At 40.5% G+C, this 258,969-nt stretch overlaps 5 protein-coding genes, 1 long non-coding RNA gene and 1 pseudogene across 15 annotated transcripts; 3 read left to right on the top strand and 4 right to left on the bottom strand.

Annotated features, from left to right (window-relative positions):
* The first annotated feature begins 8,003 nt into the window (after positions 1-8,003).
* LOC306983393 (enoyl-[acyl-carrier-protein] reductase, mitochondrial) lies at positions 8,004-12,200 on the top strand. The gene is made up of 10 exons (XM_079583747.1): positions 8,004-8,180; positions 8,657-8,754; positions 8,842-8,973; positions 9,543-9,686; positions 9,774-9,876; positions 9,992-10,094; positions 10,178-10,251; positions 10,331-10,391; positions 10,938-11,010; positions 11,096-12,200. The coding sequence occupies exons 1-10, from the start codon at positions 8,035-8,037 to the stop codon at positions 11,254-11,256; spliced, it is 1,095 nt and encodes a 364-aa protein (XP_079439873.1). The 5' UTR covers positions 8,004-8,034; the 3' UTR covers positions 11,257-12,200.
* Positions 12,201-15,498: 3,298 nt separating this feature from the next.
* Positions 15,499-70,699, bottom strand: arhgap18 (Rho GTPase activating protein 18; the record flags this gene model as incomplete). Of its 5 annotated transcripts, XM_079584124.1 has the most annotated exons (17): positions 15,499-16,942; positions 19,229-19,284; positions 19,376-19,494; positions 20,607-20,753; positions 21,329-21,535; positions 21,699-21,781; positions 23,726-23,885; positions 23,966-24,043; positions 25,018-25,109; positions 25,296-25,461; positions 26,574-26,707; positions 27,867-27,927; positions 30,513-30,748; positions 36,566-36,774; positions 54,120-54,206; positions 57,593-57,767; positions 57,887-58,084. In XM_079584124.1, 16 exons carry the CDS (start codon positions 57,697-57,699, stop codon positions 16,851-16,853), a joined length of 2,034 nt encoding a protein of 677 aa, XP_079440250.1. In that variant the 3' UTR covers positions 15,499-16,850. The 5 variants fall into 5 exon arrangements, with proteins under 5 accessions (XP_079440250.1, XP_079440253.1, XP_079440251.1 ...); XM_079584127.1 differs by lacking the exon at positions 54,120-54,206 and having other exon boundaries at positions 57,887-58,157; XM_079584125.1 differs by lacking the exon at positions 57,887-58,084 and having other exon boundaries at positions 27,867-27,924; positions 57,593-57,772.
* Positions 61,204-66,581, bottom strand: LOC306983501. Of its 5 annotated transcripts, none has more exons than XR_013794373.1 (5): positions 66,330-66,581; positions 65,965-66,003; positions 65,077-65,186; positions 63,097-63,155; positions 61,204-62,038 (listed from the first exon to the last, which is right to left on the bottom strand). It is a non-coding gene; the product is annotated as an uncharacterized lncRNA (long non-coding RNA). The 5 variants fall into 5 exon arrangements; XR_013794374.1 differs by having other exon boundaries at positions 61,273-62,038; positions 65,077-65,581; XR_013794376.1 differs by adding an exon at positions 65,453-65,581 and having other exon boundaries at positions 61,454-62,038; positions 65,965-66,581.
* Positions 70,700-74,665: 3,966 nt separating the features above from the next.
* On the bottom strand, positions 74,666-87,401 carry tmem244 (transmembrane protein 244). Its single transcript, XM_079639269.1, has 6 exons — positions 87,078-87,401; positions 86,721-86,806; positions 85,448-85,524; positions 83,418-83,543; positions 75,008-75,052; positions 74,666-74,923 (listed from the first exon to the last, which is right to left on the bottom strand). The coding sequence occupies exons 1-6, from the start codon at positions 87,168-87,170 to the stop codon at positions 74,826-74,828; spliced, it is 525 nt and encodes a 174-aa protein (XP_079495395.1). The 5' UTR covers positions 87,171-87,401; the 3' UTR covers positions 74,666-74,825.
* Positions 80,125-81,377, bottom strand: LOC307012518 (metal transporter CNNM4-like; annotated as a pseudogene). Its single transcript has one exon. The product of its transcript is annotated as a metal transporter CNNM4-like (transcript).
* Positions 87,402-90,700: 3,299 nt separating the features above from the next.
* On the top strand, positions 90,701-185,171 carry l3mbtl3 (L3MBTL histone methyl-lysine binding protein 3). Its single transcript, XM_079639027.1, has 22 exons — positions 90,701-90,885; positions 92,795-92,917; positions 93,384-93,495; positions 97,999-98,149; positions 105,061-105,190; positions 107,408-107,492; positions 107,594-107,688; positions 121,970-122,074; positions 122,166-122,301; positions 123,251-123,342; positions 123,975-124,126; positions 127,069-127,145; positions 129,931-130,016; positions 132,622-132,732; positions 153,961-154,075; positions 165,897-165,999; positions 166,774-166,917; positions 169,132-169,236; positions 171,214-171,305; positions 182,058-182,212; positions 182,353-182,415; positions 183,652-185,171. Exons 2-22 carry the CDS (start codon positions 92,819-92,821, stop codon positions 183,793-183,795), a joined length of 2,352 nt encoding a protein of 783 aa, XP_079495153.1. The 5' UTR covers positions 90,701-90,885; positions 92,795-92,818; the 3' UTR covers positions 183,796-185,171.
* Positions 185,172-217,911: 32,740 nt separating this feature from the next.
* Positions 217,912-233,155, top strand: tmem200a (transmembrane protein 200A). The gene is made up of 3 exons (XM_079584048.1): positions 217,912-218,008; positions 218,544-219,188; positions 231,145-233,155. The coding sequence occupies exon 3, from the start codon at positions 231,163-231,165 to the stop codon at positions 232,654-232,656; it is 1,494 nt and encodes a 497-aa protein (XP_079440174.1). The 5' UTR covers positions 217,912-218,008; positions 218,544-219,188; positions 231,145-231,162; the 3' UTR covers positions 232,657-233,155.
* The last annotated feature ends 25,814 nt before the right edge of the window (positions 233,156-258,969 follow it).

Here is a 258,969-nt window from a genome sequence, read left to right as displayed (position 1 = left end):
GCACAAATCAGGGATGTGATGAGAGATTTCATTGCGAGGTTGAAAAAGCATTTTGCTGGTTGATTGGATGGACTTGTTCTGCCCACAGAGGTGGCCGTTTTTGTCAGAGACCAGTTCACTGTTGCGATAGAAGGGGACTTATCCGCCAGAGCAAAGAAAGTGGTTCCTGCCATTGACGAGGGGAAATTCACACTCGAACTTTTTGAAATGCAGTCATCTGTAACCATGGCACAGGAGCTTTGCACTAATAGGCGGCTGCATACAGTATATGGGGAAAAAAACACCTAAACCTAAAAAAATTCTAACAAAAGGTTTCTGTTTCTGTTAACGCTGTTTTGTGTAGTATTAGGTGTCCTTAATAACATACTAAAAGTGTACCAAATTTTGACCAATAGAAAGGTGTAATTTTCAAGATGGCGTCCAAGATTGGCAGGAAGCCCTTAACATATCCTAACTCCTTCATTATTTGACCTAGCCAAGTAACCTTGGTGTCTAACCCCATGCTTTCTGGGTCTATGAATCCCTTGGACTTGTCTAAATTGCACTGACATGATTACATCCTTATGAAATACATGATTTTGTGAGATTACTGTAAGGTTTTATCTTTGTTTGGGGTGAACCAGATATGTAAACGATTTAGCCTATGTCATGTAACTCCTACTCAGTACGTGTTTTTGGACACATACCCTTTTTTGCTAAAACACAGACTTGACATTCAATGTAAAAGTTATTGCACCCAAAAGTAACTTAAATTGGTGTTGTATAACTTTGGTCTTAAACAACTCTGAATTAGCCCAAACAGAGGCCTGTGTGTGAACCCTCTAAAATGGTCACTCATTTCAATTTGAATAAGGTAACAGTGTTTCCTCTAGGATTTTTTCCAGCTGGCAGGCCCATTTCCCCAGGGGGAGGGGGCGCCGCCCATGAGTGATATTCCCATGGGCCAAGCCCCCTTGCCCCAGGTGTTTAAACCTCCCCTAAGTATTATAATTAGGGATGGGTATCGATTCAGATGTTCCAATTCGATTTCAGTTTGCAAGCTCTCAATTCTTGATTCGACTCAATGAATATAGATTTAACACAAAACCTGTATTTATAAAAAGAACAGTGAACAGAAGTTTACGAGTGGTTAATTAATAAAAAGAAATTAAGAGCCACAGAACAGTATATTAAACTCTTATTATTTTAGGTACACTTGGGTACATTAAAACAGAACCCAATCATATATATCAAATGCATACAATGAATAGACAGGATTTTGATGCAAGATGAAAAATCGATTATTGAAAAAGTCAGAACAGTCTCATGCCTTGATCAAACAGGATCAGTTTATTTTATGTTTAAAATAAGATAAAACAAACATAAAATCTCACAGCATTAGAGTAACATGGAGGCTGCAAGCCTATGACGTGTAGGAAAACTAATACTGGCTTTTAGGTGATATATAAATAAATATGGGGGAAAAAAATCGATTCATAGCCTTTGAGAATAGATATTGAATTGACTACATTTTAAAAAACGATTAATCGAAAAATAGTTTTTCTAGTTATAATATGAAAGGTTCCAATTTACAGCGGCAAAGCGATTATGCGCATCCCGTGCGCCGAATGATGCACTTGAAGCAACTCGAAGTCACAGCGTGCAGCGCTTCGCACTGAAAAGTTAAAAGCACAAAGCGAAGAGATATTTGATGCTTACTGTATTATATCTATGCAACAGTTTATTGAGCCTTTTCTTTTAACAGTTTAAAATTTCAGTTACAGTGCGCATGAAGAACAATTCATAGTGCTCTCTACTCCAGTGCTGTAATCTAACAGAACTAACGCAAGATAAAGTAATTTTATGCAAACCATAGACCTTTATCTACAAATAAAGTATAATAATGTGAACATTGATCTTGGAGAGTGTCATCGTGTTACTCGTAACCGAACGCGACGCGCTGTTTGAGTTCTGAATGGAGAATGACTGAGGAGAGATGAGTTTTCATTAACTTTAACTTAATGACTTAAATATTAATTTGTACCTCACATTATGCTATCGAATGACTTTAGAAGTCTTGGAATATAGCGCAGGAAAACTTTATGGAGCTTTACAATGTTTTTTATGCTTTTAGTGGGGCTTAACAATAACACAATAGTATGCACAATTATCGGACCTCACTGAGAAGCTGCAGCCGTGGCGGGAGGATTTTTGGTGTGGCGGCCCCCCACGGCAGAATGAATGTAGCGGAAACACTGGGTAATGTCAGGTTTAAGCTTCAAGCAAAGTCAGATTCAATTGCGAGTGAAACAAGTTTATTGAAAATATTCAATGAGTGAGAAACAGAGTTCAAGTCCAAAGAATGGTTGGTCAGTGGTACAGAGTGGCGCAGGGACGCAATGGGTCACATCCAGCATGGTACTCCTCAGGAACCAGCGGGATCCAGAGACCAAATGCCAACAGGAAACACGAAGACGAAAACCCAGGAACACGAACAGGACTGGACTTGAGCACAAAAACCCCAACGATCTGACAACAAGAGATGGAATCACACTGGGGCTGGCGGGTTAATAATAGAATGAAAAACTGGCTTCAATTTGGAAACATGAAAGACGGGATGATTTCTCGTGTATGCAGGAGGGAGTTTAAGGCAGACTGCCACCGGGCTAAGAATCTTGGTGACAGCGAACGGGGCGATGAATTTGGGAGCTAACTTGTTACAAACGGCACGGAGAGGAATGTTCTTGGAAGAAAGGCACACTTTTTGACCCACGACGTATACGGGAGGCTTCGACCGGTGGCGATCGGCCTGAGCCTTCGTGTGCGCTCCCACTTGGAGAAGATTCTTGAAGCCTATATGTCGCAGGCTTCTAAGGCTCATGGCAGCAGCCTCTCCTGTGCTGCCCTTGGGTATCCTTCATATGAGACCATTCCTGTGGTGGATGAAACTCAGGGGCATCCGCCCTTCTTGGTCTGCCTTCTGCCTGCTGAGAGTTACCTTCACGCTCTTTGGAGGTGGAAAGACTCCCCCTTTTTACTTCAGGGGGTCAAGATGGGTGTAGTTTGCCGTCGCCAGGTTGTCACGACGGACGCCTCTTTGACTTGTTGGGGTTTGGTCTTCGAGGGCAGACCGGTGTGCGGTGGCACATAAATTACCTCAAGTTGAAAGCCATCTCTCTGGCCCTGGATCATTTTCTCCCGACCCTAATGGACTGTCATGTAATTGTCAGGACGGACAACATGGCAGTGGTGTCCCATGTAAATCGCCAGGGAGGCTCGTGGTTGCGCACCCTCGACAGGCATGCGCACCGCCTCCTCCTTTGGGCTCAAGACAGGTTTCTTTTGCTAAGAGCAGTTCACGTTCCAGGGGACCTGAACATTTCATTGTCGAGACAGAAGCTGCAGTCGGGGGAATGGATGTCTAAACAGTGTCTCAAATTTGGAGCATGTTCGGTGAGGCGGACCTCTTTGCGTCACAGAGCTCGACACAGAGCTTCCTGTGGTTTTGCCTGTCTCATCCGACGCCTCTGTGGATAGATGGCCTCGCTCATCCGTGGCTGGAGTTGAGACTGTATGCATTCCCTCCGGTCAAGCTAATCCCTGCAGTCCTTTGCAGAGTGAGGGAGTGTGGAATCCGCCTCCTTCTGGTAGCCCCATTCTGGCCATCCCAGACGTGGTTCTCGGAACTGAGCTCCCTGGTGGAGGGGTCCCCTTGACAGATTCCTATCAGGATAGATCTGCTGTCCCAGCTCCAGGGCAGGATTTGGCATCCTCGACCCGAGATATGGAGGATGTGGGTGTGGCCGATAAGAGGCAATCGCTAGCGACAGTGGCACCTGGTTTTCCCGCTGATGTTCGGGAGACCGTTGATAATGCTTGTGCGCCTTCTACTAGACTGCTGTATTTCTCTAAGTGGAAGGTTTATGAGTGTTGGTGTTTGGCTCATGCAGTGGACCCAGTCAACTCCCCGGTCGGGTCATTTCTGGGATTCCTGCAGGATAAATTTGTGGCTGGAGCATCTGCTACCACCTTGAGAGTTTATGTCACGGCTATTGCTGCCTATCAGGAGTAAGACGAGGTCCCCTTAGGTAGACACCATCTGGTCTCCTTGTATAAGCGTGGAGTTAGACGCTTGAGGCCTGCACGTCCTATTAGTGTCCCCACCTGGATTTTATCAGTTGTTCTGGAGGGGGTATTAGAGCCTTCCTTTGAACCCTTGGAGTCAGCTCCGGACCGGATTCTGACTCTCAAGGTGGCACTTCTGTTAGCGTTGGCCTCTCTCAAGCACGTGGGGGATCTCACATTCTTTCTGTGAGTGAGCCTTGTATGGAGTTTGCCCCAGGTCTTGTGAGGTGTTTCTACGGCCTAGACCTGGTTATGTCCCCGAAGTTTTGTCCACGTCATTCCACTCTCAAGTAGGGCCGCTGAGGAGGCACATGGCCAATGAATTGGCGTGATTCTATACAGGTTCAGACAATCAGCACATGCCTTCACATGGCAGCCCTGTTTTGAATAATTTTACAGTACCACACAGTTCTAATGAATTTATTCTTTATTGGAATGGTTATAAACCACAGAAACCACCAACACTAGCCAAAACGATATGAGAAATATGCAATTACTTAAGGGAAATTGTACTTATTTTTCGCATAACTATTCTTGTAACCAATTGCTTTAATATATAATTGTACTTGTAATCACTTATCTATCATGCAAATATGCTAATTATAATATTACATGGCCCAAACATATATCATGCACCAGTATTCCTGGTCTAGGAGGAATACAATAGAGTAATGGTCATTTTAACCCTTTGATGCACAAGCTATGCAAACCCCTTCTACCCCTTCAAGCTATGCAAACCCCGTCACTGCTCTCGTTCAAACCAAAAAATGTCACTTCTCCCACTAAGTCAGAAGGGTAACTGATAAAAAGAGAAACAATGAATCAACCTTACATGTTTTTCAATAAATTTGTTTTTGTTGGTTTTAAAATTTGTCATTACGAGCTGCTTCGCCGAAATGACAGGCCCAGCTAACCTTCTTGGTTTGAAAATCTGGCCCAACTGAATTTGTAATGGAATAGCCCTGCCTTATTATATAAGGAGGTATCCCTGCAGGATGGTATATGCGGCAGGCTTGTCCTCTCCGCTCACATTCGTATGGTTTTACAACTTTGACCGGGGCGATGCCCCATGGTTCACATGTGGTCTTGTCTTGTGCTCTCAGTATTCACACGGATAGGCTCTTGTTCGTATGGTGTTCGGCCATTCTCGTTCCCAAAGCACCATCAGCGCAGCGCAAGTTCCCTCGAAAGGGCACGTTCACTCTCGCCGTTGGATTAGTTGACACAAGTGCTTTTAAGCTACGTGTCCGGTTGGGCAAGTTAAATTCTCTTTCACTTTCCCCCTCATAAAAACAAAGCGTCTCAGGTTACGACTGTAACCCTAGTTTCCTGAGAAGTTTCTGGAAAACAAGGTCGTGCTGTTGACCCTTTCTTTCATGGAGAAATAAAAACAAATGAGCGTAACAGCACACTTGAGAAACTCACAGAAGGAACATACTGAGGTAAAAATTCTAAATGTTGAGTTTTTTATTTATAACATGATATAGCTAGACATGACCAATGAAACTTTTTTTGCTGAATATGGTCATGATTGCAAATGTTACATTAATTTTATAGTTCAATAAACAAGAAGCCTATTTAATATTAAGTTACTTTAATTTTAGACATATTATTGACTGTTTTAGTTCTATTTCACAGACAAAAATAGTTCCAAAGGAGAACAACAATCAGCGCGGTGTTTTGTTAAGAGATTATGATTCAGCGTTTTGAACGAATCGTTTGAATGAATGACTATTCAAACATTTATTTAAACATTAATCTCATAGCATTAAGCTATTTATTGCAGTTGTAATTTTGCAGCGTAAACTATTTAATTTGATTCGTAACAGCGCCGTTTCCCCTTACACAAACATCCTACAGGAAATCATGTAGGAAAAATCCTGCAGGACCTGCACAATCCATTCCTGCAGGATCCCACAGGATTTTTATGATCAATTTCCTGTGGGACTTCTACAAGACTCCAGCAGGTATATAACAAATCCTGTCGGAATCCTGCAGGAATGTACTCTGTCCTGTAGGATTTGCATTCTGTCTTGCAGGATTCCAGCAGGATTTTTTTTGTTAGGGTTATTATTATAACTGAATTCATTGATCAAATGTAAGAATTTGACTTGAAGTTTTTTTTTTTAATCGGCCTTTATAAAGGTAAATAACACCCTGGGGTAAATATCACAAATATGCAGATTTAAGGAGCCTATGTAAAAGCTGATGGAGCACTGATGATAAAATTTCTTCACAAAAAATTATATTTCTAACACCAAAAATCATCCCGGAATAAATGACTGTTATTTTACATTTGATTAGTCAATATCTGTACGTGAATAGGCTGTTAGACCTACCTGAAAATGTGTTTATTTAATCTGTTTCATCTTTGTTCTATTAAATAAAGTTTTTTTGTTCTTATTTGATTACTAAGTGTTTGCTTTCCTTTAACACTCTGATGGTCTTAATTTGTGTAGACACTCGTGATCTTTGGGGTCTCCAGGGACCCCAGACAATAACATGTAATTTTGTAACAGAATAATAGTGTTTTTTTTTACAAATGTAATTTTACTCTGTTTATTAATGTTTTTACTCCTAATCTGTGCCGTTTTTGGAGGACTTATGATATATTTAAAATTTATATAAATAATTTTAAAAAAAATAGGTTTATATACAAAAACCGCTTTTTATGTTAAATTAACTTTATAAAAGACCCAGATTTCTACATTTACATGGTTTATCGTACAATTTTTGCCCATATTTTGAAAAATGTAGTTTTAAAAGTAAAAAATAATTTCCACTATATGCTATTTACTATTTGACTAATAACTGAAAGATAAATTTTCACAAGTTTTTCCAGTTGGATTCATGTCTAAATATTATATCACAATTATAACAATAAAAATGACTTTTTTTTTTTCAAAATAATTTTTTGTACTGAAAGAAAATTATTCTTCAATAATGTTACATTATGATTAGAATCAAACCTGAAAAAGATAAAAGTTGAGTTTTTAGAGTTAATCATTTATTTCAATCTTCTTTTTTTCATATAATTGTACAAATGTAATCTACACTTCAGTTACTAACCGTAACAGAACAAATATGTACAGTTATATTATATATTGAGTACAAATACGACATGAACTTCAAAATGCAATGAACTGAACAGCATAACAAATGAGCAAATAAAGCAGTAACTTTTGTCCCTCTCCCTCTCTCTCTCTGTGTGTTGTGTGCACACTGTCGATGTGTCAGTGTCACCAATATTTTTTTTGTGGTGGTTCCGCATTTTGGACTATTTTATGTGAAAAATTATAAGAGAGCAGTTTTTATAGTCTCACAAATGTATTCCTCTGTGTGTGTGTGTGTGTGTATGTGTGTGTGCGCATGTGAGCATGATAATTTTGCATTGGTAGAAGTGTGCCACTTCATTTCTGTCTATGTGTGTTCTGCGTTGTTTCTGATTTAGATTAGGAATTTTGTCTATTTTCTTTGTCTCTGAAACCCCGCATAGTTTTTTTTTTTCAGTACAAAAAATGCTAAACTTTGACAAAAAAAGTCATTTTTATTGTTAGAATTGTGATTTCATAATATTTAGACATGAATCCAACTGGAAAAACTTGTGAAAATATATTTTTCAGTTAGTCAAATAGCAAATAGCATATTTCTAAAAATGTGTAGCTTATTTATTTGAATAAAAGGTTGCATGGGTCCAAATTGCGCAGCTGTAATGAGTTGGGGGCGCCAACACTGATCTTGCACCCCTCTACGCAAATGCATGAAAAAAACTGCTTTCCTTCATTTAAAAAAATCAGTTGACTAAGTGTGGTTTCCTGTCCGAAAGAGTGAAAGCAGAACTATTAAAAGGAAGTACACATTTTTTCATCAGTGTACAAATGTTGACAGCCTTTAAACTCACAGTTAGAGGACAGCAGATGAGAAGGAGTCATGTTCGTCAGAAGTCTGCTCAGAGCTGCCCATGATGGGACGGTCCTACTAAGAGTCCGTCAGAGATGCTCTACTGTGCGGAGAGAGACCCACCACTGCTCGGCTGTAGTTTACAGAGAACACTCGCATAACATCGACACTCTGAGGTACGGACATATCTGTCTCTTTATCCACTCATATTCGTTCATAGCAGTGGATTCCCAGACAGCAACATAGTGTCGGCCCAGATCAGGCCCACATCTGGTAAACATGGATTCCACACGTATCAGATGTGAGCCAGATCTTGTTGCTTTCTGGGTCTGAATTCTTCAATACCCCTTAATTTTTCACATTTTGTTATGAAATATCTGAAAGAAACCCTGAAATATTGGTGTATTGTATAGCGTAGACTCCATGTCCTGCTCTTTGGTAAGCGTTGGATTAACTGTACACTCTAAAAAATACTGGGTTGTTTCAACCCAATTTTGGGTAAAATATGGACAAACCCAAACGTTGGGTTAAAAATGTAATGTAAAAATTTAACCCAACGGCTGGGTTTGTCCATATTTTACCCAAAATTGGGTTGAAACAACCCAGCATTTTTTAGAGTGTAGGACACTTGTGACTGGTCATTTGTCTTCAGGATGGAGCAGCTGCCGTTGCCTCCAGTAAAAGATCGTTCAGTGAGAATCCGCATGCTCGCAGCTCCTGTCAATCCTGCAGACATGAACATGATCCAGGGTAAAGTCTTCATGTCTATTCTGATATTTGTTCTCTCTAGTGCTGTTTAAATCTGACTATAACATGTTATATGTGTCCATACTGTAGGTTCGTACCCAATCTTGTGCCCCGTCCCAGCGGTGGGGGGGAATGAGGGCGTGGGAGAGGTGCTGGAGGTGGGCAGTGATGTCACATCTCTCCGACCTGGGGATTGGGTCGTGCCCATAGATGCTGGCTTTGGTATTGACTTTTTCAACATCAAAACCTTAAATCCTGTTGTGTTAAAAAACTGAGACCAACTTTTGTGTTGCACGTCATACCCAGACAGCAACATAGTGTTGGCCCAGGTCCGGCCCACGTCTGGGCCGTGTGGAATCCATGTTTTCCAGATGTGGGCCGACACTATGTTGCTGTCTGGGTATATAGACCCACATTGGTTTCCATGCAAATTACCAAAAATCAACATTATTGTAGCAAATTATCAAGGGAAATATGAATCACTAACCATAACTCGTTGTAATTAATTATCAATATTTGGATCAGAATTCATAATATAATAAATTAACGTGTTCGTCCAGCAAACACTCGGTATTAATCGTCGATCAACTCTCAGAAAGGATATTTTTCATGGCCATAGAAAAATAACTCTTTCTTACTGGATACAGTCCTACTTACCCAGACAGCAACATAGTGTCGGCCCAGATCCGGCTCACATCTGGTGCGGGTGGAATCCACATGTGGGCCGGATCTGGGCCCACACTATGTTGCTGTCTGGGATTTTAGTGACGCTGTGCTTTTGTGTGTGTCAGGTACATGGAGGACAGGTGCTGTGTGTGAAGAGGAGGAGCTCATGTCTGTTCCTAAAGACATCTCTCTTCTGGGAGCCGCCACTATCTTCGTGAACCCCTGCACTGCCTACAGGATGCTGAACGACTTCCAAACACTCGCCCCGGGTACGAGAACTCATACTTGGTTTAGACTGTCTATTTTACCGAGAGAAGAAAAGGTCATTCCTGGTGACCAGTGATTTGTTGAGATAGGTTGTACAGTGATTCAGAACGCCTCTAACAGTGCAGTGGGACAGGCTGTGATTCAGATCGCTGCAGCACTGGGCCTAAAAACCATCAACATCATCAGAGACAGGTACTGAAGGCAGCGAATACTTTACAAAAAGAAGCTCTTTGTAATAATCTCACGTGGTATAATGTCCCATAGTGCATCGTTGAAATGGATTTCTTAAACTATTTCTTGAACTCAGACCAAACTGTGCTGAGTTGATGGATGAGCTTCAGTCACTGGGAGCTGATTATGTCGTGACAGAAGAGGAAGTGATGTCATCGGGGCTTCACCGGGTCTTTGAGGTTAGGGATTCTGCTCTTCTGCAACAGTTCGGTTTCAGTGATTTCTACAGAATTGCTTAAACACAGACATTGCATTTTTGTAGGAGGTTCCCAAACCTAAACTGGGCCTGAACTGTGTAGGAGGCTTGAGCGGAGGACTTGTGTTGTCTAATCTCGAGTAAGTACGCGTATGTACTGCAGTTTTAGGGTAGTTTATCAGAAATTCGGTGTGATCAATGAATCCTCTTTTATTTCAGTTATGGGGGCACAATGGTCACATACGGAGGGATGGCCAAAAGACCCCTCCAGATCCCTGCTGTGAGTATATGATGTTCATGTTCATGGTAATATTTCACTCTTACTGGAACTTTCTGGATCAGAACGACAGTGTCTGTGATGAGCGATCGCTTCCCAAAGACAATAATATTGAATAACACAAATCATATGTAATCAGTAACAGCTGCTGCTATTAACACTTCAGCTACTATTAACTAATATAGAGGATTAACTAATCAGTAAGTAATAAAATGGCTAATCAATAATTATTGAATTAGATTATTATCATTATTAACTATTAAGAATTACTAATTAATTACTAATCACAAAAGTACAGCAATAGATTCCTTAGCATGGCCATGACCAGAGTTCAGTTTATGTATTACAACTTTACTCATAACCATATTGACACACATACAGGGAATGTTTGTGCAGGAATGCATTTTAATGTTCCATACGTCCAGTAAAAGTGGTAAATTACTGCAAATAAGTGGCAATCGTCAGCTTAACTTGTCTTGAACCCAGAGCATTCCACAAAAACAAAACAAAAAAACAATTAACATTTATATTCCATTTCTTCTCGAGCAGAAATCCTTTATATTCCAGAATGTGACTCTAAAGGGCTTCTGGCTGACCCAGTGGAAAAGACACCACAGGGCAGGTAAAACAACAACAAAAAGGCCATATGGTTTCACATCATAATGTTCTTCGGTGTGTTGAGGGTCTCTCTCTCTCTCTCTCTGCAGATAAAGCCCAGCTGAAGGCCATGTTGGATGCTGTGTGTGAACTCATGAGAGCTGGACAGCTGTCCACACCACACTGCATCCAGATACCATTTCAGCAATACACACACGCGCTACGAGCTACTGTGCAATCACACCGCCGCAAACACGTCCTTATCATGTAGACTCAAAAACGCTGTGTTCTTCAGATCTTCTGCAGAACCACGCTGGACATCATAAACAAATGTCTACAGCTGCACATGCTTGTTCACATAAATGACATAAATCAAGGAACTGTGACACTATAAATGTAAATCTGTAAATACAGTCATAGTGGTCCTATCAGGTGCAGTTAAGACATCTACTTCCTGCCAAAATAACAGTTTTGTTTACATTACACATGCATATTGTAAAATATTTATGAAGTTTAATTCCTATATGTTCAGTATGCATATTTTCTTTACAATGAATCAAATCATGCATAATTTTACTTTGCTTAAAATGTTACACTTTTGTCCTGATTTGTATTGCAGTATGTACTGCATTATTCCTGTTAGCATGACTGCAACGGCTATCCGTAGATCAGTGGCAGTTCACATGTAGAAAACACAGTCCACGTACAGTATGTCAGAGCTGTCGGACACTCCTGGTGTGTTTTACCGTTTTTATTGATTTAAACAGATATCTGTGGTGTTCAAGGTTTATTAAATCACATATTTTCCATATCGGCTTGCCTTGCTGAGTATAAGGCTGTTCTTCATTATCTTCAGATGTGTCTATTTGGATGTGTTGTGTATTGACTAACTTATAGATTTAATAACTTACTGCTTATAAAACGGATAGTTCCGGTCCTTGATTCTGATAGGTTGAGCCACGTTCGAAGCCATTGTAAATTACTCAACAAACACACACCTGTGACCGCATTACATTAGTATTAAACAAACACACACCTGTGACCGAATTACATTAGTATCACTGCACAACTGCCGTTTGTGATTCTTTGATGCTGCATGTGTTGCTTAGCAACCTCTTTGGAACTACATTGCGTGGCGGAGGAATAAATGTGTTATAATGTTATATTGTTTGTTACTTTTTTGTTTATTTTATGAATAAAATAAATATTACAATGAATATTTTTATGGAGTAACCATTTTATAAAAGTGTTTTACAGTGGATTTAGAACAGCTACGTTTTTTTTTTTTTTTTACAAACAACGGCCCTTAGCTGTTCTAAATTCACAGTAAATAACGGCTTCGTGAGGCTTATTGCTGTAATATATATTAACACTGTAAATCCATCAATCCATCCTCTTGTCGTTTATCCAGGACCGGTTTATGGTGGCCGAAACGTCTTTTATCCCTGCAGCTTCCTTTAGCTCCTCCTGGGGATCTCAAGGTTTTCCCAGGCCAGTTATGAGATATAATCCCTCCAGCTTGCCTGGGGTCTCTTCCCAGCTGGACATGCCTGAAACACCTGCAACAGAACCACCTCAGTTAGCTCCTTTGGACATTGAGAAGCAGCGACTCTACTCTGAGTCTCACCCGGATATTAGAGCTTAAAGGGATAGTTCACTTAGAAATTAATTTTTGATATGTTTTAGCTTACCTCAAGGGCATCCAAGATGTAGAGCTTCCACAGTATTTTCAATTTTTATATTTTTAGGTCAAACCGTTCTTGTCTGACAGTCATATCATGCAGGTTTGACCTGCAGGTTTGAACGGTTTGACCTAAAAATATCAAAATTGAAAATACTGTGGAAACAAAGACACCTACATCTTGGATGCCTTTGAGGTAAGCTAAAACATATCAAAAATTAATTTCAAAGTGAACTATCCCTTTAACACCCAGTCTCTCAGGATCAGCATAGACAACCTGCGGATAAAACTCATCTTAGCCGCTTGTCTCATCTTAGAACACACTTCTAGCCAAAATAACCTCGAATTTGGTTACATGTCGTTTTTGGCAAAATAACTTGCGAGATGTATGATATTCCATCATGTAAGCTAAGTGATTACAGGGGGGGGGTCAGGGTTTGGAGTTGGAGCCAAACTCTGCAGGACAGCGTCTCTCTAGGACCAAACTTGCCTACCCCTGGTCTGGAACAACAACAACCACATTAATGCCGCCACTGCACCGATCCACCTCATGCTCTGACCAGCCCTCACTCGTGAACAAGACCCCGAGATACTTGAACTCCACTTGGGAAAGCAACCCAGACAGCAACATAGTGCCGGCCCAGATCCGACCCACATCTGATATGTGTGGAATCCATGTTTACCAGATGTGGGTCGGATCTGGGCCGGCACTATGTTGCTGTCCGGGAACTCGCTCCCTACCCGAAGTGGACAATCCAACTTTTTTCCAGTTGAGAACCATGGTCTCAGATTTGGAGGCCCAGACCTCATCCCCACCGCTTTACACTCAGTCATGAACCATCAAACATCATATGCAAATAAGGCCCACAAAGTGGACACCCCCGCCCCTCAGCAGAGATCCTGTCCATGAATTCCACAAACAGGTTCAGCAACAAGGGAGAGCCTTGGCAGAGTCCAACCCTCCAGGGAACAAGATTGAGTTACTACCAAGAATACAGAAGATACTCACACCTGTTGTATAAGGATGGCAAGCAAATATGGCCAATATGCCCCCAAAAAACACCCCTGGGAATGTGGTCATAAGCCTTCTTCAAGTCCAAAAAACATGTAGACTGGATAAGCAGTCTCTCATGCCCCGCTCAAGGATTCTCACTATGATAAAAAGCTGGTCCACAGTTCCACATCCAGGACTGACCAGATTCTTCTTTCCAGCACTCTGGCAGGCTTTCCCAGGCAGGCGGAGAACTCTGGTCCCCTTTTTTAAAAATGGGAACCACCACACCCGTCTGACATTTGCCAGGCCACCTCCAGACTACATCGCCAGGTGAGGTCAGTAAGTTCCCATCCCGACTCTCAACAGCCTTGACCAGCCCGATTCCCCCCACATAGGTCGTCTGATGGTTAGCCTGATCCTCTTGGTGTGGCTGACCTAAAGTCCTCCTTCCATGGCTTCTTTGAGCTCCTCCAATATATGAATGTTTGCTTCCATGACCGTTGTATAGAATTGAAAATAATCAAAGATATTTGAAAGTAAACAAAGACATTTGATTTACATTTTCAACCCCCTCTTTCTTACCACAAGGGCCCTTTGTAATTCCCAAAGGCAGAATTGTTGATAGTGATCAAGGCCTGTAGGCCAAGATGTGTGTACACCGGGTGTCTTCTGATCGTCACACCTTTAGTTTGGTGGCGGAAGTTGTAATCTTCTGATGGTCAGTTTGAATGTCTCACATTTGGGTTACAGTCACATGGTCAAAGAAGGCATAAAATAATACTGTAACTGTTGCTCTAGTCTCTTCTTTTCGCTTGGGCTTCCTGTCTCTGGTCTCTTCTTTTCCTCTGTGTCCCTTTCTTGGGGCACTCTTTCTTTGTCGCCTCTCTCCTTTACCTCCTCCTCTCTACACTTTCTCACTCTCTGCCCCTTCCTATCTCTCAGGTAACATGCTACATATATGATGGGTACGATTAATGGTAAAGGTTTTTATCATATCATCTATTTTGTAACTATTTTTAGTGTAATCATAACCATATGGTCATTAAACCCTTTCAATTATAAATTAGGTGCTTTTCATTCGGTATTAACTTTGATGTGCTACCTATTGCAATACAATATCGTCACACTGTATCACTGTAGCAACCCTCTCCCACACATTTACCCAGCAAGCAATAGCTGTCATCGCACCGTCTCGGTTAACTATAGACCCGATATAGTCCGGCTATGAGTAACACACTTCTAGCCAAAATAACCTTGAATTTGGTTACATGTTGTTTTTGAATAACTTGCGAGATGTATGATATTCCATCATGTAAGCAACGTGATTACAAGGTGTTGGTTTCATTTATTTGTACCTAATTGATGACGAGTCTATTCTTGGGCTATAGTTTAGACATTCTTTTAAATTTTCACTGACAGCCCAAATTGTGCCTTGTTTTAGCCTAGACGTCTGGGTTGTGTTTGGACGGCTATTAGATGTCTTTTAAACGCAAAATGACTTGTTGGGTAGCTATTGTAACTGTGCTTATTTCCGTCGTTGGTATAAGTGGCAGTGGGTGGTAATAGACAAGAAATGTAGTTTTCTACCATCTTGCTGATAAGGTTTCTTTACGCAATCCTGCAGCCACTGTAGGAAACCCACCCTTACAGCTGCGACTGTAGTCCTTCTCATCCGCCAATACCTGTCAGCCGTACCAGGAGACCCATGGGTTAACCAATCCCAGAAGGCCTTTCGGGAACACTAAACGAGTTAAGACCAAAACATGTTACGATTCTCCTTCTCTACGCTACACACTATCACTGACCAGACCAGAGAATAAAATACAGCGGACAAAGTTGAGGAATTACATATTTATTTACAAAAACATTTAGTGGTTATTTTAGAAGCATTAAAACATACAGCAACAGTCATTTTCGGCCATGTTCACAGTAAAAGCATAACATCAGCAATTGATGTAGAAGTTAATAAAAATCACAACTCAAAACTACTCATTTAAATGACATCAGCATCATTGTAAATAACAGAGAAGGTCAGTTTAAGTGCCAAGTGTTTCCCTCCATTGAAGTACTTTTTGAGGTCTGTTTAGCTGAGAAACATGATTTCTGCCAGTTTCAGTCATGAATCCTTTAAAGATCTACAATATCCTTTGACTTGTAGCAAAATTATTTTCTCCAACATTGCGAAACATGAATAAAAGCACATCCAAGATCCCTGGGAGCGACCGAACAAGTAATACAGAGACTGATTTTATTGGCAGTGAGAGCTAACATAAGACTGGGGAAATGGTCATGTGACTGATTTAAAGTAGAGATGCTACAATACTACAAGAGATCATTCACATATAATCAAATGTTTAAGGAAGAAATGTATGAAATGTAGTTTTACCTCAGTCCTTAAATGATCTGAGACCATTATTCATGTGATATATATATATATAAATATGAATTAGATTTGTGACTAGGTGCTTCTCACAAAATCTATAAAGATCATGTCCAGGTCATATTTCACCCCAAAAGAGATCAATTGTATTTTCTAAATTACAACAACACAATATGTGTATATATATATATATATATCAGTCCATCAGTAGTGGTGGGAATCGAATCTAATGAAAATAAATAGAATTACAAAAGAAAAAGTTCAAGATGCATCAAGCATACAGCAATGAGACATTGGAGGGTAATTTGTTTAATCATGAAGAAAATAGTACAAAAACAATGCAAATCATCTAAATCGTCTATCATTTCTTTTCTCTCTTCTTCTGATGTGAAATATGACCCAGACATTTTTTGTGAGGTTTATGAGAAAACATGGAAAATTAGCATCTGGTTCTAGTACTAATCAAACAATCTGCCCTTCAAAAGCAATGAAATGTGATAAACCTGACAAAAATTTGGCTTCTAGTACAAATGATGTATGAACAACTGCCACTCGAGCATCTAATGAAAAGCATATTAGTGAAGGTTATGGTTTAGGATTCTGTCACGGGAGAGAGTTGGTTTGGTTCAAATATCGGTAGAGGACGGGAACGACCGTACGCCTGAAGAGCTGAATACATTCAGATTGTTCATGTTAGGCTCTGAATCGCAGAGCTTTAATGAAGAACTGCTGTTTTCCCTTTATACGCCCACCTGTGGTGGTCTGTGAGGCACGTGGCGTGATGGGTGGATTGGCATGTTTAGCTGTGGGTCAGTGCTGGATGGATTTAATGACCCACTCTGCACTGGGGTTGAGCTCCAGGAGAGCTTTGATGTACGTCTCTTCATCCAGACATCTCTCCTCTAGACAAACACACAAGCACACAGATGTCAGATGCGAGTACTAGAGTGCTGCTTCTGCCCGGGCTTCTCTTCAGGATCCAGGTTAAGAAATGTTTAAACTAAGAATTAAAAAATAAAGATAAACTCTAAGAATGTGCCGAGGATGTTGTCGGATTGTATGGCGGGTCTTGCAGACAATTTGCTGATCAACTAAATGAAAAGCACCTCAGAAGATAAAGCGGTCTGCTGCATTCATCTGTGTGCCCTGTGTATCGCTGCTCTAATATGTGCTGATGCCAGAGATAAAAAACAAGCTGCCTATTTAACTAGTTTTTAGTTGAATTTTGAATTCAGCAAAAAGTCCCATCATGCATATTCATAATGATCATTGTTTACATTATGATGCCACTTCAGAGTACTTGTGCACATTCCTACTAATAGTCATATGCATTATACGTTCCTCCTAGATTGTAATGTTTAATATTTTAAACTAACCAATACGTTAAGTAAACATCTTTGACCTTTGAGAACTGAAGCCAAGCTGGAGGTTATCCTAACTAAAGAGGTTATTTATGATGATTTTTAAGAACAATTCTTCTTAAAGTCTCCCTGTGGAGAAAATCAAGTTTTTAAATGTTGTTTATATGTCTCTGTGGTGTTTTTAATATGCTTTAAGTCAAACCACGTGTAAATTCAAAAGTCGACAGCATTGCTGAGTATTTTCTGTTTAAAACTGCAGTGAACCAAAGACAGTCTCAAAAACACGGTTTGAAATCGCTGGTGTTTCTGACGTCACAAACTACCTTGTAACCAATCAGATCAACGTGATCGTCAACGAGTGGATCTCTGAGTGAGTGAGTGGAGGCGGGGCTTATTTGGATATTCATAGAACCGCGGATAGTACCAAATGAAGCAATGGTGTAAAGCTACAATCAAGATATTTTAAGGAATGGAGAATATTTTTTCAAGGAAAAAACTTTTAATATTTCATTTTGGTGATCAAAGATCCAATTATTGACTACAGGGGGACTTTAAGTTTTGTCTATTAAGAAAAGTTTTGGGGACTACAAATATTTATAACTCTACGTTGAAAAACAGCAGTAAGAAAGTATTTTATTCTTAAGAATGTTTCGTGAATCCGGCCCCTGGTTTTACATCAGACACCAAGTTGCCAAAACTGTTTATAACAAAAAAAAAAGTCTGTAAAATCAAACTGAAATGTATTAATCTCACCACGAGCTGCATAGATCGCCAATCTGATCAGGGAAGAACAGGTGCTGGTCATACAATTAGAATATCATCAAAAAGTTGATTTATTTCAAGAATTCAACTTAACAGGTGAAACTAATATATTATATAGACTCATTACATGCAAAGTGAGATATTTCAAGCCTTTATTTGTTATAATTTTGATGATTATGGTTTACAGCTTATTGAACCCACAAAATCAAAATCCCAGAAAATTAGAATATTACATGAAATCACACAGTAATTACACAGTATTACCATGGTTATTGAACCAGGTTTTGGTTCTTTTGGCAGTGTGGGCAGGTGCAAATCCTGCTGGAAAATGAAGGAAGCATGAAGTGCTCTGAAGTGTCCTGGTAGACAGCTGCGTTGACTCTGGATTTAATAAAGCACAGTGGACCAAAGTCCTCTTTTCTGATGAGAGAAATTTTGCATCTCATTTGAAAATCAAGGTCCCAGAGTCTGGAGAAAGAATGGAGAGGCACAGAATCCAAGATGCTTGAAGTCCAGTGTGAAGTTTCCACAGTCTGTGTTGGTTTGGGACTGGAGTTGCAAATGAGATGCAAAATTTGCTCTCATCAGAAAAGAGGACTTTGGTCCACTGTGCTTTATTAAATCCAGAGTCAACGCAGCTGTCTACCAGGACACTTCAGAGCACTTCATGCTTCCTTCATTTTCCAGCAGGATTTGCACCTGCCCACACTGCCAAAAGAACCAAAACCTGTTTCAATGACCACGGTATTACTGTGTAATTACTGTGTGATTTCATGTAATATTCTAATTTTGATTTTGTGGGTTTCATAAGCTGTAAGCCATAATCATCAAAATTATAACAAATAAAGGCTTGAAATATCTCACTTTGCATGTAATGAGTCTATATAATATATTAGTTTCACCTGTTAAGTTGAATTTAACTTTTTGATGATATTCTAATTTTATGACCAGCACCTGTATATGTTGATAAGTCTAACTATACGCAGTTGTAATGTTAGCTGCACTTTATGAGTTGCCTTCAGCATTGTGCGACTGTCATGAATGTGAGGCTCATGAGATACTCACTGATGTTTCCTCCCATCTCATAGAGACACAGATCTTCTCTTCTCACAGACAGAACCCTGTAACATAACTCAGTCAGCCTTACTGAGCACAACATCATTCACTGGTGCCTGACGCTGTTTAAAGAGATCTGATGGTGTGTTTGCTCACCTCTCCTGACTGAGGAAGCGTGCCAGGACATCTGAGGCCTTCAAATCCTCCGTCAGCTGCACGGCCATGGACACCATCAAGAACTGAGGGGCCTGAACCCGTATGAAGCCTCCTTCAGCCTGAACACACACACATCTACACTACAGCCAAACATGTACTCCAGTAAAACACACTCGGTCCTGGGACAAGTGTGCAAAAAAAATTATAGAAAATTATATGTTTTTGTTGAGTATCATATTTGATCCATCAGGCTTTTATGGCTCATACAGTCTGATATAGAGAGAATATGGAGGGGGGGGAAAAGCTCAGTTTTATTCAGAGACTCAAACTAAGCAAACATATGCACTTTGCAGCAGATGCTGATATTTAAATGGACAAAAAGAGTAAATTCAGATCTCAATTAATGAGATGTTTATAACAGTTTAGCTGATACTTGCATAAAATGCATATAGATATCAACATCTGCCAATAATATGTGTTAGTAAGATATTTAAATGCCTAGTTTTATGATCAAAGCTCTGTAGTTTTAAATCATAAAATGCAGTTCAATACAGTGAATATTGACAGATGAACAAATAAACCCTCCTCAAAAGCCTGATGATCATATTTTTCTAATAAATGATGTCTGGATGATCAAGTAAACCTCAGTCGCTTCAGTCCAGGTGAAATATTATTAACAAAATCAAAATCAATAACAAAAGTTATTGTTGCATTTCCTTGATAAATGAAAGACATGAAGCTTGAGCTGAAGGAGGACGTATGTACAGTTACACTGAAAGACTTTTACTGGATAAAAGAGTCTGAACTATCAATCAGAGACAGAAGAACTGCAGGAGATCGAGTGACACAGAAAAGTCTTGATCATTTAGAGGCCTTAGAAATATGCATATAAATGATGATACAGTAGTTTTATGTGTACAGAATCAAATCATGTGTCTGTATCTGCAGGATCTATTCGGTGTATAGAATCAACACCGTTTGAGAGCTTTAAATCAAGTTTTTCAGCTTGTCTGTGCAATAATAACCAGACAGTCCCAGCATGCAGTTGTGCTGCGCGTCCACTGGGTGTCAGAGTGGAGCTGTGCGTTTCAGTCGCTCACATTCTCAAACTCTGATTCATTCAGCTGGGTGGGAAACACTGACACACACACACACACACACACACACACAACTGCAGAAGTCTCGCTATACTTCAGTTCAGCGTAACGTCTGCAGTGTGTGTGTGATTTACCTCATTGTTTTTCTCCTGTTTGTCAGAGGCTCTCTCGCGGTCGTAGGCCATCTTCTTCAGGAGTTTTTTAACTGCTCGGTCTCTGTTCATCTTCCTCTGGTTCTCAGTGTTATGCTTGCGCACCTGATTCAGGATGAACTTGGGAATCTGAGACACACACAAAAAAAAAAAACTTGTGATCGTCAAACTTCTGTTAGTCGGACATAAACGTTGAACAAGAACTCGCTCTTCTCACCTTTGCCTTTTAACTTGCTTAGTTGGGGACATTTAATATTCAACAATAATATTGATCTGCTTGTATTGACACCATTATATGAGAACTGAACTAAGCTGGACGATGACATCACGGTTTACTATATATATAAATAAAAATTAACTAAATGAATAACTTTTTTACAACACAAATGAACCATCACTGAACTTAGTTAAGCTGGACTGTGACGCCATTTTCTTCTAGATCTGCTGTACAGCAGAAACAAACTTTGTTGCATTATTTTCCTGTTATCTCTGTAAAGCTGCTTTGAAACAATCCGTGTTGTAAAAAGCGCTATATAAATAAAGGTGACTTGACTTCTTCCACCGACAAGGAAAATGTAATATCTCGAGTCGTTTTGCAAGTCATTTCGCTTCTCAAGTAAATGTATCTTGGTTTTCAGATCTTTTTTTATGTAAAACCAGACGAAAGCATTGTTTGCGGTGCACATCTGTGAGGTGTGACGCACCGTCCAGAGCAGGTTCTGGTAGCGGATGAGCAGCCGGACGATGTTGGCGGTGCCGGTGGCCATGGCGAACTCCTGCTGTTCACTGATCTTACTGCGGAAGCCCTTACACATGAAGATGTTGGGCGCCATCACCACCGCAACGTTGTTCAGGGTCATCTTATTCCTGTCCTTACGGTGGATCACCCGTTGGAAGAACTCCATCAGAGCCTGAAAGACAGTCCAATCAGGTTCAGTCCGGTGAGGTGCAGTGAATGTGGACTAAAGTCATCCCGGACAGCAACATGGTGTCGGCCAAGATCCGGTACAGGATTGGGCCAGATGTGGGCCGACACTGTGTTGCTGTCTGGGATGTGAGTGTGTGCGGTCGTACCTTGAGCGTGTCTCTGTTGGGCTCTGGCAGCAGGAGCACCAGCAGATTGAGCGCCTGTAGCTGCTGCTTCTTAGTGGGCAGCTCTGCTCACAACAGACACAATCACAACCATCAGTTACACACATACAGCACACATCATACACCACACAAACTTAAAGACCCCGATACACTAACAGCAAAGTTCTTTCTGCTTACGGGTTAAAGTACGTTAAAAATACCTTTCAGCGATATACTGTTATTGAACATGCTGATGCCGCCCACATTTAGATCAATATGTAAATATGTGCTGCGCGCTTTCCTCTCAATAACAAGAACAAGTTTTTTACCTCAATCACAAGTTTGTCACAAGCCAGCGGTGAGAAAATAGAAGTTCAGAAAGCATCTGATTATTTTTTTGCACCAGCTCTGTGATTCAGCGCTCCAGTCACGTCATGTTTATTTATACAGCACTTTATACTATAGATTGCTGTAAAGCAGCAGTTTTACTGTATTAAACATGAGAAACAGTGTCAGTGTCGCTTTCAATTACAGCTTCAGTTTCTACTATAAAGCGGTTCTCCAGTGTGTTCATGTTTTTACTTGCGTCTGAACAGAAGAAATGAGCCGAAGAAGATTTACACCTCAAAGAGGGCGGAGCCTCAGAGCCACGCCCACATATTACATCATCATCGCCACAGACCAATGGGAGTTCAAAGGCGTTTACCAACCGAAGCGTAATTTACAGAACGTTCACTTTGGCAAGCTGTTTTGAACGAGCTTTATTTTGGCAAGGTTTTATTTGAAATGATGTCACGCCAGTTTGTTCTTCAAGTTCGTCTGAAGTATATCGGGGACTTAAGATCAGACAGAACGCATTTTGTAGGTTTGAAAACGCGAGGCGCACAGCACTGCCTTTTTTTTTTTTATAAAAGAGCAGTGCGCTGCGGGTTTTTTTTCCATTTATAAAAGAGCAGTGCGCTGCGTTTTTTTTATGTTGCTAGGCAACCACCGAATCAGCTGTCCTGGCTGTCAGTCTAATCAAGGATTATAGCTCCAGCACTCTTCGGTTTGCCGTTAAGTAAACTGTCATATTAGCGTTTTATTAGCTGCAGTTTGTGAAGTCATACAGCTCTGGGTAACCCGCGACAGCCACCGTAAGTTTCTCCTCCATCACTGCAGTGTCCTGATGATGTTCAAAGCAACTGTAAACTTTCGTCACTAAAACTTTTCCATTAATTCGACTGGACATTGGGGGGAAAAAACATGATGACGTCAGGCGCTTTTCTACTCAAGAGTTGATTTTTTTTTTCAACTTCACCCACTCAGAGCGCTCCTACAAAAACGTGAAGTGCAGCAGGCGGTTAAAACATGAGGCGCCCAAAACACTTAAAACAATTTTAAAAAGGCGCCTCTCACTGCAAAAAACGTGTTCTGTGTGATCGGGGCAGTATAATGACCTTTTCACAAGATGTAAAATAAGTCTCTGATGTCCCCAGAGTGTGTATGTGAAGTTTTAGCTCACAATACCCTACAGATATTTTTAAAAAGCATGTTAAAATTGTCACTTTTTAACATGGTGAGCAAAAACGAGCCGTTTATGTGTCCCTTTAAATACAAATGAGCTGCTGCTCCAGACACAGAGGGGCGGAGTTACAAGAGCTGGTGTCCTTTTCCCTCACACAGACACTGAAAACTTTTATGTTCAAACTGGAGTCGGACAATGATGGAGAGACTCAAGAAGAAGTGACAGCATGTAGAAGCAAGAGGACATTTCTGAATGGTTAGTTGATGAATTTATGAAGCTAATATGGAGTTAACTATCGTTTGTTGTAGGCCTTAAAAAGCAATTTATTTCAAATAAAATCTTTCCCTTTGTAACTTTGCAGATGTTGTTTATGCTCAACCAGCAACATTACACACTAACTGAAGTTAGAAAAGTGAAATCATAATCAACCACCCCTTTAAGCTTCACTGTACAAAGTCATGCTGCATTACGGCCTTCAAGCCACACACAGCCGATGCGTCTGAGCCGTGGTCCGGTCACTTACTCAGCACAGAGACGAAGGCGTTGAAGTATTCGACGGTCAGCAGGGGATACGGCAGTTCCCGGATGAACAGCTTCAGGAGACTCGCCGCGTCATGCTGTTTCAGGCTCTCCCACGGAAACATGCCTTCATAAAACTTGTGTTCCAGTTCCTGACAGACTGCCTGGGAAACACACGCCAGCAAATGTTACCACCATGCAATGACTACAGAAATAACACAGAAAACACAGAAATAACACTTACCTTCACTCTGGTAGCGGCTCCAGGTATCCGGAGAACTCCCTCCGTGTCCAAACCCTGCTCCTCGATGTGAGAGATCAGCTGAAAAACACCAGTTTAAAGTCATTCTCCCTGCTCTGAAGCTCAAACTCACATTCAGCCTCACGGACTTCGGTTCAGTGCTATTATAAACCCGCCGATCACATACAGTATGTGGACTAGCGTTCAAAGGTTTGGTCTCTTCTGCTCGCAATGCTTGCTTTATTTGATTAAACATACAGTCAAATTTGTGAAATATTATACCAATTTAAAATATATTTTTTCTATGTGAATATATAATAAAGTGTAATTTATTCCTGTGATCAAAGCTGAATTTTCAGCATCATTACTCCAGTCTTCAGTGTCACATGATCATTCAGAAATCATACAATTTGATGCATCCTTGATGAATAAAAGTATTAATTTACTTTAAAAAAAAAAGGGTACTGACCCCAGACTTCTGAACGGTAGCATACATAACACAAACACAGTTCTTATCACATGACAGTGTGTTTCTTTACTTTCCAGGAAAGTTTTAGCGCACTGGTAAAGGGGGTTTTCTAGGGCGTTGTTTACATGTCCACCCTTAGCTCTCTATGGCATCCTGGTCTAGGCAGTTTTAACATTCAGATTTGTTGTATCAAATACAAAACAATGCAGTGTAAATGTGTATGTTTCGGTCACACTTTAATTTAGGGTCCAATTCTCACTATTAACTATGGCTTTTGCCTCAATAAACTCCTAATTACTGCTTATTAATAGTTAGTAAGGTAGTTGTTGTTGGGTGGATGAAGGGATGTAGAATATTGTCATGCAAAATAAGGCATTAATATGTGCTTTATAAGTACTAATAAACAGCCAATATCCTCGTAATATGCATACTAAACTAGTTAAAAGTGAGAATTGGTCCCCAAACTAAAGTGTTACCAGTGTTTCTTATCTCAAGGGATGTCAGGGAGAGTTGTGGTGGTCTGTGAGTTATGAACGGCCCTGGTCTCGGCCAGCGTCCCGGTATAGCTGTGGCTCTGCTCACTTACATTCTGCAGTATGAGAGGCACTTTGGTTCCTGGGATCCTCCGCTGGTCTTGATCCAGGAGCGTAGAGAGAGGAACACCAAACAAACCCGACTCTACGGATGACACAACAAGATTTCTCATTCAGCATGCATAAACATAGCCACTGTGTTAAGACTGGCTTCAGAACTAGTTTGACCAACTAGCAGTTAGACAAGCGATGATCAGAGCTTACTGTTCATATTCAAGTTACACAGAGCAACATTTCTTATGTTTCCTACACACATATCAGAGGCACTGACCTCTCACTTTGACCTTGAGAGCTTTATGGGCCTTCACCTCGATTCCACACGTGTCGAACAGAGCACTCATCTCAATAAGTACCAGTCTGCGCACTTTCTTCATGTCCTCAGCGGAGAGATCGCCTACTTTAGTCTGTCCTGTCTTATCCTGAGACACTCTGAAATCCTGCGCCAGGCCGAAAGAGGAGCAAGAGAGCAAGTGAATGAAGGGATACAGTACAAACATGCAGTCTGGTCTCTAATAATGCCTCGGTCCCTCATTTAGTGGGAACATCGCTTTATCATCCATCCAAGACGACACATGATTTGAGGAATCATTAATTCACTTCAGAATTATAATTTCCTGATCATTTACTCTCCCCCACGTCATACAAGATGTTCATGTCTTTCTTTCTTCAGTGGAAAATAAATGAAGGTTTTTGAGGAAAACATTCCAGGATGTTTCTCCATATAGTGACTTCAATGGGGTCCAACAGGTCAACTCGTTGGACCCCATTGAAGTTAGCCTGGCTCCGCCATCCTACGTACCTCCGCTCAATTTTCATTTTCCTTCAGAACTACGTCTAGGATTGTGGTATATTCTTGGGTTTTCTGCAGTAAATTTTTTACCGGTCCAATCAGCGAACAGAGGGAGTGGCTAAGAACGATGACGTTTAGGTCATGCGCTAGTTTGAGTCGTCATACGTCACGACCAAACGTTAGCGATTGGTTATGGCAGATCAAGAGTGACTCTGGGCAGATCCAATAGTTTTAAACTTCAACAGAGTACCCGCCTTCAAGAAAGTTAACGCTTGTCAATGGAGAGAGGCCAGACTCTATGTACAAATGAAATGTACGAGAGTCTGGTAGAACCAGGCTACATTGAAGTCAGTATATGGAGAAACATCCTGGAATGTTTTCCTCAAAAACCTTAATTTCTTCTCGACTGAAGAAAGAAAGACATGAACATCTTGGATGACGTGGGGGAGAGTAAATTATCAGGGAATTTTAATTCTGGAATTCCATTAATACTGTGTTAGAGTTCAGATTGTAGAACTAAATCTAACAGTAATAGTGATTTTTGAAAAGGGAAGAGAGCAGGACGCAGTTCCACAGACTGACCAGGAGAGGTCACTTTCACTAAATAAGAGCACAGATGCACATGAGTGGCTTTACATCTTTAATTTGACATTTTTGCAATCTAAAAATATAATATATAAACCATATCCTCAAGCAACCAGTCAGAGTGAGTTGCACTGGTCCAGTACACACACACACACACGACTGCGCTTGACTCACGGGTAACCTGTCGTCGGCCTCGCTCTGGGGCTGGGAAACCTTCAACCCCTCTTTGTAGATAAGCGCTTGCTCGGAGAACGACACCTCCAGGTTAATGTCCGTATCGGCGTCAGCATCAGGCCCCGCCCCGTTACCTGACCAAACCACAAACACACAATAACATCTCATGCTGTGTGAAACTATGACAAACATTTATGGGCAAAAACACACGGGTGTCCTTGAGTGACACTTCAGTGATCTCACGTCACTCTTTGCTGATTAAACTAAATCAGGCTAGTCAAAGTCCAGCAATCAAACATGTCATTATTTGGCAGTCGTTGTTTTACCAACTTTACCACAGTCACCTCTGCTCACAAACACACAGACTATAACCGCACGACTCTATGACGATGTCCTGATGGGTTAAAGACGCTATTAACAGATGATGTCTGATTCCAGCAACGCTTCACACCTGTAGTTGTGAAAGAGTGCTGTGTTTAACCCTGCATTATGAGCAAAGCAGTGTCAAAAAAGCAGAGCTAGACCGTCACGGCGAGTTGTTTAGCAACAGACAACAACCAATCATTAACTATTAACTAAATAGTGTCTCATGCGCTATTTTAAGTTGGAAAGATATTCACAAGGTCTGCTTAGTTTACGCAGCGATGGGAAACACCTTCAGTGATGACATTATAAAGTTCTAGAAAAACATTTGTCTTCCTTCTACTTGTTGTGGTGTAATTCAGTTGATTTAAGACTCAAGCTGAGTTTTACGTGCAACATTTTTCATAAATCTGAAACAAGTTGTGTCCTCAACTGATGTTAATCATTGTAAATAAGTATATTAATGTACCCAATGTTTACAAATGTAGAGTGTGAAATCTCGAAACCTGACAACCAGGATTGAACCAGGGTAAAGTATGAACTGTAAAACAAGATAGCCCAGCACTAAAAATGACTTTCAAAATTCTCACACGCTTACGAGAAATTACTTTACAACACCTCTGGCATATTTATTTCCACTGGTCTATTGGCAATTACATTCAGGAAAAAATCCTTTATACTCTGCATGTTATCTCTGTATAGGAGTGTATGATTAGACAAATGGTTACGTTTTATATAATGTAAAATGTTTGATTTTAGTTACACTGAACGTTACATTTCTTTAAAGAACAAAATGAATGGATGTTCCAGCATTTTTCTGTGTGTGTTGCTGTCTTTGTCATTTCGACTCACTATGCCTTGAAGTTAAATGTTAAAGGCAGTAATTTTGAGTAATGCCATGAAACACAAGCTTTAACTCATGACACATACCAATTCCTCCCACTTCCAGTTTACTGCTCCCACTTCTGTCTGTGGATTCAGCCTCATCCTGCTTTGAAAAAAGAGAGGGACGAACAACAAGAGAATGAAGCAAACTTAGCATGCGTGGTGTTAATGTTAAAAACAAGCTCGTTCATCAATATATGTGACCCTGGACCACAAAACCAGTCACATGGGCATATTTTATGAAATTGAGATTTATACATCACCTGAAAGCTGAATAAATAAGCTTTCCATTGCTGTATGGTTTGTTAGGATAGGACAATATTTGGCTGAGATACAACTATTAGAAAAAAATCGAAACATTGAGAAAAACTCCTTTAAAGTTGTGCATTTATGTTCACGATTGTGCTGCATTTACTCACAAAAATACATGTTTTATATATTTACGGAAGGAAATTTACAAAATATCTTCATGGAACATAAAAGAAAAATCGATAATTTTGACCCATTCAATGTATTGTTGGCTATTGCCACAAATATACCCGTGCGACATGTGACTGGTTTTGTGATCCAGGGTCACATATGTGCAATAAACACAGGGATCCAAAAGTATAAGAGCTCACTGAAATCTGGAAATCTTCCAGATTCTGCATTTTTAGGTGACTAATGCTGTCAGTGAATCAGTGACACTGATCATGTGACTCTTTCTATCAGAGACTGGAGCATGTCACACGTGTTCAAGACACAAACCAAGCAAGTCAATTCAGCGGCTAATAAATATTTATCCATTATAACACTTATTATAACAACACTTATAAGAGTTGAAGGTAAAACAGTTGAGGGTCAATGCACAGGTATGATGCATAAACATGAATTATATTAGTTTTATAGTAAAATGTCATATTGTTAGGTTTATGTGTGTATTTTGTTGTTTTCCGTGTGCTTGTGTTCCTTATGTGACTTGCATTTTGTTTATCAATTGTGACCCATAACCGAACAAAGCTCTTTGCGTGTCATATTGATGCTAAAGGGTGCCATGTGCGTTGGATGTAGACGAAATGTCAAAAGCGTCAGTATATGACGCCCTAGGATGAGAATGCGTTGCAAAACCAGAGTTTGTGTGATTGTACGATGATGCACTTCTATGACAACAGATGAGAAGTAGGAACATGTCGCATGGGTATATGTGTGGCAAAAGCCAACAATACATTGTATGGGTCAAAAAAATATCAATTTGTCTTTTATGCCAAAAATCATTAGGATATTAAGATCATGTTCCATGAAGATATTTTGTAAATTTCCTAGATTTTTTTGCATCCTCAGATTCCAGATTTACAATAGTTGTATCTCGGCCCAATATTGTCCTATCCTAACAAACCATACATCAATGGAAAGATTATTTATTCAGCTTTCATGTATAAATTGATCCATGTGACTGATTTTATGGTCCAGAGTCACAATTGATGTTGCAATTTTTGTTTAATTACAGTTGTTAGGAAGTCATTGTCGAATCATGCAGTTCAAATCAAAGTTGAGTCTCGAGCCATTTTTTTATTTACGGTATGTTTTTCAAGTCAAAGTCAAGTCCTTTTATTCATTTAGTCAAGCAAGTCACATGTCCTTAACTTTGCTACTCGAGTCAGGACTCGGGTCTGCTTTCTTCAGATGCTAAAATGTTCTGGTGTGTGGATCTTTTCAGATGTTAGCTACTGTACATTCACTCGGATCGCTAACGCTGATCATTTTATTTAAAAATTTGCAGAATTTTCTCCCTAGTTTCTGTCTTCACCGTATAAGGTTTACTTTTTTTGTTTGTTTGGTTCATTTCCAGGGGCACTTCTGCTTCAGTGAATGCATCTGTGGCATTGCTTAGTTAAATAAATGCACAAGAAGTCTTCATGCGCTGTTTCCATTACTTTTTAAATTGATTATTTAGTGCAGCGTCCAGCAGAAACATAAATCACTGCTTATGCCATTTCTTAATAAACTACTCAAAAAAATGGCACAATAAATGACGTCGGTGGTTTATCACAGATGCTTCAAACTGGAGTTTTCTCAGTTATTCATTACACTGAAAGGTTTATTAATAGGGAAGTACGGTGTAATTGGTGACACTGTTAACAGCCTGTAAAAAAATGTCAGAGAGCTCCGGTCACTAGTTGGAAGTCCTGCATGAACTTCATCCTGAAGCTTTATCACATGTCAATACTTTAGATTGAATAAAACCATTTGGGAGAAGAATAAACAGGCAGACTGCTCTTTAATAACCACAGGACAGTGACACTGATCGGTGTTAACTCGCCGATTCAAAATGTCTCTTCTAACATTTACCCCAGTCCAGCAAATCATTGGTTGGTTACTGGTTTATGCATCTAACGGAGATAAGAAAAAAGCTCTTCATCATTTACACTAGTGCAAGGTAAAAAAAAAAATAATGTTGGTGTTTGAGCATTAAAAAGGCAGTTATTCTCTATATCAGTGTCAGTGTTTCTGAACTCCCTGAAACGCCTCCATTGTAGTCTTGAGTTTCTTTCAGGAACAAACGCGTCACGATATTCCTCATTTAAATGTAGTAAAATTACATTGAAACCGGAATGCGTTCATACATCTTTGCTCTAGACTGATGGTCCTTCATTTACACATGACCTACTGTATTAGGGGCAGGACCAGCACTAACGTGCAGCATTTTCTTACTTTACTTTGTGAATCAGGTGATGGTTTAAAGATCTCTCGGACATCTGGGACAGTATATGGTTTGTTCCGCTTGCGTAGCGTCTGTTTGAGCGTTTCCACGCGCCTCTCCACGGCAGCCGCTTGCGTTCGGGTCAGAGTCGACAGCAGAGCGATGCTGTCCTCGCCGCCTGAAGCCGATTCGTCGAACAGCGTCGCTAGCCCCGCCTCCATCAGCCACGCCTCCTCCTGCTCCCCCTCTGCAGAACAACAAAGGACAGAAGAGAAAATAAGCCTGGACCAAGCGTGTCGCACAAGTGCTAGAAAGTGAAGCTAAAGCATCCCGATCGCCCCCTGGTGGCTGGTCCCAGTATAGCTCATAAACCCAGAGTCTAGATCGCCTCCTGGTGGCTGGTCCCAGTATAGCTCATAAACCCAGTCTAGACCGTCCCCTGGCGGCTGGTCCCAGTATAGCTCATAAACCCAGTCTAGACCGTCCCCTGGTGGCTGGTCCCAGTATACCTCATAAACCCTGAGCCTAGATCGCCCTCTGGCGGCTGGTCCCAGTATAGCTCATAATAAATCCAGAGTCTTGATCGCCCCCCTAGTGGCTGGTCCCAGTATAGCTCATAAACCCAGAGTCTCGATCTGGCTGGTCCCAGTATAGCTCAAAAACCCAGAGTCTAGATCACCCCCTGGTGGCTGATCCCAGTAAAGCTCATAAACCCAGAGTCTCGATCGCCCCCTGGCGGCTGGTCCCAGTATAGCTCATAAACCCAGAGTCTCGATCGCCCCTGGCGGTTGGTCCCAGTATAGCTCATAAACCCAGAGTCTCGAGTCTCATAAACGTGAGGCAAACTAAACAAATGACACTTCAAATAATTTTTTTCAAAGATGTTTACAAACATTTTATGTAGTTTTTATTAATGCTGATGTAACTTTAGTGTTGTACCAGTTTTTTTTTTTTAAATAAGTTTAGTCTTAATTATTTGATGCTATAAAAACGGGGATGTGACGTCATGATTGACAGCTTCTCTAAGTGAAGTAGTCATTGAAGCACCAATGGACTTTTTTTTGTATTTTCAGGAGGAGATTGGAGATTAAGCTTTAATTTCTACGTGCCCCATTTTTACGATCTAAAACGCAAGTGTCAAAGCGCAAAGCGCAAGTAGCTTTGTGGGCGGATCCCGGCGCTGTTGCTATTTTCCTGTCGGGATAAATTACTCTTGCGCCTGGCGCAAATCTAAAAAGGGTTGGTCTGAAGTAGCTTCATTATTTATAGGTGTGGTTTGGGCGTAACGTGAAATAAACCAATCAGAGCGTCCTCTCACATTCCCTTTAAGAGCAGGCGCGCTTGTTCCGCGGCGGATTGCTATTATAACGGCGGATTTGCCAGCGCACGCCAGGAGCAGTTCACAGCCGAGGAGACCGACGTTCTCGTCAGGGCCGTAAAACACAGAGAAGTGACATTGGGGATGATGGGAGAAACCCACCCAAATTAGCTTCGGTTAAACAGGCGTATAATTTGGGTAAATGTGTAGCCTAATCTAGATTTTTTTTTTTTTAAATCTAGATAGATATTTTTCACATCTTCACGGACACAACAATGATTTCCCTCGTGTGTTAATTTTTTTCCTTGTAATAATGTATGATTTGCAAAAATGAAAACTGCTGCGTCTGTTTAGGCCTATATTAGATCTGCCTTAAAGGTGGACGTTTTGTATTATTTTCATGTTATCACTGTGAAGCTGCTTTGATACAATCTGTATTGTAAAAAGCGCTATATAAATAAAGCTGACTTGACTTGACTTTATAATTATTAGAGAATCAAAGTGGATGCGCGTTAACACGCTACATTATGGCCAAGCACGCGCCCTTAAAATACCATATCACTAACGCGCAACGCGCCACTGTCTTTAGACTGTTTTTTTCCTGGTCAATGGCGCAATTGCTTTCTAAAACTGGAAAATAGCACCAGGAAACTTTTGCGCCGGAACACGCCTCCTCTTTGCGCTGAACCGCCCCCGCGAGCGCAAGTTCATTCCCTAATTTACCGACGTGCGTCTGTGGAGGGAAAAGTCCGCTGTGCGCGGGTGTAAAATAGGAATGATACATGCGTCAGTGTTCAAAGTCAATTGCGCTGGGTGCAAGATAGGGCCCTACATGTCCATAACAGTTTATTTCACACATGCATAATGAGTTGTTCTGCAGTAAACTATACTAACCATTTCTACTGCGCGAGATCTCAGCACCATATTGGGACATTAGCGGCTTCCCTTTTCTACAATAGAAGAGAGTGAAGGAGCGTCGTCTATCTTTTTTTACAGTCTATGGCCTGGACATCTGACACCGAGTGAAATACCGCCAGGTGTTCTGGGATTCATGTTGACACTCGCTATCAGCTGAACTGAGGCCATCCAAATTCATTCTTGTTATTTTCCTCAGTGATTTAACACCTTTTATGAATCACACAGGATAAATGACATATATGTGTCACAATGTGTTATTTTCATCACAGCCGTGGTGAGGAGGAAGACGTTAATTTAGCTCTGAGAGGAAACAGAAATATCTTCCTCTTCCGGTAACTTCACAATGCAGACGCTCACAGGAGTTGAGGAAGTCACAGTTTGCGGTTCCTTTCGGGGCAAAACAATGCCTGCTGATCATCCATGATGATCTCTGTCTGTGGTTTTAATTGTGGGTTCTTCCTCTAAGTCAAGCCTATTGTCCTTACACATGGAGGAATATAAACAAACAACGCCACATGTACACTGCCTCGAGCAATGTGTTTAGATTAAAAAAAGAAAAAAGAAAAAAAGATTAAAACCGTAGAATATATTAAACACTTCGCTGCCTGCTGGTACAGTTTTGTGTGTTGAATCATGACAAATTGAAAGAATTTTAGAAAATGTTAACTTGTGGTATAAAGTCAACAGGTCAACCATTATGGTTGAATTTTCTATTTACAATTTAGACTATTTGAATGCTCTATTTCTATTCTAAAAGTGACAGATCCAATTTTGAAATTCATATAATCTCAGAGCTATTTCTCTATGCTATTCAAGACATTTAAGTCCTTTTACGGCCTTCTATTTAAAGGTAAAAGAGAAAGTAAGACGTTTAATATGAACTTGAACACTTAAGGATCAGGATCCAGGGACACCCTGCTTGAGGCGGACAGTATTCACGTGTGCTGTGTGTGCCAGCAGTCTGGCAGAAGTGTAAGTGCAAGTCATGTTTTAATCTCGCTTCGCATAGCATGCTGAACTCAGCAGAAAATATGTTGAAAATGTACAAGAACCCATTTGTCATCACAATCTTTTGCAATAAAGACTTTTACATTGGTGATTCATTCACAACATTGTTTTGTGTTGCTAAGCTCTAATCTGTTGAGTTGAATCCAAATCCAGAGACGGACTCAGAAACAGACTGAATCCAGATGATTTAAACCGTTTTGGAGCCAAATCACAGGAGGGTAAAAATGACTTTAGAAAGATGGCAGCATCATGATTTTGTTTTTACAAAGAGATTGGTAGGTCCATTAGTGAAATCTGTTGACTTGGTCACTGTTGGCATAAAGCAACAAAGATTGCTAGTTCAAAAATGGGGGGGGAAAAGTTTTCAAGGTTTTTTCCCCAAAGTCTGCAACTAGCTATAACTCAAGAAGTGTTCTAGAAGATATCGTACTATCCTTTTAGATTTTGGTTCTTAACAAACTTTTCTTATGGTACTGTATGTTCATTTATAAGACCCAATATGATACATTTCCAGAGAAATGGGGATCTTAATGCGGCTTCATGACTAAATTGTTGAACTTTACCCATTTTCAATGGTCAAAAAACAAATATGGGTCACTTTTCAAACAGCTGATACTTATTGTATTTAAAGAGCAATGTCTGAAGGACAAATAATGTGCCCAAAACTGTTACCATTGGCATATAATGCAACAAAAATAGCTAAAGCCAACAGATTTTTACTAATAGAGCAACCAATCTCTGTGTGAAAATAAAATAATAATGCTGCCATCTTTCTTAAGTCATTTTTACCCCCCTGTAATTTTGCTCCAAATCTCAGGTTAAAAATTTCTATAAAATAGTGGATTACTCAGTAAATACTCATCCAAGACATTTAATATTTTGGCTTTCTTCTTCATTTATGTATGTCTTTCACCAGAAAAGAAATGATCAAAGTCTAAATGTTTAGCCAGGGACTTCTGGTTGAGTTGACAGAATGACCCAGCAGTTAAAACTAAAACAATTTCATTACTTGAAGTAAAATAAGCATTAACTAAATATATATTATAATATATTGTTATATAAAACATAAATTTATTTTATTACAGCTAGTTGCTAAGGCAGTATTTTTAATTTACTTTTAAGTTGAAACTCATAATATTTAATTATAATATATAATTATTATGATTTAGATTTAAAGTAAATAGTACATCAGTGATAGTAAAGCAACGCTGGTTTACAGCTGCACTTCTATGTTTCTAGTATCTATGTTTCCATTCAAAGTTATGAATTGTTTGTGTGCAAAATTGGAATATGGCATAAAACATTTGGGAATAAAGCAGCGTTTCCATTCCATGCGTTCAAGAGAACAAAATCATCACTTCCTGATAAACTGGCACCAAATATCACTAATAAAAATGGAAGTTACTGCAATCGGGCTCTTTTTTCTTAATCATAAATGATTGCATCTCGGAGCGGCAGAAGAAACAATAACCGCGGTCATATCGTCTTGCGTTCGGAGGCGGATGCTGCTGTTGGGAAAGCAGTTCTGGAAGGGAATTATATTGAACCGATTTGACGACAGACTTTAGTTCAGGTATTTCAGAATGAGAAAAGCAACTTTTCAGATACTGCGCAACGAGATCGGTCCAATGGTTGGTCCATTTGGTTGGGAATTATTCGGTTCTCATCGTAGTTTTTGTGCATGTCTTCTTATCTCAATTGAGCGCATAATTTTTTTTAATTTATGCATTTCCATTCAGTGTTTTAAATGCGAGATCCCAAAGATCACATAAAAATAGGTGGATGGAAACTTGGCTAGTGACAACATGGTTTGTTGTCATTCTCAACACAGTATAGCTCATCCGCATTAACAATTATATAATTAACCTCCTGGGACGCACTGTCCAGAGTTGAGGACATTTTATTTTAGTGAATTTCTCTGACACCACACGTCACAGGTCTAAGTCTGGATGTCCTGTGAAGAGCATTCAGGGCTTTCCAGAGATAACAAATGCTGGGGAGTTTCACCACGACTACAACTTCTTATGGAAATATGACAATAATTTTGAAATTATAATTTAAATCAGATTAATTTTTGAATTGTTTATTGGTATAAATCAACTTCTCAGGAAAATGTTATGGGGTTCCTAATCAAAATATGACTTTCTGTTACAGAACAGGGCACTGATTTCATGTCCACTGTAGAGGACTGTTAATCAAACATGTTTATCAGGAATTTAGGGAGACACAACAAGTGAATAAGGAAAAAAATTACATATCAATATTCCTATGAAATATTAGATATTATTATGAAAATGTTGCCAACTATTACTCCCATTATTACACTTCTTTTATAATTGCATGTTTCCCTAAGGACACATTGATAAGCAAATTAGATACAGTGTATAGATACATTGTTTTGAAAGGGAAAACCCATGTATAGCCATTTTACACACATATTGCATAAAGTAAAATGGTAAATCAATTCATTCAGTTTTATCTTTCATGGCATAGCTGAGAATCATCTTTAAACAAAGTTTGGTTAAAAAAAAATCCTGATACCTAAAAATGTATTGGTGAATGCCAAAAAATAAACATTGTATAGAGCATAAGAAAGAAACATTTTTGAAAAATTATATTTTATTCATATATCATGCTATGTCCTCTGTAGTGGACACAAAGGACTCAGTTGATAAAAAAAAAAAAAAAAATTACATGTATAGACATGAAAAAATACTAAAAAAACACATTCCTGGGTCTTAGGAGGTTACATGTTTTTTTTAAATCATTAAAGCCAAGAATTTGAAATCAGACACTGGTGCAAGACTGTAGTGCTCTCACCGTCAGCCACCTTCAGCTGCTCGTCCTCCTGAGTCTCCGCGTCTCCACTGCGCTGGATGATCTCCAGCTCTTTAAAGTAGTCCACCATGACCTGCTCGTCCAGAGAGTCCTGTGAGCTGCAGCGCTGGTACGGGGCCTTGCCGGGGCCCGACCCCGGGGCCGCCACGGGGCCTTTACTCCTCTGGACATTGTACTGACCGGTTTTGCGGCTGCACAACACGAGAGAGAGATGAAGAGACAGATGTCAAATAAACTAAATCATTAATGTTCAGACCATGGGTGAAACCAAGCAGCAACCTTCATGTCTCTCTTTTGAAACCAACACGGAAGTGACTTAAAGTGCAGTTCATCCACTGGCCACTAGAGACAGGCTGTAGAAGAGAGTCAATACCATAAACCCCCATGTTAAAATGCCCAACTTCACAGCAGAATAAAATGTGTTTACAGCCTGGTACAAAAAGTGGTTTTGGTCTATTTTTGTTTTCTATTTTTTGGTCTAATTTTGCCCTTTATGACGACTGTGAGGGGGGAGAATTTTTTTTATAACTCATCCGTTTAAATTATATTAAGCCTTAAAGTTCTGCATAATTAAGGGCGTGGCCTCGAGTGACAGGTGGATAGCCGCTGATGACACTACTAGCCGTTTGTCTGCTGTCTATTAGCGTCACGTCAGCTAATCCGCCTCGCTGCACATTTTCGGTTATCCGGAAGTGACGTGCTGCCAAGATGGCGATGGCCGGCTCCGCCCACTTTGAGCTTCAAAAATGCTCTTCAGAAACAATACGAGTGACGTCACAGACACTACGCCCATATTTGTATACAGTCTGTGGGTGAAACCAGCGCTGTTCACAGTCAGGTCTCCAACACCAGACAGACAGACAACAGTGGGGCTTCAACATGAGCACTTCTCTGTTTGCGCTGGACTCACTCACTCAATCATCAGCGTCTGACAAGAGTTTAAGGGAAATGTATTTTTAATGAGGGAAATTGTGCCTATTAAAAAAAAAGCCTTTGTGATTGTAATTGTGATGATTGATATTCATCACCCACTGAACTGAACACCAAGACTGCAAATTTCCATTACAAATCATTGGTAACACTTTAGTTTAGGGTCCAATTCTCTCTATTAACTAGGTGCTTATTAGCATGCATATTACTAGGATATTGGCTGCTTATTAGTACTTATAACGCACATATTAATGCCTTATTCTGCATGACCTTATTCTACATCTCTTAAAAGGACGGTTCACCCAAAAATTTTAATTATGTCATCACTTACTCTCAAAGTTGTTCCAAACCTGTATGAGTTTCTCTCTTCTGCTGAACACAAAAGATGATCTTTTGAAGAATATGGGTAATCAAACAGTTGATGGGCCCCATTGCCTTCCGTAGTAGGAAAAATATATATACTATTTGTAGTCAATAAGACACATCAACTGTTTGATTACCCGTATTCTTCTAAATATATTCTTTTGTGTTCATTCATTCAGGTTTAGGACAACTTGAGGGAGAGTAAATTATTTTTTGGGTGAACCATCCCTTAATCCACCGAATACCTAAACTTAAGAACAACTACCTTACTAACTATTAATAAGCAGTAATTAGGAGTTTGAGGCAAAAGTCGTAATTAATAGTTAGTGAATAGTGAGAATTGGTGAGTAATGTTTCTTACAAAGCAATTATTATATGGCTCCTCAGGTTCAATTTATTTTTTGTGAAGCGAAGTTTGCACTAGGGCTTCAACTAATGATTTGGATTAATCAATCAATTAATCAGTCCATTATTTCTTCGATTAATTTGATGATTGTCCACAGAAATGGTTTATTCACAACTGTAATGTGACATGACTGGCGAAAGTTTTTCAAGCACAGCGAAGACAAGATTAATTGATAATCAAATTTGCTGACAATTACTATTTATTTTATTGATTAGTAGTTGACCTAGTTTGCACAACTATTGGCACTTTTTCACTGTGTGGCACGACTCGGCTCAGGTCGCTTTACTTTTCCACTGCAGTTTAGTACCGCTTCAAAGTGGGTGGGATTATAGACTGATCATTATTAGGGGCTTTTGCACTGGGTAGTTATAGGATCTAGCCACCAGGGTGGATCCCAGAGAACTACTGGTTCCCTTAGGAACGTTTTCCTGGTTGCATTCGCACCGCCAGTAGGAACTCTTGAGTGATGTAAGCTACGCTTGTTGTTGTGACCTTTATTTTGACTGCGCTGAGAACGCCAGAGCCTGAGCAAACAATGCTCGCAGTCTCCGTGTTTATTCGTTTACGATCGGTCTAACAGTCCTGTCTAATACGTTATTAGATAGAACTGTAATACATAAAAAAAGTAGACAGTATATGAAAAGGTATAAGCGTTTGCCATTGGGTTGATCAAGAGGCCCATCTACCACTGTTTTCCATGTTCGTAGAGTTAGTTTCTGGAGTAAGTATATAAGTTATAATCTGTGTTTACACAGCTTTTTTAAATGGCGGGTGCTGGTGTTGTTTCGCATGCGTAATAGCTCTAGGAACTATAAAAAAAGAGGTTCCTCCGGTGTCGAAAACCTTCTTAGTTGCGCCGCCACCTCGTCTACAGACTACGATATAGCCATTTCTTTTTGCAAGTTGCAAGCGATGAAAGCAAGTTGTTTAAAAAAAAAAAAGTGAACAAATAATACTGCTGTGGCTGTTGCTGACCATTTAAATCTATGGGGTTTGGGGTCTCGTGCCTCAAATCCAATGACGCTGGTAGTGACGATTCTCTCTGACCAATCAGGGATCTGCAGTGTTTACACGTCACATTTTAGTATCGGTACGGCACATATGGAACCTCAACCGAGGTGGTACTGAAAAAAGTACCAGGTAGCTACAAAGTAGAAAACCCCCGAAATGAGCCTTACCATGTAGTGGAAAAGCGCCATAAAAAAAATAAAAAAAAACAGAAAACTGTGCTTTAGATTTCACTTATGAATGTGTGAAATCTTTAAGAAACAAAATTCACAGAGAAAAATCAAGCTACAAAGATTGACAATGGAAACAGACGTTTTGGTGCGAGAAACCTTGATAGCGGCCTTCAGGGGGAAAATGCTACAGAAGTGCCGAATATGACTCTGCATTGAGTCTTTTCTTCTCCTTGGATACATGACACAGCAGGAATGAAGAGCTCCCGCTGCTTATCCTGCCAACGGGATCAGGACAGGAAGTCCCAAAAACAAGGAAATAAAGATGCTATTGTGAGGCTGATTGTTTGCCTGGTTTCTGGGGCAGGACGGGCACAGAGAGCCCTCTCAGACGCAGGATGAAGGTATAAATAAAAGCTCAAAGCTCAGCACTCTTCACTGCTGCTGGACATCCGAGATAGTTGATGTCGGCAAGCAGTTTTCTGGCTCGGATCAGGTTTGTATCCAAAGATTTCAGTTCACTGAGGTTGCAATGGGGGCAGTCGCCCTTGCTTCACTGGAAAACGGTGCAGAAAGTAGCTCTTCAGTTTCTGAGTCACAGCTGCTTTAAGACTGGCGAAGACCTCCGGGTCGAAACGTTGTACAGTCCAATAAATTGACTCCTTGGAAGCAGAAGTGGCACGACTTTACTCTCAAATCAAAGGGTTTGCCCATTTTTTTAAATAACATCACAGCCATGATCTGCTAGTTCCTGGTCAGTTTCAGAACTGGTCAGCGTTTGATTGAGCATGTGATTGGGATTGGTCTGTACTCTCAGAAAAGACAGACTGTTCATTTCCATTGGGAATATCTACTAAAAGCTGCTTAGTCAACATTACACTAGAATATAGCAACTAACACTTCTGACTTCATGGGGTCTTTAATATGAAGACACCAGCCAGCCAGAACAAATCAAACATTTACTCTTTTAACAAATCACCCTTCTTCGTCACGTTGGTTGAGGTGATTTGCATTTGCAGTCGGTCACACACAAGAAGCTAATAGTGGCATCTTTAATCATTCATTGCAAATACACGGATCTCAAATGAAAAGGGGGAAAATCAACAACCTTTCCTTGGTCATAAACGCTGACGTTCATGGTTTAGCTATTAACGAGGGTTCGTGTCGTGGGGAACTGGGGAGTGAGCTCTTCTCTCAGTGGACTCTACATGCTAAAGGTCAGATAGAAACGACTGAAACACAGCAGATTAAGAAAGAGAACAAAAGGGTCAAGAGTCACATTGTTTCTAGTTTTGCATAGACAAACAAAAGAGGCAGTCTATAGCAGACAAATCACCAACACACTGTGTGTCCTCACGGCGATGTACGAGAGCAGGACAGGCCGATGGTGGTTACAGAGTTGAGTCAAAGGGCCAAAAGCAATGTGGTTTCAGCAATAAGCTGTTTCTATGATAACCAGGAGTGTAGCGGAGGAATGTGGCCGCTGGGAGACCGTGACGTGTTCAAACATGTGCTTGCATGTTACACTGCTGAGATCCGACACACTGAACTTGCATAATGTGATGCATTTCAAAGGGAAACAGAAACGGGATATGTAGGATGGGACTTGACATTATTTTCAATTTGAAACAACATTTAAGGGGTGTAACGATCATGTCACGATTCGATACATATCACGAGACTGAACTCACGATGCAATATTATTGCGATACTCTAAGACATAAAAGGATAACTAAAAATGTTTTACTATTGATTAAAAATTCTAGATTTGGTATTACATTGTGTGTGTAAATGAATAGGCGTGGACTTGGTGCTGGAAACCCAAAGCACAGGACAATAGAGACACAGAATAACAATATTCATGATTCTGAAGCTGAAAATACAGAATTATTTAGAGGAATATGCTTGAACTCTGTCACTGACTAGATATTTAAAATAATGTAGGACACTTTTTACTGGTAACAGACATTTCGCATTATCAGGACACAAATATTCCCCCATTGCATAATTATACATTATATTCAACATTATATTTAGTAGTTTAATGTAGTACTGACACTAAAACTCTGAAAAAAAATTCCTCACACAGTCATTTTTATTTAGGGTAAACTGTACAATACATATTGTCACTATCCACGACATACATATTGTTGCATTTTTGCAATATGTCGGGTTGCAATATGTATGACACAATATATTGTTACACCCCTACAATTCTGCATTTTAAAATGACTTGTGTTAAAATTACCACTTTATTGGTATGTGTGTTTTTCATGTGGTGCTCTTTTTATTTAAAGCTACACTGTGTACACTGTGTAATTTTTTAAGTTGATACTTGCCCACTGGTTGCCCACTGAAGCTAAGCGGGGCTGCGCCTGGTTAGTACCTGGATGGGAGACTCCTGGGAAATCCAGGTTGCTGCTTGAAGAGGTGTTAGTGAGGCCAGCAGGGGGCGCTCACCCTGTGGTCTGTGTGGGTCCTAACACCCCAGTATAATGACGGGGACACTATACTGCCAAAGAGTGCCGTCCTTCGGATGAGACGTTAAACCAAGGTCCTGACTCTCTGTGGTCATTAAAAATCCCAGGATGTCCTTCGAAAAAGAGTAAGGTTGTAACCCCGGAATTCTGGCCAAAATTTGCCCAGTGGCCTCTGTCCATCATGGCCTCCTAATCATCCCCATATATACTGATTGGCTTCATCACTGTCTTCTCTCCACCAGTAAGCTGGTGTGTGGTGGGCGTTCTGGAGCAATATGGCTGCCGTCGGTCACATCATCCAAGTGGATGCTGCACATTGGTGGTGGTTGAGGAGATTCCCCTCTTCTATGTAAAGCGCTTTGAGGTCTCAGAAAAAGCGCTATATAAATGTAACAAATTATTATTAATTATTATTATTATTACTTAGCAAAAACCACTTTCTTCTTTCAAAATTATATGTGCTCATTAATTTATAATTACTTCTACCAACTAATCAAGTATTCTCGTAAGCGTTGAATCTGCCATTTATAATAGGCCTACATATGAGTGAGTCGCTTGAATGGCGGAAGCCATGTTGCGCCTCCATCTTGAAAATACATTAGCCAAAGAGGGACATACCTGGAAATGCAAGCTTCGCCCTTTGCGCTTTTACACTCAGTGGCACAGTAACGAATGCGAGCGGGAGATTACTCGCGACTGCCAACAGATTTAAAATAATACGGCCACCATAGGAGTTAAAACGCCCTCAGAATGGGAGGGGCTAGAAAGTAATATTCCGTTGGTAGTCATATACAATTTCACCGCTAGATGGGAGTAAATCTTACACAGTGTAGCTTTAACATTGGTATATGAAATAACCATGGTAAATAACAGCGCTACTGCAACACGCATCTCCACAGATAAGAATATCCACAGACGAGAAGCTGAAAGACTCTTCATGAATCAGACACAACATCCTGAAGCTCAACACATACCTAACCCTAACCCTAACCCATCATCTTCATCACAAGCAGTGAGATGAACTGATCTAACCAGTGCAGAGGGCTGCTCTCTCCTAACGCTCTTTGATGTGAAATGAGCTGATGATAAATAAAGTGCAGCTTATATGTAGTATCTGTTGCTTTCCTTGAATTGCTTGAACTTCATTAAACTTGCATAGGCTATAGAGCGGGAACTGAAGATCAGATTTATATTTTGAGGAGACTTTTATGTGGCCAGGTGTAAATCCTGAACCGTTTTAATAAAGTGACATTATTTTCTATTTTAGTTTGTTATTTGTATCTTTTTTTTTATGTTATAAGGGAATTTGTATCAATATGCATACAGTACATGTGTCAAAAATCATTGTTTATGGTATTCAAAGCAATGAAACTAGTATTACATTGGTGATCTATTTTTCAATTTCCATCCATGTCATTTTGTGTTATATTTATATTTCGTATGCATGTATTAATATTCATGCATGTGTGTGAAGCTAATTAAATTACAGTTTCTCATTAAAGGGGGGGTAAAATACTTAGTTTCAGTCAATCTCATCTTAATCTTGAGTATAGAGTAATAGTGCGTCCTTCATATCTCCAAAAAGTCTTTAGTTTCATCATATTTATAAAGTAAAAATACAGCTTTCCAATTCTATCCGGAAAAACCAGAGGTCCTTGATTCTGGGCGTGGGCGGAGCTATAGAGTCAAGAGGGGATTTCCAGCACAAGAAATAAATCTGATACCGTTGTACTTACATGGGGTGTTTTATCACTGGGACCACGCCAGGTTTTAATTGCAACCGGTTTGCAAATCCAGCGACGACCTGGGCCTTGTTAATAAAACATTCGTCACTGAAATGACCTGGGGCCTCATTTATAAAACTGTGCGTAGGATCCTTACTAAAAGTGTACGTGCGCCCAAAAGCCAAAAATGGCGTGCGCAAAAAAATATTCAGACTTATAAAACCGTGCGTACGCCAGAACCTGCGCAGGATTCACTTTATAAATCCCACTCAGCGGAAGATTGTGCGCACATGCGTCTCCTTCCCGAAATAACCATATATGGAGCTTACAACACCTAGTTTTACTATGCATATCCTCATCTGCATATCATTTGCATATAATTATTCATCCACGTGATAACATGTTTAACGGTACAAGACATTAGGAAAATATGAAATACGGATGTGCCGTACATTAATAAAAATAATTTAGTATTATTTTTAATACTAAATTATTAAAAATATTTTTTATATTTTATAATATAAAATATAAATATATCCTTGCCTTGTTTTTGAATAAATAAATCAAATAGTGTAAAGTACATTTCAGAGAAAGTTTTCCACTGGCCAAATAGTATTTTTAATTGATTTATATTTTTAATGGAAACAGATAGACCTTGTTGTGCATTATATTTGCACAATCTGCTATTATCATGATAAGCAATCTTAAAACATTGAAACACAGCATGCCAAAGGAAACGTGTTCAAAAGCATTGCATCCACAACAAATATTTATAGGCTATTTATTGAATATATATATATATATATATATATATATATATATATATATATATATATATATATATATATATATATATAGGCCTATTACTTTTCAGTAAATGTCATGTAGTTTAAGTGTTTAACCCCGTTAATGATATGGCATATTTAAACTAAAAGTTTATATCAGAAATAAAACATAGTTTAAATCATTGTTTTATATAAACTGTAGCCTATTTATGATTAGGACTCATAATGAAGATTTACAGTTTTACTTCATCTGCCGTTAGATATGCGTCAGTTTCACTAAACGGCCCAACGCGCTCGGTGGCGCGGACATTTAAGATGTGGATATTTGCTTTAAGTGATAGGCTTGGTGAGTGAAATTATATTTGTATTATCTTTCTGTATATGTATAATTTTATTTAGATTTTCTGTCTAAAAGTGACAAAAAAAGACATTTAACTCCAGCTCACCATCGGTGTCGCCAAACTGCTCCGTCTCCAAAACGTTCGTACGCATGGGTCAGAGTTTGCGTGCAGGTGCGCACATTTTCCTGTCAAGTTTGTTTTTATAAATCACAACTTATGCGTCGGAAGTGGCGTACGCTGCTTTCAGGGCCTGTTTTGTGCGTACGCAGCGGTTATAAATGAGGCCCCAGAACACAAAACCGCACTTGCCACACTCCTTTGCTGTCCCGGAAATACAAACTGCATCCACTGTTCCAGTAACACTGGGTTCTTTGGGAAGCTGAACAAGGTAAACTTTCCCTCACATCCCAAAACACTTTTTTGGAGACATTCTTGACATCAACCATTCCTATTTAGCGCTGCTGATGATGATTTCCGGAAGTAGCGCGTCGATCTCTCCTCTGGTCGACGTGTGCGTGAACGCGCTTTTCCGAGAGCAATGCTCATATAAGGAGTTCCACTCTGGTCTACGTCATTAGATCTACGATAGAAAAAAACCAGCCGAAACGTGTTGCAACCCGGAAGTATGATTTTCAGCACAGAAATTCTCTGTTATTCGTTCAAAATTACTTTTCAAACTTTGGCCATTATTAGCATGAGAATCCATCTCTTTAAAGCTACAGTATGTAAGATTTTGAGCCACAAGAGGGCGCTGTTTCCAACAATAACAAAGGCGAATCTTGATGACGCTATGAAGGAGAGTGGAACGATGGGAGATGTCGTTTTCAACATCCAGAGACGTATTGACGTATGTCATTACAATACATTTTCATTATAATGCTTTATAAAGAAAAAGATGATAATTTATACTTAGGCCATATTTTACCCACACTTTAATAAATGGAGCTGCATTTAATGCGAGTAAAGTCACTGAAGGTTTCTCTGGGGACTCAAGTGTTTTCAGTGTGCTTGAGTGTCGCGACTCACACTCCTCTTCGGGAAATAAGTCTGTTTTTGGCTGTGGATTATGAGTTGTGCTTCCTAATCCTGTTGGACTCACTGCTGACGTCTCCATGGGAACGGCTCAAAAAGCTCAGGAGTCAGAGAGGGATCGGAGGAAACACGGCAACAGTCGAACGCTGATACATTAGGGCCGTGTAGATTGATCTTTACACCATTCAAGAAGAATGGGGAAAAGGTTAGGGTAAGTGTACCTATTAAGCCCATGTACCCTTTAAGCCCACTTTCAACTTTGAAGTCTAATATAAAAAAGAGAAAATCATATTTTTTGCTGCTCCTTATTTTAACCAATCCAGTGATTTGTAACTTACCTGACATTTTTTATTGCATGCTAAACACATTTGGCAATGTTAAGTTAGCCCCACTCATGTGCATGCGGTCTCAGGGGACCTCAAACAAAGACACTCAAAAACTTTGGTGTTTCTGGACCCTTCAGAAATCAACACATTTTCAGCCTATTCTTTTGCTAACTACATTGATATGTCAAATAAGAGATAAATGTATTGTTTTTTGTGTATGAACAAATAACAATTCATAATTTTATCGAATTTTCCTTTAAATGGAAAGATGAATTTTATTAGTTTGCGCTCAAAGCAAATCTCAAGATCAAACCATTAGCCTTACTGGAAGATAGACTGCTGAAGAATTAAGCATGTGAACTACAAACACTAAATATTTTGTGATTTATTTTACATTAATATACAAATAAATACATCATAAATTGTTTTGTTGGGAAGATTATTTTCAGAAATTAACTTTTTTTAAAGATGGGCTTAAATGGTACAGCGCCATAAAACGCAGGCAAACTAGAGTCAACACAAGCTAACCTTGAATGAAAAAAACATAACATTTCTCAATGTGGGCACAATGGAAATTAATATGATGCTTTGTCCACAGTATATTTAAGCTCCTGGCATGTCTGTGTAAACATATATTATATTTTTTAAAGGAAAACTGTCTTTTTTTCACCTTTACTGACTGTGGAACCATTTAAGCCCACCTTATGTGTTTCAATGAGGAATCCCTCAAATTACAAAGTTTAATCAACTTTGTGAGAGAAATTGTTTAATGGCCTATTAATTGGATACTTCATGTGGAATTTTGACTTCATGTGGAACCAAGCCGACTCAAGGCTCCATACTTAGAACATGGGAGGACCACTAGTGGACACCCCCTAACCCCTGAGTCTGGAATCCCAACTCGGCTTCCATCCCAGGATACACTCTGACAAAGTTCCAGCTTTTACCAGGCATAACTCCAGAGTCAAGCCAACTTAAGGCTCCATACTCCCATGGGGAGCCCACTAGAATACCCCCTGAAAGCCAAGAGTATGGATCCGCAACTCGGCTTGGCTTCTGAGATGCTCCAGAGTCAAGCCGACTGAAGGCTCCAGACCACCGGCCTGGACCCCCAGCCACTAACACCTACCAATCACACCCAGGGCTCTAATCAAACATTAGCAAAATTACTTTTTTTAATGCTTCCCTGTCACTGAATAAATATATCAATGTTTTACTTATTTAAAAAAAAACAAAAAAAAAAACAATTGTATAAATCAATCATGGTGTGGGCTTATTTGGAACACATGCGGGATTAAATGGTGCCAAGGTACCAATTAAGCCCATGCCAGACTTCTGACTTTATTCATAAAATATCTTAATTTTATATTCTAAAATGTACATCAACTAATAAATACATTTTCAAATGTGAGATTAATCTTGCATTTTAACAAATAATTTTTCTTATAAACCATGTCAATATCTATGAAAAAAACCTAGACTTAGATTTTGGTGGGCTTAATAGGTACGCTTACCCTATAGTTTATCACATCAGCACTTCAAATACCGGAACAACAAGCGTTAAACTATCTCTCATAGCCGTCTGAGAGTTTACAAGTCTCATCATGAGTGGAATCTATTTCATGCCTACTTTTGTTTCTTTGCTTCTCGCAGGAAGAATTTAAAGCTAATTCTCAATGGCAGAATTGATGTGCACACAAAACCCAATGAGATCGTCCCTTAAAGGGCACCTATTATGGAATTTTGAAATTTACCTTTCATGTAGTGTGTAACATAGATCCAAGTGAACAAAAACATCCTGCAAAGTTTGAAATATGAAAGTGCACCGTATATAAAGTTATTGTCTTTCAAAAGTAAGAGTCGACTCGGAGTCATTTTTATCAATCGTTAGAAGACCGAAGCTTTTTCTCTGACTAGATGAAGTCAACTTGTCAAGTTATTTGAATACGATACGCCCACTTATTGCGCTCCAAGGCCAGGGAAAACTTGAAAACATCATGGCGACGAGACGCTATGTTCTGAAGTGCGACTCAAAAGCCAACTTTTTTCATCTGCCCAAGGAGGAGCATTTGAAGACTAAGTGGCTACAATTCATACAACTATACCACAGAAGTATAGTCCGAGCCAATTGTGCTTTGTTCGCGCCATTTTGAAGACGATTGCTTTTTAAATGCAATCAAACTTGGATTCGCGAGCCGACTGATATTGAAGGAAGGTTAATTTCTAAGTGTATTTGCATCAGCTTTCTCCTCCGTATCACAACCTGTAAGTGTTATTAATAATTGTTGCTTTTATGTTTTATGTAGCATGCTTAATTATTATTTTGTTTGTTGTGTAAGCACCGTTTAGCTTCTAGATCTTCAATGACAATTGTATTGAGATATGTGAAGTGTTTGTCGTTGTTTTCGGAGTTGTCTTAAAGAATAGAATAATACCTCGTAGTAACGTAACTGCATTTTTTTTTTGTAAAAACATGTTTATGCATCGGGCTAATGCAAACAAAGACTGATTGTGCTTTTACAATATGAACTCTGGGCTATGCTCGCTAACATAACATTAAATTCTTTATCTTATTTTTAGTTTTTTACTACAAACTACAAAGCAGTGGACTATAATCATTATTATAACACGATTTAATTGATAAAAGCATCATTGTACTCCGTGTTAAACAATAAGTATTTTCTCTGTAAACACTGCTGGGTCATCTGACCAATCGCAGATTAGCGTCGCGCAAAGGAGGGGTTTGGAAAAATGAGTCGTTGAACGAATCATTTGGGAGTCGGTGAGCAAATCAGGTAAAAATAAATGCATATTTTACGAAAACAAAAGTGTTTTTTGACATTGCATGCATGTAAAACTGTTGTTGGGGACTCCCTAAACAACATTAGGAACATTTTAAATGTCATAATAGGTGCCCTTTAAAGCTTATCTTTTTTAGGGTCATTTTTATCTGATTATTTTATCTGTATTCCACTTTCATTAATGCATTGTTTGTTTGTATGTTTTATTGGATCTCATTCTCTTGTGAAGCGCTTTGAGATGCTACTTTTAAAGGCGCTATAGAAAATAAAGTTTATTATTATTATATATAGCCTATATGTTGATTTAAAACATTTTGAGATTGAATAATAAGAGCATTCATGACACATCAAGCATAATCTCAGCTTTATTTGTGCTAAAGTGAACTTCTCAAACCAGATATAGAGGAGCAGAAGATCTGTGTCAATTATGGTAAAGCGATAAAGACCAGGCTACGCTAGTGCTTGTTGATTCTGTATAGTTAGTGTCGGTGTGTGTGTGTGTGTGTGTGTGTGTGTGTGTGTAGTAAAAGAAACGTCTTTGAGTCCTGACCCTGCTGAACATCCAACGCCCATCACAGACATCCCACACAAAGCAAGCAGCGCACTATGAATGAAATATTCATTATGCAATGGTACAGCCACACAGGATGGAAAGTCAAGCGATGTTTACCATGTCAGCACTGGTTAAACCATCAAACACAACAGCACAAAACCAACACACACCCTTCCATGCTCCTCACGGAGATACTCCCAATGTCATGTGCATGATCCATGTTTACCTGTACAGATAGCCTACTTCACAGAGATAGAGATCATAAAGATCAGCCACATTATGGGTCTCATTCATGAAACACGAGCAGAACGAATTTTTGTGTAAATCGTGTGTAAAGTGGTTCTGGCTAAATTTTCGGATTCATTAAAATGTTCGTATTTTCCAAATGTTAGTTGGTACGAAAGAAATCTACACCTTCTCCCAGCCACGCGTAAATAGTGCATTTAACATCCGAACGTTTTGCTCATTAATAAGGCTGCATTTTAGTTCACCTTAATCGGGTACATATTCACACAGCATTTTGAAAAAAAATATGATGTATAGTAATTACATTCGGTTTTTCTTTTTACTTTTATTATGAGAGCCAGTAATAGCATCTGCAAACGAAACACTTTAATCAAATAATTAATTGCTTTCAATAGGGCTGGGCTATATTTTTTCGAAGTGAACTAATTCGTTTTTTGCAGTCAAGCTTCATGTCGAACCATTTTCTTTTCATTTCTGGGACTGTTCGATTAACAGATGAAACTCCATTAACTGCATCTGTAATATGCTGCCAAGCTTCTTCTTTTTTAGGACCTGATACACCTAGGTACGCTTGAAAATAAAATGTGGCGTTTTGAATGAACTTCTGATAATAAAATATTATCTGATAATGAGAATTTTTTCTTTTTCATTCGCTTTTAAGATGACATGTTGAAATCCTTTGTTTGGTGTCATAATATGATGCCCATATATAGTTGTCAGTCGGATTTAATGGGCGGGATTTATGGTAATTGAGAATGAGCGTGCACGTGCGCCCCATTTACGTCTGATTGGAATTCATTAACACACACACATTTCACTATCGCGTTTACGAAATATTTGTGAATCAGAAGAGTTTTCGGGAAGGTCTCTTTACGCACAGATCACTCACATATTTACTCGTATATTTACGAATGTTTCATGAATGAGACCCAATGTGTGCACACACACGCACACCAATCCCAGGGGCTGCTTTATTTTTTCCAAATTCAGTGTTTTCCACTTCAATTTTTCCTGGATTCCATTTTAATGGTTTATGTACATTTTAATAATCAAAAAGGATAGCTATAATCTTATCGAATGAATTCATGAAACTTTGATTTTAAACTCTTAATAATGCAATTTGTGCAATGTGGAGTATTCCTTAATTTTTTATAAACTATATTCTTTTTATTACTTTGAAAAGTGTACAACACTAATATATTTGTCACAATTAAACCGATCTTTTGTTTTGGCGTGTTGCGGTGAAGAGCTGAGAGTTTGTGTGTGTATCTGCCGATAGTTTTCTGATCTTTTATTTTGGCGTGTTGCGGTGAAGAGCTGAGAGTTTGTGTGTGTATCTGCCGATAGTTTGGTGAAATGATGCTGTGACTCTCAGAGCAGCTCTGGAGATGAAGTTCATGCGTCACACATGTTGAGTTTGTGTAGTAGAGCAAACTGAGACAGATTTCATATTTACACAGCAGTCTTTAATATTAACACACACACTCTCCCATATCGCCAGTTCATTAAAGGAACACTCCGACTTTTTGGGACTTTAGCCTATTCACCTTATCCCCCAGAGTTAGATAAGTCCATACATACCTTTTTCATCTCCGTGCGTGCTATAAGTCTGTTTGACGCACCCACCGCTAGCCTAGCTTAGCACAAAGACTGGATGTGAATGGTTGCAGCTAGCATACTAATCCAAATAAGTGACAAAATAAAACAAACATTTTCCTATTTACATGTTGTGATTTGTATAGTCACAGAGTGTACAAAAAACAAAGTCACATGAGACACAGACATATTTTAACCGTATAAATACTGGGAACTATATTCTCTGAAGGCGAAGCACTGCTACTTGGGCGGAGTGATAACCGCAGCACCTGAGACGCGCCGTTGTTTCTTCTGTCAACAAAACCAACGTGACCTCTAGCTCCGCTCAAGTGTTTACTGGGACGACAGAGCGCGTTCGAGGCAACAATACTAACATTACAGGGGATACATGGAGCCCGTAAACAACTGCAATAGTAGTTACCACCCTATTCAGATAATAGTGTCACTAACGTTACATTAGATCTAAGTTAGCTAATGGCACTGTTACAGTAACGTTAGGCTAAACATTTAAAAATATAACGGAACACTTACCGCAGCCGCTCCACTTTGCCCTGTATTGTGATATCGATGGGATGGCCGTATCCTTCAGCGCACGTTTCATGGTCCTTGTGGCAAATTCCATTTTTTGAAAATAGTCGTCCTCAGTGAAATGTACCGAGCAAACATAATGTCCCTTGATAATCTCATTAGGTGTGTTTTGATCAATATCCAGAGCAAGTAGCTCAGCATTCTTCATCCGGTCAGCGTTTTTAGTTGGAATTCTATGAAACATCATGGTATTACCTGGTCTCCCCTGTTAATTGTCACAGCTCTTTACAATACAGCGAAAATCCATGATTGTAAACTACGCTTTTACTATTTATAAATTGCTGACTCTGTAACCCAAACTCTGAACGAACTCTCTGCTCCTCACCTCGGCGCGTCTCATGTGCTGCGGTTATCACTCCGCCCAAGTAGCAGTGCTTCGCCTTCAGAGAATATAGTTCCAAGTATTTATACGGTTAAAATATGTCTGTGTCTCATGTGACTTTGTTTTTTGTACACTCTGTGACTATACAAATCACAACATGTAAATAGGAAAATGTTTGCGTTATTTTGTCACTTATTTGGATTAGTATGCTAGCTGCAACCATTCACATCCAGTCTTTGTGCTAAGCTAGGCTAGCGGTGGGTGCGTCAAACAGACTTATAGCACGCACGGAGATGAAAAAAAGTATGTATGGACTTATCTAACTCGGGGGGATAAGGGGAATAGGCTAAAGTCCCAAAAAGTCGGAGTGTTCCTTTAAGTGTGCAGCCCTACGTCTGATTTATTTATACAAATTTTGCGCCATGCTGTAAACTAGAGATCCTGCCATTCGGGTCCTGTTCGGCCAAATTCAAAATATTGGAGAGAGAGTTGTTTCCCCTGCCGCTCCTCCTTACTATAAGTGCACATCACCGCTGACTTGAGCTTCCAAAGTTAGGCTACCGGAACTCATTCATTTTCAATGGAAGCTGGCTTCTCTCAGCTGCAAGGAGCGTCAAATCCATCGGCGTCGCGTTTTGAGCGACTAGAACGTCAATCAGAAAGTTGAAAGTAGCTCAACTTTTTAGTAGTGAGCTATGATGCGGTTCAGCGGCAAGCAGCAGCAAAACGCCAGCAACCAATCGGAATTAAGACGTCCTTCGCGCTGGCTGATTCCGGAGGAACATGCGATGTAAACTTTCGTTCCTACCAAAACATTAGTTCCGAGAAAATGGCTAATCATCGCTGTTGCTGGGTTTCCTATCATTTATGATATGACGTTGTTTGCATATAGGGACCAGTTACAAAAGAACGAGTCATGGGAAATATTTACGAACGCTCATTTTAAGCGGCAATGCAATTAATTTGCTTACAGTAACACCGATTTGACCAATTGCACTAGATGCAAATAATAATAATAATAGCTAATTATTATTTATTTTTTTCGACCAAAACGGTTATAAAAATGCTGTCGTTATAAAAGGTTTCTAGTCTCAATGTATTGCTTGTTTCATTTCATGTTGTGACACTTCTCTTCTCCCATGATCGAACATAGAATGCTGCTACGTCAGAGCGGCCAAAGCGTCAACAAGCTTCCCAGTACTTTTTGACAAGCGTCCTTGACAGGGTCACCAGACAGAGCTTCTTTGGAGCTCAAGTCGGCGGCGGTGTGTACGTACAGTCAGACTCAACGCGGGTTGCCAGATTGAGGACAAGCAACAGGAGCGAGTTTAGTTGACCATGGAAGGCAACGAGACTTAAGCCCAAAGTGCACTTCGACTGTCAACGACGGTCCTTGTTTTAATATGCATCTGGTCACAGAGATTTTTAGATGGATGCCGAGGCTTTTATGTCGGGCAGAATCTGCGATCTATGGCTCAGTTTGTTTCCTGGCTTCCACGGCTGAAATACGCAGTGTGTTTCCCCCAACTGCAAGCCCTTTCAGGTCTTGGGCCCTAATAATACATTCTTAAGATAAAAGTGCTTAAAATTAGTTCAAATATAACTTTTTCCCTTTTATTTAGAGCTGGAATATGACAGACCTTTCTTTGTGGTGGACTATTCTCCTACACAGTGTTCTGTTAGATCCAAATATAGAAACTTCTCTCTTAAACATGCTTTCATGCTGAATCTAAACAACAGGCCCGTCTGCAAACAACCAGCAAAAAGCAGATGCCCGAGCAAACAGCCAAAGGCCAGTTGGAATAGCCACACACACACACACACACACACACACACACACACACACACACAAACTACACAGAAACCTTCTCCTCGGGCCGCTGTGCTCCGGTTGGAAGTGTCCCCGAGGGAGTTGGGCTCGCAGCTGCTGAACGAGGAACACACCTGTACATCTGAGGACACACACACACACAACAGCCAGCATCCCGTTTCACCACCCGTCAGCTCCAGCAGGAGGAGCACACACACACGTCACAGAGTGGACATTAGTCTCTGTTAAAGGCACCATGAAATCAAAACGGACTTATTTTGCAGTGTTTATTATAAATGATTTATCGGTGAACAACATTGTCGTTTTAAATGTCTGTTCCTGGTAATCTTGAATCAGAATAAGTTCCTCTTGCAGCATCTCTTCTATTCTCTAATGACGAGGGCGGGGCTATAACCTGTCAATCACACGAAATCCACCAATAGCAAACCACAACCATCAAATCAATTCCCCACAGACACAATCAAGCCCCGCCCACATTTGTTCTTGTTCCTGAAGCAGTTTCACTCAGATACAGCACAACAGAACAATAGAGAAGAAAAGTTGATCGCAACTTCCGTTTCATGCCGACTTTAAAACTAGTCGACTTGAGTGAGATTTTCAATGGCTGATGCCAATTATAAAGAACAATTGATTGTTGGTCATTGAAGCTGTTTAAATATGTTATAATAGCTACATCAATGACATCACACACTAGAATAACAAACTTGAAGTTTATGAAGTAGCTGAAGTTTAGTCATTGAACATAGTAAACCCTAATAAGTCAACAGAAAAAAATAATTAAATAGGCCTAATCATTTTACAGTTTAAGTTATTAAACTCCAAGATTAAAGCGACCAGGGCCTAAAAGTCATGTGATGAATCCAGCCTAATAACTAATGGTGTTATTAAGACTAGCCTAATCAAAAATTAAGTAAACAACTCACCCACTTGATTTCACCGCTTTGTCACTTTGTCAAACTTAAATGACTTGCAAATGTGATCTGTGAGGGTTTTTTAGTGATCAGTTTGGTGAAAACAGAGATTTATCTCGGAGTCTGTGTTCATCACGTAAAACTGCAGTGTTTACCAGCTCTTATCATCCAAAAATGAGTCGACTATTGAAGGGATAGGCTAGTTCACTTTAAAATTAAAATTCTGTCATCATATACTCACCTTCAAGTTGTTTCAAACCCCAAAACTTGAGGGTGAGTATATGATGACAGAATTTTCATTTTAAAGTGAACTAGGCCTATCCCTTTAATAAATAGAACAATAATATTTGCATTGTTAATGTAAAAACACAACATAGGCTAATTGATTTGGTTGTTTTCTTGATGGTGTAGGCCTAAGTAATGTATAATTTTTTAAGCTGACAATCGTGTACAAAATACATATAAAAACACAAAACAGAATTGATTTGGTTGTTGTTTTCTTGATTGTGTAAGTCATGTATAGCCTAGTTTTTTTAAGCTGACAATCGTTTCAACATTAAGGGTGTGGAAGATTAATTTAAATCTGCACGCCTGGTTTAAATGCAGCAAACGCAGAACAGAGTGTGACACAAGCTGGTTTAAAAAGGCAGGGTAGGGAATTTTCAGAGCAGCTATAGCAAGCTAGCTTTGAAAGCATCTCCAAAGCCAGAGTCTGCAAAGCATCATGAGAGACAGCGTAAAATCCCCACTATGTACTATTTCACCGCTAGAGGTCGCTTATTCAAAACAAAGGTGTATGACGCTGAGATATCGGCTCGAGAGCGGTGACGCAATGACACGGTCTATGTCCTTAAAATTGCTTTTAACTTGATTACTCTGGATTAACGTAGACTAACCATGTTCCGTACAGCAACGATGTTCCGTACAGATGACCTTTTCCCGCCGATTGCTGAATAAATACTTCCAGGTTATAAATAAACTATAGGCCTATATGTGTGTGTACCTCATTTATCCCTCTTTCATCCCTGACCAAGAAAGAGAATCACCCGCCGTTTGTTCCAGAGAGATTTCAGTAAGTTTGCTAGGTGCGCCCACTGCGCCTCCTAATGGAGGGTAGGCAAGCTGCAGCCCAGATAATAGCTTTAGGTGGGGAGACAATTACAGCGGTAAAAATGTATATTTCTAATGGATTAATGTTTCTCACAGTAATATAATCCTCATGAATTGTTTATTAAGCTATCACAAATCATGAAATATATTACCTTTGGTTGAATAACTGCTTTGAAATGGGAATTTTTAAACGTAAATTCCGGACAATGGCCACTTGGCGCAACTCTCGCACTGAGACAGGCAGCAGAGACGCAGCACGTCTGTCAACACAGACTGCGGGCAATTATGATTATTATATTTATAATATTTTAACATTTAAAATAGTCATTCTTTAATAAATCAACAATTATTAATTTTATAATTTTATAAAAATATATAATTTTGCGGTTGAAATCTGAAATGCGCTCTGTACGGAACACCGTTGGCCGCCTGTACGGAACACCGTTAGCGTCTGTGAGCATCTGAACCCAGGCGGAAGAGGGACTTAACCCCACTTTTCTGAAATACTATTGGTCCAAAAGACATCAATCAAAGAATAGATCCTCCAATAGGAATTTCCCCTGAGAATGAGCACTCACACAAGCTTGTATGTCTCTCAGCAACAGAGGAGTGGCCGTTGGCGTGCGGTGAAAGGTGAAAAGTGTACGGAACATGGTTAGTCTACGTTAAATCATTCATGGAAGCATTTGGGATAATGTAAGTACACAAATTAACACTGTTCAAGTAGTTTTTGGATATTTTAATCCAAAAATCTTACATATTGTGCCTTTAAACTACCTCATGTCTCAAAGCACATAAAATGACAGTAATAATGAACGGCCCTAACTCTGCATAGCATGAAACACACACTAATGACGCGCGAGCAGGTGCGTGGAGCTATGAAAATACATAGGTTGACAGGCAGGTAGGACATCGTATCACTGCATTCGGACCGAATCCAATGATTGGACGAACATTTTATGGTCCTACGCCTTCCACAATATGTATAATATATATATATATATATATATACACATATATATACACACACACACACACACACACACACACACACACAGACACACACTTAGACCACTTAACTTAGTGATTGCTGTCAGGATTTGAAGAGACTTTCAACCAGCATAACCAAAACAATTCTGGAACAGATCACCTACCCTTTAAGCAGAACAAGTTCCCAAATACTACACAATCCCTCAAAAGTTAAAGTAGATCTGCCCACACGAATACCAAACACAACTCAACATCAATATTAGGTTACCAGAAGCTGCTTAACAAACAAAACTTAACTTCCACAAAATCTCCACAATATCTGTCCATCTTCAGAGCTGCACACTAGGGCTGTGTAATGCCTAGCTAGGAAGCATGGTGGCGCGCACGTTTATGACGCCCACCTCACTAGGTTTGAGACACAGCCCTAGGATACAGTTGCCATAAATAGTTCACACTGCTCTGGGTAATAAATGAATGCGTTCAAGCGATCCCTCACCTCGCTCCTAGAAAGTCCGTTTGATCTTCCTTTGCTCTCAGCACGGCTTCAGTGTTGCTGGTGTAAGCGGTTAACACGACACCCTGCTCGTCCTGCTGTCGACTCATCTTCAGTGCCACATTATTAGGGAAATGTCGGTGTAACTTCGGACGAACTACGGCCGCTCGACTCTCCCCTGACAACATGAATAATCAGAGTCATGAAGCTCCGCCCACTGGGCGGCGACACGACCAATCCTGGCGTGGCGAAAACTCATCTAATGAATATTAATCACATTATGTCACGCTTACCCACCTGATTGGCTGAAATGCAGACATGGTTACCGTTTATTATGGTGAAGGCTCATGAATATTAATAATTTATGTACACATAAAAAATCCGAGTAAATGCATTGCAGCGGGGCCGAGACTCATGTTGCTGCTCTATGAAAAATAAAAAATAAAACGATTAAAGGTTTTAAATTAGACAGAACTTAGAAATTAAACTTCAGTCAGTCCCTCAGAGATTACATCATGTTTATATACTGTTGCACAGCGGCATCTACTGATCCCCAATGATTTACCTCAGCTCGCATCAGCTGATGTGGATTATTAATTGGTTCCGTTAATTAATAATGGCACCTCATATCAGTCAGGTTGATATGAAAAATACCTAAAAGCCTAGTGTATTATTCTGTCACGTATAAAGCTATGTTGAGACCAAAAATCCTTTAGTTGATCAGTGATATTTTCTCACGGACATCGTTGCCTTCCATACAGATTCTGACTGATCTAACTCCCGCTGCTCGTGTTTTCCTGCTATCCTAATTAGTAGCAGTTCCATCTTCGAGATCTCTATTATCAGAAACACCATCAGCTTTACTCGTGGATATGGAAACCTTATTGACATTTTGGCGATGACTAATTTACAGTCGTCAACATTTGAAGTGGATCAAAAAAGTTATTCTAAGTTGTCCTAGGGTGTAGCCTATATTCATTTATAACTTTGATGAAATGAAGATGCACTTGATGAAATGAAGATGCACTTGATCCACTTCAAATGTTGATTAGCCTACTGTATATTAGAATAATTATTCAGGTATAACTCCAAACTTTATGCTAGGCCTACTGTCTAAACTTTACGTTTTACTGCGTGCAAAACAAAAGCAGTAAGCACCAACCAATGATAGTGATTTTGAACACTGATCAAAAAAAAAAAATATAGCCTATATATATGCTGAGGGCCAATAGCAAAACAGAACCTCCAAATAAATCTGCATTAACCCGCGCTTGCTCTGTCTTGACCAATGGGGTAATCCATCCGCCGGAAACAGAAGTCTCCACGGGGGCCGCCATTGTAGCAGAGATCACCTGCTGTTAGCATTCCATTGACTCCCATTCATTTTGGCGTCACTTTGACAGTGAATAACTTTACATCTGAGGTGTCCAAAGACTCCATTTGTCCATTATTTATTATAAAGAAACACGACAGTGTATAAAAGGCTCCATTACTTTGTATCTTACGTTATGGCCCCGTAGAAGCCGTTTGTGTAAAAATAGGCTAACGATTGCTTCATAACCACGCGACTCTCTGTCGCACAGATCAGAAATTACCGTATAGATCGGCGGAGAAGCTCGCAAGCAATCGGGGGGACGTGGCATAAAGTCTGATAAAGTCAAGGGAGAAGCCCATAGAGAGTGATAAAGTTGCTCCTGCTGCTAGCTCATGGACAGCTAATACTCACGCTCTCCATCTCTGCGAGATTCGGAAGGGAATGATTCAGATTTCTCTCGGCACAGCTACTAGAAGACTGACAACTGTCAGACACGTTGCTCACGTCACATCTACTTCATCAAGCTCAGTTTGAGCCTGCGCAGTACGCCTGGCGATCAGGAAGAGAGTGCTTCAAATGGGCTTCACTTTTCTCCGTTGAAATCTATGGGGTCGCTGTGTCCCTCTTATATGTCTATGGTCTTGACACATGATGCCTCTGACCCGACGTATGATGAGTGACCTCTGACCCGAGTCACCCGACGCGTGATGAGTGACCTCTGACCCGACCCGTGATGTAGGAGTAGCAGCTCAGGTGAGAGTCGACGCCTCTCACGGTTCAAACAAATAGATCTGGGCAACAAACTCTTATTATTATAGTTTATTAGATTATAGTTTTTTTAAATTATAGCTAAATATGGATATTTTTCTTACAAACGCATGGCTTTGCTTCATAAGGCCTTTATAAACCCCCGGAGTCGTGTGGATTACTTTTATGATGGATGGATGCACTTTTTTGGACTTCAATATCTGATTGTGTTCGTCTGAAAGAAGAAAGTCATATACACCTGATGTCTTGAGGGTGAGTAAATCATGGGATCATTTTCATTTTGGGGTGAACTATCCCTTTAAAATGGTTTTGATCTCAGGCACACCTGTTTAGGGATTTTCCAGTCAGAAATATACTTTTGCTGATGTCATTGTTGTACAAAGAGCAGAGCCTATCAGAAGATTCGGTGACCTAATACAAGCCTAAAGCTGAGACATGTACTCGTTTTGTTCCATTTGTCTGTAATTTGCCTTTTGTGTGTCAACAACAACTTGCCCCACGGTCAAGAGGACATCCTCCTTCCTGAGAAGCGGCCCACAGGTCATATAGCTACACTCAAGCCAGACATTATTCAGACACAAGATATAATTTTTTATATTTTTTACTAGTGTGTGCAGGACACCATAGTTAAGTTATGTAAGAGAGGAGAGCAAAATAAAGTAAACTGTGACATAATATACCCAAAAATTATTCATACAGTTGCTACCAGTAAAATATATAAAAATTTGGGACCAAAAATTATTCAGACACTTTGACCTGATCATGTTTTGCTGAAGTATTTTTTTATCTTTAATTGCTAATGCGACCTTTTTTCACCACAGACTGAACAAAATGAAGCATTGCTTGGTAGCCTAATTGGTTGATCTAAACTGGTAGTCATGTAATTGTGTAGTTAAATTTAACAGTTGACAGATATTCAACATATTTCATCTGTGAGACAGTATAAAACCAGTGAAATATCAACTGATTTAACAACTGAGTTCTTGTCATATTTTATTACCATTCTCTAAACGTGAATAAACTGTGATAATGCGAGACATGTTGAAGGAGTCTGAAAGCATTGATGTTGTGTTTGGGCCGAGCTGAGAGTGGAGGAGCACAGGTACACTGGAGAACATTATTTATTCAGTTCAGTTCCTGAATGCTCTTCAGAACACAATCACACGTTTCCATTTCCATCGTCAGAGCTGTTTGTTCAGCATGAGCGCCTGCAAGCTGCTTGAGTTGTCATGTGTGAGTGTGATACGGTCCAGTCAAAACAGAAGCACATGTTTGTTTTCATATCTGATCTGTTATCAGACGGATTAATGAGAACGGCAGAAAACACAAACATGATTTTGCATTGTCTCATGTGTGGTATTATCATTGTATTGTATATTTAAAATAACAAATGTAACCGATTTTAAAGGTTTTTGAAGACAAGCAGGCATGGTGTGTTACTGACGCAATCAAAATATTGACTTATTAATTATTAAGCATCAACTGCCTTAGGTGAATGGTGTAATTTCTGCAACAAAAGCAAAAGCATATCATTTCTACACTGTAAAAAATTCTGCTGTGATTTTACAGTAAATTACTGGCTACTAATTGCATTACTTTCACAGTAATTTACAGTAAGAAAATTTAATGTAAATTACAGCAAAATGACAGTTGTGTACAGTGATTTCACAGTTAATGATATCACATCATTACTGTAATTTCACAGTGCATAACTGTATAAATATAGTTATCAGCTGTAACTTGAACAGTAATTTATTGTGTTTCAGCTGTAAAAGTAATGCAATTAGTAGCCAGTAATTAACTGTAAACTTACAATTTAATACAGTAATGCAATATGATGACATAAAAGTAGTAAAAAAAAGATTAAACAATAGTTTCCACAATTGATTTTATTTTCAATAAAATTGTTACAACAATATAACAAACGTTGCAAGAGTCGTTGCATAACAGCGGGCAAGAGTAGGCAACGAGATGGCAGTCCAAAAAACAGCCAGAGCTAAATAACAAAAAAATAGGTAGAAGTGAAGGTCTTGACCAGAATGGCAGTCCAACATATTCAGTGGCGATATGGCAAGTAAAAACGGAGAGCCAACAATGACCGGAGCAAATGAAAAAAGTAATACCATCAAAACAAAACAAATAACATAGCAACCCAAGACCCAACAGATGAGGCGAACCTAGATGAGGCGAAAATCTGGTCTATGGTATCCAGACTGCCTTTCAGCGTGAATAAAATCCACCCCAACTGCTCGCCAATTTCAGATCCCTCCATTTTCACATCGCTGAAGATTCTCCTCTCACTGAAGACACGTCCAGTCAAGACGTCCCAAAGTCTGCACAGTGGGTTGTGATGTAGCTGGTTCTTCCTGAACAAAATGAAGAATCAGTATTAGAAAAGAGAAGTAAATTGATTCAATTTATACTCCCAATGACAAGCTAAAATCTTACTTAAAGGGATAGTTCACCTAGAACTGAAAATTCTGTCATTTACTCGCCCTCAAGTTGTTCCAAACTGGTTTGAGTTTTTCTTTATTTGAGCAAAAAATATATTTTGAGAATTGAAAATTAAACAGTTGATGGGCCCTATTGACTTCCATAGTAAAAAATATATATATATATATATATATATATATATATATATATATATATATATATATATATATACTATGAAAGTCAATGTGGCCCCATCAGCTGTTTAATTTTTTGGGTGAACTACACATCCTGCAACATCTCGTTTGGCATCCATGTAATGTGCTTCTATAATGTATTTCAGCTTCAACACATTGGACAATTTTGCTTAAAGGGTTAGTTTACACAAAAATTACAATTATTTTGTTAATTACTCACCCTCATGTACATTCACACCTATAAGACCTTTGTTCATCTTCGGAACACAAATGAAGATATTTTTAATGATATTCTGAGAGCTTTCTGACCTTCCATTGGGAGCAATGCAACTAACACATTCAAGGCCCAGAACGATTGGAAAGACATCATTGAAGTAATCCATGTGACTGCAGTGGTTTAACCAATTTTATGAAGCGATGCGGGTGCTTTGTTTTTGCAACAACAAGGAGGAGCACTACGACGCACGCATATTGTGTTGACTCGAGACTGGGTGTTGTTCCGTGAATGTGCTTTAGATAATATAATTTTGTAAACAGAGGTAAATTATGGTTTTAAATTATAAATTGAGGTTAAACTACTGGAGTCACATGGATTACTTTAATGGTGTCGTTACTACCTTTCTGGGGCTTGAATATATTAGTTGTGAAGGCTCCCAATGGAGGAACAGAAAGCTCTTGGAGTTCATTAAAAATATCTTAATTTGTGTCCCGAAGATGAACGCAGTTCTTACAGGTTTGGAACGGCACGAGGGTGCATAATTAAGGACAGCATTTTTTCTTTTTTTGCTGAACTATACCTTTAAGGAATCCTGGAAACACCTTAAATCAGCATGTATTCGCCAATTTTCTGGAAGAACTGAAATGCAGATAAGAAAACTGAAACAGTTTCACAAAAACAAAACAAAAACTTTCTGCATTTTTACATTTTCCATAAAAAGAAAAGAAAAGCAGTTTTGAATTATTCACTTGAAGCTTCATATAAAATACTCAGAAAAAGTAAAATGTTAGCTGCAGCCCTATTTTACAGTGCAAAGTATGGTAATAAAAGCATAAAAGCACTTTTATGAAATAAGCTTGTTCCCACATTTGACAAATTGTGTTTACACAAATATATTGCTTTAACTTTAGCATCATTTAAAGGGTTAGTTCACCCAAAAATTAAAATTCTGTCAGTAATTACTCTCCCTCATGTTGTTCCAACCCCGTAAGACTTTCGTTCATGTACACAAACGAAGATATTTTTGATGAAATCTGAGAGCTGGATCACTCTTCCATAGGCTTCTTAAGGGATTGAAACTTGCCGGCCCAGAAAGTTATTAAAGACATTGTTAAAATAGTCCAAGTGACTACAGTGGCTCAACCATATGATTATCAAGCGACGAGAATACTTTTTGTGCGCAAAAAAAATTAACGACATTATTCCACTATTCATTATGTTCTCCGTGGGCCTGAGTGTGTTCACGTAGTGTAACTGCTCAGTGCGTCTGTGTTGCACATCACACGCGTCACACACATGACCAGCGGCGGCCAATATGAGCCTATGTGGTGACGTGCAACACAGACGCGTTACGTGAACCCACTCGAGGCTAGGGCTGGGCGATAAAACGATAACTATCGCGATATAATTTTTCTCGATAAACGATATCAGGAGTTCGATAAATGTTCGATAATGTTTTTGCGCCAAAAGCGGAACGAATCTCATTTGAACCGCGCGCCACACGGACCGTTTATCCGCTCGGCTCAAAGTCCAAACGGCAGCGTGAGCGCGAGCTCACTCGAGCAGACGCGTTTACTCTGATCGGTCTCGGTCACTAGATCCAGTGAGAAGCGCTTGAATTCAGCGAGGAACACAAATGTCTCAGTGATTTAAACCAGTTTAAAGGCAGATGAGACCGCGCTGACGAACAGGAGAAGCACTGTGCGCAGCGATACAGTCAGAAGCTTTTCCGTCTACACATTCCCATCATTCACCACGGATTTAACGTTAACGTTAGCCTAGTAATATTAACTGCATCATGAAATGTATATATATTGAATTGTATAATATTATTAATGTAGACAATGTATTAAAGGACTAATGGAATATAATTCGTTTTTAATAATGTATTTAGGCTACTGGTTTTCATAAATACCATAGAAACCATAAAGTTACATTTTATCTGTGGTTATCATGATCTAAATGCATGATGCTGGATGACCAATGGTTAATTTTAATAAAACTAAAGAATATTACATTTTACCAAATAAAAATAATGTTGTTACTTTTTTTTAACAGATGTTACTGTTTTTGTTACTGAACATAAATTGTATAAAGTAAATTTGCATCCTAACTCAAGCTAATACTACTGAAATAAATATATTTATTTTGTTAAGGAAAAATGACAAATGTTTGAATGTTCTACCTCGGATTTGTGAATGTTCACCTGTTTGGCAAGTGTTTGTCATGATATGTTCTGACAAGAGTAGTTTAAAAACACAACGCTCTGGTTTCTACAGCTTTCACTTAGGAGTACAAATCTGTCTTTAAACTTGAAATAAATAAAGATTTGACATTTATTGATAATTATCGATATCGACTGATATAAAAAAAAATATTGTGATATTTTTTTTTGGCCATATCGCCCAGCCCTATGAGGGAGTGTAATTAATGACAGAATTTTAATTTGTGGGTGAACTAACCCTTTAATAGCTTCAATAAACATCTTACTGCAGAACTATATCTAGCTTAACACAGAGACAGTGTTTCGTTAGTCCGCTCTGAAGTTTAGATTGCTTACATTAGATTGACATCTGTTCAAAGTCAAGAGCTCCCTGATCAGTGTGCAGACTTGCTGGTTTATGTGTCCTCTCTGCCTCTGCCATCTCTGGGTTGATGCCCAAGAAGCACCTATAAACAAAAAGACAGAAGAAAGCTGTTAGTTTTATTCAAGTGGGATGAAAAAGGTGTCAGTCCCAGTCACCACCTTTAGTGGGTCACTGGATTTACAGTACAAAGCTAAACTAAAGTTAGCTCAGTTTTAACAAGCTGACATTACTTTGATTTAGTTAAACAGCAAACATTTAAATAACGTTAACAGCAACTGAAAAACATTTTTCCATCACAAACACACAGTCAAAAATAGTCTGGCAACAAAGTAGAGGTGTGTGATTTACCCAGGTCAAGCATTATGCACACAACAACGTGCACGTACTGTTTGCAGAGGATGGAGTAACGTTAAGAGTATGTTGGCCTGTCCATCTCCCTATGTCTGTTTCTGCTTGTAACTGAACGTACTCTTCCTCCTAGAATTAGTTAACGTTATTACCCGTTCAGACAAAATGGCTCCTAATATCTCCAGATGTCGACCTGTTTTTAATGTAGAATAGCACAACTAATCTCCACTAATTCAGTGATAAACATTTAATTTACTATATCTTTTTCACAATAAAAGCATCCAGTTGTTTTGCAACACACTTCATTTTTCTGTTGACGAGACAGACAAATGGCTGCTCCGTTTCACACACAAAGCAGGGGAGAAAATTATGAAGTTCAGCTAACGTTACTAATTTAAGATGAATTTATGACATTTGAACTGTATTTCAGCATTTATTTGCCCAAATTCACAACACTATAATTGATCTAGTTGATAATAACTGTCATACCCACATATAAGGCCACAGCTTACCTTATAACTTTATTTCCCGGTGGTCACCATAGAAAAATGCTGTGGGAAAAGAGAACGCTGTTAGAGAAACTAAGAAAAGCATTAAGCAAAAGTAAAAATTTCGACGATGTAACTTTAGCTAACGTGTCTCACAGTTAACGTTACTAACTTAATACGGTACAATTAACGTTAACACTACAACCAACGTCTGTTCATTCAAATTTGCGCGCTCAAACCTAGACGCGAGTCTGCTTCGGCTAAGTTACAAAAACATGACAACAGCACCTACAACAAACGCTAATTTGGTTCATACTTTTAAATAACATGCACTATCATATAAAAAAACAGCCACCAAAATGACAAAGTTTGATATTTTAAACACTTACCGGCCGCTGAATCCATCGAGTGAGAGCACGGAGGAGATGAGAGCTCAGATGACGCAGTTGCAGCGCGAAAAAGACGGAATTCACAGTAGTTTCTTGTAATAGTCCCGCCTTGCATTATTTTCACAATAAAAGTCTAAATACGGTATTATATTGTGAAATATCACAGTAAAAGCCTGTGAATTGGTAATACTGCAATTTATTGTGAAATATTACAGTTATATGTTGTGAAATCCTGGAAATATTTTACAGTGTACAGATACACTGTAAAAAATGTATATGATCAATAAGTTATAACAACATTTTACATTGCTTTAACTCATCAAAATAAGTTAAGCAGTTTTTAACTTTTTTACAGAAGTTATACAAGATTCAACAAATTTTTTAAGTCAGTTTAATGTCATTTCAATTGAAATTACTTAAACATCCAAGTTGATTGTATACCGGTACTCAAAAAATTAAAGGCAGCAACTTATTTTTACAGTGTAATGAGTGTTGTGTGTGTGTTAACTATGTCATTACTATGGTTATGTGTTACTGGTTTAAGTAAAAGCTTAGTCCAAAATTGTGTATGGTCAGAGTAGGTACTGCATTTGATGAAGAACGAATACTTTTTGTCTGTTAATGAAGTGCTAAAAACACCAGGAAACGTTCTCAGAACTTTAACGTTCTTCCAGTAACGTTAATAGAGCGTTTTATTTCAAAGTTATCTGACCTTAATGTACTAAAAAATATTAGCCTATTTATACATTGTTATGGAGCCTTTTTTTTTCCTAAAATGTTTAGTTGGATTTTCATCTTACATTTAAATGTTCCTTCTTGTTTCAGAACATTCAAACGTAACATTTCCATAATGTCAACAAAATAAGTCCCCCTGTGGTGCAAATCCAGCTTTTAATGTTGTTTATATGTCTATGTGGTGTATTTAATTTGCTTTAAGACAAACCATGTGTAAATTCATAAGTCGACAGCATTGCTGAGTATTTTCTCTTTAAAACTGCCAAAGACAGTTTCAAAAACACAGTTTGAAATCACTGGGGTTTCTGACGTCACAAACTACCTTGTAACCAATCAGATCAACGTGTGATCGTCAACGAGTGGATCTCTGAGCTGAGCGAGTGAGTGGAGACGGGGCTCATTTGCATATTTATACAACCGCGCATATTAAATGAGGCAAGGGTGTCAAGTTACATTCCAGCTATTTTAAGCATGAAGAAATTTATTTCAAGGAAACAACATTTAAATGTCATTTTGGTGGTCAAAGATGCGTTTTAAGGGATAAAATGATTGATTACAGGGGGAAATAGAAATAACATTTTCATAACTTAATGGGAACGTTAGAAAAACGTTCTTATAAAATAACATTTTCATAACTTAATGGGAATGTTAGAAAAACTTTCTTATAACATATATTAGTTAAGAGGGATGTATGCGAGTAGTTTATGTAAAAACTAACAATGTAGTGATTACGGACATGCTACATCCACCAGGTTGAAATGGTCGTGTGACATTTAACATCCGTCATGATGCTATTCGCTGCCATGTGTTGTGGGACGTCTGTGGGATTGTTTCAGCAGGTGAAAATGGTGTGTCTCACTGTCCTCAACAAACACACATGACCTCAGGAATCATTCATGTGACGTCCGAAGCTTGATGGGACAAGGGACAAAGTTTAGTAGGCCTACTGAGGTTTAGGGGTTTGTCATTGATGACAAATGTTGTTTTTATCTCGCATTTCCTTTTTTGTTGTCTTTTTTTTTTTTTACCTTTATCATGTATGCTTTTTTGTGCAACTTTTCACATAGTTGGATTTTTTTGGGGGCTAACCCATTTGGTCTTTTTTAGAGTTTTTGGTCTTTTCTTCAGTTGACATGTTGGACAACTTGAACACAGTGCAATATTTTGACCAAAACACCAGTGTTTACAATCTTCAGGAAGTCAATCTATCAGCTGCTTACTTATAGATAACTTAGGGTGGGAAAACATGAACACAGAGCTAATGACAGGTTTGAGAGTCATTGTCGAGCTCTTCTTCAGTTGTGATACTGCCCTCTAGTGTTCACAGCTCACTTCTGCCTCTCTCGTTTTCACACAAACAACAAACACATTTACAACCATTACAGAGGCTCACCTTCTTATCTGAATCGGTTTCTACATTTATGCATTTGGCAGATGCTTTTATCCAAAGCGACTTACATTTCATTTCAAGGTATACATTTTACATTCTTATCAGTTCTTGCTTTCCCTGGGAATCAAGCCTATGACCTTGGCGTTGCAAGCGCCAATGCTCTAATGTTCGAGCTACAGGAAAACAATCAGAAGCCACAACATGGTCAGTTTTAGAGAGTAACAGGTCAGTTTTATCATCTCTTACAAGTTATCATTCTTAATAGGCTTAAATGTATTAGTGGCTGTCCACATCTTACCCCTCATGGTGAAACAGATGAGTCAGACTCGAGCTCTGAAGCCACATGTAATCACTGGCGTCAGACGCATTTGTTCAGTGTCGTGGTTCACATTGAGGAGCTCTACAGATTGTAGCTTCAAATTCAGGCCAGATCTTCATCATCATCATCATCATCATCATCATCATGGAAAGCTCAGCTTCATTCAATGCTCTGAGCTCTTCTTGAGTTTATTTATTTTTTACTTAAAGAAAACCATTTGTCCTTGGGTCATTTGTCTTATAATAACTTCTGTATTTGTCATTCAGTTTGTGACGAAAAACCCTTTTTGTGGAAAGTGCTGTTTCAATGCAGCCGTTCCCTAGATACGGCCATTAACAACCGGTCACAGTCAAACTCAGAGCAACACGTGGCATCACAAAAGATACAGCTTCCTAGATTCAGATCACGAGGAAGACGGCTGAAAAAGAAACTCCACAGAAATCTCATGCTCGGCTGGAGGAAACAGCGCTTCTCCTTTCTCAGGGTGAAATGGATACAGGCCGGCCGAAGAATGGACTGAAATGTTATCTGTGAATAGCAGAGGTGTCTGTGCTCCACACATGCTGCTGTTTATCATGCATTTTCAATCAGCGTCTCTTTACATGCTGTTCTTGTTGATACACTATGCGTTTCATGAAGTTTACTTTCTCTTCAAAATGTAGATGCAGTTATCAAATTTCATTAACATCATCAAATGCATTAATGTTTGCAATGATTTTGACAACCAATTAAATCGTATTTACAGTTTCAGGCAGAGAAGAAGTCATAGTTATTTAAAAATCACACAATCACTAGGCCTACTGTAAAGAAAAAGGTTTTGGTAATTATATGTAGATATTTAAAGCATTCAAATTTGTCTGAATGTCTTTGCAGTTTAACTATAGTCCTATGTCAAAACAAGCATCACTTATAGAAAGTTGCAAAAACACTTGATAATCAAAACAATCAAGTTTGTCGGGTTTGAACAGCTAAATCAATAGATAGCGTTGAAGATGAAGACGGTTAGTGCTGTGTTTGTTTGTGGTTAAGTGATGTTTCTGGTTCATGTGATTCTTGAGCAGAACTGACTTCATACATCCACTAAAATCACCAAAACACCAGCTGATTCAAACACATCGCATTTGAGAGACACAAATGGAAAAGGTACTGGTAATTATCTGTCAGGACTTTGTGTTAAGCTCACAGACATTTCCTTTAACCCTAAAACACAACACAATGCCATGCGTAATTCAAAATACTGGTAAAAATTCAATACGGGAAACATATTAACACACTTTAGTAGCCTACACTGTGCCCTGTTATTACAGATTTTTCTTAAGAGTGCAGCAATAGACACTTGATCTAATACAGTGACTCTTGATCTAAATAGATTTTGTGCTACAAACACGTCATTTTCTAAATGATCCCAGTGGTCTCACAGAGAATAGAAAGCCCGGCGTACTCACCAGAGCTGTAGGTAACACACCAGTTTGGTGACCATGACCTGGGGCCGGGGTCAGAGGGCTGTGTGACCCCCGTATCGCAGCATGTACTGAGCTCAGTCCTCACGCACCTCACCTGCTTCCCAACGCCTCCCCTTCTCTCCGCCTATGCATAATCCCATTAAATGATTAATGAATTTTTGACACCACGAGAGAATCCTCAGACACAGGACGCCGCCAGAAAACCTGACCACAGACTGCATTGCGAGCAGGAGTTCTTTGCTATTTTACTGTTTCCCCATCTTTATGTTGAATCAGTCATTTCATAGCTGCTTGAATGTAACAAGCAGATCAGAAACCATCTGAAAGACCTGATCGTCTGTGCAATCTCTCCATGTATAGATATATATTAAATCGGGTGCTGAGATGACCAAATATAGCAAATAATGGACCACAATTTGCAATTTGGTAATGCTTTCCACCATAACTATCATTAGGCGGTGGCGTGTTCCTGAGGAACTGCTAATACTTAATGCACTTAATCCAGCCGGATTACAGGAGAGCAGCTGTTCAGGATTAGAGCAAACTTTAACTGCACTACATCTATAGTTCCCTTTTTACACGACAACAATATGCTTAAAACAGAGAAGTTTTTCCTTTGAGTTTTCTGCGTACAGACGAGACGACACCATTGTCAAAACAATCCCCATTCACACGGATCCGCGAAAACAACAAAAAATGCTGTTTTCTGCTGCCAGGCCACTAGATAGCGATGAAACACTACTGAACACTAAATACGCATGTGCATGATGTCATCGTCTTCACAGATTCTCGTTTTTGTACTTTGAAACCCGTTTTCAAAAGTTTGCGATTTAGGAAAACTCGTTTGCATGTACACTGAGAAAAACTGAGAGTTTTAGCCAGTCGACGTCACAGTATGCGACAGAACTTCCACTGCATCAAAAGTGCGACCTATATTTTCGGGATTCTGATTGGCTAACGTGGGCTTGAGCTTCTCGTTACACTGACACCTATAGGTTTGGCATGCTCTTGACGGCATATACACGGGTTTGTGTAAACGAACACTTTTCTGAAAACGGAGAGGGGAGAAATGTCCGTTTATAAAAATAACCGGCCACGTGTAAACGTAGCCTAAAACTCCCATTTAAAGTGGATCTTAAAGGGTTAGTTCACCCAAAAATGTAAACTCTGTCAGTAATTACTCTCCCTCATGTTGTTCCAACCCCGTAAGACTTTTGTTCATCTTCACAAATGAAGATATTTTTGATTAAATCTGAGAGCTGTCTCATTCCTCCATAGGCTTCTATGGGATTGAAACTTGCCGGCCCAGAATGCATCACACACACGACCAGCGTCGACCAATAGTGAGCCTCCGTTCTGACGTACAACCCAGAAGCGCTGCGCTGTTACACGACGTGAACTCACTCACAGGCCCACACAGAATAAAGTCCTTATTTTTGTTTGTTTTTTGCGCAAAAAAAGTATTCTCGTAGCTTGATAAACTTAAAGGGACAGTGTGTAGGAATTACTCCCATCTAGCAGTGAAACTGTATTTTGCATTCAAACGAATAGTGCTCTCTAGCTCCTCACTTTTTCAAATGCGTGTTGCAACTACGGTAGCCATGTACCAAGAAGCTTTGACAACAATAGCCCTTCGTCGAGTTTAACTATACGTTACATGTTCTACTGTAATGCTGCCTATATAATAAATTACACAACCAAGCAATGAAAAAACATTGACTTAGGCCTACCCGTCGAGAAGAAAGCATGCAACTTCAGCGTCCCTTTCAAAGTCTTTCTCCTTCATTAGCACTTTCCAACTGGGTAAGTTAAAGGTAGGGTAGGTAGGATTTATATAAAAACTTTTTACCAAATTTGATTAAACTTTCTATATATATCACTGCATAATTAAAATGTAAGTACTCTGATAAAAAGAGTATAAAAATCGAGTGACTCTAGACCGTTTAATCTTCATTAAACACAGCTCATTATTTCCATTCGGGACGAATCACAGGATTGGCTTGCGTGACTGTCACTCTCCGTCGCCCTGACTACCGCCGTTATTACTGGCTCTGCCCACGTGCGCGCAGTCGCGCACCCGTTTTTAGGTGGGAGTGAATGGAATTAATGAGCTGTGTTTATTGAAGATTAAATACACTAGAGTCACTCGGTTTTTTATACTCTCTATTTCAGAGTACTTGCATTTTAATTATGCATTGGTATATAAAGACAGTTTAAACAAATTTGAATACAAGTTTTTTTTAGACAATTCTGACCTACCCTACCTTTAAAGCTATCCCGTTATTTACCCTCGCTTTTTGAATTCGCCGGTCACGTTTCCTTTTAAATAAAATTTGGGCATTTCTCCTGTGGATCAGCATAAGTTTGATCCTGAATTATGATGTACCGTGCAGTGCAACCTTTCAAATTTACCGGGGCAGTGACACGCATTACGCCTCTCTTATTGTCTGCTTCAGCTGATGTCAGTCACGTTGCGCTGGCTCTGGATGAAAACGCGTTGTGGAAACGCGTTGAGGTATCATAGTTCTTTTTGTCCCTCTCTGCTATTATAGTTTTTCAAGATGGGGGAACGACATGGAAGCCTCTGTGGAGTTGCCTGTCTCATGTAAATAAAGATAAGAAATTCTTCGCGTACAAGGATAAGTCGGATCATTGGAAGAGGTAATTGTACACCATTGAGGACATATTTATGAATAAAGACATTGATTTTAGTTAATAAAATACTTAAAAAACTACACATTGTCCCTTTAAGGTTGAGCTACTGTGGTCACTTGGACTATTTTAAACATTGTCTTTACTAACTTTTCTGGGCCGGTGAGTTTCAATCCCATAGAAGCCTATGGAGGAGTGATCTAGCTCTCAGATTTGATCAAAAATATCTTAATTTGTGTTCCGAAGATGAACGAAAGTCTTACGGGGTTGGAACAACATGAGGGAGAGTAATTACTGACAGAAATTTATTTTGTGAACTAACCCTTTAAATGCTGCGACATGCAGTTGATGATATGGAAAAGCCCCTGCGTGAGGCGGTGTCTGAAAGACGTGTCTAAACACGCCAATCTTATTGGTCAAATTTATGGATGTGGCAACATAGCACGTCACTGAGACCAGAAATAGATGCCAGAAATGCACGTCGCCAGCTTCTTCGTCTTTAGAAGCTGCATGTTTGCTGAGTGCGTGTCTGTTCTTGTGTGTGTGTCTTTAGTCAGTAGTTAAGCTGAGTTCACACAGTACGATTTTAATCTGAAGTCTTTAATCGTTAGTTTGACATGCTCACCGAGAGCCGATTCATGACCATTGCATTAAGATTTGACCTCCGTTGAAGTTCTAGCGGTGTCAGAAGTTTTGACTCTCAGTCCTGCAGTGTGACTTCTCCTACGACGACCGCCAAATTATCTTCGTTTTTAATACAAACCATGACCAAAATGAATGTTAGAGGTTTCTTTGTTGTCACCATTCCAATCCTGTGTGAAATACAGCTCACTGTGAAAATGCATGTCTTTGATTGATTATGTAAAAATCAAGACGAATTTTCTTGCGTGAATCCGTCAAATAACGCGTCTTGACTGCTGTACAGTCTGACGTTTACCGCGCGTGTCCACTGGCACGGAGCGGAGAAAGTGCTGAGAGTGGCCGAGAGCATCAAAAAGGTTGGGCAGGTTCGGGTTCTGACGTCTTAACAGTAATGTAATATAATGTAATGTAATGCAAATAATATTAATTGTTATAGAAACCATTTTAATTGTGTATTTTGTGCTACTCCATAATGATGTTCTAGTTGAGGTCATTTGTAGTGTAGGAAGGGCCCAAACATAAACTCAAGCCCAGGGGCCTTCCAGCCACCCCAGTCCTGCCCTGACCATGATCTTGTTCCCTTCTCGAGGAACCGGGTCGCATATACCCATACGTTTCCCTCCTCTTCGGTTATATTGATTATCCCAAATGGTGATTCACTGCAATCACCATACGTTCAAACTGGTTGAATACTGCCATGATATATAAATATTTCACAGTTATACATCTTCACAGGGTCACATTTAAAAAAAAATCCATTTGTCAACATTAGTTAATATGAACTAACAATTAAAAAGAACCTCTAAAGCTCTAAAAAAATAAATAATAATAAAAAAGTGAGAAAAAAACGGAATGAGATTTTTTACTTCTCGTCTTCCCATCACGTAGAAAGGCCTCACATGATGTCACTTCCTGAGTGTCACAGTTTTACGAACACTCTATTTTTTTTAATAGGGGAGGATGTCAATAAAACACCCCAAAAAATGTCCTTATAAATATAAATGTGCATGTAAACACAGGCACAATCATATTACAATCATGGGAGTCAAAATCAAATCCATTGGATTATTGTGGGATTTTGTGAAGAAAAGATTTCACCACAAAATTTTAGAAAGGCCACCAAACCAACACGGTTGACTGAAATTATTTTATCAGCATAAGCAGTTTCAAAACAAATCCATAATGCAAAATATTGAGTAGGAATAACAAAACCATTTCAAACTACACCATGATGTAAAAAAGTTAAAACAGTAGAAAACTGAGAATATCGATCCCTGTACATTTTCCTCAGTGTGTCAGAAATTCTGAAGATCTTCAGGATGTACAAAATTATTTCTGAAGAGTCGGTAAGCCAGGAGTTGCCCTCCAAAAATCATCATCAGTAACCCAGAGCCTAAAGGAGAGAAGACAGACGTACAGTTATCATTACATTACGCAAGATGAGTGGCCTGATTTCACTTTAAAAAACAGAAGTTACCGAGAGCAATCCACCAGTGCTCTGTTGAGGGAAAATCAGCCATAACTGAAACAAAAATGACAGACAAAACAGGTAAACAATTAGCCATTGTGTACTTTCACATAGCGAATATAAAAAGACACACCTGTTAAAACGGCTGGTTTTAATGATGTAAACAATGAAACTAAGAAAATCATATCAGAATATCATGATGTTGAATTAGTTGTGCCGATGATTAGTTAATTCTGAACACAGGCACACATGCGATTATAAAGGGATGTGGACACTTATGCCGTTAGTTTTGATCTTTTTTTCTCTGAAATCACTCTGTTTTCAGTGGCATTGGTTGAAATTTGCAAATCAAATGTGCAAAAGTTCTGAAATGATTGACAGTAGTTGAGACCAGTGATGTTGGGCCTAGAAAAATGTCCATCATTTTGTAATAATATTGCGTAGTTGTGCTTGGAGTTGGTTGTTTTATAATAAAGCAATGAAACATGCCAAATTTTGCTAACACAATTTTTGGCCAGACTGTCATACAAAGAAATTTTGAGCATGCAAAAACAGAGAGCCAACCAAATATTAATAACTGATTAAGTTTTAATGACTGCTGATATACGTCAGATTTTTGGTTTTCTTTGCATAATAAAATAAAACCTGTAGCTTGCAAAAATAATTTTGTCATACAAAAAAAAAAAAAAAATCTATTATTTTCTTTAGTTCAATCATATTTTGATGGTTTAATCAAACTTGTTTAAAAGGAAATATTCCCTCCGGACATCATCTTTGGCAACTACTGTAGATCAATGTTTGCTGAAAAAGCTCTCAAATAAAGATAATTCAAAGGGATCTGCCTACATTATTATGCCATACAAATAAAGCATTAGAAAAATGTCTGTAGAAGCCCTTATATTTTTTGCCTGGTCACTGACCACCTTCACACCACAGTAATTGATTAAATCCGTCCTACGCCGTCCACACAGGACACGTTCATGTATTTCATTTGGTTGGTTTATGCACATGTGAAAACAGTGTCTCTGTTCTTCAGTGTCTCAGTAAGTGTGCTTCAGTGAGGTGTGTAGACTGCCGACTCACAACATGAAGCTACCACTTCAAGCTTGATTACTCTGACAGTATAGAAATATTTATTACAGAAATTAAACAGCTGCAGGCCAGGGTCACACCTCATTGTATCTGCCTTGGTAAACATACTTTTTCACTAAGCATTATGCCATTTTCCAGAACGGCAACTCCAGTTCACAGATTAAAAGAAAAAGGCATAATTCTGTGTATGTAATTCATTTAAACGCCACAGTACAGGTCTCTCACTGTAGAGTAAAAAGAGCTGAAAGCTGTTTTACAGTGGTCTGAGGCTGTTGTGTGTGGTGTGGGTAAAGGTGTTTTTCCACTAATAGATGTTGTTCAGGCTCTCAAACTCATCATGTACTCTGATGAATGCAGCACTGATTGAGACACGTTAGTATTTAGCTCATATATTAGGGATGTTCACACAAAAATCTACATTTTTATCAACATTTTGAGGTCAAAGGCACTAAAGGAGAAAATGGTGACAGTTGCTAGCTTTTTACTTCTTTGTTTACTTGAATTATTTCTTGGAGTTCGATGCACCTGAACCCCAAATCAGCTGAATTTACTGTTTGCAGCAAACGCATCTGCTTGTGTTCAATAACAATCGTGACCAGTGTTCGGCGTAACACATTAAAAATGAAAGTGAAAGTTACATAATCAGATAATTTTTTTCAAGAACTAAAGTTCCTATTAAACACATTACTTCTAAATTCACAACAAAATATCTGAGTTAATTTGTTTGTATTTAATCTCACTTTATTAACCAGTGTCTTTGCTGCTGGCCTTCGATGATCCAATTCAACCATGCTAATAAGCAAAAATCCCTTTAGATACATCACATTTGTGTTTCTTCTTTTTTTTTCTGAAGAGTTTTGAACTTTCCAGAACAGCAGCACAGCTGTGAGGTTTGTTTGAGCGGCGCCCTCTACTGTGTAGGCTTACATTTGCATTTCCTTCAGCCCAAGGGTTATTTACTTCACTTTTGGTGTGAAAGGGCCTTTATATTTGCCAAAAATAGAACGTTTGTTTTATTTTTCTTATTAAAAAAACAAAAACAAGCAAGCCCAGCCAAGGTGAGCCAAGCCCAGCAAATGTTATGCAAAAGTACTTTCCAAAAAAATACTCACAGATAAGTACAAGGAGTTGCTCTGGGCACTTCGACAGCTAGCTAAAGGAGCTAGATCCTTAAAACGAACAAGCACCGGATGACTTTTTAAGGCCCCCTGAAATCTAAATTTAAGTTTTTTAGATTTTAGTATGAATATGTTAGCCTTGAGGTTATGAATAAGCTTCCAAAACAATGACAAAATTCGCATTTAGGACATATAAGCATTCAAAACTTATAGTCTTTCACTACCACTAAAATGGATCAGGGATTTTTATGACATCACCGCGGACTTCAGCTTCTCATCACATCTTCTGTCCAATCAAAAGCTCTCTAGAATTTAAAGCTCCGGCCCCTATGCTATAAACACCACCTGGACAAAGCCACCGTTGACCACAGAGCAATATGGGTTGGAGTTGAACTGTTGCTTAAGAATGAAATGACTCAAATTTATTCACACCTCTACAATTGAATCCAACGTATCATCAGCGCTCAAATTCACTTCCATGGTGCTGTGAAGTACGACTTGCAGTCTGTGAGGTAAACTAGGCTGTTAACTATTGGCTGTTTGAAAAGGGGGAGAAGCCATTAAATATGTCCCACCTTCGCTTCCTGTTTCATTGGAAATCATGTCAACGCATCAAACAAAGCTACGCGTTCCAAGGCACTTCAGTAGGACTTTAATGATGCCTTTCCACCCGTGTATTTCTGGGTGTGGTCGACATCTTTCACCCTTGGACGGCCACGATTCTCTTGGTCGGCGTTACGTCACAAATCATGAGACCTGCGTAGCAACAAGCCGCCGTCATGTTTGAAGGGTAAAACAAACCGAAGGCAAAGCCCGAGGCAAATCAAAAAGATATCTATTCACAGAAGTTTTGCTGTGGATTATGTCAGTTATGGATACTAACGGACTACTTTGTATTAATGATGAATAATATCTGTATATGTGAATGTATGTCGGTGGTGAGAAGTGAATGTAATAAAACACTCATTTAAAGCACTTTGTGACTACATGTCTGTGAAAGGCGCTATATGAATACAGATCTTCTTCTTCTATTACAGAATGTCTTATCAGTATAGACAGTCTCCTAGCGCCTGCATTGACCAGGTACCACAGAAACTGTCGCTTGTAGGTTTACAATCTTGTCCCTAATCTGATGTAGGCCGCCATAGCTTTATGCTGTGTGAACTAACACCTCTTCCAATCGCCTGGAGCCATTCCTCTCTCCTTTCTGGCTCAGTTGCCTCGCTAGGAATCAAATAAAAGGAGAGGTCACTCCTTTTTATGCTGTTGTTGGTGCAACCAACAACACAACAGTTTTTCCGGCATGATTTGCAACCAAAGGAAAAGACCTCGACGCTCGTTTGTCTTCCGCTTTGTGTTGCTTAATCACGGGCGCTTGTTTGTTTTACCCTTCACGCGCGTTGCTATGAGCGCGCAGTGCATTATGGGAGTACAAGTCCCGGATGTCCAACCTCGAGAATCTCTGCCTCAACTGTTGGGCCATGATCACACTGAGCACTCGTGAATGGCACATGCTCTCATTGCATGAGTATGGCCATGGGGATGTTGCGGTCGCAACTCTCATACTTTTACAAAATGAGTCTCGTCGGATGCTCTGCGCCCCGGGCCCTCTGCAGCTGATGTGCACAATGCTAGCGTGGTAAGCTCTGAGTGCGATCTTAGGGTTTCAATGGAAGTGTTACCGCCAGGTGAACCCCCACGGGCCTCCCATTCCTCAGCGTGTTCGTTCCTTCCGGTTGAGTTTGCGGATGAGTTAGGCGACTCCTCTGAGGATGAGTTTAATTCCTCATTCGGGACTTGCGAAGAGGTCACAGAATGGAGGGCAGGCTTAGGCCCCGATCACACCTAACGCATTTTTCAGAATCAAAAACGCGAGGTGCACAGTACTTTACCGTTCACACGGAACGAGCAGTGCACTGCGTTTTTTATGTTGCTAGGCAACCACCGAAACCGCTTTCCTGTCAGTCAAGTAAACGTCAAATCAGCCTTTTATTAACTTTATTTACTTTCTGTTAACATTGTGGTAGTTACGGTTTGTGAAGTCGTTAGCTCCTGGTAACCCGCGAGAGCACCACAAGTTGATCCTCCATCATCGCACTCTCCGGGCGTTCAAAGCAACTGTAGCTTTCATCACCACAACGGAAGGCCCGCCTCTCCATTCATTCGATTGGACAGTGAAAAAAAACGCGATGGCGTCGGGGCCCTTTTTCTGCTCGGAGTTCACTTTTTTTCAACTTCAAAAACGCGAGGCGCAGCGGCCGATAAAATGCGAGGCGCAGCTTGCGCATAAACAGAGTGCAGCAGGCTCACTGCCATAGGAAAACAATTGAAAAAAGGCGCCTCTTGTTTGAAAATGACTTGTTTGGACCCCATCTGTCGGGTATGGTAGTTCAGACTGAGTTGGCTGCAGTGGAGTGGCAATGCAAAGAGGAAGAATGTAGAAGTGTGCTTACCCCATTTTTTTGGGGAGTGGTTAGCAAGATTTAACCTTAATGAACAACAGTATTGTCAGGTTATTTATGTGACAATGTGTAGAAAAAGTACCTAAAAAAATTATTTAGCCTAGTTTAGACTAGAGTGAGGTGAAAACAGAAAAAAAGTGCAAAGCAAGTTGTTGTTAGCTAGCTGTTCATTTTATTCCATTGTATATGGTAGGAAAATTAGACTATTAGTCAAAATAAACTTTTTAATGCTACTTTTTTATTCTACTTTTTGATATTGATATGATTATGTACCAAAATAATGATCAGGTCTAGCAAAGAAGGATTTTATCTTACAAAGCTATGAAATCCAGTGGCAAAATCACAGCTTTTTTTAAAAAGAGTGCAAAAAAAGGATGACAGTGTCTGTCGGCCACCACCGAAGACCATTGTTGACCCAGAAAAAACCCTGTAATGGTCTTCAATGTACAGTAGTTCAGTCATCTGGATCCACAAACACCAGGTCTTTCACAAAGATGATGTCCATGATATTGGTACATTCATCCTCATAAACAGGAATGCGCGTGTACCCGCTCTCGATGATCTCCTGACATGGTGTTGAAGTCCAGGACAGTGCCGCTGTTGATCATGAAGCAGTGGCTGAGAGGAGTCATGATGTCCTCTCCACTGTCACGGTCCTCAAATCCAGAGCTTCCTGGATCATGTTCATCTCCTCTTGCTCTTTGTACGGTGCGGTCCCTATAAGCATCCATGCCAGCATCTCTTGGTTGTGCACGGTGCCGATCTCGTGGCCTAGCATGCAATCCAGGAGTTTGCTGATGGGGAAGGACAGTGGAAAGGTCAGAAGCATGAAGAACTTGGTGATGTGGATGGTGTTGGCACCCACCTCCAAGCCGTAGCGAGAGCAGAGCGCCTGAGGAAACATCTCTCCGAAGATGACTAAACTGATGGTGAACGCCACCACAACCCCCAAACCTGAGATAATGAGATCATTGAGGAAGATGGTTAGCGTAGTGTTAACCAGCACGTTCCTGAGGAGAAGCGAGCACAACAGGTAGTTTCCTTTCCTCCGTATGGGCTCGATCTTGCGTGCGTACTTCTTCTCTTTATCAGTGCTACATCTGCACAATTCGCAGCTCCATGGGGTTCAAAGCTATGAGGTTTAGACCACTGAACATCCCTGAGAGCACCAGGAGGAAGGCTATCGAGATTATTTGGAGCCAAATGGGAAGCAGTGAGTTCTTCATCTCCACCACACACAACCTTCCATCATCTTCTCCCAGCAGGTACCACTTCCCATCTTGGCTGTGTCTAATGCACAGTGCATAATCCTTCTCGGACTCATTTTGCTTTCAAGTCCTTTAATTTGGACCTCCAGCACCCCAGAGGTGCCTTGGCTGTTGACATTTATACTTTGACTGATGGAGATGTCTTTGGTGAAGTTAACACAAGTATGGTGTATGTTAGAGCTGCTGTCCTCGTTCTGATCCATGAACTTAATCTGCCTCCAGGTGTCATGGATGATCTGCAGTCCGTAGAACCTGAGCTGGATGTCGCTATCCTCGGAGACCTGTATGATCCCATCCTCGTGGTCGTGGCAGGCTTGAGGCTCTTCTCCAACTGCAACCGCTGTTCCGCTCTATTCGCACAGACTCTACTCCAAAATAACAGCATTAAAATTAGCGTGTACCCTTTCCAACTGCACTCTGTCGCCATGTATTGTTTTAAATTCTGCAAAATGAAAGTTGTGCCACTCACAGCGACGAAATCAGAGCTGATCATCTCATGCTTATCGACACCTCCTCTCTCCACTTCACTGCACTCAATGAACAACAAAAATGTGTGATAATGCCTTAAATGTGTGTGTAAACAGTGAACACTGTGTGCAAACGCTAAGTCTGAATTATTGCAGACATAAGCCAATTTAATAAAAATAAAGGTCTATGTTTTATAAAATGTCCACAAAACTTATTAAGGAGATCGTTATTTAGTTGTATAGCTAACTTAATAATTAAGTAATAATCTCAGGGTTTACTGGATTTTACACAATTCTTTTTGTAGTGTGGTTGCTGATCGTGGTGATGTACTAAAATAAACATTGTCACGTGCGGACCTTTCTTATTCTCACCGTTGATTCCTGATGGTTAAGAGGACAACTTGAGTCACCCCCTGTCGTTTTTACAGAATAGTACAATCTCTCTGATCAGGGCATGGCGTTTGTCACGTACATTAAACAAATAAACGTTTGGGCATTAAATCGATTCGCACTAGCGCCTATCAACCACAATCAGATGGCTTGGTGGAAAAATTTAATCACACATAAAATCCATGGTTGGGAAGTTCATAAAAGAAGATAGGCCTAAATGGATAATTGTGCTGTCCATGAAGATGTGAAAAAAATAGGCATAAATCTAGCTTACACATTTAGCCAAATTATTCAGGCTAATCGTAGTAATGGCGGATCAAACCTGTTTGATCAATAGTGTCAAGACACATCGGTATATAAGGACATCTGACAAAGTGGGCTTTCCGTCAAGAACCAGGAAATAAAATTCTGAAGACTGCGAAATCACCTTTACCATCATGTAAGTTGCGTGCACCTGGCAAATCCGTTATAATAACAATCCGCCATGGAGCAAGCGTGCCTGCTCTTAAAGGGAATGTGAGAGGACGCTCTGATTGGTTTATTTCACGTTACACCCAAACCACACCTATGAATAATGAAGTGACTTCAGGCCAACCCATTTTAGATTTGCATTGGGCGCAAGAGTCATTTATCCCGCCGGTATAATAGCAACAGCGCCGGGATCCGCCCACAAAGTTACTTGCGTTTTGCGTTTGATACTTGCGTTTCAGATCGTTAAAATTGGGCCCTATATTTCGCAATTCTGACATCTTTTCTCAGAATTCTGAGATATAAACTGGCAGTTGCGAGAAAAATATCACACAATTCTGACTTCATAACTCGCAATTGCGACTTTATATGATGCAATTTTGAGATAAAAAGTCAGAATTGTGAGATAAATTCGCACTTCTCGCGAAGTGACAGGGACCTTTTGTGGTTACACGGCGAGTTTGGGATCTCGATTATGAGGTAAGACGAACGGGCAGGGTTGATTCATGTCAAAAATAATGTGCAGCCATTGATTATGATAACTAACATATGTTTTTAATTCCAGTGATTGGCAGAGAGACGCCCCGCAGACCTGGGACAGGGAGAGAGTCATGCTGCACTGATTGTATTTGGACTGTTTATTTTGTGAATCGTCAAATTTCTATCTGTGAACGTTCTACAAACAGATTTATTTTTTAATTAATTGTCAAACTATTTATTTCTAACTTATTTATTATTAAGTAAAATAAATATTATTATAAATATAAAATATATATATATATATATATATATATATATATATATATATATATATATATATATATATTTATCGACCATCAGCCACACAAGATATTGGCATCTGCAATTTGTCTACCACTAGTTAATAATCAAGTTATGTTCATATCAAATTTGGTTTTTGTTCATCATGTTTATCATTTTAGAATAAAACTGTATGTGTTCACATCCTCGAATCGCCATCAGTGGATTCTCGTTACACTGAGAGACTAAATTAAATCATTTTCTGTGGTTGATGACAGCATTTGCTTGGCTTGCAGTTTGAACCCATAATATCAGGCATTCAGGCTAACTTGTCAAATTGATTTGACCAAATATGCTTAATCTCAGGTTTTCAATGTGTGTTTCGATGCTCTCACCGGCTACGGTTAGTCCAACGTGCAGCAGTGTGACAGTAATGGCGTAGTCCCACACACATTCCTCCACGATCCACGCGAATATCAGACCGCCCAGAACGTACGTCACCTCTGTGGAGATCACACTCACTGCACAACGAACACACATACACGTCTGAAAGACAACTGCCAATGCAAACGCATGTTTTATTATGCACAAAACATCAGAACTTCTCTAATCAGTGCACTGATCGATCCTTGAGCCATTTGAGATCAGCGCTTCTTCAGTTTCAAAACTTACCAAGAGCCAATTTATGTGTAAAATAAGTGTTAATTTCAGCTAGCCTATTGTTAATTGTTACCATCACTGAATTGTGTTTTGTCATGTATTGTAAATATAAATCAGCATTATATGTATACTCTCAGCATCTGCCTTCCCTCTGGTCATTTTGATCCGAAACTAATTTTTTACAAATAGCTATTTAAAGGGGTCCAAAAATGCCATTTTCAAAGGATGTACAATAAGTATCTGATGTCCCCACAGTGTGTATGTGAAGTTTTAGCTCAAAATACCCCCAAATATATTTTTTATAGCATGTTAAAAATATCACTTTCTGAGGGTGAGCAAAAACGCGCTGTTTTTGTGTGTGCCCCTTTAAATGCAAATGAGCTGCTGTTCCCGGCACAGAGGGCGGAGCTTCAAGAGCCTGTGTGTGTGTGTGTGTGTGTGTGTGTGTGTGTGTGTGTGTGTGTGTGTGTGTGTCTGTGTGTGTGTGTGCGTGTGTGTCTGTGTGTGTGTGTGTGTGTGTGTGTGTGTGTGTGTGTGTGTGTGTCTGTGTGTGTGTGTGTGTGTGTGTGTGTGTGTGTGTGTGTGTGTGTGTGTGTGTGTGTGTGTGTGTGTGTGTGTGTGTGTGTGTGTGTGTGTGTCTGTGTGTGTGTGTACCTCACACAGACAGGCACTGAACGGTTCTAAACTTCTAAACGTTCAAACCAGAGTCAGACAATGATGGAGAGATTTAGGAAGAAGTGACAACATGTAGAAGCAACAGGACATTTCTGAATGGTTAGTTGATTAATTTATGTAGCTGATGTGGATTTAACTATCTTCTAGTCATTGATTAGCATATTCTGTCATGATAATCTATACTGTAAATCGTGTTCCCGGGGGCAGGTTTATGTAAATGTTAGGGTTAGTGATGTCACTAACCCGTGAAGAAGCTCATTGTAGTCCCTATACCAGCCATTTGTTGTAGTCCTTAAAATGCTAGATCTCCCTTTGCTTTGAACTTTGAGTGTTGTAACTTTGCAGATGTTGTTTATGCTCAAACAGCAACATTACACACTAAGTAAAGTTAGAAAAGTGAAATCATAATCAACCACCCCTTTAAAAAAATTGTGTTCATCTGTGGGGTCCAAAACCTTAGGACATTTGTTGCACTTGAACCACGAATACACACAATTTTTTTACTGGAATTGAGGAGTTTGTGGTTGTAATAAAAAAAAAGAAACAAAACCTTCCCTCGTGGGTCAATTCGACCAACTTCAACTCAAGAATTGGCTTTAGGACCCAGCGGAACAGCTCTTTTGCTCCATGTAGAGCTATAAGGCCATCTAGTGGCAAGAGTCATTAAATATCATGTTATATTTTTTTCCACAAGAGGTCGGCAAAGACACCACAATTGACCCAATGTGAAATATTCTGAGCTGGTTTATGCATGTTTTGAATTTAAGTTTAAAAAAATGTGAGGAATGTTCTTAAGTGTATTATTTATTGATAAAATGCGAAGGTGTGAAGGTTTATTGAAAAAAAACTCCAGAAAAAATTTGCATTAACAAATAGAAAAAATATTTGACAAATTAAATAATATAAGCTTTCTGGACAAAAGAAAAAGGTATTATGTTAGGGCTTCGGGTCATTTTGACCTGCGAGGGAATGATTTGTTACAGGATGAGAGGAGAGGATGAGGGTTAAACTGCAGATCATAATGCAAAGACTGCAAAACTACAACTTTACACAACATAAAGTATCCACTGTATATCTGAACCCAGCCTACCTAAATATTTTGGATTTTGCCATGATGGTTGAGTGGTGTAGTCGAAAGGTGCTAGCAAGCTGTCAACCTCGTCGACCCTGATTACAACAAACAAACAAACAACAAATAAACACACAAACAACTTGATTTGTTTCTGTGACATCTCTGTCACATTAGTTCAGATCAAGAATGAGATGTTATAATGTTAATAGTTTTTACTACTGTAATTAAGTTTATTGTAGCTAAAAAACAACAACAACACTACATGGATTAGGAGAGTTGAATCCAATTTGCATCAAAAACTGATCCTGCTCTATTCTAATTTTGCATGGATCACACAATGTTGGATACCGGGGCCTCCTTTATAAGGACGTGTGTGGAATGATTCTAAATGTGAACATACAACAATTCACAAAATGTTTATCTTTGATTTTTTTTGGTATGTCCATTATGCACAAACATTTTTCCTAAATGCATCGCACTTTATAAATCTACAAAATACCCACAAATATGGTACAAACTTTATGGATTATTTTTATTATTGTTATATTTGAGCACAAAAGATTGCTACGCATGCCCATCAGTTCTCAGACGTATAAGAACATTTCCACGTTCGTTTCTGCTGCTATACATCCTGATTTGTTCCTCACTTTTGATGTTGGATGAAATCCAAGGAATGTAGGATCAAATCCGATCATACTTGCATTTTATAAATGAGGCCCCGGACTTTTAGAAGGAAATGTTCTATATGGAACCACAAAGGGTTCCGAATATTTTTGGCAGGAAGTGTGTGAGTCAAGAACCCTAGAGTTCTATATAAAACCCCACGGAACCCTTCCTTCTAAGAGTGCAGATGTTACATTATAGTAGCCCGACACAAACTAACAAAAAACGTCCAAACCTTTAAATGGTTTAAATATAACATGAACCATAGCATAGCATTGGCCCAACAATATAGCTAATTAATAACACGATATTCATGAGTTGAATAGGATTTTTTGGTGAGTTGGACACCATTTTGTTAACGCATAAACAACAGCAGCAGTGATTTACATGAAACAATCTCCGGGACTAATATCACAAAGTGCTGAGATCCACTGACGTAGACTGTTTTTTTCTCAGTACAGGAAGTCAGACGCATCCCCACATAAAACGCAAAGAGAGAGAGAGAGAGAGAGAGAGAGAGAGAGAGAGAGAGAGAGAGAGAGAGAGAGAGAGAGAGAGAGAGAGAGAGAGAGAGAGAGAGAGAGAGAGAGAGAGGGGGGAAGTGGTGCCTCGGTGTGGAGAATCTCACCTGAGAATGCCGATGCAGAGACTGACCACAATATAGTACACAGAGTAGAAGCACACCATACACATCAGCAGGTTTTGAAGAACAGCCTGGCAATAAACACACAACACAGTTGTTTGACTGGGAGATATTTCTACACTAGTTCGTGCTAGTTTTATCAGTATTATTGTTTTTGCAGTGTCTAATCAAACATGTTCCATTGTTCATGAGCCTGAATTATTTCCTCTATAAAATGGTGCCTGTTTTTCAGTCAATCAATCACAGACTAGCTTGAGTTGTACATTAAAAGCCGTCTGGAAGTAATGCATATAGACATGTGGCACTAGTGAGTGAACTATGCTACAGTGGATCAAACTTTACCCAGGTGTCCTGGATCTTGCTGTTGATTGGCAGCTGGCCATGGCGTTTGATCAGAGTGGTCCCACAGCACCGGCAACAGTAGTCCAACAACATGAATGGCTGGCGATTATTTGATGGACGCTAGCAGTAGCACAACACTGAATCTGCGCATCTGTCATGGCTGCTCTTAATGAGATTAGCAACACTCCCGTAAATCTGTTGAGGATAAAGCCCACCGACAGGCCTGGTCTATGCTAACTAATTACACACGCACACTAAAAATACCTTCTCGTTCAGTAAGGACGCGCTAGAATACCTCACATTAGCACATTTGCTAACAATACTTCTGTTTTTTTGCTAACAATACTACACATTTTAAAAATGCTGCAGATTTCAGAAACAATATAGGTCTACTCCACAATGATGCACACAATCAAGGCCTACTTGTTTGAGAACCCGTGTCATTCCTGTTAGGAAACATCGTTTTGAAAGTGAACATTGTGATTAAATTTTATTAAACTGAGCAAAATCAGTTTTTGTGTGTGTTTTTAGTAATTGTTAGAATAGAAAGCAAATACTGATACTGACATAATGACATAAAATAAATGTGGAACATTTAACTACACGATTGAGGGAGCAGGCTACACAGTGAACTCAGAGAAAACGCTACGCTTGAGCAAACAGTTTGTAAATAGGCTTACTACAAATGATGGCCGTGAGAGACTGTGAACGCATTGAATAGGATATGTTTAGTTGGTGAATAGCATAGGCTACTATTACACAGTATAGCGATGACGTTAAGCGCACCAGAATAAAATATAATATTCAGAAGTAAACAGTGTAGCTGACTTACAGATTCAGTTAACATCCACAAATGAATAAGCGCGACAATTCAGGGAGCAGAGTGAATAAAATATAATATTCAGAAGTAAACCGTGTAGCTGACTTAATGTTTAGCTGACAGAGTGTTTATGTCAGAATGTTTATTTTTAAACCACCACCTTAAGTGGTGACATGTCTGACAGACAGACAGACAGACAGACAGACAGACAGACGTTTCTGTAATTTATAGACAGATAAAGGAAAGTCTACTGGCAAAAATGCGCTCAAAATAAAATATACCAAATGTATTTTGTGTTTATTCCTGTGATCACTTAATTGTGATACTTTGATAAATAAATAAAATAACGAATTTTCTTATCATTATTTTTATTATTTTTTATCATCATCCAATATAAATGCTAAAAACTAGCATGTTTGGCATCTCCAGTAAAGCCAGTGAAGAGCGTTCTCAGTGCTGCACATATTTCTGGAAACATCTACATAGTTAAGAGAGGTTCTGCTGCACAGAGCCCAGACCTGAGTCCCACTGAACACCTTATGATGAATGTGAACGCTGACTGTAAGCTCTGATTGCTAACACACAGTAAAAGCCTGGAGCTTCTCCTCTTGAAATAAAGGCTGTATGCAGAACCTGCTCCTGTAGCCACATTGGACCAGCGGTTTGGAGAATGGATGGATGTATGATTCAGCTGCGCCGCCATCTTCTGGAGTGGCGCTCACAGTGCATTATGGGATTTTCTCTAAAAGCTGAGAGTACATCCGTTGTACACTCTTTGTGACAGTGCATTGTGGGATTGAATGAGTGCACTTCATATGGTTACAAACACCACAAATGGCTGTTCCCTCAAATATTGCCCTATTTAAGGGTAAAGGGGTGATTTCAGAATCTAAAGAACATTTTTCTATATAAAGAACATTTTGTGGAATGGAAAGATTCCATTGATAGTAAAGGCTCTTCATGGAACCTTCGCATAAAGACCATTTATTTTTATGAGTGAAGTATAAGGTAATAAACAAAGCTGCTTATAGATGAAGAAATATTTAACGATTAGTTTTTCGGTGCTAATAGCGATCTTCTATGATCAGAGTATCTTACAAGACTAACATAAGAAATGTAATAGAATAATTTAATCTGTAGAGATACAGTAACAGGTCCAGCGCTAAACCTGACACAAGATCACATGAAGTTGCAGAAATAAATAGCCTAGTGTGTCTGTAATTAATCCACATCTCTACCTTGAAAATCCAACTCTTTGACCTTTGAACTCAATTTGCAACACAGGCCTGCATTTTTCATGTTAGCATTTGACTCTACTGAAGTCGCAAAAATTAAATCAAAACTAAAACTAAAACCGTAACCACCTACTACTGTATACTGCAACTCCATTCTTGTTTTAATAAATTAGCAAACAAATATTTACATTAGTCTATCTATATCTCTAGTCTAAATAGATTACCAGACAAATACACAAGGTATAAACTAGAGTTTGATTAGATCAAGTGTGGATGACAATAGTTAAAGTCTGAGTTACAGTTGGATTGCACGGATAAAATAGCAGTTTTAACGGGAACAAATTGCTTAAATCCAGCTCTGGATTACTTAGTTGGGTAACCTAATATGGCCAGTTTATTTGATCACTGTTTGTCATTTACCCACGGTTTCACAGACAAGGCTTAGGCTAAGTCTAAAATGCATGTTTGATCTTAAAATATATCAGTGTCATTGTTTTATCTGAAGATGCAACACAGTAATGTTTTTTTTCTAAGGCACGTTTATAAAAGCTACATAACCAAGGCCTAATCCTGGCTTAATCTAAGACCTGTCCGTGAAACCTTTTAACTAAAGATATAAAGATAAAATGATTACATTAAAAGTGTCAGCATAATTTACTTGTTGTGAGCCTGTGTTAGCGTCAGCAAACAAAAGTGTGTGTTATTCATATCAACTGTTAAATCCCACCTATTTTAAGACTGGACTATAGTAGAACATAATTCAGTATATTTTAGTTTAGTAGTAGCCTACATTATTGTACCTAGTGTTGTTCTGAATATTTCAGTTAATTAATGTTTCTAGTATATTTGTTATGTACAGCTGAATATGGTGCACTTCTTAATAGTTTAGGTTAGTATTAATTATAGCATTGTGTTGTTAAACTAAACTATTCTATAGATTAAGTTAGTTCAGATAAAAAAGGGCTATTTTGTGGTTCTGTACAGCACAGTTTGGTCGGCTAACATAGTTCAATATAGTTTAAACAGTAGGCTACATTATTCATGGAACGTGTTACCTTCGTTGGACGTTCTTTAAATGTTACCAGTTCCAGAACGTTCAGAGAACATTCAACTGTAACGTAATGTTCACATAACCAGAAAACATGTAGGCTACAAAACAGGACGTTTTGAATGTTCAGAAATAGTGTTTTCATAACGTAATGGAAGGTTAGCAAAGCGTTCTTGTAATATATTTTTGTTAGCTGGGCTGTTGTTTAGTTTAGTAGGCTATAGCCTAGGCTACAACAGTAGAGCCAGTGTTTGCTGTTCAGTTCAGTAGTCCAGCAAGTAGCTAGTTATGTTATATGTTCACCTACATGACCAATGCAGACAGTCATATAACACTATTTCTCCATCTCCTCTAAAAAAAAACACACGCAACACTCCAGAGTTTAATTGTTTGTATTTACTGAGATGTTTATGCGCATTTTGGAAGGTTCGGTCGCGCGCAGGAATATATTCTTAGTAACAAACACAGAAATGGCGATGTTTTACGCCCTCGGAGCACGTCGCTGCGCATTAAAAGCCCCACAGACAGGTTTGAGACGAGCCTAGAGGGTCCGTGAACGTGCGCGATATCGTCGAGATTCGTCGGAATTGTTTCAGCGCAAAACTTTCGTTATTGTCATGATGGGCGAGTGTGAAGCGCGACGGCTGTGCGCATGCGCACTGGAGTCCGCCTGGCCAATTTCTCAGTACTCGTGGGAGAATTTGGGTAAGAAACAGACAATTTAAAACAATCGCACGCTAGGATAAACTGCTTGTGTAGCATTGTATACTGTATAATAAACCGTGTTAGACTTTCGCGGGAGGTTTAATGCGACGGAATAATAATGAAAGTTAGATATAAAGTAGAAAACGCCTGGACGTGTCATCAATAATATGAGCAGCAGCAGGAAGAGAGGGAGAGAGAGAGAGAGAGAGAGTATGAAATAAAGAATAACGCTAATGAATGACACTCAAAATAGACGCAGTCGATAGAAAGAATCAAAGTGTGTATTTGTGCTGATGGGAGGAATAAAGCGTGTATTTATGAGTGTGTGTAGAATAATGCAAAGCAGGAGTGCATTCGCTCCTGTACATGGCAGGAACTGACCGTGCGAAACAAAACATGTCTCGATCAGCTCTGCGATGATCTGCTCAATCATTCACTTTAAATGTCATTGATCAGCAATAATGACGCGATTCGCCAGGCCTGTGTCTTTCAATTATATAGTGAATATAATTCCTGCTCCGCCATTTTGAGAAACTGCCTTTAAAACACATTAAAGAAAAGTGTTTTAATATCTGATACTGCGCCGTCTGAAATATGTCACCACTGTTCGTCGTCGTCGATATTTGAGGAAAAATAACACCGTCGAGATGAATCATTTCACCTCATTCAGTGTAAACTATTTAATATAATAGAGCTGAATGTAAGCAAACGTGTTTATTAGAAAAAAAACTGGTGCGTCAAAACTCATGTATTTTATTTCAATTTGTTTTTTTATTTTAAAAAATAACATATTTTATTTATATTATCATCATCGTCGTCTACAATTTTAATCTAAAAATAATTAGTAACTGTTATCTGAGTAGATGTCGATTTTGACGTCGTGTTGTACTTTACGTTAAAAAAGTAAAGCATTTGCATGGAGATTTTAAATATTCGTTGAGAAAATGAACTTAGTTTATTTATACAACCTAATAAATACCAACTGCAGCAGCGAAAATCATTTCACGTGCAGATATACCACAATTATTCAACTCTGACTTAATAATTTAATGCTAAACTATGTTAAAATGAATCAAAACACGCGATGCGAACAGAAAATGTTGTAATGTGTGACATTATTGCTAGCATTTCTTTTGATTTCATTGTTGAAAGTTTCCAGTAGCGACGCGGCTGAGCGACCCCTGTAGGCGGCCGAGGGAACCACACACACACACACACGCTGTAGGCCTCATGCGCCACTCACACACACTCCTGCTAGACACACGGTGTGTGTGTGTGTGTGTGTGCATAGTCATGTGTCCTTCCAGATCAGCTTGCTACTTAAGCTATAGACTATATAAACAGTTGTATTGGTTTATGGTTGTTCAGGAGTGACTTTTTGGCTAAAGGTTTTGAAGAACAGATAAGACTTCTAATATTTTTATGATATCGGCTATATAGATTATAAATGAAAGTGGGCTTAAAATGCATTGTCTATTGTTTAAATGCACAAAAACAGAGCAATTCATTAGGTGACAGCTGTTAAACCAGTTCTGGACTAAAACAACATGGCAATTGTTTGCATAATGGTTTGCTGGGATAACTTTAAAATAATAGTGTTGTTTGAAATTATTTTTCATTAGTATATGGATGAACCCCACAATCCCTGTAAAGAATATGTCTGGGCTGCATTTTACCCCAAAAAAATAACAGGGGGAAAACATTTTATGCTGATTTAAAATCGTACAATCTTACTGATCTAAAAAAAAGGCACATACAAACAAACATGCAAACAGCATGATAGCTACTAAATCAACATTTAGATTTGGTTTCCTGGAGTAAACACACACTTAGAGGTGAATTAATGTGCATGTGAATGATTTCCAGTGGTGTATTGTGTAAGTGTGTGAGGTGTGGCGTGCTGTTTCAGGTTAGCCGTGTGTGTGCGTGTGTGATGGAGTCGTCGGGCCCGAGCGCAGCTCCAGAGTTTGATGTGTACGAAGCCATGGACTGGAAGGATGGAGTGGGAACTCTTCCCGGCAGCGAGCTCAAGGTGAGGGAACACACACACACACAACCTAAGAACTGTATTCCCAGCAAGCAATAGCCGTCACATAACCGTCTCGGTTAACTATAGACCCGATATAGTCCAGCTATGAGTAACACACTTCTAGCCCAAATAACCTTGAATTTAATTACATGTCGTTTTTTCCAAACAACTTGCGAGATGTATGATATTCCATCATGTAAGCAAAGTAAACAGTGATTACAAGGTGTTTGGTTTCATTTCTTCACTCATTTCATTTCTTTGTATCTAATTGATGACTAGTCTATTCTTGGGCTATAGTTTAGACGTCTATTACATTTTCACTGACAACCCAAATTTTTCCTTGTTTTGGCCTAGACGTCTTTTAAACTCAAAATTGCTTGCTGGGTTAAATCCTGTGTGTGTGTGTGTGTGTTAGTTGTGTACATCCAGCAGTGTGTGAGCGTCTCTGTTGTGTGTGTGTGTGTGTCAGTTCCGGGTGAATGAGTTTGGGGTCCTGGAGGTCATAACGGACGAGATGGAGGAGGAGAGGGGCAAAAAAGCTCACGCCACCACCACATGGAGCGTCCCCACGGCACAAGAGGGTAAACGCACAATAATACACTCACGTTTGGTGTTCAGTGCCCTTTCCCTGAGCCAATCTTCCCCTTTGCTTCTGTCTCAAGTTTTGCACAGCAAGATCCCACGGGAATGAGCTGCAGATTTCTGTGATTTTCACTACATTGTGCTCAGGATTAGTTCACTTCAATATTAAAATTTCCTGATAATTTACTCTCCCCCACGGCATCCAAGATGTTCATGTCTTTCTTTCTTCAGTTATAAAGAAATGAAGGTTTTTGAGGAAAACATTCCAGGATGTTTCTCCATATAGTGACTTCAATGACAACCAACGGGTTGAAGGTCCAAATGTGAGTTTCAGTGCAGCTTCAAAGTCTCGACACGACCCCAGCCGAGGAATAAGAGTCTTATCTAGACAAACCATCATCATTGTATAAAAAAATAAACATTTATATACTTTTTAACCACAATTGCTCGTCTTGCACTAGCTCTGCGATGCGCCACACATTACGTAATCATGTTGAAAGGTCACGCGTGTTCTGGTTCAGAAAGGTAATAACGAACTCCATCTCATTTTCTCCTCCAACTTCAAAATCGTCCAACATCATTGTTTTACCTTTTATTTAATTATTCAAACCGTTGTACCCTGATTGGACCCTATTGAAGTCCACTATATGGAGAAAAATCCTCTAATGTTTTTCTCAAAAACCTTCATTTCTTTTCGACTAAAGAAAGAAAGATGTGAAGATCTTGGATGATATGGGGGTGAGTTATCAGGAAATTTTAATTCTGGAGTGAACAAATCCTTTAAAGTGGTAAAAATTAGTGGCTGCAGTTCTCAAGCGGGCTGGAAAAATTGTGAGATTTTAATATGCCTTAAAGAAATTGCTAAATTACACAGTAATGTAATTTTCTCTTTCTCTGGAAAGAGAAAAGCATCTTTTGACAGTGATTTCAGCTGATCACGTTAGTGCAGGTGAACAGATTTAACACGTTTACTATGGTACAGTGAACTCTTACCGGCACAATTCAATCACCTGATTCATTACATATATGAAGTGTTGTTCAGTTAAAGGTCCATTTCAAGAACAAACATTAATACCTAAACAGAAACGACTATAATCGAGAAAAAACATGTATGCTTGAGCAATCTGTCCTTTTTAGGGCCGCATCTTGTGACATCACATCCTGTTTTTTTGTTTTTTTTGGTCCGTGTTGCATTCATATTTCGGTCGAACCGCACCAGAATTTGTTTAGAAGCGGACTAAGACCAATTTTTTTTTAACTGTCTCTGTCCGCTTGTTTAGTTCGGATGGCACCGTTAACACTTAATCAAATGAACCGCACTAACAGAGCAATTGCACCAGAGTTCACTTTAATCAAACCGGCCAAGTGTGAACAACACACCCTAAAATTGCTAAATAATACTGTATATAAACTGCACTGTAAAAAGTGCTAACCTGCCGTTGTTACCTTAAAGAGCTGATTTAACACATTTAAACTAGTTCTGTTAGGACAAATGAATGTATTTGGGTCAATTCAGTGATGTTAAATAATACTTTTGACTTAAAACCAAAGATGCAAGATGTTTTTTTTTCAGTGTATAAGTTTGATGTTAAATTCACATAAAGAAAACTTAGAAGTATAAAAAAACACAAGTATCAAAAATAGTATTTTGCTGATAGTGTACTTCATAAACCTCATACTTCATAAAGTAGTTACTTACATTAGACTAAAAAGTGAGATAAAGTTTATAAACAAACAGTATACCTGTGAGTTAACTTATAGTGTAGTTCAGATAGTCGCAATCGAAAAGAAAAACTTACTTAGTTGTGTACTTAAAGTTTACTGCTGCTGTTACACTTAAAGTACAGTTAAAAATACTTTTATAAACTAAAAAGTGGGCCAATTTAGTCCCAAGATGTAATGAAAATAGTACACACAATTATACTGCCAGTATGCGTATTTTGTATAAAGTACTGCATACTTGCATACTGCATAAATGCATAAAGTAATAAGTATATACTTACTTGCTGGAAAATATACTTGAAGCAGAGAATGTCTAATAAGGGGAGAACTGCCACTCTCAGTAAACTTCCGGCTTCTGAACTGGTTGCAGTTCCACTCTGGTTCCATATGAGGGCGCTCACAGGACAAGTGCAGAAAGAATGGAGGTCTATGGAGCTATACCCCTCAAAATCCACTTTTCTCAGGATATAATTTTTTGTCTAGTAATTTGAATGTTGTATTCGAAAGTAGATGCAAAGAAATTACACATTGCTGGGTGTTAGATTTTTTAGAGTCACTTATTTCCTTTAAAAAGTATTTTACAATGACATCATACACATCGTACGACCAGAGATACTGCTTTACGACAATCCTTCAGTCACTGTGGTGCTTTCGCGCTCTGCACTTTCTTTTTTCTCGAGGCATCGACATCACCGCTGACACAGGTAAATACATGTGCTAGAAGAGTTTTTACTAGAAGACATTCTGGTCCCGCTTCGGATGCCACGATGCCATCAAGCGGTATCTCTGGTCGTAATCAGTCCTTCACTGACCAATCAGCGTTCATTAGCAGAATGCTAGCGTGTTATGGGCAACAACAACTCAACCTGTAAGAAATCGAACAACTTTCTTTGTAAGAACAACTTTCGATCTATAACCCATGTTGAACTTGCAAAACCTACAATCAAATCTGTGATTTCTCAACGGCAATCGGGTGAAAGAGACACATTTTGCCATCTAGCTCCATAAACTCCCATTAATTTTGCACTCATGGGCGATCGCCTCCAGTGGAACTCTGTCGAACTAGGCGGTTGCCTTGGGCGACAAATGTGTTGGGGGCGCGGTAGAGATGCGCGGATGACGTGACGAAAAATTATATTTTAATTAAATTCGGGCGGGTGAACCAATCAAATGAAAAATATGTTATCTGACTATACCTACATCCAAAAAAAGAAAATAGGGAAATGATATTAAATGCGCTTCATGAGGCACACGCGCGCGGTCTCTTGCTCTCTCTCCCTCTCTGCCGAGCACGCGCTATGCGGTTTGGAGCACAGTCTATGTCTCGCAGGCAAGCAGATAGTTTTGAACACTGGCTGGTTATGTACTTGCTCAAAAATTTATTTTGGATCATTTTGAACCCAAAAAAGTTACGGACTAGAGCTTTAAGTTGACTCGATGTTTCTCTTTTTTTAAGGCTAGTGACATTGATCAACATTTTAGCTGATGTAGAGTTTTACATCAATTACAGTCATTGTGTAGATAAAGCTTTCTAATTATTCATGGTTTGCTGAGATTTCTTTCAGAAAATCCTTTAAGAATAACTTGTAAATAATTCTGTGTTGTTTTAAATTATCTATATGGATGAATCCCACAATATCATGTTTTAAATTATCTATATGGATGAATCCCACAATATCATGTTTTAAATTATCTATATGGATGAATCCCACAATATCATGCAAATACACCGGGACCGGGGCGGCAGTGTCTCAGTGGTTCATGCCGGTTATTTACAAACCGGAAGGTTGGTGGTTCAATCCCCGGTTCCACTTGACAAAGTGTCGAGGTGTCCATGAGCAAGACACCTAACCCCAGCTGCTCCTGATGAGCTGGATGGCGCCTTGCATGGCTGACACTGCCGTCGGTGTATGAATGGGTGAATGTGAGGCAACATGTAAACGGGCTTTGGTGGCCATTGGGTCTGTGAAAGCGTTATATAAATGCAGTCCATTTACCAAATACAAACAAACAGCATGTTAGCTACTAAATCAACATTTAGCTTTGCTTTTCTGGAGTAAAAAGGCTTTATGGACTACTACTAGGGATACAGGATATATCTGCCATCATATCGGTATCGGCCGATATATGTTCATTTTTAATGTTATCGTTATCGGCTTAATAAGAAAATTTGGCCGATATATTAAAGCTGATAATTAATTGATTATTTCCTTCAGCTGAGTCAATTCAGATGTTCACTGTTCACTATGATGGTTTTAAATTGCTTGAAATATTATTGGAGTCACTTAAAAAAAGGAAAATACAGTTCAGTGCAACGTGCAGCGCAAATCTGTCATATCGCCTTTATAAAACTATAAAGATAACATTATAATCGTGTGCTTGGGACATGGATTTAATGGTGAGACTTTTGTTTTTGTTATCAGGCTCTCAAAAATTATATAAAATGTTTAATTTAGATTTATCAGCCAATATACATATTATTGGCTTTCAAATATAAAGAATTATCGGTTATCAGTATCGGCCCAAATTTTGATATCGGTGCATCCCTAAGTTTGGGAATGATTCAAGATTGATTTAACTTTGCCTTTAAAGCTATCCAAACACACCAATTCTCCGTAGACTTTCATCTGAAGAGAGCCCAGGTTTGTCTGAGACAGCAGGTGATAATTGGTCAGTAATGTTAGGATCAGTCAGTCAGTTAGTGTAAAATTGTGATGTGAATGATGTTTAATTTCCCTGAGGATTGTAAAGTTTCTCTGTGTTGTCCTGATTTCCCTCAGCTCTGTCCACGCGGCCGGTATCACAGGAGGAGGCGTCATGGGCCCAGCGAGGCCTGGTGTGTGTGCGTTGTAACAGGAAGGGCTCTGTGGTGGACTTCCTGTCTGATGGACTTCACTGCAGCGAGCGCTGTCTGCAGCAGGACCAGCAAGAGTAAGTCAAGCCTCACGATTACTGCGGATCAGACTCATCACTCCACGGACGATAACTATAACCATAAAATATAGTAACTGCAGCGTGCTTAAAATAAATGTCTCGGGTTACGACTGTAACCCTTTTTCCCTGAGAAGGGAACGAGAAACTGCATCGATGACGACACTTTGGGGGGAACGCATCTGAAGTATGAATGAAACTAATCCAATCCTGATTGGTGCTGTGTCATGACGTAACGTGTGACGGCATACACAGAAGCTACAAAGGTATGCTGGCACACAACAGAGTTAGCTTCTGTGATGAAGCAAGTCGTAACCTGAGACGTTCTCTTTTGAGGGAACTTGCACTGCGTCGATGATGACACTTTGGGGAACGAGTACCCACTATGCCACAATGGGCCCTGCCTGTCCCAGTGTGAAGCTGCGCACAGGCACACTTAGGACAAGAGCACTAGAGTGCCTGGCATAGAAGGAATGTCCAGGCTATAGAATCTGATAAAAGTATGAGGGGTGGCCCATCCAGCTGCATCACACACTTCTTGAATCGGGGCCCCCGAAAGGAGGGCTCTAGAGGACACCATGCCTCCGGTTAAATTAACTCTCGCGGCCAAAGGTGAAGGCAAGCTGCGCACCTGATAGGCCATAGAGATAGCCTGAACGACTTTCAGTTTCTGATGGTCTGTTTGGATGCGGGAAGCCCCTTCTTGAGCGACCTGATGCACACCAGCAACTGGTCTGACTTCGGCCATGAAGAAGACCTCTGAACATAAATCTTGAGAGCTCTGACAGGGCAGAGCAAATGAAGTCTTTCTTCATCCGCCGTCACATGAGGTGGAGGATGAAAAGCCTGCAGAACCGTAGGCCGTGCCACATTAGATGGCAGTTTAGGCACATAGCCAGGCCTGGGTTGCAAGATAACCTCGATGTCGCCTGGAGCAAACTCCAGGCACCCGTGAGATATAGAGAGCACCTGAAGATCTCCTACTCTCCTCAGAGAAGTAATGGCTAATAAAAAAGCTACCTTGAGGGAAGGTTCTTGGCCTCAGCCGACTCCAGAGGTTAGAAGGGGGCCTCGACCAGCCCTTCGAGAACCACTGCCAGGTCCCATGTGGGAACTCTGGTTTCCGCAGGTCTCATCCTTCGAGCCCCACGGAAGAAACGTACGACCAGCTGATGTCTCTCCAGGGGCCATCACCCAGAGGAGTGTGGAATGCCACAATGGCAGCCACGCACTCCTTGAGTGTGGACGGGGTAAGACCAGCCAAGAAGCGATCTTGGAGGAACTGCAGCACTGAAGCCACCGGGCAGTTAACTGGGTCCACCTCACGCTCTCTACACCAAATGGTGAAAACATTCCATTTTATGCCGGACAGTTTCCTCCTGGTGGTAGCTCTAGAGCCGAGTATGGTCTTGACTACTCCTACTGAATCAGGGGCCAGACCCCCAGGTTCCATAGCTCTGGCCGAGGGTGAAATATTGAGCCCTCTGCCTGCGTCAGCAGGTCGCTCCTGATGGGAATCTCCGATGGATAGTGATATCACTCTAGGAGTGATATTATGTCTGAGAACCATACTCGGGCCGGCCACAACGGAGCTACTAGAAGTAGACTGACCTCGTTGCGACGGACCCTCTCCAGAACTCCCGGGAGCAGAGCGATCGGGGGAAATGCATACTGACGCAGCTTCGGCCACGTCTGCATCATGGCATCCAACCCCAGCGAGGCTGGATGCGTGAGGGAGAACCACAGTGGACAGTGTGTCGTCTCTCGAGACTCAAACAGGTCCACTTCCAATTGGCTGATCCTCCCGCATATTAACTCATATTAACTCCACCACCTCGGGGATTCCCCTGGGAGTCTGGCCTCAGCACCTTCCTCGACAGGATGTCTGCTACCTGATTCTGGTCCCCTGGGATGTATGTTGCTCTGAGTGACAACAGTATCCCCTGGGACCACAGGAGGATCTGATACACCAGTATGCATAGAGGGCGTGATCTCAGAACCCGTTGATGATTTAGATAGGACATCCGTGACATAGTGTCTGTTCTGACAAGAACGTGTTGACCCTTGAGGTCTGGCAGGAAACTCCTCAGAGCTCGGAAGACCGCCAGCATTTCCAGGCAATTTCTGTGCCAGGGGGAATCCTGGTCCTGCCATAGACCTCTCGTAAAGCGGCCGTCCATGACCGTGCCCCAGCCAGTGAGGGAGAGGTGTCTGTCGAAACGGCTTCCCGGCGACATGATGCTCCCAGCACGGGACCTTGGGACAGAAACTAAGGTCTCTTCCACATAGATAGAGAATGAAGGCATCTGCGCGTAACCCTGATCATGCGGATCGGGTAAAACCCCTCGGGGAGAACCCCTTGGTTTCCAACAACCACTGCAGGGCCCTCATGTGCAGCAGGCTGAATGGAATGACGTTGGACGCTGCTGCCATGACCCCTAACACTCTCTGAAAATGCTTTACGGTGATGGCTTGGCCTAGCTTAATCCTGGTCACCGTGGCCAGGATGGGCTCGATCCGTGCAGGAGACAATTGTGCCCGTATCGTGACTGAATCCCATACCACTCCCAGGAACGTGGTTCTCTGGGCTGGCACCAACACACTTTTCTTTGAGTCTCAACCCCAGGCTCTGGATGTGGGTAAGGATACAGACATCGATTTCCTGAGGGCTCCCCAGAGGGGAGTGATTCTTGCTCTCCTCCCCGGGGGGGGGACCGCACTGCTATTTTCGTCTCGAGGACCGGCAGGGAATAATCAAAAACAAATTTCAGCGTGCGGACACGAACACTGCAAGCCTTTGGGGCGGACACTGCAGCGTGCATTCGCTGGAAACCTCGGCTCGGCAACGCAAGATATGAGCCGTACGTAATACATATCAGCTTTCTTCCCTCTAGAAGAAAGTCAATATGCGCAAGGCTGAAACACCCGAAAGCACATGTCTTTTTTTCTTTTTTTTTTCTGTATACGTTGAGATATTTCTCAATGAACACAGCCAGCACCCTCAAGAGCCGACTGTGGATGTGTAGCATCCAAACAGTATCGCACACTGATCGCGTGTGTCACCTGCCGAAGTTTAACGTGGGCATGCTTTCAGCTGTGCTTATAGTAACAATTCAAGTTCCTACGGGACAAACAACACCAAATAGGACAGTTGACACAGAGTGCTTGCTGAAGAGCAAAAAGCTCTCAGGAAGCAAAAAGAATGATAGACAACGAATCAAAATAACTTGTAGTATACTTAAGATTCTGAAAAAATGTTAATTGCTGCTGTGTATTGGAAAAAATATTCAATTCATTTGAACTCTTTTTTTTTATCGGGTTGAATTAATGATTCAATAACACACTGCTAAAGACTTCACTTGTTTCATTACTGGATGATTCAGGGTTTTTGAACAAATGTCTTGAATGAATAATTCAATGACAAACACATTTTTAACAGACACTTGTCTCCACCTACTGGTGTAACGATGTAACTGATACAATCTTTATTTGAAGCATCAAGTTACTTTCAAAAGGTTATTTGATCTATTCTGATCACTACCGTAAACATCAGTGTTTATATCTGAACAGTAAACTTTTATCCAGTACTTCTGTGATAATGTGAGTTACTGTAAGACAGAAATAATGATACTGTGATGTTGAAAAGACTGTTATGGCGCTTTTCCATTACCAGTACCAGCTCGACTCGACTCAGCTCGTCTCAGCTCGTCTCGGCTCGGCTCGCGTTTCGCTCCGTTTTCCATTGCATAGTACTTCCACAATAGTACCTGGTGGTCGTCATAGCGACGCGACACACACCCGCTACCCACACACACAGGAAAATGGAGGAAGTCGAGTGTATGCTGTTTTACATAATATTAGTAATGGGTATATCACGCAATCTCTGGCAAAACTATTTAAAAATGCCGGGGTTATTCAGGATACTCCGTCTGGCGCGTGCAATGATGGTGCAGTGAATATTGACAATTCTCGCTGACCAATCAGCAGTCTCCCGTGTGTCACGTCACGTTTTAGTATCGCCTCAGCTCGCCTCGGCTCGCTTAGAACCTCGCCGAAGGTGATACGAAAAAAAGTACCTGGAAGCAGGTACTGGTACAACTTTTACACAGTGGAAAACCAAACAGAGGCGAGTCGAGTCGAGGTGAGGCGAGCCAAGGCGAGCTGGTACTGTGCAGTGGAAAAGCGTTTTTCACTAAATTAGTGAAGCTGTTTTATATCAAAACACGACGACTGCTCTCTCTGGATCATATCTGAATGTTTGCTGTGATCGCACTTGTCTAAGTTTTAATAGACGGAGAGCCGAATAGCTGTCTTAGAAATAAGATCATGTGGGTGTTTGAATCGAGATCGCTATCTTTTAACATTTAATCGTGCAGATCTAATACTGCCTCATATTTAATAAAAACTAAGGATGCACGATATATCGGCCACCATATCAGTATCGGCCGATATATGTTAATTTTTATCGTTATCGGCCTGATACAAAAATTTGGCCGATATATTAAAGCTGATAATGTATCATTTCCTTCAGATCATCACTTCAGATGTTCACGGTTCACCATGATGATTTTGAATTGCTTGAAATATGATTGAAATCTCTTCAAAAAGGAACATACAGTAAAGTGCAACAAGTGCAGCACAAGTCTGTCATATCGGCTGCATAAAATTTTAATGAGAACATCATTATAATCGTTTGCTTGGGACATGGCTTTTAATGGTGAGACTTTTGTTTTTGTAATCAGGCTCTCAAATTATATTATATTTATATATTTATAGGCCAATATATCCGTTATCAGCTTTCAAATATAAAGAATTATTGGTCATTGTATCGGCCAAAATGTTCATATCGCTGCATCCCTAATAAAAATGCATGTGAAACAATATGCAGTATTGTAAATATTTCAAACAGTAGCATGCTGAATTATAGTCACATGACTTAGTTATTTTATTACAGTAAGTGGCATTTAGTTGGAAATAAAACAGTTATTTAGTGTTTTAGTATACTTTTGTGTAAAATCAACCTTACCTTTACTTTGTCCCTCTGATCAAACAAGTCAAGAAGGAAATTACAGGCAATATGGTTTCCGGGACATTTATTAATGAAAAAGAAAGGTCAGCTCGAGTGCATTGCATTGTTTGGACACACAAGGTTCCCACAGTCATGAAATGTCTTAGTCTGGCTAACGTCAGACCTCGTCTGATTGAGACGTGGTCTGGGAACCACATGTTCATTTTCTCGTATTTGAGGCGTGGTTTACGAATGCCCAGAGCCGTTTATTGGGCGCTACAAATGTCTATCAAATATCAAGTAGAGCGACAGAAATTCAACGAGGAAGAAGACAGATAGATTTATGTGTACACGATGGCTTTCAGCGACTATTTCCGTTTGTGCAAGAGATCTGCAGTGCACATGTTGATATAAACAAACTGCTTCGATGTGTCGCATAGACGTCGTCATCGTCTTGCTGCTCCCTCCCCGTTCTGTGATTGGTCCCCTCGCTGAGGCGAAAATCTGGTCCATGGAATCCAGACTGCCTAGCAGCTTGAATAAAATTGCGCTGCGCGCAAGGCAGCATGGGGAAACCCAGGCTAGAAATGTCAGGGAAATTTAGCAACTCTAAAATTGTTAAAAGTTTAAAAGTTAAAAGTTTAAATTATTCTTAGGGAGGACTTATGGAAAAATTCATACTTTAATTAAGGAGACATTTTGCTCAGTGATGATGTTCAGTTTTAGTGCCAAATTTACTAAAGACACAAGACTATCACAATCCAGTGTACTTTACTGGGATTGTACAGTATTGCTCAACATCTGCTTGTGTTTCTGATGTGTTTATGTATTGCACATTGATTTAGAGCTACGAATGACTCAGTCTCAGAGAATCATTTAAAATGGATTTAATATGATACACAAATCAGTAATGTTGCACAAAAACTGCTTTATCATTTTCTAGCAAAAGTGTTTATAAATGTATAACTGTGAAAGAGTTACATTACAAAGAAAATGTTTAATGAAATATGTTAGCATAAAAAAAAAAGTCTGACACAAAAACATGTTACTAAACATAGATATTCATCACACTTGTGGTAGGGCTGGTGCAACCGTTGGCAAAAATCCTAACACGTATATACTGTTTTAAGAAAGAGGCCACAGGATGTTGTGTTGGGGTTTTCCGGTCTCTCACACGCTTAACCTGAGCATTAATACAAATTTATTGAATGAGACAATTCTGTGTGACATAACGCCATAGTATGTAATGAAGATGAACACTATACCACAGCACTTTTTCTCTCTCTCTCACACACACACACGCACGCACGCACGCACGCACGCACGCACGCACGCACACACGCACGCACACACACACACAAACAAGATGATGGGTAATTATTGACATGAACATTATTATTTTCTTATACTTGATATCTACAGGACATGTCTCTGTTCAAATAGTATTTTGTCATTCAAACTAAGGTAGCTCAGTCAAGTCAAGTCATGTCACATTTATTTATATAGCGCGTTTTACAATACAGATTGTTTCAGTAAAGCAGCTTTACAGTGATAACAGGAAAATAATGCAACAAAGTTTGTTTCCAGAAGAAAATAGCATCACAGTCCAGCTTAAGTAAGTTCAGTGATGGTTCATTTTTATTGTAAAAGTTATTAATTTAGTTATATATAGCCGCTCTAGAGAAAACCGTGATGTCATCGTCCAGCTCATTTCAGTTCTCATATAATGATGTCAATGCAGGCAGATTAAATTGAATTTAATTAAATGTCCCCAACTAAGCAAATCAAAAGGCAAAGGCGAAAAATCCGGAAAAAAAGCATCTATACATTAAGATGCAAAAATGAATAAAGAAAGCATAATTTTTCCATGCGTCTGCAGTGATGTTCCTGTGGTGTTTCACAGAGCGCTGCAGAGAGAAGGCTCCCGGACGAACGGAGAGGTGGTCGTGAGGAAGAGGTCGCGTCTGACGGAGAGGAGCGCTGAAGACGTGGACAGCTCCTTCGAGGTCCCCGAGGACGACGACGACGACTATGTCAGTTCACCTGCTGTTACTCTGCTTTCATCCTCCATTTTCACATCCTTTATAGAGCAGTGGCATGTGGGTAGGAGAGAGAGAGGTAGTGATGTATGTCTCGAGACCACTTTTACGTGGTCTCGGTCTTGACAGTCTTTGGTCTCGGTCTTGTCTTGGTCTCGGACCTCTCGGTCTTGTCTAGGTCTCGCTGTCTCAGATCGATATAGTGGTCGGGGATTTAGCAATACAATACTGCAATATCCACAACGACACAACGTTCGATAATGCAGCATTATTAATTATTTCGCGCCCTTCAAATGCAACCAATCACATGCATGTATTTTTTGTTACAGAGCTGTTTCGCCTTTTTAGAACAATGCATATCTTAATGGTCCAGTGGTAAAACTTTCGCCAACCGTGTCAGAGGTTCTGAGTTCTAATCCGCACTCGTATAGTTTTTTTTTTTTCTCGTATAGTTTTTCTCGTAACAGCCGTCATGCAATTGCTACACAGTCGATCTCACTCAGTCTGCAAAAAACATTTACAGTGAGCTCACAGTCACAGCTCGACATGGTCTGTCTCTGTTGTTCTGCATGTGTAGTTGAAGTAATACCGTCTAATATGTATTGAATGTAAACTGCGGCTGAACCCTAGTATGCTGCTGTTCTTGAATTCATACAGGTTATTGCTTAGCTTCAACACTAGTCTGTTTTTTCCCCCTCCGGTCTCGACTTGGTCTTGGTCTTGACTTGGTCTGTCTTGGTCTTGGTCTTGGTCTTGTCTTGGTCTCGGTAGTGTCTTGGTCTCAGTTTAGGCGGTCTTGACTACAAGTCTAGAGAGAGGTCACTATGTTCACATTTTAAAGGCACAACATGTAAGATTTTTAGATTAAAATATCCAAAAACCACAGTTTTTACACAGTGTTATATATTTTGTTGACTTGTGTACTTACATTATCCCAGATGTTTCCAAGAATGATGACATCCAGAGAAATAAGTGTCCGTGCGTCGCCTATCAATGACATCATACCTGTGTTATCCTCGATTTCTGGTTATATTTTGCAGAAACCATGGAAAGACTTAAGACGCTTTAATAACGTATATGTGTTATTAGCCAAGGGAACAACTGTATGGATACATTTTAATCATTGTTATCTCAACACTGTTAGTCTTATTGTTTGAATCGCTTGTTGTCTTTATTCTCTGTGAGTTCCATGTTTTCACCGTGCCTCAGAGAAAAACACTATTTTGTCAAGTGCACTCTAAAAAATGCTGGGTTGTTTTAACCCAATTTTGGGTCAAATATGGACAAACCCAAACGTTGGATCAAAAATGCAATTAAAAAATTTAACCCAACGGCTGGGTTTGTCCATATTTGACCCAAAATTGGGTTGAAACAACCCAGCATTTTTTAGAGTGTGGCTAACATAACATAGTCAGATGCAGCTTTATTTTTAGTAACAGTAATGCTGTATTTTCTCCAGCATACAATATGTTTTAAAATTAATTGCATGCCAATTAGCAACACAAGACATCAAGCTTTTATTAATATGAAAACCTACAACTCTTGCAACCTCAAAAACTTAGATATGTAGTATATACAGTATATAAAAAAATCTATTAAGTTATATAAACAAGTTATCATAATGTTACACGTGTACCTTTTAAAACACCATTTGTGGTACCTATACACAATACTGTGTGCAATCAGTATTAGGCCGATTTCATTTTCTGGTTTCACAAAAATAACTAAACTAATGAATTTCTTTCAGAAAAAACCCAGTATTTATTTTCCCCAGAAAAAAAAAAATCGTAACAGCCTTAAAACAAGATACATTTGCTGGTGAACTAAAGACAAATCATGCAATATTAGGACTTGTTTTCAGTGATCTTGAATTAAGGTTCTACCTGTCAGGATTGAATGTAAGGGAGGGACTCAAACGCAGGGGATAATAGGTGTTTATTAATAAATACATAAACTGAACTAAAAACTTGTTGGGGAGAAAACTAGATCTACTTTAGGGCAAAGCAGAACAGGACATGTAACAACGATCGTGAAGAACACATCGAGAATAAATAGGGACGCAAACAAGGATAATTATCAGATAATAATCAATAATTCAGAGTATGGGACACCATACTTGGCTACACGTCACTTTCATATGTTTCTTCTATTAGCCACTGCTGATGAGTAAGCAGATCTGACCCTGGATTCCTGTTTTGATGTGTGTAACAGGAAGAGAAAGAAAGCCGGCGACCAGCACGCGGGGCCACGCGAGGCCGGCGGAAGCGCAGAGGAGACGCAGCTCTGCTCAGATACAGTGAGACACACACACACACACACACACACACACACACACACTCTCTCCAGGCGACAGTCACATGATCTCCATGACACCTGTGGTTGTTTCCCATGATGCAGCGGTCCCGTATGGAGGCAAGAAGAAGGCGTGGTGCTGGGCCTCGTACCTGGAGCAGGAGAGAGCCATCGCTGCCCCCACTAAACTCTTCAAAGAGGTGAGACGACACACACACACACACGACAGCAGTCAATGCCGCTGTTGTGGAAGGAAATTACCTTTGATTTCGCTTTTATACACACTTAGATTTTACTAACTCACACCCAGCTAGCAGACATGTTCTCAGAATGTTTTGCTAACGTTCCTGTTAAGTTATGAAAATGAATGTCCTCTGACCGTTCAAAATGTACAGTTATTTAAACGGTTTAAAAGCTTTTTTTCTTGGTGTTGTGAAAGTTAAGATAACATTTTTATCATTTTGCAGACATTGTGGAAATGTTGCTTTTGAATGTTCTCTCTACGTTCTGAAACAAGTTATGTTCATGCTAATGTTAGACGAACATCCATCTAAATATTTTTGGAAAAAACTTTCCATGAATGATGTATAAATGTTTATGTGCTGCTAACATTTTGAGAACATTATTGAAGACTTTAAACGAACGTTCTAGTAATGTTACTGGAAGAGCGTTTGTTCATCTCGCCAGAACGTTAGCTAAAGTTCAGAGGACGTTCCCTGTTAGATGGGCATTAGTGAAGCACCAGTAAAGGATTTTTGATTACCGGTATATGGATTGTATTTTCATGTTACAGCTGCAAACTAATATGGTGGCAAACTGTAAATATGTACGGTTTGTCAGTCCTTTGTACATGGACTTTAAAGTGAGCAAGACACCTAACCTCAGCTGCTCCCGACGAGCTGGATGGCGCCTTGCATGGCTGACACCGCCGTCGGTGTATGAATGGGTGAATGTGAGGCAATATGTAAAGCGCTTTGGTGGCCATTGGGTCTGTGAAAGCGTTATATAAATGCAGTCCATTTACCATTACCATTAACCCTCTGAGGTCGGCAAACGCGCGGGCGCGTTTTGCTCGTTTTTTTTTACATAGCAGCAAAATAGACCTAAAATACTCCGTCAGTTTTGGTCATACAGCCAGGGGCGGACTGGCCATCGGGAGCACCGGGACATTTCCCGGTGGCCTGACGGTCGTTCTGGCCTGCCGGCTGCCAAAAAAAAAAAAAGGTGCAGACGATCAGCCTGGCATGTGATAGGCTGGTGTGCAACTACGAATTAATTGACGGATCTCTCAATCGACGAATCATAATGGCGGAGTGAAAATGACAATCCCACCCAACGTCACGAAGCACTGCCTAATATCTGACTAAATAGTTCAAAAAATGGAGCGTAAACGCAAAGGAGGAGCAGAGAGGGAGCGTTTAAAAAGGAAAAAAGCCCTGGCCACAGACGCAGCAAAGCTGCTGCAAAATCTCAGCCATGTTCGCCAGTAAGGGAACAGGTCGGTCAAGATTACATTTACATTATATTTGTAATAATTTGGCAGACGAACGCTTTCATCCAAATAGTGTTAATTTCGTCAGACGAGACGAGACTAAAAATGTTCGTCAACGACCTTTTTTTTCCATGACTAAGACGAGACGATGTCGAGACTGCACCAATGTCCAAAAACGCTGACTAAGACTAAATTAACATGCATTATTGTTGACGAAAAAAGACGAGAATGTTTTGCATAAAATAAAAACTAAGATAAAATCTCTCTTCATTTTCGTCTCCAATCGTCTCTACTTGCCATCATCAGGAGATAGAATATTCATCTGTTATGAACAGATTAATGTTAAAAACTAGTTGCATTAAAAAAATCTATTACATTTTTTTTCAGGTAATTATGACATTTAACCAATATTTGAGATGTGTGAAACACTATTTGACTGAAATGGTTATCAGAAATAATCTCAGAAATAATTTGTTATTTAAAAAAAAGACTAAAATGTTTTAACTAAAACTAGACGACTAATTAAAATTTGACTAAAATAACGAGACTTTTAGTTGACTAAAACTAAGACTAACTAAGACATTTGGCACAAGACTAAGACTAAATTAAAAATAGGTGACAAAATTAACACTACATACAAATCACTTAGATAATCACAATAGATAAAATTAAACCAACAAACGAGCAACAATATGTAAGTGGTGCTGTGTCAAGTCTCGTTTCGTCTACATGTAGCATATTTTTTATATAATAAATAAAAATGTATAAAAAGTAGACAGAATAGTGTTAGTGGGTCAAATTGTTTAAATAATAAATAAATCAAGTAGATGGTATGGAAAAGAATACAGTGTTAGTTATTTAGATTTTTCATTTCTAGTCTACATGTAGCCTACAATGTTTGTTTGTTTATTTATTTATTTTGAAAAGGTGACGAAGGAAGCAACAGTAGCACTAGAGCTGCAAATACTCCTGCTGTTGAGCTAGAGGTGGTGGACAGTGAGTTTTTAAGGGTTATTTTTTTATTCATTTATATTGCATCTGGTAGTCTACCTGTTACATTAATAGGGTTAGCCTACAAGTTTATCAGTCCAGTAGATTACATGAATAGGGTGGTGGTGACTGCAGCAGCAGAGGTGGCCTGGCAGTGGAGTCAAATTCCCGGCCTGAATTATTGTCCCAGTCCGCCACTGCATACAGCCTTAAGAAATATGAAAAAATAAGCTGTTAAATGTCTACTTTTTTATGTGTCCACTTACAATCGAAATAAAACATTGTGCTTTTGTAAAATAAAGAAAGTAAACAGGGAGTGCTTTCTGCCTCTCCGTCTCCGTGAACTTTTTTTCTGAAGCACGTCTCTAAACTCAAACAAAACTCAGCGAATACTATTCACTCAGACATGAGCTATATATCTCTATAATCATTTAAGTGTGTAGTTTTAAATTATCTAATTCAAAACTAAAAGAAATATTCTCTGTTTATGTAATCTATATATAAAGAGCGAGAGATCAGCCGTTCTCATTATCTTTCTGGCATCTCATTACTCTGCTAATGTGACACGCCCATCGAGAGCGCGCCGCTATTCAGACGCAGATCTGAAGCAACACATGCAAACCAGTCAACGCCCACAACAGCTGGAAAACACTCGCTGTGAGGAATAATAATATCGTGATAATCCTGGAAATTTTACCTCAAACGTGCTGGAGTAGCCGAACAACGGATCCAGCTGCAGATCATCAGTAAGTGCTTTGTTCTAATCGCGATATGAAATGGTGTCTGTAAACCGCAAAAGACTGTTGAAATTTGAATCGCGTTTCTGTGTTTGAATGAATGAACGGCACATGCTGTTGTTTACTCCAGCTCGTGCGTTTCTGTGTTTGAATGAATGAACGGCACATGCTGTTGTTTACTCCAGCTCGTGCGTTTCTGTGTTTGAATGAATGAACGGCACATGCTGTTGTTTACTCCAGCTCGCGCGTTTCTGTGTTTGAATGAATGAACGGCACATGATGTTGTTTACTCCAGCTGCGCTTGTCTGTGTGAATGAATTTCGCTTTTAGCAAACTATCTATATTGCCTACTGAGATGAGTAAAAATCGACTGAATACGTTGAAATAAAATGTCTTTGTATAAGCAACATATTAAACTGCAAATAACAGGTATGCCCTAAAAGACGAAATATGAAAGACAACATTTCGTTTTGGATAGATTATAAAGTTTTTACTGCCACATCAAAACCTAATTTACAAGGTGCAAACAAAATCTTAAAAGGTCAATATAAGCATTCTCTTTAAATTATTTTTGTGTTTTATTAGTGACAAATTTGGGGAGAGGATAGCCTACATATTGCAAAACTTTTTTGAAAATACGAATGAGAATTAACTGGACAATTACTAGAAATGTTTACCTTGGATATTATACAATTTGCAAGCATACAATGTTTGTGGAAAAATACACTTTTTTTTCAAGATGTTTCCAACTCTGAACCAATTCTGTAGTAATATATATATATATATATATATGTGTGTGTGTGTGTATATGTGTGTGTTGTCTTTGCATTCTTTCTTGTGGCTCAGTGACACCTATGCAAGGCTCATTAGTATGCAGCATTAGCGGGTCTTTGTCTCTCAGGTGTGAATGAGGACATTATTTATGACCTTGTTGGATCATTCACGCCCCCTGCATATTGCCTTTCCAAACAAAAAGTGTCTTACAAAATTTAAATCAATCTATTGTTTAATGTGAACGATTAGCCCGGATGATTTTCAGATAATTTTGAAGTAAATACTCTAGCCGACAACTTCAATTAGTCAAAAGAAGTTGGTCGTTTGTGGTCTTATATCAGACAATTTAAGTTTGAGTTTTTTGAATAACCACGCATAAATAATATTCTCTCAAAAATGCAAACATGTACATGTTGCTCACATATTATGATAGTCATGTTCATGCTAAATAGAGTGTAATTACACCTTTGCCATTAATATGTTTATAAGCAACTGAAAAAAATACAAATATCAGGGCATGTCAAAACATCTCAAGGACCCCAAAAACACCTTCGACCCCAGAGGGTTAAAGTGGACTTAAACGTCTTTTTAGTTGTGATAGTGTGTCACAGTCCACATCACATTCACAATAGGGTTTTAGGAAGCCAAATAATATTTCATAATACGTATATTAGTAGTTATTTTACTTGGAATTATCTTGCTGTCTTGATTCCAACAGTCAAACCCTGAAGCTTTACACTGGGAGAGCTTTAGGTTTCTGTGAAAACAGGTTTACACACGCTGGATGCTTTATCTCTCCTGCTCACACACTGCATGCTGAATTATTAGGCACGTTGATTTTCTTTCCAGGCACATTTGACCAATTTCAAACCACACTAATCTTAATAACTACTATTAATTTTGTATTTAATCATTTATAAGTGATATATAATTGTTCATGAAGGCTGGAAATGGAATACGCCTTATATTCAGGTGTGCATAATTATTAGGGACGTTTTCTTTTACAGATTAAATAAGACAAAAAGAGATTTAACTCAGACTGAAAAGTAAAAAATGATTAAATGCCCATGAGAAGGATGCATTACTAATGCAATACTACAAAATGCAGTTAAGGCATGACCATTGGACAGTGGTCAGACAAAAACAGGTGAAGAAGAAAAGACACATGTAAGTGTGAAACCATCGGGAACCCTTTAGATTCTGGAAGATGAATTCTTCAAACAGTGGTGCAAGAGGATGTGGTGCTGGTCAGTCACTCTCAATCTGTCTGTCAATAAAGCCTATAAAAACAGTCTTCATGTATTTTACTACACTTCAGCTTGTAATTCTTATTAAGAGGGGGTCATTTTTCAGGCTCTTTACCTGACCTAAGTCTCTGAGACCCTGATATCTTGCTCTTCTGGTTGGTTGCAGTTCTGGAAAATGGTGGCGCTGGAGACTAAAGGGTTCCTGATGGTTTCACACTTAATTCTTCACCTTAAAGCTACACTGTGTAATTTCTTAAGTTGATTCTTAGCAAAAACCACTTTGTTCTTTCAAAATTATATGTGCTCATTAATGTATAATTACATCTACCAACTAATCAAGTATTCTCGTAAGCGTAGAATCTGCCATTTATAATACATACGGGTGTGCTGGTCGAATGGCGGAAGCCATGTTGCGCCTCCATCTTGAAAATACATTAACCAAAGAGGGACATACCTGGAAATTCAAGCTTCGCCTTTCACGTTTTTACACTCAGTGGCACCGTGACCAATGCGAGCGGGAGATTACTCGCGACTGCCGGCAGATTTGAAATAATACGGCCACCGTAGGAGTTAAAACGCCCTCGGAATGGGAGGCGCTAGAAAGTAATATTCAGTTAGTAGTCATATACAATTTCCCAGCTAGATGAGAGTAATTCCTAAACAGTGTAGCTTTAATTGCAGTTTACATGTGTCTCTTCTTCTCCACCTGTTTTTGTCTGACCCTGCTGACCCAATGAGCACTTCACTGTCCAATGGTCATGCCTTAACTGAAATTCCTAGTATTGCATTAGTAATGCATCCTTCTCATGGGCATTTAATAATTTTTAAGAGTTAAATCTATGGTTTGTCTTATTTAATCTGTAAAAGAAAACGTACTCGGTTACTAACGTAACCTCGGTTCTCTCTAGGAGAGGGAACGAGTACTGCGTCGAAGACGCTACGGGAAAGATATTTCTTTTTCGAGATTGAAGCCTAAAAATTAATCCTTAATTTTGTAAATATTGTAAAACGCTTTTCTGTAGCATACAACCTTAGGCGGAGCAATATCGCTCACCCATTGGCTGCTCCACCAGAAAAGCACAGCCTATGCGAGGCCAGTGACGCTGTCCAATGAGGGCGCTTCGCGCCCTTCTGCGTCATCTCCCGCCGAAACAGGCGTGGCCTAGGCCTATAAATACGAGCGTAGCTGTCCTCCACTCTGATTTTCGTCACAAAAGCGACGCAGCGTGGGTACGCACGGCCTGAGACGCAGTACTCGTTCCCTCTCCTAGAGAGAACCGAGGTTACGTTAGTAACCGAGTACGTTCTCTTACGTAGAGTTCTCTCGTACTGCGTCGAAGACGCTACGGGAACCCCTGTAACTCGCCGTGCGTGCTCTTGGATCGACACAGACACCCGAGGGCGCGCGCGCCCTGGCATACAAGCGCCTACACCAAGAATGTATAAGGAGAGCGGCTAAAATTAGCATCATCCCTTTATAGTAGTGCCTCTAAGGGCATAATAACATGTATATGAAATATATATGTATATGAGGGGTAATAGCATGCTCATGGGACACATTGTCAGTGAGTGATGCTTAAAACATTGAAGTGACCTGGGCCGCAGCGCGGGGCAGGAACACTAAACATAGTCTTCTAGACCGAGAGCAGTTTAGCCTGCAACGCAGGAACCTCTAGGTTATAGAACCTTATAAATGTAGACGGGGAGGCCCAGCCTGCCGCCATACAGATATCTTGTAACGAGATTCCGCTATACCAAGCCCACGAAGAGGCCATGCCTCTCGTAGAATGTGCTCTAATGCCCAGAGGGCATTCCAAACCTCTAGATGCGTAGGCTAGCGCAATGGCGTCCACTACCCATCGAGATAGACTCTGTTTCGTCGCAGCTCGCCCTTTAGAGCGCCCACTGAACGAAACAAAGAGCTGCTCCGACTGTCGAAAAGCAGCGGAGCGGGACACATAAGCTCTTAATGCCCTGACCGGGCAAAGGGAGCTATTTCCGTCCTTAGAGGCCGGCAGAGCCGACAGGGAGATGACCTGAGCCCTGAACGGTGTGTTGAGGGACTTAGGTACGTACCCATGCTTCGGTTTCAACACGACTACAGAGTCGTTGGGCCCGAACTCCATGCAAGAGGCTCTAACTGAGAGCGCTTGCAAATCCCCTACACGCTTCACTGAAGCGAGAGCCAAAAGAAACACGGTCTTGAAAGACAGGTGCTTCATGTCAACTGAGTGAACAGGCTCGAAAGGGGCCCCTTTCACAGCGTTCAACACCGTAGAAAGGTCCCAAACGGGGACTGAAGGAGGCCTCGGAGGATTTAACCTCCTGGCTCCTCTAAGGAAATGGACCACCAGGTCGTTTCTGCCAGGTGAATGGCCAAGCGTTGGATTAACGAACGCTGATATGGCTGCCACATAGACTTTGAGCATGGATGGGGTTCTTCCCTTATCCAATAGCTCCTGCAGGAAGGAGAGAATCTCCGTTTCCCCGCACTGAAGTGGTGACAGACCTCGGTCTGAACACCAACCAGAGAACACCGACCATTTGGAAGCGTAGAGCCGTCTAGTAGACGGGGCCCTAGCCTGCTCGATCGTGTCTAACACTCCTCTAGGGAGGTTAGTGGGTACCCGTTTATGGCCCACACATGTAGGGACCATAGATCCGGGTGAGGATGCAAAATCGAGCCCATGGCCTGCGAGAGGAGTTCCCTCCTGACTGTGATCGGCCACGGGGCAGTACTCTTCAGCCGCATCAAAGCTGGGAACCAAGGTTGATTCGTCCAGTATGGTGCGACAAGAAGCACTGAGCATCCGCTTTTCCTAATTCGCTCCAGCACTTGAGGCAGGAGTGAGACAGGTGGAAAAGCATAGAGCGGACGGCGGGGCCAGACACTGGCCAGCGCGTTCGTGCTCTTCGAAAAGAATTCCGGGCAGTGAGCGTTTTCCTGGATTGCAAACAGGTCTATTTCCGCTCTGCCAAACGTTTTCCACAACAGACGCACTGTCTGTGTGTGTAGAGACCCCTCTCCCGTCGGAACGTTGTTCCGTGAGAGTCTGTCTGGTCCTACGTTCAGATGACCAGGCACATGCATTGCTCTCAGCGAGCGCAGGTTGTGCTGGGCCCATACCAGTATGCGTTCCGTCAACCTGAAGAGGTTCCGGGATCTCACGCCACCCTGGCGGTTTATATAGGCTACTACCGACGTGTTGTCCGAACGGACCAGGACGTGGTGTCCCTTTATCCGAGGACGAAAACGCCTCAGCGCTAAGTCCAGTGCCATCATTTCTAGGCAGTTTATGTGCGGTAGTTCGACTCGTTCCGCCCACTGGCCAAAGAACGGTCTGCCTTCGAGCAGTGCTCCCCAGCCTGAGGTGGACGCGTCCGTGGACACCACCTTCAGGCTCGAGGAAGTCCCCAGGCTTACACCTGACCGGTACCAGTCTGACGCTCTCCATGGTGTCAGGGCTGAAATGCATTCCTGATTGACCTTGAGGCGATAACGACCGTGAACCCATGTTCGGCGCGATACGCGCGCTTTCAGCCAGAACTGCAGTGGGCGCATGCGCAGCAGGTCCAACTGTAGAGCTGCCGAGGCTGAGGCCATGAGGCCTAGCATTTTTTTGAAATCTCCTGAGCGGCACTATATGACCGCTGCGGAAGGATTTCGCCATCTGCAGGGTGTTTCGCCTGCGCTGTGATGACAGCCGTGCTGTCATAGACAGCGAGTTCAGTTCCAGTCCCAAAAGGAGATCCTTTGACTGGGAAACAGTGAACTTTTTCTCCCAATTGACTCTCAGACCTAAGTGCTCGAGGTGATCGAGTATTAGGGTCCTGTGGCGAATGAGTTCTGAAGGCGATTGAGCTAGAATCAGCCAATCGTCCAAATAATTCAGAATTCGAATGCCTCGGAGTCTCAGGGGTGCCAGCGCCGCGTCCATGCACACTGTAAATGTACAAGTTGCTAGAGACAGGCCGAATGGTAGGACTGTGTACTGATATGCCCGGCCCTCGAAGGCGAATCTCAAAAATCGCCTTTGACGTGACGCAATTTGTATGTGAAAATACGCGTCTTTCAGATCTATTGCCATAAACCAGTCTCCTCGGCGAATCTGCGCGAGGATTTTTCTGGTCGTGAGCATTCTGAACCTTCGCTTTGTTAGCGCTTTGTTCAGATACCTCAGATCTAAAATGGGTCTGAGACCCCATCTTTCTTCGGTACCAGGAAATATCTGCTGTACAAACCCCCTTCGTCTGAGCTTGAGATAAAGGCTCTATGGCCCCTTAGCTCAATAGCTTCGCTATTTCGGCTCGAAGTAGATGTGCTACTTCTGTTTTTACCGTGGTTTCGACTCTCTCCGTGTGACGGGGAGGGCGTTGATAAAACTGTAGCGAATAGCCTCTTTTTATAGTTTCTAGCACCCATTCTGAGACCCCAGGAAGTCTTTCCCATGCATCTGCACGCGTGACTAGGGGTTGAATGTAATCTGGGCCCTGGTCGCGAAATGGCGGCGACACGAGAGCAACCGTGTGCTGTAACATGGACGCCGTGGCGTCTGAGGCGGGGGGCATGCTTAACACAGTGTGCATCCCGCGCGCGCTCGACTCTCTGAGTTGAGAGAGAGCGCGCGGGGCGAGCCCCGTAGTGAATAAATGTGGGTGCGTGGTAGCGGGCACATTTATAACACCGGGAGTACTGTGTTTGTGAACTGACTGACCGTTCGTTGGTTTCGTTTTTACAGAAACCGCGGAACGTGCAGTGTGTAGTGGTTGTGAGCACTGGACAGTGGGCACGCTCACTACATGTAAAGCACAATCGACATGAGTCGATTTTATGTGTGCAGACCCTGTGTTGTACGGGGCTGTGCTTGCACGGGTTGAAAAACCGGGCTCTGGTCGCGATTTTTAATGGCGGCGACACGAGAGCAGTCGTGTGCTGTAACATGGGCGCCATTGCAGCGTATGATGCGGGGGGCGCGCTTAATCGAGCGGGCAGCCCGCGCGCGCGCTCAGCTCTCTCAGCTGAGAGAGAGAGCGCGCGGTGCGAGCCCCGTACGGCTCGGCATGTTTGAGAATAAATGTGGGTGCGTGAACGCGGGTACATTTATAGCACTGGGGAGTACTGTCTATTAGAACTGACTGACCGTGCATCGGTTTCGTTTCATAGAAACCGTGTGACATGTAGCTTGTAGTGATTGTGGGCACTTGAAAGCGGGCACGCTCACTACATATAATGCACAATCGACATGAGTCGATTTTATGTGTGCAAGCCCTGTATTGTGTGGGGCTGTGCTTGTGTGTACGAATGGGCACTGGGTCGTGGGCATACAGTTACACACATTACATCATCGGCCGTGGCCGGGACACCGTGTAGCACAGAGAGTACTGTCTATCAGAACCGACTGACCGTGCATTCGTTTCGTTTTTACAGAAACCACGGGACATGCAGTGTGTATAGTGATTGTGGGCACTGAAAAGCGGGCACGTTCACTAACTTACATGTGATGCACAACCGACATGAGTCGATTTTATGTGTGCAAGCCCTGTATTGTGTAGGGCTGTGCTTGTGTGTACGAATGGGCACTGGGTCGTGGGCATTACGGATACACACATCACACCATCGGCCGTGGCCGGGACACCAGAAAATACATTTTCAGATTTACATGGGGCGTCGTGAAAACGGCGTTTGTGTGCAGGCAAACGGGCATTGATGCCGATTTGGTGACTGCAAAATACACTGGCACGGTCGCGTATGTTGGGACTGTGCGAGCGAGACATTTTAGTGAAATCCGGCCGCGGCGGGATTTTAACACTGTAGCTTTCCTCGAAGCAGAAGTGCGCATCCTGGCTGAAAACGGGGCTTTCCGGGCCTCCGCGATTTCTTCGTGAATTCAGGAAGAAAAAGGCGCGGGTCGTGAGGACGGTAACGTACGTTCCTCTGCAGAAAAGCAGCCATCCAGCCGGTAAGCGCATCGATGCTGGTCTTTCTCCGTCGACGCTCCCTAGCGGCGGGGGAGGGGAGATCCTCGGAGCTCGCCCATCCCTCACTACCCGAAGCGAGGAGAGAACAGCAGTCGTCCTCCACAGACGCGGCTTCACCTTCCTCGTCCATGACGGACGCGGCGGCACACAGCGGCCCTTGTCCGTCGGTCAGAGAGTCCAGCGAAGCGGGCGGAGAAGCTGGCGGCAGCAGCGGCGAGCACCTCGTGGTGGAGGGAGGTTCCGGGCTCCGCTGAGCAGGGCGCTTTTCACGGCGCAGCACTACAGCGGGCGGAAAGATGCAGCTTCAGTAAATGAACCCCAGGCGAGTCCGCAGAGTCACCGTAGGCATCAAATCACAGTGATGGCAGCCGCCATCGACGAGAGCTGAAGCTGCGTGATCCTCACAGGCAGGAAACACAAGCACGTGGTCCCCGTCGCTGAGCGGGGCTCTACACGAGCCACAGGAGGTGCGAGGCATCTTGAAAAAGACGCTCGGCTCTTTTAGTGGTGGAAAAACTGTGTGACGCGACGGCGAACACACACACAAAACACACACACATAATGTAAAGGATATTCCACGCCGGAGAAGCGCAGCAGGGAACGGCGACTGAAGGCGGCGATGACCAGCGGCTTCAGGTAAGAGGCGCGTCCTGCTGAGGTGCTTGTTCCAAACGGCTGTGGCGGCTCGAATCCGATCCAACGATGCGTGCAGCTTCGTGAATTTTAGAAAATCAGAGTGGAGGACAGCTATGCTCGTATTTATAGGCCTAGGCCACGCCTGTTTCGGCGGGAGATGACGCAGAAGGGCGCGAAGCGCCCTCATTGGACAGCGTCACTGGCCTCGCATAGGCTGTGCTTTTCTGGCGGAGCAGCCAATGGGTGAGCGATATTGCTCCGCCTAAGGTTGTATGCTACAGAAAAGCGTTTTACAATATTTACAAAATTAAGGATTAATTTTTAGGCTTCAATCTCGAAAAAGAAATATCTTTCCCGTAGCGTCTTCGACGCAGTACGAGAGAACTCTACGTAAGAGAACGTGCCTAATAATTATGCACACCTGAATATAAGGCGTTTTCCATTTCCAGCCTTCATGAACAACTATATAGCACGTGTAGCCTAAATGATTAAATACAAAATATATAGTAGTTATTAAGATTAGTGTGATTTGGAATTGGTCATATATGTGCTTGGAAAAAAAATATGATCCGAAAATCAACGTGCCTAATACTTCTGCACGCCGTGTATATCAGTTCATCGTATTGGTTGTTGGCCATAACCTAGAAAAAAGTTAGGGTTCAGTTTGTTGTTTTTAATAAATGTGCAGATCTTGTTTTTGTTTTGTCATTTTAGGTTATGAAGTATAGATTCATTTAATCATTTTAGCATAAGGCTGTGTCCACCAAAAAATGTTTTCCCAATTTTCTCAGTGGTTTTTAAAAGGAGCGCTGTGTATTTAAAAACGGCAGCAGTGTGTGAGTGCTGAGATTTTTCTTCCTGATGCTCAGAGTTCAATGTTCAACTTGGGAAAAATTTAGCACTAATCTCTATCATTTGTTACCCAGCCGTAAGTGGATTTGTTACCCTACAGTGGAGGAGTGGGACAAGTCAGAGATGGTCTTATTATTGGGAGTTATGAGGGTCTGTGGTGAACTTTGATCACGTGTCCCTTGTTAACCAATCACATTACAGCCTGGACGTCATTGAGTTTCAGTTGAGTTGTGCGACAGTTGCAGAAACCATAGAAATTCATGAGAAGTACCGTAAACTGAATCATACGTCACGCAATTGTCCGTGACTGCTCTTATAAAACAGCATTTTTTTCAGTGTAAATACAGAATGACTGTTTAAGAGCAAGCATGTTGAAGATTAGCTGATGGACTGTCGATTCATTAAGCCGTTTTCCCACTGAAGCGCTTTATTCAGTGCAGTGAAGCCTTTCCTCCATTGACATCCATTCAAAAACGGCTTCCAGCCTTCTTCCCTGTGTACCACAGCATTAGCAGGCGCTACACTCTTTTTTGCTAACTTTGCAGGCTTGACTTCAACAAGTGGCTTTGGGTCAAATACCACACGACCAACCGTCACATATCCTGCCTGTACAACGGCAACAGGCGACCATAAGCACAACGACACAACAACGCTGTTTAAAACAAGAGTCAGAGAAAATACACACATTTTGACATTCAGAAACAAACTATAGCCCCTTTCACACAGACAGGGCCCTATCTTACACCCGGCGCAATGCAGTGTGTTTTGCTAGTTTCAGTCTGACGCAGTTATAATTTTCACGTCTTTTTCACGATGAGACTCTGATTGGTTTATTGCAATATAACACACCCGTTACTCATTAAGAGAATAGGGACAACCCTTTTAGACCATTTTTCCTGTCGTTAAACTAGCAAAGTGGATTCGACACGGCATATAATCAATGAGGAAGTTTTTATTGTGCAGCACATTGGTCAACCTAGGTTTTGATTAATTGTGCTATACAAATAAAATTGAGAATTTTGACATTTTTGAATTCACCGGTAAAGTCGTTCTGGTAATTTTACGGTAACTTGCCGGGATTTCTGTGTGAAAGGGGCTCATGAAGCGCTATCACGCGCCTGAAGCTCAGTGTTTCCAGGAGAGCGCCGGGCATTTGACTAAAAACGCACACGGCCTAATGCTGCAACATCACAAAATGTGGAAAAGATTTTAGATATCTTCTGCATGCACTGTACCAGAATTATCAGTCATCTGTAACTGTATTAGTGAGCATTCCAGTGAGTGTGATCACAAAACCAGTCACGAGTCGCACGGTTATATTTGTGGCAAAAGCCAACAATACATTGTATGGGTCAAAATTATACATTTTTCTTTTATGTCAAAAATCATTAGGATATTTTGTAAATTTCCTACCGTAAATATATAAAACATGTATTTTTTGTGAGTGAATGCAGCACAATCGCGAACATAAATGCACAAATTTAAAGGAGATTTTCTCAATGTTTTGATTTTTTTTGCACCCTCAGATTCCAGATTTTCAAATCTGGCCAAATATTGTCCTATCCTAACAAATCATACATCAATGGAAAGATTATTTATTCAGTTTCGGATTATTATGTATAAGACTCAATAAAAAAAATTTGACCTATGTGACTGGTTTTGTGGTCTAGGGTCACATTTGTATGCTGGTGCATCTCTAGCTGTATAAGTAGCGTGTGACTGAACTCTCTCTCTCTCTCTCTCTCTCTCTCTGTGTGTGTGTGTGTGTGTGCAGTATCAGTCATTACCGCAGTGTAAGAACGGCTTCAGGGTTGGCATGAGGCTGGAGGGCATCGACCCTGAACACCCGTCCATGTACTGCGTCCTCACCGTCGCTGAGGTAACAACACTACTCCTACAGCAGATGCAGACAAAGGAACATCATCTTTTACTCTACAGAATCACTCACACACATGTTTGCACATTCGCAGGTGTTGGGACATCGAATCAGACTGCATTTTGACAAATATTCGGACTGCTATGACTTCTGGGTAAACTCCAACTCTCCTGACATCCACCCAGTGGGATGGTGTGAGAAAACTGGACACAAGCTGCATCCCCCTAAAGGCAAGAGACTCCAGAAGCTCACAGAACACCCGATACGTGTTCAGTGGCCAATCCTGAACCAGCGTTAGTCACATGATCATAATACAGCAGAAACACAACATGCTCTCTTACTTTCTCTTTCTTGAAATTTAGGTCAGGAAAGGATGTTTTTGAATTAGTCCTAAATATGGTTTCAAAAAAGTTGGTAACACTTTACAATAAGGGTCATTAATTAATGTATTTACTAACATGAACTAACAGAGAGCAATACATTTGTTACTGTATTTATTAATCTCCGTTAACATTAGTTAACGTGTTTGTTTGTGTGTGTGTGTGTGTGTGTGTGTGTGTGTTCAGCACATGACATTGGTCTCGTTTCCACTAGATGGCACTGCTTCACTTCATTTAATAAAGCACTTACACTAGAAGACACTGTCACCCTCAGCACATCTAACTTACACTACACACTTTACTTATATTATTATAATATGACGGAGTTACATGTTCAGCTTGATTTTAACATCAGGATTTAATTGGATCATGACATGCTCCAGATACAGTTAAAGCTAAATTGTGAGCAGACTTAAAACCAGATAGAATTTTTTAAGAAATATCATTGCACTTTAGAAAAAAGTTGGTCAAGAACAACTTTTTCCAACACCTTTGAAACAAAAGGTAATACAGAGATAGGGTGGAAGTTATTTAGCACGGCAGGATCCAGTGAAGGCTTCTTGAGTAACGGTGTGACAGTGGCCACCTTAAGGGCAGCAGGGATGGAGCCAGTGAGGAGGCACTTGTTTACAAATGACACCAATCCTGGCCCTACTGATTCAACAATTAATTTAAGAAACTTAGATGTCAGAGTGTGTTTTGTTCCTCACATGGCCTGTGTGTGTGTGTGTGTTGCTCCTCACATGACCTGTGTGTGTGTTGTTCCTCACATGGCCCATGTGTGTGTGTGTCTCTGTAGGGTTGAAGGATGAAGAGTTCAGCTGGTCATCCTTCATCAAACTAAATAAAATACAGACGGCACCCAAAGCCCTCTTCCAGAACCAGAACATGGTGAGTGAGTGAGTGAGTGAGTGTTCAGCACATGACATTGATCTCATTTCCACTAGATGGCACTGCTTCACTTCATTTAATAAAGCACTTACACTAGAAGACACTGTCACCCTCAGCACATCTAACTTACAGTACACACTTCACTTATATTATTATAATATTACGGAGTTACATGTTCAGCTTGATTTTAACATCAGGATTTGATTGGATCATGACATGTTCCAGATACAGTCAAAGCAAAATTTATTCAGACAACATTTCTCACATTATTACAGTTTATTTGCAATAGTTTAGAAAATGGTCATAAAATATGACAAGAACTGAGTTATCAAATCAGTTGATATTTCATTTTGTTCAGTCTGTGGTGTAAAAATTGCGCATTAGTAATTAAAGAAAAAACACTTCAGCAAAACATGATCAGATCAAAGTGTCTGAATAATTTTTGGTCCCAAATTTGTATAAATGTAACTGGTAGTCACTGTATGAAGAATTCTTGGGTATAATATGTCACAGTTAACTTTATTTTGCTCTCCTCACTTACATAAATGAACTATAGTGCCCTGCACCCATTAGTAAAAAAAAAAAAAAAAATGATATCTGTATAATTGTATATGTGTGTGTTGTGTTTCCAGACGGTGACGCCGTCGGGGTTCAGGATTGGTATGAAGCTGGAGGCCATCGATAAGAAGAATCCCTCGTTCATCTGTGTCGCCACGGTGTCCGACATGGTGGACAGCCGGTTCCTGGTGCACTTTGACAACTGGGATGAAGGATACGACTACTGGTAAATTCACAGCTGTGTGTCTCTAAATTTGCGTGCTGCTGTGTCCCAATTATTTTTTTCTTCTGTTTTTCAATCTTATAACAATTTTTTAGAAAATCAAAACATGCAATAACTTACTTAAAGCCATTGCGTATGCATTTGCATGACCACGTGAATGTTTTTAAAGAGCTGATTCTTGTCATTTTAACCCTAAACCAGTAAATGTTGTAATGGTAAAGCACTGAAAGTGATTTTTACTCACTAACTTTTCTCCAACCATTCATATCACTGATATTCTGGTAGTATCATTCAGTTTTGGCACTTTTCTCAATTCAACCACATATATTACTCTTTTAAAATATTAATAACCCATGACATTTCTCTTTCATCCTTTGTATTCGATTGTCTTTAAAAAACGGATGACTTTAAAATCACTGTGGCTTTTCTCTTTAACAAAGTTTTAACTTTTTACCCAGTAGCCTATATGGGGGAACATAAAGAAAACATTTATGGAAACCATGTGGGGCAAAAACAACATGAACGCATCATATTTAAATTTGAATGAAATCATCACTTTGGTAGAGTTATTTTTTATTCTATGCAAGTTCTGCAAACATATTGACTGAAATAGTGATGAAATAGATGAAACTGAATGGGCATTCATCTTTCAAATGACTAAGTTGAGGATCTTGTTAATTATATCAGCCGTAAGTCATGAGGACACAGATGCAGCATTATCATTCTTATCAGTGACCCAGTTATCTTTGTCTCTCTCTGTGTGTGTGTGTGTGCAATCTGACAGCTCTGAGCTCTGAGACAGTGACAAAACGTCTCCTCACAGCATTACTGTCCAACTACACCTCACAAACATCGCATACACACATTTCTTTCACTTTATTCAAACACAGTTTGAGTAGTTCAGAAGAATTGGTGTGTGTTCTGGCACATAGTTCTGTTATACCATCTCACCATCAGATGTTATCTGGATCTTGTTAGATCTCTGATTCTTCACTAGATTGGTTCATGACCAACGTGTGTAAACATTTTAATTAGTGCTGGGCATCGTGATTAATCTCATAGTTTGTGTTTATATAATATACAGCAGGGAGAACAAGTATTTGATACACTGCCGATTTTACAGGTTTTCCCACTTACAAAGCATGTTGAGGTCTGTCATTTTTATCATAGGTACTCTTCAACTGTGAGTGACGGAATCTAAAACAAAAATCCAGAAAATCGCATTGTATGATTTTTAAGTAATTAATTTGCATTTTATTGCATGACATAAGTATTTGTTACATCAGAAAAGCAGAACTTAATATTTGGTACAGAAACCTTTTTTTGCAATTACAGAGATCATATGTTTCCTGTAGTTCTTGACCAGGTTTGCACACACTACAGCAGGGATTTTGGCCCACTCCTCCATACAGACCTTCTCCAGATCCTTCAGGTTTCGGGGCTGTCGCTGGGCAATACGGACTCCCTCCAAAGATTTTCTATTGGGTTCAGGTCTGGAGACTGGCTAGGCCACTCCAGGACCTTGAGATGCTTCTTACGGAGCCACTTCTTAGTTGCCCTGGCTGTGTGTTTCGGGTCGTTGTCATGCTGGAAGACCCAGCCACGACCCATCGTCAATGCTCTTACTGAGGGAAGGAGGTTGTTGGCCAAGATCTCGCGATACATGGCCCCATCCATCCTCCCCTCAGTACGGTGCAGTTGTCCTGTCCCCTTTGCAGAAAAGCATCCCCAAAGAATGATGTTTCCACCTCCATGCTTCACGGTTGGGATGGTGTTCTTGGGGTTGTACTCATCCTTCTTCTTCCTCCAAACACGGCGAGTGGAGTTTAGACCAAAAAGCTCTATTTTTGTCTCATCAGACCACATGACCTTCTCCAATTCCTCCTCTGGATCATCCAGATGGTCATTGGCAAACTTCAGACGGGCCTGGACATGCGCTGGCTTGAGCAGGGGGACCTTGCGTGCGCTGCAGGATTTTAATCCATGACGGCATAGTGTGTTACTAATGGTTTTCTTTGAGACTGTGGTCCCAGCTCTCTTCAGGTCATTGACCAGGACCGTGTAGTTCTGGGCTGATCCCTCACCTTCCTCATGATCATTGATGCCCCACGAGGTGAGATCTTGCATGGTGCCCCAGATCGAGGGAGATTGACCGTCATCTTGAACTTCTTCCATTTTCTAATAATTACGCCAACAGTTGTTGCCTTCTCACCAAGCTGCTTGCCTATTGTCCTGTAGCCCATCCCAGCCTTGTGCAGGTCTACAATTTTATCCCTGATGTCCTCACACAGCTCTCTGGTCTTGGCCATTGTGGAGAGGTTGGAGTCTGTTTGATTGAGTGTGTGGACAGGTGTCTTTTATACAGGTAACGAGTTCAAACAGGTGCAGTTAATACAGGTAATGAGTGGAGAACAGGAGCGCTTCTTAAAGAAAAACTAACAGGTCTGTGAGAGCCGGAATTCTTACTGGTTGGGTGGTGATCAAATACTTATGTCATGCAATAAAATGCTAATTAATTATTTAAAAATCATACAATGTGATTTTCTGGATTTTTGTATCAAGTGTACCTATGATCAAAATTACAGACCTCTACATGCTTTGTAAGTGGGAGAACCTGCTAAATCGGCAGTGTATCAAATACTTGTTCTCCCCACTGTATGTGTGTGTATGTACATGCATGTGTGTGTATTTATATATACAAAATAATTACACTTTTATTTTGGATGCGATTAATCATTGCCCAGCACTAATTTTAATGTGCGTTTCCTGTCCAAAAATTAAGAGTTTATCAAAAATATATATTTTTTCAAAATGTGCATTTAAATGGCTCAATTTTAATGAATAAAAAATGGATTCAAAATGTTAATCTTTTTTTATAATGCATGAAATAGAGGATTATGTGTTGTTGCATTAAAATGCATGTGTATATATCTTCTTTTCTGCAGGTGTGATGCAACCAGTCCTTATATCCATCCGGTCGGCTGGTGTCTCGAGTACGGCAGGACACTCACCACTCCTCCAGGTGATGATCACAGTACACAACACCATCAGGCCCACAAACCAGCTAAGAAACCTACATTTATTTCCCCCCAAATAAATTCAGATTAGAAACACAATTATGCAACTGCTTCAGAAGTACTAGGAAGAGCTCGAGGAAGGAAAAAGGAAAGTTCATCCCCTCTCGCTGTAGTTTTTAAGCTCATAGATGCATGACATTAGGATGTTGAGCTGGTTTAGATCTTCATAGCGTGTGAGATCCGTGCCAGCTGAAATACAGACTTACTTCAGAGGGATCACAGCACGAGGACCAGTGGTGGAAAGAGTACTGAAAAAACATACTCAAGTGAAAGTACTATTACATTCATTGCATTGCACAGATCGCTACGTGCGTCTGTCTATATGAAGTAAATGGGAGCGGGATTTCACCACATTATGAACTCTGCACTTGAGGGAGTTAACACGGTACACAATACCCCAACCTCACACCAAATGTTAGGCCCTGTAGATAGGCCAGCCTATATAAATATCATAGTAAGCAGAAATGTGAAATGTACCTTAGGCATATTAGAGGAAGACGCTGATATCTGGATTGAATTGATGCTTGAAGAATGCACTTCCACAGCAGCCACGAGTAACAGCAGGTGTAGGCTAGCGGTTAAAGTTTTCTATGCAGAATTTGATTTGATGACAGTCACGAGACCGATTACTTGATCCAATCATGTTGTTGGATAAAAATAAAGTCAAAACAAGCATGTAACGACTAACGACCACAAACGGAAGGAAAATAGCGGAGTAAAAGTACAGATACATCACTTAAAATGTACTCAAGTAAAAGTAAAATTACACAATTTTTAAACTACTAAATAAAACGACTTAATTACGGTAATGTGAGTATTTGTAATTCGTTACTTCACACCCCTAACGAGGACATACTCTAGACAATGACTTGTGTTTATACTGACCAGACTTCTGCAGGGGATCAAATAGTACAATCACTGCACTCAAGTCTGATTGACCCGTCACAGCATTCAGCATTAAAATATTACATTATTCATTTGAAATACTTCAATATGAGCAAAAAATTAGTAGAAAGCAACAGTAGAGTTCTGGTGTTGTGCAAGGTTCGATCCTCCCAACACATCTAAAATATTGTGAATAATGCAATCGAGTCGGTCTCCCTACACTCTCTCACATATTTCTATATCTTTTAATATTTTGGCATACATTACTACAATAATTGGTGGATTTAACTTATTTTTCTGTTTGATTATATCATACTGCATTAATGCCATGTCGTAATTACGACTTTATTCATCAACGACAAAATGAATTTGCAGCCGTCAGGTGGTACAAGTCGAAGCTCTCCGAAAATTCTGAGTTTACAAATTGTAATTACGAGTTCTACGAGGACATGAATGCTTTTTACAAGTCGGAATCTCGTTAGTCCTGTAACGCTGGGTTCACACCGGACGCGGGAGTGGCGCGGAACGGAAAATCACGCGCGGGCCGGCGCGTGCCTGTTCACACCAGACGCGTATTCTTCGCCGAGGTCGACAAGCGCTTCTGCTCAGTTGTTGTTTATTCAGAGCTATGTTTTACATCATGGTTAAGTAAATAACCTCATAAAATGAATACACCATGTTTCTGTAACCAAGAAGTTTGTACACTTCTTTTATTAATCCGTTGTCGAGACACACATGCAGCCAGAGAGAGAATGGTAGACAGTAGGCTATGTAGATATACCGTTGAAATATACATCCTCTCTTCACATTTATTAAATCTATTTTCCTCTTCCTGTTTCCCAGTGCGAGTAATTTGACATCATCCATTTTCACTTATCAACTCCTGCCTGCCTCTCTCTCTCTCTGTTTCCCTGTTTGTTTGTGTGTTCTCGCGGTATTTTAATGAGAAAATTGACGCGGATCACTCGCGGCTCGCGCAAAAAATAGACCAGACGCCGAAACTGGCGCTTCGCGGCGCGGGCCGGCCGCGGCGCTCCGCGTCTGGTGTGAACGACACCATAGGTTAACATAGCCGCCGAAAGGAAGCGGCCTCCGTTCCGCGCCGCTTCCGCGTCGCTTCTGCGTGCGGTGTGAACCCGGCGTAAAACATGCTGTGAGCCCACTTTCATTCCCAGTGTTTCATGGGACAAGTAGTTCATTCCTTCGTAAGAGATGTCCACCGTGATTGCTTTTTTTTAATGTCTCCATCAGCTTCTTAATTCAGTGAGTAGGCATTTTTAGTCAAGTCACCTTTATCAATATAGCGCTTTTTACAATACAGATTGTTTTAAAGCAGCTTTACAGAGATAACAGGACAATAACGTTTGTGTTTGTATAAAATAATATAATTTAGTTAATTTATATATATATATAGCCTCTCTGGAGAAAACCGTGATGTCATCGTCCAGCTTAGTTCAGTTCTCATATAATGGTGTCAATGCAGGCAGATCAATATAATTGTTGAATATTAAGTGTCCCCAACTAAGCGAGCCAAAAGCGACAGTGGCAGGAACTCAAACTCCATCAGTGACAGAAAGGAGAAAAACCCTTGTGAGAAACCAGAATCAGTCGCTCAGTTCTCCTCTGGCCAGCGAACGAACAGTGTATGATTATGATTCAGGAACATTACAGGTCAGAAGTCAGATTGGATCAGAACATTCACAATATTATCCAGTTTTATCTTTAGCACTGTCCTATTGTCACAGTTATCCCACAATGCACCATAAAAACCAGTGAGCATTGAGCAAAACCAGCATGCTTTCTTCAGTCTCTCACGTTTCCCGCCTCACACCCTCTGTACTGTAGATTACCCTGATGAGAAGACCTTCTCCTGGGAGAAATACCTGGCAGAGACCAGCTCATTACCAGCTCCTGCTCGAGCCTTCAAAGTGGTGAGTGTGTGTGTGTGTGTGTGTGTGTGTGTGTGTGTGTGTGTGTGTGTGTGTGTGTGTGTGTGTGTGTGTGTGTGTGTGTGTGTGTTGTGTGTGTGTGTGTGTGTGTGTGAGTGAGTGAGTGAGTGTGTGAGTGAGTGTTTCAGAGTTATGGCAGTAGCAGAGCTGACTGCTACCAACCCCGTCCATCAGTGGCGGATAATGGACAACATTTAAGCTACGAAATAAGCTGGGGGTTCCGTGCGGTGGTCCCCAGACGAATAAGTATTCGTGGACCAACAGCGGAGGAATATCAGGTATGGAAGGACTAGATGAGTGGCATCACTAGATCTGCTGCAAAAACTCCATCAACTAAGACTGCTGCCTCCACTGCTCTGTGGGTTGTCTTCTGTGAGCATTTTGTTTCCTCAAGAGAAGGCCACGTTGGGGACAAGCGAGAGGCAGGCTCAACAGAGACCTGGCAGCCCCCTGCAACTTCACCTTCCATCTGGTTGTCTAGAGTTCATCTCCAGCCACTGGAAATTGGATTCTGGAGTGAAGCTGTGGAGATGGGGTCTGCGCACCCCTCTCTTCACATTAAATCAACTCTCTGCGTATGCTATCCGACCTCAACACATCAGGCACCAACCCTCAAGACGGCTCAACTCCCGAGCCCTAAAATCCCCTGCACAAAATTCTGCACAAGGACAAACAAGAAATTCTTGAGCGTTGGGCTGAACATTTTAACACCCTCCTTAACCAAAACAATCCGGCTGACCCTGTTCTGCAGCGCCTCCCAAAGCTCCCACCTGTGTATAAGCTTGATGACCCTCCCAGGTTCTCAGAAGTCCTTGCAGCAGTATAAGGCCTCAAGGACAATACGTCCACTGGTCCTGATGGAATTCCTGCAGAGGCTATAAAGAAAGGCAGGTATCTACTCACCATAAATCTCCACCAACTTATCCAGATTATATGGGCACAAAAAACTGTTCCACAAGGCTGGAAAGACTCACACATTATTACCATCCACAAGAAAAAGGGTGACAAGTCCATCTGTGCAAACAGTCGTGGCATATCCCTGCTTTCTATGGCAGGGAAAGTATTAACAAGGGTCATGCTGTTCCGTCTTACCAAGCACATCACAGAAAGGATCCTTCCTGGGTCACAGTGCGGCTTCAGGAAGGATCGGTCCACCTCCGACATGATCTTTGTCCTGCGTCAAATGCAGGAGAAGGCCAGAGAGCAGAACAAAGACCTGTTCATTGCCTTCATCGACCTGGCAAAGGCTTTTGACACCATTGACCGCCAAGTCCTTTGGGTCATTCTGGAGAAGTTTGGGTTGCCACCAAGGTTTCTGGACATCCTACAACAGTTTCATGATGACATGCAGGCTTGTGTGATTGTGGGTACATCTCAATCCCCCTCCTTTCCTGTGCAGGTAGGAGTAAAACAGGGGTGTGTACTGGCTCCAGTGATCTTCAATCTATTCCTGGCAGCAGTCACCCTCCTCTCCCACAATTCCCTCAGCCCTGACGATGGTGTTTGCCTACAGTTTCGTCTGGTTGGGAACCTCTTTAACCTCCGCCGCCTGCAAGCCATGACCAAGACCACCACCACCATAATTCATGAACTGCAATACGCTGATGACTGTGCCCTCCTAGCCCACAGCCCTACCACAATGCAGCACACACTGGATGTTGTATGCGCAGTCTACCAAGCTTGTGGCCTACAAGTCAACATCCAAAAGACTGAGATCATTGCACAGACCACGATCAACACCCCCTGAATTCTACATCCATGGCACACCAGTAAAAGTCGTTCAGCATTTCTGTTACCTCGGAAGCATCCTAACACCCACCTGCCTCATAAACAATGAGATCCAGGCACGCATAAACCTCGCCTCCTCTGCCTTTGGTAGACTCCGATCTAGAGTCTTTGTTAATAAAGATCTCCTTACCTTCACCAAAGCAGCCGTCTACCAGGCAGTCTGCGTTTCCACCCTGCTGTTTGGTGCATAAGCTTGGACTCCCTACCGCAAGCATATTCGGTGTCTCGGGGGCTTTCACATCAGATGCCTCCAGCGCATACTAGGTGTCATATGGAAAGACAAAATCCCCCACACAAACATTCTACAGCGCATCAACTCCAGCAGCATGGAGACAACTCTTGCTAGATGGAGGAACCCTGGAGTTCTGGATACAACAGCTGCCAACCGTCAGGCATGGAGCTCTGCATGTGGTATGGGGGCCCTACAGATCGAATTGCAGCGCGCCCAACACAGAACTGTGCTACGTCAGCGCAGACACCAACGCACCCAGCCACAACTACACTCATCCTCAGAATCAGCACTGACATGTACCAACTGCGGCAGGACATGTGGCTCCCGGATTGGCTTCAGCGCCTGCCTCAACACTCCAACAACGCATCCTAGAAGTGACATCATCTTGGAAATCGATTGACTGCATAAGAAGAAGTGTGTGTGTGTGTGTGTGTGTGTGTGTGTGTGTGTGTGTGTGTGTGTGTGTGTGTGTTGCCAAACATCAGCAGTGGTGCCATGCTGAAACATCTGCCTGAACAAGTCTCTCTCTCTCTCTCTCTCTCTCTCTCTCTCTGTCTCTGTCTGCAGAAACCTCCTCACAGTTTTCAGCCCAATATGAAGTTGGAGGTGATCGACAAGAGGAATCCTGTCCTGATCCGAGTGGCCACAGTGGTTGAAACGGATGAACATCGACTCCGGGTGAGAATTCTAAAGAATAATAATAATTACAACTTACAAAGCTAGAATAACAGCAAACATACTGAAATAAACAACAACAACAAAACAAAACAAGAAAAAAAAACATACTAAAAGAAAATAATACTTCAGGGAAATTCAAAAGGAACATAAAATTAACCATGGCAGCAAATTATCACATCTTCAATTTAAAATAATTATTTTAAAGCTTGGGCTATTTTACTCTAATAGGTAACAGTATGTATTATCCATTAATCCTTTTTTACAATTGCTAGAATGCATTTCTCAATACTTGAGTCACTTTTTCTACACTCTTCAGACAGTGGGCCCTATTTTAACGATCTGAAACGCAAGTGTCAAAGCGCAAGTAACTTTGTGGGCGGATCCCGGCGCTGTTGCTATTTTCCCGGCGGGATAAATGACTATTGCGCCTGGCGCAAATCTAAAAGGGGTTGGTCTGAAGTAGCTTTATTATTCATAGGTGTGGTTTGGGCGTAACGTGAAATAAACCAATAAGAGCGTCCTCTCACATTCCCTTTAAGAGCCGGCGCGCTTGTTTCATGGCGGATTGCTATTATAACGGCGGATTTGTCAGGAGCGGTTCACAGCCGAGGAGGCCGACGTTCTCGTCAGGACCGTAAAACACAGAGAAGTGACATTGGGGATGATGGGAGAAACCCACCCGGAGAAACCCACCCAAATTAGCTTCAGTTAAACAGGCGTATAATTTGGGTAAATGTGTAGCCTAATCTAGATTTTTTTTTTTTTAAATCTAGATAGATATTTTTCCACATCTTCACGGACACAACAATGATTTCCCTCGTGTGTTAATATTTTTCCTTGTAATAATGTATGATTTGCAAAAATGAAAACTGCTGCGTCTGTTTATATTAGAGAATCAAAGTGGATGCGCGTTAACATTATGGCAGAGCACGCGCCCTTAAAATACCATATCACTAACGTGCAACGCGCCACTGTCTTTAGACTGTTTTTTCCCTGGTCAGTGGCGCAATTGCTTTCTAAAACTGGAAAATAGCACCAGGGAAGTTTTGCGCCGGAACACGCCTCCTCTTTGCGCTGAACCGCCCCCGCGAGCGCAAGTTCATTCCCTAATTTACCGATGTGCGTCTGTGGAGGGAAAAGTCCGCTGTGCGCGGGTGCAAAATAGGAATGATACATGCGTCGGTGTTCAAAGTCAATTGCGCTGGGTGCAAGATAGGGCCCAGTGTGTTACGGATCTATGAGGGAGGACTCAAATGCAGAAATGAGTGATCAGGGGTTTATTTGAAAGAGAGGATATTGTGAGGGAGAGTTAGTTAGTTAAAGTTTATTTCGGTCAACTTCAAAATAAATAAATAAAAAGAAAAACAATTTACAAGCAAACATTGAAAATATATTAAATTACAATGTAAACAATATTTTTAAATGAAAAAAAAAGAGGAGGAGAGGAGGTGAACAGTAGGCAGAGATGAGGCACAAAGACAGGCTGAGGGTGTTTCACACTGTGCTTGTTTGCTGCGGTCCGAGCGTGATTGTTCCCGACACCCCCCCAGCGTTGCTCTGGTTTCACTCAACTTGATTCTATCGAACCCTGGTGCGTTGCGTGCATTGTGTTTTTCATTAATTTGGTGCTATTATGCACCGCTAAGTGAACAACACAGGTTTACTGTGCCTTAATTCTGTTGCTTGCAAACGGACTCTTTTGTTGCCCTGATTCCACGCGCTAACTCTCACTCGTATCCAAGGTAAATCATCAACACTATCATCCATTACATGTGTTTTATTTAACTAAATACATCATAATCAGCTACAACGCATGCGCATGTCACTTTACTACCTGAACAAGTGCGCACCAAGTCCTTGATGCTTTCACATTCACGCAAACTCAGAGCGCCTCCTCCAGGTAGTCTCGGGTTCGGGACCCCAGTGCGCACCCGGGTCCACACATGACAGCGTTCATATTAGCGATATTTCATGCGAACCGTGTCCCTGGTCCGAACTAAACTGCCAGTGTGAAAGCACCCTGAGAGCGACGGCTGAATCCAGCACAGCATGACAGGAGGAGGGAGGGAAGACACAGGGACTGGAAAACAATAAGTGCCAGGCAGGATCGCACAGTGCAAGGGCATCGACTCTCAGGGCACGAACAATCACTGCACCGCTCTTACGGATTGGCTGATAGTGTTAACATGCGATCACCGTGATCCGATCAAGCAGATCGGGGGTTACAGTTGTCTTTTCAGTGTGTTTATGGACAACATCAGGATACAGGTCGCATGTTAATGCCAAGTGTAAATGCAGCCTCAGACAAACGAGGACTCAACTAGACAAGAGGGCGTGGTACTGGAAACAAGGAGGCGGGAACAGAGGAGCACATGGCCAACACAAACAAAGAAAGAGCCATATGTTCAAGCACAACACAAACATAGAAACATGAAACAAAGACAAAAGCTGCCAGGGCAGAACCCTGACACAGTGAGCACAACATCAGTCTTTGTGGGATAAACTGTGGATCATTGCTTTGACACAAAACACATTCAATGACAACATCTTTCAAATTACATAAATAATTTTCTCACTTAGACACAAACAACACTAAAACTCGTTGAACATACAGGTCAATTTTATACTGTAATGTAAACATGGATCATGTGACATTTGTGAATTACAAACAGTAGAGAGTAGGGCTGTCAAAATTGCTGAAAAGCTAAATTGTAAATGAATATTAGCAACATTCAAATTATATTATATTATATTCGAATTCTGAAGGCAATAATTATTGTTAGAGGAAAAAAGTACTGTGTCTCCTATGACAACAAGAAGGTACAACAAGCAAGCGTAATAAGCAAATATAAACCAAATAAAGCATCGCATCTTTTATTGAAATCAAAGGATATTCACTTTTTAAAGTGCATTAACTTTTGAAATGATTGTTCTTAAATAAATAATAATTTCCTTAGGTTACAATAGTGCATAAAACTGTAAGTGCATCAGTAACCTGAGAAAACATGCGGCGTAATGTAACGTTACTACATGAACACAAAATAGCAAACTGCCATTCAGAAATAATCCACTTCTACTCACTACAAAATAAACTGTATAAAATAAATCATTGTGTAATTCTACCTGTTGTTAGTGTTTTTAGGTCATTGTTTTATGAGCGACACCTTCAGTTGTTCAGTGACTGATTTCAGATCATTATTTTCTTTATTAGTGATGCACCGAAATGAAAATTCTGGGCCGAAACCGATACCGAAAATTTAGGATGCACTTGGCCGAATACCGAAACTGAAGCCGAAAATGGCTTCTTTTAAAAACTTTAATATACATTTATTTATATTGCTTAATTTTTAATGGATCTGAAATGAAAATCACAAACCAATAGAATAATCATCAAACTTTTATTACCACTAACAGTTACATAACAAAATTTGTTATATTTTATATATTATATATATTTTATATTACATGCCCTTCATGAGGCACGTGCGCGGTCTCTTGCTCTCTCTCCCTCTCTGCCGTGCACGCGCTACACGGTTTGGAGCACAGTCTCTGTCTCGCGGGCGCACTCGCTCTAGATTCTGGAGATATTAACTAATTCGTGGGCATCAGCTGCTATCAATATGCGGGAGACTCCTGGAACTTCCGGGAGACTTGGGATGTCTGTATTTCTATACTGAAATAATATCGGCATTATAATTATTGATTTTTCATTACGCAATTTTTTGGTGCCCTCTCAGCTTTTGGTGCCCTACGCACAGCGCATGATGCGCGTGGTGGGAGCAGCGGCACTGGTTGTCCTCATCTGAAACTTTAAAATACTTCCATACCGTTGACATGCTCAATCTTTGCAGACGCGTGCAAACAGCTCGACCGTGAGTGAAACCTGCTCGAGCACGGAGGGGAGGGGTGGTTGACGAGTGATAACAGCTCGACCGTGAGTGAAACCCAAGCGCTTGCGCGCAGATGGGAGAGGCGCGGTTGACATTCATTTTTGGTTGACATTTTCGGCTGCCTTTTTTATTTCGGCCCGAAATCAATAATGCCATTTTCGGCCGAATTTTTCGGCGACCGAAATTTCGGTGCACCCCTATTCATTATAACACAGGTTCTGCTTTATTCATCATCACATGCATTAAACTGAGATTTTTTACAGATTGTGTCCTTCATAGGGACTGAATATGATCTGCTTCCGTGTCACTTTAGAGCATTTCAGCACTGATTCTTTACTCCTCATGCTCTGCAGTTTCGCAGCATTATCTTGCTTGTGTTGCATGTTTATCAGTCCAGTGTCACACTGTAATTGTGAGTGAGATGCAGCGATAGCGTGCTGATTCAGCTCGCGGGAGATCCCATGATAGCGCCCGATCTCTCCGCCGTCTATTTGGGAGCTTAGAGCAATCAGGAAGACTCATCCTAGCTTATTTACTCCTGTGAAGCTTTGCTCCATATAGAAACATGATCTGACAGCTAAAAATGCTCTTCATGCACATTAATGCATGTAATATGTGGCAGATTTTCTAGTTTTCAGTCATCACTTTGCTACTATCAGAGGCGGTGATAAATGTTTCAATTCAGCACGATTCATGACAGCATTGGATTTGATTCACAATACTGAAAAATTACTCAACTAGTGATGCATGTATATTGTATTTTTTGGAAAGCTGTTTTTTACTCCACAGCAAATTCTTTAAATTTAAAATAAACGTAGAGTCATTCATTATAAACATGTCACGCCTGACTACTGATGTGTGGGAAATACACTTACGTAACTCTTACTCGGCACAAATCCAAATATGTACGTTTTGCGTTCTTGATGTTAATATATTTTGCTTAGGAATACAAGTCGCAGCATGTTTCGGAGGATTTAAAAATACATGATTTATAACCCGGAAAATATGATAATTTATTTGTTAAACTAGCTTTGTTTTCCAAGTGTTCAGAGCAAGACTCTGACAAGGCCGAGAACAATTCAGCACTGTTTACTCCAAATGTGAGCAACAAAGCCACTTGAAGTCGTTCATTTTTAATGAGAGTTGACTTTGAGAGTTGGTTTGAGGCAACATGAGCGACCGAGCATTGCGACGGAGCTGAATCCTATCTAATGTGCCGACTGCACATTATTCCAGCGCCGCACACAGCAGATGAGTAGAAATAGCTATCAGCAACCTAACAGTCCTCATTCACAGAATTTGCATAAAGCCAAGAGAAAGTAGATTTCAGCCATTATGTATGCAGTATATTATTATATTATATTTATATTAGCCGTTATTTATGTTGCAGTTAATCATGAAATTGTCTGTAGTGGTGAGTATTAGTGGTAACTTAGACAAATTCTGCTTAATGAACTTGAACATCGCTTAATAAGTGCCGTGCAAATAAATAATTAATTTGGATATACTTTTAACTTCAGAACAGGGGTTTAAAAAAAGTATTTATTACACCTTTGCAGCAATCTATTACTCAAAACTGTAAAACCAACACTAATTAAACAATGATTCTTGTTGTTTAGTGTACTTATATGGTAAATCACAGAAATATAACATTAAGTAAATCACTTACTGCACACACACACACAATTGATATTTTATATTTTGTTTTATTATATGTTATGATTAATATCATATTTTTAGATAAATATGGTGATTATCTCAATTTAATATATTATATTTATCATCTAAATCTGAGCATATCATGTCAACAGATGAAAAAGTCAGCAGCTGTTTAATATCATGTTAATTATTGTGCCTTTCAATAGCAATACCATACTTTTACATATTCTGCCCTTATTGAAAAACTATTGCTTTAATTACCTTGAACAAAACTGAAAATTAACAAGCCGTTTGTCTCGAAATATGGTAATTAATTGTATTGATTTTCATTTGCTACATAAATATACAACATTTGAAAAAGCTTTATTACACAGCTCTGTCGAATACTTGATTCTGATTGGTCAATCGCGCCAACCAGCGGTGTGTTATTCCCTGATAACAACCGGTAAAATAGAAACACAGGCTCATCCGGGTCACTGAATTCAGCAGCGCTATACGCTTTCTTGGTGAAAGTTTTGCGTTTGGTAAGCTAATAAATTATTAAAACTCAGTCAAATCAATATTTTGTGTAGTTATTTAATTATGCCATCCAGTATCGTGGCCATCCAGTATCGTATGCCATCCAGTACTCGCTCTCTCATTTCATACAAACGCAGCGGCGGCCATTTTGTGACTACTGTTTTGTACTCTGTTGGATTATGAGATACAAACAGGTACGATTTTAAAACAGTTTATGTCTTATCTCCATAACTTTTTATGTGGGGAAACGCAGTTTAAAGAGCTGATCAAATATTTCAACTCAGATCAATATTTCGTGTCTAATTATATACTTATGTGGCAAGTAGCCGTGTAATAAGCGGGATAATGTACACCCAGCCAATTGTTCTCCCAATTGTTCACCCCTTCAGGCTGATCAACACCCCCTCTTCCAACGCTTCCCGTCGGGGTCGTCCTCATCCTGTCAGGGGTTTATTCTGAGAGAACAACCGGCTAGATGTAGATTATCCCGTATTTAAATATTAGATAAAATTAGTGCAGATTCATTTTAGAGTTGCTGTCGGCAATCGAGTCATGGGTCAGACAAATTTCCACGTGCATCATCAAAAGTGATTGTTCAGAAAACTGCTGAGCTGAATATGTGTGCATCTACTTTTTTAAAAGAGAAAAAAGTCAAATGCGCCTTTTACCTCGGTGCGCCTTTATCCCATTTCTTAAGATTACTTTTATCATGTACACTACATATAAACAGCATGTTATGCATATGTATGGGTCAATAGGTCGCATCGCAGCAGAATATGCTACCCAGCATATAAAGCATGTGACAGACAGCGGTATGTGGAGAACTCCTGAAAAAGGTGACACAATGGACAATGCTTGTTTGTATTTGCATTGCACAAGCTGTCAGTGTGAAAGCACAATGAGTGCACGCTGCTCGCTCTCTGCTTACCTCTGCTTAATACTGAACTACAGCATAATCATGGACCCGCAAAATAAAGGGTTACCCATTTCTCTTCAATTGTATAGGTTTCATGATTTCTCTTATTTAGATGTTTTATGTAACCATAAAGCGCAATCCAGGGGAAATGGATTTCATAGTGCACTAATAATATACCGAACCGTTTGAGTGTAATTGCAGTTGTTGGTTTCAAGGTGGCAGCATAATCCATACACACACACACACGGACTGAGAGAAATAACAGATACCACTATCTGTCTCACTCTCACACCCATCATTCGTGATCCTCCACAGACTTCAGTCTTTCTCTTATTCGCACAATCAATACTCGGTTTCCACGTGTCCGTCATGTTCATGTGTTAAAGCCGTATAGAGCATGACCTCCTCCAGTCCTGCTCTCTCTCATGGCCTGTGTTCACTGAAATTCACCGGAGCACTGGATGGATTTGGTGGATTCCCACTGTGTTTTAAAATACCCCATCAATATTTCCTGAAGCAGCTGTAATTGACTTTGAGGAAAAAGACCTTTACGTCCGAGTCTTTGATGGTTTTCTACAACACCCTCGATTCTCCCACAGGACAGAGACAAGAGTATTTGATTTTTTGTCATGTCCCCAGACCCCACACACTGAATCTGTGCACCCTTAAATAGTTAATTTAATCGTATTTTAAAAAGTCTTAAATTCAGGCTTTATAAAACTTAAAGATACCCTAAATACCCTGAATTCCATAGAATTAAGCCTAATAATAACACATTTTTTGGAAGTGTTTTGTACCGTGCCTCCGAGACAATGCTATCTTTTCAAGTGGGTAACATTGTATAATCAGAAAGAGCTTTATTTTTAGTAACAGTAATACAGCATTTTCTCCAACATACAATATATTTTAGAATTAATTACATACCATTTAGCAACACAAGTCATCCGGCTTTTATTAATCTTTCATTTAGATTTATTTTCCTTAGAATCAAAATAAATCATGTAAATTTAAGTGATCAAATGTAACTTTAACAAAGTTCAATTTCATCGAAGAAAGAGGCGGACGTTAAACGCAACTTTAATCTTAAAGGTCCCAAGACATGGGGTTATTTTATTATTTTATAATGTTTCCTGGGTTGCCCTTATAATGTTAGTATGTTTTTTTTAGATCAAAAATAGTCATAATTTAGAAATAAAAGGCATTTTTCCTAGCCTGATTTTAGCCTCTGATTTGAACGCTCTGTTTGAAGGGGCGTGTCTGTGTGAGATTCAGTGTAACCGGCCACTGCTGTGATTGGCTGACATGCTTGCATATGAAATAGCTACGTATTACATGTGAAACTCTCTCAAATACTTTTACTACAGCTATTATACGTTTTTACTATTACAGCTATCGAGATTAATGAATCGTCAGAAGTTTTTAAAGTATTTAGATCTATTCCCATCACATAAAATGTTGCCGTGATGGGCATTGAGCAGATGACAGTCTGTTGTTGATCGCGAGAATGAAGATCTTATCATTGCAACGCAGTTTCTGCACTCTCACTGCTTTCACGAATGCAAACACGATGATGTAAATACAGTAAGAGCTTTGTTGTGCAGTGTAACGGTGTCATTGATTTCATAACGAGTTTGGCAAGTGTCCAGATAAACTTGCGCTGTGTGGAAAGATTGTTCTTTGATCGCTTTCTGTATATAATTTATTCACAATTTAAACAAGATTATTTTCATCCTACTAAAAGAAACGATGTGAAGTTGATATTTTAGTCACTAGCTTGACTTACTGATGCATAAACAGTAGTATTGAACGATTTTGAGAGAAAGATTACCTGTCTGAACTTGAACAATTGCACATCAGAAAGTGTTGCTTGGTAGCTCGATCGATTTATTTTCAGACGTTCGTCGAGGCCAGCTCTGTATTGGCCCAAGTTGAGGAAACAGTCGTCGGTGAAATGTTTGCCGCAAACATGCAAAACTTTGGGGAGTTGTGTCGGCGCATTTCCAGAGAAAATGAAATGAATCCACTGGTTCTTCTGGGGCTTGGATGAACTAAAAAAAGGCTTCGGTGTTCATTTGTACATCCAATTATTGAGCAATTATTATGCTTTCGCTCGCTCAAAAGCCATGATATCTCTTGTGGATGTAACACATATAAGCTGGGCAATTGACTGCGGATGCCACCTGGCAACAGAAGATGGATCGTCACGGAGCCTGGGTTGTGAATGAGTACACTGGAGTCATAGATTTTAGTATGAGTGTGTGTATTCAGTAGATGACAAAACATAACCAACATAAACAATACATAAACAACATAACAAAATAACTTCAATAACACATACAAAACAATCCGACTTACAGTTCAGTTCAATGGCAGATTAGTGTGCTGCCAATGATTTGGGAAAAAAAACAAAAAGAAGGAAAGACTTAACCCGACACAATGTGTTCCACGGCCGGGATCAGGTCTGGTGAAATGTCAATTAATTACGAATTGAGCAATCGATAATCCAGATAGGGAAATGTTCAGTCGCAATAAATGTGTGGTTCGGTTACCCTACCACATATATATCCAGGTTCTCTTAGCTCGCCATCTCGATCAGAGTCCTTGAATTAGGACGGGTCGAGAGTTCAAGAGTCCATAATTGGGGACTGGAGATTTGTTGATCCAGAAAAAAAACCTGACCTAAGAAGGCCAAAAATACAAATTAAGAATCCCATTCAAAAATAAAATAACCATAACAAATACTAAAGTAATTCAATATGCATAACCATACCTGCTTAATGCAAGGCATTTCAATAAATAAATATCTTTAATATAACAATCAAAAATACATCTAAATGATATTACACTTATGTGAAATAAGTATAATAAAGTAAAGTAATTAATCTTATATTCCATGAAATTTCACCATAACTTAAATTTCATAGTCAACTAATCTAAATGTCATTTTCAGAATCAAAACATATACTCAAAATTAACATTCAAAGTAATAATACAAAGTGCACCTTCAGATTCCAATAAACAAAAATGTTAATCTCCAAATTACCCAAAACACTAAAGCACATTTGGTATTTGTGAAAAGTATTGCGCAATATCAAAAGAAAATTACGTAGCTACGTTAAAATCAATAAACTTAAATGACTACCAAAACATATAGCCATTTCAACGGTAGTCACAACAGTAACAGCACACACTCAAAACAGCAATCATGCTCTAAATTAGCACTCGTGCTAACATCAAATCAATGCCTTCATAGTATAACAGGTAAAAAAGTTTACCTTTAAAATTGAAATGACCAACGCAAGGTCTCCAGGCGTGACCCAACGTTTTAACCAGAGTGAAATCAGACAAAGGCTCTGATTAGAAAGCAGCAGCAACTATAGTCAAAAATAATACTTCGGTGAGCAATCACACGGCTGAATTAAACATTACGGTTGATCAATGAAGGGGAAAAACTCACCGAGTATTCACAGCTTGAATCACTAAAGTCACTTTTCTTTAGTTTTGCTTGGGGATGCCAAACAAACCATGCCACAGCCACAATGGAGGCACACAGAGGAAGTGAACTCAGCAACCAGTCAATTTAAGGAAGTTGGGAGTTTGCAGGGCCGCCAAAATAAAAGTCCCAACTAAATACGGGTTACAGGCTCCCCTCCTATACTCATGTACGGCCTCGTACATGTAGACGGCTGATGGCACACAGCACCGCTACAGGGAGTAGGGGTCAGGGGGGTCTCATCAAGCTGAAGAGCAGAGGCATACACAGTACTGAGCCCATGGAACAGGGACTGAATGCTATGCAAAAATGGATTCCCAAGCTTCGAATACTGCAAGCGAGTAGGCGGCTGGCGTGTTCGAATGGGACGTTGTACTCGTGGCTCTGAGTCTGGGCTAGAAAGTTCACTTGAAGAATCACCTGAAATGCTGACTGGCTTCAGAGCAGGCACAGGTTCTGGATTAGAGGAGGTGCTTTCCCCAGAAGACTCCAGATTATCAGCACCATGTGAGTCAGTTTCATCTAGAGGTTCTGCATCCACACCCAACTCAATGGAATCAAATTCTATTTCAGAATCAGCAGTAAGTGCAAGTCCAGACTCTAACTTCTGTTCTACCTCAACAGTTTCGTTAGTGACAGGCTGTGAACGCTGGCCAGGCGGAATCACAGACATAACAACGGAAGGAACTGCAGGTACTGGAACAGGTAAGTCCACCACGGTTGTGATACAGGTAGGAGAGGAACTGGAGTTGTCAGATAAATAAGGTGAGAACAGTTCTTGCAGATCATCATCAGGGTCTGGAAAGTCAGAGCTTTCAGGAATCACTGAAGGCAATAACTTTACTGATCTGGTCTTTACTGGTTCAGGCTTGGAAGCTGGCGATAAGTAACCACAAGGCAGCAACAGGTCTCGGTGGAGAGTTCTGATGGGGCAATCTTTTCTTTCTGGCTTGACTGTGTATACTGGAAGAGTGCCGGCTTTCTTCTGGATAACATACACATCTGGCTCCCATCTATCCGCGAGTTTGTGCTTGCCTCGTATTTTGACATTCCTGACCAGAACTCTGTCCCCGACAGAGAGTTCTGAAGCGGTGACCTGCTTGTCGAATCTGAGCTTGTTTCTCCCCATAACCTTTTCTGAGTTCTCAGTTGCAATCCTATAGCTTTCTTCAAGATGGGACTTTAACTTTTCAACATACTGTGAATGAGATATAGATGGTTTCTCAGACACAGGCAGCCCAAAAGCCAAATCAACAGGAAGACGGGGTTGTCGACCGAACATTAGTTCATATGGGGAGTATCCAGTGACATCATTTCGGGTACAGTTGTAAGCGTGTACAAGCGGCTTGACGAAATCTTTCCAGTGAGTCTTATCCTGATCTGGCAGAGTGCCCAACATACTTAGAAGTGTTCGATTGAACCGTTCCACAGGATTGCCTCGAGGATGGTAAGGTGTCGTTCTGATTTTGTGGATTCCAGCCATTTGACAGAGCTCTTTGATGGTATGTGATTCGAAATCACGCCCTTGATCACTATGAAGCCGCTCAGGGATTCCATAATGAACCAGGTAGTTGTCCCATAGGGCTTTCGCGACTGTCTTGGCTCGTTGATTTGGGGTAGGTACTGCTACAGCATATTTTGTGAAATGATCCGTTATAACAAGGACATCTTTTGTATTACTCCGATCTGGTTCTATAGACAAAAAGTCCATACAGACGAGTTCTAAAGGTCTTGATGTTCTGATGTTGACAAGGGGGGCAGCTTTTTCTGGTTGTGCTTTCCTCCGAATGCATCGCTCACATCTTTTAATCTTGTTACAGACATCTACTGACATACGTGGCCAAAAGAAACGGGATCTCACAAGGTCCAGTGTTCTATCTATGCCCAAATGGCCCATTTGATCGTGAAGCTGGAATAGGACATGAGGCTGATACTCTTCTGGAAGGACAAGTTGGTAAGTAGGCTCACCTCCGATATGCCTCCTCCTAACGAGAACATTATTATGGAGCTCCAGACGTGTAAGCTCTCGCAAGAGTAATGGCAGATCGGGGAGCTGTTCCCTCAGAGATGGCGGCGGAGTTTCTCCTCTCTCCAACTGAGCAATGATGTGCTGAAGAACTGGATCGGATCTTTGTTTGGCAGCGATCTCAATATCAGAAAGGGATGGCAAAATGGGAGAAGAGAACTGCAGATCATTTACAAAACTATCTGGCAGGCTGTCAACAATAGTGGAGAGCGTTTGCACAAGGGCAACGATCTGGTCTTGATCAGGTGAGCTGTACACCAGTTGTCTGTCACACACAGCTTGGACTGAATGCTGGTCAATGGAGACACAAGATGGATCCTCAAGATGTTGTTCTGTGAACTTCAGTATTCTCTCTCTCTCCTTTTGGGATAGAGCATCCTCTGACAGTCCAGCATGAGGTCTCCGAGAGAGTCCGTCAGCATCAGCATTCAACTTCCCGGCTCGATAGACAATCTTGAATGAAAAGGTCGAAAGGGCGGAGAGCCATCGGTAACTGGTAGCATCCAGTTTTGCAGAAGTCAACAAATACGTTAACGGATTACTATCAGTGACCACAGTAAAATCCGATCCATACAAGTAGTCAGTGAATTTCTCCGTGACCGCCCATTTGAGCGCTAAAAACTCAAGTTTATGTGCGGAGTATCTGCTTTCACTCCGTGACAGGCCTCTGCTAGCGTATGCAACCACCCGGTTTCGTCCATCGTGCTCTTGATACAACACCGCACCAAGGCCAGTTGAACTTGCGTCCGTGTTTAAGATGTAAGGCTTCCTTGGATCGGCAAAGGCAAGGACCGGGCCGGTCGTGAGCTTCTGGATGATCTCCTCAAAGGCTTGCTGACAAGCAGGGGTCCATCGGTCAGCAAAAGGTTCCTTTGAATCCAGATAATGATGCAATTTCCCCACCTGCTTGGACCTTTTCTGACTGGGTGGATATCCAGAAGTTAAATTATTTAGGGGTCTGACGATGGAAGAATACCCCTGCACAAAACGCCGATAGTACCCTGCAAAACCAAGGAATGATCTGAGTTCTTTGAGGTTTCGAGGGACAGGCCAGGACGTTAAGGTGGAAATCTTCTCAGGATCGGTTTTCACACCATCGCTGGAAACTACATGTCCAAGGTAGTGAACTGATGTTTGGAAAAAGACACATTTTTCAACGGATAACTTTAGCCCAAACTCTTTCAGGCGTTGGAGCACTTTCAGCAGACGTTGCTCATGTTCTTCCAGTGTTGGTGCAAACACGAGCAAATCGTCAATGAACACCAGCGCTTCTTTCAAATTCAAATCCCCCATACACCGCTCCATGAGGCGTTGGAAAGTGCTTGGGGCATTCGTCACCCCCTGAGGCATACGGTTGAATTCATAAAATCCAAGTGGGCATACGAACGCTGTCTTGCTTTTATCGCATTCTTCCATCTCTATCTGATAATACCCAGATTTTAAGTCCAATGTAGAGAACCATATGGAGCCAGCGAGTGCTGAGAAAGTATCTTCCAGCTTCGGCAGTGCATACGCATCCTTAATGGTTTGTGCATTCAACCGCCGATAATCAATACAGAGCCGTACCATACCATTTTTCTTTCGCACCACAACTATCGGGGAAGCAAAAGGTGAATTAGATGCACGTATAACACCAGACTGCAACAGCTCCTGAATGTGCTTACGAACAGCATCCACATCTTGAGGGTGTATCGGTCTTGATCGTTGCTTAAAAGCAGTCGGATCTGAAAGCTTGATGTCATGCTTAACCTTGTCCGTGCGACCAAAATCGAATTCATGCTTTGCAAAGACCTCAGGCATACTGTCGAGCATGGCTGTTACACGTTGCTTCCATTCAGTTGAGAGCGGCGACTCTCCGAAGTTGTAATTCAGCTTGGTTGGAATTGGCTCTGTAGAATAGGAAGGTGGACGCACACTTTGTTCTTTCTGAAGAATGGTCTGAATGGCACTTAACTCTGCGATGGCTACTCTGATAGGAATCACTACGTCATGGTCAGACTCGTTGGTGATTACCACTGGCAGATGGACAGGTTGGACTGGGGGTAGATCGACAAGACTAGATTTCACTATCAACCCACCAGGTAGAGAGAAAGAGGTTGGATGTTGAATGAGTACTTCTTTCTCACCTTGCAGGAATGGACACATGGCATATGCATCCAGCACAACAGTTTTTCGAGCAGGAATAGTCTGTGGGGAGGTGGACAGCATCTTCAACACGCCATGATAGTCATCGGTTGTTAGCTTGCGTCTTATCTCCAGAATCTTGTGCACCGCCTTGTATCCGAAAGGCACAGGATGAAACTCAGAGCGTGATATAAAGTGCTGGTCGTAAACGACATCTAGAGTATTGGTGCCAATCAGAACAGGGGGCTGTGTCGTTCGCAGGTCCGGTACAACCAAAGCAAGGGTATCTATGTCCATCTCTTTTCCTATGAACTCAGGTGGAAAAGTTAAACAGAGTTCCACATACCCAATGTAAGGCACACATTGTCCATTTGCCCCCTCTACCTCCAACAGATTATTCAACGGCTTTATTTCGTGGTCTGAGAGGTAGGTGTTGTAGAAGGAGTGTGAAACTGTGGTGACTTGGGACCCTGTGTCAAAAAGACAATGAAAAGTGGTCCCTTTAACCTTGACCTCACCGGTGCTTCTTGTGCCCACCAACCCCTTTGGCAATGGGCAACGTGATGACGAATGCTTAACGTGGGGACATTCACTGGTTGCAGCTCCCACTTGTCCCTGGGCAGAAGCTGCTTCTAGTTTAACGGTTTCCGTTTTTCCCAGGATTGCTGCTTGCATTTGAGCTGGCTGCGTTTTTCTTCCACCAAACTGGGATTTGGCTGACTGGAACAATTAGGGACTATATGACCATCCTGCCCGCACCGGAAACAAAACCAAGGCTTTGGCCGATTGGCTCCCTGACCAGGTTGTGAGTGCTTTTTGTTCAACTGAGTATCTGATTTAGCAGAGTTCTGAGCCAACAAGGCAGACATCTGGCTCTGAAGTCGCAACATCTGTTTTTTCAATTCTTCAATAGCACGTGTGTCTGAGGTATGATCACATGCACATGCACTAGTGCTATGAGTTTGCAATTTTGCATGGTGCCTCCCTGATGGAATGTGCTTCTTCATTAATGTCTCTTTTGCCAACTGCCTGTCCTCTTCAGTTCGGAGCATAAACAACAACTCTGAGAAGGAAGGTGGTTGATCTCCTTTCTGTTCCAGTTGCAACTTGTTTATCACACTGTTGTCCCAGCACCCTCTGCAAAATTGCTTCAGCACGTATCTGTCAAATTCAGCAGCTGGAATACCACCACGCTTAACCACGCTACCAAGAGCAACCTGGAGTCTCTGCAAGTATGAAGATGATTGTTCTCCCTGGTCTTGAAGAGTGTTCAGATATTTGGCAAACAACTCCTCGCCATCTTCAACTGTGGCATAAGCAGAGTCAAGTACATGCAGAAAGGTAACAGGCAGAACCGTAGGTCCAAAACTTTTTACCAGGTCTGCAGCTGGAGGAAGTAAACTTTCCAGTATGCGCCTCGTGATGTGTACAGGTGCTAAACTTGGATCTGCATTCAAAAGCTCAATTTGAGACCTCCATGACTCATAATCCGCTTCATGCTGTGGTTTTGGAATTTTTCCTGAGAATGTGCGTAGTCGGAATGAAGACATAGGCTGAAGATTAACATCGTCTCTGCGCACAATATGTTCAACTACAACTCGTTGGATCTCAGGAGGATTCAGATCATTTCCAGAGAGTGAGATTCTGGGTCCACCATCCCTAACTGGGGTAGATCGGGGTCGAGGTCCTTGCTCAATCTCCACAGCAGTTCCAAGCACCTCAACAGTGTCCTCTTCTTCCTCCTCTTCTTCACCACCAGTGGCTGCTATTCCCAAATGTGAACTTATTTGGTCAAACATTCCTTTAAGAACGTTGTCAAATGACTGGCCACTCTGTCGAGAGATACGTTTCAACTCTTGCAGGTAATTAGGGGCTGGAGTGGCCTCCACTGTGGCTGCGGCGGCACACTCACTCCCAAGTAACTTAATAACAAAATCAGCAGATGGAGCTGAAAAAGTATACGGCAGTCTTGGTTTTAGCTGTACCAAAGCTGCTGCATTAATAAATTCGACGGTCAGGTTTTTATAAAATGGACTCTCATGTTCGGTAACGGTAAACGACTGTTTTACTTCACCGTAACTACGTAAATGAGCAATAATTTCGTCATCTGCTTTGGTGTTAGTCGCACCACTAATAATGACAGAATTAGCTACATTAATACCAGTTTTCTTAAAGAAATCCATGACCCTACTGGATGACTATTACTCTAATAAAACGTAAATTACACAATGACACCAGTACAGACATTCACAATATCAGGCTCCTGGCTGGCTCGCCAAAGATGTAACACATATAAGCTGGGCAATTGACTGCGGATGCCACCTGGCAACAGAAGATGGATCGTCACGGAGCCTGGGTTGTGAATGAGTACACTGGAGTCATAGATTTTAGTATGAGTGTGTGTATTCAGTAGATGACAAAACATAACCAACATAAACAATACATAAACAACATAACAAAATAACTTCAATAACACATACAAAACAATCCGACTTACAGTTCAGTTCAATGGCAGATTAGTGTGCTGCCAATGATTTGGGAAAAAAAACAAAAAGAAGGAAAGACTTAACCCGACACAATGTGTTCCACGGCCGGGATCAGGTCTGGTGAAATGTCAATTAATTACGAATTGAGCAATCGATAATCCAGATAGGGAAATGTTCAGTCGCAATAAATGTGTGGTTCGGTTACCCTACCACATATATATCCAGGTTCTCTTAGCTCGCCATCTCGATCAGAGTCCTTGAATTAGGACGGGTCGAGAGTTCAAGAGTCCATAATTGGGGACTGGAGATTTGTTGATCCAGAAAAAAAACCTGACCTAAGAAGGCCAAAAATACAAATTAAGAATCCCATTCAAAAATAAAATAACCATAACAAATACTAAAGTAATTCAATATGCATAACCATACCTGCTTAATGCAAGGCATTTCAATAAATAAATATCTTTAATATAACAATCAAAAATACATCTAAATGATATTACACTTATGTGAAATAAGTATAATAAAGTAAAGTAATTAATCTTATATTCCATGAAATTTCACCATAACTTAAATTTCATAGTCAACTAATCTAAATGTCATTTTCAGAATCAAAACATATACTCAAAATTAACATTCAAAGTAATAATACAAAGTGCACCTTCAGATTCCAATAAACAAAAATGTTAATCTCCAAATTACCCAAAACACTAAAGCAAAGTTTGGTATTTGTGAAAAGTATTGCGCAATATCAAAAGAAAATTACGTAGCTACGTTAAAATCAATAAACTTAAATGACTACCAAAACATATAGCCATTTCAACGGTAGTCACAACAGTAACAGCACACACTCAAAACAGCAATCATGCTCTAAATTAGCACTCGTGCTAACATCAAATCAATGCCTTCATAGTATAACAGGTAAAAAAGTTTACCTTTAAAATTGAAATGACCAACGCAAGGTCTCCAGGCGTGACCCAACGTTTTAACCAGAGTGAAATCAGACAAAGGCTCTGATTAGAAAGCAGCAGCAACTATAGTCAAAAATAATACTTCGGTGAGCAATCACACGGCTGAATTAAACATTACGGTTGATCAATGAAGGGGAAAAACTCACCGAGTATTCACAGCTTGAATCACTAAAGTCACTTTTCTTTAGTTTTGCTTGGGGATGCCAAACAAACCATGCCACAGCCACAATGGAGGCACACAGAGGAAGTGAACTCAGCAACCAGTCAATTTAAGGAAGTTGGGAGTTTGCAGGGCCGCCAAAATAAAAGTCCCAACTAAATACGGGTTACATGGACAAACTAAAATCGCACGCGTTCCTACTTCCTAGCTCCTTTTCTCATGGACAGGAAATATTCTCTGGGCGGGCAAAGCAGAGAAAGGGGAGGTAACATTTCTCCTTATGACGTCATAAGGAGGAGATTCAAGATCAGCCCGATTGAGCTTCCATTTTCTCAAAGGCAGAAAAAGATAGCAAAAGCTCGATTTAGACCGATTTAATTCTAGTAACTTGGGAACCATATACAGGCTAGGGGAATTCATATTAATGTTAAAAAACCTCAGAAAGTGAAAATGTCAAGTCATGGGACCTAAATTAACAACAAAACGCAACTTTAATCTTAAAATAAAGATTAACAACAAAACGAAAGCGGAAGACTGCAGCATACAAGTATGATAAAAACAGCAAGGTAAAATCTGAAGCACTCTGCCCTGCCTTGTACCACAGTAACATTAATACAACTTTAATAGATTCACTCATCCATGAACATGATTTCATGAGTCACATCGGATTGCTTTCCATCGGCTGTGGAGGAGAAGACAACAACTCCCATGATTCCACGCTCAATCACGGCATCATCACATCATCAAGCGGTGCCTTTGTTATTGTTTTGAATAAGCGACCTCTAGCGTCAAAACTTACATACTGTGCCTTTCATTTAAGTACTAAAAAAAATTTAACTGCATACTAAAACTTAAAGTCCCCCTGTAGTCAATAATTGTATCCCTTAAAACTCATCTTTGATCACCAAAATTACATTTTTAAACGTTATTTCCATTAATTTTTTTATTATTTAATTAATATAATTATATTAAATAAAATTATTCATGCCTTGAATGTAACTCGACACCCATGCCTCATTTAGTATACGTGGTTTTAAGAATATGCAAATGAGCCCCGTCTCCACTCACTCACTCAGCTCAGAGATCCACTCGTTGACGATCACACGTTGATCTGATTGGTTACAAGGTAGTTTGTGTTGTCAGAAACCCCAGTGATTTCAAGCCGTGTTTTTGAGACTGTCTTTGATTCACTGTAGTTTTAAGGGGAAAATACTCAGCAATGGTGTTGACTTATGAATTTACACATGGTTTGTCTTAAAGCATATTAAAAACACCACATAGACATATAAACAACATTAAAAGCTGGATTTTCACCACAGGGGGACTATATTGACAAAAACGTAAACAGTTCCTGAAACTATAACTAAACCTAATAAAATCTAATTCACAATGTTAACAAGAACTATAATGGTACCTCAATGATACTACAATAAAACTGGTGTGAACAAAGCCAGAGGGAAGCGAGATGTGGTTAGAGATATTGATACGTTCAAATTGATTTGGTCATGGATGGAGGTGTGGAAATAGACTAATGCAAACTGGAAGGAGATTAAATAACAGAGCGACCGATAAGAAGGATGCAAATTAAACATTTCTTTATCTCAAACTGTCATGCAGTGAATTAAAATAGCCAGTCTGGTCTGGATGTCCACATAATGATGATTCCCCGGGAACCGGTTTTATCAGAGTCTTGGAGACAGGCTGTCCTTTAAGGGCTGTTGCTCTTTTCTTCTCATTGTTTTGATTGCCGCAGCTCTTTTTAAAGAGTTGTGAGAATCTAAAATGCAATGTGACCGGATCCCCCTGCCAGCAGTCTGCTCTCTGCCAACGCTTCTGATTCCAGTTAGCGTTAACGTCTCTGGAGATCTGCTTTGCAATATGAAGATAATCTTCTCAAGGGACATTGAAATGCTATAGCCAAGCTGTTCCTGCTTTCATCTGACATGCCTCGGGGTGTTTTGTACCTTATACAAGAATAGGGTCCTTATTTATCACCACACATCCAGCACACATTTGTAGTGACTTTCAGGCAATGCTAGCAGAGAAAGACACCGTGGCCCTGCAGGATAATCCCTCCTGGAGTCACCTGGACTCAAGTGCATTTATGAAGATCAAATCTGCCATCAGTTACAGTAATAACTCACAGCCTTAACCACTATTCCACACCACCCATGCTTTCCATCAAATGCCACACTTCTCTCAAACCTTGGGCACTTTAGGGGAATTTAACCGCAGTACAGAAACTATCACAGTAACTGCAAAAAATGGATTTTCATTGTCAGTGTTTTTGCTCTAAGATTGTTATAAAAGTTATAAAAACGTTATTTCTGAATGTTTTCTGAGTGTTCAAAACGTCCAGTTTGCAAAAAACGTTTATAACATTCTGACAATGAAAATCCTTTTAGCAGTTACTTGGATAGTTTCTATAGTTAAAAGTGTTTTAAAAACAGGTTTTCTTGGTTATGTGAAACAAGTAGAAACAAATAAAAATATTTAGACGAACGTCCAATTAAAACATTTGGGGGGGGGGGGGGGGCATTGTAAACAATGTATAAATAATAGTGTTTGTGTTAATGTTTTGAGAACATTATTAAAGACTGGATAAATTTGAACAAATGTTCTATTAGCTGAAAGAATGTTCCTTTATAATTCTGAGAGAACCTTAAAAGAATGTTTCCTGTTAGCTGGATTTGTCTTAAAATAAATTAAAAACTAAATTCAGTGAGGTTTACTTAGGCAAGTAAGAAAGAAAAAACTTTAACATAAACATTCAACTTTAAATATTTTAATATATTTCCTGAAAACATTTTATTTTATTATTTTTCAATTATTTTAATTAGTTTTAAAACATTTTGTTTCAAGGATGTTTAGATATTTTAGCTGGAAAGCAAGACAACATACAAATTAAGACATATTATTGTTATTATTATTTGCATTGTAAAAGAGTTGTGAACCTATCAGAGTGACCTGCATTTGCTCTCTTTCAGATCCATTTTGATGGCTGGACAGATGAGTATGATTACTGGACCGATGCAGATAGCCCAGATATTCATCCTGCCGGCTGGTGCGCCAAGACCGGACATCCACTGCAGCCTCCAATCAGTGAGTACATGATACACACAACCATTGGCCTTCCCATGACGCATGTTAAGCAGCAATATGAGGCCTTCGAAGACATGTATTCTTACTGATAAGAGTGTGTCCTGAACAGACGTGATGCGATAAGATTCCAGCGACAAGCAATTTGAAATTAATCAAAAATCACAGCCAATCAGGAGAGCGTGTGGGCGTAGTCTCTCTGCAAACGCACTGTACTCGCAACCAAATCAATCAAAAATCACACCCAATCAAAGAGCGTGTGAGCGGAGTCTCTCTGCAAGCACTGCACTCGCAACCAAATCAATCACATCCAATCAGGAGAGTGTGTGGGCGGAGTCTCTCTGCAAGCACTGCACTCGCAACCAAATCAATCACAAATCACAGCCAATCAGAATAGCGTGTGGGCGGAGTCTCTCTGCAAACGCACTGCACTCGCAACCAAATCAATCAAAAATCTCAGCCAATCAAAGAGCGTGTGGGTGTAGTCTCTGCAAACGCACTGCTCTCACAAACCAAATCAATCAAAAATCTCAGCCAATCAAAGAGTGTGTGGGCGGAGTCTCGCTGCAAGAGCACTGCACTCACAACCAAATCAATCAAAAATCTCAGCCAATCAAAGAGCGTGTGGGCGGAGTCTTTCTGCAAACGCACTGCACTCACAACCAAATGAATCTCAAATCACAGCCAATCAGAAGAGCGTGTGGGCGGAGTCTCCCTGCAAACTCACTGCACTCGCAACCAAATCAATCAAAAATCTCAGCCAATCAAATAGCGTGTGAGCGGAGTCTCTCTGCAAATGCACTGCACTCACAACCAAATCAATAAAAAATCACAGCCAATCAGGAGAGAGTGTGGGCGGAGTCTCTCTGCAAATGCACTGCACGCAACCAAATCAATCAAAAATCTCAGCCAATCAAAGAGCATGTGGGCGGAGTCTCTCTGCAAACGCACTGCACTCGCAACCAAATCAATCACAAATCACATCCAATTAGGAGAGTGTGTGGGCGGAGTCTCTCTGCAAGAGCACTGCACTCAACCAAATCAATCAAAAATCTCAGCCAATCAAAGAGTGTGTGGGCGGAGTCTCTGCAAACGCACTGCACTTGCAACCAAATCAATCAAAAATCACAGCTAAAATTACATTCTGAGTGACTGATACAATCTTTGTCACTGAATACACGTGTTTGTTCAGTTTGAATGCTCTTATTTCCTTTCATTTATTTTAAAGATCTGATGTAAATTATCCTTTGTCACTTTCATTACGGCTATGAAGGTCATGCAAAATGATTTTTAAACTGACATTCAATTCTTTTAACATTAAATAAAGCACATAATCAGTACCTGAGATTATTATTGTATGTTGTTGTTCAAGCCGTGACGTCGCAGAAATAGAAACCGTTTCTAAAATAGAGTCATCGCCTATCGCTGTCGATCCTGGTCAGAACAAAAACTCTGATTAACATGGAAAAGACGCCTTTTATCGCGTCTCGGTGTGTCACATTGCGCCTGGTTAGGCAAAGCGAAGGACATGCTGAACTGGCACAACTGGTGGTTGTAGATACAGGCACATGACCATGAGGATGAATGTCAAAGTAAAGTCTTTAATAGATAATCCAAAAGGCAAATACAGATCAAGACAGGAATACTGCAACAACACGTATACATAGACGACACCGGACACTGACAACTGAAACAGAGCAACTTAAATACACGCGCAAACAAGGAGGATTAATTACACACACCTGAATGACGAATGACATCAGTAACCATAGTAACAAATTAGGTATTCGTGAACCGTGACATGAACACAGACTAAGTATAGATTTAATTCAATACTGCAAATATCAATAAAATAGTTGCATCTACTTAAAATGGACAATGTATTTATGTACTTATTATATACTGAGTGTATTATATACTATTAACATCTGAATTCATTGTGCCTCTCATTCGCAATGCGCTATTTGTGTGAAGTATGGAGATGGTGCCTAATTAATGTGTTCCCAATGGGTCTCTTACCAGCTTCAGTTTCCTCTAGGATGCTGCCTTAAGTGCACTTCCTTCAATATTTCTTTCAAATAATCAACAACAACAAAAGACACTGACTAAGAGTATGGATTATTTTACATAGATGTTTTTAGATTAGGTTTTTTTTTTTTTAGTACTGACTATTTTTAAGAAAATGATTCAGACAAAACTATAACTGTTCAGTTAATAGCCACTCTAGCAGTGCCCTGTATCATATCTGTAAACAGACTGACTGCCTCAGACCCTCTACATGACAGCCATTTTCCTTGTTAATGTAAAATTGTAGCGTAGAGAGATCGAGAAGTAATTATGTGGATATAAAGAGGGATGGAGGTCTAACAGACCTCTGGCTTCCTCTCCTGTCAATATCTTCTATTAGCTCCAGAGGATGCTGGGAAAATGCTGTTGAACAATAAGCTTTTCGTCAGTCAGTCTGGCTGATAATCGTCTTCTCGTTCTCGTTCCCTTCCTCTGTGTCCATGGAAACGGATCGGAGGAATGCTTAGAAATCAGAAACTGGCATCAGGATGTGACCGACTTGCTGAGAGAGAGAGAGAAACGAAATGAGTGTGAAAAAAGAGAGAAAACCAGTGAAAGACAATATATATGAGTCTTTAAATCAGTTTGTGTATACTATGTCTTTATGCATTCTAAATACATTTATGTACTGTATTAATATTTTATATGATTTTTAGCTCACGGTTTTATCTCAACTTTTGATTAAATCTTATTAGGGTCAAAATATTTGGTCATTGTAGAAATTATGCCACAACTTCTTAATTTGCATACAAATGTAAAGAAATAATTTCACACAATAAATATTGTAATAGGTTATATTCTTTGTTGAGATTGTTTTTTTGTTTGTTTTTTTCGCACGCGCCGACGACATTTGTACCACATGGTAGAACTCCTCATTTCGAGTTTTTGGCTCAACCTTGATAAAATCCCTGCGGTCCCCCTCGGGACTCTCTAGGTCAATAATTATCAAAAAAATTATAATAACTTTGGCCTTTGGATAGCTATAGCTGGGGCATTTAGTAGAGTTGGGGTACTCGCGGACTCAAATTTTGAATTAACTCGGACATGTCACCAGAGTGCGGATCGGGCCGAATTTTTCTGTGCCTTGTAAATAATAATTACAATAGCATAGAGGGCAGCCTGTAAATGGTTAAAAAGGAACACTTCAGTACACTACACTAGAGGAAAAAAAAAAAAAAAATATATATATATATATATATATATATATATATATATATATATGATTAGGCTTTGGCTTCATGTTTACAATAGGCTTCATGTTTTTACTCCAATCTCATTTCATAACGTCTAAGGAATATATATATATATATATATATATATATATATATATATATATATATATATATATATATATATATATACACAGATAAAAGAAGACATTTAACAGTTTTGAATGATGTGTAACATGATTATGTAAGATCAAAATCAACAGAGTATTTTGAGTCTGTTTTGCACTGATAAGAAAAAAAGTGTGCAGATCATGCCGGCGTGATTGCCGACCCCAGAGGGTTAAGGACTCGGACTCAAGTCGGACTCGGCCCCCTTTGGACTTGGACTCGGACTTGATTGGTAAGGACTTGGACTCGACTCGGACTCGACAAAGGTCTAAACAAAAATTAAATATATCTTAATAAATAGTTTATAATAAATCCAAAGTATTGTATCTAATAAGAAAGAAGGACCCAAAATAAATAAAATACTTGAAGAATGAAAGGAGAGATAGAAGAGAAGAAGCAGAAGTGAAGAACAAAATAAGAGCGGAGACTATATGCAGGAAACTTACATCCTCCTAAACTTGTGTTTTGGTCTGATAAGAAAAGGTCAAACAGACTTATCCATTATTTCTTAGTTGGTGTAACGGCTAGGTCGGCGTGATCGGTCAAATGCTACAGTTGCAAAGATAGACGAGGTGTGGTTTTGACACCTTTAAGACCTTTAAGAGAATATTGCAGATATTGTATTATCTCATGTCTGCAGAGATGGAAACAGACATATTCTGCTACAAAGGTACATCACGTAATAAATTCTGATGGGAAATCGATCTTACAGCACAGAAGAGACACTAAAGACCTTAACATTTGGAAATAATCAAACATTTCAGAGCAAAAAGGAGAAAATATATAAACTATTGGGAACACTTTACAATAAGGGTCATTAGTTAACATTAGTTATTGTATTAAACCAGCTCTAGGTAACTTTTCAATATATTTCCAAGTCTCTTGTGATGGTACATCGACTTACAATAGGTTGAATGACACGTCTGCTATAGCCTAACGGGGTCTGTAGCGTTTTTAATCGTACTTTTAAACTTCGGGTTTCGGGTAGTAACCGGGGAACAAAGAGAACTACAAAATTCGACTGCTTTACGGCATATACGTCACTTCCAGCACCACCCCCACTCCCTTAAAATCGGACGTGCGAGCCAAACTAGTGTTTGTTTGCCAAATGTTATAGTCATGGACGAAGCAGCACAGAAAAGCAAGAAAGCAAAGGTTTTGTCGGAGGAAAGCAAAAAGAGGAAACGAGAAAGTGATCGCATCAAAGGCAGAACGAGGATCAACATTGGGCTAGCGTTTTCTCGCTGGCGTGAGCTGAAGGAAACGTTTTTTTGTGAAAATGTACTTCTAAAGTAAAATTTCCTGGTTTCAAATTAAACCGTTTCCGTCTACTGTTACTGTGTTTTCTTCATAGTTGTGTACAGTACATCCAATCATGTGTCCGTAAACGGGTAAAAAACATGGTAAAAACGGGTAAAACAGTGGATTGGCCAATGCCAGGCGTTTACTTTTATTTGATTGGAAGCTCAACTTATCGCCTAGCAACTGCCTGTGCTGTCTGTCGGTCGGTCGGTCGGTCGGTCACGCACGCGCATCAACACATATCCAAGATGATACAGTGTGAGTTTAGTTGCTAGCTAGCTTTTTAAAAACTGTCTATTTACATCTATTGTGTGAAATGGGGGGAGAGACGGACGAGGAGGGATAACACAACAAAATCGGATGAGCCACCAGTGTCAAAGAAAATACTATTTACAACCTACAACTCAGACCCCAAAAAAGAATAATAATCTGAGTGTCCCGGTTTTTCACAAATCAAAGGTGGCAACCCTACCGACCGATGCAGACTTTCAAATATCAAATGAAAGTCTATGTCTAAACGGCGTGTACAAGTTTGGTAGGAGCTACATTTTTGCAAGTAAATATATAAGATGTACAAAATCATAGTTTAGTATACCTAACATGTCTGTGATATTTGTTTATTTGTCTTGCCTCACGCTATAATGCAAATCGATTTGTAAAATTTGCAGATTCATCTATGGTAGCTTGATATTATAATATTGACGATATATGGTTATATTATCTACCACTCCACACATTGCATTGAAGTATCATATAGATTCAGTAAAACGGTAACCAATAGACTAGGCTACTATAATGACGCTGGCTTGTAAACGTGAGCATCGCGATCATTTGTCGTTTGAAAAAAAATAAAACCCATGAAATTATATTCATATCATGACATGCTGAAATATATGCCACTGTACCTGGATGAAGACATTTCACACGCGACGCAAGCAGAACACCTGCATGTGAACTCCTCCTACAAGTGTTCAGGGCTATCATGGTTGTCAACAAATGCACGTGCATGTAGGATGACAGAGTTTACGACAGTAGTAGAGGACAATACTGTTTCCCAACTGTAGGGGGACCCCGAGAGCGAAAGTTACCTTGTGTTACTTTAACTAATATGAACTAACAATGAACCATACATTTTTTTATGGTATTTATTAATCTTTGTTAATGTTAGTTAATGTTCGTTCACATTGGATAAACTGATGTTAACAAATACAACTTTTGATTTTAATAACGTATTAGTAAATGCTGAAATGAATATTAACTAAGATTAATAAATGCTGAAGAAGTGTTGTTCATTTTTAGTTCATGTTAACTAAGGTAGTTAACTAATTAACCTTATTGTAAAGTGTTACCAAATTATTAAATAAATCAATAACATGTAAAAGAATAATAATGCAAAATAAAGAATATAATGATTAATAATTATGTTAAAATGAATACATATCTATCAATGACCAGATTTCATAAAGAAGAGATTAATAAGATTTGAATCATAAAATACATTAATCAAAATAATAAATATAATTTTGCATACACCCCTCCCATTTAAAGTGGACCTTTAACTCTGCCTCTAACACAGTTTTGTGTTAGACTGTCTGCGTCTCATATTGACGTTATAGGGGTACCCTTTTCGTCGTATGTTGACGTATGGTCAAGACCCGTCAGTATATGACATTTTGGGGTGAGACCGGGCTGCTGCCTCATGGTGTTGGTGCTATGGGAACCCAATACCCACTGCGCCATACTGAACAAATGTCTGCTAACTTTTAGTTACTTAAGGTGAGACACTACAGGTGAATAGGGAAATATTTGTAACTAGCAGATATCACCATGAAACTTTCCCAGTTGATTACCTACATTAAGATGAGAAAAAAATTTATTACAAGTTTTCTGTAATTTATTGTTTAAATATGCAAATTAGCCATTATCTAATTAAATATGCGCTAATTTGCCTATATTTTAAAAAACGAAATCTCAGAATTGGATAAAGCCAGGTTCAAAATTCTTTTTTCATTGTGTTCACATATTAGATGGGAAAAAAAATACAGAGGGATTTATGGATATCTACTTTTGTTATCCTGTAAAACAGAATATACTGTCAATAGCCTTAAAAAATGTATTTTCGCCATGTTTTTTTGAATAAAATGTTATATAAATCAGGCTAGGAATAATATATTTACAAATCCCTCTGTAATTGTCTTCATAATATAACTAGGTACAAGACTGGACAGTTTGGTGTGTATAGGTGCTACTGAAGAGGAGATTTCGGACTTGGAGTATGAGAGAAAAGTCATTTTGAGAAAAAGGCATTTAAAGATTTGTAATGTAAAAAATCATACTTTTTTAGTGGAAACAACTATTTACTGACACAATATCTTATCAAATCATTAGCAACAACAATACAAACGACCTAAATCACATCAAAACTTATAAACACAGCATTTATGGCCTTCAACTGAGCAGAAAAACAGTCAAAAACACACATCTGAGTGTCAGAGCGCGTCACGTGATGCATCTGAACGAATCAGGTTGTCAGAAATTCACATCAGCCAATGAGATTTCGCTTTTAGGGTTAAATGCCCATTTTACTTTCACGATTGGTTACTGATTAAAAGGAAATGACCATATTTGGATCCGACAGCATTGTACAGAAGAGAGAGAGCTTTCCAGACATGTGCGTGATTAAAGGAAGAACACAGAGATCGCGGAGCAGCGCGTTGATTTAGAACGGCAACTTTTGTTGAATTTCAGAGAAATCTACTGACGCAATTAGACAAAGTGTAGTAAAATAAAGACCTAAATGTGTATTTTGGACTTTTTTTCAGCACAAGTCTGAAAGAAAACTATGTTTTTGCCTGCCGTGTCTCGCCTTAACCAGCATTAGTGACATAGGGCAGCTAGGGCTAGGGAGACCACATATTCACTAAAGTACTGCTACTCCGACCATCCGAACCCTCGGGGCAACCTAACCAAAGGGAGCATAGAAATCAGCATCCCGTCCTTTAGGACTTGAAGAGGGCGAATGAGAGAGCCAGGCTCACTCAACTGCCCGCTCTTACTTAAGGAAGAACAGCAAAAAGTGCTTTCATGAAATCTGGCATGAGAGCACAGAGACTGAAGGGGCCAGAGGGAAAGAACGGCCCTCTTACCAAAAGCCTTTCACCACTGAACCCCTAGGGAAGCTCTACCTGACAATCAGGTCTCTTGAGCCGATGCAGTCCCAGACAGCAACAGTGTCGGCCCACATATGGTACATGTGGATTATACCCGTACCAGATGTGGGCCGGATCTATGTCTTGGGTCCTCTCAAGTACTACCTCAAATATGCACCGGAGGGGCTTCTGAGAGAGAGGGGCACCGTAGCACCTCTCTCCACTACTCTCTACCACGTAGCCCTCATCAGCTGACACCGTGTCCTAACCAGCTAACCAGATGCGATTCCAGCAACAAATAATTTGTCTGTCCACACTAGACACGACGCAACTGCGAGATGCGTCAAAATCAATCAAAACCAACAGCCAATCAGAACAGTATGTGGGCGGAGTCTCGCGGCGAGTGCATGGCACCAGAGAGTAATCTTGACGGCACTCACAAGAAAATGGATAAGTAGGCTACATAATCAAATTCACAAATATTATATCATTTAAACATTATTCAAATACATAGGCTACTGAGTTAATAAAAAATCTTTGTCAAAGAATACACTTGTTTGTTCACAGTTTGTACGTTCTTGTTTCCATTTGTTTAATTTCAAGATCTGAGGAGAATTATCCATTGTTACTTTTACAGCTACAAAGCTGGAGCAATAAATGATATTCAGTCACATTACACGCTTTTAACATTAAATAAAGCACATAAACAGTACCTGAGATGATCATTGCCACACTTTGTGTTTGTTGTTCCAGCGCAACGTCGCAGAAAAATAGAAACCTTTTCTAAAATAGAATCGTCACGTGTCGCTGTCACGGCTGGTTAGGGCAAAAACTCTGTTTAACATGGAAAAGACGCCTTTTATCGTGTGTTGCCGCGTCGCGTTGTGTGTAGTTAGGACACGGTGTGGTAGTTGCCCACCCCTACAGTTCCAGCAATGAAGCGGAATTGCATACCCCAAAGTTCAACCTCCATAGCTATTTTATTGGAGTGGGCGACAGAAAGGAAACTGGGACTCTACTCGAGATCATACCCATTCCTTCTAGCCCATTCCCTTGCCTTATCCAATAATAATGTTTCCAACTCCATGTCTACATGAATGTGATTATAGGAAGTTTTAAAAAATTTCCTCTGAACTCCCGGTACCGGCAAGGGCAACAGATGCGAACATGGGACGCAAGTGGCAGTATTTCCCACCACCCTCATCTGTATTAGCCTATTTAAAATACAGAGGGATCACAACACTACCACCCTTGAACTGCCAGTACTGGAGGAAGGTGAAGGCAATGAGGGAGTGAAAGCCATATTACCTACTCTCCTCTTCAGCCCAGCCTATTATATGTGAATACAGAGGGTCTACCTCCGTAACCCCCGTACCAGAAAGGGCAACGGATGAGGAAGTGAGACGCATTCACCCCTATACAAATATTGGAGGATACTGATACCATTTTCATAGCTTGTATTGGAGAGGGTGACAGAAAAAGAGTGGGACTCGATAGACGGCATTGCCCAGTCTCTTTCAACAACCACTATATAGCTACGTGAAACAAGGCACATCAATATTATCTCCATCTGCTGCTAGGTAGGCATGAGATGTTCATTTTCCATTCTGCCTATTTTGGTACAGCTCAGCCGCTTACAGAGGAGACTTATCCATGCTTCTAACTCCATTACACACAAAGCACGACAGATAATGAAGCAGGATGCCATCTGAACAAAACACACTTATAGTATCTATCATAAAAATAGAGAAGGCAACAGATAAGAAAAGTGGAGCACCGTTTTATGTATCTCAACCACTACCTACCCGTAAAACGTGTAGTGAGTGCCTCCAAGGGTGTGCCTCCAAGGGTGGCACAATAGTCCCTGTTGCAATACAAATGAAAAAGTGGGATGTTTTGTTCCCCACTTTTTTTTCCGCCTGAAGTAGTCTATTATGTATGTAAATTAAGAAACTCCCTCCTCAGAGGGATGGACGACAGTAGAGAAAAACTCTAGCTCAAACATACAGTACTGTGCAAAAGTCACATTAGTATTTGCACCCAAAAAAATGGTTTTAAGCCAGTTACAGTATCTTTTGCTGTAGTGTGTCATATCGGTTTACATTTCCAAACATTCATTTTGTGACATCAAGTGGACTTTTGAAGCTTAAATAATGGGTGGATTAAGCTTGGAATAACGAGAGGAATAACATGGAGAGAACTTTCTTGTCGGAGGATTGTGCATCACAGTCAGTTAGGTACAAGGAAGGGAGACGACGGCTAACATTACTAAAATTAGGTAAGACAAAAAGTTTTATTTTTCTTAACTGGTTTATTGACTTGTTAATAGCAATTTAGTGTGGAATATGTGACAATCGGGTCCAGACCGGTCTGTGTCTTCCCGCCAGGTTTGGGTCCAGGTTTCAAATTATATACGGGTCCAGGCCGGGTCCGGGTAGTACATTTATGGCATTTCTCGGATCTGCACGGGTCCGGGTCCAGCTTTTGAAATAATAGATGGGTCCGGGTCGGTTCCATGTAGCACATATCACGGGTCTCTTCGGATTCGGGTACGAATTTTTGGACCCGTGTAGACCTCTAATGCAGAGGCGAAGTGAAAATTAACTTGACATCACAGTTGACAGCTCTCGGATTCTTACAAAGGGCCTTAAAATAAACAGTTTGATTTTGATTTATTCTGTTTTAAAATTTATTTGGATGATTTTATCTAGACTAGTTGATATGAAGTTTGTGCATAATTTAAAAATAGGGTAGGAAAGCCACTCCAAAGCCACGCCTCCTTCAAAACCCATGAACGCTCACAGCAGAGTCTGTAAAGCGTCACGAGAGACGGCGTTAAACTACCCTGTGTCATAAAGCACACAACATTACAATAATAATGAACACAAACAACTTAAAGAGCATGTGCCAACTGATTGCTGCAGATTCATTTCGTTCATTGTAATAGTGTTGCCATAGAATCGCATAAATCCGAGTCTGAGGACATGAACCGTTCGAGTAGAACGTCATGGGTTGCCATCTCTTAATTACGGTAATTAGGACATGGCATGAACGCAGCATAAGCGAACTGTAAACGGCTGCTGCTGTTTATTTGTGGCACTCGGCGACTGTCTGTCCACAACTCTGCATAGCCTCATCATGAAACGCGCGGATGACCCTGACGGCACAGATCCGGCCCACATCTGGCACAGGTGGAATCCACGTTTACCAGATCTGGGCCGACACTGTGTTGCTGTCTGTGATGTCATGTCATTTCTGTGAGCAGGTGCGTGGAGGTGTGGAAATGCATAGGTTGACAGGCAGGTAGGACATCGTATCATCGCATTCGGACCGACACATGGACATAGCCATCCATAAAATTCTGTCTTTTAAAAAAAAGATATATATATATTCACACATTAAATTGAATTCCTCTGATATTTTCTGATCTCAGGGTAAGACCACTATTAATAGCCTACATACTCTTTTCTCTTTACTTAACTTTTGGTACTCTTCACTTTCACTTTTGTTTTGTCTACACACAAGCATCAATGTGCAATTATTCTACAATGGCAAACTCAATGAATCTGCTGTAAAATTCCTCATGTTTGCGATACTCACTTAACCTCTAGTTTGCCAAACTCCATGCCATCTCTCCTTCACAAGCTCTTTCAGCTGTCATTAGGCTAACAGGTATTCATTTCAAGGACGTTTTCACACACTAGTAAATGATCTATTTAAACGTTTCATTGTCTAAACCATTTTGCAGCCGTGGTACTTTATAAAAGCAGCCCAAACCAACGCAACCCGCGGCTCTGTAATTTTCCCCTAGCAACACTAAGTGGGTAATCCCTTATCAAAAACAGTTCTGTAAAACTCGACAGTGCTGTAAACTGTATGCTGTATATGTCAGCTGATTTTGTGGTTTCCAGAGTGAGGATGATATATAATATGTGTTGTGTTTCTGTGCGTGTGTGTGTGTCTTCATAGCTCCTCAGGACATGTTTGAGACATCTGAGCAGGGCGGCTGTCCCACGGCAGGCTGCAAGGGTGTGGGTCACATTAAAGGAGCCCGCTACTCTGGACACCACAGGTGCGTGTGTGTGTGTGTGTGTGTCCTGTCTTCAGCATCACTGCTGTCCAAAGCCTGTTTATACATACAGTATATACACACGTCACATGAAGTTTTGGTCTGATATACATGAGGGTCATTTTCTCAGAAGGGGCAAAACATGTGGATGACAAAACAACTGCCTTTACATAATCTACTGTTTTGATGTTGCATGTTGTTCTTTGCCTTGTGGCAAACTGATATCCATCATAATATCATGTGCCAGTGGCTCAGAGAGCTCTGTCTGAAACTGGACTTGATTGAAAACAGCTGAGCTGCATGTTGATGTCCAGGTCCATTGCATTTTCCTTTAGTCAGATTCTTCTTTAATGCTTTAAAGGAATGTTCTGGTTTCAAGATTTATGGGTGCAGTCTGTGACCTGCTGTCGATAACAGAAAATAATTTCAACTCGTCTCACAGTTTGTAAAATCAACAGTAATGCACTTACACTGGACTGAATGTGTTGTTCCAAGACTTTTCCATTTAAAAAAACATGTGATATTATTTTCCTGACCCTTATTGGCATGTATTTTGTCTAGTTTTAATCTTCAACTCGAAAACAAGATATCTTAAGTCATTGTGCTCCTCCAGTAAATGTATCTCGCTTTAAGAATGTTGTAATATTTGTACTGGAAAATAAGACAATAATACTGAGGAAGAAAATCACTTTTTTCAGCGTAGATACAACACAGCTAATAAACTACAATGATAGCAAGTCATGTTTGTAAATTGACCCATGCCTCCTGGTGTTTCAGTGCTGTGGGCTGCCCATATTCTGATATCAACCTTAATAAGGACTCTGTTCTGCCGGATCGCTTGAGCGGAGAGATGCCGGGAACCGGAGTGGGCCGCCCGCGCAGACCAGAACCCAGCGCAGAGACTTCAGCTGACGCTAATGAGTGAGTGTTCGTCTCTCAGAGGACATCTGTTTAAATATTCACAAGGCCTCTATGATGGAAAACTGCTTAACTGACCGGGAAATATCAATGATTATGACACAAAAACCATGAGCTCAATCTTGCATTAATAGTTAAGTGCATAAGTTTGCACCCCCCCTGCGTGATGTTTATCATCATCAACATGATCTTTACACGTCTTCCACAGGACACAATAATAACACAATGGACACAAATCATCCTGTTGAAAGGTTTCTGTCCTCTTTGTTTCTTCTCGGTGCTAAATGACAGTGTTTTGTGATAGTTGTGCAGGCTTTGTCCATAACTGATTTGGTTTACATGGTTTTAAAGGTACAGTAGCAAAGACCGGCTGTTTGGTTTCTAACTCAATGTCAGTGGCATTTTGCGATGCATTAAAACTGAATGACTCCGGTTATAATTAATGAAGCTGTCTACACTTTCGAGCTGCGCCTTCAGCTGACAGACACGCCGTTTGAATAACCTCTTATTATTACATCAAAGTCAGCTCATGATGTCTCTGGCCTATTCATTGGATCTTTTATGTTGCTAACCATGTCAGAGATGGAAACTCACGTCTGGAAACTTCCAACTTAGAGGCTTGAATATAGCACGCAACTTTTGCCTAGGTATCATACACTTACTTTGTAAATGGTTACAGAGAAGAAACGCTCTGTGACCACTTAGTGGTCGTCTGACTGACATGTAAAGCGACCAATAACAGTTTGTTTTGTTCATTGTGATGCTTAAGGGAGGGTACATGTCGAGGGTACATGTCACTACAAAAACAGACCAGCATGCAACCATTATGTCATTCCTCCGAGATTGACATGAAATTATGGCACAACAGTCGCATTAAAAACAAAGAAAAAAATTAGTTGTCATTGTCAAATGTGTTCTCAGAATTTGAATTTGTCCTAGACTAGGGATGCACGGTATATCTGTCACCACATCGGTATCGGACGATATATGCTCATTTTGAATGTTATCGTTATCGGCCTGATAAGAAAATGTGTCTGATATATTAAAGCCGATAAATAATGTATTATTTCCTTCAGCTGAGGCACTTGTTGAGCACTGTTTATGTTTTTGAATTTCTTGAAATATGATTGGAGTCACTTCAAAAAAGGAAAATACTGTTCAGTACAACACGTGCATCTGTCATATCGGCTACATAAAACTATGATGAGAACATCATTATAATCGTGTGCTTGAGACATGGATTTAATCGTGAGGCTTTTGTTTTTGTAATCAGGCTCTATATACAAATTTGGATTTAGATTTATCGGCCAACATATCAGCTATCACCTTTCAAATATAAAGAATTATCAATTAACTGCATCGGCCAAAATTTTTATATCGGTGCATCCCTATCCACTAATAAGCACTGATTATTTCAACAGTTCAATGGCAATTTGGATTATCCAAATACAAAACTACATCGTCAGGCTGTGATGGCAGTGTCTGTACGTTCATATTTAACCCCATATGACGCAGATATTCCCTTTGCATTGCCTGATCTTCCATTATAGGTGTGAGATGACACACAACTAATGAAATCAGATCACTCAGGATTCAGGAATCATTTCATATGATTGCATCGATTAAGCTTTTTCACTGTATTTTTCCTATATATTGTAGGTAAACAAATCTCTCTTTTACATTCAACTACATGCAACTCAAGCAATACTCTTGAGTATCTAACGATTCAAACCCTCCTAACCCTATTCACCTACTTTTAGATTAGTTTAGCTTCCCAGACAGCAACATAGTGTCGGCCCAGATCCATTCCCACATCTGGATTCCACCCTTACCAGATGTGTGCCGGATCTGGGCCGACACTTACCAGTTAAAATTATGACATTTTTGGTGCAAAAAACTTGAATAACATTCCAAGTGGGCAAAAATCAAATGGAAAATGCGCCAAATGTATTATGGCTACTTGAATTATAGTCTAGAAATGTAATATATTTATTTATTTAGTATAAGGCGTGCTCAGTAAAGAGTAACACTTGCTCATGCAAATACATTAGCATAAATTAGCATAGTCACACTTCTGATTTGCTTATCACGTCATGACAGGCCCTGAAAGCCACACCTGTGTTGTTTGAGATAAAACTGAGGACGTTGTCATGTCTGGCCTTCTGCACACCTTTAGTGATGTGTTCGTTTCTCACTGTCTCGCCTCTGTTTCTCTAGCAAACCCGTCACCCCGGCCCCATCTCACCCGGAGAAGCCCAGCACGGCAACCGCTGCCATGGAAACGACAGTAAAGAAGCCTGTCGTCACAGAGACCAAGCGAAGGTTAGATTCAGTCACTCACTTGGTGAAGGAAAATCAAACGTTTACAGTGTTTTTTAGTGACGACAAAACACTATCATGACGATTTAATAACTAATATACAAATAATGAGAATGAAATGATTTCACATTGCAGTAATGAGTTTAAAATGTCCGGGGAAATGTGTAATGAATGCTTAATTGTCTGTTTGCAAACAGAAGATCATCTGACACACACATGCAAACGAACACACACAGCTGTCCTTGACACCGTCTAACAGGCTGATTCACTGTTTACTGAGAGTCAAATGATGCTTCTCGGTGTGCTGTTGACATAATGACCTGTTAGTCAATAAAGCTTTATTTTCCACACAATCTGTTGCGATGACTTGGTCCATTCTATGGCTCTCTCCGTCATCTCGGAATATACACTTCCTTGTTTATCCTGAGATTGCATTTCTCCTGTTCAGCTGTTCAGAAATAGCTTTGAGAACGTTCTGTTTACTGTACAGAAAGGATTTGCATAATGAGCTTTATATTACACATGAAATATATGCAAAATCATACCTCAGCTTGAAATATTTGTGCAGATGTTGCTCAGCAGATGATCCTTGTATCTGAAACATCGTCTAGTAAGCCCTTCAAAGCCGTTGGCTGTGTTCGAAATGCAATACTAGCATACTAGCTCACTGCATACTGTGCAGTGTACATTTTATACTGCCTGCACATTCTGAACCTGTAAGCATCCGCATACTGTGGCCACATGACCGTATGTTGCATGTTTAATTCAGTGAGTGGTGTCCAGTTTTATATTAGAAATGAAAATGGCTGTTCTGGCATGCAGTAAGTCGTTCCACAGATGTAGAAAATACGTTATCAGAACTTAAGCTGTTCAGGCAAGGTTCTCTCGAAATAACGCTAATTGAATGTTTGCTCAAAATGCTTGAATCTGATTGGTTGACAGTCTAATGTGTGCAATTATTTTCATGGAAACGCACTGCTAAAGTAGTTCCAGCAGGTCTCGACCGCTTTACAGTTCCTTATCACTCCGCCAAATGATTTCAGTTATTTCAAAGGTCCTTACGGCCTTCAGAACCAAAGCCCACAACAACACTGACCAAGCAAACACCATATGATAAAAACGACAAAATATTTCCAAGGTTTTTTTTGGCACAAAATTAAAGTTTTATTATGCATTTATCAGTTATTATGGAAAAGCACATCTTTCTCACGCTCTTTCTCCCACTCAAACGCACGCACATACAGTACAGACACACTCGTGTGTTGTCAGCGCTGCTCTGACAATTTTACCAGTAAAATAGTTTAGCAACTTAAAAGCTACATGGCGTTTCTCTCTAGCGATGTGCAGATAAACATAGTTTCACTATTAGAAGACGCTGGAGCCGAGCACTGTTGAAAGAGACAGACTGAGGTAATTCTCTCTCTCTCTCTCTCTCTAATATCTGCATTAGTCTGCTATCAGTGGCTTAAGCCTCCATTACTAGCTCTAAAATGACGTTTTGGAATTGGCAACGGAGGTTTGGGATGAGATGCGTGAGAAATTAGTCCCACACACAATAGCATTTTAAGGACAAAAACCTGACAAATTTATTGAAATACATCATCTGAACAATGTTTTGAGGTGCGATAACCGTAGCATAAGCGGAATAATTGACTCTGGGCCATCACGGCCGGATTACCAGCTCGGGTGTGCATTATTTTTCTAATAATTTAACGCCCCTTAATCTTTCCTTAATGTTCGTATAGCCACAAAAAACGCTCAAAGAACATTCAGAAATAAAATTTTCATAACTTAATGTGAACGTTAGAAAAGCGTACTTAAAACACAAGTTTGCTGGGATGCTGTTCTGACCTCATATATCCCATACTACCATACTACGATGTCATGATGAAGTGATGATGTCATGTTGAAGTGATGATGTCATGTTAAAGTGATGATATCATGTTGAAGTGATGATGTCGTGATGATGTTCTCCCTCAGGGTTGGTCGTCCCTGTAAAGTGCGTAAGGTGGAGGAGCCGCCGCAGGAAGAGGAAGTGGAGAGTGAGGTGTCATCAGTCACTGAAACCAAAGGTAGATCTACACCGCCCTCAGTATATCTTCATAATATATTTACGTGCAAAAACTGTTTCTTTATTGGTTAAATCAGGTGGAAGGGGCCACCTAAGGTAACGGTTACACAAAGCAACAGTCTGAAGCGTGTGAAAGTCAATGTTGATGATGTGATTCATATTTGCAGAAGAGCTGAACTTATTTATTTCTGTGATGACTCACTCCATCTCTCTGTTTCTTGCTGGGGTTGTGTCTCCTTCCAGATGAGCTGGTCTCTCCCTCATCCTCTCTAAAGGTTTAGTCACTAATGAGGAAGAGGGTTGGATTCAAACAGCAGGTCTTTGTTCCTCGGCTTAAAAGCTTTTTAGCTCCGTCCGGTCGCAGAGGCAGTCAGAGTGGAAGATGTGAGGGTGGACTTTGAAGCATCGTGGGTGTTGCGAGGGATAATCTTCTGGGGCTCGAGCCACATTTAATTGTAATGTAAGAAAAAATGATGAGGACGTTAATGAAGAAGGTTTTTGCAGCTTAGCAGTGTCACAATACTTGAAGCACCTCGGGTCAAAACATCCTAAACTCAAACCCCAAATGCTGCAGATACAATGAGTTTATTTCTATCTTCTCCTTGATAAATCAAGCTCTTTTAGTCTGTGCACTTATTCTACTGAAAGCAGATAAAAGTGGATTGATATTTTAGGCCAGGACACTGTAAAACATTTTTATAGTAATCAAGTAAAAAAAATGATCATTAGCAGGTGCTTTTATTTTAAGTCACTTGCAAACGAGGAATACAATATAAGCGTTTCATCCTGAGGAGGCAGAAACATGAGTATTGCTGAGAGTTAGTTCATTGACAGGAATTAACAAATGACATCTTTAGATGTCTCTTGAACTTGATGTGAGCAGACAAGCTACAAGCAAAGTCAAGTCAAGTCACCTTTATTTATATAGCGCTTTTTACAATACAGATTGTATCAAAGCAGCTTCACAGTGATAACATGAAAATAATACAAAAAACAATTTCATCATCGTCCACCTTTAAGGCAGATCTATAATATTGTTGAATATTAAATGTCCCCAACTAAGCAAGCCAGAAGGTAAGACAACAGCGGCAAGGAACCAAAACTCCATCAGGTGACAGAATGGAGAAAAAAACCTTGGGAGAACCCAGGCTCAGTCGGGGGCCAGTTCTCCTCTGGCCAACGAGCGAACAGTGTATGATTATGATTCAGGAGCATTACAGGTCAGAAGTCAGAATGAATCAGAGTATTTGTCCAGTTCCGGTTTGGTGAAGTCGGAGTGGAGAGGAGGAGAGACTGGTTGACACTTCAGATCAGCGGCATCGTCGTGTCCTGGCGCTGGTCCTTCATCAGATCTGGATACGGCCTGGTTTCGGTGGACAGCGGTAAACCTCGGGATAGACAGAGAGACTAATATTAGCGTAGACGCCATCCTTCTTATGATGTACCAAGTACATCAGGATTTACGGGAAGTGTTCCCGGTCCCGGCTGTTCTAAACTATGCAGCCTAATTATAGAAGTCTATAATGTGTTATGTGTATGCTAGGCCAAAGAGATGTGTTTTTAGTCTAGATTTGAACTGACAGAGTGTGTCTGCTTCCCGCACTTCTTCAAAGTGAGATGAAGAGAGGTGCAACGTGCACCCCGATATACTTCAAGTGAAATCGAAGAACGAACAAAATCGGCCCAAAATCAAGTTCTTTTGGATTTTGTTTCGGGAGTTCGATAAGAAAACTTTATGGAAAATTTTGCTTTGGTTGGTAAACGCCTTTGAACTCCCATTGGTCTGTGGCGATGATGATGTAAGAGGTGGGCGTGGCTCTGAGGCTCCGCCCTCTTTGAGGTGTAAATCTTCTCCGGTTCATTTCTTCTGTTCAGACGCAAGTAAAAACATGAACACACTGGACAACCGCTTTATAGTAGAAACTGAAGCTGAAATTGTAACTGAAAGCGACATTGACACTGTTTCTCATGTTTAATACAGTAAAATTGCTGCTTTAAAGCAATCTATAGTATAAAGTGCTGTATAAATAAACATGACATGACATGACTGGAGCGCTGAATCACAGAGCTGGTGCAAAAAAATGATCAGATGCTTTCTGAACTGCTGTTTTCTCACCGCTGGCATTTTTATTCAGTGTTCATTTAGTCAAGTGCAGTATGTATTTACATATTCATCTAATATTCGCTCTCAGCAGCGTGGACGCCATCGGGATGTTCGCTCACAGTATGACACTGAAAAGGAAAACCTATTTTTACCCCAAAGCGAAGAATGAAAAAGAACTTTGCCGTGAGTATATCAGGCCTTTTGGCTCATCCTGGATCATTTGCAGAGGTTCAGTTGAAGAGCAGTGATCCAGTCTGAAGATCACGACAGCCAGGACTCTCCCTGATGGTAAATAATGCAAACCTGCATGAGCGGCTGCCGGGTGTGTGGCAGGGCCTGGGGTGTTCGGCCGGGGATGTGACTTTGACACGGTTCCTCTAAGATGCGCTGAAGGATCCAGCGGTGAAGCCGGACTCAAAGCAGCAGAGAGCGGTTGCTGGGATGTGGATCTGGTGATTTATGGTGTCGTGAGCACAGACGGTTTGGAGGCAGCTCTTGCAGGCCTCAGGGATTGTTTGTATGTTTCGAGTGGGTTGTAAGACAATGGAGTTGCTTGAGTGTGGTGGGAAAGTGCCAGTTAGGACAGATGTGTTGATGATGAATGTGATTGCGGACCAAAAACCTTTAGATTAAGCCCTAAATGTGTTGGAGTGAACTGGCCTGGAGACTGTGAACATGTATGAGATATGTGTGCACCTGGGCATATGCTTAAATACGGTTAATCCAGCCAGAAGTTAAGTGGAACTGTGGGAGTTTCTGAGGAAATGGGTCAATCCCACTATGCAGTGCATTTCCCCATCATACATGCCGTAATATTTTGGATAAAATGTTCAATTTTCTTTTAGCACATAATCACAATTAAAAGAGCATTGGGGTGAATTTAAAGGGATAGTTCACCCCAAAAAACGGTCCTCATCTACTCACCCTCATGTCCTTTCACAACAGCAGGACACAAAAGAAGATATTAATTCTGTCAATATTGTTTTAATTAATTGTTGAACTGCGGTAATACTGAGACATGAGACTTTAATATAGTATATGCTATAAAAAACTAAACTGTTTATAAAATTCTGTAATATTATCGATTTAACTGCACTGATACTATCAGATATTTGAACTGAATTTAACTGAATAATGACACTAACTTTGCAACATAAACACTATTATTCAACTGAACTTAATCAACCCTAACTGAATTGATGTGAACAAATTACACTATTCTCTTCTGTAGAGCTGCTTTACAGCTGAATTAATGTGTTGTTGTTTTTTTATTGATGAATTAAACACTGCAACATTAACACTGTTATTTTCCAGTTTATTACTGTGAAGATGCTTTGAAACAAGCTGTATTGTATAAAGCACTATAGAAATAATTGTGACTTTTGTGCCTCAATAATTATATGAAACAAACACACTGCAGAGACATAACCTGATATATGCACTCTTGTTGCCACTTCATTTGTCTTTTTGAGTTTCGAGTGCAAGTTCATGTCTTTTTTTACTTTTTCATTGGAATCCATTAGAGGATCATTTAGGAGAGTTTCCTCCAGGTTTAATAGACTGTGAGAACAAACATACGCTATTTCCACTTAGATATCTTGATGTATTCTGCATCATGGTTTTTATGAATTCCCTTGAGGAAGTGCTTTTATGATAGCTAATGACATGGATAGGGCCATTATCAGAGACAGTTATGTGTTTATATAATAGACATCAGATGGTTCCCACTGGCTATGTGCTCTGTTAATGAATGTCAGAAACTGAGCATCTATAACTGTGCAGTGATTATCCAGTACTGACTGCTCTCGTTCACCTCAGTGCCATTACAAGAGCGCTACTCACACTGAAGTACGAGCATGTTTTTTTCTTGAGAAGTCGAGAAGGACTGAATATAAGGGTGCTTTCACACTTAGTCCGAAGCATTCGGATTGTGTTTTTTTGTGCCAGAACCACTTTACATTTGCATCATCAAAGCGACAGCTTTTGACACAGGAGATGGCAGCAAAATAAATAGTTGTTCACCCCATTTTTATTCTTTTGTTTTTGAACATTTGGTTTGGTTCAAAGCATCAACACAGAATGTCACTTGCATCTGTCTGCCGCACATATATATTGCAAAAGTTCAAAAGAAAACAAAAGGTCATCAGTAGCAGTTAATACGATTTAGGACGATTGCGTTTAAATTAGCAGTGAGTTCAAATTAAGCAAATGTCCAATCACACCGTCGGGGTGCAACCCAATTTTGGTGTCTGTGCGGACGGTTGCGCGTTCAACAGCACATGCGTAGGGTGAATGTTGAAACAGAAGAGTCCACTAGGTGGCAGTACACAGTTGTTATGTTCTGTGCAGTAGTCGAAGAAGAGTGTGGACAGAGCGATATAAACCAGTAAAAAGCAGCACATCCTTCTCTGTCATCAGTGTTTTGGTTCTTGATCTAAACTTGGCATGCAGAGGCGGATCCGCTACTTTTCTTCTATCCTTCCGAGCGAATGTCCTGTAAATGACATGACTCAGTGCTGCCCTCTGGTGTCAGCCCTTGGTTAATTTATAGAAGATCACAACTTCTTATTCAATATAAGTGCAGACTGATCTTTAAGTGCAGATAGATTTAATTTTCCTGTATTGACATTATCTTGAGATAAGCACGCTTTCTTCAAACGTTCTGGGCTGTGTTTCCCGAAAGCATCGTGAGCTAAGTTGATTGTAGATAACATTGGTGGCAATGGTCTCCATGATCCACTTGGGCTCATGATGCTTTTAGGAAACGCAGCCCAGTTCCTTTTTGTTCCAACTTCAAAGAAAGACTCTGTCAGAGTGAATTAGCCATGAAAGGCCAGCGTGGGGGAGGGTGTTGTGTCAGTGTTTGTCCTCTAGCACGGAGCATGCCGCACTAAAGTAGACTGTGTACCAGTTGAGAAGCTGATGAATTTACATGGCTTTTGGCACCGCAAGAAGGCTGCTTTATTCATAAGGCTGTTTCAAACAAATGAAAAAATAGCAACACCCACAAGGTGAAGTGCACAAATAAGGAAAATAATTTTGTCATTTATGAACAAGATTTACTTTTACTGTCAAATTTCAAAGCACACAATTTGACAATAAATTTTCCTGTCAAATTTTTTGGCAATCCGTGTTTCCACTGTTATACGGTAGGGGACGATATTACACATCTTCTAAAAAAGTGCTGAATCTCCAGATCAAAACAAAACTTTTTCGCTAGTGAAATTTTTTTTTATGAAACTTACCCATATTCAAGTGCTGAAAAGAAAATAATGCATGAGTGCATTTTTGTTTAAAAACAGAGGCTATGTTCTTTCTTTTGATAAATTGCATGTTCAGATATTCATACAACAAAATATTCTGGGGGCCATGAAAGATTTTGTGAAAATGACCAAAACGTTGGCAACTTTTTTTAAAAAGAAACCGCTGCTGCGAAAGAGTTAATAATCTCAGAAGATCAATCCAATGGGGAAAACACACATACATTGCAAAGCATAAAATTAGAACCGATGGTGAACAGAACAAAACAGAACAAGGAGACACAGGCAGGTGTAACTAATAAGTAACCATGGTAACAAACTGGAAGGAATAAGTAACTTTGCTTACTTATTTTGAGGGGTTGTTTATGCTACACAGTTTTTTTTAAAAACTGAAAATTTGTGAAAACGGTGACGTTATGAACATGCATATTACGTGTTCAGTCTATAGGAGTGTAGTGTTTCTTTATAAAGTGACATCTACTACTGCCAACTACTGGCCTGGCAGCAGAATACAGCGCTTTAGTCGTTTTCTAGTCGAGTTTCTTTGTTCTTCTTTATTACTGATTATTTACTTGTTTTGAAGCTACAGGTGCTGGTCATGTAATTAGAATATCTTCAAAAAGTTGATTTATTTCAAGAATTCAACTTAACAGGTGAAACTAATATATTATATAGACTCATTACATGCAAAGTGAGATATTTCAAGCCTTTATTTGTTATAATTTTGATGATTATGGCTTACAGCTTATAAAACCCACGAATCAAAATCCCAGAAAATTTGAATATTACATGAAATCACACAGTAATTACACAGTATTACCATGGTCAGACATTGAACCAGGTTTTGGTTCTTTTGGCAGTGTGGGCAGGTGCAAATCCTGCTGGAAAATGAAGGAAGCATGAAGTGCTCTGAAGTGTCCTGGTAGACAGCTGCGTTGACTCTGGATTTAATAAAGCACAGTGGACCAAAGTCCTCTTTTCTGATGAGAGCAAATTTTGCATCTCATTTGGAAATCGCGGTCCCATCATCTGGAGGAAGAGAGGAGAGGCACAGATATGGCGTTATTTTCCTGTCAAATGTCGAGAGCGCATTATTGTAGCGCGAAAGTACATTAATATAATGCGCGAGCGCAAATCTCTCTGCTCGCGCACGAAATATGATGCGCGAGCGCGAATATCTCTGCTCGCGCGCGGAATATAATGTACCGAGCGCGAATCCCGCGCGCGCGCTCTCAGATATACGCTGCTCTTGTAAGAATTTTCTCTGGGCTCGCTCAGAGAATATGCCTGCACTTAAAACCTGTTCAGTGCCATCGCGAATCTCTCCTCTTCGCTTAAAGTAAGCGTGTATGTGCTTAGACTGTGACCCGTGCGTTCGCGCATGCCTAAGTACTCTTCTCTTCCAATTCTTTCTCTTTGCTCTTGGCATAAACTGTCAAAACGGCAACAACCAATCATAAATAGGCTTCAACGGCTGACCAATGAAAACGCGACATCGTACATGGAATCTTATTGGTTGATATTGAACCGCACATGGAATAAGTTAAATCAAGACGAGCCGAGATGGATCCGCCGAATCGACAAGTTTTATTTGTTTTAATGTTAAATATGTCAAATGTATCTTAGAAATGTCTGGGAAGAGGGCGATTGGATTATTTTACATATAAATGACCTAGACTGTCAACCACAGTGTTCACACTACAGGTGCCATGCCCATTGAAAGTGAGATTTTTGAGCCAAATAGATTTGAAAGCCGATTCCAAAAGGCAAAAATAATATTTTACGTCTGATAATTAACACATTGTCTCGTGCAATCACACCAGTTATTAACCATTAAGTAGGCTACGTAGCGAGATCAACTGCTAAATTAAAATCTGAACAAATATTTGGGGGGAATCTAAGATAAGACTCTAAAGGTATATGAAGATACCTTTTCTAGACGTGTTGCCCGAACTATACCTTATTGTTGCTTAAAGGGAAAAATTAAAATTAAACCCATAATTAAAATGATTAAAGTCATAATTTACTCCCACTCAAGTAGTTTCAAACCTGTATGAATTTCTTTGATCTGTTGAACACAAAGGAATATATTTATACATATACATATAAGAATGTAAGTAACTAACGTAAGTACCCCACCACCACGTAGCTACTACTAGTAGAATAGAAAAAAATAGATATGTGTATGAAATATGACAAGAGTTGAGCGCCTTTGTCTCTGGTTCAGTGCAAAAGCACATTTGAATTTAGCAGTGAATCTTTGCATAATTTATTCTTTGCCATAATCCTAATTGAACACTGGGTGTGTTAGCCTACAGCTTCAGAATTATATTCGTATATAGCCTATCACAGTGATAAGGTATCCTATTGCTAAGAGTGGTCCAGACCAACCTTACTAACGAATGTTAGTAAAATGTTATAAAGTTATACTTAAATAAGAACGTTTCGGGAAACACGTATTAACTATCTTCATATACCTTTATAAATATAATTTTATGTAAAATAATCCAATCGCCCTCTTCCCAGACATTTCTAAGATACATTTGACATATTTAACATCAAAACAAATAAAACTCGTCGATTCGGCGGATCCATCTCGGCTCGTCTTGATTTAACTTATTCCATGTGCGGTTCAATATCAACCAATAAGATTCCATGTACGATGGGATATATTCGCGCTCGCGCATCATATTTCGTGCGCGAGCAGAGAGATTTGCGCTCGCGCATTATATTAATGTACTTTCGCGCTACAATAATGCGCTCTCGACATTTGACAGGAAAATAACGCCATACACAGAATCCATGTTGCTTGAAGTCCAGTGTAAAGTTTCCACAGTCAGTGATGGTTTGGGGGGCCATGTCATCTGCTGGTGTTGGTCCACTGTGTTTTCTGAGGTCAACGCAGCCGTCTACCAGGAAGTTTTAGAGCACTTCATGCTTCCTGCTGCTGACCAACTTTATGGAGATGCAGATTTCATTTCCAACAGGACTTGGCTCTTGCGCACAGTGCCAAAGCTACCAGTACCTGGTTTAAGGACCGTGGTATCCCTGTTCTTAATTGGCCAGCAAACTCGCCTGACCCTAAACCTATAGAATATCTATGGGGTATTGTGAAGATGTGATACGCCAGACCCAACAATGCAGAAGAGCTGAAGGCCACTATCAGAGCAACCTGGGCTCTCATAACACCTGAGCAGCGCCACAGACTGACCGACTCCATCACGCCGCATTGCTGCAGTAATTCAGGCAAAAGGAGCCGCAACTAAGTATTGAGTGCTGTACATGCTCATACTTTTCATGTTCATACTTTTCAGTTGGCCAGCATTTCTAAAAATCCTTTTTTTGTATTGGTCTTAAGTAATATTCTAATTTTCTGAGATACTGAATTTGGGATTTTCATTAGTTGTCAGTTATAATCATCAAAATTAAAAGAAAGAAACATTTGAAATATATCAGTCTGTGTGTAATGAATGAATATAATATACAAGTTTCACTTGAATGGAATTACAGAATTAAACTTTTTCATGATATTCTAATTATATGACCAGCACCTGTACATGTTATTTTAATACTACTTCACTACATACAGTTGTTTTAATTGATCATTAACATTTTTTATGTATTTTTGACAGTACTTTTATCATTATAATTGTTTAATATGAATAGCAATTTGTGCCTTTGGTATCAGAGTTGATATCCATTATTTGCACTGGTACTGACTATTGAAACTGATATTGTGACAACATTACTAGCCATGATTCTGGTGTCAGTAAATCATTCTTTATCGAACTTACATTCTTTATCATTTAATGTAGACTGCATCCATTAGCCCTGACGAGCACCATCTTTAACGTGTGTATACTGTACCTGTCAAAGTTTGTGTGCAACAAAACATTTTTGTGCTATGCACTATATTTTGCCAACTCAGTTTATGTGTAGTATATGTTGACTGTACTTGGTATTGTTGATATTACAGTTTTTTACAATTACTTGGACACATTTCATAATACTTAGGTCAACTTTCAGCTTCACTTTCACATTCAAAATGCACTAAAATGGTCAAAACACTCCATTCATGTCTCAAATCAAATCACTAACAAAAGTTTCACCCAACAAACACACTTTATCAATCATAAAACACAAACCTAAAAAACACTAACATCGGGTAGCATTGTATCATATTTTCTTTGTAATATGTATTTACACAACAAGAATGACACTCTACTGCTTAAAGTTCACTGCTTTATATGTTGCATGGACCATGTTTACATTACAGTACAAAATTATTCCTAAGTTTTCCCCCTTTTGACTGGATGGTAATGAAACTGAAAGACGTGTTGGTGTTCAGTTTCATCTAATTGCTTTGATAGCATGGGATTTCTTAGATTCAGAATATATTTCAATATGGTATTACTGTAGAAATGGTTCAAATTTCTCATACATTTTTGTGTTGTGTTAGGTTTTTAACTTAATTTTAACAGTTTTGAACAGAGAATGTAAACGTGTGCAATTTGTGGCCTGTAGGGTCATTGAGTTTTGGTGATGTTTGTGTCTAAGTGAGAAAAGAATTCATGTCAATTGAAAGATGTCGGCATTGAATGCATTTTGTGTCAAAGCAATGATAAAGGATCCACAGTTTACCTCACATAGACTGATGCTGTGATCACTGTGTGAAGAGTGTAGAAAAAGTGACCTAAGTATTGAGAAATGTGTCCTGGTGATTTGTAAAAAAAAAAAAAAAAATTGGATGTTGATCATTAATATATTTTACTGTAAATTTAATTGTGGACTCATTTTTGCCTATTCTAGTCAAAGCTGTAATAATGTAACTATAGCAGACCTGTGTGTCCTCTAGTCCTCATGAAAATGGATTATGGATGGATATTGATTTTCATTAGATGAATTTAATGCAGTGTCTTGTTCCTTTCTTACAGTACCAAGGTCGTAACTGAGAAGTTTTCTTCTGGGCACAAACATATCACAATATCTCTAATTTTTTTATAATTTCTGCCTATATTCCCAAGCTATACGCAAAATAAAGGGGCGGGGCCTGTTTGAGTTAGTTAGTAGTGTGTTAAACAGGCGGTTATGGTAAGGGGAGGGACATTTCCCAAACACTCGAAGCGCTCGACCAATCACAACACACTGCTCCAGCCAACCAATCAGAGCACAGTGTGCTTTTTAGAAAGAGGGGCTTCAATAGAGACAGGAAGTAAACAGAGCGTTACTGACAGACTGGGAAAAGAGGAGCCGCAACAATGGAGAATATGAGGAAAATAATCAACATTCAAGCAGGAAAACCTGTTCTAGAGCCTGAAAACAACATCAAGACTTGGTAAAAGGGCACAATAGCTCTTTAATAACTCTTCCTTCTCTCTCTCTCTCTCAGAGTTGACTCTGCAGCAGGCTTTGCACCAGTCTGTATTCATGCCATGTTCCAGCCCGTCTCCCAGCATGCCTCACTGCTGGGATCAGCACAGCAAGCTGCTTCCGACTGTGGCGGGCATCACGGCGGGTAAAGTGGCAGCGTGGAGCGTGGATGAGGTACACAGATCTCCAGATCCCTCCTGTTACGCTTTGTTGAGTTAATGCAAGTTTTATTTAAGGTCAGCTGATGAGTTTTGAACTCAGCGGTTGTAAACTGCAGCGTTGTACCTCCTCTAATCCTCATTGTTATTCTGTAGGTGATTGAGTTCATCCAAGGACTTCCAGGCTGCAAAGAACAAGTGCGCACCTTCAGAGAGGAGGTAAATGATTCCCTTTAATTACGAGTGGAATTAGAATTACTGAATCCTCAGAGAAATGCTTAACTAGTCCTTCAATGTGAGGTTTGGCAGGAGGAGGAACTGGAGCATTTAAGAAACAGAATCTCATGGTGCTTAAGGAAGAGAGAGAGCAAGATGCATGATGGGATGTGTGAGAAGATCTCATTGAAACCATTTTTAGGCATGTCAAGTCATCCCGCGTCACTGCATCATGCCTGTTTACCACTAACAAGAGTGTTAAACAGGCCAGAGGGCTAGAGCTTTAAATAATCTGCTCTTCCTCTTATTATTTCTCTCTCCTCCTCTTCTCTTCTGTGTCTTTGCCTTTTTTTTGTGCTAATTTTATTTACTATGTGCAAATGGGAACTGCATTAATGAGTCCTGACAGACATTGGGGTCCAAAAGTCTCAGATCACTGGTGAAAATGATTGTATTATATTATAAAACAGATTATTTTGGTCCACTAATTTGATATATATTAGAACCGCAGTGCTTCTCTGCTTGTCTGAGAGCATGATGTTTGTTCACTTTGCACACAAAAATAGAAAAGCTAGGTAAGTAAGTAACTATTGCATCTAAAATGGAAGTTATTTAACATGAAACACTTCTTGTTTGTTGAACTGTTGGATAAAATCAGTGTAATATCCTGCAGCCAATCCATTCCATGCACACAACTGTCATGCACAATCAATCACTTTAAATCGTGCGATTGATTGTCTAAATTCACTTGTAGCATTTAAAGTGATTGATTTTAGTTTTTAGTGGTTTAATTTTAATCTATTTAGACAAATGATTGTTTTAGTATTGTCCATTAATCCGTTATCATCAGCCATAATATGAATATAATTATCGACTTATCGTATAGGCTGGAATTATAATATTGGTGCATTCTTGATCTAAATATGAAGAGAAAATAATCAATTGAGATGAAGCACCTTTCATTTGTGCAGTATAGGATCATACATATCCACATCAACACATTATTATTTCATATACCACATTTTCCATTGAATTGCCAGCAAAAATAACTACATGGTGATGAATAATCACCAAATGCCACACAATGCCAAATGTCTCGGTTTGTAAACAGAAATGAGATCAGCAGTCAATAGTTTATGACTCTGCTGTGGAGAAAACCCTTCATCTTCGTGTGTGTGTGTGTGTGTGTTTGCGTGCGTGCGTGTTTTTATCAGCTGATTTATTGTTGTTTGGTTTCAGCAAATTGACGGAGAGGCCTTCCTGTTACTGACTCAGGTGGACCTGGTGAAGATCCTCAGCATCAAACTAGGACCTGCGCTGAAAATTTACAACTCCATCCTGATGTTTAAAACCACTGAGAACTCGGCCTGCAACGAACTCTGACCCCCCCGGACCGCAGAGCCGAGAGCGTTCATTACTGCTTCAGTCAAAGGGCTCGTCGTGAACATTCATACGGTATATACATGACACTATTGCACATGCTGAACAAGATTTGGAGCAGGTTGAGCACATATAATGACATTCATAATTCATTTAGACAGACACTTCTCTGCACCATCCTTTATAAACGTGTATATGTATGCAGTTATTAAGTCACATGACGGTTTCATGTAGTGCCCTTTCATTACGGGGTGGGTGAGAATGTATATTTCGCTGAGGGGTTATCTGAGCGCCTTTCTGAATTCAGGTGCTAAACGAATGCAGGTACATGCACTGAAGAGCCGCACAATTTCTGTTCTCTTACAAGAGTTTCTCTTACAACTCATACTTTTCTCCTTTAATGCATAGCTGTAGATCATTTAAGTGTTTGCAGAGGGATAACTGTGTCCTTTGCACTTCATCATTTATCCTGAAAATGCTTCCATTCAAGTCAGTCTCTGTCATGTTCAGACTATCTGAACTGTAACTTTAGAGAGCCAGTCAAATTAAATGAACTCAAAATAGCAAGTGTGAGGTTATAAAATAAGACGTTTTCCGAAATCCATCATCAACACCAGTTCTGCATGAAGGATTGGTGTTTTTGAACATCAGTGCAACTGATAAACACAGATCCTCTTTGATTTTCTTGTTTCCAGTGTGCTGTGATGTCATATTAATGCATCATAAACCGTATTTCTCTTCTTCATTACAACTGCAGACATTAGTCATGGATTGCAGTATGTAAAGTATAAAGACCGATGTATTTTTCCATGTTCTCTCTCTTTTTTGTTTTGATACGGTGGATGTATAAATGGAGAACGAAGGGTTAAAGCTACACTCGAGGCACAAATAAACATTGTGAGAGCCATATTTGGTATTTTGTTATAGAATGTGACTAATACTCAGAATGCCTTCATGTGCACAGTATAAGAAAAAAAGTGTAATTTTCCTTTAATATACAGACATGAGTATTAATTTTGCTTCTGTTGCTGAGGCATGCAGCGTTAAATACAGGATACTTCACATTTATTCAAGTTTCATATTTTGACTATTTAAAATGAAGTGATGGAATGTGGACACGTTTGTTAACAAATCTAAACAATTGTATAGTGTTGAAATGCTGGTTTTACTCACCTGTATGATTTTTCATATATTCAAAACTCATTTATCATGTACTTTTTTTTTCTTATGATGAACAGTTAGTTTGGGGATTTAAAATGAAATATACAAACTTGTAAATAAGGAATGGTTTAGTGTGGATGTGCAGCACTGGTGTGTGGACTACTAAACTTCACTGTAATTCATTTGCAAATAAACTTGATGATCCAAAGGTCTGTGTCAACACAATGGTCTTTTTAATGTTTGCATAATTTAGATTAAAAGTTTGTTCAACTAGCTTCTGCAACTGGCCACTGACCTGCAAGGAAATATCTGCGAACAAAATGTGACAGCTGGAGCCACTTAAACATGGGCCCATATCGAAGAGAGAAATACCTCATTCTTTGATGCAAAATGGCATTCAGTGCAACATTTCAAGGACCTAGTAGCTACTACTTGCATCATACAGTTATGTCTACACTTACCAATGGCTCATCTTGTGGATCTCTAGAGATATTGACAAAAGTGTTGGAACTTGATGTGCTCGACATTCTCCAGGGATTGATCTATTAACAGACCTCTGCTTCCAACTGGGCAAGTCTGAACATGTGTCTGGTGTTGGAAGGAAGCTTTATATTTCATCTTGTGTACGTTCATTTCTTTAAACTTATTAATCTATAAATTAACACATTTCACCCAGATTCTTGTCACCCTTCCCCCGTTATCTACAAACTCAAAGATAATTCCTGCTCTTGTAACCTCACAATCTTAGTTTTAAGGGAAATATATGTGCTTTTAACAGACCCTTAAAGAAATTTGACAGTATGAATGTTGAATATTCATTCATGCTTCGTAGAGGCCGTAACCAGGGTCCAGGGTGTCAAGAATTTAAACTTAAATAGGGAGACATGTAGCTGTTTGTGAATTTTTTTCATTATTTAAGATTAACAATTAATTTATTCAAGCTATTTGCTAGATCTTTGTTAATACATGCTGTTTGTTAATGTTTTATTTAGAAATGTTTAGTTTAAGTGCTGGCGATGTGAGGAATTGGGTGGGAGGGGCTTTATCTACTCTCACTCCCAAGCCCTGTTCACACTGCCAGTTTCTCACAGCGACATGAATCGATCTCATTCATCTTCACACAACACACCCTAATCATCTAGCAAACATTATAAACTGAATTATATTTGCAGATGAGTTCTTGTGGATTAGACGGACGGAGGCCTGTGCCCCTGTTCTCTCAATTACATTGAGGTCAAGTATAGATTTACATTTACATTAATCATTTAGCAGACGCTTTTATCCAAAGCGACTTACAAATGAGGAGAGCAATAGAAGCAATCAATCTAACAACAATATGCAAATATGGAAGCAATATGCAATTGCTGTAACAAGTCCCAGTTAGTCTAACACAGTACACATAGCAAGGTGTTTATATATATAAATGAAATAGTAAGTGTTAATATTAATGGGTCAAGTGTTGACGAAAGAGATGTGTCTTCAGCAGTTTCTTGAACATGGCTAAAGACTGAGTTAGGCAGGTCATTTCACCAGCAGGGAACAGTCCAGGTGAAGGTCTGTGACAGTGATTTTGTGCCTCTTTGAGATGATGCACCACAAGGTGCCGTTCACTTGCTGCCAGTTTCTAGAGGGCATGTACTGTAGGTCTGAAGTAATGAATTTAGGTATAGTGGTTCAGAGCCAGTGGTTGTTCTGTAGGCAAACATCAGTACCTTGAATTTGATGTGAGCACCGATCAGCAATCATTGCAAATTTATGAGGAGAAGAGTGATGTGCATCTCTTTGACTCGATAAAGACAGTAGCTGCAGCATCTGGATCAGTTGCAGAGGTTTGACAGTGATGCTGGAAGGCCTGCCAGGAGAGCATTACACTAGTCCAGTCTGGATATAACAAGCGCTTGGACAAGGAGTTGTGTAGCTCTGATAGGAAGGGCCTGATACCTGATATGTTGTATAGGGAAAATCTGCAGGACCGGGCAGTTCTAGCAATGAGGTCTGTGAAGTTCAACTGTTCATCAATAACTCCAAGGTTCCTGGCTGTCCTGGATGGAGTTACGTATGGTTGACGAACCAAGCTGAATGGAGAAATTGTGGTGTGGTGTTGGGTTGGCTGGGACCACAAGCAGCTCTGTCTTTGCAGGGTTTAGTTGAAGGTGGTGGTCCTTCATCCAGCCAGAGATGTCTGTCAGGTAGGCTGAGATGCGAGCAGCTACCGTCGGATCCTCTGGCTGGAATAAGGTAGAGGTAGAGTTGTGTGTCATCAGCGTTGCAATGATAGGAAAAGCCATGTTTCTGAATCACAGATCCTAGTGATGTCATGTAGATGGAGAAGAGAAGAGAAGCTGTCCCAGCACTGAGCCCTGAGGCACTCCAGTAGTTAGATGGTGCAACTTATGGCGCTTTTCCATTACCAGTACAAGCTGGACTCGACTCGCCTCGGGTTGGCTCGGCTCGCATTTCGCTCCGTTTTCCATTGCAGATAGTACCTCCACAATAGTACCTGGTCGTCATAGCGACGCGACACACACCCGCTACCCACACACACAGGACAATGGAGGAAATCGAGTGTATGTTTTACATAATATTAGTAATGGGTATATCACGCAATCTCTGGCAAAACTACTTAAAAATGTTGGGGTTATTCAGGATACTCCGTCTGGCGCGTGCAATGATGGCGCAGTGAATAGTGACGATTCTCTCTGACCAATCAGCAGTCTGCCGTGTGTCACGTCACATTTTAGTATCGCCTCAGCTCGCCTTGGCTCGCTTAGAACCTCGCTGAAGGTGATACGAAAAAAAGTACCTGGAAGCAGGTACCGGTACAACTTTTACACAGTGGAAAACCAAACAAAGTCGAGTCGAGGCGAGGCGAGCCAAGGCGAGCTGGTACTGTGCAGTGGAAAAGCGCCATTAGACATATCACCCCTCCACGACACCCTGAAGGACCTACTGAGAGGTAAGGCCTGAACTTTTGGAGTCCGGTTCCTGAGATGCCCTTCGTCATGAGGGTTGACAGGAAGATGAGATCCAGCAAGATGAGATCTGAGGATTAGGAAACTGCTCTTGCCAGTTTCAGAGCTTCAATAACCGAGTGTCACGACACGCATACAAAAAGGGTGATAGTCCAAATGCAGTTTATTGGGTAATCCGTAATCGTAAATCCAAGCCAGGCAAAAGGTCATAATCATGAGAATAAGTCCAAAACAAGAAACAAACACTAGGACAAACCAAGACAGATTCTGGGAAGCGGGTAACATGAAACAAGGATTCCAGAACAAGTGATTAAACAGACAGGGTATAAATAGACAGACACTAACAAGGTGAGTGGGAACAGCTGAGTGTGATAATGAATAATGAGTCCGACAAGGGTGATGGGGATTGTAGTCCAATAGTGACTGACACCTGTGGGGGAAGATGACCTCTAGTGGCTACCCAGGGGACATCACCCAGACATTGTGACATAACCTCCCCTCTACGGAGCGGCTACCAGACGCTCCAAGACCCCCAAAAAACAATCAAAACAAGTGTCCAGGAGGGAGGTGGAAAGGAGGATCAGGGGGAGGGATGGGGGGCCAGGTCCATGGAAGGGAACAGAAACAGGAGTTGACGGCTTAACCGACAGCCAGGGCAAAACAGACGACTCATCGGGCGGCCAGGGTGGAGACGACCCCTCGGGCGGCCACGGCGGTGAAGACCCCTCGGGCGGCCACGGCACAAGAACAGAACCCGGCTCAGGAGCAGCAACAGACACCTCGGGCGGCCACGGCACAAGAACAGAACCCGGCTCAGGAGCAGCAACAGACACCTGCTCAGGAACAGCAACAGACACCGGCTCAGGAACAGCAACAGTCACCGGCTCAGGAACAGCAACAGACACCGGCTCAGGAACAGCAACAGACACCGGCTCAGGAACAGCAACAGACACCGGCTCAGGAACAGCAACAGACACCGGCTCAGGAACAGACACCGCCTCATGACGTGAAGCTCAGGCTCGGCAGACGTGACGTGAAGCTCAGGCTCGGCAGACGTGACGTGAAGCTCAGGCTCGGCAGACGTGACGTGAAGCTCAGGCTCGGCAGACGTGACGTGAAGCTCAGGCTCGGCAGACGTGACGTGAAGCTCAGGCTCGGCAGACGTGACGTGAAGCTCAGGCTCGGCAGACGTGACGTGAAGCTCAGGCTCGGCAGACGTGACGTGAAGCTCAGGCTCGGCAGACGTGACGTGAAGCTCAGGCTCGGCAGACGTGACGTGAAGCTCAGGCTCGGCAGACGTGACGTGAAGCTCAGGCTCGGCAGACGTGACGTGAAGCTCAGGCTCGGCAGACGTGACGTGAAGCTCAGGCTCGGCAGACGTGACGTGAAGCTCAGGCTCGGCAGACGTGACGTGAAGCTCAGGCTCGGCAGACGTGACGTGAAGCTCAGGCTCGGCAGACGTGACGTGAAGCTCAGGCTCGGCAGACGTGACGTGAAGCTCAGGCTCGGCAGACGTGCCAGTCCGACGGGGTGGCGCCGGTAGGGCGAGCAACTTGGGCGGGGCCGGCAGGGCGAGCAGCTTGAGCGGGGCCGGCAGGGCGAGCAGCTTGAGCGGGGCCGGCAGGGCGAACAGCTTGAGTGGGGCCGGCAGGGCGAGCAGCTCGGACAGGGCAAGCAGAGCAGGATGCTTGGACCGCGCGTCAGGAATGGTAGTCACCTCCGGGATGGTCTCTGAGTTAGGAGCCACCGGACAAGTCGTTGAGGAGACCTTTCTCCTCCTCCTCCGTCTCTGGACCACCGGACTCGGGACCACCGGATTCGGGACCACCGGAACTGGGACCACCGGACTCAGGACCACCGGAACTGGGATCACCAGACTCGGGACCACCGGAACTGGGATCACCGGACTCGGGACCACCGGAACAGGGACCACCGGGCTCGGGGTGGCGTCGGCATGGCGAGGCTCTTGTACATCCCACTGGCTCCGATGTATTAGGTAACTGGTAAAACCCCAAAAATCCAGGATCTCCAGCCCTTCCATCTCCCATCGAGGCAAAGGATCATCCAGGCAGCTGTTAAAAAAGATCCTTGAGGGTAGCCTCAGTACCATGCCTGTAACCAGTAACCATGCCTCTCGAGAGCGTCCAAAATGCCTGAGACAGGCAACCCACCGTCTGTTCCTGCTGACGTAGGGCTGTTAAATTACTAAATCGTCCCCTCCTCTCCTTCTCAGTGGTTGGGGGACAGATACGAAAACCCGTACTGCTGGATCTATACATATTGCTGGAATCCTTCTGTCACGACACGCATATAAAAAGGGCGATAGTCCAAATGCAGTTTATTGGGTAATCCGTAATCGTAAATCCAAGCCAGGCAAAAGGTCATAATCATGAGAATCAGTCCAAAACAAGAAACAAACACTAAGACAAACCAAGACAGATTCTGGGAAGCGGGTGACATGAAACAAGGATTCCAGAACAAGTGATTAAACAGACAGGGTATAAATAGACAGACACTAACAAGGTGAGTGGGAACAGCTGAGTGTGATAATAAATAATGAGTCCGACAAGGGTGATGGGGATTGTAGTCCAATAGTGACTGACACCTGTGGGGGAAGAGGACCTCTAGTGGCTGCCCAGGGGACATCACCCAGACATTGTGACACCGAGAGCAAGGCAGTCTCAGTTGAGTGTGCTTTTTAAACCAAAAGTCGACTTGAAAGAAAGATAAGTGAAACTGCAATCAGAGTGTGTCAAAGATTAATCTTCTGGTAAACCAAGGAAATGTTGTAGTTCCTTGACAGTGGACGGAAGTGGCAAGGACTGAACTTCTTGTACCTTGAGTCCATCTGCATGCTCTCAGGTGCGAAGTTGTAGCCCAGGAATTGCACACATCTAGTTGGTGGAATGGACACTTCTCAGCCCACGAAGTGAAGTTACAGAAAACCTTGTTCACGATCCTCTGGAATACAGAGGGAGCATTTTCTAGCCCATGTGGCATATACTCATAGTGGCCAAGGACTTCCACTCGTCTGCCTTCTACATTCTGAAATAGAGACAGGATTAGATATCCTCTCTCTCTTTCAGAATGCAGGATATGTAGGGGACTAGATATCCTCTCTCTCTTTCACTCACCTTTCTTTCAATACTCTGCCTTGGAACCCTAAAGCCTCCAAAGCCTTTACAAATGTAATGGATGCCTTCACCAGTGCCCCTATCCTCGTTCATCCTAATCCCGATTTCATGGATGAAGTGGATGCCTTCACTACCAGCATAGGAGCCATTTTATCTCAGCGGCAAGGAGATCCAGCAAACCTCCTGCCATGTGCCTTGGTAGAGCAAAATTATGATATAGGCTACTGCCATCAAGCTAGTGCAGGAGGAGAGGTTGGTTCCCGTCATTTTATTTTTATTACATATAGATTCATAATATCACAATATCATTTGACAGTGGTAGTGAGTAACCAGCATATTTTTTCCTGTGGTTACCAAGTCCATCTCACTGTCAGAATATTTTCATTTAAACCTATAATAATTAAAAAAAAATCGTACCAATAGCTATGAGCTTGTATAATTCATATATTTGTTCCAAGGAAAATATTTTATTTTATTTTTGTATTAATTATGGTCTTATATCTGCATACTGTTGGGTATCACGTTTCCACAATACTTTTAATTTTTAGGTTTACTTTAGCTTATTTATTGAAATTGTTATGTGTTTCACCACACCCCCACCCCTGGCCCACCTCAACTTTTTGATTTGATAATCTGGTCCTCCGCTTTGCTTAGGGGTCCTGATGACCCTGTCAGGGATTATTCTGAGATAACAATCGGCTGGATGTACATTATTCCGCTTATTACACGGCTACTTGCCACATACATAATTATGGCGATAAGACATATTGATTTAAGATTAAACTGTTTTAAAATCTTACCTGTTTTCTGAATCTTATAATCAAAAACAGTGTGCAAAATTGCAGCAGCTGCATTTGTATGAAACGAGAGAGCGAGTCCACGATACTGGATGACATAATTAAATAACAGCTTAAAAGAACAGCAAAGAAAACACACACCATTTGAGGTGCAAGTTAAAGAAAAAAACTTAATGCAAAGAGAATGTAACTGCACACTCACTTAGTAGCCTTAGTAGCACAAGTAGCCTTTGTCAAGGCCTCTAACTTGAGCCGGATGAGCCTGTGTTATCTGTTTTAAGCAGTTGTTATCTGGGAATAACGTACCGCTAGATGGTGCGATTGACCAATCAGAATCAAGTATTTAAATTTAAATGCAAAAGAAGAGGCATTGGAGTCGGCTGTTTGAGTGAATGGTAAGTTTTCATTTAAAATGCTTGCGATACTACTTTTTAACGTTAGAGAAGTACCATATGTTTAAAGGTTTGTCCACTTTCTTGAGCAATTTAATATATTAATCTATATAGAGTTAATTAATGGATTAATAAGTTGCATATTTTTAATGTTTTAAGTGTGAATACGTCTATGAAAGATTGTATTACGGTACTGTGTACAAAGACAATCACATTACTGAAAAATAATTTCAGTAACTTTAACAAGGTTTGGATTTGAATTCAAAATAATGGAGAAATGAAGAACTAATTGTTGTATATGTGGTATACAGGACTGTATACATACTGTAAATGGATTATGTGTGAAATGGGCGACAGGCTTTTATACAACAGTTCTCTATACACAAGATGTCAACATTAAGTAACACATGTTTCAGACCGAATTTAGATGTTTTGTTTCAAAAAATTAATTTCTCTGCTAATGTAAAAACAATTCCAAAAGAAGCCAAAGCATCAAGCTTTGCATTTCACCAAAAAGTCGCTTCGTTTGCATCGGTCTTGGCTTCTGATTGGACAATTTGATTTGTGGTTACATTAGCAAAGAGGACCAATTCTGAACAGTGTACTTCCTGCACCAGTGGAGTGACTGCCATTAAGATCGGAATTTTAGAAGATAACGTGGTTTCACTTTATTTTGATGGTCTCTTTACCACAGTCTGTTGACTATTACATGTCTACTAACTCTCATTAGAGTATTATTAGAGTATTAGTATACTGGTACGGTCCGGGTTAGGAGAATAAGTTGACTATAGTAATAATCTAGTTGCAAAGTTACTTATAGTTAGGCTAGTAGAATGTCTGTTGGAGGAGCATCACAATAAAGAGTTAGCAGATATTAAGCTGACAGTCTACTAATACTCTAATAAGAGTTAGTTGACATGTAGCTGCAAAGTTACGTATAGGTAGTAGAATGTTCTAAAGGGACCATCAAAATAAAGTGTTACCTATAACGGTCTCTAGGTTTATTGGCCTACAGTAGCCACGTTTCCATTACCCTTCAAATTGCGCAAATTTGCGAATTGAAAATACTCCCAATGGAAACACGTAAATTCCGCAAAAACTCCCATTTATTGCAAAAAAGTTTTTACGCTCGCATGAGGTGGTTTTTCAGGCAATTCGAAAAAGAAATATTTCGCAAAACTGCAATGGAAACAGATTTTGCGCATGTACAGTCACTTGACATAGATGACGCTGTGTGTTTGGACAGAAGACGAGACAGAGTTATTTATTAAATTCATAAAAGACAAAAGAATTACAGGAATACTGGATTCTAAACCTCAAAGAAATGCCACAATTAAGACCTCGAAGCAGAAATGAGGGAGAAACACCCAGAAACACTCACAAGTATAACGGTCTTTCCTTGCCATTAATGATGTATAACACACACATTACATTAATAATAATGGCCAGTGCGGTGGCTGAGATGTACATAAACCAACACCCGTGAAAAAAACAACAGCCATGATTTTTTGGAATGACTTATCACGAGAGGAAAAAATGTAGTTTTCGTCGCAGAACATCGGTTAATGGAAACGCCGTCATTTCGCAATAGTTTTTTTGTCGACATTTAGGGAAAAAAACGCAAAAGTTTTGCGCAAATCAGTAATGGAAACGCGCCTATCGACTATGTTTTGAACTGCTGTGTGGTGTATGCAAATTAATAAGTGGATAATGTAGATCAGTTCTGTGCACACTGCACAGTGTGAATTTTCTGACACACTGAGCATCACACATGCATAAATAAATCATAACTGAGTATTTGTGACATAATAAGGCATGCAACTGAAACAATAACATATGAATTGTATCTTAACATGAGCAACATAAAATCTGTAGTTACATATTTTAGGTTTTTGTCCAATAATCGAAAATTTTGCATCAAAACACATTGAAAAATATGATATATCATTTGGTTTGACTACAAAACATCTCAAATGAATTTGTTCCATTATGTATGTATAGGCATTGTACTATTAATTGTAAAATTTTATATAAATGGATTGAGGAGCAGTTGTACAAAAAGCAGTGTGGATCGTTTATGCTGGAGACAGCACAGCCCCATTTCATAAAATATTCTTTAAAATGAAACATTGATTAATTTTAAAATAACGAGGCCTTGTTCATCCTTGTTATTACAACAATCAGCACAGAAACGAGCAGACAGCACATAGTAACTGTGAAGTTGTTTTCCTTCTCCAGCGTCACGGCAACATGCATCAGCATCACCATGGAGACCTCACATTCTAAATCTTAATGTTCTGAAAAGCTGCTGGTGACATTCTGTGTGCTCAATCATATTCAAATATGTGCTGGTGGACTTTATATTTGCTGTTTATTATTTTCCTGGGTTTTGTTAATTTATGGCAAATATTTGGCAGCTGTAATTGATAGAACTTTACAGTAAAAAAAACACAATACAATGTTACTGTCACACTTTCATTGAGTTTGTTTTTCATTTTCAAGGACTTAGTTTGCTTATCGTTTCCTGTTTCCTTTATCCTCACGTCATCATGGTTATTGATTTCACGGTCACACCTGTTTGTATTTTGTTCATTATCACTGTGTTTTTAAGTCCCTCATTTTGGTTCATTCAGTGTCTAGTATTGTTTGTGCACAACACACTGTTTCTCGCTTCTGTTTGTACCTGAGTGGATTTAGTTAATTTTGATTCTGGATCATCTTCATCTTCATTGGAGCCTAAATGTTACAAAATACAAGACCTAAAAAAAATGAGAAGAAAGATGGAAATCACTGTGCCATCAATGTGGCATCGCGAAGCTGCACCACCGTGTATCGCCGTGGTGGGATGCTTGGTGGAGTATAAGCGTATGAAGAAGGACCCCGTCCACCGTCCCACCACTGACGGTGAGCTGAAGTTGGACTATGTGGCGTATAATTGTTTTGAAAGTTTAGAGGAGAAAATCTCCTCTTTTCTCTCGTCACCGCCGATCCCGCCCACCTTAGAATTTCCTGTGTCTTCGTCATCGCGGTAAAACCTACATTGTACATGCATCTTATTGTCTTTCAAAATATTACTGTAAGTCCCACATCACTACCTCCTTCAGCTACTGTCTGTCAGCAGTTACAATCACCTACCAGAAATCTAATACTTCCCTACAATATAGTATGCGCAAAAAACATCCCAATGTCCCATCCAAATGTCCCAATACATATTACTCAAAAAACTTTTTTGCTCAAAGCAGGCGAAAAGTACTCGGATGACCTACTTCTGCCGCGATTCTGAAGTGCAACACTTTACTAACTGGATTTGTGAATGACAGTGAAGTGATAACTGACACCGTAGGTCACATGACAGTGACAAGGCAGATTAAGTACGTTTCTATTCCATTCACACACATTTATATTTGTCACGTACGCTCTCCATCTGCCCATCTTCAACTACATTTCCCAGCATCCCTCCAGTCCCTCACCTGCACTAACCCGCACCTGTTCCTCATCAGCACGCCAATCAAGAACAGTACAGGAGCACACACCTCACCTCACTATGCATTTAGATGGACCCTTATAATCGGATTGACCGCTCAATCGGACAAAAAGCCTTCATGTAAACACCTTAATCGATCTGATTGAGCTTGAATCTGCTCGATCCGATTGTAATTTCGATTGGATTGAAAAGGGGTGGTTTATTCCTTTTCTAATCCGATCGAGAGAACATGTAAAACACTTGATCGGATCGAAAAACATGTGAAATGACGTTGAAATAACGTAATGATGTATGACGCGCTGAACTGTTGAATAAAGTGTTATATAAATTAGTGTCCCGTCATCCTAAACTTCTCCTTTCACTGCGTCTGTGAAGTGGAGCAGGACAACAGCCCACCAGTCCTCGTTTCAGACTCTCATCCACAGACGACTGGTTTTGGGCGCGGGGTTTTACTGTGTGATAAATATAAGCAAAACGGTTCATATGCTTTTTGTCTCCAAATCATGACCAGAGACAGATAAATATTAAAGGTGCTCTAAGCGATGTCACGCATTTTTTAGGCCAAACATTTTTTTTGTCACATACAGCAAATATCTCCTCACTATCCGCTAGCTGTCTGTCACCTAAACACACTCTAAAAAAACGCGGTCTCTGTAGACACCCCAGGCTCCACAAACAGCAACAAAAACAAACTGGGCTAACCCGCACCACGAAACATAACAAACAGTGTTCCAGCCAATAACCGACAAGAAGGATTTGGGGGTGGGGTTTGGGGGGTTAGTGCACGGATGAGGAGGAGGGAGGGTCTAGCTAGCCTCCGTTTTGTTTGACAATAGTTCGAACGTCAACAAGAAGTGACGTCACCCAGGATCGCTTAGAGAACCTTTAAGTCTGGTGTTTAAAACAAAAAATAGAACCAATAGAGGAGAATAGTTATTAGCGAACAGCGTTCATGCAGAATAAGGCATTAATATGTGCTTTATAAGTACTAATAAACAGCCAATATCCTAGTAATATGCATGATAATAAGCAAAGTTAATTGAGAGAACTTGACCGTAAACTAAAGTTTAGGAAAAGGAACACATCCAAAATGCTAGGTTTATTTAATTTAATTTTGAACAGACAGTAGCACAAATCACAGTTTGTTGCACCTAGCTGCATGCAGTCTCCGGTACAGTACAGTTTAGTTGGCACAGTACAGTCTCCTCTAGTGCACTAAGCAGTAAACAGAAAACACTCTTGTATAGGTCATTTTATTTTGCAGGGCTGATAAATAAATAAAATATCACAATCAGCTACAAAACTGAAAAGCATCTTGTGTTACAAAAGTACAAAATAAATAGAATAATGAAAAAGAAAACTTGTGCATTAGGAGTGTTACAATTTGCTCCACTTAAACTATATTTAAACATTCAAAGCTTAAGCCCAACCCTCCTATACTTCATTTTCTGCTTTCCGCTCCATTTCGCACACAGTTTAGTGCACAAGCCTTTCAAGTACTCCTTTGTCCATGAACGCATTTGACGCGTCCGCACTATCTAGGACTTGTTTTCAAGCGCTCAAATCGTTCGCACATGCGCCGTTCTTCTTCTGCTCTTTTTCCTTTTGTGGCCGTTAGCAAACAACATTGCATTACCGCGTACACCCCCTTCTGGTTTGGAGTGTGGATTGCCTATGACTGACTGTATTCGTCGTCGTCTGACTGTGACATCCGTACTGTGACGGTTTTGGGACGAATACATGTACCGTTACACCCCTATTATATAGCACCTTTTTTAACGGTCGCTAAGTACGTTAGGGTTAGGGTTAGTCAAACTAAATGTAGTACACCGTATACAGTATTAGATTTCAGATGCAGCACTAGTTTCTCATTTGTGGCTGTCTGCATAATCTCTGGCATGTGTTGTCAATCAGCAGGGCGGATCACATCCCAATAAATCCCCTCAGGTCTTTGGGTAACATTGAATGTATGCCTGCAGCTAATGGGCTTTCTTGTTGTTTGATGGTTTCTTCCTTTAGATTACCTTATGCAACCCGCAACCTGCAGTTTCTTGCAGTTTCTCATGCATTCTGGAGTATGGAAGACTCATTACAATAATCTTTCTCCTTTTATTGTAATGTAACTTACAGTTGTTTTTACAGTGGTTATGTTTTAACAGTTTTGTTATTTCTTTTTGCTATGTTAACATTTGTTGAAGTCCCCTGTAGTCAATATTTGTATCCCTTTAATAGCTTGAATGTAACTTGACACCCTTGCCTCATTTAGTATACGCAGTTCTATGAATATGCAAATGAGCCCCGCCTCCACTCACTCAGCTCAGAGATCCACTCGTTGACGATAACACGTTGATCTGATTGGTTACAAGGTAGTTTGTGACGTCAGAAACACCAGCGATTTCAAACCGTGTTTTTGAGACTGTCTTTGGTTCTCTGCATTTTTAAGGAGAAAATACTCAGCAATGCTGTCGACTTATGAATTTACACATGGTTTGTCTTAAAGCATATTAAAAACACCACATAGACATATAAACAACATTAAAAGCTGGATTTTCACCACAGGGAGATTTTAAATGACTGCAGTTGTCAAATGAGAAGTGTCTCCCACTGTTTTGTAATGAATATGGAAAATATGACTGGCCTTTTGGGATTGGAAACAGATGGTACTCCATGGCTGGTGTTCTGCTGGAGCAAAAGATGTTTTGAGGAGAGATGTCCCGATGTCTGAACATGAGACACAGATGCACATGTGCAGTTTCATCTATTCACACTACAGCCCAAATATCTCAGACAGCACAGAAAAAGAGCAAGAGAGTGAGAAGAATTAATTAGATATGTCAGATGAAATCATCAACCCAATCAGATCTACAGTAGATGGTTTGTTTGAACTTAAATGGGTCCACCGATTCAAATTCTATACATGTCTTCTATATCTCAAGTTCTTTATTCCTTAATGTAGAGTCTTTTGATGCAAACAATTTGATTACTGTAATTAAACACTGTTCAAACTGTCTATATAAGTGTTTTCTTGAAAAATGTATTTGTTTTCTCCTGTTGATGTACAGTATGATTCATAGTTAGGGAAAGTTAAGCATTTCTTTGGCCAATCTGCAAAAAAATTTCTTACCAATAGCTTTTTTTACCATGTGTTCCTATAGGTGTCTAGTAACACCTCCCAATTTATCCACGGCCAAATCCTCGGGGAAACGCCTGGAGAGGCCATCAAAGTTGGGGTGCCCAGAGAGCCTGGGTACCAAAAAAAAAAAAAAACAATTTTTTTTTTTTACCAATATTAGCTTTTGAGATGTCTAACTATGGGTTTTTAGGGGTGCTGAATCTATCCCAGCCATTAATTTTGAGTAAAAATGACTCCAAATCCATACAAAATCCATAAAAATGTTTAAAACCATTACAAAACAAAACTTCCTAAATCAGTTTAAAATTTACCAAACCTCATCCAACTCCCCTGCATCTCCCTCACTCCTGTTATCATCTGGCTGGTTGATGTTCTGGCAAGAGTTACCATGACAGTTCCCACAAACAGAAATACACTTGACTCCTAGCTGCACCTGAGAGTGTCACAGCCCTTAGCACAGTTGCAGCTGACAAACTTCAGAAGGTGGTCCGGTGCAATGGGACCACCTCTGTTGTAGGGACTGGTGCATAACCTTGTTCTCCTTGTTTCCATCCATACTCAAGGACATCCAGTTATGGACTTTGTCAAGTCAAGTCACCTTTATTTATATAACGCTTTTTACAATACAGATTGTATCAAAGCAGCTTCACAGTGATAATATGAAAATAATACAACAAAGTTTGCTTCTAGAAGAACATTGCGTCATCGTCCACCTTAAGTAAGGTAGATCAATAATATTGTTGAATATTAAATGTCCCCAACTAAGCAAGCCAACAGCCAAGGCAACAGTGGCAAATAACCAAAACTCCATCAGTGACAGAATGGAGAAAAAAGCCTTGGAAGATCCCAGGCTCAGTCGGGGGCCAGTTCTCCTCTGGCCAATCAGTGAACAGTGTATGATTATGATTTAGGCAGCATTACAGGTCAGTTATGACACAAACTAGTGAGCAAAGTCAGATTGGATCAGAACATTTATCCAGTTCCATCTGGTTGGAGGTCGGAGTCATCACGTCGGTATGTAGACGGGTTTGTTGAGGATCAGTGCTGATGGCTGTCGTGTCGATGAGGCCTTCACAGGGCTGATGAGGGATGCTTTGTGGATGGGCCCAGGCGCAGGTCCATCCTCTGATCTGGATACGGCCCGGATTCAGCTGACTTCAGTAAACAGGAGAGAGACTAGTTGACTAGTGTAGCAGACTTTATAGCAGTAGCCTATCTCTGGTCTGGAGATATGCCCGCAGAGAGTGCTGTGCTGCAGCTCCTGTAGTCGGAGGCAGTTTCTCAGGCTTGATGCTCCCGGCTGCGGCCCGGACAGTTGAACAGTTCGCAGCCAGCTTTGATGATGTCACTTTTCTTGGCTCTGATGTCATTGAACACATCCATGGCCCCCTCTGCTTTGTCAGTCTTGCAGAGCTTGGTGAGCAAAGTTGGTTTGCTAAACCCAGAAATTGCTGATACGGTATCGCAGCCAGAGAAGCTGTGTAGGAAGATCAGGTATGTAACAGAACCTCTCCGGGAGGGCCACCCGGATCTTTCCAACATCGTAAGATGTGTCTTTAGCTGTTGTGAGAAAAAACGGGTGGTTTGCCCTATGATGGACCAGCATAACCACAACGTCAGTGTCCTCGGCCCTCACCTCAACAGAGGACTCTATTGCCTCATTTAGTGCTGCACACACGATAGAAGTGTCAGCATCATCAGAGCATTTGTGTACACTGATCCTACTTTGTATCAGAACAGTTTTCCCATCCATTTTGGCCTGTATGGCTCTGCCAACCTCCTCTGCCTGATCAGCATTGACTGAGTCCCCGGGAGTGCTGCTGAACCCCGTAGAGAAAGATACCAGAGTCTTCCTGTCACGTATGGAATCGAAGGGGTTGACTTTACATTTACATTTACATTTAGTCATTTAGCAGACGCTTTTATCCAAAGCGACTTACAACTGAGGACTACAGCAAGCGAGTCATCGTGAAGAGGCAAAAATAACACAAGAAGTGCTCAAAATACAAAGTTCAGGCATTGCTCAGAGTAGCATAAGCCAAACAAGGGAGGATTAAAGTTTTTTTATTTTTTTTTATTTATTTTTTTATGTCAAGTGCTCATGGAAGAGATGAGTTTTCAGTTGTCTTTTGAATGTAGTCAGGGATTCTGCATTCCGGACGAGGGTAGGGAGATCATTCCACCAGCATGGAACCGTGAATGAGAATGTTCTGGAGAGTGATTTTGTAGCTCTCTGTGATGGTACCACGAGCCGTCGCTCATTGACCGATCGCAGGCTTCTGGTAGGGATGTAGACTCGTAGGAGCGAGTGAAAGTACGAGGGAGCTGAGCCTGTGGTCGTTCTGTAAGCAAGTGTCAATGCCTTAAACTTGATGCGAGCAGCGAGTGGTAGCCAGTGCAGAGAGATGAACAGAGGAGTGACGTGGGCCCTTTTCGGCTCGTTGAAGACAAGACGGGCTGCAGCATTCTGGATCATTTGTAGAGGTTTAGTTGCACATGATGGAAGACCGGCCAGAAGAGCATTGCAGTAATTTAGTCTAGAGATCACCAAGGCCTGGGCGAGAAGTTGTGTTGCCTGCTCAGTTAGGAAGGGCCTGATCTTCCTGATGTTGTGCAGTGCAAACCTGCATGATCGAGCTGTCTTTGTGATGTGGTCTGTGAAGGTCAGATGCTCATCAAATGTTACTCCAAGGTTTCTGACCGACCTTGATGGGGTGATTAAAGTTGAATCTAGCTGGATAGTGAAGTCGTGCTGTAGAGACGAATTGGCAGGGAGGACGAGAAGCTTCCTCCAACCATCCAACTATGGCGTTAACAACATCATTGTCTTTCTCCATCTGGGCTGTTTACTGAGCTGAAAACTGTTCTGGATACAATGGAAACCAAGCACAAGGTCAAGTCATCAGATCTGCTCCCAAAATCAATGGAGAGAAGCACCTACGGATTACTGTGATCTTTGACAGATACGGTAGCTCCACCAAGGACAATGACCACCTGAGACATACAAAAAATGCATGCTGTGACATTCAGATTCGTTCAGACTTAAAAAAAAACATTGTTCCACGGGAAAAGTTCCTTGACAACAAGCACAACAAGGCCCAGCTCATTCTGCTCCTTCCTGAGACCTTCCAAAGAAGTAGGATCAGTGTACAACAATGCTTTGATGCTGACACTTCTATCGTGTGTGCAGCACTAAATGAATCAATAGAGTCCTCTGTTGAGGTGAGGGCTGAGGACACAGACGTTATGGTTATGCTGGTCCATCATAGGGCAAATCACCCGGTCTTCCTCACAACAGCTAAAGACACATCTTACCATCTTGACTGAAGACACAGGCGTGGAGTTGGCTAACTTGTCTGAAGAAACAGGCATAGACACAGGTGTAGAGGCGGCCATCTTGTCCGAAGACACAGGCGTCGAGGTGGCCATCTTGTCCGAAGACACAGGCGTGGTGATGGCCATCTTGTTCGAAGACGAGGGCTCAGGCGTGGCGGGCATGCCGTGAAGAAGCTCTGGAAAGGTGGTCTCGGCAGGACGAGACTCCGGAAGGGTGGTCACGGCTGGACAAGACTCCGGAAGGGTGGTCACGGCTGGACGAGACTCCGGAAGGGTGGTCACGGCTGGACGAGACTCAGGAAGGGTGGTCAAGACTGGACGAAACTCCGGAAGGGTGGTCTTGGCGGGACGAGACTCATGACTCTGCGGCCATGCAGCATTACTTTATTAAATAAACTTATAACTACATAAATATAGACTCAGACTTAGGAACAAGACTCAACAGAGTTGACCAGAACAAACAACGTTAAGAACTGACAAAGATTGAAACTAGACACAGGGCGTAAATACAGAAGTAGACAAGCTAAACAAGAAAACAAGAGGGCGTGGCTAATAGGAAACACCTGGGGAGACTAATAAACATTAAACATAATGGGGAGCTGCTAAACATGGAACAAGACGGGAACACTGACTAGAATCATGACAAGGAGAGGCTAATAAATCATTTTTATTCATGTAATGTGACGGCACATCCGTATTTCATATTTTCCTAATGTCTTGTACCGTTAAACATGTGGATGAATAATCATATGCAAATGATATGCAGATGAGGATATGCATAGTAAAACTAGGCGTTGTAAGGTTATTTCGGGGAGGAGACGCATGTGTGCACAGTCTTCCGCTGACTGGGATTTATAAAGTGAATTCTGCGCAGGTTCTGGCATACGCACGGTTTTATAAGTCTGAATATTTTTGGCTTTCGGGGTGTACACCAATGCTCTGATGATGCTGACACTTCTATCGTGTGTGCAGCACTAAATGAGGCAATAGAGTCCTCTGTTGAGGTGAGGGCCGAGGACACTGACGTTGTGGTTATGCTGGTCCATCATAGGGCAAACCACCCGTTTTTTCTCACAACAGCTAAAGACACATCTTACGATGTTGGAAAGATCCGGGTGGCCCTCCCGGAGAGGTTCTGTTACATACCTGATCTTCCTACACAGCTTCTCTGGCTGCGATACCGTATCAGCAATTTCTGGGTTTAGCAAACCAACTTTGCTCACCAAGCTCTGCAAGACTGACAAAGCAGAGGGGGCCATGGATGTGTTCAATGACATCAGAGCCAAGAAAAGTGACATCATCAAAGCTGGCTGCGAACTGTTCAACTGTCCGGGCCGCAGCCGGGAGCATCAAGCCTGAGAAACTGCCTCCGACTACAGGAGCTGCAGCACAGCACTCTCTGCGGGCATATCTCCAGACCAGAGATAGGCTACTGCTATAAAGTCTGCTACACTAGTCAACTAGTCTCTCTCCTGTTTACTGAAGTCAGCTGAATCCGGGCCGTATCCAGATCAGAGGATGGACCTGCGCCTGGGCCCATCCACAAAGCATCCCTCATCAGCCCTGTGAAGGCCTCATCGACACGACAGCCATCAGCACTGATCCTCAACAAACCCGTCTACATACCGACGTGATGACTCCGACCTCCAACCAGATGGAACTGGATAAATGTTCTGATCCAATCTGACTTTGCTCACTAGTTTGTGTCATAACTGACCTGTAATGCTGCCTAAATCATAATCATACACTGTTCACTGATTGGCCAGAGGAGAACTGGCCCCCGACTGAGCCTGGGATCTTCCAAGGCTTTTTTCTCCATTCTGTCACTGATGGAGTTTTGGTTATTTGCCACTGTTGCCTTGGCTGTTGGCTTGCTTAGTTGGGGACATTTAATATTCAACAATATTATTGATCTACCTTACTTAAGGTGGACGATGACGCAATGTTCTTCTAGAAGCAAACTTTGTTGTATTATTTTCATATTATCACTGTGAAGCTGCTTTGATACAATCTGTATTGTAAAAAGCGTTATATAAATAAAGGTGACTTGACTTGACAAAGTCCATAACTGGATGTCCTTGAGTATGGATGGAAACAAGGAGAACAAGGTTATGCACCAGTCCCTACAACAGAGGTGGTCCCATTGCACCGGACCACCTTCTGAAGTTTGTCAGCTGCAACTGTGCTAAGGGCTGTGACACTCTCAGGTGCAGCTAGGAGTCAAGTGTATTTCTGTTTGTGGGAACTGTCATGGTAACTCTTGCCAGAACATCAACCAGCCAGATGATAACAGGAGTGAGGGAGATGCAGGGGAGTTGGATGAGGTTTGGTAAATTTTAAACTGATTTAGGAAGTTTTGTTTTGTAATGGTTTTAAACATTTTTATGGATTTTGTATGGATTTGGAGTAATTTTTACTCAAAACTAATGGCTGGGATAGATTCAGCACCCCTAAAAACCCATAGTTAGACATCTCAAAAGCTAATATTGGTAAAAAAAAAAAAAATTTTTTTTTTTTTTTGGTACCCAGGCCCTCTGGGCACCCCAACTTTGATGGCCTCTCCAGGCGTTTCCCCGAGGATTTGGCCGTGGAGGAACACATGGTAAAAAAAGCTATTGGTAAGACATTTTTTTGCAGATTGGCCAAAGAAATGCTTAACTTTCCCTAACTATCAAGGAATATCCTGTTTAAAGGACAAGGGACAATTCTCTGGCCAGCAGCATGTGTCCAAATTTCAATCTTAACCGTTCTATTTCATCAGAAATGATCTGAAACCAGGGCTTTAAGTGTAAAATACCGAACTTGTCCTTTAAGGATACAAGTTTACTATTGTTGAGGCAATAGAAACGTTAATTTGATTAATAGGTTTATTTAAACATTATCAATCACATTATCTCATATTTCTAGCTATGTGAATATATTTAAGTTGTTGTTAAGTTAATATTTGTTAATGATTTGTTAATTAAAGTTAATAAAGTGTTTCCTATATACTGTAGGTATATAAAGCACTGAGAGGCCATAAGTCGACAGCATTGCTGAGTATTTTCTCCTTAAAACTGCAGTGAACCAAAGACAGTCTCAAAAACACGGTTTAAAATCGCTGGTGTTTCTGACGTCACAAACTACTTTGTAACCAATCAGATCAATGTGCCGACGGGCTATAGCATATCATTAACAGTAAACTAGCAGGGGAATTTCGAGAGATGCCAGGTTATCTCTGTATATTTTTCTGTTGAAAAATAGTGTAGATTTGTATATTACGATGTTATGTTGAACTATATGCCTTTCTCCACTGACATTCTGAGTTGTTCAAAGCGTTTCTGATAATTGTAAGGTAGACTGAGATGGCCAACGGGGTTTGTGTAACATTAGCAACACATTATTAGATGTTTGAAAACATAGTCAAAAGGCCAATCATATTAATTAAAATTACAGAGTGAATCTGAGTTGGTGGGAGTGAGTGGAGGTGGAGTTAATTAGCATATTAATGGCTCTGCATGTACTAAATGAAGCAAGGGTGTGGAGTTCAAGCTATTTTAAAGCATGAAGAATTTTCAGGAAAAAAACTTTTAAATATGTAATTTTGGTGATAAAAGATGAGTTTTAAGGGATAAAATGATTACAGTGGGACTTTAAGTGAACCAATCAGTTCTTAACCCTCTGTTATTGTTTGCATATTGGTTAAAATGACCGGAATTTGTTTTATTGTTATTTAAATTAAATGATTGTACTATATTTTAGTTCGATAATGTTTTTTTATTAAATATTTTGTATTTTTGGGGGATTTTATGGTACTAAATTATATATATGCAGTAGTAATAATCCATTTATTCACTTTTTGAGCATAGACCTGTAAAAGAGATATCTAACTTAATGGTCATAACAAGGATGCCAGAGCCCAGTCCAACACAAGTCGTCTGCCACATCGGATCGGTAAATAAGACGAAATGAACCGCCCCTGTGAAAAATGACCCATGATTTTCTCACCCAGCTCACCACTAAACATGATGTGCCAAGTTTGAATATGCTAACTGTGCGAATAACCAATACCATTTTAAATGAGAAGGATACAGGTTTGGAGCAACATGTGGGCGAGTGTTATGGCAAAAACAATATTTAACAAACACAGCATCCCAGGCATAAGACACACCAAGATTATTCTTTAAAAGAAAATATATTTATTCTTGCAAGAATAGTTCCCATTCTAGCCACACAGGCTATCCGAAGGCGGGGGTGACACCCCCAATCCTTACAGACCACTCTGCAGGCAGAAACCCTAAACACAAAGAACTAAGGAACCCCCATGGTTGCCTTAACCCCTCCCCAGCCCGGGGATCTTCTCACCTCTGTCTCAGTGTCTCACACACAGCTGTATCAACGTTACAACAGGAAAACTCAAAATACAGAACACATGTCATTCATTTGTTAAATCAATGAGAAAACAAAATAAGAAATAAAAGATTAAAATTGCCACTACAGCGAGTAAATTATTTTTATTTATTTTTGAACGAACTGCTCCTTTAAGCACAGATTTTTTTTGTTGGTTAAGTGTTAAGACTAGATGACAAGATAATTGTTGGGGAAAATGTGTGCTCATCCTTTGGGTTTGTAGAGTGAGCACTGTGCAACATCTTCATTTTCTACACAAGCGTATAATTCAGCCAGCATTACAGAAGAGATGGATAGAGACGTGAGTCTTAAGAGCAGCGGAGGATGAATCCAACGCCGCAGACAGCGTAGGTGTGATCACTATAGTCAAAGAGAGGCTAAAAATAGGCATGTTCTTCGCTTAATGAGGGGAGGGGGGGGGGGGGAGGGGGGGATCAGGAATCCCACCTGGCATTGATGCAGGATTTTGATATTTGCTTTCTCATTTAATTATTCATGAAAATACGATCATCTTAAAAGAGGAAAGCCAGATGCTGTGATGAATGCCAGATATGCTCACTGTGGAGGAATGCATGTGTGCTTCTTACATACAATGAGTCAGTTTTAAGCTCATTATGAGTAAATGCTCCACTTATAATGCGTTAGAATTATGTAAAGTGCAAGCATTATAAGGTGCTGACAACTCTGTGTCGAATAATGCTCCAACAGCTTTCTGTTACATAATGTTTGAGGACAGATCAGGGTAATTCAGACAACAGATGGATTTCCCTTCATGCGTGGCAGCCCAGCACATACAAGCAGTCTCGTACGTTTCGTGCCAACACCGAGTAGTTTGGAAACCCTTAAAAAGGTGTTTGTGGGAGAAGACTAGTTCACACTGCCTCAACAAACACCAACCGATCCACGGCCATTGGAATATAGGACATGTTCTGACTGCCAGAAAATAATCAGATTTCTTGTATATCCATACTGTACAAAATTATTTTCATGATTTGTCATCACAACTTTTTATCTTTTGTCAAATCAACTTTGATATTTAATGCATCTCGCTAACGGATCCTTCACATATAGAAAAGACAACAATTTCCTTAAAGCATATTAAAAACACCACATAGACATATAAACAACATTAAAAGCTGGACTTTCACCACAGGGGGACTTTAAAGGCTTTTTGGGGAACAAAAAATGTATCTTCTATGGCATCGCTGTGGGAAAAAAAAACATTTTAGAAGCTTTATTTTCAACAGTGTGAAGAGCTATAGTTATGATTATAGTAATCGTCCTTGGAGTGAACAGCCCTTTATACTCTGTGTACTGTACTGTACTGTACCTGAAACACTGAACACATGAACACAGCAGGAATATGTATTACACTACACAAGCTCCCAGCTGCCTACGCTCCGCTTGAATAAAATATTCATCAGACACAGGCTACGCATGCAGGCCATGAGATCTTGTTCACGAGCAGAATTCAGCAATGCCTTCATGACTAATGTCAAACTGCTGTTTATTCCATCTAGTTTAAGGGTAGGGACACCGGGCCTGTGCTGAAAAGCTAAGAAAACTCATCCCGGATGATGTGCAGTTTTCCTCCTGGGATGTACTGATGTGCGAAGAGAGGACAAAACATGTCATTTTAACGGCATTAAACTGCGAGATCTGCTCCAACCAGCAGGTTTAGATGCAGGTCTCCCTCTCAAAGACTATAACAATCCTTTTGTTTTCTAAACCGCTCATTGTTTCCCTGTGTGTCAATCAAATAAAGGTGAGCAGAGAGTGGCAGGAAGACACACACACACACACACACACAATAACAGTCATTCGTAATTGAAATTTGAACTTTTAATGGTCGGAGCCGACAGCCTCATGGGTATTTCACTTTGCTGCCTGTCTCTGTCTGTCCCAATCCCGTATGTCACCGTTTCCGGGTCCAAATGCTCCTTTAGATCCCAAAAGCAATGAGGTGCTAATATACCTATAGAAAATCACCATACCCCTTTGAAATAGTTACAGCCTGAAATCAAAACTTTTTCCAGCTTTATTTACAAATTTTGCCTTACAACATTTAACTAATGAAAGAAAAAGTCAACAGTTATGAAAATTAATTAAAAACTGAAAAAGAATAACCGGATTGGAAAAGTCATCTGATTTACAGTTTTTTACAGTCGCACATTTCTCAATACTTAAGGTCACTATTTCTTCACACAGTGAGCACAACAGAAGTTTATGTGGGCTAAACTGTGGATCATTTATCATTGATTTGGCACAAAATGCATTCAATGACTACATCTTTCAAATAAATTAACTCTTTTCTCACTTCGACGCAACAACCGCCACAACTCTGTGTACCTACAGGCTAATCTGCACATGCTTACATACTGATTTCAAAACTGTTCAACTTAAGTTCAAAACAATAACATAATACAAAACTGTATACGACAGCATTTTGCCACATTTCTACATTACATTTACATTTAGTCATTTAGCAGACGCTTTTATTCAAAGTGACTTACAACTAAGGACTACAGCAAGCGAGTCATCATGAAGAGGCAAAAATAACGCAAGAAGTGCTCAAAACACAAAGTTCAGGCATTGCTCAGAGTAGCATAAGCCAAACAAGGGAGGATTAAAGGAAAAGGTTTTTATTTTTTTTATGTCAAGTGCTCACAGAAGAGATGAGTTTTCAGTTGTCTTTTGAATGTAGTTAGGGATTCTGCATTCCGGACGAGGGTGGGGAGATCATTCCACCAGCATGGAATCGTGAACGAGTGATTTTGTGGCTCTCTGTGATGGTACCACGAGCCGTCGCTCATTGACGCTCGTTACAGACTGAGTGTGGCACGCTTGTTGAAGACAAGACGGGCTGCAGCATTCTGGATCATTTGTAGAGGTTTAGTTGCACATGATGGAAGACCAGCCAGAAGAGCATTGCAGTAATCAAGCCTAGAGATAACCAAGGCCTGGGCGAGAAGTTGTGTTGCATGCTTAGTTAGGAAGGGCCTGATCTTCCTGATGTTGTGCAGTGCAAACCTGCATGATCGAGCTGTCTTTGTGATGTGGTCTGTGAAGGTCAGATGCTCATCAAATGTTACTCCAAGGTTTCTGACCGACCTTGATGGGGTGATTGAGGTTGAATCTAGCTGGATAGTGAAGTCGTGCTGTAGAGACGGATTGGCAGGGAGGACAAGAAGCTCAGTCTTTGCTCAGACAGTAATATTGTAATGAAATATATTTCGAATCTAAAAATTAAATGGTATTAAAAACAATTGGACCAACCACTGCTGATTCCTATTGTATCTGTATCAGTGGATGATGTGTAGACAAATGTTTGTAGGCTACTTTGGAATTACTCAGTGCAAAAAAAAAGACATAAAATGTATAAAATATTGAAGCATACTGCATAATGTCTGATTCATTCTAGTAACATATATTGCAGTGAATTGTAAACAGAGGTAGAGGTAGAAGAAAGAAAGCATTTACAGAGGAAAACGTTGTATAAAGTTACCTGTTGTTAGTGTTTTTTAGGTCATTGTTTTGTGGGTGATAAAGCGTGTTTGTTGGCTGTCAACCTTTGCTAGTGTTCTGGAAGAACGTGTTGATTTGAGACATGTATGAAGTGATTTGGTGGGTTTTTTTGCATTTTGGATGTGAAATGAACTGCTGTGCCAGGCTGAAAGTTGGTTAGGAGAACTGTGTGAAGAGTTTTGAAAAAAGTGACCTAAGTATTGAGAAATGTATCCTAGCGACTGTAAAAAACTGTAATACTTTGAAGAGCCACCTTTTGCTTTAATTGCAGCCATTGATATTTTTGGAAATGTAGCTTTGCACACCTAGATTGGGGAATATTTGTCCATTCTTCCTTGCAGAATGGCTCAAGTTCAGTCAATGAGTTATGTGGTGAGCAGCAATGGTCTCCAAGTCCATCCACAGATTATCTATCAGATTTAAGTCAGGGCTTGGCCACTCAAGGACATTCCCTTTCATTTCTGACCAATCGCCCAGTCCCCGCTAAAGAGAAACACCACCACAACATTAACATGCTTCACAGTAGGGATGGTGTGTTTTGGGTGGTGTGCTGTGTTTGGTTTTTGGAGTTCAGTCCAAAAAGGTCAATTTTGGTCTCATCAGACAATCGCATCTTTTGCCAGATTCTTCCAGGTGTGTTTTTGCGTAGCTCAAACAAGACTGAGTGTGCCACTTTTCAGGAAAGGCTAATGAATTACTAATCACAACATTAACGTGTCTGAGATGTGAGCAATTGTCTTTTTTTACTCTCAACGGGGTCATAAAATGCATCACTAATTACTCAAGTGGTACCTATAGTCACTAGAGCTACTAGTGATCTGGACCATTATTTTAAAGTGAAAAAAATATTTTTAAAATAATGGTCCAGATCACTAGTACTGTAGTCCTTGAAGTTTGACTTATGCCGCGTTTCCACCGAAATTACCCAGAACAATTTGTCCCAGGAACTTTTTTCCCAGGAACTTTGTTTGCCCCAGACCGGTTGCTTTCTGCGTTTACACTGCAGTCTAAAGTACCGGGAAGATTATAAACTGCGGCAACTGCTCCTCCCAGTCTGCGACGGACAGTAATCAGTCTTGAGCGCCACATTTATTATAAGTATGGAGGAGATTCAAACTGTGCTGCAGTTGTTTGTGATGTATTAGTTTACTAACGAGGTAATTAACAAAACACCAGAAAAGAGACGAGCACTGATACTAAAGCGTGTTCAGAAAGCTCGTAATGCTATAAAATTAGACGATGCGGACATTGACCGTGAGATGGCTGGGACGAACACGCAGAAAAGTTCCTGTTACACAAATACGCTTAATAAAGCCTGAACCTCGTCGTCGGTCCAGCTGTGTTTTTTTTTTTTCATATTTGCAGACGCCAGACAGACAACTCAACTCTTACTGCATGAAGAACCGCAATAGATTTTAAAAAATGCCGGTTAAAATAAAATGCTGCGTTGAGTCATCCAATCAAAATGCGGCGTGACCACAACCAATCAGCATGTTCAGCGCACAAGTCCCACCCCCGAAAGTTCCTGAACTTTGAAAAAGTACTACCTCGCCAGCACAGGGACTTTCAGAGGGGAAATATTTACCCGGAACTTCATTTAGACCCTGGTTCCTGCGATGTAAACACACCGAGTACCACCCCAAAGTTCCTAGTTTCTGGGGAAAGTTCCCGCGGTGGAAACGCGGCTTAAGTACCACTTGAGTAATTAGTGATTCATTTTATGACTATATTCAGAGTAAAAATGATGACTGATTACGTCTCTTACGTTCTTTATAATTTGTCAGTTAGTTAATAGTTCTTAATGAGGTTAATCTCATTAACTAATTATTGTTTACCTAATAAGGAATTATCTCCTGTCAATTTTATATATTACTTACTGATTAGTTAAGCTTGTTTCTATAGTTAATAGTAGCTGAAGTGTTAATGTAGTACTACTCCTTAGTCCTGCGTTACTTGTTAATGACGGACCATTATTCTAAAGTATCACTGCTTGTGAGATAGTTGACACATGCACAGACCGACCAGTGTCCTTCAAAGTCCTTCAAAGTTGCCTTTGGCCTCTTGGTAGCTTCTCTGATCAATGTCCTCCTGGCTTGGTCATCCAGTCTGGACGAACGGCCTGATTGGTGGTGCCATGCGCTTTCCACTTCCTAATGATGCTCTGAACAGTGTTCAGAGATAAAGCCTTCGAAATGTTTTTGTAGCCTTCTCCTAACTTGTGCCTTTCTACAACTTTATCCCAGAGGCCTTTCCCAACCATGGTGAATTATTTGCAGTTCCATCTTCAAGAACCAGCTGGTTTTATTCTGAAGTGATCCAAACCACTACAATTGATGTCAGGTGGGGTCATTAGCCTGGTGTTTGATCTCGAAGTTAATTGGTTGCACCTGAGCAAGTTTATAATGGTATTATAGTACGTCTACACAACAACGATATGCTTAAAATGAAGAAGTTTTTCCTTGATCCTCGAAAACAACTAAAACGCTGTATTCTGCTGCCAGGCCACTAGATGGCAATGAAACACTATAGACTGAAGAAGTGTTTTTGTTGTTTACACGCAGACCACTATCACCATACCAGGTGCAAATCCAAGTATGTGCAGGCCTCAGCCTTATGTACCACGGAGAAGACGAAATAAGGATCTCTCCTCAGAAATAGGGCAGATAGCAAGATTCAGAAGGCGTTCTCCACACCAGACAGAGAACACACCACCTCGGGGTGAAGTCTACATTCCCTGGGCCTCAGCCCCTGCCTCAAAAGGATATCTGCTCTGATATACGAGACCATCAGTGTGTTGTCCGGAAGGACAGGCACATGGTGACCTCTCGGGTCTGACAGGAAGTATTGAGATTCTCGGAATACCGCCATCACTTCTAGCCAATTATGTGCCAAAAGGAGATGGTCCTGCCAAAGACCCTTCGCCGAGTGACCACTCATGATCACCCCCCACTTGTGAGGGAAGCATCCGTCGATAGCAAAAGCATCGACAAGAAGCCACCAACACTGGGCCTGGGTGAGGAACCAAGGTTCTTCCACATGACCGAGGCACGTAGGCATAGCCGCGTGACCTTGATCATGCGAAAACGGATTTCCCTCGGAGAAAACCCCTTGGTCCTGAGCCACCACTGCAGGGGTCTCATGTACAGAAGGCCAAAAGTAATTACGTTGGAAGCAGCTGCCATGAGACCCAACAGTCTGAAACTGTTCCACAGTGAGTGACTGGCCTAGTTTTACCCCATTTATGGTGAATCATTTATAATACACCTAGAAAAGTGGTCCTCTGAGCTGGGAGGAGCACACTCTTGGAGTGAGTCGCAACCCCAACATCTTTAAATGAGACAGAACTGCCATCTGCTCAGATTGAGCTAGGATCAACCAATCGTCGATATAGTATAATACGCGAATGTCCTGGAGTCTCAGAGGAGCCAGAGCTGCATCCACGCATATTGTAAAGGTGCGGGGTGATAAACCGAGGCAGAATAGAAGAACCCGATACTGGTATGCTTCGCCCCCGAAAGCAAACCTCAGGAACCTCCTGTGATGAGGATGGATAGATAAGAAAGCGTCATTCAAGTCTATTGTGACAGACCAGTCCTCGGGCTGAATCTGTGACACAATCATATTAGCGTAAGCATACTTTGAACATGAGATTCTGAAACCTGCTGTTTAATTGACGCAGGTCTAGAATAGGACGCAACCCCTCATCCTCTTTTGGAACAATGAAGTAATGGCTGTAAAACCCTGACTGTCTGCTGGGAGGAGGAACCCCTTCTATTGCTCCTTTTTGCAGAAGTGTCAGTACTTCCTGCTCCATAACCAGAGCCACTGTGGGGAGGACCCCTAGAAATCTGTGCGGACGAGAACCGAACTGAATTCTGAAACCCTTTTCTATAGTGTGTAGGACCCATTGAGAAATATGTGGCAGTAGTTTCCACACTGCCAGAAATTCTACTAAGGGCACCAGTCTCTCGAGACTGGCCTCTGGATTTGGTTGAACAGTCACTTCAGTGCCCTGAACCGGCGAACCGGCAGGGAAAAACCGAACTGACTGTTCTATGGGGACGCTGACATCTCGGTGCCCTGAACGGGGAACCGGCAGGGAACCACAGAACTGCCAGCACCCCAGAGGGCGCCGAGGAGCCCTCAGAAGCCTGCTCCCGCCTAGTAGTCTCAGGAACATTAGATCGGTGAGGAAGAAACCTCTGGAACGCCGCTGAATAGTTTATTTCTTTATTTTTTTCTAAAATGACTGCTCTACGACCCTCGGAGGAGGATCGTTTGGGGACGCTGACACCTCGGTGTCCGGAAACGGTGAACCGGCAGGAAAACCGAACTGGCAGCGTTGCAACCCTCCTCAGAGAGTCGCACGGCGAGGAGAAACGATTTCTCAAAACCGTCCCTACCCCGGAGGGGACCGCCCTCAGAATCCTGCAGCCTCGGCGTCAGGGCTTCTGCTGCGAGGAGCTTTAGTAGGCTGAGACTGCTCCCGCCCAGCAGTCTCAGGAACATTAGATCGGTGAGGAACAAACCTCTGGAATGGCGCTGAATAGTTTATTTCTTAATTTTTTGAAAGCGGAGTGTCCAGAAGAACAGACATATTTTATCTTTATTTTTCTTACATCAGAAAACTAAATATATATATATTTATCACTCCGTGGCCACCAGCAGGAAAACAACCGAACTGGCAGCGCTGCGAGCCTCCTCAGAGAATTGCCCCCCCTAAAGGACGCAGAGGAGAAACGATTTTGAATATACCGTCCCTCCCCGATATAGTTTATCTGTTGCGCGAGCCAATTCTCGAATAGCGTCAGTGCTGACATCCACACATTCATCCATGTCCTTTACCCACCAATGCTGCCTAATAATATGTATCTATTATTTATGATGACTGGTGGGTAACGTCGGGGTAATGATGACGCCGACTCGGAAGAGAGATAGCTAGTAAGCGTCTCTTTAACCCGAGGCACTGTCATAAAATGATATTTAATACCCATAACATTACTACAGTAGAAGTTTGGGAACAAACACATAAAATAGAAACCGGTTTATTCCACGATCTCAACACCTCAGTGTGGAGATAGGGAAAAAACGGCATTCCCCGACGAGGAGGCTGAGATATAGAGTTTTCCTTATATTCTCACTCTCATAATGTTCGGCTGGCCAGAAAATATTTAACTTAGCAACAGCACTAAATAAAACCTCCTTTCATAAGCTCCTCTTCCTTCAACAGAGTTATGAGCTGACTTATTTATTTATTCATTGAAAACTCATAAACATCTGCCTTATTCATTATATATATATATATATTTTTTTTTACAAAACACTAACGATACCAATTCCTCGGAACTGGAACTGCTTCTCCCTGAGATAAGGCACTGGATCTAACAGGTGAAGGCAGAGATAGGGTGGTGCCCGTCTCAAACCCCGCTGTTAGATCCATTTGCGATCCTCAAGATACGTGTCGCCGCTGTGCCTCGGCAGTAGCGGGACCCGCGCCTCGGGGAGCGCGCAACGAACCGCCCTCCTCGAAGAACGCCCGGTGGGAGCGAGGCGTCCAAACAGACAACCTCTCGCAATGTTCACAGTCAGCCCCCTCGAGAACTGACTGGGCATGCTCTACTCCTAAACAAGCAACGCAAAGCTGATGCGTGTCCCTACCCAAGATAAAATGAGGGCAGGGAACAACACCAATTTGAATTCTTGTTTCTCCATAATGTACATATATCTAGATACTGAGACAGACAACAATAAATAGACAGGGACAGTATACAGAGAGAGCTTGCTGAAGGCACAGAAGCTAACGCGGTCTGGTCGCAGGGGTGCTTTATAGCTTCCTGGTCGATGACGTCACCCGCCTATGACGTCTTGTTTTTCCACGGGACTGATTATACACGTGCTTCACGACGGGAACGAAAGGGAACGGCTGTTGAGATAAGCCACAATTTAACAAGCAGATAACAAACATCAAAACATAAATCTTTAAAAGCTGTTAATGAAGTAGAGAGATATTTGATCACCACAAAAGGGTGTAAAATAAAGATGTTTTAAGAGAAAATAGCACGTCGTCATTAAAGCCCTTGATAGAGAGTGAGAGACAGAAAGAGTGAGGAGAGAGATTGTATATTTGTGTGTGTGTGTGTGTGTGTGTGTGTGTGTGTGTGTGTGTGTGTGTGTGTGTGTGTGTGTGTGTGTGTGTGTGTGTGTGTGTGTGTGTGTGTGTGTGTGTTTGTGTGTGTGTTTGTGTGTGTGTGTGTGTGTGTGTGTGTGTGTGTGTGTGTGTGTGTGTCTTCCTGCCACTCTCTTCTTCTGTGTTTGTGAGAGAGAAAAAGCCTTGTGAACTCAGCTATGCACAGCATAAACACAGGAAACCACACAGATGCCGACATCTGTAGGCTTTTAGATAAAGGATTTGAGTATGTTAACTCTTTAACCGCCATGTGCAGGAGAAAACACTTCCCAAGGAAACCCTGTCAACAGATTGTGTAAATTTGACTGAAAATCTAAATATAAGTCAGTAATTGAATTTCTCAAAGATTAAAATAAAGAAGGGAATGTGTGTGTGTGTTCCTGTGGCAGGACACCTCTGACCTCTTAAAGGGATAGTTCATCCAAAAATGAAAATTATCCCATGATTTATACTCACTCTCAAGCCATCCTAGATGTATATAACTTTCTTCTTTCAGACGAATGAGTAATATCAAAAAATGTCCTGGCTCTTCCCAACTTTATAATAGGAGTGAATGACAAGATTTTGATGCCCAAAAAAGTGCAAACATCCATCATAAAACTCCAGGGGGTTAATAAAGGCCTTCTGAAGCGTGGCCATGCGTTATTTTAAGAAAAATATCCCTATCTATAACTTTATAAACTATAATAACTAGCTTTGTATTCGTCTGAAAGAAGAATGCCATATACACCTTGGCTTGAGGGTGAGTAAATCATGGGCTAATTGTACTTTTTGGGTGAACTAACAATTTAAACCCATTTAATTTGAACTATCCCTTTTTGTCTCACATAGTAGAAAATACAAAAATAAATGTAAGATATTTTAGTTTATATTTCTTCTTTCTCTCTGTTTTGGCCTTCTGTGTACACTGAGATGCCTTTATTGTCCTGCAAAAACTGAGCTTTTTGAAAACACTCCCAATGGATACAATTTTAAATGCAGTTTTCACGTTGAAGTGTGGACTGGGAAAACGAGGTAGGTAGCCTATTTAAAACCGATTAGACATTGTTTAGTCATGTGACGCATATTGAACCCATAATATCTATGTGTATACCCAGTATTGTGCCTGTTGGTATGTGCTATTCACTTTCACACTGTTGCTAAAGATATGTTACTTTACATATAATGGTGACTGAGTGTGACCTGGAAGCATCAATGTATGGTGAGATATTCAGCTAAATAAAATGATCCTGCCAGAAGAATAGCATGGGAAATGTATTAACTTTACACAATTTACCTTAATAAATTGTTATGTATTATGTTTCGTCTGTATCATCTCAGTGAGCTTTTTTGAGGGTTTACGCATGCGCAATTTAGAGTTTATGGATGAGAAACTTTTGGAAAAAGCTTAAAAACGCAAGTGTCCACGGAGGGCGTTTTAAAATGAAAAGCAAGGTTTAATGTATTCAGCCTTAGCCTAATAGGGACATTTTCTAAAAAGTGCATGTGCAACATTAGTACAACATTATAGTCATAATGAAATGGAAGTTGCTCTGGTCTCCTATTGTGCCGTATATCGGAGTGAAACGCTTCTGGAACAAGAACTAATGTGGGCGGGGCTTAATGGTTGTGGTTTGCCACTGAGCCTCATATGATTGACAGGTTGCCCCGCCTTCGTCATCAGAGAAGAGAAGGTATTCTGCAAGAGAAAGTTATTCTGATTCAAGGTGATTATGAGACACATGACTTTAACACAATGATGATGTGCACAGATAAATCGTTTAGAATAGGCTACTGCGATATTCTGATTTCATTGGAGTAATTTGCAATAAATTAAATATGAGTTGTTGGACCAAAATAGTGGCGTGATTGATTCGGCTCATATCATCAAAATCTCACTCCAGTTTAAAGTTAGCCTGTCACTGTCTGCACAGTCTCTCAACCGCAGACGCCGCGCCCACACTCCGTTCACTGAACGTGTTAAAAATGTCTGGCTGCGCGAGAATACAGATATTTCAAATGCACAAAGTGCATATTCTTTAATAAAAGATGCACACATTGAGAGATGATTGTAATGACAGCTGTGGTTGTTTAAACACCCTTTACGTGTATCCTATATATTTACATCCAAGAAATGATCGTGTCGGTGTTGTTTTGGTGTGACATACTGTGTTTGCTAGTTGTTGTTTTTTTTCAATCCCACGCAAATTATTATAATTCGCTCTCTCTCTTTCTCTCTCTTTCTCTCTATCCCTCTGTCAGTGTGCGTCATCTGGAATGGCGTCACGTGGGAGTACAAAGCCAACGCTCGCGCTCTGCCCCTTACAAACGATTCGCGCCTCGGTCTCGAGACCGCGCCTCTGAGGAGATACTCCACAAAGAACACTAGCGTTTATTATTTACTAAAATAATGCAACCAAATATGAGTGACTTTTATCGACACGAACTTGTCTGTTTGAGAGGACTATTCAAACATCTGAGTGAAATCACGGATATCACCCTCGCCTTTGAATTGTTTATTGTGGATTTATAGACGACGTTCGACTGGGGAGCTGAAAGAAAAAAGGAAGGAGAGAAAGAAAGACGAACTTATTTCGTTTTGAGATATTCTCATTCAGACCACATTTTTTTGCTTAAGAATCGTGAAGTTTGTCTCGAGCGCGTATCCAGCTGCTGGCGCGCGCTGGGCTGAGATGGAGAGGACGCGCGCGCTCAGATGGAAGTTTTCTCTCCAAACATCCAAACAGAGAGAATCCGATGGACTGAATAATGAAACTACAAAAAAACAGCTTTTAAAGCAGAGTATTAGTTAAATTATCCTCTAGGGTGGAGTGGAAAGATGATGATCGTGAGATCTACTTGTGCGTAATGGACACATAACATCAGGAGGAGGATCTCAGCATACAGGTGTGTATTATTGATAAACATGTCAGGGTTTATCACTGAATCGTAAATCAGTAGGCCTACAAATATATGGATCTGGTGGTCGTTTTTTATGGATGTTTTATGGATGTAATTCGTCATTACGATTAGACTTGAAATGTATTTCTTCACATCTCACAAGTATTTTTCTGTATTTACATTTGAGTGGTTCTGTTTATGTGCATGATACGATAAAGGAAATGTTCAGCAGGTTTGTTAAAGGTTAGTATCTATCCATCAGACAGATGAACAGATGAACACAAGACCAATATTGGAGAGCATATGTATGATCGATATGATCATTGGGCTGAAGAGGACTTTATTACTTCTGCCACCCACGCCACACACTCTCTCTCACACACACACACACACACACACACACACACACACACACACACACACACACACACAAACACAAACACACACACACAAACACACAAACAGAGAGAGAGAGAGAGAGACACACACACACAAACAGAGAGAGAGAGAGAGAGAGAGAGACACACACACACACACACACATACACACACACACACTCAAAACTCTCTCTCACACACACACACACACACACACACTGATCACACACACACACACACACACACTGATCTGTTTATGAACAACAGATGATCGTGGGTAGTCATATATTCATATAAATCTAGGCACCATCAAGACAATCTCTCAATATATTCTTGATTCTAACTCACAACAAAATAATAAAATAAAAATATACATGTACAGTATAATATATACATTACACATGTATGAATACATTTAGCTTTCATATTACAGTTTTTTTTTAATTGCTTACACACTAAAAGTGGAACTTGAGGCTCACTCGGTGAAACCATTCACTAATGTATCTAATCTTCAGACCAAGTCTGCAAAACTATAAGCACATTATATGATTTACACAAATTGGCAAAATGCTTAACACAGTTCTCTACATTAAACAGATCATTCAAAACTAACTGCTCTTGTGTTTCATTTAGAAAACACTGCCAATTAAATTCCACAATCATTTCCCGATTGCCTACACCCAATGATCTTGAGTGAAAACACTTACATAAATTGATCACTTAGGATGTTTTCACATATAGTTCCCTTTAAAATAACCAAACCCACTTCACTTAAAGTTAACCAGAAAGGGAACCAGTCGAATGTGACCTCGGTACTTTTGGTGTTCACTTATAGTGTAGAACCTGGTTATATCCTGAATTTAATCTTTGAATTAAATTGGGAGAAAGGTAGAATAAAGATACAAAAGAAAGAAAGAAAGAAAGAAAGAAAGAAAGAAAGAAAGAAAGAAAGAAAGAAAGGAAAGGAAGGTTTCAGGTAAAGAAATACTACAGAAACTGAATAAAGTAATCAAATGTAAAATAACACTGGAGAGGGTGATATGGCCAAAAAAAACTAATCTCTGTATCTTTTGGTTGAATGGAGATATACGGTATATATCTCTGTATTTTCTACGTTTTTCTACTTGAATAAAATAAATCTGTATTTATTAAAACATATATTTTCACAATCTGCCCAATGTTGTCCTACAAACAATGTTCATATTGAAGGCTATGAAAACCAATATAGTGAATGTAACCATATAGGCTCTGGTATGCATTATGTGCAAAAAAGGGTTACAATCACATTATATTCTATAACACAATAAAATAAAAATTTAAATTCACTAAACTAAAAGTGAAAATAAATACAAACAAAAGCGCAGACTAATTAACCTACATTTTATTACCCCATTACAAAAGTCACTTTAGAGTTTAGAGTCACACTTAGAGTCTGGCGCGCATGGCGGCGCTCATTCACGGAAATCTGTGAAGTTTAGCAGAGATTCAAAGCAGCTTTGCAATAGTAACAAATTCAAATTCTGCTGAAAACCAGCTCTAACAAGTCAATAGTGTTATTATACAGCTCAAGTCAGTTCAGTGTTGATTCAGTTCAGTTCCATTACTGTGTAAAATGTATCAATTGTGCATACATACTGTATACAGTGTATTTGTGCTCATACATGTACGTGTGACAAACTCCTGTACACTTCACTGCACACGAACAAGCAAAAACAATTTTTTTAGAAGAGTTAAAATAGTTATGAATGAAGTGTTTGCTTTTGCAAGAGATGTGTAACGTTTTGCATGTTGTGTTCAAGTTTTGTGGTTTCGTGTGTAGTTTCTAGAAATGGGGCCATAGTTTAAGAAATTGTGTAAGCAATTTAAAAAAAAACTGTAAAGGTGCTATGTAGAATTCAGAAACTCAGAAATTCAGATACTAATGTAACTCCCATTCCCACGTTAATCGACAGTGACTGACAAATTGGGATCTAGCCTGAGAGCCCAATCACCTTGAAGTGGTAACAGAACGTGCCAATGCACGTTGGCAAGTGAGATTTGCATTGCAAACCGCACCCCTGCTTTCGGTCATATAAGGGCTTGCGTGCAATACTCACATCAAGCTTTCGCTTATTAATGTCATGAGTAACCTAGACGTTCCCTATCAGTCAGTTACGTTCAATGTTAATTGTCAGTGACTGACGAACTGGGATCCCTATGGAAGTCGCCACAACTACTGACTCCTTCTAGCACTCTGAGTTTGCCGGCTGGGGCAGAGAAGTTTGTCAAGGATTGACAAAGATTGTCAATCACTGAGTTCCTTTCACCCTTTACAGTTGGGCTGGGTATCGTTCAAATATTTTCGATACCGATACCTTGACTTCAATGCCGGTTCCTGAACGATACTTTTTTTCGGTACCAATTTTATGAAATCCGGTTAAACAACATTACCTCAAAAAAACTTTTTTCCGTTAGTTGACTTTTTTACTCTCATATTTTGAGTCTGTACAAAAGCACCAATGCTAAAGTTTTCTATGTATCCTAATCATTTAACAATATGTAGGCCTATTCTTTACTTCAATGAGCTTGTTGTTTCTGCTTTAACTTAATGCATTGTTTAACAATGAATCTGAATGAAAATGTAATTAAAGTGTATGAGGCGCCGTCTAGGGCTTAAATCAAACTTCATTCATGCACACATATGAAACACTTGCATACACTAAGTAGTCACACATAAATGTATACTGCTGAATGCTCACTGACATTGACGAGATTATCCCTTAGGTACCGAACTACAAGGCATGTTTCAATACTCGATAGTATCGAGGCAATTCGGTCGGTACCTAAAAAGTATCAAACTTGATACCCAGCCCTACTTTACAGTGAGACTGTTGAATAAAACTGGGAAAGTGTGCCTATTCCAGTTTTGGAAAGGGATGCTGCGGAGGCCACATCCTGCCCAAGCAGGAATGTGAAAGCTTTTCCTTCTGCCGTCCTCCATAGCAGACAAAGTGCTGTTGCAAAGTCCTGAAACTTTGTGTGTGGTACACGTACAACACAGGCCGCGAACGGGACACAGCAACGCAAGGGCTGGGTCTGCCTCCTCTGGGGGCAGCGCTTGCTAGTTTACCACCTGGTCCCTGAAAGGAGTGGTGGGAACTTTGGGCACATATCCAGGCCGTGGTCTCGGGGTGACGTGAGAGTTAGCCGGCCTGAATTCCAGGCTATTAATATAAGTGAGTGCAGCCAGGAGTGCTATCTTAAGGGACAGGATTTTAATCTCCACTGACTGCAAAGACTCTCTGTACGTGCGTCAGGACCACGGAGAGGTCCCAAGAGGGGATGAAGGATGGCAGAGGGGGATTCAACCTCCTGGCACTTCTCAGGAACCTGACTACCAAGTCGTGTTTCCCTACAGACTTGCCTCGTAGAGAGAGCTCTCGCTGAAGTGATAGTGTCTACTACCGCTGGGGGTAGGTCACTTAAACCCTCCGTGTCGCATCCAGAGCCCACACGTGGAAGTTCTAGAGATCTGGACGTGGGTGCCAGATGGTGCCCCGTCCCTGAGAAAGCAGGTCCTTCCTCAGTGGAATCCACCAGGGAGGGGCTGTTGAGAGGAGCATAAGTTCTGGGAACCAGGTCTGTGTAGGCCAGTAAGACGCAACCATCAAGACCTGCTCCTTTTCCTCCTTGATCTTGCACAGGGTCTGCGCGAGTAGGCTCACTGGGGAAAATGCATATTTGCGTAGGCCCGGGAGCCATCTGTGTGCCAGTGCATCTGTGCTGAGTGCATCTGTGCTGAGGGTCCCCCTGAATAAGTCCAAAGTGGTCCCATATCAGCTGGACTGTCGGGGGGTGGAGTCACCACTCTTCCCTGGACGTATGCTGTCGTGAGAGCTCGTCGGCTGCACGATTGAGATTTGAAATGCATAAAGCACCTGAGTCACTTCTGACTCCAAGGCGCAAGAGGCAAGGTGCTGCGCTGCTCACTGTCAACCCACACTCCTTGTAACCCAGAGATTGAGGAATTTGCTCTTTTGCTGAGATTTTGGGTAGCACTGGCTGTGAGACCAGCGGCGGAACAGAAATAAACTGAAGCAAAGGATTCTCCGCCCGGCCCTCCACCGGATGAAGGAGCAGTGTGTTCACCATCTCCTGCATATCTCTGCTGGCCAGTACTCAGAGAACTTCTGGGCAAAGTTCTCGACAGTGTCGCCAAATAGTCCTACCTAGGAGACAGGGGAGTCAAGAAAGTGGACATTGAGAACATCCCTCATCTCACCCAGATTCAGCCACAGGTGGTGCTCCTGTAACACTAGCATGGACATCGTCTGCCCCAGGGACCACGCAGTGACTTTCGTCTCCCAGTGGGCGAGGTCCATCGCTGTGCAGAGTTCATACAATAACCCGGGGTCACCGCTACCCTCAAGCATATATTTTAGTGCCTTGGCCTGGTATACCTGCAGGAGGGCCATGGCATACAGGGCGGAGGCAGTCTGTCTCTTATCCTGAACATTGTATAAGCATTCATTTCATTTGTCATTGAACAGAAGAGAGGATCTCGTGAGTGTGAACGTCACATCCTTCTGATTTTGTGGAGGCTGGGCACTAACAGGGGACCCTAAATAAGGGGGGCGCCTCTAGCTCTAGGGCTGATCTAGCAGGGAGGCCTCATGAGAGTCCTTCAACCTTCTAACCAGACTTAGGGTTAGCTAGGAAAATAATTATATGACCAGGCTCTAGGCTAGAATCAGGGAGGCTCAAAGGGAGCCTACAACGTGATGATCTTAATTATTGCTAAAATCCACAACACAGTGGAGCCACCTTCAAGGAGGCCTGTGAAGGCCTGCTACTTGATAGCGATACTTGTTAGCAGAACTAGCCTCTGATATCATAGGTGTACTCACAGAAATACTGTGGGCCTGGTTTTTCCTACTTTACATTGCCAATTGACAGTGTACTCAGCTAGTGCGCTATCAACCCTTTAAACAAGGGGAGTACAATTTTATGCTACCTGACTATCGAGGAGGCCTATAGAAAAGCCTACAACTTCAATTATCAAAAGCATCAGCCCATGGCATGCTTAGGCTCTAAGGGAGTGTACTCAATCCCGTCCCCAATGGGAGGGAGTACTAAAGTGAGCCCCAGTGGTGTAGTGTGACACAACTAAAGCTGTGGGTAGCCAAAAAAAAACTAAACCCAAGAGAAATGGAGGACTCAGCTATGAGGCCAACGACATTTTCACCTTATGACTTGAAAATTAATTCAAAGGGCGTAGATAACCAAGCTAAAGACCAGCTGGGGATGACTAGCCTGACTTCGTCATACTCATATTCTAGGCAGAATGTGAGTCTGATACTGCTCCATAGGGCTTTGATTATGAGATGTGTCTTAATAATAATAATAATAATAATTCATTACATTTATATAGCGCCTTTCTAGACACTCAAAGCGCTTTACATAGAAGGGGGGAATCTCCTCAACCACCACCAATGTGCAGCATCCACTTGGATGATGCGACGGCAGCCATATTGCGCCAGAACGCCCACCACACACCAGCTTATTGGTGGAGAGGAGACAGTGATGAAGCCAATTAGTATATGAGGATGATTAGGAGGCCGTGATGGACAAAGGCCACTGGGCAAATTTGTATGTATATACGAACAAGTTCTCCGTTTAGAATTAGATCTCGACAATAAAGCAAATAAATCTTCTCGCATTTGTCGGCCCTGTCTCAACTTTATAACACGGTTGCAACGCGACTTGACTGATTTAAAAAAATGGAAAAACGACGAAAGAGACCAGGCTGAAGAAGCGTGTTCATCTGAGGAAGAAAGGAGATCATGAGCCCATCCCTTCCATTGGTTTTCATTGCGTCTTCTTAGCGACCATCTACATTACATTTCTAACATTATTCTCTCAACAGACTTTTACATCGATAGTCTGGCGTTATAATTTATTTACTTTTGGTGTACTGTGGAGTGGGTAAAACTGTTTTTAATGGCAGGCAGATACCGTTGACTCGCGCTAGCCTAGCACCGGCGAACTATGCAACTGGAAGGACTGGATGAAAAATGTTGAAAGCTGTCTCCACTGATAAATAACACCCAGGCTAACTTGGAAATGAGGTCAGATGTCAAAAATCCTGAACCACCTCTTTAAATATCCTACGTGCACTTTAAAAGCGATCCAAAATCAGAGCGCCTGCAAAGTGTTTACTGTGAACTGAGCTACTCAAAACACTTAATTGTGAGGTTTATTGTCACTTTACAACACACAGCACAGCTTCATTGGGTGAACACTGTTTCATGTTACGTTTAAATGTGAAATATTTTCTGCCTGTAGACCAATGTAAATGCTTAATTAAACTGGTTTGATTAGGGTTTTATTAAACTCTGCAGGACGGTAGATCACCAGGAGACCTATGTTTCAAAATATTGATGTCTGACCATGAATAAGATGCATTTGACAAATGCACAATATGACAGCTTTGCAATATTTCACCTGACCAGCAGAGGAATGTATGGAGTTCAGTCATCTTTATACTCTTTTAAACTGTAAAGTGTCATATTTTTCTTCCATATTTGCGCACTGGATAAACACATGCTGCTCCCGTGGCACTGACGCTGAAACATGCATTAAAATCAACAGAGAGTAATGCCACCTGGCAGGAATTTGGAATTAAAATTTTAACTTTGTCATTCAAATGCAATAGATGGAATGAGGATTTTCCCGTTTTTGTTAGATGTTGATACATTTAAATTATTATTAAAAATCTTTGGAAATTTGGTTTAATTTAGCAAACTAAATTAGTAAAAATAAAAATAGTTAAAAATTAACATTAATTAAATGTTTTATATTACGGTATGCATTTTTGAAGCTGTGCTGTGTTTTAAAGGGAAGACGTGGCTCATAATAAAGTGTTTTGAGTGGCTCAGTTCACAATAAACACTTTGCATGTGCTTTAAAAATGCACCAAATTTTGTTTTAAAATGAATAATATAGGTTTGTTGAAAAACGCACTTTTGTTAACAGCTAGATTTGTGGTTTTCAATAAACGGTACAACACAGTGCTGTTTGGATTATATTTTTTGATGCACCGTCTTGTGGAGGGTTGATTTACAAACCGGGTGTTCACTGACCTACTGCAATAGCCAGGATTTCCACTGTCTTGAAAAAACTGGATATATGATGAAGTACCTGGAGATTGGCATGGGGTACTTTCCATAAGATCATCTCTCAATGCAAATCAAGCTAGCTATTAGGCTAACTGAAATAAAACCATGCCAATCTCTAGGTATGGTGAAGGGTATGTGATGATGTGGGGCTATTTTAATTCCAAAGGCAAGGGAACTTTATCAGGATGCATAGTATCCTGGATCCATGAAATAACTGGCCTTTAAAAATAAAAATCTGCCTGCCTTTCTGGGAATTTAACATAGGGGTGTCCTGACTTATGCACCCTGTATTTTAAGGAAGAACATTTATTTATTTACGCTACATTATTCATTCACAAAGAAAATTGGTGTCCTTAAAGGTTGGAGTTTTCCTCATTTTTTAAATTAAGGCAGATCAATTTCCAAAAGATGATTTTTTTATTTCTCTTTTTAGTCAACTTTAGCATGGGTGTGTTCACTTATGCTAAGCACTGTGATATAAGAACTAGCTTTCTTGTATCACAGTTCCTCTCTAGCTTTACTGAAAACCAATGCCTAAAAAAAAATATTGATAAAGAGATAACAAGCGATTGTGAATGTCTTTTGGATCACATGTTTGATGATTACATGTTTGAAGCTGCTGATAAACTCACAGGCTATTAGAAATGGGAGTTCTTTTAGAACTCCCATTAGAACTAGCATTCTTTAGAGGAAAGTACCCGTTTCCAGACTGTTGCCGACAACAGAAGACTGTTGGCTATATGATCTCATAATGTGTGCTTTAGTTCTTAAATTTGTTTATATAATCTCCACCTCTTCTATCCTCAAGCTTCAAACTCTGTTAACATTTTATTTTCACAGCTTTGTTGCCTTTTAACGGAATAACTTTGTGTATGTATTGCACCACTCGCCTTGTGTCGTGCACCAACAATCATTGACTTCACAAGCGTCATACTCTTGGATTATAACTACAACGCCATATAGGACCAGCTAATTACATGGCCTTGGGCACCACCTGTTTAGTGCTGATTAAAATAAATTTGCATATAATTAGATGTGAAGTTAACAAAGATTTGATGAGATTTAAATACAGTGAAAATGTAATGGGAACAATGGAGATGAAAATGTTTTATCTTTGTCTTGTCTCCTCCCTAATGATATAGTGGACTGACCATTTGATTTTTGTGTAAATTCATCAACTCATTCATTTATTAGATGAGGTTGGAAGACATCCCTCTCCTCTCAACCTTCCACCTCTTTCTCTCTCTGCCCCCTGCCACAGATATTTGATGAATTACCCAAAGAGTCAACATCAGAAGAGAAAAACACCACCAATATCTCTTCCTAAACTCAAAATGAGTGGGTGTGCTTAGAGGGACCACCTTCAACCGCGGGGATCTTATTTGTTCTGTGTGTTTTGACATTAAGCCATCACTTAAGTCAACAATTGCTCTGACTGATTGATCAGAAATGACCACTAGACAAAAGCTTACCTCTTATGCCTGTAAACTCTTTTGGTTTCATTTGATGAAATATGAAAAATAGAGACATGCAGCCAAAAAATATTATAATTACTTTTTCAGCTTGAATACGAAGATCCCTTTGTGCTACAGATGTTAATGCTTTATTTTAAAAAAACTACTTGTAGATACAAAACTTTGAAACCACTGACCATATTAAGACTTGTATGGCTTAATATAATGTAAATGATGTCTCTTACTGAAATATGAAGTAGATAACCCATGAAAGATTTACGTTATTTAAAAAAATCCACATCGTTTTATATATATTTTGCACAATGTGGGCACCATTTTAGGTGCGTAGTGCATTTTGTGTCGATGACATCAAATGGTTGCACTCGGTAAGCTACTGACGCTAACTATTGCTATTTTTACCGCAACACAGCTTGGAATATAAAATACTGATACGATGCCACATTGTGGGGCTTTTGGTTGTCATTTTAATTTTAATCCGTCGTCTCCCTAACCCTAAATCCAGTAGCCTCCAGCCTGGCTCCTCCCACTTTAATATCCACCCTGGCTCCTCCTACCTTAATCTCCACCTTGACCCCTCTTGGCCTCTGTTCCTGCCCTGCTCCCCCACCTACGCCCCTTCCCGCCCTCCTCTGTTGGACTGTTATTATTGAGACGTGAGGATGCACCTTCTTGATGGGGGTGATATGTCAGGGTTATGTTCAATTTTCCTGTGTTTTGGACGTTTCCTTTGTTCTAGTTTTCCCACCAGTGTTAACTACCGTGTTTGTTGCCTTGCTTACTAATTCAGTTACACCTGAGGTATATTTCATTGATTGTTTTGGTTGTGTATCTAAACTCTGTGTTTCTTTCAGTTCACGTTGTATTACCCTAGTTGTTCTGTTCTTGTGCCCTGAAAAGCGAGTTTTGAGTTCTTTGTTTAATAAAAACTTTATACTGCTGCACTTAGATCCTTTTCTCACCTTTTATTTCAACTGGACTGTGACAATTGGAGCATCTGTGTACATGTTGTTAGGTTTTATTTATTTCTTGTGATTTAATTTAAGCATTTACATTTTTAAATATTAATTTCAATGCATTTATGAATACTGTGATTTAAAGTGTCTTAATGACTTAAATAAAATGTTTGATTAAAGACAATACAGAGCACTGCTTGAGTACCCTTACGAAAAATAAGTATACTTCAAGTTCATTTTATGAAGTATACTTAAGTAATGTTCAAGTATATTTTTAAGTATACATTATGTAGTAAGTATACTAATGTCAATATGTAGCCTACTAGTAGTAAACTTGTAAGTGTACTATTTTAATACCGCTTGGGACTAAATTGGCCCACTTGAAGTATATAAAAGTATATGTTTAAGTGTACTATAAGTGTAACAGTAGTACACTTTAAGTGCACAACTAGTTCATAATTGCGTTTCTCATTTGTACTCCAAGTGAACTTATGGGTATACTAGTAGTTTTCTCTTCATGTGTTACGCTTCATTTCATTTGGAAACATTAAACAGTTTTGATTTACACGCTGTTTAATGTTTGATGATCACGCTATTTTACATTTGCGTGAGCAATCTTCTATCGCTTGTTTCAGCTTCTTCTTCTCCTGTTTTGATCCGGAGATTCTGTACTAAGATGTGTCATAGCGCCCCCTACCGTATAACAGTGAAAAAATGGATAGCTGAAAATTTCAGTCAATAGTGGGGAAAGAGTAAAGTAGAATTAAAGTAAATTTCTATGTACACTACCAGTGGACTAGCCTACACAAAAATTCAGATACGCAGAATTAGAAACATATCTGTTTTATGTCAAAATTTTAATCAATATTTTCAAACAAGGTAAGTTTCATAAGACTGTATATGAAAAACTATGTAAAAAAAAAAAAGTATATTTAATATGCTACTCGATCAAAAGTGTTAAAACAACTACAAGCCAAGCATACTTTGAATACTTAATTATCCTTTTAAGTATATCTCGATCAAAAGATTGAGTACAAGTACAGGCCAATTATTCTTGGACTTTTCTCTCAGTATAAGTCAAGTACACTTAAGTGTAATTTTAAGTATATTTCTGAGAAGTATATAAAATGTAGACTGAAAGTATGCTTTCTTATTTTTAGTTGAAAAGAACGAAGTATACTAATAGAACACTTGAATAAACTTATTCTTTGTAAGAGTAATTATTATCGCTGTGTACAAGATCGGGTTCAGTTCCATGCTTATTTTATTTACTCTATAAGCTATTCCACCATGAAAGCTTGTTACTATATAAACTTGAACATGTTAGTTTATAAGACAGTGTGTAATATGTTTTTTTTTTAATAAGGTCATTAAAGGTCATATAGGGATATACTCAATATTTCAGTTTACTTGCTCTTTCCTAGCACTAAGATTGAGATTAGCCATGTTAGTAAATTGATACACAATATCTCTTAGATTTGACAAAATACTTTATTTCTTTTTTTTTTTTGGTCAGCAGACTTGGCTGTCAAAATCACATTGCCCAACTTGTAAATATGCAGTCATTCTTGACTAATGCTTGAGTGTTTTGTTTATAGAATCAAACTTTCAGAGAATAATTTTATCATTGATTTCAAAGATTTGCATTTATAATGGTGGAGGGATCAAGACATGGAGAGATCTTCTTAAACAAAGCTTCATTATGCTATGATTTGTGTTACATTGTAATATTGATTCATTGTTCTTTTTCTTGTGTACCTCATAATTATGCAGCTATCATGACTTTGTTTTGCTTGCTCTGTGTATAAAGCAAGACAATGGTAGCATTTAAAAAACAACTGAAAAGATTAACAATAGCCCCAACAGTGCTTAAACCAGCATTCAGCTAACAAATTCCCTAACACCTAGAGATGGACTGAGACAGATATCAAAGATATGACGTTTGAATCAAGTGGGAAGCCTCCAGCTTACTTAAACACTTGTTTATTTCTTTATTTCAGGCTTGCATTGTCATAGCAATGATTGCCACGGGTGGGGTGATCACGGGGCTCGCAGCATTGAAAAGACAAGACTCCACCCGCTCTCAGTATCATCTGCCAATCCAGAGCCCAGGCCCTGCTCCTGAGAAGAAATGCACCAAGCGTAAACCTAGAGCTGACGTGGTGGTAGTGAGAGGGAAGATCAGACTGTATTCGGCCTCAGGATTCTTCCTGGTTTTGGGAGTGCTGATCCTCATGGCAGGCATTGCAATGGCTGTTCTTGGATACTGGCCTCATAAGGACCCCCAGAAGGCACCAGAAAGCAAGTTGTCCAGGAACAATACGCAGGTTGGCCAAGAGCATGTGGGCTCCATTGCGCAATTCTTGGAGAAGCACCTGCATTCCGAGAAGATGAAGATGTTGGGTCCTTTCACTATGGGAATTGGGATTTTTATCTTCATCTGTGCTAATGCCATCTTACATGAGAACAGGGATCGTGAGACAAAGATTATCCACATGAAGGACATGTACTCGACTGTCATAGACATTCACAGCCTGCGGATTAAGGAGCAGAAGTGTACGAATGGGGCCTACATGGGTCCCTACACGGACACAGAGATTCGTTCCTTCGGTCTGGATGGCCAGTTTGCCTCACGGCTCGCAGCAAACACTCTAATGTCCTTCTCCGGTCTGGATGGTGACGTCCGGTTCTCCCACAGGACCAGCTCGGCTGAGGATGACGAGGGTCTAATGAGTGAGGCCCGAGGTGGCTTTGGCCTGTTGTCGCCTACTTACAAGGACCGCTCTGAATGTATCTTTGGGTTCCATGATGAGGGTGGTCGTCGCTGGGAGGACAAGCGTGGCGCGCTCAAGAAATGCCAGACGCGCTCCATCGTTTCCTCTTCCATCAGCGCCTTCACACTGCCCGTCATCAAACTCAACAACTGCGTCATTGATGAGCCTGACATCGATAGCATCACAGAGGACTTAGAGCAGAACAGGGTCCACTCCAGACCTCCGTCATTGGAGTCGTTAACAGTACCTGTTCCCTATGTCGCCAAAGCTTTCAAACCGCCGGGCGCCCTGCTGCTCCGGAGCAACTCAGCCACCGAATCCCCTACCTCTACATCTTCCCGTTCCTCACTGTCTCCTGGGTCCACCAGTGGTAGGTTCCTGTCACCTGGAGCTGCGCGTAAAGACTTCGGCTCCAATAGCTCCCTCCACATTTTGTCAGCCCATTCCAAATCTCTGGATTTAGAGAGAGCACCCACAATGCTGACTGTCCAGCCCGAACAGAGGAAACACCCTAGTTGGCCCAGATTGGACCGCAGTAATAGTAAAGGATACACTAAACTGGAGGACAAAGAGGACCCTATGGACAGGCTTTTAGTGCCCCCAGTGGCCGTGAAGAAGGACTACACTAAAAAGGAGAAACTTCTTATGATCTCCAGGTCTCACAATAACTTGAGCTTTGAGCATGAGGAATTTATGAGCAACTGTCTGAAGAGAGGCAGCTCAGAGACCAGATTTTAAAACTGAGCTAGTGTCAAATGTCAATCCATGAGCTTTTGGCCTTCACAGTCCGGCTGCAATATAGAAAACAGTTTTTGAAAATTATTTTTTAAATTTACAGATATAAATCACTGGGCCCTTAAACAGAAAGCTTAGGCAGTTGTGCTGCTTTTTTGTTTTGTTTTGTTCTTTCACTGGATTTTACAGAATGATATTTCACCCAGAATTTGAAATACAAAAAAGTGAGCCGTAATGCTAAATAAAAGTATGGGTTGAGCGAATAATTCAGTAACTAACAGGTTAGTGCAACTTGTTCAAATGTGTTTGTATTGTTTTTGTTATCATTCAGACAGGATCTATTGTCTGTTTGAGTACTACAATATGTGTGTTGTACCAGCACTGCTAGTTATTTTACTTTAAATTATTTATTGTTTAAAACACACACACTGATATTTTTGAAGAGAACTCACCAATGTATAATTGACCTGTTTCTCAGAATAAACACAACCTTTCTAGATAACGTTTTGACTACTTATATTTGAATGTTTTTTTTTTTTGTTATTGTCCCTTTTGGAGCATGGCAGACATCATCACTTTGAACTGTGTTTTTATAAAACAGCTGTATGAAGATTTTGCTGACTTTCTTTTGCGATCTACTGGGAAAAAATATCATAGGGTTGGAACGACATGAAGCTAAATAATGAGATTTAAGTCTCATGGTTTAATTTACAATGCAAAACATTTATTGTATTATAGATTTTTCTGCAACTCTAGTTGCCAGTAAACTACCATACACAACGCTTATAACATTTCTGAAAGAGCTTTAAATGAAAATTCACCTTTTTTTCTAAATGCATGATATTAATCTTATTGTGAACAAATCTGTCCTTGTAATGTTTAATCAAAATGTCATAACTGGATCTTCTGGTAAAATGCTAATCTGCATACACATTTGAGTGCCACACCCTTATCTTAAAATCCAATCAATGCATAGAAATCTTTTTTTTTTTTTACAAAACAATTATCATTACAACAACATTAAATGGCGTCCATTAACATTTATGCACCTAGCAGCTAGAAGCTTTTATTGTTTTCCTTATCTGTTTGTGCTTGTATAAGATCTGCAAAGTTTCAAAGCTCATAGTGAACCAATAAGGGATTTATTCTATCTAAAATACAACACTGATTCAGACCTGCCTAAAACACCTTGATCCAAGGCCAGATAATAATTCCGCAATGTGAAATATTAGCATAATGCCGCCCAAAGGCATACGCAAAGAAAGAAGGTGTTATCTTCATGTTGTGGAAACACTGTTTATTTGGATTCAAAAGCAAAACCTCTTTTGTTGTCCCACCAAAAACAGATAAAACTAGGAATCAGTGGTTAAGATGTATTTATAACCTGAGAAGTACAACCCAAAAGTTACCTTGTGTAGTGCATTTTACGGAGGACAGCTTCCTGAACCTGGGTGAAGGGTTAGCGTTATGAATTTAAGGGTTATGAACATAACCCTGGTTCCCTTTCAAGGGAATGAGACGGTGTGTCATAATGTGGATGCTATGGGAACGTCCCCAGGTGTGTGTAGAAACCCGCTAATTGATTGGCAGATGGCAGCCCAATGACGTCACATGGAGCGCCCATGAGTATAAAAGGGTGCCTGCCTTAGACATCATTAGCTTACTGTCTGAAGGAGATGCAGAGGCATGCCTGAAGCATGGCAACGAGATGTAGCGTCCCGTTCCCTCACAGGGAACCGCGGTTTTATTCATAACCCTTGACGTCCCCTTTCGAGGGAACACAATGCTGTGTCATAACCTTGATGCTATGGGAAAGTTAATACCCACTTCACCATGCTGAACAAGTGCCTGCTTCACTAAGCTGTGAAGACATGCACAATCAAGGACTGGAAAGTCCGTCCAGGCGCATCATCGTGATCTCTTGAGGAAGAGCATTATTAATAGCAACCCATACACAGGGGAGCCTCTAAACTCCACTTTTTCATCCAATAATGATTGGGGAGGGCCAAGCTCTAACCTTTAGCCTCATCGGCCAATGGTTGCCTATTCCCATAGCTCTAGCAATGAGGACAGAGAGTAGGCAACCACAGCGTAATGACACTTTTATACTCTGTCTTCATACTCCTCACAGACCCTAGGAAACGTGTTACATAGATCCACAATGTCCACTCTGGAGGGGTGACAGTTAAGGAAGTAGGACGCCAGAAGAAAAATAACCCGCCTTCTTTCAGCTATGCCAAGCAACCCTTATATGCAAATATGAAAGGAGCATACCCTTCCATCTCCATATATTATAAGGAGAAGCAGCATTTGAAGAAGTAGGACACGTGAAGCGGAATTGCCTATCTTTCTTTACCGATGCCAGCCTTTGCACAACTAAAAAAACATGGAAAGAGTATATAGCTACTACTTCCGAATTCACCCACTGAGGAGACATCAGGAATAACAAATCTTCATTCAGCCATGTCTGGAAACCCTTCCTATGCGAACATGAAAGGAGCATGCACTTCTATCTACGAATTTATTGAGGTGAAGTGGCATGTGAGGAAATGAGATGCGAGAAGCAGAATTGGGAATATTTCCTCCCAAATGCCAGCCAGTGCACAACTACAAACACAAAAAGAGTATATAGCTACTACTTCTGAATTGGCCCACTGGGGAGACAACAGCTGATGAAGTGGGGAGAGAAAAGCAGAATAGACCATCTTCTTTCAACGGTCTAACAACCCTTCATATGTGAATATGAATGAAGCATACACTCCTCTCTCCGTATTTATTAACCCTCTGGGGTCTGAGGTGTTTTCTGGGTGTTTTCTGGAGGTGTTCTGACATGCTCTGACATTTGTGCTTATTTCTGTTACTTGTGACATTTCCATGGCTAAAGTCTTATTACACTGTAGTCAGCACAAACTCTGCTACAATAATATGTCAGCAGCATGTATGTAAAAGTTTGTAGTTTTGAGATAATGACAAGACTTTTGAAAATTGTATTACATAGCCTAGAATATTTGCTTCAAAACTATGTGAAAATCATCCTGCGTACTCATTCAGATAAAACAATATATTGATTTAAAATTGTATGCAAGGAGGGTGTGAATCATCATGAATATTGAGTGCTTCACACCTGAGAAAGACAAAGACCCTTACATAATGGCCCTATTAGGTGAAGAACCTTGCAAAAAGAATGAGGAGTAAATTTAAAAAAGAATGGCTTTTTGATTGTTTGGATTTATTTACAACTCAACATAATCCAAATATACACAACAAAAGACAAAAAAGCACATTACTGAATACACTAATCTAAAGACAGATACTTGAACAGTCACATAACTTTGTGCCATTCCTGAAACATAGTGCATACCTGTCATTTCCAAGGTGTTTGATTTTTCATTTGATCATGTTAATGTACAGAGTCTCATGTGAATGTTTAAGTAAGCAGGACGCATCAGTGGCATCTGGTCCCTGTAAAAAAAAAAAAAAAAAAAACTGTGAACATGCTGATATAAAGATAAACTACAGGTGCTGGTCATAAAATTATATTAACTTCGTGGGTTTCATGAGCTGTAAGCCATTATCATCAAAATTATAACAAATAAAGGCTTGAAATATCTCACTTTGCATGTAATGAGCCTATATAATATATTAGTTTCACCTGTTAAGTTGAATTCTTGAAATAAATCAACTTTTTGATGATATTCTCATTTTATGACCAGCACCTATATAGACTGCATGATTTTGGGAATACATTTTTGATTTTTCTGGTTAAAATTATAATTTATATATATATATTAGAGCCGGGACTTTAACGCGTTAATTAAGATAAATTAATTACAAAAAAATAACGAGTTAAACATTTTTAACGAATTTTAATCGCACTTATTTTTGCACCGCGGAATGTTTCTCACTGGATGAATTTAGGCGGACCGATTATAGTGGAGCACCAACTAGCGTTCATAACTTCCATAGACAGTTCTAACTAAACGATAACTTCAGACAACAACAAACCCCAGTGAACATGAAGAAGCTGACGAGACCGCTTTGGTTGGCCCCGTGGATGGGACATTTTGTTATAAAAAATGAACGGATTGGAAGCGTCGATAAGAGCATGGTTGTGTGCAAGCTATGCAACAAGGAATTCTGGTCTGCTGGACTTGGTTGAACAAAAATAAACAATATTTTGTTGCTAAGCTTATGTATTCAGTCATTATTCAATGGTATACTAAAAACCCATGTGAAAAAAATGACTTCTCACTGTTCTCAGGTCAAATATTTATATGCAATTAAAATGCGATTAATTTCGATTAATTAATTAATTACAAAGCCTCTAATTGTTTTAATCGGCCCTAATATATATATAATATGAACACCAGGTATGGTGTGCCTTGTAGGCACATGCTTACAAGGCACAACATACCTGGTGTTCATTTTAGGGCTGCATAAAAAAATTCACAGTGCTCACTTCTGTATTTTATTGTCGAACATAAAAACATCCTCGTGTACATATAAATTTAGCATTAGGCTTCATGTTTTTACTCCAATCTCATTTCATAACGTACATTTTGGTCTGGCACCAGTTTGACTAGTTGCTACATGTACACTGAAAACCCTAATAAGTTTATTGAACTCAATTGATTTGAGTAAACTCGTTCCCTCAATTTAATTGAGTAATGGGTTCTCCCAAAACGTGCATATTTAAGTTTACTTAACTTGGTGCTTATGTAGACTTGACTTAAATTGTTTAGTTCACCAAACTTGACGATTATTTAATGTACTTAGACAATAAAGTTCACTTAACTTAGTGTTAATTTCCACTCTTAACCCGAATTAGTTGACTTTACTCGCAAATCGCGTGGAAACACGTTGCCCTATACCACTTTAGTTTTTACACAAGCTGAAACTAAACATGTTGAGTTGTATTAACATGGAACCCTAACTTTTTACACAAGCTGAAACTAAACTTTTAATTTGAGTGTCACCATTGTTGAGATTCATATGCTGATTGTTGATGTCTATGTGTGACAAAATAACATGGCATTTAAAAAAAAAATCTACATAATGTTTTTACAACTGTTCAAATTATAACAATTCTGTTGGAATTCCTGGTGAAAAAAATCACAGGTCTTTCATATCAATCATATGGAAAGATCCAGACTCTATAATAGATTAAACTCTAGATGAAATGAGGTGCTACTGACTTATAATCTTTGTTGATGACCTGTATTGATGATAACATCAATACGCAGTCATAGTCACTGGATCACTTACTCTTGGCTTTTTTGCTATACCAATTGTGCCTTTTAAACACACAGGTAAAGCAGCCAGAGAAAAACAAATGTTCAAATGTCAAGGGCTCAACTAAAGCCAACACTTGTCACCATTATGGTGACTACAAATTAAACAATAATTCATCAACATCTAAACCTCTGTTAATTCTCGATACCGTCTGCTGCCAAGGCCTGTGCTCGTACCGTCTTGGACGCACGTTAGACGCGGGTCTTTTCAAGTGACCAGGTTTTAACCCCCTCCCCTTCCTTATGAAACTAAACATACTAAGTTAACTCTGCTAAACCTGATTAGTGCAATGAATCTTTCATAGCTAAATAGTACAATCAACTAATGTTGTTTAGTAATGATAGCAGGTTTTTACTAAACATAAAAGAATAAGTAATGATCACTCGTAAGTTTAATTAGAAACAAAATCTGGGGTTACAGTGTAAAGTTTATATAACAATAACATGCTTGGAAATGTCTTACTTAAAAATCACATTTCTCATCTTCAAATCACATTCTTCTAATTCTTCTGGAGGTAAATCCAAGGTAAACAGCACAACACAGCACAAAAACAGTATTCCAAACTCGATGAAAAGCGTTACTGTACGCTACTGATTCTTTGTGGTGATGAGGGCGTTTTCAGGTCTGCGTTCACGTGGACATTTGCATGTCAATCGCTTGTGTGCGCGTGGGTGTGGTCACATTAGAGTTAATTAGGACGCGTTTGTGAAATTATACATGTTGTTGCTTTCATACGGACTACTTAAACAAATAATATTTGTTTTTGATATAATTTTCATCATTTAAACATTGTGGGCCCTATGAACACCGACGCATGTATCATTCCTATTTTGCACCCGCGCACAGCGGACTTTTCCCTCCACAGACGCACGTCGGTAAATTAGGGAATGAACTTGCGCTCGCGGGGGCGGTTCAGCGCAAAGGGGAGGCGTGTTCCGGCACAAAACTTCCCTGGTGCTATTTTCCAGTTTTAGAAAGCAATTGCGCCACTGACCAGGAAAAAAACAGTCTAAAGACAGTGGCATGTTGCACGTTAGTGATATGGTATTTTAAGGGCGCGTGCTTGGCCATAATGTAGCGTGTTAACGCGCATCCACTTTGATTCTCTAATAATTATAAACAGACGCAGCAGTTTTCATTTTTGCAAATCATACATTATTACAAGGAAAAATATTAACACACGAGGGAAATCATTGTTGTGTCCGTGAAGATGTGAAAAAGATCTATCTAGATAAAAAAAAATTTAATCTAGATTAGGCTACACATTTACCCAAATTATACGCCTGTTTAACTGAAGCTAATTTGGGTGGGTTTCTCCCATCATCCCCAATGTCACTTCTCTGTGTTTTACGGCCCTGGCGAGAACGTCGGTCTCCTCGGCTGTGAACCGCTACTGGCGTGCGCCTGGCAAATCCGCCGTTATAATAGCGATCCGCCATGGAACAAGCGTGCCTGCTCTTAAAGGGAATGTGAGAGGACGCTCTGATTGGTTTATTTCACGTTACGCCCAAACCACACCTATGAATAATGAAGCTACTTCAGACCAACCCCTTTTAGATTTGCGCCAGGCGCAAGAGGCATTTATCCCGCCAGGAAAATAGCAACAGCGCCGGGATCCGCCCACAAAGTTACTTGCGCTTTGCGCTTTGACACTTGCGTTTCAGATCGTTAAAATAGGCCCCAGAGACTCCAAGCTTTGTAAAGACATGCATTTCAATTCTGTGTGACAAACATTCGCTGAGTTACAGATCATTTTCTGTCGCGTTTCAGAATGAACTTCACATTGAGAGACGGCAGAACTCGCATCATGTTTATTTTCTTTATTTTACGAAAAACACAACATTTTGTTTTTATTTTGAGTGTACACAAATAAAAGAAGACATTTAACAGTTTTGAATGATGTATACCACTTATATGTAAGATGAAAATCAAGGGGGGATTTAGGGGAGAGTGAACATCATACTCAGACGAGAGTTGAAATCAGACAAATCCCGTCATCTTCAGAGCCCCATGGCCAGACCTGCTCCTGCTCATGCCTTGCCATAAACTGCTAATTTTAGGCAGTTATGATACCCCATGTGATATAACAGCGTAAGAAGCGTAAGAATAACATTCGCCTATGCTGCTCTCAGCTAATCGAAACTGCCACGTTGCACCAGCAAATAGGGATACGAGATGCAGATGAGTCGATTCTAATCTCTCAAGAAAAGAATCGAGTGAGAGCTGGACTCTCTTAGCGCATTCAATCACAGTGAATACATTCAGCTCCCTCAAGAGCAGAGTAACTTGAATTGGCTTGGCTGGAGCCTTCAAAGAGAATACAGCACAGGGAGAGATAGTTCGCAAGCAACTCTCAGCCCAGCACATTCTCACATATCCCTGCTCGCACACCACCACACAAGCCGTCTGATTGTGTGGGAGCGATACATGCAATTTCATGATTTCGACATATCAATGTGGAAATACTCAAAAAATGGGCTCAGAGAAAAAGGCTCAGAGAATAGAATGTCGGCAAGGGAAGAGGCGGTTTATTTGATAACATCCGTCTCAACTCTCTCCACGTCTAAACTAGACGTCCACAAAATGATCTCAAGGCAGGCAGCCTTTTATACTACAGGTGCTCCATGTGATGTTATAGGGCTGCCATCTACCAATCAATTGGCGTGTTTCCACACATGCTTCAGACACCGGTCACACCTGGGTGCATTCCCATAGCGTCAACGTTTTGACGCAGCATTGAGTTCCCTTGAAAGGAAACCGTTATAACATTGTATCGGAAAGGTAAGACAGTAACAAAATAAAAACCTCTGTGAAACATTCTGCTCAAGTCGTGCTTGCAAAGATGGTTCCAATCAATCTGCTTGATGATCCGGATTTTCAGAATCTGACTCGGGCTCGAACTGATGCGGTAATACAGACAACTTTATTATGAACTGTGTGTTTACAGTTGCTTTAGAAGTCTAGGAAGCGGAAGTTTGCGAAATATGGTAAGCCAAACTATTTTATTACAACCAATTAACAAATATTTTTAAATGATAAAAAACTTTTAAAACAGCTTAATTTAACCCCTTTTTTCAACCCACAATTTTGTTTCTTGGGAATTCAGTCTATGGCACTGCCATTGCTAGCACCATGCAGGGAAATATAATTTCTATTTTCACTTATTGTGTTATGAAAGACAATGAGCAAACTAAATTCTGAATATAGTAATTGATTAAATTGTATGTTACTAAAAACTCACATGTGGTTTTAACCTGTACCTTTTTATTTTTTAAGCAGTCCAACATTCAGTGTTTGTCATCCCGTACATCACTGCACATTTTTCTCCATGACCTTGCTGGAGAAAGACCAGACAGCAACCTCTAAAATTCATTGAATATTTGAGAAAAAAACAAAAAACAAAAAAAACAATCCTTATTTTATTAGCTCTAAATTCCTTGCATGTTCATGTTTGCTGAAAGTAACAGGCCCACTGTCAATGTGAAAGTCAATGTGAAAGTGCCTGAGAGAAGAGCTCTTGTGTGGTCATCTGGGGCAGATATAGGAGGATCACTGAAAGTACTGCCAAATTCTGCTCCCAGTCAGATAAGATCCATCTGGAGTAATATGACCAGTCAGGGTGTGACTGACAATCCACTCCGTTCTGTTTCCATGGAAATCAAATGATACTCCACATTACAGCTCATGTTTGGTAATATTCTCCAGGATACATACAGCTACACATATTTTGTTATTGCTTGATGTTAGTAAATCAGAACATTACACACTTACTGTGGTGTTAGAAGTTCACATTCAATGTTCTGCATGAATATTCAACAAACCCGTTGGAAACCGCTGTAATAACTACAAGGTTATTTTCAAGGATTCTACACTCTTACACCAACTGTACTGATATAGAGAAGTGTTGCCTAATCATGGTTCCGGAGCGACTCAGACACTGCACGTGTTGTACGTGTCCCTTATTGGACACACCGAATTCAGACATCTAATACTGAGCAGGATTAGGGGTTTCCAGGACCAGCATTGGGAAACACTGCACAAGAGCTCAACTAATGCCCGCCATGCTGAATTACATACGACATATTCAAAGTACGATTATTACAAACACTTGGATTTTAAAGCTTATTTAGACTCTTAATTTTTATCGGCTAATTATATATCATATATCATGTATCATCAAACCATTTACAGCCAAATGTGACAGCAATTCAAATTATTAATGAGAAAAAAAATTCATTAGCATCGCTATAATGTCATCCTTTGATGCTTCCTCTATTTCAACTACTATAATTAGAGTTGTCTCTTGGAGAGAAGAACCTTTATTTGCCTGCTTGTCTCATTAAGGTCCTGTCTTACCGACACCTGCTGTGACTGGGGTTGCAGAATCTCACCATAGCAACACAAGGACCCCTGCCAGTTAGCAAAGTGACGTCAAAGACCCATCACAATGGAAACACCAGCTGCAAAGGACAACTTGGACATCTGGACAGACTCAGGGTTCAGTGGAAACATTCTCATTTCATACCATTCATTCCTTGTAGCAATCCAGCATTTGTAATTATATATATATAAACATTTGGTTGAGATATCTATACATATAGTACAAATATTTAGTCTGCATCTATTTGTGATGACTCTCAAAGATTAAAAAAATGTCTCTAAAAAAATCTAAGCTATGAAAATGGACAACATTTATTTCCTGAAAATGGTAAAAAGCTCTCATGTCAGAAGAAAATCATTTTTTTTTTTTTGTTACATGGCGTACTCTGTAACCTCACTAATTTAGTGGACTGAAAGAATTGTGACAAAAATCGGTTACTTTAATGCACTTCGCACACAGAAAGACATTCCAAGTTAGCACTTCATGCTAACACAACATGTCTGAGATCATACTTTTGTCCTGAATCATAATTAATATTTCAAATGCTGAAAATCCCCAACACAGGAACAAGATCCAGGACAGGTCCAACTCCACTGAGAGTATAAATCCCTATCACGCCACCGTTTCAATATTTTATCACTGTGTAAATATTTCAAGCTGAAAGCACTCTTGTCTGAGCAAGTTTCTTATGGATTCTGAGCATATTATGCATATACACGCACAAACATACTCTTACTCTTTGTGTCTAGGGCAGTAGGGGCGTAGCATTTTAAAAATGTACCGAGTTACCAACGAGAAAAAACTAGCAAGAATGTAAGAGATTTGGATCAAATAAACAGCAGAACTCTTCCATGACTTCCTTACTAACCCAACAAGGGAGAAAAAAATGTTTAGCAAATAAAATGGCATCCACCTCCCCAATGCTTCTGCAATCAATAACAATGAGGCTACAACACATCAGCTTCATGACAGGACAGCAGGACACCAGGACAGTGGCCCATCCCACCGTTCAGGAGATGACTGCTCTCCTGCCCTCCTATCCTACTAATTTAGCAGTCTCTTACAACATACATAATGTATTGGGTCTCACAAGTGGCACCAAATGAATAGTCAGTTTTGGTCATGTCACTTCAATCAGGGAAGAACTTAGAATAAAGAAGAATTATATAAATTGGAGGGATTTTGTCATCTGACCAATCACAGGGATGTGATTTTTCTGTAATTCTGTATGACCCATGTGAATCGCATATTGAGAGAAAACAGCTGGTTACTGTATGATGATTAAAAAAAACTGCAAGATGTTACGTTTTCAAATGCATTTATTTCATGCACAGATTGCTTCTGACAGCGCTGCACGAGCTCATGGCTCCATCTGCAGGACAGCGTTCAGAGGTTGCCAGGGTTCAAAGCGCCAAATGAGAGTAAAAATCGGCCTTGAACCGCTGTTTCTCGCAAGTTGCCCGGTAACTTTTTTATGAGTTTTGACAATGCTTGGTTGTGTTATGGCTTAGTGCGATCATCAAATCACAATGGTTGTGATGCACGCGCTGCATGTTTCAGAGTAAAGCACAGCACTGTGTTCATTTTCAGGGTTGATTCACAGTAAATGCAGTAAATCAATTATAGCAGCTTGAATAGTATGACATTTATCTTTATAACAACTCAATTCATATTGTGTTTTTTATTGTATTTAGTGTTAATGTTTTCTTCTTACTCTTTCTTCATCATCTTATTATCATTAATTATTATTTAACTTCAATATTTCACCATGTACAAGAGTTTTAATCCTCTCTTAATCCAATCAGATATTTGTACAGCATCAGAATAAAGCTTCTTCCATCTCTCCCTATTTGTCCTCTTCGTCAGACTTTCTCTCTTTCTCATCGCTCGATTTTTCCACCCATCCTTTCACCTTCCCTCTTTACCTCTCCAGACACCACCTCTGACAGGATGAAAGTGGAGTATCATCACACTGATTGAAACAGCTGCTGGCTGTAAATTGGGGAAATTGGTTTTAAAAGCATTTGCTTCATGACTGAGTGTAAAGAGGATTAAATGTGTGATTCCAGTCTCTCTCTTAAATCAACTCTCAGGCTCATCCTTTAAGTGCTATGCTCTTGTGACGTCTATAGATGGACCACAGGAATGTTGCAGGAATTTTAATGAGTGTTCTTGCGTCCTCAAGGCAAACACAACATGTCAACATCCTCTTCACTCATACCATTCCTAGTGGACATTTGTTCATGAACGCTATTGATGATAATATAATTAAAGGGGTGATATAATGCCCTTTTCACAATATGTCCACAAGTCTCTGATGTATATGTATGTATATGAAGTTTTAGCTGGAAATACCCCACAGATATTTTTGTATAGCATGTTAAAATTGTCACTTTTTGAGGGTGAGAAAAAATGGCACAGGGGGCGGAGCTAAAAGAGCTGGTGTCCTTTTACCTCACACAGACACACACACTAAAATTTCTAAACTTTTAGCCTTTTATATTCAAACCGAAGTCAGACAATGATGGAGAGACTCAAGAAGAAGTGGCAACATGAAGCAACAGGACATTTCTGAATGGTTAGTTGACGAATTTATGTAGCTGATGTGGAGTTAACTATCTTCTAGTCTTTGATTAGTACATTCTGTCATGATAATCTATAAATCGTGTTCAGGGGGTGGGGTTTATGTAAATTTTAGGGTTAGTGATGTCACTAACCCGGGAGGAATGTTGTGTAGTCCCCACCAGCCGTTTGTTGTAGTCCTTAAAGTTACACTATGTAGAAATTGTGTTTTTGTCAAACAGCGACCCCTAGAGTCGCTGTGGAATACTTGCACTGTCGTAAATACCCACCGAATACCCACGGTAGGATAGAAGCGTCGGGCATGGTATTGACCAGGAAATGTTTCACGATTTCATGCAAATATTAGGCTACTGCATACTGCATAGTCTACTGAACTACTGATGATGGTAATAGGATAATAATAAGTTTATGTCAAGTGTTAGATTACTTTATAATTATAAAGTAGCCTACCGCGTTTGCTGGATTATAACGTTTTTACATGATTGCAGCTAAATCACAAGTAAATAGCCTATAGTCTAGGCCTACTGTATAATTTCATTTGTGTTTTTTTATTGTAATGTAAACATTACAAAATGCCAAATGACATCTATAAAGTTAAATGTACGTCGCATTATTTCATAACATTGGCCGTTATGATGTCATTAGACATGATTATTGCAATTTATCATAATAGTTTGCAAATTGTGCTCGTTTACACTATTTACAACCTCTAGGCTTATTTATGTCCTGATACTATGTGAGATATTGACAACTTTTCTCATGATAATCGCAGGAATCAACGTCAACAGCGTCGTCTGATATAATGGATGAATGAACAGCAACGAGAAAAAACGACATAGGCCTACTACAAGCAAGCGCAACAACATACAACATAGAACACAAACAAGTTTACAAATAAGAGACTTATTTAGTAGTCCATCAACAAGATCGCCAGGTCAGCATTGCTGTTGCATCCAGTGCTGCTTTTTAGCTCGCGCCAACGAGTGAAAGCCTGACCGAGTGGGACTCTTGTCCGGTTCCTCACGCGGTCAGATTCTCTTTTCTCGTTTTCTTTGCTTTTTCCATCGTCGAGTATCACGCCTGAAATGCGCGCAAGTGTCTTCGTGCTTCATATGTTGTTAAAGTGTAATGTGTGTGACGTCGTTGCCGTAAAGAAAGTCGTGATTCTCGCAAGATTTGGGGTGGGGGTGCTCCTCTCAAACTTGCATTGCTGGTTTTTACAGCAGCGCCTGGAATGCAATGCAAACTTGCATTGCTGGTTTGTCCCCGTCACTATACTGGGGCGATAGGACCCACACAGACCACAGGATGAGCGCCCCCTGCTGGCCTCACTAACACCTCTTCCAGCAGCAACCTGGTTTTCTCAGGAGTCTCCCATCCAGGTACTAACCAGGCTCAGCCCTGCTTAGCTTCAGTGGGCTAGTAATTGTAACGTGTAAGCAGGGATGAGGCAGAGAGGGAATCCAGATGCAAGCACAAGTTTTAATAGACAAACATAAACGCAAAATAATCCAGGAACAAAGGTAAAATCAATAAAGAGAAGGCATGAGAACAACGACAGGAATACACAAACAGCAGTAACGACCGACAAACAACAACTGAAGCACAGAGGTTTAAATAGACTGGTTAACAAGGGGCTGACGAGGGACAGGTGATTGATGTCATGGGAACTAATGAGTGTAACTATGGTGACAAACAAGGTACAAGGCAAAACAGGAACCAAACACAAGAAGTGAACAATGGGGAACTAAGAATATATTAAGAATATAACAGAAGACAGTACAGGGATTGTGACATTTAGTCGATAACAAAAAAAAGTAAATGAGTGCAAAATCAGGGAAGCATATGAGCCCCTGTCCCTTCCAGATTCTCGTCCCGTCATGGCCGCCCTTCCAGAGTCTCATCCCATCTTGGCCGCCCTTTCAGAGTCCTCGGACAAGATGGCCGCCTCTATGCCTGTGTTTTCGGACAAGATGGCCGCCTCCACTCCTGTGTCTTCAGACAAGACCAATTGAGGCTGAGATGTTCAGCTCAAGTTTGACTTTCTTTTTTTTTGGCAAGACAAAACAGCAGTAGGCTCCATTGGGTAGGACAGGTGTGTTTTGAAGTTGTTTATTTTTATTTTATTTATTTTTTTCTCTCTCTCTTGTGTTTCTCATTGTGTAGCCGTCATGGCAGAGGACTTGTAACAAGTGTCTCTCTCTTGTGTTTCTCGTTGTGTAGCCGTCATGGCAGAGAATTTGTAACAAGTGTCTCTCTTGTGTTTCTCATTGTGTAGCTGTCATGGCAGAGGACTTGTAACAAGTGTCTCTTGTGTTTCTCGTTGTGTAGCCGTCATGGCAGAGGACATGAAACAAGTGTCTGCCTCTTGTGTTTCTCGTTGTGTAGCCGTCATGGCAGAGTACTTGTAACAAGTGTCTCTCTTGTGTTTCTCATTGTGTAGCTGTCATGGCAGAGGACTTGTAACAAGTGTCTCTTGTGTTTCTCGTTGTGTAGCCGTCATGGCAGAGGACATGAAACAAGTGTCTCTCTCTCTTGTGTTTCTCGTTGTGTAGCCGTCATGGCAGAGGACTTGTAACAAGTGTCTCTCTCTTGTGTTTCTCGTGTGTAGCCGTCATGACAGAGAATTTGTAACAAGTGTCTCTCTCTCTCTTCTGTTTCTCATTGTGTAGCCGTCATGGCAGAGAACTTGTAACAAGTGTCTCTCTTGTGTTTCTCGTTGTGTAGCTGTCATGCCAGAGGACTTGCAACTAGTGTCTATTGTGTTTCTCGTGTGTAGCCGTCATGGCAGAGGACTTGTAACAAGTGTCTCTCTCGTGTTTCTCATTGTGTAGCTGTCATGGCAGAGGACTTGCAACAAGTGTCTCTCTTGTGTTTCTCGTTGTGTAGCTGTCATGCCAGAGGACTTGCAACTAGTGTCTATTGTGTTTCTCGTGTGTAGCCGTCATGGCAGAGGACTTGTAACAAGTGTCTCTCTCTCTTGTGTTTCTCTTTGTGCAGCCGTCATGGCAGAGGACATGAAACAAGTGTCTCTCTTGTGTTTCTCGTTGTGTAGCCGTCATGCCAGAGGACTTGCAACTAGTGTCTATTGTGTTTTTTGTGTGTAGCCGTCATGGGAGAGGACTTGTAACAAGTGTCTCCCTCTTGTGTTTCTCGTTGTGTAGCCGTCATGGCAGAGGACATGAAACAAGTGTCTCCCTCTTGTGTTTCTCGTTGAGTCTTGTTTGAAATAATTAATTTAGTCGATAACAAAAAAAAGTAAATCAGTGCAAAATCAGGGAAGCATATGAGCCCCTGTCCCTTCCAGATTCTCGTCCCGTCATGGCCGCCCTTCCAGAGTCTCATCCCATCTTGGCCGCCCTTTCAGAGTCCTCGGACAAGATGGCCGCCTCTATGCCTGTGTCTTCGGACAAGATGGCCGCCTCCACTCCTGTGTCTTCAGACAAGACCAATTGAGGCTGAGATGTTCAGCTCAAGTTTGACTTTCTTTTTTTTTGGCAAGACAAAACAGCAGTAGGCTCCATTGGGTAGGACAGGTGTGTTTTGAAGTTGTTTATTTTATTTATTTATTTATTTTTCTCTCTCTCTTGTGTTTCTCATTGTGTAGCCGTCATGGCAGAGGACTTGTAACAAGTGTCTCTCTCTTGTGTTTCTCGTTGTGTAGCCGTCATGGCAGAGGACTTGTAACAAGTGTCTCTTGTGTTTCTCGTGTGTAGCCGTCATGACAGAGAATTTGTAACAAGTGTCTCTCTCTCTTGTGTTTCTCATTGTGTAGCCGTCATGGCAGAGGACTTGAAACAAGTGTCTCTCTCTTGTGTTTCTCGTTGTGTAGCCGTCATGGCAGAGGACTTGCAACAAGTGTCTCTCTCTTGTGTTTCTCGTTGTGTAGCCGTCGTGGCAGAGGACTTGTAACAAGTGTCTCTCTCTTGTGTTTCTCATTGTGTAGCCGTCATGGCACAGAACTTGTAGCAAGTGTCTCTCTTGTGTTTCTCGTCGTGTAGCCGTCATGGCAGAGGACTTCTAACAAGTGTCTCTTGTGTTTCTCGTGTGTAGCCGTCATGACAGAGAATTTGTAACAAGTGTCTCTCTCTCTTGTGTTTCTCATTGTGTAGCCGTCATGGCAGAGGACTTGAAACAAGTGTCTCTCTCTTGTGTTTCTCGTTGTGTAGCCGTCATGGCAGAGGACTTGCAACAAGTGTCTCTCTCTTGTGTTTCTCGTTGTGTAGCCGTCGTGGCAGAGGACTTGTAACAAGTGTCTCTCTTGTGTTTCTCATTGTGTAGCTGTCATGACAGAGGACTTGTAACAAGTGTCTCTCTCGTGTTTCTCGTGTAGCCGTCATGGCAGAGGACTTGCAACAAGTGTCTCTCTCTTGTGTTTCTCGTTGTGTAGCCGTCATGGCAGAGGACTTGTAACAAGTGTCTCTCTCTTGTGTTTCTCGTTGTGTAGCCGTCATGGCAGAGGACTTGTAACAAGTGTCTCTCTCTTGTGTTTCTCGTTGTGTAGCCGTCATGGCAGAGGACTTGTAACAAGTGTCTCTCTCTTGTGTTTCTCTTTGTGCAGCCGTCATGGCAGAGGACATGAAACAAGTGTCTCCCTCTTGTGTTTCTCGTTGTGCAGCCGTCATGGCAGAGGACTTGTAACAAGTGTCTCCCTCTTGTGTTTCTCGTTGTGTAGCCGTCATGGCAGAGGACTTGCAACAATTGTAGGAGCTGGTAGCCCGGGTGGAGGCAGATAATGTATGCCTGCATCAAGCCTCATCCGTAGGCCCTACAAGTAGTAGTGCTCCGGCCCTCAGTGTTCTCTCTCCTAGCTTCCCGACCACTGAGAGGGTGGTGTACGTCCCTAGAGAAAGGAGTGGTTAGAAAATGGGCCATAATGCCAGAGAGTATAATGGAGAAAGAGGGGTTATGAATTTCCAGATGATTGTGCCTAACACCACTTTTTTTTTTAGTCCCTGGAGCTGAGATTCATGGGCTAGTGGTCCATCGTCGGGACGATGATGCAAATGGGTGGGGTGGATTGTAGCAGATTGGGGATTTTCCTCCATTACTCTCCCTGGTGGAGAATGGGAATTTACCCACGGATTTAGCTGTGTCAGATACCGGCTGGTTAATCAATATCATGATTGCACTTATAATAAAAGCAAGACGCACAAGTAGCTGAGCTTACGTTTGGCCGTTTCTGGTTACCCCCTTGTTTTCCCTTTTCTGCCTTTTCCTGATGGAGTCCTGTAGTTTGGGTCACTTATTTGTCCAATCTCAGGTATGTGGATGTAAAGTGGTATGTGACTTATTTTTCTGTGCAATTTTGGTGTGTAACCTAAAGTTCTGCAGTCGCTACAGTGCAGTAAGAGTGTGTGTGTGTGTGTGTGCCTGTGTGTGTGTGTGCGCGTGCGTGCGCGCGTGCACAGGGTAGGCGGTGTGCCTAAAGGCCTTTTTATGCTTCTGCGTCATATCGACGGCGTACCCCCGCAGACCCTTCTGCGTCGACGCGAACCCCTCCACCGTTGCTCGACGTGCACCTCCAAAAAATTGTAACTACGCGTCGAGGCGACGCAGACCACAAGGGCTGTGATTGGTCACACCCCCACCCCCCTAGCGTTCTGGCGGTGAAATGCACCGCGATGCAACACAACCCGACGCAGAACCATAAAACGGCCACGACGCCGTAGGAGTGACGGCGTAGCTACGGCGTGGAGTTGACGGAGAAGCATAAAAAGGCCTTAACGGCTAGCATCCAGCACGGAGCCGTGTAGGCGCATCTATAATCAGCAGGATACACGGACCCAGACTACGCTGCTGTTTTGTCTTCATTATAAATACGTTGATGTTTTTGTCTCCCTTATAAATTTGCTGTGTTTTGTTGGTAATCTTTTTATGGAACCTGTAATTTTGGGTTCTCTCTGAGACATCTGTAAAAGGGTATTTGGCCCACCTACTTTTGGGGTGTATTGTTAAACACAATTGAGTGTGGATTTGTTTCATTGCCTTTGTAGTGTGGGACACTAGCGTGTGGGTGTATTCTAGTAAGTACTTACGAGGTGGGTCAGGGATTCTTTTTTTCCTGTTATGTCTTTGATTAACCCCCAGTCTTTGTCTATTTTCTTGTTTTTCTTTGTTTTATTTATTTAAAATACCTTCTTTTTGTATTAACATCTGTGGGTAATTACAAGGTAAATGTCTGGAAGGTATTTACTATTGATTTATTTACTGTTTCTCAATGTGAAAAGATTTTATGTATTAAATTGCTTTTAATTGTCAGAAGCATCTCAGTCCTCTTTGGGAAGAACGAACCTGTGTTGTCTGAGTATTATCCTTGGGTGAAGGTCCCGAGGTGGCGTAGTTGGCTAGCTGCTACATTAAAAATCTTTTTAGACTTTTATTAATGTGAACTTCCTTGCTGCCTATCTTAGCTATTATTTCTCTCTTGGCCCTTACCAGCTCGCCAAACAAGTATAGCCTACATGATGCAAAACATAATCACATACAGCATTTAAAGGGTTAAACAGATGAGGAAAACACCACAGATTAATCTGTGCCATATTAACCACCTACTTCATTGGTGCTAGAAACAACATCACTAAAGAGTGTGCATTAATCAAGGTATCTAATATCCTCCACACACGGAGGAGTCTTGCTGCTGAAGAGCTCTCTGCTACTCACTTACACCACAATAAATCACATCAACACAGCAGTTTGCATCTACCACAACAGAAAGAGCGGCGCGGCTTGTTGGTAGACGATCTTATCTCAAAACAACAGTTGCGCATTCGATTAAAAATAGGACTTACTCAATAGTTACGGGTTACATTGAGAAAAGGAATCTCGTTTGTTTTACAAGTCCCTTGACAGCTCTAAACACTTCATCATGTTTGTCTCAGGCTGTTTAAGTGATGTCGAATGAGAAAACATCCTTTTTAACAGAGAGAAGGAGATGCACTTTAAGAATTCCAGTAATTGCCCTCACAAAAAAACGGAGGCTGTAACCCTTGGCAACCCAATGCTGTTATTATGTGCGTGTTTCAAACCATTGTCTGCTAGAGCAACTGCTGCCACAATGAATCTCAGAACCAGAGGACAGGATTCTTATAACAGAACCACCACTGTAATTTCAGCTGCACTGCCTCACTTTGCTATGACACCATAAACAATGTTTGATCCCAATACATTTTAAAAATAACTGGGAGCACACCAAACATTTACATTTCTAAAAAAAGCCCCTATTTTTTGACATATTGTACTGTGAGCAGTGTATGAATTACTACAGAGTGAGTTAGAAAAACACAGTAGTCCAGAAACAACAAACATATTGCAATTTCAAAACTATCACTATTCAACTTCATTATTACAAGTTTCTACAGGTATTGTTTTTATGTAATATTGTAATATAATTCAGCACATTTTAGTGGTGGGGCATTTTACTGATGATGACTTTACTGATGTAAAGTCAAAGTCAAGTTTATTTCAAGAGCACATTTAAAAAACAACAGAAGTCTACCAAAGTGCTGTACATCCAGAATCATAAAGTAAACAACAACAAATGAGACAAAATGAAACACACAGCTCTCAAACTGAATTATATGCCAACGAATAAAAATATGATTTTAGACCAGATTTAAAGGCGGAGAGTTTTGGAGCCAGCCTCACCAACAATGGTAAATTATTCCATATAGTTTAGGGGCAGCAACTGCAAAGACTCGATCTCTACTTCAGCCTTGCTCTAGAGACATCCAGGAACATGCAATCTGCCGACCTAAGGGACCTCGATGGGACATGTGTTTGTATAAGGTCAGAAAGGTAGGTCGTAGCTAGACCATGTAGGGATTTATAAGCTATTACTAAATCTTTCAAATCAATCCTAAAACTCACTGGAAGCCAGTGAAGGGAAGCCTGTTTAGGAGAAATGTGATCATGTTTTGACTTTAGATAAAAGCCTTAACTGATAAAAACTGCCTTTAACCACAGAATTGATCTGTTTATCAAGTTTAAAATCACTGTCCATGACTAGATGACCAGAGGATTTAATGTAAGAAAGTAATAATCCCAATTATGTGTTGAGGGCCACACGGGTACTCTTAGGGCCAAATCTCACAATTTCAGTTTTACTCTCGTAAAAATGTAAAAAATTCATGCCATCCAAGCTTTAATTTCCGTGAGGCAGTCTTACAATAATTTTTAAAGAGCTGGTATCCTTTCGTTTCAATGGCAGATAGAGTTGTGTGTCGTCTGCATAACAATGCAGTTTGATTTGTTCATTGCAAACAGCTGAAAGTCTGTAAATCTTGGCAATAAACCTGATTTGCAATGGGGGTTGAACAATTTCGATTACAACTGTATAAGCACTCCGACTTTTCAATGTTTGTGTCATTCCACTTGTCTGGGTTTGTTCCAGACAGACTGTCAGTCTGTGTGTTAGTTGTGGGAATTTTTGCTGGTGACCCTTTATGTAGGTTGCATCATTACACCAGTAGGTGCCGACAGGTGACTCGTTTATGAGTCATTGAATCATTCACTCAACCAATTCATTGTGTGTTGCTCTGAGATGCTGATGTTGAGATCACATGAGATGCGTTGTTTGGAAATTTCCATTTGAAAAGTAAAAATAGACAATGTACCTGGCAATATTGTGACTAATATATAAGCTGCTCAATATGAACTCATTGTTTATTAAATGTTTGAATAAAAGCAATATCACAATCGCAAGAATGCTATTGGTCTAAATATCAGGGTTGCCGATTTTGTTTACCTGGATTTTGCTCATATTTGAGGTTTTGAGAATCCAACAATTCATTTTTAATATCATCAAATTACCCACATCAGCCTAATATATTCTATTAAATTCTCTAAAGCATTTAATGTAAAGCTTCTCATGTTCATTCCCACAGCAGTTTGCTCTGTGGAGTTTTTCACTACTGTAAGTGACATTATGGACAAAGGCGCTTGGCAGGACCCAAGTCTTGCTGCTTCGGACCTGTTCTATACGTTCAGTGGATTGTTTTGAATTGTCATTGGTGTGAGATTTAGTTGGGTAGTGTGAGAGCTTCAGACGGAGTCTGTGTGCAGTCAAAGCATGGGGCTTGAGCTGTCGGCTCAATTGAGCTGCTGATATTTTTTGATATCAGCTTTATAATGTCGAAATAGTGACAGTCTGCATTAATACGGCCAAATCTTCGGTTTCTAATTAAAATGATATAGGCTAATTGTGCATGTAAGACAATAATGTTATTTCTTTGTATACTTTTGAGAAAATGCATTGGATTTGGAGTCGAGACATCGCAGAGCATATTTTCCTTTCGAAGTGTGTCAATGCATTTAAAATATGTTTTTAGTTTTATTTGGAGGAGAGAAACTAGTGTTCTTAGATTAGTGTCACCTATGTCACAGTGACAGTTTGACCTTCTCTAGCCATAAACAATCCTAACAGACAATGATCCACAGCACACCGATGCATAAGAAGCTCTGCTCATTAATGACAGCTCTATGGAGCACCGGTCACGGGAACACTCAGTGTTCAGACTCTTTCTAATGGTGTGCCTTTAATTATTTACTGAAGTCCTGGGTGCACTTCTACAAATAACATCTGTGCACATCTAGCTCTAAGCCCTGTTCCAAAACCTATTCATCTGTTTCAGACACTTTTCCTCTCATCTATTTATGACCATCAGCGGGGGAAAATGGTGGTGAATACAAAAAACATGGACAAAGGAAAAACATTGATCATTGGATTTGATCCAAACATTTTTACAGATCTCAAGTTTCAGATTCACAAATATTTATATATGTTAATGCTTATATACTAGCGCTATATGGTTATCTACCATTTATATGGTGAATTTACAGTAACCTGCAAGAAAGATGTCTAGTTGCTCCATATGGATATCAATAATGAGCACCTGACTGCACAAAGAAAGTTGTTTGAAATGGTGTGTCGGGCCTGGCAGAAGATTAAACAGTGCTGATTGTTTTTCTTAGCTGCTGGAAAGCTTGATTTGATACAGGCCCCTGTTTTTTCTCCATTTGTGGCTTCATATGTTTAGTTTATCAGGATAGCATTATGTTCCCTGTTTAACTGAATACATGCCTTTAACTAACCACAAGACTTGTATTAACTTAAAGGGATGAACCAAAAATGCTGTCATTAATTACTCACATTTCAAACCTGTATGAATTTCTTTCTTCTGCTGAACACAAAAGAATATATTTTAAAGAATGTTGGTAACCAAACAGTTGATGGACCAGCAGAAGAAACAAATTCATAGAGGTTTAGGCCTTGTCCACACTAATACGTGTTAGTTTGAAAACGCATCTGTGTGTGAATGTGTTGTGAATCAACAAATACTTGACAAATAAATTCACAACCATGCAACTATGTTATTGAACTTTAATACATGAAGTAATACATCCTTTCCATTCAACTTTTAGCCCGTAACAATAGAATAATAACACATTTTTACATTCTAATCAGTTCTTGCTTTCCCTGGGAACCGAACCCATGACCATGGCATTGCAGGCGCCACCACTCTACTGTTCGAGCTACAGGAAAACTTTCAGTAAATAATAATTACAGTCCTGATGTTCTCTTGTATACTTTCCTTATGTGGGCTTCTAAGTCGCTAGCACGGACATATTTGACACGGACACGTGCCAGCTTTGCAGGTCATGCATTCTGCTTAACACGGATCCCAACCTAGATGAAAACACTGGAATTTTCTCTGTAAATCATCTGTGTATTTACATTTGGGCTTTTTTTTTACGCAGTTCAGGAGCCATGTGCCACCGTTGACAAGCAAGCGCTGCTCTGTGTCTCCTATTTTTTCCTACTACTCCTGTGATCTATTTTTTAGGTCCAAAAAGAGGTCATGTCTGGGAAAAAGAGGACGTATGGTCCCCCTATACCTTAGAACAACTTGAGGCTGAGTAAATGATGACAGTATTTACATTTTTGGGTGAACTATTCTTTTAAGAGCTGTAGATAATTGCTATATGAACATTACTTTTTGCCAGAGGATGGGCTTCCCCTGGTGAGTTCTCCAATACCTCATCACCTCATACATTGACACAGCCTCTTAATTGTGAAATTTGAAACATGCATTTTCTGTAAAGCTGCTTTGAAACAATATGAATTGTGTATAGTATGCTATGTGCTATACACATAAAAGTGAACTGAATTGAACTGAATTGAGGTATACCCAAGTTAAACACAGTCCTAGCTAATTGTGAGTAAAATGTGATCAGGCAAATTGGCACGTTTATGTTCATCTCTTAATGTTAGATTTTGAACTGTTTGTTGCAATGGAGATTGCTTGTCTTAGCTGTTCTTCAGCCTGGTCATAGCTGGTTTAGCAGGCTGGTTTTAGAGGCTGACCAACCAGCTAAAACCAGCTGAACACCAGCTTGGCCAGACTGGGAGATCAGCTTGACCAGCTACATCCAGTTTAAACTATCTGAGACCAGCTAAACAGCTTAGGCTGGATTTAACTGTTTTTTTCAGCAGGGTTGTCAACAGTGCTAGGCTAGGGCATTTAGACCTAACAGGACGAATGAGAAAAAGCTCTGGAAAAACCTCATATTTTCCCCTCAATCTCAGTGTCCTCTCTTATATATTATATGCCATGCTCTCAAATCTTCTTCACGTTTGCACATTTTCTTTTTTTTTGTTACTTATTTTTTATTTTGAATATTCTTCAGATCTCCTTTTACAGCAATTACTTCCACTCAGAAACAATATCCTTTACAGGGTGTCAAAACAAACACGTTCTTACATAGGCCTATATGGTCAATTCCACAGGAGAATATGTCCAGAGGTACAAGTAAAAGAAGAAATAAAAAATAAAAAATTAACTACATTTAAAGTAAACAATGTGAACAGAACAAACATCAACTTAAAACAAAACATGGGTTGTAATGTATACAAGTTCCCCTGTCAGAGAATCAAGAGTTAGATCAAACAGTCCTCCATCACCTTCATTAATGGTGCCCATCTTTCAGTAAAAAGTTCCCTCTGTAATCTCAATGAATATGTAATTTTTTCCATAGTGTAAATATTTCTCAAAATTGTTAGCCATTCAGCTTGGTTTGGCGACTCCTTTTTAAGCCATTTTATTGTGATTGTTTTCTTTGCTGCTATCAGTAAAATTTTGCACATTTTCAAATGTAGTGCCTCAAGGTGTCAGCACTGTTAACACGTCTTTTTCGGCTATAGCCTACCATCAAATGTGGCATCATGACATTATCTGTGTGCTACTGTAGAGTGAGATCAGGCCGTGTGTCATTAAATGGACCGGTTATAGATTAAAGCACAGTGATCTAAACTCACAGATCACAAAGTTTACAGGTTTGATAGGAAACCTGTTGTGTCTGAGAGCTATTTAATTCCCGCGTCACTATGAGCAGCTTGATCAGCTAAAGAAGAAGAAATGAATGCGGCAAAAAACACTTCTTAGACCAAAAATGCACTCTGCTGTAAAATTGCTGTCTTTATGGTAACATGCTGAAGTAGTCCGGCAAGATCTCTATAGGACTGACTGTTTTTGTTGGATATGAATATGATACATATACATAAGGCTACTGGAAACTCTTCTATGCTCTGTCCGCATCCTTCGTTTCCATGGCGACACAGCCAGACTCCATCTTCTACCTCCACCCCCACCTTTAGCTAGGTTTGATGAACACTGGATTAATTGCCAATTACCCACTGTGTTTTTTTTTTATCCCCAACTGCATGAAATAATTATGCCTCATTTCCCTTTCATGAATTTTTATGGTTATGACGCATGTTACAGGGCAAAAGGCACAAATGCCAGTCATTCCAGCAGAACAAGCTTAGATTTAATGGCAGATTTCCGCGCAGTCAATTAAACACGCCTGAAAACAGAAGAGCCGATCCTCAACGCTGATCTCCCGGTCACGCTGGGATTTAGCTCTGTTAGGCTCCACGCTGAAAATCTCTTATCGTCGTCAAGGACCAAACTAGAATTAATGAGAGCTGATGGACTGTATTTGAATGCTGTTCATCCAAACAAAAGCTGTCATGAGAGGTCAGCGGAGGTTAAGGACAGGTGGAAAAGGAGAGAGAATGTGTAGTGAATATGTAGTAATAGATATGGTGTTTGTTTATTTATCTGTCACGGTTTTGTATTCTGTTTTGAATTAGTTTTCTTTGTGTTGTTTCATGTGTTCCAGTTCATTTGACCCAGTTTCCCAGTGTGTCTGATTGTTGTATTCCTGTCTCTGTTGTTCTATCTATTAACTTGTTAGTCCCTGTGTATTTAGTTCAGTTGTCTGTTATTGTTGTGTTTAACTGGCTGTTCTGTCCCGTGTTCTATGTATCCCGAGTTCCTTGTTAAAATAAAGCCTGAAAACTTCTGCAAGTGGATCCTGTTTCAACTTTCTTCTGTTTCGCCAATGACAATATCAGGATAGGCTGAGTAATCTTACTCGCCTGCAAACATCACACTACATTCATCCACACTAGTAGAAGAACTGTCATCTAGTTCAAGTGAGCTACAGCAGCAGTTAAGTACATAGTTGCTTTTGTGTTGTTCTTGTGTTATTTGCTTTCATATTTCACACCTGGCTCCTTGAAGGAACTATCTCAAATAAAATTTCTTTATTTATATTCAGCCCGGGTATGTAATTTCTGCACCATTTCTTCACTATATGAATGGGAATGAAAAGCTTATCCGGGTATTTTCTAGCTGGTGTTTGTCCAACTGGAAAGCCTACCCTGGAAATCCAGAGTTCTCGTAAAAAAATCAAAATCAAAATAAAAACCTAATTAAGAGAGTTAGGGTCAATTTAGTTAATTTAATAATATATAGCCACTCTGGAGAAAACCGTGATGTCATCGTCCAGCTCAGTTCAGTTCTCACATAATGGTGTCAATGTAGGCAGATCAATATTATTGTTGAACATTAAATTAAATGTTAAAAATAAAGAAAGGAGCTCCAAAGAAAGGAGAAAAAACCTTGTGAGAAACCGAGAAACCAGACTCAGTCGCTCAGTTCTCCTCTGGCCAATGAACGAACAGTGTATGATTATGATTCAGGAGCATTACAGGT

This window comes from Phoxinus phoxinus (assembly GCF_949152265.1).
Source record: "Phoxinus phoxinus genome assembly, chromosome: 16".
Classification (NCBI taxonomy): domain Eukaryota; kingdom Metazoa; phylum Chordata; class Actinopteri; order Cypriniformes; family Leuciscidae; genus Phoxinus; species Phoxinus phoxinus.
This window is presented reverse-complemented; position numbering and strand designations above follow the sequence as displayed.

Bases quoted from the DNA above. Each gene is read 5' to 3' on its own strand.
- LOC306983393 (XM_079583747.1), top strand. From the start codon at position 8,035: ATGTTCGTCAGAAGTCTGCTCAGAGCTGCCCATGATGGGACGGTCCTA. The intron at 9,687-9,773 runs GTACGAGAACTC...TTGTTGAGATAG, and splicing joins CTTCCAAACACTCGCCCCGG to GTTGTACAGTGATTCAGAAC. The intron at 11,011-11,095 runs GTAAAACAACAA...CTCTCTCTGCAG, and splicing joins GAAAAGACACCACAGGGCAG to ATAAAGCCCAGCTGAAGGCC.
- tmem244 (XM_079639269.1), bottom strand. From the start codon at position 87,170: ATGTTGTTGGACTACTGTTGCCGGTGCTGTGGGACCACTCTGATCAAA. The intron at 86,807-87,077 runs GTAAAGTTTGAT...GTTTATTGCCAG, and splicing joins GCAAGATCCAGGACACCTGG to GCTGTTCTTCAAAACCTGCT. The intron at 85,525-86,720 runs GTGAGATTCTCC...TGTTGTAATCAG, and splicing joins CTCTGCATCGGCATTCTCAG to GGTCGACGAGGTTGACAGCT.
- l3mbtl3 (XM_079639027.1), top strand. From the start codon at position 92,819: ATGGAGTCGTCGGGCCCGAGCGCAGCTCCAGAGTTTGATGTGTACGAA. The intron at 123,343-123,974 runs GTGAGTGAGTGA...TTGTGTTTCCAG, and splicing joins TCTTCCAGAACCAGAACATG to ACGGTGACGCCGTCGGGGTT. The intron at 154,076-165,896 runs GTGAGTACATGA...GTGTCTTCATAG, and splicing joins TCCACTGCAGCCTCCAATCA to CTCCTCAGGACATGTTTGAG.
- tmem200a (XM_079584048.1), top strand. From the start codon at position 231,163: ATGATTGCCACGGGTGGGGTGATCACGGGGCTCGCAGCATTGAAAAGA.